The sequence below is a fragment of the Anabrus simplex genome, chromosome 5, assembly GCF_040414725.1.
Source record: "Anabrus simplex isolate iqAnaSimp1 chromosome 5, ASM4041472v1, whole genome shotgun sequence".
Lineage (NCBI taxonomy): Eukaryota > Metazoa > Arthropoda > Insecta > Orthoptera > Tettigoniidae > Anabrus > Anabrus simplex.
Genome location: NC_090269.1, coordinates 55,617,574 through 55,905,931, shown reverse-complemented (window position 1 = coordinate 55,905,931; position 288,358 = coordinate 55,617,574). Strand labels below are relative to the sequence as shown.

General features: G+C 40.6%; 2 protein-coding genes across 5 annotated transcripts in view; both read right to left on the bottom strand.

Moving 5' to 3' along the window:
• Positions 1 to 48,245: 48,245 nt before the first annotated feature.
• On the bottom strand, positions 48,246 to 198,438 carry LOC136874323 (uncharacterized). The gene is made up of 6 exons (XM_067147966.2): positions 198,339 to 198,438; positions 98,215 to 98,293; positions 97,978 to 98,053; positions 88,038 to 88,129; positions 71,115 to 71,274; positions 48,246 to 48,614 (listed from the first exon to the last, which is right to left on the bottom strand). Exons 2-6 carry the CDS (start codon positions 98,290 to 98,292, stop codon positions 48,526 to 48,528), a joined length of 495 nt encoding a protein of 164 aa, XP_067004067.2. The 5' UTR covers position 98,293; positions 198,339 to 198,438; the 3' UTR covers positions 48,246 to 48,525.
• A 69,253-nt stretch (positions 198,439 to 267,691) lies between these two features.
• LOC136873738 (cytosolic carboxypeptidase 1) overlaps positions 267,692 to 288,358 on the bottom strand; it is a 762,457-nt gene continuing 741,790 nt past the window's right edge. For 3 of the 4 annotated variants that reach the window (XM_067146906.2, XM_067146905.2, XM_067146908.2), the window contains one exon: positions 267,692 to 268,029. In XM_067146906.2, coding sequence (XP_067003007.2) covers positions 267,918 to 268,029 — 112 coding nt within the window. In that variant the 3' untranslated portion in view covers positions 267,692 to 267,917. Of the gene's footprint in view, positions 268,030 to 285,179; positions 285,269 to 288,358 lie in introns of all 4 variants that reach the window. The other variant, XM_067146907.2, reaches the window with a different exon arrangement.

Sequence of the window (288,358 nt, the reverse complement as noted above, 5' to 3'; positions counted from 1 at the left end):
TTAAGAGCGTATAATTTGGGATAAGGTGAATACATTGATTGTTTTAATGAATCAGAAGGGGCAATGATAATAGAAGGTCGGAATGTTTGAATATCATAGTCATATGAATACAGCAACACCAAATGCGCTTGTCGTGGCCAATTTTTGGTCAACCAATGTTTAAAATTTCCTTGCTTAATTTTTGTCTCTCTTACTTTGTACTTCTGACACGATAAATAAATATATGAATACAAATTTACGCGTGGTGTGCGAAGTATAGTCTCAGTAAGATGGTGGAGTTCAGCATACGCCATATATATGGCGGGGTATTGATGATGAGGTGGAGGACGCTGTTGATAATATTCATATAATAATTTTAATTTAGGGACGATAAGGGAGTTCGATCTGCTAATATGTTTAAGTAGGAATTTTTTTGAAATTTTGATCCTGCGAATATACAGTGGTTCTTCTGTAGTTTCTACTAGTAAAGCGTTAGTTGGTGTTGTTCGGAGGGCACCCACACTGATACGTAGTGCTGAAAATTGTAGACGATCCAAAGCTAGTAAACTGTGTTTAGAGGTTAAATCAATAATATGGGCGCTATAATCAAGTATGGACCGAATGGTTGCACGATATAGTTGTAATGCTGACAAGGGGTCAGCACCCCATGCACATTTCGTTACCGTTCGTAAGATAGTAATATAACGATCAGATTTCCGAATTAAATACTGTATTTGGGGTTGCCATGCAAGTCTTTGGTCGATATATATGCCTAAATATAAGTGTTGTGGGACAAAGGGGATGCTATAGGTATCAAAGTTAATAGGGGTTTTATCAAAGGTTCGTTTATTTGTAAAGATCATCGCTGCACATTTAGCGATTGAAAGTGAAAGTCCATGGGTTGTTAGCCACCGAAGGACTAAACTTAAAACGCGAGATATTGTGGCTCTACAATGGTCAATGTTGGAGTGAGAACAATAAATAACATAATCATCCGCGTAAGCTAGAATTCGAGCGTGTGGAGTCACAATAGATTCGAGATCTTTCATATAAAGGGCAAGCAAAATTCCACTTAGTATCGAACCCTGTGGTAATCCTTGTGATGTATAGCGGCTTTCAATTGTGTGTTGAGTTGATTTAATGGTTAACCGGCGATTGGTAAATAGTTGATTTAAAATAGAAAGGAATTTGATGGGAAATCCAGAAATAAATAATTTCTCCCAGAGAATATGCAATAACACAGCATCATAAGCACCTTTAATATCCAAAAAGACTGCCACGGTAGATTGTTTCCGCCATTTTGCCAATAAGATGTCGAGTGGGAAAATAATGATAGGTTCCTGTGTACTATTATCACGTCTAAAAGCGAACTGATACTTAGGTAATAGCGAGTTATATTCCAATAACCACGCCATTCGTTTCATGGGATTTTACAGAAGACTTTCCGTATACATGATCCCAAAACTATGCCACGAAAATTTGCAGGTTCGGTAGGTCGTTTTGTTGGTTTCAAAATAGGAGTTATGAAAAAATCGTTCCATGTTGTTGGTACGTGTAATTTCTCAAGAATACTATTATAATATTGTAGTAAATAAATTTGGGCGTGAGGGGGTAGGGCCCTGAGCATGAGATAAGTAATTGCATCAGGTCCTGGGGACGAGCTATTAACGGTACATAATACAGATTGTAGTTCGTTATATGTAATTGGCTTTAATAACGAAATAAAAGAACGAGAATTGTCCTGTGAGGTGGGTAGAAATGGCGGATGTACTGATACTGGGGCGAGGGTATATAAAAAGTCTTCTAAAACTTGTCGCGGATAGGAAGAATAAGTTTGGTATTGAAATGTTCGCGTTATCATGCGGATCACGTTCCATAATTTCGCTGCTGGTAATTGAGGAGTTAATGTAGAAATAAAAGACTGCCAAGCTTTTCGTTTTTTAGCATTAAAGACAAGCTTTGTTTTTGCAATATGATTTCGCAGTTGGAAATAATGCTGCTGAGTCATTGATTGGCGGTATTGTTTAAATAATTGTTTTCGCTGATGAATGAGATCGTGACATTCCTTATCCCACCATTTTATTTCGTATTCCTGTGGGTGGATCGTCACTTTAAGAGGTCGACAAGGATGAAACATATTTAAATATTGGGTTAAATAAGAGAGTAAGGTTGGAAAGGTAATAGGTGACTCGTGTTCCTGCTGCAAGATATGATTGAGATATGATTGATAGTTTGAAATATTGACATTTTTAAAAGATCGGACATTACTTATACATGAAGGTGTCTTAAACTGGGAAATTATTGGGCGATTACCATATGTTATAATGATGGGGAAGTGGTCACTGGTGTAGGTATCAGATAATGTGTGCCAGGTGGTGACAGGGACTATGGTTGGACGACATAATGTAAGGTCTACGGCACTGGATGGAGATCCAGGCGGAGTTAAACGGGTCGGGGAACCATCGTTTAAAATAAACAGATTCTGATGATTTGAGGTAGCAAGTAAATTGGAGCCTTTTATTGTATCTATGATACACCCCCATTCAGTGTGATGGCAATTGAAATCATCGAGAAATGAAAAGGTGTTGGAATGTTGCAACTTGTTGGAAAAATTGCGTCCATTGTTTCTGAGTAATGTAAATGTGGGGGGGGGGCAATAGATATTTATAAAACAAGTATTATAGTGTACTATCCCCACTGCATAAGTGTGTGGGATGAAATATTGCAAAGGTAATTGTGTAAAGGGTAATGAAGTTTGTACACCTGTGGCGACTCCATCAAAACCGTTACCATCGTATTGGAATACTTGATAACCTCTTAATCTGAAAATGAAATGTGGTTGAAACCACGTTTCTTGTAAGCAAATAATATTAGCTTGCGTTTCGTTTATTAATAGTTGTAACTCATGTCGTTTAGAGGTGGCACTTCGACAATTCCATTGGAGTAATGTAATCGTGCAAGAATGTTCATGGTAGAATCTCGTAGTTTATATAATACATGGTGAATCTGAGGCTCGTGGCTCATATTTTGGATTAACATTACCAGCAATTGCTGGATTTCTTGTTGAAGTCGTTCCTTGGTAGGAGGATAGCTTATGTCTTGGGGGGCTGCGGAAGGTTGCTGCCCATTAGATGGTGACGAACTTGATGGGTATAATAAGTGCAGAGGTTGTTGCATGGCACTCGTTGACGGGAATGAATTTACTGGAACCGAAGGCTCATTTCGCAGGATGGCCATGTATCCTTGCCTATCAAAGCCGGGCTCGGGTGTAGGAGGGGGAGATTGCATGATGACTTGAGTAAACTTACGTTTACGAGGGTTTGGTCTCGGAGGAGATGAGGGATTCGATGGTAGAGGAGGGAACTGATGTTCTTGTTGTTCGGAATGGTAAATTGAAAGGGCAATTCGAGCTTTAGCTTCGGGAAAAGACAGGTATTCAGTACTCATTAACCTTTTAATGTTAACTTGATACTTGTGTTCAGGACAAGTTGAGGAACCCGCAACATGATTTTTCTTACAGTAGGCGCATTGCGTGAATTGCTCAGTACAAGCCTGGATTTCATGCTGCTGCGAACATTTCCCACAACGTGCGTTTTTGGCTTGACATTGCCGAATTGTATGTCCATAGCGCTGGCATTTGCGACAGCGAATAGGTGAAAAGATGTAAGGTTCAACTGCCAAATACACCTTATATAAGGCTACATGGGATGGGAGCGTTTGAGCCCTGAAAACTATTTTTATAGAACCTGTAGGAAGGTATTGGGTTTCTCCATCTTGAATTGCACGACGATTAAGACGTTGCACGCTTTTAACTGGTGCCTCAGATTCCAGATACTGTAAGATTTCATCATTCGATAGGCCTTTTTCAACTCCACGAATAATTCCTACTCGTAACACTTGTGAAGATGGAATATACGATTTAATTTTTAGGGTTTCAAGAATATGGTTTCTCAAAAAGGCATTGGCTTGAGAAGCCGTATGGAAAGTGACTTGTAGTCTATTGCGTCCCTTACGTTGAATGGATTTGACGTTGAACTTAGTTTCATACAATCGGCGACCAAGTGCCATAGGGTGTAAACTGCCTATGTTTTGATCGTTAATAGATTCAACGAATACAAAGAAGGGTCCATGATGAAAGCGATTATAATATTCCGGGGGAGAAGCTACTGGGGACACCTCGGATTGATTGTTAAGTTGTTCTGGATTAGAACGGTCTGCCACTTCCGTACTACTCCTCTGTACATTAGTCTCAGATGACTGAGAACCTTGCTGTTGTGTCGTATTACTAGGTGAATCAGTTATGGATTCCTCATCCATGGGTACGACAATCTCACGTTCCCCTCGTAGGTTATGCCCGGCCACTTTCAACGTTCCGCCACTGTCGGTCTCCATAACTTCTCACTCCTTCACCACACTTAAGCAAAACACAATTGATTACCACTACCGCGGACCACTGACTCGCACAACAAAGGTAGTGTACCGTACAACGATCACTGCACGACTGAGACGAATAAAGTACATTCTTTCTTTCTTTCTTTCTCGAGGAGTTTGTTTGAGATTAAAGTGTTCTTTTTTTTCCCAGTCTTAAGTCAAACTTAGTATTTCACCCAATGATATTATTCAATTTGCTACGCACACGCATCACTATTAAAGTTTATTTGCACATGAATAACCAAGTGTGATTTAAATATTAGGAGCCATTGCAGGACTATCAATATGAGATAAGATGCCAACTAAGCACTTAAAAGACCCTGTAGAAGTAACATTTCCATGAACGTAGTGAACAAACAAATAAATGTAGTATAATTACAACCGTATTTGAGTAGAATCAAGAAATTGATTAATAAGAGTGATTATATGTGGTGATGGTTCTAACAACAATACTGAAACACGTGTTGGCAGAGGTACGTGGAGACTTATTAATTTCTGAATTAGTAATCGTTGTTGGAAGGCATATTGTGGATACTGGAAAAATAGGTGATCACTATCTCCATTTCTGTGGCCACAAGTACAAGATGGTTGATTAGAAATATGAAACCGATATTTGTAGGCTGGGGTTAAGGAGGGATTAAAACGTAATCGTATTATATTGATAATGTGCCGGCGCGTGTACGTACCTTTGACAAACCATGGTTGTATTGGGATATTGGGCTGGAATTGATAATAGTATTTTCCCTTCTTACCTGCAGAAAGTCGCCATAATGTTTGCCAAGCTTGATTAGCGTCTTGCTTAATGCGAGAAAAGTGATCAGAAATCGGAATTTCAATTTGTAATGGGTTTGAGGTATCATGACTTGCCTCCTTGGCTGCAGAATCGGCTTGATCATTACCGAAATGATTAGTATGCCCTTTTATCCAGATCAACGTAATATAGACGCCTGACTTCTCAAGGTGATAAAGCAAGTATTTAACCTCGTATACATATTGCGGGATTGTGAAAAGGACTTTAAGTCTGGAAAACACTTTGAGAATCTGTAAAGATATTTATCTTCCGGAAACCAAGACGTTGGACATATAATAGTGCTTGATAGATCGCATATAGCTCTGCTGTGAATATAGTTATAATATTCGGCAGAGGATATTTAAAAGTGTGTGCTTGAGAATCAAAGAAAGCTGCTCCTACTCCATTAGGGGATTTTGCCCCATCGGTAAATATATTATAATCTTGTGGGTTTAATGATCCTTTAAATTTTTTTGTGAATGCGCTTAGTAGATTCTGTCCCGCGGAAAGATTGGGCTGATGGGAAGGAAGAAGGTATAATTATTGACGGTTTGAAAGTGAGAATATCATAATTGTATGAATACATAATTAAGCGAGGTGTTCGTAGGATCGAGTCTTGAATATTTTGCATGTCAACATATGCCATATATATCGCTGGGTATCGTCTATTTGTTGGGGGACGCTGCTGGTAATATTCATACAATAATTTCAGTTTAGGAATTATAATGGTATTCGATCGAGCTATATGTTTGAGAATAATTTTTTTGCCAGTTTTAACCTACGAATGTGAAGAGGAGTTTCTGTGGCTTCAACTAACAGAGCGTTGCTAGGTGTAGTTTTGAGAGTACCAATACTTATACGTAAGGCATAATATTGTATTATATCTAATTTTGAGAGAGTTTGTTTAGGTGCTAAGTCAATTATATGGGCACTGTAATCCAATGTAGATCGAATTGTAGCTCGATACAACTGTAAAGCTGAGGAAGGGTCAGCTCCCCAATTACGCCTAGTTACTGTTTTCAGGATGTTAAGATAACCTTCTGGCTTTCGATATAACCGCTGAAGCTGAAAATTCCAATTAAGATTTGGATCCAGCCAAATACCTAAATACGAGTGTTGGGGGGCAAAGGGGATACTACAGCCATCAAAATTGATAGGACTTTTATCAAACACGCGCTTGGTAGTGAAAACCATTGCTGCACACTTAGGAAGTGAAAGGTGGAGGCCATGGGAAGTTAGCCACTGAAAAACAAGACTCATGACTTGCGATATTGTTTCCTACAGTCGTCAATGTTAGTATGGGAAAATAAATTACGTAGTCATCAGCAAAAGCTAATATACGTGCGTAAGGGGTTACAATAGATTCTACTTCCTTCATATATAAAGCGAGTAATATTCCACTCAATATGGACCCCTGTGGTAAGCCATGTGATGTTTGACGACTGTCGATTTTGTATTGAGAAGATGTTAATGTTATTGTACGGTTTGTGAATAATTGGTACAAAATAGATATAAAATTAAAGGGAAATCCATGACTAGATAATTTTGCCCATAAAATATGCAGTAAGACTGAATCGTAAGCGCCTTTAATGTCCAAGAAAATAGCGATGGTAGTTTGCTTCCTCCAACTAGCTAATAAGATATCAAGGATCAATATTATGATAGGATCTCGTGTACTGCGTCCTCGCATAAAAGCAAATTGATACTTAGGAAACATGTTATAGTACTCCAACCTCCACACAAGTCTTCGAAGTAAAATTTTGCAAAATGTTTTGCGGATGCATGAACCTAAAACTATTCCACGAAAATTTTCTGAAACGTTTGGACGTTTAGAGGGTTTTAATATTGGAGTTATAAAAAGTATTCCATTGCGTTGGCACTTGAAAGGAATTGAGGATATCATTATAATACTTCATTAATAAAACCTGAGCTTGAGAGGGGAGTAATTTAATCATGTTATACGTAATGGCATCCGGTCCTGGTGATGAACTACTTACATAGGATATTACTGTTTGAAGTTCATTATAGGTTATTGTTTGTAGCAATGTAGGAAATTGACGAGGATCATGAGCTGACGAGGGTATAAATGGAGGTATTGCCGAGGCCAGGGTGATCGACTGTAGAAATTCTTCTAATACCGAGCGGGGAAAAGAATATTGGGTTTGATATTGGAAAGTTCGTGTAATCATACGAATTGCGTTCTATAATTGTGCAGAAGGTAGGTGAGGGGTTAAAGAGGAGATAAATGTTTGCCATGCCTTACGTTTCTTGGAATTAAAAATTTGTTTCGTTTTCGCGATATGCTTACCTAATTGCAGATAATTATATTGAGTCATGGACTTACGATAGAATTTGAATAACAGTTTGCGCCGAGATATAAGATCGTGACAGTCTTTATCCCACCATTTGATTGCGGTAACTGGGGGAGGTCTAAATGTCTTGATGGGTCTGCAAGGGTGAAAGGTATTTAAATAGTGGGTCAAAAAGGCAAATAAGGACGGAAAAGTTATGTTGTTACCCCGCTCACGTTGCAGAACTTGATTAACGTATTCGCGATAAGCTTTGGTCAGTCTAGCTTAAGCCAGTAAGGAGGACGGACGTATCGTGTGGCGTGCGCCTGCTGAGTGGAATGGAGTAGGAGTGAGGAAACGGTAGGGTCAAGCGGTCGGCAAGGAGATAGATACGATGAATTGGGTAGACGTAGAGGCTATGAGGAAAGTAGTAAAAGAAGTAATATAGGAGGTATGTCCGTTTGAGCAATTAAAGAAGATGCTTCAAGAACAAGTCCAGGAGCAAGAAAAGACGAGACAGTGGATCCAGGATTATATGAAAAATACGAAGGCGATGATAGAAGGCAGCGAAAAAGAACTGGTGTCACTAAGAGAGAAAAACAATATGGAAGAAGAGATGGTAAACCTAAAGAAAGAAATTGAAGTCTGCAGACAGGAGCGTAAGAAGAAATCCATATTTATTTATGGGGTGGAGGAAGAAAAGGCTGAATCCAAAGTGGACATTATTTACAAAGTGGTAGATGTGATAGAAAAAAATGAAAATAAATTTCAGTGAGGTAGATATAGACAATGTGGAGAGAGTTGGCAAGGTGGGAGGACACAGGCCCATAAAAGTGTCGCTGCTATCTTCATTGATGGCAGATATAGTGATAAGGAACGCTGGTAATCTACAGTGTGAGAACATTAGAATTAAGAGAGATTTCGGAAGAGAAGAGAGTAGGAATTTTAAAATTCTCAAGAAACATTTTGTGAAAGCAAAAATTCAGGGATTGAAAGCGTATATTAGTGGTCAGATACTTGTGGTGAGCGACAGTAATTGGACCCGAAAGTGGTCAATATCGAAACTGAAATTAATGGATGAGAGTTTGAGGCAAGAAGAAACTAGCAGGGCTGAGAGTTCTAGGCAAAAGAGTTTGAGGCAAGAAGAAATAAGCAGGGCTGAGAGATTGAGGCAAGAAGAAACTACCAGGAATGTTGTGAGGCAAGAAAAAAAAGCAGGGCTGACAGTTCGAGGCAAGAAGGAACTACCAGGGCTGATGTACATACTGCAAAGGAAGGAACACTGAGTAGATGGGGTTCCTGGGAAGAGATCATAAAAAGAGCTGAAGAAAAAGGAAATGCAAGGAGGTTGGAAGTAGCCAGGAAATTAATGGACGAACTAGTGTCGGAGGTCTGCGCGAGGGAAGAAAAAGATTCACAGGGAAAGACAAGTGGACAGAATCGGAGCGAGAATAATGGTTTAAAGGGGGGAAGCAGAAGTAAGAAGTGCCGTGTTTAAAGGGAGAAGCTTGAGTTTGAAGGAGCTATGGGACAAAAAGGGAAAAATGGAAGGAATAATTACGAGAAGTAAAAAGTCAAGTAACCGTAGTAAGTAACATAGTTTGCCTATGGATGGATGACAAGAGAGGAAGTGTAGTTTATGGTGGTGTCTGTATGCGTGTACTTACCCAAGAAATGGTGCCTGTATGTGTAGTATAATTGTAATTAAAGTGATGGTGTCTTTAGGTAAAAGATGGATGGATTAATTGTATGGTATTCATTCAAGTGATGATATGACGACTGGATTTGAAGTGTTAAGAATGGAAGGTGATGATGAGGGATGGATGATAAGAGAGGTAGCGAAGCTTAAATGGTATTGATGATAAGAGAGTGAGCGTAGTTTAGATGGTATTTATTCAAATGATGGTGTCTGTATATATGGATGAAAGATAAGAGAGGTAACGAGGTGATAAGGTGTTTTTAAGTGTATTGTAATTGTATGGTATTTATTCAAGTGTCTTTAGGTACAAGATGGATGAATTGTGGAGTCCGATAGATGGATGATAAGAGAGGTAGCGAAGTTTAGATGAGGGATGGAAATGAGGAGAGGTAAAGAAGTTTAGATGGTATTATTCAAGTGATGCTGTCAGTATGTGTATTCTAATTGTTGAAGTAAATGTGGCCTGGAAAATGATGGATGGTTGTGGAGTTCGATAGATGGATGATGTGTAGTATAATGGTCATTGAAGTGATGGTGTTTTTAGGTAAAAGATGGATGGATTAATTGTACGGTATTTATTCAAGTGATGATTTGACGACTGGATGGGAAGTGTTAAGAGGGATGATGATAAGAGAGGTAGCGAAGTTTAAATGGTATCGATGATAAGAGAGGTAGTGAAGTTCAGATGGTATTTATCCAAGTGATGGTGTCTGTATATATGGACGAAGGATAAGAGAGGTAACGAGGTGATAAGGTGTTTTTAAGTGTATTTTAATGGTATGGTATTTATTCAAGTATTTTTAGGTATAAAATGGATGAATTGTAGAGTTCGATAGATGCATGATAAGAGAGGTAGTGAAGGTTAGATGACGGATGGAAATGAGGAGAGGGAACGAAGTGTAGATGGTATTTATTCAAGTGATGGTGTCTGTATGTGTATGGTTTGTGGAGTTCGATAGATTGTAATTCATGTCGCTTGGAAATGACACTTCTACTGTTCCATTGAAGTAGTCTGATCATGAACTGAGTGTGAATTTTGGCTTAGGCTGGACATTGTTCTCTTTAACGGATCAAATAGGTATTCTTACTGTAGATCTGAGAAAAAAAAAATAGATAAGCTTTGGGATTAAAATTTTTATATGAGCGGACGTTACTTACTGTTGGCAATGATAATGATGTCGGGACACATTTACTAAGACCATACATGATGATGATAGGGAAATGATCGCTAGTGGAGTATCTGCCAAAGTATGCCATGTGGTAACTGGAACCATGTTCGTACGGCAAAATGTTAGATCGACCGCACTAGGTGGGGAACCGGGAGGTGAAATACGAGTTGGAGAGCCGTCATTTAGAATTAAAAAATCGTGTCTATTGGACATTAATAATACATTTAACCCTTTTGCTGTATCTGTTGAACTTCCCCATTTTGTATGATGACAATTGAAGTCTCCTACAAAAAAGATGTGTTGAAATTGTTCAAATTGAGCAAAAATTTCGCCCATTGTCCTTGGTTAATATATATTTGCGGAGGACAATATATATTTAGAAAACAAATATTATTATAAATAAGTCCGACTGAATAAGTGTGAGGTATAAGATATTGACTACATAACGTAGTATAACTTAAAGAATTCTGAATGCACGTGGCTACCCCGTCATAACCGTCACCATCGTGTCTTATTATCTGATAGCCAAATAATCGAAAACGAGAGTGAGGTTTAAACCACTATTCTTGTAAAAATATGAGATTAGCCTGTGTCTCGTGTATTAGTAATTGTAATTCATGTCGCTTGGAAATGACACTTCTACTGTTCCATTGAAGTAGTCTGATCATGAACTGATAGTCATGATATGATACCTTAATTTATAAAGTACATTACTAAGTTAGGTTCATGACCCAAGAGTTGTATTAACATTACCAGGATGCGTTGTATTTCATGGTGAAGGTATTCCTTTCGTTGGAGTATAATTTTGGGCCTGAGAGGCTGAAATATTTCTCTGCCCTCGGTGTTGGGGCGTAGGTTGAGTATGCAACACTGATTCAGCTGCAGCTGATGTACTCGGTAGCGGAGTTAGTCGCTCTGAAGGTACATTTTCGTTACGGAGAATGGCTAAATAACCCTGTTTGTCATAACCTGGCTCAGGTGCTGAGGGATGAGATTGCAGAACAACCTGAGTAAACTTTCGCAATAGAAGTACATAGTGTGACGACTTCTACGTGGCGCTGGTGTAGGTAAACAGGGATCAGCTGTCCCTGAACATATGATTTTAAATGAGATCTGATGTGACTTAATTCGGAATTTGTTGTTTAAATAAATTATTTAAAACCGTGTGTTTATTATTGTTATGTTTCAGGAATGTGCATTCTCTTTACTCACCGATGACTGTGTTTATGTGCGATCTGTGTTTCATGCAAATTAAGATATTTACATTTAGTAATGATTTAATGACATTACTTCTGAAATCGGTTCGTCAGTGTCTTAACGAATAACTCAAGCGTGTATGTGCGTATAGAGCTCAGTCATATTTCATTAATTCACCACAAAATCAAACTCAGTTGCAATAAAATTATCAGTTATAACCTTATAAAACACATGTTCAACTGTTTGTGTACACGCTACGTAATATAAATATATTAAAACTCTGCAGGCACCCACATGATGTTATGTAACGGTACGTCATACATATGTAATTCCTACATAACTACTTAAATTATATGTTAACATGCTCAAATTAATGAATCTTACCAGCACTTCACCCCATCAGTCAGTTAACTGGACACTTTGGGCATTTGCCGGGTATGTTTTGCGGTCGTACAAGCTTCAATTTTTTTCCGTACTTCTTTTATTCGGAAATAAAATCGGCATCGTATGTAATGAAAAAATAATGTTGGTACCAAGTAGTGAGCATGTTCAGTGCAGCATCCAAGTCTATGAGAAACAGTAATTGAAGGTAAACTATCCAGGCATTCTTGAAATATTTCACCCCATAAAGCTTCTTGTACACGAATATTTCTCACAACAACTTCCTCTACATGAGAAAACATCAATAATAATTCACTCGATGGGTAAATAAGATAGTTGGATGCATTACAATATTCTTCTAGACTTGTTAGGGCCTCCTCTGAATTGTTTTGCATGGAACCAATACATGCTGTACAGCCTATCACTTTGCTTGCATGTTTAACAATATACCCACAGAACAGATGAATAACATTAATTTTTGAACTGGTGAAAGGAGCTATTTATTCATCTTCCCAACTTGATAATGGTGGACCGAGCTAGCTGGCCGTGCGGTTAGGGGCACGCGGCTGTGAGCTTGCATCCGGGAGATAGTGGGTTCAAATCCCACTGTCAGCATCCCTGAAGATGGTTTTCCGTGGTTTCCCATTTTCACACCAGGCAAATTCTGGGGCTGTACCTTAAGTAAGGCCACGACCGCTTCCTTCCACCTCCTAGGCATTTCCTATCCTATCGTTGCCATAAGACCTATCTGTGTCGGTACGACGTATGGCCACAAACAAAAAAAAGGATAATGGTGGTTGATAAAAGGTAAGCATGCTGTAATTTTTTTCCTGAGCTGTACTTGTGATATTCGCATTTTCTTTGACAACCACATTTGCTATGGCTCTAATCTGATTGAAAAATTATGTTAAGGGCACTATCACTTCAAGGCAGATGTTGACGTGGGATAGTCTTCGACCACTTTGAGAACAGAGTGGGATCTTTTGGGGGTGAAACAAAAATGACGCTTATTATTCGAATGTTTATTGTAACCCGAATTACAACCCGGGACATTGCAAGTTGTAGGCATATTCACATGCGGTAGTAAATTGAAGCATATGCCAAAGTATACGTCCTACTTCTCAAATGCTTAATCTTTTTCACTTTTAGTGCACGAAAAGTTAATACCGGCTATTTTGCACGTATACAACTGGAGAATGTATAAAACTACTGAAAAAGACCACGAACTGTTTACATAATTACACAGTAAGCCGACGAAGAGCACGCGTAACTGGAACTTTTATAAACAGCAGCGCTGCAGGAGGCAGAGAACATGTACACCGTGTTTGTTAACATGTGATTCAGAGCGAGTCGTTACACTATGCATTTCTATTCGTCCTGGCCACTGATCTCTATACATGGATGGCTGGTAGCTTGGGTAGCAGTAGGCAACACCTCCTAGATAATAAGGCCTAACAACAGCGTGGTGACGTCACGCTACGGAGGCGATGGCAATGCAGAGAAACGCGGAACATGGTTAAACACAAACATGATTTTAATATTTTTTGCCAATGGAATAATTTATTTACTAACAAATAGCGTTTAAATTTTAAAGTATACTCAATTATACTGTGTTATTACCGTATTTTAGTGACTCTGCCATTAAAAATAAACAGCAAACAGTTGTAAAACACGACAGCATCTTGCAATGTTAACTTACTTAGGCCGAATCGCTAATAGCACAACAGGATGTTAAAAATATATTTCAATTTAAATAGGCATTACATGATCTTCAAATAAAACTAGCACGTATAATATTAGCATAGGCCTAACATCTAAGCTGACGTAGCATCACTGGCAGTATTTGCACATGAGCCTACAATGTTTCATCCCTTGAAGTTCATGTATGGTTTAATGAGAATGTCACCTACCATCGATGTTACCAATTTGTCATTCTGTTCGAAACCTTGAACTTTATGTTTTATGTATTCCAGAAAGTATGTAAGTTTCTGTCCTAATATTGGACTACCGTTCAGACCGGAGCCTACCCTTTTAAAAGTACTGACATGTGGCAATATTAAATTGCTACTATGTCTCATAAATTTGTAAAAATCGCACGGCGCAACAGCCCTGAAGGGCTTGGCCTTGGCCCTGCTCAGCCCGAAGGCCTGCAGATTACGAGGTGTTTTGTGTTCGGCAGGACGAATCCTCTCGGCCGTTATTCTTGGCTTTCTAGACCAGGGCCGCTATCTCACCGTACGATAGCTCGCAAATGTAATCACGTAGGCTGAGTCGACCTCGGACCAGCCCTCAGATCTAGATAACAATCCCTGACTTGGCCGGGAATCGAACTCGGGTCCTCCGGGAAAGAGGCAGGCATTATATCCCTTCACCACGGGGCGGCCGTAAATTTGTAAACATGAGGAGATATCAGGCAGAAGGTTGAACAAATAACAAGAAAATCATACACATACTCCTTTATGAACTAAGAAATGTTTTAACTACGACTATTAAATGAACTGTGGGGACATCATCCTCGGTGTTCAATTCACCAACTAGGACTAGAATTAACTTATTTCTTAAATCTTTCTACGCGTTGTTACACTCATTCCTTGTAATGCAGCTATGATGTTTTGTAACTAAAGAATATACCGCACTTGTATTAGTAATTTTGTTCACATATACATTAGAAATATGTTATACTTTAATAAAAGCCGTTTAGAATAAAGGCCATGTCCTATTAGATGATTACATATGCTATGTAGTATGGTTGCCTTGATGTATCGACGTACAGAAAAATTACGTATGTTCCCTTACTCACAGTACAACAACCATCAGGTAACAACATGTTTATTGTACTTTTCAGCTGTGTATGATTCTGGATTGAAATCTGTGTACGGTATGAGATATGTACTATCTTCAACGGCTCTGTTTATTGCTTCTCTTTCTATTCTACCTTTTTTGCCTGGTTCTTCTCTTCACCTGCCAGAATGTGACGATAAATATGATGGGCAGTCATGGTCTTGGAAGAGGAGTAGTTAAAAGATTTTCCTGACGATCAGTACCAGTTATTTCCCATAAAATATCACCGCCTTTGAAATGTCTGTGGTATAACTTAAAATAATGTATCACCGTGAGCGAAATTCATGCATTTACGGAGTGAATCGGCCTACACTAGCAGCTCTTGTAGGTGGTATGTTTTAATGCGTATAATAATAATAATAATAATAATAATAATAATAATAATAATAATAATAATAATAATAATAATAATAATAATAATAATAATAATAATAATAATAATAATAATAATAATAATAATAATAATAATAATAATAATAATAACACCGTTGAAATAATGTATCCCATAATTGTGAGCTAACATAACCTTATATCATTGAAGAGTAAATATACCTACATATCACCAGTTGTTGCGTGTAGTTAAATACGTCATAGGCCTATGCTCATTATGATTGTGTGAGAATGTAATAATAATAGTTACTCACCACTGAGTTATTAGTAAATCTGTAGTCTTGTCTTGGAATTGCACGTAAACATATTTGCCGCATAACCTCGCCTTTCGGAAACTTAATGCATGCACTTCGTTATCACTGTCGCATTTCTCCTTACAGTTGAGTACCCAACACATCAGTAAAATTATGTACAACGGTATTAGCAATTGTCACTATTAAACGAATTAAAACTCTTCTAATTTCAGCGTTACATGGCCAAACTCATTGCTGTGTTATTACTAAAAAGGTTCAAGCTTGCCTGCCGATGCTGACATCACAGTATATTCCCAGAACGGTTGTGAGGCCTTATATCTAGGAGGTGTTGCAGTAGGCCGAATAGAAGATGACCGGCGTAGTAAGATGGCAGTGAGCGCATGGTGCAGTATACAACGAGGAGCGCGCTTGCTTTGTTTGTGCTCAGTTCAGTGACGCCAGGCCTCCTGATTGTAGTTCCACGGATGTTCTATGCTGTGTTATTGCAATACCCCACACGTTTACAAATGAATTAAGATGAAATGCATCAATGAAAAATCACTACTTTAAATATTTCACTCGCTGAATTGAAATCACATGTTACTTCTGCATGTTAGTAAAATATAAACAAACAAGGGAGCCATGCTTGTACTACTACGATTAACACAAATACGGATTCCTAAATGTAAATAATACAAATACATAATATATTTAAACTATCAAACATGTGTGGCAGATATAAATTGAGTACTATTTGGAAGTAGTACTCCAACACTCGAGTTACAATATTTTAAAAATAAAATAATGTAATTAATGCAATTTATGTGAAAACTATATGTGAGTTAATAAATATTTTAATCTGCTTTCAAATCAACGGTCTAATAAACGCGGGCACATGCTAGTTAAAAATAGTTCTCTCCGTCAGTTCAAATACATAACATAAGGTAATTGTATTGATTACGTAGTAAACAAGTGACTGTCAGCATGCCTACGTGTACTTCTACGGCAAATACGCCGAGAAATACTTGAATATCCAGCAAAAAACCCACAGTAAACTATCATTATGCCGTTGCAGGAGAAGTGGGTGTAGTTCTGCGCTTTTAAATGTCCTGCGGGTTCATATTGAATGGCCTATACAAGCTTTAAACAAGCCGGAATTACTCAAATAAAAACATTTTCTGAATGAGGAAGAATAAGGCTATTTTTGTATGAAAAAACCCCTAGTTTCTGGCTCAAAATACGAAAAATTCAGTCATACCTACCCTTAGGAATGCATAATTTCGTGGCATACATGTATAAAATTTACAGCAATGTTTCCAGCAACATTTTTCACTCTTGTTGTATTACCGATCGCTAATTGCATGTATTCAGCACCTAAGTTAATATTTGTCGGCCGTTATTATACACTCATTTTTATTGCTATCCCGGAAATTTACTCACCTCGGCATGACTTGTCGGTGTTCCCAATGTCCTTATGCTTTGGGTGAACATGTCCCTATATTTTAATTATTCCAATGCGCCATTAATTGCGATTTAAAATTGATTGTATTATCATTGCTTCTTCATAAGGAGAGCTCTAGGATGGATACACCAACATGGCGGACCGCGCACTCAACTTGGCGTATTTTCTACTGCAGCGGAGATCTGCCATCAGCGATCCATGTATAGAGATCCGTGGTCCTGGCCTACGAGATACACAAGGCCAGGAAATACAGCACATTTTATAGACTCGTCCTCGAGATACTTCCGGAAAGTGCCGCTAGAGTTCTCTTTACTGATCTGTCTCACCCGCTCATTGCAACACGTTCGAATATGAAAAACTATAAAAATTCATTAAAACTAGTAATTTCAGAAGGCAGCAAACAGATATGATATCAAAGATAGACAAAGAGCAATTGTTTGACATATTTTCTACAACATATTTCTTACAATATGCTTAAACGAAATAAGTAATTCACGAAAGAAGCAGAGAAATCTGATAGCGAGTTTGTCACTTCTTATCGATTTCTTTAATTGTGCCTCAGAGTATCCGATAAGCGGATTGAGATTGCGATCATAAATAACTTTGGGTTTAATCGCCCTTTCACCAATTATCAGCGATCCAATCTTTTCCTCCGCACATCGGATATTTTGACATTCGTATTGAAGCCGCTGTTTGGTGAGCGATGTTATGCCCGTTACGCAAATATTTAGCATCGTTTCACCGTATTTATTTTTTTCTTCCCGTAAAATTAAATTTGTGTTCGCCTCTGTGGTGTAGTGGTTAGTCTGATTAGCTGTCACCCCCGGAGGTCCGGGTTCGATTCCCGGCCCTGCCACTAAATTTGAAACGTTGTACGAGGGATGGAATGGGGTTCACTCAGCCTCGGGAGGTCAACTGAGTTGAGGTGGGTTCGATTCCCACTTCAGCCATCCTCGGAGTGGTTTTCCGTGGTTTCCTACCTCCTCCAGGAAAATGCCAGGATAGTACCTAAGGCCACGGCCGCTTCCTTCCCTCTTCCCTGCCTGTCCTCTCCAATCTTCCCATCCCTCCACAGGGCCCCTGTTCAGCATAGCAGGTGAGGCTGCCTGGGCGACGTACTGGTCATCCTCCCCAGCTGTATCCCCTACCCAAAGTCTGGTGCTCCAGGACACTACCCTTGAGCGGTAGAGGTGGGATCCTTCGCTGAGTCCGAGGGACTAACCGACCCTGGAGGGTAAACGTATGAAGAAAGAAGAAGAAAATTAAATTCGTTCTAACAGGAATAAAGCTCCTAAATGACCAATTTTAGCATGCTTTTCAATTTGGTTTGTTTTTTGGTCAAGTTCAGACACCGTAAAACGTTTTTTCTGATTTCATCACCCGTATCCTACTTCTCAATTTACATATTATTTTCTGTAATCTGGTATTTAATTTTCTCATCCGTATATTTTTTAGATTTAACAGTGATACCCGTAGACTTTCCTTGATATATAAACGAGACTTGTACTCATTTTTCGTTTGTGGCTGACGTATGAAGATATGGGATGTTCATCGTTATCTGAATCGGAACTTTTACTAAATTTTGATGGCAATACATCATTTTTGGGAGATGGACGCTTCCTGCGTTTGACATTTTCTTGTTTGTGAACAGGATACACAATGAAATTTGATTGATGTGCTTACACTGAAATCTCTTTTATGAGAAGAATCGCTAGGTACCTAAAGAGATCCTACTATATCACCTTGCCTAGAAATAGTTTGCTGCCATTGTGATAGTACATATATCACACCCCCGAATTATATGTAGAAGTTTGAGATATTATTGTCAGTATTCGATTTATTATTATTATTATTATTATTATTATTATTATTATTATCATTATTATTCGTATTTCATTTATATATTTTGCCATTTATATTGGTAAGCTGGAAGATATCCACATATGTAGGTATGAGTAATTTGTTTTGTTCGAGTGGGAAAAGATTGCTTTAATAACTCTGGTAATTTGAATGAGTCATATGGCTACCCCAGTGTTTGTTGTGATGTACTTGTGTTGGGAAATTCATGAGTCATGTATATATCCCAGCCTGATGAGATGAGCTTGTTGTTGTATTAGGAAAATTTGGTGACTCATGGAATATACCCCAGAGTTTGTTATTGTCTTGGGAGGAAGAAGTAGTTCAGGGCTTGGGCTTGAGAAGAGGACCACCCATGATTGGCTGGCAAGCACCAATCCAGACGTATCATCTGAGAGGAGGGGGATGTTGATGTCTATAAATGTTGATGATACGGCGGCAACCTGGAACATTGTAAGGGTGATTGTAGAGGTGATTGTAAAGGAACGAGAAGGAAGATAACTACAACTACAACTGACGCACTGTACGGCAAGGAAGTGGTGCTGATACACGGTACTGGAGTGACCCGGCAGCAATGGACTGGACTTCAAACGTTCGTGGAGCGTAGTCTTGTTATGTTCGTGGAAAGTGACTGATTGTGGAGAGTGCTTGCGCATTAAGTATTGTAGCACTTGTGGCGGCCTAGCATTATATGTTGGTGAAAGCTATCTCAGACTTTCCATAAATTTATGTTGAGGATCGACAGACGTGTGTATATATCTTTACAACAAGTGTTAAAATATGTGAACACAGTAGTACAAGGTACAGTATCTGTGTGATGTGATAACTGCCGATTATGAGAATCGGTAAGTCGAATTGATATAGAGACAGTGAAGGGTATTTATCTTCATACGTGTACATTGTTCATCGGACCATCTACAAATGGTAGCTTAGTTCTAGCTTTCGTTTTCCCACGATTTTCATTGTTGTTGTTGTTGTTGTTGTTGTTGTAAATATGGAGTCTTCCAGCAATATTTTATGTGTGTATTATATGTATAATGTTGTATGTTGATGAGGTGCTCATGCACGGAATTTGTTAAGAATATAGTTAGCTATTTTAGAATCAGTGTTATTGATGAACCTAGGTGCAGTTCCTACCTAATTAGTCGTTTTCAGGAGGTTAGGTAAGGCCTGCAGCAGATGTACCAGTACGCAGCATTATGTACACGCCCTGGGATATACAGTTTATCATGCTCTTATCTAAATTCGAGGGATCCATTCTGGTGAACTCTGGCGCCCATACTACGGACATTTCGGTTAATTATGCTTATTAATTTTATTAAGTTTTTGAGTAATTTTATTTATATATTTTTATTCATGATTATATTTATTATTATCATCAAAAAGTTACACCATTTCTCCCTTAAATCGCACTCGGAAGGGAAACTATGGAACGTCAATTTTCATGCTTTTTTAGTGTCATCCGAAATACACAGAGGTACACAACAGTGCACCATCTTCCCAACCTCACAGACACTCCCCGACAGAAACAATATTCACAATAAATTGCACAAAATCAACACAGCATCACAATTATTCCGCATATAGCAATATTAAAGCCTGACAAGAACAGAACGCAAACCTGATATCTAGCCGCCAAACTGTGAACACGGTCGGGCCGTTTTTTCAGCGACATATTAGTAGCTATGTCCCGGCCTTGTATATCTTGTAGGCAACGACAAAACTCGACGTTAGACCCTGACGGGACGTACTACAGCTCCAATACGAAGCCTTGCGGAGTAAGCCGAAGCTGCCCGAATGGCGTAATCCGGCTTCTTGCATCGAGTATTTCAGACGAGCTAACTGATCTGAACTGAACTGTTCTGATTCTGAAGAACATTTCTGTATATTTATTTTCATCTACTGCAGCTTCACGTAGTCAACACGTTTTTAATTGTAAACACAGTAATGTGCATTTCCTGGCATAGAAATGCTGAAAACACCATATAAATACAATCAATGCGATTTAATAATGTATAGGGCAACATTAATGTACCACTTTTATTTTATGCTCAGACTATTAGCATGTATGTGTATATAAACGTCAATCGTGTGTTGAGAATGTTTTGTGAGAAGATATTGGATAGTGCTTTCGGTCTCTGGAGCTCAATGATTTTCACTGTTGTTATATCTCCGAGTGGGACATGTGATCTACTGCCCGTTTAAAGTAAGCAAAGTCGTTGCTTATGTGTGGGTACAGAGTACTACTTTACGACTGATGTAGGCTACATAAGTGATACATTTTCTTCAGGATAAGATGTACAGGATTTATATAAATAAATGTGTAAAGAATTATTTTTTAATGTTTTTATCGGGCCCCGTTCACACAGACGCGTAACGACGACCCACAGCACATGTTGGTTAAATGAGAGATGGTCCGTAACGCCAATATAAAATGAAAATGAATCAAATGAAAAATAATCCTTAACATGTTACTAATTGAGAAGAAAATGCATATACAGAAACTAACATTTGACATTTGAACTTGGCTTAAGATATAGAAGCCTAAAATATATAAAATCTTACCAGTTACAGTAGATATATTAGTATCATCCCACTGTTGCACGGTACAAACATTTCAGAATTTTCTCGACACGGAGCACCTTTTCAGTCATTTTATTATTGTTATTGTTATTTACCAGCAGTGGACGCAAAAAAATTTCTATCACTCGCTGATCCTTTGTTCATGACCAGATTTCAAGATACGTTTTATAGTACATACTAGCTGATATACCCGTGCTTCGCTACGGAATTCTCAGAAAGACTGACTTGGTGGTTTTCCTAACTGAATTCAACATAGGTCATTACAAAAACGTCAGTAGGAATGTAGCGATTGAAAGCAATGTTATCATATAAAATACTCGATGAAATGAAAAACCGCACACTTTCTCACTTTCAACGAACAGTACTGCGGTGCCGATCCAACAGTCCAAAGTTCCAGAGCTGGAATAACCAGGTCGCAGACTGCCATGAACACTCCTCTGTCATTATTCCGTTAATTATGCACACTACTCATTCCAATCAGTGCCTCAGAGGAGGCACTGAATAGCTCGAATACTATGATGAACCAGTGCGTTACGTACCACTAATATCAGAAAATGTATGAACCAGAAGAATGGCATGCTAAAGAAGAAAGTTATCTAACTCCCCAGCTACTTCCCGCCAATACACAGGCAGACTGTTTACAGTCGGTACGACCAGGCGAGTTGGCCGTGTGGTTAAGGGCGCGCAGCTGCGAGCTTGCATCCGGGAGATAGTGGATTCGAACCCCACTGCCGGCATCCCTGAAGATGGTATTCCGTGGTTTCCCATTTTCACACCAGTCACACCAGAATGTACCTTAATTAAAGCCAAGGCCGCTTCCTCCACACCCCTATTTATTTCCTACCCCATCGTTGCCACAAGACCTACCTGTGTCGGTGCGACGTCAAGCAAGTTTAAAAACCTCGGTACGCTGCAGTAATCCTTTCTATCGGGGATTAGTGGAAACAGAAGACAAAAAGCACATCACAACAAACAATGGTCAATGTAATGTTATTTTTGATAGAGTTTATGAGCTTTCTATAATGCAGGCCTTCACATTAGTTTTCTTTCGACTCTGTGATATATATATTGCTAGGGGCTTTACGTCGCACCGACACAGATAGGTCTTATGGCGACGATGGTATAGGAAAGGCCTAGGATTTGGAAGGAAGCGGCCGTGGCCTTAATTAAGGTACAGCGCCAGTATTTGCCTGGTGTGAAAATGGGAAACCACGGAAAACCAACTTCAGGGCTGCCGATAGTGGGATTCGAACCTACTATCTCCCGGATGCAAGTTCACAGCCGAGCGCCTCTACGCGCACGGCCAACTCGCCCGGTACTATGTGATATTAGAGCGTCATACACAATTATTTATTGTAGACTGTAGTTCCTTACTCTCATACTTTACATACCGATTTTCACTAAATTCTGTTTACCCATTTTCTCGTGACTCGGTGCAGATATGACTTAGTAACAAAAATCGAAATTCATGATTATCTCTGTGATTATATGCGGTACGGTAACAATGTATAAGACATAAGTGATCGGTAATTTAATAACTTCTTACATAACTACTACAACTTACGACATAACTAAAGATATGTTAGTTATGTAGTATTTATCGATACAACCACTAATAACATAAATAACTTATTTGAGAATTACATTTCAGGCCTTCCCCTAAACTACCATTTCACTCAGCGTGAATAAAATAATTTGTAGCCTAGATTGCAGTGGTTCATCACCCGACTTTACATACCGATTTACATTAAATTCTCTTCAGCCGTTTTATCGTGATGCGTGTACATACATACAGACAGACAAATTATGGAAAAGTAAAAAATGCATTTCCTTGTTACTGTGGACATGACAGATACAGAAATACCATTCATTTCAAATTCTGAGCTATGTACAGGCAAAACAATTATTTTATGTATAGATTAAATTTCAGGCCTTCCCCTAAAGTGCCATTTCACTCAGTGTGAATAACATAATTGATGGCCTAGATTATAGCGACTTATTCCCCGACTTTGCATACCAATTTTGGTGAAGATATGACCACTAATATAATAAATATTTGAAAATTAAATTTTAGGCCTTCCCCTAAACTACCATTTTTCTCAGAGTGTATAGCCTATATTGTAGCGACTTATTTCCCATCTCTGTCTACCGAAAGCACTGACAGGACACCCTGGGGGCAGGAGAAGGAGAGGTCGGCCCCGGATGAGATGGCTGTAGGATGTGGAGACTGATCTGAGGACCGTTGGAGTCAGGAGGTGGCGTAGGCGTGCTGAAGACCGGGATGACTGGAGAGCTGTGGTCAAGGAGGCTAAGGTCCTTAAAGGACCGTAGAGCCATGGAGTAAGTAAGTAAGTAAGTCTACCGATTTTCATTAAGACACGACCACTAATAACATAAATATTTGAGATTCAAATTTCAGGCCTTCCCCTAAACTACCATTTCACTCAGCGTGATTAAAATAATTTATAGCCTAGATTGTAGCGGTTCATCACCCGACTTTACATTCCGATTTTCATTAAATTCTCTTCATCCGTTTTCTCGTGATGCGTGTACATACATACATATATACATACATACAGACAGACAGACAGACAGACAGACAGACAGACAGACAGACAGACAGACAGACAGACAGACAGACAGACAGACAGACAGACAGGAATTACGGAAAAGTAAAAAGTGCATTTTTTGTTACTGTGGACATGACCGATACAGAAATACCATTCTTTTCAAATTCTGAGCAATGTACAGACAAAACTCTTATTTTATATATAAAGATTGCAGCGCGTGCACCAGACATGTCATTACATCCACCACCCAATCTCACTGCGCTAAATAGTTTCTACTGCGTCTCCAGAAAATCATCTAGCGAGAACATAAATTAACCCATTTTGTAACAGATAAGACACACATTCCACTATAGATTTCACAGTTAGCGAGACAGCATCCGACGTCTCATTAATCATACACTTCAGTTTTCTACGTTTTGATTCGAACTGAACTATTTCATCGTACTCATTGGAATCATCATTCAGCCATTGTAAATATTTTACCTGCCGGTGAATAGAAATGTACACAACCCGGATTGTTTTGCCGAATGTGCTAAGTTCTGACAATAGCGTAGTGGAATGTGATAAAGTTGTTAAACGATTCCATGAAGCGCACCGTCGATTCCGCGTACGAAGTCTAAAACATGTGTTTATAAACGAGCATGGTTTTCTTTCATGAAGCGAATAGCAACAGCGACTGTTGGGGAAATATTTATACAGCAGAACAGTAATCTTTACCAAATTCCTCTCTTTATTCATAATCTCGAACAGGCTTCGATGTCAAGTCTCTCTGCAGGTGATAAACTTCTTTTACATATTTGGAGGTGATGATGCCATTGCTGTCATTTCACTGTCTAGGAAATGGGACTTCACATTTGTCAAATGGTAATAGTGAAATCTGAAAAGAAGTTTATGACAAGGATAACATGGATGAGTCACACAGGAAGTAGGTATCAGGAATAGAGAACTTCTTTTGAAAGTCCGTTTACAACAAAACACAACAGTTTATTCGCGAGAGCAGGAGATTTTTCAATATCAATGCCGCATACACCTTTAACATTGACCACGCAAACAAACTTGTCACTGGTTCGGTCGTAGAGGAGCCGTACCTAATTAGGCATTGAATCGGCAATCTCTGTTGGTCTAAGTGTTTTACATTAAGTTCTAAGTATTTTCTTCGGTAACTGGGAAATCCCGACAAACACTATCAACATTTTCCATTTAGGCTACCTGTCCAGAGTACTTTGTGACGAAGCTGACACTAGACCAGGAGTTCTGCCATATTCGTAACCGTTTGGGATACTATTCACCACACCACATAGTACCGTGCGATTTATTCTGACCTCGCGGATTTTGTCTTGCGAAAATTATGGGTTTGACTTTAAAGATAAACGATCTTTTGTTAATTATATTTAGCTGCTTCCTTTACTTTATTCAGACGATCAGTTTCTGAGTTGTCTTAGGATTTCCTCTGTAGTCTTTAAACTTCATTATAGTTAGTCATCAGCTGTTATCTCAGACTCAGAATTCTCGATTGGAGCCTCTAATGTCTGATTTTCTGATAACTGCTGTCATTCTTACTCGTTGGAATACTGACTTGGATTGAGACATCGTTGTTCACATGAATTTCGTACTCGTCATCCAATGTATTTCCTGCGGCTGAAGAGCTTTTTTCATCATAGATTTCTTCCTAAGAATTATCTTGTTGCTGTCTAGTCTCTCGTGGAGCTACTTTTCTGGCTAGGAGGTAATGGGGATAATTCGAAGACGCTCTCTGGCTTCAATATATTTTTCTTTTAGTTTTATTTTGTATCTCATCTCTAAAATAATTCAGGCTACAAACACGAGAATAATCGGATAGAATCCATTGACTACTCTTGGTTGATCCTTGCCTTATTAGCGTTAAGCCAGTTTTCCCAAAGTTCTTTATTGTGGGGATTTCAGGAATCCTCATACCTGAAGAATTTGGATTTGTTGCTATGATATCCAAAGGGGAACACAACAATTCATTACTTTACGACCAGAGACACACACATAAATGCTCGATGCAAACGCACTGGAACACAACAAAGTGGGTTCGGAGATAAGTTGGGTGCGTTACCTGGCGCCCCTAGCGGAGGTTTGTGACACTAAGAGCTCACGCTGAGAAGCATGTTAACCTCATAGCATACAGCAGGCAGTATGTAGCCTTGAGATGGCGGTGGTAGAAACATACGGAGTGCCCTCTTTATCTATTTCAATACTCGAAGCGCTCTCGCCCTTATCGAAAAGGACGTTCTGCAGCAATGCTCAGTGCTGCCACCCTCTGTGCTTAGAAACTATTGTGCCCGTTCATGGACGCGTGTGGTTCGAAATAATAATCTTTTAATATGGCTCAGCTAGAATTCAGTGGTTTGCACAAAACTCCACTCGAGGTCATGGCCCTTCGACGAGAAAGCGGTCACAAACTCTCAATAGTTAATAAAAAACTGACGATTCTACATCTTATTTCATTACTTCTAGGTTCTTATATATTAGGCAAGAAATGATAACTGCAATAAAAATTTGGAAGGACATTAAATTTAATAACCAATTCTAATTAAATATAATTATTGTAGTTATTGATGATGATTATGTACTTGAATAATAGAACAGGGATGGTGTATTAATGTGTTTAATTAACACTCCAAGTATCGTGGGAACGAAAGTAAAACATGTATAATAATCAGAGAGAATAAAGATAACAATAGAAGCAGGGTGTATTGGATTGAGTGCTGCCTGTCTTCTTCTGAAGGTTGACAGTATTTGGAATGGAACTCGACGGAATGTCCACAGTGGTTTCTCCAGATGTGTCTTCCTTGTTGTCCGATGATTGGTCTGTCAGAAGGAAGACAGGTTTCAATCTGTCAATGCTAATAGTTTGTTTCCCTGTTTGCATCTCCACCTCGAAGTGTTTGTCACTGCGAGATAGGACTGGATATGGTCCGTCATATCGTGATTGAAGAGGTGTTCTGACAGCATCATGTCGAACGAAAACGAACTTGTTCGTCATCAGCCGTGGGTGAACAAAGATCATTTTGTTGTCGTGATGTTCTGTTGGGACTGGTCTTAGGTTCCTTAACTGTTCCTTCAATTTGAAAACGAAGGTTGGGATGTCAGTTACTAATGGAGTTATCAGTGCTGTCTTAGGTACATCGTCCGGATGTACAAGCATGTGATGATAAGCTCTGATCAGATCTATTTTCGAAAATATTAGTTTTCCATGTAGTTGGCTGTTAAAATCTTGAAGGTTAGGAATAGGATACCTGTCAGACTTGGTGATGTTGTTGGGAGCACGGTAGTCTACGCAAGGTCTCCAGGATCCGTCTTTCTTGGGAACTAAGTGGAGGGGACTTGCCCAGGCGCTCTTTGATGGCTGGCAGATTTTCATATCGATCATTTGTTGAAACTCTGCTTTAGCTGCTTTGAGTTTATCTGGTGATAGTCGTCGTGTCTTTGCTGCTACAGGATGTCCTTCTGTGACAATGGTATGAAAAACAGAGGTATCTGGGATGTCGAAATGGACGTTTTCATGGAGCAAGTTGGGAAATTTCTTTAGAATGTCAGCATGTTTTTGATCTGGTGGCATTACATAAACTGTTACTATGCCCGAGACTTTAATCCATGTGCCAGGTGTCCCTGCTGACGTTAATGGGTCAATGATACGCCTGTTCTTTAGATCTACTATAAGGTTGTAATGGTGTATGAAATCGGCTCCAATAATCTGTGATTGCACATCTGCAACTACGAAATTCCATGTGAAATTGCGCCGTAAGCCCAAACTGAGTAGCCTATGTATGTATGTATGTATGTATGTATGTATGTATGTATGTATGTATGTATGTATGTATGTATGTTATTGTACCAGGAAATGATTGTGGGGCCAGAGCATGGGAAGGATCTCAGGATGTGTTCGGTTTTTTATTGGAGCAGGTACAGAGATGGATAGTATCGCAGGGCGAATAATAGATGGGAAAACTTTTTGATATAATTTATTAAACATATTCACAGAAATATCACCCTGCAATTGGAATTTCAAACTCAAATTTCCAGCTAATATTTTCCAAAAAGTGCAAAGTAAAAGATCGACGTTATTATCTTCTGAGACGTCTACTTGTTTAGGAATGTCCAAAATAAGTATCACTCTTCTATACACTATATACACCCTACAGTTCATCTAATATGAATTTAAAAAATATCATTTTACACCTTGAAATTTCGTCAAGTTCATCACTTATGGTGCAGGCCTACAGTCTTTCTAATATTTTGAACATAAAATGAACACGCACTTTCATGAATAAGTTGATAGTTTAAATGAAAATATTTGATCACTTGCTGTACGTCTCTACAGTTCATTTAAGTTGAAAATAAAGTAAAGTAGTGCATTTGCAAATCCTAAAGTTCATCTAGGTGAAATAAATTCAATTCATGAATGATTTTAAAAAAGCATTTACAGTTTAAAAGTAAAATATGAACCTTTCTTGAATGATTATAAATTACGAGCTGATATTCACACGAAGCACTTGTTGGAGCACTGCAATAAACTGAGTGCTTGGTCAAAAGTCAATCAGTAGGATTACTCACTCAGAATATGAGAAGATCACCTGGAATCTGCTTACAAGTGTTGGTATTGTGCTGTACGGCGACTTGGGGTCTGGAACATTCCGCAGCGTGCAGCCAGGGCTCGAACTTAGCACCGGCGGCGTGACAAGTCCGTTCAGTGAAGATACCACGTTAATATCTCTCGTCGACGTCCCTCGATGGATACCATAACTGAAGAAACCACGTAAATCCCACGTTGGAAGCGACGTTCAATGCAGCAGAATTTCACAGCACTTTTCCAAGATTTCCGCTGTTCTTTGAGGCAATGTTGGAACACGGAAAATTCAATTGGCACTATAGAGCTCACAAATACCACTAGAATTGATATAATGCACTGAAACGAGTTGTAATGCACAGTTCTTTACTCACGTTAGATTTACGGTGTTGAATTAGATTTCACAGTCCATGCTACCGTATGGGTTGTAAGTCAGGTTAATGGAGTAAGGACTTACAATCGTTTTCACTACGGAAAACACAGTTTTTATATACACACAGTTTATGGAATTAAGATTTAACACTGTCACAGTTCATAATTGTCACTAATTATGTCTGAGGTTCGACCGTAGAATAATAATCACAGTCCATAAGCACTTTAAAAAATGTTATTAACGACAGTCTCTACAACAGTCTCTGAAATAATACTGTTCATAGATTAAGACAATTTTATGGCTGAATTTACAACACACGAGTCTGTACTACTTAATATTGTCATAAAAAGTTCTTAATGTTCACTTGGTTTCTCGTAGTAGCGATCGAAAAATCGAGAAAATTCACATAAAAATTAGTCACTTCTACACCTGTTATTGGATGAATGACCGAGCTCGATAGCTGCAGACGCTTAATTGCGGCCAGTATCCAGTATTCGGGAGATAGTAGGTTCGAACCCGACTATCGGCAGCCCTGAAAATGGTTTTCCGTGGTTTCCCGTTTTCACACCAGGCAAATGCTGGGGCTGTACCTTAATTAAGGCCACGGCCGATTCCTTCCCACTCCTAGCCCTATCCTGTCCCATCGTCGCCATAAGACCTATCTGAGTCGGTGCGACGTAAAGCAACTAGCAAAAAAAAAAAATTGGATGAATGCTTAGTGAAATAATGACTCACACGGTTCACTATTGTATTATTGTAGGAGAAATACGTCTCGGAATGACTGAAATAGTCTCAAATTAGGATTTACTTCACCACACGCAATGACATAGAATATTGTCACAGTTCAAAGATACAGTTCAGAATTACAGGAAATTGGCAAATTTCACAATGTCGTATACTGATAAATAAAATATTGGCACTTCAGTTCACTATTTCTAGTATTACCGCACTCAGTTAACACACTTCTGAGTATTGTCTAACGACGATTTAGTCGGAGAAACTTTTAGAATATTTCCTTCGTCGCGGCGCTGCAGAAACTTTACTAGCGACGTCTTCGCACTATTTCAACGTGTTTGAGTGTGACCACTACTATGTCCTCGTGGATCGCGACGGAGCATACTGTCCTTCATCAATGCAGAACACACACTGGCTATAACCTTGGTCCACTGACCTATTTATACAGGTTTGTGAGCAGCGCTCGTAATCAGGTGATGGAGGGGCGATAAAATCTTCCAAATCTTAACTTATTATATTTCGGAAACCACTGGACGGATTGATCTCTAACTTGCAGGGTTTCACTTCCAGAATATTGGCTACAATTCAGCGTTGGTCTCATGTTAATTGGTCCAGGCGTTAAAAAGTTCATAAAATAATTTTCGAGAGAATTCTGAAGGGGAGGGAAGCTACAGGCAGTGGTGACGTCACTTGACTTTGCTCGACTTGCGCTCTCCCTCACGCAGCGCAGTGAGAACGAGAACATTCTCTCACACAGCTGTTCATGCATCGGAAATTAACTGTACGCTCATAAATAAAATTTATAACTCGTATGTGCCAGGGCCTATGCCTTCCTGGTACAGTGTGTATGTATGTATGTATGTATGTATGTATGTATGTATGTATGTTGATCCACTTTTCAGCATGTACATGTATTGTCAGAAAAAGAGAAGGCCCTTCACGTAGTAGACACGTTTACTTGTAAAGATAATCTCTGCTAATCTGAAGTCCAACATTTCTTGCAATTTGTCTTTACAAAAACAATTTTTCATTGTACATTAATTAACCATAAATTCCATATAAAGGACCGTTAATGATGATGATGATGATGATGATGCTTGTTGTTTAAAGGGGCCTAACAACGAAGGTCATCGGCCCAAAGGACCGTTAAAAAGTCTGTACCAGCTACAGGCATTTGTTAAAATAGCAGTAATATTTCCAGCCTTGCCCATAAAATACCGGCTGCCTCTGTGGATCAGTGGTAGAGTGTCGGCCTCCAGATCCCAAGAGAGCGGGTTCGAACCTGGCAAAGGTAGTAGGATTTTTAAAGGGCGGAAAAAGGTCCATTCGACACTCCATGTCGTACCGTACGATGTCAGCATGTAAAAGATCTCTGGTGATACATTTGGTGTTCACCCGACAAAATTAATTATATCTCAGCCACAGACGCCCAAGAGAGTTTTGGTTTATTCGGTCTGCCATCTAGTGGGCCTCGAGTAAAACAGAACTTCGAAATTGACGAGCAGACAGCCAGATGGCGTCAAAATGAAATGTCTGCACAAGGTAGCTGAGCCCATACGATTATTATTTATTACCGGCCATTTAATAACCCCATGATGTGCGTGTTTGAGTCATCAGTCCACAGACTGGTTTGACGCAGCCCTCCATGCCACCCTATCCTGTGCTAAACTTTTCATTTCTATGTAACTATTGCATCCTACATCTGCTCTAATCTGCTTGTCATATTCATACCTTGGTCTACCCCTACCGTTCTTACCGCCTACGCTTCCTTCAAAAACCAGCTGAACAAGTCCTGGGTGTCTTACAATGTGTCCTATCATTCTATCTCATCTTCTTGTCAAATTTAGTTAAATCGATCTCCTCTCACCAATTCGATTCAGTATCTCTTCATTCGTGATTCGGTCTATCCATCTTACCTTCAGCATTCTTCTGTAACACCACATTTAAAAGCTTCTATTCTCTTTCCTTCTGAGCTAGTTATCGTCCATGTTTCACTTCCATACAATGCCACCCTCCACACGAAGTCTTCAAAAACATCTTTCTTATTCCGATATCAATGTTTGAAGTGAGCAAATTTCTTTTCTTAAGAAAGCTCTTCCTTGCTTGTGCTAGTCTGCATTTTATGTCCTCCTTACTTCTGCCATCGTTAGTTATTTTACTACCCAAGTAACAATATTCATCTACTTCCTTTAAGACTTCGTTTCCTAATCTAATATGTCCTACATCACCTGCCTTCGTTCGACTGCACTCCATTACTTTTGTTTTGGACTTACTTATTTTAATCTTGTACTCCTTACCCAAGACTTCATCCATACCATTCAGCAACTTCTCGAGATCTTCTGCAGTCTCAGATAAAATAACAATATCATCGGCAAATCTCAAGGTTTTGATTTCCTCTCCTTGGACTGTGATTCCCTTTCCAAATTTCTCTGATTTCCTTTACTGCCTGTTCTATGTAAACATTGAAAAGGAGAGGGGTCAAACTGCAGCCTTGACTCACTCCTTTCTGGATTGCTGCTTCTTTTTCAAAGCCCTCGATTCTTATCACTGCAGACTGATTTTTATACAGATTGTAGATAATTCTTCGTTCTCGGTATCTGATCCCAACCATCTTCAGAATCATAAATAGCTTGGTCCAATCAACATTATCGAATGCCTTTTCTAGATCTACGAATGCCATGTACGTGGGCTTGTCCTTCTTGATTCGATCCTCTAAGATCAGATGTAAAGTTAGGATTGCTTCACGTGTTCCTACATTTCTTCTGAAGCCAAATTGATCTTCTCCCAACTCAGCTTCCACTTGTTTCTCCATTCTTGTGTAAATAATACATGTTATAATTTTGCAGGCATGAGATACTAAACTAATGGTGCGGTAGTTTTCACGCCTGTCAGCACCGGCTTTCTTGGGAATAGGTATAACAACATTCTGCCGAAAATCGGATGGGACTTCTCCTGTCTCATACATCTTGCACACTAAATGAAATAACGTTGCCATGCTGGTTTCTCCTAAGGCAGTCAGTAATTCAGAGGGAATGTCATCTATTCCAGGTGCCTTGTTCCTATTTAGGTCACTCACAGCTCTGTCAAACTCTGACCTCAAAATTGGGTCTCCCATTTCATCAGCATCAACAGCCTCTTCATCTTCCAGAACCAAATTATCTACATCTTTACCTTGATACAACTGTTGGATATGCTCCTGCCATCTTTCTGCTTTGTCTTCTTTCCCAGGAACATACAGCCTTCGACATCCTTGCACTTCTCCTTCAGCCATTCTTCCTTAGCTACCTTGCACTTTCTATCTACTTGCTTCTTTAATCGCCTGTATTCTTTTCTGCCCTCTTCATTTCTAGCATTCTTGTATTTTCGTCTTTCATCAATCAGGTCTAGTATCTCCTGAGTTATCCAGTGATTCTTAGTTGATCTTTTCTTCCTTCCTAACATTTCTTCAGCTGCCCTGCTGACTTCATTTTTCATGACTCTCCACTCTTCCTCTATAGTGTTTCCTTCAGCCTTTTCATTTAGTCCTTGTGCAACATGTTCCTTGAAACAATCCCTCACACTCTTTTCTTTCAACTTGTCTAGATCCCATCTTTTTGCATTCTTTCCTTTCTTCAATTTCTTCAACTTCAGATGGCATTTCATGACCAACAAGTTGTGGTCAGAGTCCACGTCTGCTCTTGGGAAAGTTTTGCAATCCAACACCTGGTTTCTGAATCACTGCCTAATCATAATGAAGTCTATTTGATACCTTCCAGTGTCTCCAGGTCTCGTCCACATATACAGCCGTCGTTTGTGGTGTTTGAACCAAGTGTTGGCAAGGACTAAATTATGATCAGTGCAGAATTCAACCAGCCGACTTCCTCTTTCTTTCCTTTGTCCCAACAAATTCTCCTACTGTATTACGTTCTCTTCCTTGGCCTACCATTGCATTCCAGTCTCCCATCACAATGAGATTCTCGACACTTTTTACATATTGTATTAAATCTTCTATCTCCACATATATTCTTTCGATTTCTTCATCATCCGCTGAACTAGTAGGCATATAGACCTGCACTATTGTGGTGGGCATTGGTTTGGTGTCTATCTTGACGACAATAATTCTTTCACTATGCTGGTCGTAGTAGCTTACCCGCTGCCCTATTTTCTTATTCATTATTAAACCAACTCCTGCATTTTCCCTGTTTGATTTTGTGTTGATAATTCGGTAGTCGCCTGACCAAAAATCTTGTTCTACCTGCCAACGTACTTCACTTATACCAACTACATCTAACTTTAGCCTATCCATCTCCCTTTTCAGATTGTCTAACCTACCACAATGATTCAAACTTCTAACATTCCACGCTCCGACTCGCAGAATGTCAGTATCCATCTTCCTGATGATCGCCCCCTCTGGTGTAGTCCCCACCCGGAGATCCGAATGAGGGACTAGTTTAACTCCGGAATATTTTACCAGGGAGGAAGCCACCATCAGTACATCATTCATACAGAGAGAGCTGCATGTCCTCAGGAGTTAGTTACGGCTGTAGTTTCCCGTTGCTTTCAGCCGTGTAGCAGTATCAACACAGCTAAGCCATGTTGAGTATTATTACAAGGCCGTATCAGTCAATCATCTAGACTGCCACCCTTGCAACTACCGAAAGGCTGCTACCCCCCTTCGATGAACCATTCGTTAGTCTGGTCTCTCAACAGATACCCATCCGATATGGTTGCACCTGCGGCTCGGCTATCTGCATCATTGGGACACGCAAGCCTCCCCACCGCGGCAAGATCACATGGTTCGCAGAGGAGGAAACCCCATGATAACCAACATGAACATAAAAACACCCATAACATCAAGTTAACATCCTTTCCATCAACAGTTCATGCACTCTATGAGATTCACAGTGCCTGATTATTAGAGGTAATAAAGAAAATATTCATGATCCATCACTTCACATTAAAATGATTTGCTTTATCTTCACGAATCACGAGCAGTTTGTAAAGATTCATAGATAGTTTTTTGTGACATTATGATGCTTCGATCCGGCTTCGAGCGTATTGAAATGTGAACACTGGCAATTTTTGAGAATTTTTGGTTGTTTCTACATATGGAGTGAATTCATCATATCAACAACTGGTTATTTGGAAACACAGTCCAACATTTTGCTAGTGTCTGCTCATCCACTTAATAAATATATTGCGTCACTCTTCGTATATAGGATGTTCCTATACTCCAGGCAGCCTAAACTCAATGCTTTAAATTATGAGGTCATAAGAGTGTCCTGTCACGCTGTGTTCTGGGGCAGGTGCGGTGCTGATGTTAACAGTCTTCGCACGTGGCATTTGTCATAATTGTTCATGTTACGAAGATTATCCGTGGAGCAGAAAGGGATGAAGGAAGGTGCGGGCTTGAATGGGTCTAATTACAATATCAAGAATTGAATTAATACTTTAACAAAGTTTATATTTCTTTAGGATTTCAAAAATTAACAAATAACAACATGACAGGTACAATTAGCAGTCTTGAAACAAGACTTGGAAAAATCCAAGATTCAGAACTTTAACAATTGTAGGCTTCAAGTTCCTAGTTTTACAATTCCTGAGCTCCCATCTCAAATTTACAATTCAAAATGAGAACTAATTTAGTCAAGGGCATAAATCCCCTAAATTAAAATGTCAAGCCTTCCAGAGGCACCCTTCACTATTACAAAATTTTGGAAAGGGCTAACAGGCTCTCAGGTACCTCCAGCCTACACGAGGCAAAATTATATCAAAATCTAACACTCTCTGGCCTCTCAAGACATGAATTACAAATAGAAATAGTATTACACAGAGGTATCTAGTACCCAACCTACAGGGCCTTTGCGAAAAAAGAACAGGATAAATAAACGGCCCGAACACAAACTGAGTGGAGGCGAACACTGCGCTCCAAATAACGAAATATAAAATCCTACAGGGCTCTGGGCCGACGAAACTGGGGCTAGTCCCAAACTACTGAGGTGCCTTGGATGGAAATAAGTTTAACTCATTTCAGGAAAGGAAGGTTGCGAAAACGGAGTCACCTCAAACCAAGATGAAGGGGAGTGCGAGAGGGTAACCCACTCTGTATTCCCGATTTACAGTTCAATATTTTATGAGATTTTTTACGTTAGCCGAAAGAAGATTTACATTTTAGAAAAGCTTGTTACATAATTAAAGATTCGGACCTTCCCCTCGGATAAAGCTGCGGAGGTAGCTACAGAAAAGAGAATTTATGTGGCCATTACCTTGTAGATGTTCTGCTGGCCGAAGAAAGAGTCGCCCCGCCTCCTACCTTAACACACACACACACACAGAAATACAATGATCAATTGATAAGGAAACATGAAAAGCCGCAGTTTATATACCCTCAGGGAAGGTTTGAGAAAATTCTGGACTGATCCGTACACACCCTCTCAATTTTGTTGCTTTAACTCAAACGTTACACTCAAAATCGAACAAGAAGCCCGTGATAGGTTGAAAATTAATTACAGAAATTTTTCATTGGCCAGATTCAAAACTGGCGGAATGAGACACAAGTGTTGCAAACCTAGAGTTGCAAAAAAATGAAAGTTGAGAAAACCTATAAACACAAAATTTCTTTCAACAACAACTTCCTTTAGGCCTACTTTGCACCAGAGTGCATGATCATAGAGTTTTGGTAGTGTCATCTGTAAGTAAACTCTTTCAAAATTAAGTAAGTGTCTTGTAAGTGTCATCTGTGGAAAAATGTCCAAACTTCTTGATGTATAGCAAAACAAAACAAGGAGAAATTCAATCAGTTTAGGAAACTTCACAATAACACAATTTCTTAATATTTCAGTGGTGACATCTTCTGACTAAAGTTCTAACTTCATATAGTACCAGTTTCACCTTTTGATCGGTAGAGGAGTTTATTAAGGTGCTTATTTTGAATGAGCGGAGTAGTGGTGTACCTCCCGGTATAGTCTTTCCCCCCCCCCCAAATGTCCTTCCTTGGGGTGACACAGAAGAATTTTGAGAAAACATTTCCAGTTGAAAAAACTTTATAAGTCTTTTTCCGAAGTTTGATTGGTAGAAAAATTAGTAAATCCAGATTTGAAGTGTCTTTGTGGTAGTAGAAGTTTAAATACATTCTGATAGATTTGACGGCAAGAACTGCCGCCGCTGCCGATAACCTGATGAGGTCGCCCGGACCCCTCAAGTACCCTTAGATACACCTCTCCCGCTAATATGAGAGGGGTAGTCGTGGTGATGGTCGCCGCAGATTAGATGTATGTGTACAGTCCTCAGATGTGTTGGCGGTAGGGATACCGCACTTCAGCCTTTGCAGAGAAGATGGACTCCGGCGTGCCGTTCCGAAGGAGGCCTCACTAGATCGAAGTGGGCCCGTTCTTCACTCTTGTATCCCTCGCTAGATGTTACGGTACAATGGCTGACGGCTGAGGGGGCACTGAAATAGTAAGATCCTGGTGACAGAGAAGAGTTGTTGGAGTCTTGAGAGTTCGATCTTTATTTGAGAGGCAGAGGGGCGGGCGGCGTTGGTGGTGATGTGTGTGTGAATAATGCGTGGATGTAGCAGGCGGGGGCTTGGTAATGGCCACCAGGGAATTGACAGCAGGAAAAACAGAGGGGAAGAGCGAACATAACAGGTCATATACAAAATTTAATCAAACAATTGGGGCAGAAAGCCTCGAATTAAAGAAACATAACATTTAACTCCTGCCAAATTTTATTGGCTACATAAACGCAAATGAAATTACACAGGTTTCACCTGAGAGAGGTGAAACTTAAAGATTTTCTCTGTGGCTGGATTACTGACTAATAAGGTAACTGGTGTCAAAAATATAATATAACGCACGGCCCGTGAAATCTGGGGGCAATCTTGCCCGCCGGAACAAAATTCTTAACCATGACTTGATCTCCGACATTTAAACTGGTCGTATCTTTCCCCAACCTTTTCATGGGAAGCTTTAAGATTGGCTTTAGCCTTCTTCCATAGATCTCTAATATTATCGGGATCTATTGTCTCTGGTAGTATATAATTATGTGACCAAAGGTTAGAGAGCGGCGTGTTAGGAAGAAATTTAAACATAAGAGAAGCTGGGGTAATTTTATGGGACTCATGAACCACTGAAATTAAAGCAAAGGCCAGCCAATGCAGGGACATATCCCACCTGGAATCATATTCATGATGAAATGCGATTAGAGCGGATCTAAGATTACTATTGACCTGCTCAGCTATTGATGGTTGAGGATAATAAGCCGAAATAGTTACATGTGATATAGACAGATCAAAACAGAATTTACGGAATAAGTTGGATGTGAATGCCTTAGCATTATCAGAAACTATATATTGACAGGGGCCAAAAGAAGCAAATATAGTATTTAAACAAGGAATAGTAGACTGAGGGTTGCCAGCTTAGAAATAACCTGGAAAATCTAGTGAAACCATCTACACACACTAGAATCAATTTATTGGCATTTCCCTTTGATTGGGGGAAGGGTCCGACGTAGTCTATATACAGGCGTTCCATGGCGCACGACGCTTGGTGAGATGGCAATAGACCTAGCTTAGTGGACAAGGTGGGTTTACTAACCAAACAAGATTTACAAGCTTTTACGAATTTCACCGTCCATAACTTTCCAAATGAATATCTCTCGGATCTTTCCCGAGTTTTGAAGATGCCTAAATGCCCCCGTAATGCAGTCTCATGATAGTACTTAAAGATCATAGGCACAAGAACAGCTGGAACCACCACTTTCATTTTTTGATCATGCCACGACGGACAACACAAAACCCTGTTTCTCAAACATAAGGGACGACATGTTCCCCAGAAGAAAGGGTTTCAATAATAGGGGAAAGCACAGGATCTTCACGTTGATATTTTTCAATATCACGAAACAACATGGGAGCATCAGTTAAAATGGCATTAACGCCCGAAGGTATGGGCGTGGGAGGAGAAGAACTATCTTCCTGTTCGGTAGTCTCCACGTCGTGAGAAAACATGCGGCTTAGTCCACCCACAACAACATTTTCAGATCCTCTGATATGTCTCATATCGAACTGGAAGGCAAAAATCCTGATGGCCCAGCGAGCTATACGGCCAGTCCGACGAGGCTTAGCTAAGACCCAGCTTAAGGCTTGGTTATCTGTTTCTAGGTTGAACTTGATATGTTCCAGATAGAATCGGAACTTCTCTAGTGCAAATAAAACTGCCAAACTCTCAAGTTCATAGATGGAATATTTGGCCTCTTGAGCCGATAATGTCATAGACGCATAGGTGATGGGTCACCTTCCGAGTTTTGTTTCCTGAAGAAGGAAGGCAGCCACCGATGATGAAGAGGCGTCGGTTTGGACAATGAATTTCTTCGAGAAATCTGGCATAGCTAAGACAGGGGCGTTACAGAGAGTTCATTTCAGGTCTTCAAAAGTGGCTTGTTGAGACGGCCCCCATTCAAATTTGACGACTTTCCTACGGAGTAAGTTCAAGGGCGCCGTTCTGTTAGCGAAGTTTGGAATAAATTTCCTGAAGAAATTCAACATGCCGATGAACCTGGCAATACCTTTGATGTCCTTAGGAGGTTTAAAAACGGATGGCCTGTGTTCTGGAATGTTCAATAGAAACGCCCATCGGGCGATACAATATGCCCTAGGAATAACATAGAAGGTTTACCAAAAGCTACCTTAGATAACCTAACAGTCAACCCGGCTTTACGAAGGCGATCGAGTACTTCCTTTAGATGATCAAGGTGTTCTTCAAAGGTTTCAGAAAATACGACATCATCCAGATAGTGATAAAAGTATTCAAATTTGATGTCGGAGAAGACCCTATCTAGCAGTCTAGTGAGAAAACTGCCCCCGTGGGGAGCCCGAAAGGCACGCGGTTGTACTCATACAAGTTCCAATCCGTGGCAAAAGCTGTTAGATGTTTCGATTCTTCAGCTAGAGGGATCTGATTGTACGCCTGATTGAGGTCTAGGATGGTAAAGAACTTGGCTTTCCGAAACCATGAAAAACAAGAGTGAAGATCGGGAAGGGGCACAGATTGTAACACCACCTTACGATTTAAAGCCCTATAGCCAATAACAGGTCTGAAGCCACCTTGGTGTTTCGGCACCAGAAAAATGGGCGATGAATACGTCGACTTGGAAGGTCGAATAATACCGTCCTTTAACATCTGCTCGATGATCCCTTTAAGGGCCTTCATTATAGGTAGAGACAGCCTATAAGGTGGAAACCTAACTGGGATCGAATCCATAACCTCCATCTTGTATTCGATAAGGTCAGTAACCCCAAGAGTATCGGAAAATACATCAGGAAACGACTGACACAATTTACGAATACTTTCAGCCTGCCCCTCAGGTAGATGTCTAAGGTCTAACAACATCTTATCCTGGGTAGGCGAAACAGATGAACATAACACAGAGTTACATTTGAGCAAAGGAATTTTACAATTATTAGCAAATTTGAAGGTGCACGACTTGCTTTGAATGTCGAGCACCAGACCAGTAGAAGACATGAAATCTGCTCCCAATATTAAGGGACATGACAAGTGTTTAGCCACAAACAATTTTATTTTCCATTTGAAATTAGAAATACAAATTTTATCAAAGATGAAACCCAAAATTTCTAATGTAGACGAGTTAGCCGAAATGCATTGGACAGAAGATGAACAATATTCAGGGAACTTACCGACAGACTTTAATTTGGAATACCATTCAGCCGAAATTATAGAACACACGCTCCCGCGTCTAATAGAGCAGTGATGGGTTCACTATTCAACTCAATTTTAAGAAATGGTACAAGTGCGGGGGTCTCCGCTGCAATTCTAAGGCATTCTTTAGGGCCTTCAAATGATAGATTAGAAGAGCTTTTATCCTTACCAAGGCTTTCATTGGGTTTAACAGGGGCTGAGCTTGGGTAGATGAACATGCTGACTCAGCCAGAGACACTAGTCACTTCATATTACTGGAGTTCGTGAAGGTTGCACCAGAAGTTGAGCAGGAGGGCGTGCTATTGACACTAGGGCAATTTTTGGCAAGGTGAGTAAACGAGCTGCATTTGAAACATCCTTGAGATGACCCTGCTCCATTCTTTGTCCCACTCGATTTTATCACTGGACACTTGTTACGCAATTGTTCCGTAGACCCACAAGCGTAGCATTTGCGGGAGGTGAAAGTTCGGCGAGGTGGAGGCCGAAAACTATTAGAAGAGGAAGGGGGCTCCTTCGCCACTCTTAAGGAGTCGGTGTACCTCACTCCTTCGGTTGAGACAGCCATAGCCTCTAATTCTGCCAAGGTTTGGGGATGAGACTCAAATCATAAATAAGATCTATAAGGTGGAGAGATACCTTCAACAATAATTTGCACTGTTTGGTCCTCAGAAAAATGCAGAGCGAACACTCGGGTATAAAATTTGATATCTTGGATGTAGTCCGCAAGATTTTTGCCCAGACATTGTACCCTAAAATAGAACTTTTTTATTAAGGAGGACATTGCCCTAGCTGGAATGAAGTCTTCTATGGATGGTCTATCAGCTTTAGCCTTGACTATTTTTCCGAGAGGACGCCTACTGAATATGGATACATGATTTGAAGAATTTGAGAGTGAGAGGGGGAAAACACTAGTGCGTGATCCTGAAATTCAACAAGGAACCTGGGAAATTAAATGACATCATTAGTGGAATTTATCGAAAATTATGAAATTCCCCTAAGCAACATAGCCAATGGATGGGGCAGAATACTGAAACAGGGTGACATAATTGGTGACGGCCTAGCGGGTTTAGACGCTTCAAACACAGCGTTTTTCAAGATGATGGGTGAATTTGTTTCGGATGGCCAGACTCAGTTTTCAATGGGGCTGATATTTGTTGAGTTGCCACAGATTTTCTACTTTCTACCATTTTGGAAGAATCCTCCTCACTAACAATGTTTGTCACAGGGGCTTGGTCGGTTTTGGGAGTAGTTTCCCCAGTCAACAATTGATTAACTCTATTTGACATTCCTGATCTAGCCTTCTTAGCATGAATTTCTTTCAACTTTAGAGACAATAGGTCCCTAGTCCTATGATAAAATGGAACAATCTAGCCTGTACTCTCTTAAGTTGGTTAGCTGATGGATCGCTTACTTTAAAAAAACTAACTACAGACGCTAGTTCGGTGGTATTGTCAGTGATAGTGGATAGAGCCTCATCAATTTCCTTCTCCTCCCAAATTGGGATACAAATAGGCAATTCTAATGACTCTTTAAGTTTGGCCATATCTGCTGCAACCTCCTTGCGCAAGTACCCGGAATGGAGGATTTTGTGAGGGCCAGACATGATGATAGAAAACTTACAAATTTAGAAAAAAAACTCCCAGCGACACAGAAAATTCTTAGAGTTTGGCGTGGATCCTATGTTTAGCCATCAAAAGGGGCTTAATATAGAACCATTCAACAACGCTCTGTTACCACTTGTTACGAAGATTATCCGTGGAGCAGAAAGAGGTGAAAGAAGGTGCGGGCTTGAATGGGTCTAATTACAACATCAAGAAATGAATTAAAACTTTAAAATGTTATATTTCTTTAGAATTTCAAAAATTAATAACAACATAACAGCAATCTTGAAACAAGAATTGGAAAAATCCAAGATTCAGAACTTCAACAATTTTGGGCTTCAAGTCCCTAGTTTTACAATTCCTGAGCTCCCAGCTCAAATTTACAATTCAAAGTGAGAACTAATTTAGTGAAAGTCAGAACTCCCCTAATCCAAGAGCATTTGCTCCTTAAATTACAATGTCAAGCCTTCCAGAGGCACCCTTCACTATTACAAAACTTTGGAAAGAGCTAACAGGCTCTCAGTTTCTTCCAGCCTACACGATGCAAAATTATATCAAAATCTCACACTTTCTGGCCTCTCAAGGCACGAATTACAAATAGAAATAGTATTACACAGAGGTATCTAGTACCCAATCTACAGGGCCTTTGCGAAAACAGAACAGGATAAATAGACGGTCCGAACACAAAGTGAATGGAGGCGAACACTGTGCTCCAGATAATGAAATATAAAATCCTACAGGGCTCTGGGACTATGAAACTGGAGCTAGTCCCAAACTACTGAGGTGCCTTGGATGGAAATAACTTTAATTCATTACAGAAAAGAAAGGTTGCGAAAAGTGAGTCACCTCAAACCAAGATGAAGGGGAGCTCGAGAGGGTAACTCACTCTCTATCCCCGATTTACAGTTAAATATTTTATGAGATTTTTTACGTTAGCCGAAGGAAGATTTACATTTTAGAAAAGTTTGTTACATAATTAAAGATTCGGACCTTCCCCTGGGATAAAGCTGCAGAGGTAACTACAGAAAAGAGAATTTATGTGGCCATTACCTTGTCGATGTTCTGCTGGCCGAAGAAAGAGTCCCCTGCCTCCTGCCCTAACACAAACACACACACAAATACAATGATCAATTGATAAGGAAACATGAAAAACCACAGTTTATATATCCTGAGGGAAGGTTCGAGAGGATTCTGGGCTAATCCGTGCACACCTTCTCAATTTTGTTGCTTTAACTCAAAAGTTACACTCAAAATCGAACGAGAAGCCCGTGATAGGTTGAAAATTAATTACAGAAATTTTTCATTGGCCAGATTCAAAACTGGCGGAATGAGACAGAAGTGTGCAAATCTAGAGTTGCAAAAAAAAAAATGAAAGTTGAGAAGACCTATGAACACAAAATTTATTTCAATAAAAACTTCCTTTACTTTGCACCAGAGTGCATGATCATAGTTTTTTGGTAGTGTCATCTGTGGAAACTTCAATGTCCAAACTTCTTGATGTATAGCAAAACAAAACAAAACAAGGAGAAATTCAATCAGTTTAGGAAACTTCATAATACAATTACTTAATATTTCAGTGGTGACATCTTCTGATTAAAGTTCTAACTTCATATAGTATCAGTTTCACCTTTGATCAATAGAGGAGTTTATTAAGGCGCTTATTTTGAATGAGCGGAGTAGAGGTGTACCTCCCGGAACAGTTCATATTTAAACAACTAAGTTCACACCAATGTGAACATTTAATATACCATGCGTTTATCTAAACTTCCACCTTAAATTAATTTAATGGTTCTTATTTTAGATTTTTTGTTCTCGTAGAGAAAAAAACGTCAGTTTAGAGTTGGTACGGTACATACAATTCTATCAGCAGTGGTTTTGAACTTCTCCTTCGAAAACTAAATTGACGTGTTTTTTCCTCAAAACATTCAAAATAAGAACCGGAACTATTAAATTTATAGAAGATGGTAAGTGTTGAAATGAATGCATCCTAATCCATCTACACGTCCAAAATATATTACCTTCTACCGCTCAAGATCAAGAACTCAACAACATAGTAATTTACCAGTGTTAAAGTCGACGACAATAGTTGATAAATATACAGGGTGATTCATTTAAAATTCATGAGATTCATTTTATGTTTATTTTGACAAGACGGATACAAGTAACATGACATTGTTTCTTACATGTACAGAACATCTGGGAGATAACTTTGCCATTGAATGTTGTGCTTAAAGTGTCCTCTGTCTACCTCTAGGCACAGCTGAATATGTCATTCCATGTTTCTGCCAGTTTGCAGGAGCGTTTCGTTGCCAATACCTTTGATTTCACGAGTAATATTCCCCTTCATATCTTCCATAGTCCAAGGACGTGTAACGTAGACACTTCCCTTTAGATAACCCCCAATGGCACTACAGCCCTTGAAGGTCCTTGGCCTACCAAGCGACCGCTGCTCAGCCTGAAGGCCTGCAGATTACGAGGTGTCATGTGGTTAGAACGACAAATCATCTCGGCTGTTATTCTTGGCTTTCTAGAACGGGTCCCTTTAGATAACCCCATAGAAAATAGTCTGGTGAAGTCAAATCCGGTGATCTTGGTGATCACTAGTTTCTGGAGATTACGCGGTCGTAGAAGTAACTTTGGACCCGTATGTTAAGTCGCACTATCCTGTTAAAAGTACTGTTTATGCACCTCAATACCATCGAATTGAAGGAATTCACTGAAATGCATCGGTACTCTCCGGTGTTCATTGTATCGTAGAAGAAATGGACCCACGATTCTCTCTGCTGATAGTGCGCACCAAATTCCGACTGTCAATGGGTTCATAGATGATTCTTGAATGTCATGTGGATTTTGTACTGACCAATTGTGAGTGTTCTGTGCATTTACGTAACCACTTAGGTTAAACGATGCCTCGTTTATGAACCATGCAATGAATAGTGTGCCATGAGTTTGAACATTGGTCATCTTGAACCAACGACAATATTCTATCCTTTCAGCCCTATCTAGCTCAAGCAGCTTATGAACAGATATTACTCCATATAACTTTAAGCCGGTCTCCTTCGCAGCTCTCTGGCACATCGCGAATGAGTACTCGGTCTTCTGTAAGAGACAGCTTGGAAGACTAGACTTATGGGGTGATTGCTATAGTCGCTCCTGAACATCCACAGCAACCGCGGAAGTCAAGAGGAACGATGCTTGCCAGTTTCACTCATAAGATATCCAACTGTTTCCAACTTGTGTACCAACACCGGTATTGTGTTCCTGTGTAGACGATTGAAAACATCAACTTCCCTCTGGTATGCCCTTTTTGTGGCTATGACCGATTTCGTTATAAAATATTTAAGAAATACCCGTTGCAGTAATGTGTACTGCATCTTGACTAACAATGACAAAGCAATAATGGCGACTGACACGATGAAACAACAGTAACAATGAACAACTTTAAGTTGCAACTTGCAAGTTGACGAATGCCTTGAAGTTCCCGTGTGAAGTGCATTCAAAACTCCAAGGTCTGCCTTTTCATTTGATATTTGAATAAAACCTGAACATTTATTGAACAATTGAGGCATTTAGCACAGATACATGTTCACAATTAAATTACATAAAACAAGAACACTTAAACCCAGTGAAACTGAACAATTGTAGACAAAACTAAAAATACACCAATTAAATTACTAAGTGGCCTCTTACACAGGCGGATGACCAGTCCACATGTAATGGCCAACCCTACAACTCTCTAATCTTACAAATAACTTGGTGGCCCCCTACACGGACGGAATACTAGACCCGTGCAAAGCTACACCCCTAACTAAATCTACTAAGCTGCCTCTAACGTGGACGAATGACCAGCTCACATGCTACGGGCACCCCGTACATCTAATTTAAGCTTATAACCAACTACTTACTACATTAAATCTATACTAATTCTATCCTAAATCTGTCTGGCCGTAACACCCCCCTGGTGAGGAAATTAAACCACCGTTCCCTGGGATGTCACGACCGGACATGTCTCATGAGGCTCGGAAACATAAACCTCACCGACCCCTTAAGTTGTCAACCTTATTCCTCACCACTCCTTCATGTAACAACCCACAAGTGGGCGGATGCCAGCTCCACATGTAGGCCATCACTTCTGTATTCTTCTGCCGAGACGGTGGTATGACTCGGCTCATATTTCGCTGTCCCATTGACAACTTACTTCCTCTAACCTAATACTACTCCCTACCTTACTCTACTCTACACGTGCAGACGTACTGAATCAGCACTTAGCTTGAGATAGGTCAGGCCTATTTCCCCCTCTTCCATCTCTACGTTACCAGCCAAACACTACCGTATCTAACAGAAAAAAGAAAACAACAGAAGGAAACCTTGAATGAAACCTTTTGGCGTATTCCTATTCAAATACTGGACAAAAGATAATCATGAGTTTTATATGAACCATCCTGTAGCAATGAGTACAATACAGACATATTTGCAGCTACATGCTCTTCCATAATGCTCGAAGCTTCCATAGTAAAACAATGTAAACAAGTAACTTTTTACTCTAAATTGAAATTCCACACTCTTGACTCTTATTATTAATGTACCAGGAGGTACACCTCTATGCCGCACGTTTAAATCTTGTGCCAATTGGAACTCCTCTACTGGAGAAACACTGAACTTAAACTGGACCTACTTAAACCCTTCCTCTGAAAATGTCACTGTGTGAATTTCGACTTGTTTTGTTTACTATTTATCAAGAAGTTTGAACATTCTCTCATAGATTTCACTGCCAAAAAACTATGATAATGCACGCTGGTGCTAAGTGAAGGAACCTTATTTGAAGAAATTTTGTATTCATAAATTTGTTCTTTACTAAATTTCGTTCATTCATTTGTGGGTTGGCAATATTTATCTTTCTTTCCGCCAGTTTCAAATTTAGCCAACCCAGAATTGCTGTAATTAATTTTCAGCCAATCACCGGCTTCTTCTTCTGTAACTGTAAGGTATCCAATAAAATTGAGAGGGTGTGGCTTAACTATTCATGAAAGGTCTCGAACCTTCCCCAAGCGTTTATAAACTGCTGATTTTCACATCTCTTGGCCACTCGATTAACATCTAACTCAGTGTGTGGACGTAAACCAGGAGGCGGGAAGCACCTCTTTCATCAGGCAGCAGGTCTTCTGTAAGGTAATGGCCTTTTAACATCTTTATTTCTTGCTAGCTCAGCAGTTTAACCTGCGGGAAAGGTCCGAAACCTTTACAATGTAACCTAATTTCCTAAATATGTAATTTTCTGCTGGCTTATGTAAAAACTTAATTAAATTTGTAACTGTAATTCGGGGATAGAGATTGATTTACCCTCTCAAGCTCCCCTTCATTTTGGTTTGAGGTGACTACATTTTGGTAACTGAATTTTTCTCTTCCGTAATGTTTAAATTTCCTTCTTATACGGGTCAGCTCAATAGGTTTGGAATAGCCCCTGAGTCATTGGCCTAGTGCCTTTTTAGGTTTTAAGAATGCATGTGTAGGAGTGCAAATACTCGTCTCTATTCCTTTTGGTTTTTTGGGCCATTTACTTAACCTGTTCTTTTTCTGCTAAAGCCCAGTAGGGTGGGTACGAGGTACCCCCGTTTCATTTTTGTAAGTTGTGCCTTGATGGCAAGCAGTTGTAAAGTCTGCTATTGCCTTGAAGAGGCTTGAAAAACTGAGAGCATGTCAGCTCTTTTCTTGTGTGGTAAAAGTGCCTCTGGGAGCCCTGATATGGTTGGTAATCGGGAGCAAGTGCTCCATGTATTAGGTCTTTTTTTCTGCCCTTTTGAACAAATTGTTGCTTGGTTAAGATCGAACTAGGAGCTCTGAATTGTAAAATTAGGGCTCACAGCCCCAAGAGTGTTTAAAGGTTGTAATCTTGGATCCTTATAATTATTGGTACTAAATTGCCATACCGTTGTTGTATCATCTAGTGATATGTTGTTAAAGTTTTGTTATTCTTGCTGGTAAAAATTAAGAAAAATGTAACCTTGTTAAAGTTTTATATTAACTTTGATTTGGTAGTTAGACCCATTCACCCCGGCACCTTCTTTCACCTCTGTGTTCCACAGATAAACCCCGGAACAATTAAGTTCATAATTTTAGTTCACTTCCTTTTCTATTGATACCATCTGCATAATTGATCTTCAGTAACATCACTACCGTCATTCAATTATAGTATCAATACAGGTTTAAAGTTGTTAGAAAATAAAGTGTTAAGTTATGTACACTGAGGGAAGGTGTTTTATTAGTTCATACATGACTTTGTTTTTACTTCCTTATTTTTACAAGGACTTTAATAGGAGTTATTATTTTTAAGTTTATCTTTCCTTTGCTTTAATATAACAGCATATTTATGTGTGTTTCACATAATAAAAGTTTGTACTTGTCTGTAGCACAGTAAATGAATAGAAAAATAAATACATTTTAAAATTTTGTCGCATTATTTCATATTATAATACACAAGCTGAAACAGCACTCTAGTTACACATATCCGCTGCTGCAACAATCTTACGAACAACTGTGTGTCGATGACCGATCGCTAGCACAGAACGTACTGACCTCGCGCCCTCTGTTGTGGCTGCATGTGGTTCATTCATATCACCCGCTGTCAACTATTGTGTGAAGCTCTTTTTTGTTCTTATCAACTGAGGGTGACGATCACTTTTTCACCTTTTCCAAGTAAGAGTTGGTAGAAATTGAACACCACCAACATGCTGTACAGAAGCACTCCTGAAACAATCGGAAATTTCTCAGTAAATAGGTTGAACTACCACATTCCAGGGATGTGAACAAGGAGTAGGGAGATGTTCGCAGCCTCTCGCCAAGAATCCTTGGAGATGGATGAATGAATGAAAATAAGGCGAACAGGCACAAATGTGAAAAGCAATATCATGAAGGGAGTGTTCGTAATATATCCTCAATATGCAATATGTTACATATAACTGTCCAACACCGTAGTGTCACATTTAGCACTATTAGCTGCCGCGCTCGAGCACCCGGGTTCGATTCCGGATAGTCCCTGGAATTTAAAATTGGCAAGAGGGCTGTTATATGATTAAATAGATACAAGTAGTATAAGTGGACAGTTCTGCGGCCTCCACCTCCACCGGCTCCCCGCAGAGGCCTCCTCGTCCTCCTCCTCCTCCTCAGGCCCTTCTTAGAGGCCCTCCTCCTCCTCAGGCCCTCGGGAGAGGCCTCCTACTCCTCAGGCCCTCAGGAGAGGCCTCCTTCTCCGGCACTCGGGAGAGGCCTCCACCGCCATTGCCACCGTAGGCTCTCGGGAGAGGCCTCCTCCTCACGCTGGCTAAGAGCGCGACCCTAACCTCACATCCGCCATCTTCGAGGAGCTTAACCTAACTTTTTATGCATAAGAGAGCTAGCCTAACCTCATGGAAGGGCCTAACCTCAGTTTTACAGCGGGATGCCCTTCCTGACGCTTAAGAGAGCGACCCTAACCTCACATCCGTCATCTTAGAGGGGCTTAACCTAACTTTTAACGCACAAGACAGCAAGCCTAACCTCATGGACGGGCCTAACCTCAGTTTTACGGCCGGATGCCCTTTCTGACGCCAATTACACAAGATGGCGGCTATATATGGCTCCTTATGAGACGCCTTAAGTGTGCTTGCGCAAGATGGTGGCTGCAAGATGGCTGCTATACATTGGCTCTTATGAGATGCCCTTGGGATGCTTGCGCAAGATGGCGCACACAAGATGGCAGCTATGCATGGCTCCTTATGAGACACCACCTTACCTCACATCCCCTATCTTAGAGCGGCTCAACCTAACTTTTGACGCACAAGACAGCAAGCCTAACCTCATGGAAGGATCCTAACCTCAGTTTTACGAGCGGATGCCCTTTCCAACGCCAATTACACAAGATGGCGGCTATACATGGCTCCTTATGAGATGCCTTACGGGTGTTTGCGCAAGATGCTGGCTGCAAGATGGCTGCTATACATTGGCTCTTATGAGACACACTTGGGATTCTTGCGCAAGATGGCGGACACATGATGGCGGCTATACATGGCTCCTTATGAGACGGCTTAAGAGTGCTTGCGCAAGATGGCGGCTATACATGGCTCCTTATGAGACGGCTTAAGAGTGCTTGCGCAAGATGGCGGCTGCTCTTATGAGACGGCTTAAGGGTGCTTGCGCAAGATGGCTGCTGCTCTTATCAAGAAAGCTAGCTTAGACGCTAACGTGCTGTGCTGGTTCGATTCATTAAATTCAGGGCTTAAATGTAAAATGTTAAATATCTCGAAAACGGTGCATCGTAGAGCAAAATGGACAAACTTTTTCTGCCCAACACTCAGGATCGCAGTATCAGGAACATGATAACATAAGAAAATATAGTCTAATGATGAGATCAACGGTTCGGTTCCTACTTAGGCCCTTTGGCATTTGGTCTGTTTTAGCTTGTCTTGAAGCAAGTTTTCGTAACTTGATCAGGTCTTGGTATGGTAGAGACTATAACGTACCGTGCTGGTTCGATTTATTAAATTTGGGGTTTAAATGCAAAATGTTAAATATCTCGTAAACGGTGCGTCGTAGAGCAAAACGGACAGCATTTTTCCGCGTAATACGTAGGTTTGCAGTATCAGGAACATGATAGCATAAGAAAAAAGTAGTTTAATGATGAGATCAACGGTTCGGTTTCTACTTAGGACCTTTGGCATTGACAGCTATCTAATTCTACAAGATGGCAGCTATACATAGCTTCTTATGAGACAGCTTAAGGGTGCTTATGGCTGCTGCTTTTATGAGACTCCCTAGGGATGCTTGCGCAAGATGGCGGCTACAAGATGGCTATACATTGCTTCTTATGAGACGGCTTAAGGGTGCTTGCACAAGATTACTGCTATACATAGGCTCTTAAGAGACGCCCTAGGGATGCTTGCACAAAATGGCAGCCACAAGATGGCGGCTATACACACCTCCTTATTTAGACGGCCTAGGGGTGCTCGCACAAGATGGCGGTTATACACAGGCTCTTATGGAGAAAGCTAGCTTAGAGGCTACTGCGCAAGATGGCGGCTGCTGTTATGCATGCGATGGAGGGCAATTTCAAATTCCACGTGCTATTGTTTGAAAACAAAGCTACGTTCTTTTTGACAGCGACCATCTTTAATCAACAGAGCATCGTGCTGCCATCTTTAGCTACTACATTTGAAATGTGGTGGCGGCGATGTCCACGTGACAGCTGTCGTCCGCCATCTTTAATTAACAGAGCCTCGTGCTGCTGTCTTTAGCTACTACCTTTTAAATGTTGTAGCGGCAATTTGAAAAAATCTACGTGGTTTTGATAGCTGTCAGCCGCCATCTTTAAACAATAACGCATCGTGCAGCTACCTTTACGGCACTAATCCTCATCGTGGTGGACGGTGATTTTAAAAATTCTGCGTGCTTTTTGACAGCTGTCATCTGCCATCTTTAATCAACAGAGCATCATGCTGCTATCTTTAGCTACTACTTTTGAAATGTGGTGGTGGGTAATTTAAAAAATTCCGTTAGCTATTTTCTTTAAACAGTAAAACTTTAGTTCATTCGCGAACCTAACCTCTCATCTACCATCTTGAAGGAAACTATCCTTAGTTTACGTCAAGTTGCCCTTCCCAACGCTAATTAGCACTTAGAGAGGTTACTACACAGGATGGTGGCTGCTGTTACGACCTTCTCCTCTGATAACATGCATCGCGAAGGCTAGAGTGAGCACGTGCTGTAGTGATGACATTGTGCAAGTCAAGACTTGACCGTTTTCTCAAGAGTTTTTTTGCTATTGGCTTAACGTAGCACTGGCACAGATATGTCTTATGGCGACGATGGGACAGGAAAGGGCTAGCACTGGGAAGGAAGGGGCCGTGGCCTTAATTAAGGTACAGCCCCAGCGTTTGCCTGGTGTGAAAATGGAAAACCACGGAAAACCATCTTCAGGGCTGCCGACAGTGGGGTTCGAACCTACTATCTCCCGAATACTGGATACCGGCCACATTTAAGCGACTGCAGCTATCGAGGTTGGTTTTCTCAAGAGTAAGGAGGCAAAGGAATGCAATAAGTATCATCATGAAAGCAAGAGTGTGCATGTGCTGCAGCGATGACGTCATCATAGTTGTGCATGTTTAGATTTGCAGATTACAAAAGAAGTGAATGAAACATAACAAGACTAGAATCGAACACTGTACTCGACACAATATGTGTTCAGAACATATCAGAAATACATTTGTTCTAAGAAGATCAGATTACCTCACATTCCTTGTAGGGCTAAATGGCTAATAGGCTAATAGGCTAAAGGGCTAATGGGCAAAAGGGCTAATGGGCAAAAGGGCTAAAGGGCTAATGGTCTAAAGGGTTAATGGGCTAGGGTAACTATCCTCTCCTTATCCGGGCTTGAAACGGCTCTACATCTAGAGGCGGAGTTAACACCCTAAGGAAGAGAGAATGTTGGAAAATAATCTGTACGAATATAGGTACTCGATCGACTATTGTTGTGTAGCTCTGGTACCATACTGTTGGTGGCGTGGGATTATCAATAGGGAATCAACAGTAATGCACGTCAGTAGTGGTAATATACATACGATACTGATATAATATACAGTACCTAGCCACTTTATTAGACTCAACATAAATACACTGACTGACAGAGCAAATGCAACACCAAGAAGGAGTGGTCAGAACTTTATGCCAATTGCAGGGTAGACTGACGTCACTGAGGTATGCTCATGATGTGAAATGCGCCGCTGTGCTGGGCACGTAGCGAACGATAAATGGGACACGGCGTTGGCGAATGGCCCACTTCGTACCGTGATTTCTCAGCCGACAGTCATTGTAGAACGTGTTGTCGTGTGCCACAGGACACGTGTATAGCTAAGAATGCCAGGCCGCCGTCAACGGAGGCATTTCCAGCAGACAGGCGACTTTACGAGGGGTATGGTGATCGGGCTGAGAAGGGCAGGTTGGTCGCTTCGTCAAATCGCAGCCGATACCCATAGGGATGTGTCCACGGTGCAGCGCCTGTGGCGAAGATGGTTGGCGCAGGGACATGTGGCACGTGCGAGGGGTCCAGGCGCAGCCCGAGTGACGTCAGCACGCGAGGATCGGCGCATCCGCAGCCAAGCGGTGGCAGCCCCGCACGCCACGTCAACCGCCATTCTTCAGCATGTGCAAGACACCCTGGCTGTTCCAATATCGACCAGAACAATTTCCCATCGATTGGTTGAAGGAGGCCTGCACTCCCGGCGTCCGCTCAGAAGACTACCATTGACTCCACAGCATAGACGTGCACGCCTGGCATGGTGCCGGGCTAGAGCGACTTGGATGAGGGAATGGCGGAACGTCGTGTTCTCCGATGAGTCACGCTTCTGTTATGTCAGTGATAGTCACCGCAGACGAGTGTGGCGTCGGCGTGGAGAAAGGTCAAATCCGGCAGTAACTGTGGAGCGCCCTACCGCTAGACAACGGGGCCTCATGGTTTGGGGCGCTATTGCGTATGATTCCACGTCACCTCTAGTGCGTATTCAAGGCACGTTAAATGCCCACCGCTACGTGCAGCATGTGCTGCGGCCGGTGGCACTCCCGTACCTTCAGGGGCTGCCCAATGCTCTGTTTCAGCAGGATAATGCCCGCCCACACACTGCTCGCATCTCCCAACAGGCTCTACGAGGTGTACAGATGCTTCCGTGGCCAGCGTACTCTCCGGATCTCTCACCAATCGAACACGTGTGGGATCTCATTGGACGCCGTTTGCAAACTCTGCCCCAGCCTCGTACGGACGACCAACTGTGGCAAATGGTTGACAGAGAATGGAGAACCATCCCTCAAGACACCATCCGCACTCTTATTGACTCTGTACCTCGACGTGTTTCTGCGTGCATCGCCGCTCGCGGTGGTCCTACATCCTACTGAGTCGATGCCGTGCGCATTGTATAACCTGCATATCGGTTTGAAATAAACATCAATTATTCGTCCGTGCCGTCTCTGTTTTTTTCCCAACTTTCATCCCTTTCGATCCACTCCTTCTTGGTGTTGCATTTGCTCTGTCAGTCAGTGTATCTTCATTTTTCTAAAAAAAATGTTATATTAACAGAATTTTAATGGAATATTACACATTCACTAATGGATAGCATTGCAGTATGTTTAATTTGCGATATCATACCCAGTTTTAAGACTGAAATTCTAATATTTAGTCAGTCCACCCTTAGCTTTTATGACTGCTTGCACCCTGCGAGGCATACTTTCAATGCAAGATGAAGCTGCTGCTGACAACTTTTCATTATGGTTCCAATGAAATATGATCTTTTCAAGTAGTTGAAGCTTGGTAGTGATACACTCTTTACCAATTTCATGTTTCAGACATTGCCACATATTCTCAATCGGGTTCAATTCGGGTGAATTACCAGGCCAATCCAAAATAGGACTTTCTTTCTCTTTCAGAAAAGCTTTAATAGATTTTGCTGTGTGGCATGGAGCCCTATCTTGCATGAAAATCTTGTTTTCACCTTCACTAAACCAGTCCTTCAATTGTGGGATCAGTCTCTTTTCAAGTATTTGTCTGTACTGATCCTGACGCACTATACCCTCCACAATCTGAAGACGTCCCATTCCCTTTCCACTTATCACTGACCGAATCATGACCTTGGTAGGATGTTTTACTGTTTTTTTGCTAGTTGTTTTACGTCGCACCGACACAGATAGGTCTTACGGCGACGATGGGACAGGAAAGGGCTAGGTGTGGGAAGGAAGCGGCCGTGGCCTTAATTAAGGTACAGCCCCAGCATTTGCCTGGTGTGAAAATGGGAAACCACGGAAAACCATTTTCAGGGCTGCCGACAGTGGGGTTCGAACCTACTATCTCCCGAATACTGGATACTGACCGCACTTAAGCGATTGCAGCTATCGAGCTCGGTGTTTTACTGTTTGCTGGGCGCAATTCTTCTCATATTTTTCACTAGACAATCTTCTTACAAACCGGAATTTCTCGCTTGACACCTCAAAAGTTGATTCATCACTGAAGCAAACCTAGAAATTAAGATGATGTGTATGAAATTTAAAGTTGTAAATACTCGTTGGAATTTTTCTAGCAAAAACATCATTTGTTAAGGAATTTATATAAGGAACTTACCCTTTTCCAGTCTTTTGCTGTGAAACGTTGGTGTTTTCTTGCCCACTGTAGCCTCCGTTTCATCATTCGCTCAGTAATTTTGGCTTTCTTAGCTGGTCGACGACATCGGTACCCCAAGCTGCAAGTATGTCGATGCACTGTTCTCTCAGAAACCTTGATACCACTGTTGTTCAGTTCGTGGGTTATAGTAGCATAAGATGCCCTTCTGTTTCCTTTCACAATTTTGACGAGCAAACGTTCTGCTCTTGGAGTCAGAATTTTCTTCCTACCACAGTTCCCTCTTCTGATCTTCGGGTAATCTCTCCCAGTTTTATTTGTATTGCTTATACGACACACAGAAGTCTGCAATATTTCTCATTGTATCAGATTTCCATGCTGCAAAAGTCCCTTCACAAACTCAATTTTGCGAGGAGAAAGGTCCTGAGACTTCCCCATAACTCTGTTATCAAGAAATTGTTTGATTTCCCAAGTAACAAATTTAAAACCACTGCTACCTCAGAAAGTTCCTGTTATCAACACAGACTTAGTGCAAATATCTAAAATACAGCAAGGCAAACTGTTAAAGTTAAATATCAGTAAAACAAACACACATCTGACACAAAACCGCGGGAATTATTACCTCATATGTTTATGGCAAGGTAGGTACTAAGTTAATAAAGTAAAAAGGGCGGGAATTTGTAAAGATAATAAGTTCCAAAACTCACATTATTATCAACTATACCATGTCCTATAACGCAAGTATCAACAATGGGTTTGCTGTTACATAAATCCAAGAATTAGGGTGTCAAATGAAAATAATTGCTAAAAAGGTCCTTGAGTCTAATAATGTGGCCAGGTTCTGTAGTATAGAATTAGTAAATATGTATGGCTTAAGCAAAGAAAAAGAGCCACAGATAATAATAATTGAACGATGGAAACGCGCAGTAAGAAGGAGCTAGGCCAAGAAATGAAAGAATATAGGAACAAGAGAAAACCAAAGATTAACAATATAAATAAGGTATATTTAACAATAAACAAATAAATAATGAAGCATTTTGCAACAAGATAATAAATCGAAGACAAGAGTTCGATAGATAGTGAATTATATAGAGGAAACCTGAGAAGATAAGAGAAATGTGTGCCATATTTACAATATAGATTATAAGAAATGTATCCAAAAACCTTATGACCAAATACAAAGCGTACAATGAAGAATATAAAAGCTAAATAAAAAAAGGAGCGAAGCCTGAAAGAAAAGAAATGAGAAAGGAAGGGAAAGAGGAAGTGGGGTAAGGATCGAACTGGGTAAAGGATTTTCTTCGTCGGGTGTCTCTATGTTGCGGGATCTGTTATGATATTTATAATACAAAATAGCATACAACCAAAGAGGCGGATGATGAGATTACAATTTTTACATTGTCCGTAGCACAGTTCGGGATTGAAAGGTTTTTGCAGAAATAAAGTCTTGCATATGTGATTTGAAATTACAAACTTAGGCCGGCGGAAGAAAAGTTCAGCTGTGGTAGATGGCCCAACAGAAAATTTAATGTCTAAATAACATAATGATAAGTCTTGCTCACCAAATTACTTGAAGAAATAACAGTCCAGATGGAAGTGACATTATACAACGTAGCACAGTTATTTTGGTGCTCCACCATCCCGGGATGAAGGCAGACTCGATTTTTGGAGCAGCGGAGTGGGAATATATAGCAGTACAGAATGATTGAGAAAAGTAAAGAGGCTGAAAGCCAGCAAGTTCCAGAAGCGTCATTACCACGTGTCCAATAGGTAAGCACCAGCACACACACGACGGAGAAGGTGAAGCGTGGAGAGGATGACGTCAGAGTCATGTGATGAATGGAGTAGCCAGACCACAGGTGAGCGGTGTAGTTGAATGCGTGGAGCAGCGGCGACGTGATCGGAAAAAAGGCAGCATACAAGGTAGGCAATATACGTAGTATAAGCGGAGATCGTAACACTATGTACTACAGAAGGATGACTTAGGTGAGGGTAAGCGCTGGGATTGCAGGAAGGTGTTTAAGCTGTTGTACTGTCGAGAGACAGAGAGCTATTACTTAATAATACCTTCACGACGTAATTCTTGCTCTATTTTCAAAAATATTGCTTTGTACTCTGTGTAACCACCATCAAGATAGGCTCTTAGCAGTTGCAAACGTTTTACGAGTACGTTGGGGTCTTTATAGTATCTTATGTTTACATAGGGCAACAAAGGTTTGTTGTGAACTTTGAGCCTATATGCAGACAGTTGATGTGTAGGGACTTGTTTTGATGTAATACGGTACGTGTTTCAAAAGTAGCGTTTCTAGGTACAAACTTAACTTGTTTCGATAGCAATGAAGCGTTGAAATTTTCTTCTTCATCATCTTGCATCTCTTCTTGTGATGTTTGCACTGCGACAGAACGTCTAGTAGGCTTAGAAAATGAAGTCAAATCATCAAGCTCAAATGGCAATGAAACATTGAGATCTTTTTCTTCTACTTCCCCTTTCCGACTGGTTTGATCAACATCATTATCCTTACTATCATAATCATGATCTTGCCTGTCTTTATCTTGAAGTTTGTGCTTAGTAACAGAACGTGTAGCAGGCCTAGACAACAAGGGAGAATTAAAAATCTCTCGCAGAGGTGTACTTTTTAAAAATAAATTAGTGTTCGCTTGTCTACGGTTGAGCTCTTCGTATTTTCTTCTCGATGAATCTACATTACACGCAGCTTCATGACGTTGAGCGTTGTATGCGTTCTTGAACTCTCTTCTACAATGTTTGCATTGAAAAATTGTCCTACATGATATCTCATTACGTCTCTTGTGATAGCTTCGGGAAAATGCTTTTCCACACTCTTTGCAAATATACCTAGAAATAGGTTTTTCCATGACGGATTTTTATCCCCTACTAACAGATTTTTCTTTAAATCCGCTAGACACTTGTTACTTGCTATTTCGATGATGCAAACAGCTAGCGATTAACAGTAAACAAACACAAAAGTGTATAACCAAGGTAGCAACAGTGAGGTTTAACCCCGTCAGGATGGCAGCAGTGAGGTTAGCGATGTTCTGTTGTTGGATTTTAAATTCTGCGCTACGACATGCATAAGGTGGCAGCCTTGAGGCTTAGCGCCGTGAAGATGGCAACAGTGAGGTTAGCGATGCTCTATTGTCCTTAAAAGTGAGGTTAGGGTCCGTCAAGCGCTCTCATTGAGCGCGGTCTTTCACAGCGAAGACAAGTGTTATTCATCTTAGTGTGTGCAAGTTGCTACCTTGGTAGCATAGTGACTTAGTATTAAATATCGTGTGCTATATTCTGAGTGCTATTGTGTTTTTCATGTAATTTATTCACTATGGCATTTGATAGTGGGGGAGGAGGAACTAACCGTAGTCCGAACCTCCTAGAGGGTGGCAATTTATTGGTAGATGACCCAGTTGATATGGCTAATTCAATTATTCTCAATTCAGATAATAGGGAAGACGACTCCATGGATTCTCTTGAGGATAGACCTCCTAACCGAACACAAACACCAAGCACCGCCATTCAACAGTCTGACAACCCACCAATTGGGGATGAACAGAATACTAATTCACATACAATTCCCAGAAGTAAAATTCCACCAGCAACAAGATATCCTGGCAAACATATGGGCCCCTATCTTGTGTTTGATGAAGCAAATGACACCAAAAATGTGGGTAACTTACTCCCAATGGCATTGGGTAGGCTCTTTTATGAACGGAAAATTCCGGGTATCAAAGCTATTCACAGAAAAAGGATAAAAATCGGATCCAATTAACTTGTTTCACAGCTGACGCTGCTAATCATTTTATGCAACACCCCGTTCTCAATGAGAAAAACCTGAAAGCTTATATACCTTCCTCCAATGTCTACAGGGCCGGTTTAATAAGGGGAGTGGATTTGACATTATCTGAAGATGAAATTAAGCAATTTATAGATTCACCTGTGCCGGTTATAGGTGTCCAGTGCCTTAAACGAAGGAAATCTAACACTGATTCATTTAAGTATGTTCCGACTTGAGCTGTGAAGATCACTTTTGAAACTCAAGCTCTCCCTCCCTTTAGTGTCATTTTGGATGTTCAGGTTTTCATCTTTAATCCTATTATTTGCAAACATTGTTAATGTTACGGACATACAGCTCACAATTGTCGGGTGAAAACTCCTCGTTGTGGCCGATGCAGCAATAACCATGTCACGAAAGACTGTCAACAAACGCTTGTCAAATGCCTACTGTTGTATACAAGGAGCTTGATATACAAGGCACAACATAGACGTTTATTACTTGGAAATTTTCATACAGTATGTACACAAAAGGAACGAAACTTGTCTTGATGTTTAATATACTGCACACGTTCAATGATAACATAAATTAGTAGACTGAGCATCTGACAATTATTTACAGTTATACACATTAATATTTCTATGTACATTGAGTTCTGTCTTGTTAAGATAGTCTGCTCGGATGAATGAATGTCCGTGATAGTTGAAGACTATCTGTAGTTGGTAGAATGACAAGTGGAACTTGTAGAAAGTCCGTAGTAGCAGAGTGCTAGTTAGGAGTTGTAGAACTTGCAAGGAACTTGCGGTAAAGTTCATGAATAGCAGAATGCTTGGATTGAAATCGGAGATCTTGCAGGGAACTTGTGTTAAAGTTCATGAGTAGCAGAATGCTAGGACAGGATGCACAACGGCGATATGGGAGGCAGGATACATGAGGCAATGTCCTGAGTTGACACCTCCTGACCAGAGTTAGTCCACCTGTTCAGAACACTTATTTAAGATGGTACCTCCGTGTCTGACATACGGTGTAGTCTGTTCGCTGGACACTGTGGGAGTGCCTGGAGAGGTGGAAACTTCGCTCAATTTATAGCGCTGGGTGACGTCACAGACGATTATGTCAGTGCACTGCAGTCCACCTCGTGATCTCTCGAAACGTTGATGCTGGGCAGGCTGCGGAGCTTGCAGGCGGCAGAGGACACACACAACACCTACATTGTGATCAGAATCACCAGGTAGGATCCTCTCGATGTGCTGTACACCAACAACAGATGGCTATTAAGATGCATATGAGTACTGAAAACGTTTCCTTTGAAGAATCCGAAAATAGATGCAGCCCGTTACCTATAATCCTACCATACTACCTCATCATTTTCCGTCCTTAGCTGAAACTCTGGTAACCAGACCTGGTAATTTCAACCCGCGTAAATGCAAAATCACTACCTATGTACACAGGGAAACTCGTCCACCCCCACGTCCTGGTTATGATAGGGAGACCTATCTCAATATAATACAAACCCCCCCCCCCCCCCCCTCAACAGAAAAATCACCAGCTACCCAAACTCCGACCACCCATACTATTACACCCGCGGTCCCTACTAATCTTGCTAGCGAAAGCGATCAGGGAATAACCCCTTCCACATCACAAGTAACCCCTGTTAAAGATTTACGTAAAGAGATCCAGGACGACTTTGTTAATCTGATGGAACTAATAGGTCCAAATGTCCTATGGAGACACTTATTAAAGTTGATACTTGATAAAATCCTCCCCCCAAAAAAATTATATTAACTTTTGCATCAAGGGATATACTATCGAACAATTAGATGGTCCAGGATAGGGTGGAATTGCAATTTTAATTAAGAATTGCCTACCCTATCATCTTCTACAATCGGAACAGGCTATAGCAGGCACTTACTTTCAGCGCATACAAATAAAAGATTTTATCTTTTCTACTTTTACTGTCCTCCCGGTATACATGGTTCCTACCATAATTGGTCCAATTTTTTAACCAATTTACCGGTGCGAAGCAAAATATTATATTTGGTGACTTCAATGCTCATCACATAACCTGGGGAAGCAAGAGCAATAGCTCCAAAGGAACTCATATCTTAACCTCATCTCTTCAAGTCAACCTCACCATACTTAATGATGGATCACCCACCCAGCTAACAGCCCCTACAAATGCTCCGAGTGCGGTGGATCTTACTATATGTACCACGGATATAGAACATAAATTATCTTGGCAAACTATTAAGGATCTTCATGGTAGTGATCATTTCCCCATTCTCGTTACATGGTCTAATCACAAGCCTCTTTCAACTCATACGCTTCCTCGGATACCTACACGCAATCTGAATGATATGGATTACGATCTCTTTTCGCAATTTATTCAGGATTATTTCAGTCATACCTTTAAAACGACATCCGCGGAATATGATTCGCTTTTACACTGTATAAAATCGTATCTCGACATCTATCATCCAATCATTTACAAAACCTCAACCAACCATAATCCGACGCTCAACATTCGTTGGTGGGATCAAGAATGTGAGGCCTGGATTAGACGATGGAGAAACCGGATGAAAAATTTATGAAAACATTTCACTTTTACTAATTATATGCAATATAAACGAATCTGTGCAAAAATTAGATGTTTATTTAACAATAAACATCGAACCGCATGGAAAACCTTCATAGAGAGTATTAACAGTACTACATCCAGCAAGATCATCTGGGCCAAAATTCGCTCTCTTAGTAACTCTCGGCGCACACACCAACCTATCGCTTTATCTCCTCCTCAATTATATCAATTCTACTGCAATCTAACACCTGATTTTGTTCAGCCTGAATACCTCTTAAGTTGTTCACACCCATCTAATAAATATCTAACTTTGATGAATCCTATTACACATCAGGAATTAGAAGTCGCCCTACAAAAAAAAAAAAAAAAAAAAACAAAAAAAAAAAAAAAAACAAAACAAAAAAAAAAAAAAAAAAAAAAAAACTACATCCCCAGGACCAGATTTTATAACTTACAAGATGCTCAGCTCCCTACCAATTAAAGGCTAAATCCATCATTCTTAACCGGTATAATAAAATTTTAACAGATGCCTTAATACCATGAGACTGGAATAACTTTGACATCATTCCAATACATAAACCAGGCACAGACCCTTTACAACCTCAAAATTACAGAGGTATAATATTAGGGTCCTGTCTACGTAAAACCTTTAAACGCATCCTTCTCCGCAGATTAATATGGCATCTAGAGTATCATAATGATTTACCGAAAGGTCAATTTGCTTTCATAAAAGGACGAAGTACCACAGACGCCTTAAATATTTTTCTAACGGACCTCTTATTAGCATGGTGCCGAAAACAAGATACTATAGTGGTTTTTCTCGATGTCAAAGGAGCTTATGATAATGTTGATCTTCACATTTTGTTTTTAAAATGACACAAGTTAAACTTCCCACTATCCCTTATTCATATATTTAAAAACCTTTTACTAAATCGAACATTAAATTTGAAGAATTATAGACTTAACGCTTGTGCACGAAAGGCTAATGTTGGGATTCCGCAGGGGGATATATTAAGCGGCATACTTTTTACTTTATATGCAAGTGATTTGGAAAGAGTAGTAACTCCTTATGCACGTATATTGCAATTTGCAGACGACATACTGATCTATACCACACAAAGTAACGTCGACCAATGTCGTCACTCCATCTCCCAAGCCCTCTCCCATATACATACGTGGGTGGACCACCAAGGTTTAGAAATCACACACTCCAAAAGTGATGCGGTTATATTTACCCAAAAACGAACATATGATAAATCTGCACTACCATATGCCAACCACCATATTGCTATTCAACCCTATACCAAATATTTGGGAATTTTCATAGACAATAAGTTAAATTGGAAGACACATTTTGCCCAACTGAAGTATAAAATTGAAAATACAATCCAAATCTTTAAGTCCTTAACTCGTACAAACTGGGGATCGGATCTGGCCACATTACTACTTTTATATAAAAATTCAATCCGGGCATGGATAGATTATGGCTACCATTTCTTCGATACAGCTTCAACAACCAACCTAAAAAGATTAGACACATTACAATTCACCTCTCTACAAATCATATTAGGTGCATTACGGACAACACCCACCAATGCTTTACTGGTTGAAGCAGCAGAACAACCCTTGGCTATGTGACGGGAATATCTAGCGTCTAAATATTTACTGAAAAAGATAGCTCCGAATCGTCATCCCATATTACCTAAACTGCAGCGTTTAAATGAGTACCTAATCTGTCAAAAATTGAAAATCAGCAACATACCGGCGCTTCCACTGGCATATGAAGTACTTTTTCCCTTAAGGAATAATGTTTTACAGTTAAGATCATTACCGGCATACTCTCACGAATACAACTTATCAACATACCACCCTTCCATCATTACTACTACTTTCGAACACCTTCCAGGTAATCTGAAGAATAATCCCACTCTAGTTAATAAAACTTTGGAAGCATTTCTCAGTCCGCATAAACAATACACAAATTGCTTTACAGACGGATCTAAGACTTCAGAGGGAACTGGAACTGCCTATTACATCCCCCAGCTTAACATCCAGCAACAATTTACTTTACCATCTAACGCTTCCATATACACTGCTGAAACCTTTGTTATTCGACAAACTCTTTTATGTTTACGGCAATATAATATTCCCAATGCCATCATCTGTACCGATTCATTAAGTGTCCTCCAAAGTATCAAAACCCTGCAGGAATCTACTACTTGGTATATATGGAACATCCGTAAGTTGTTATACAACCTTTCCTTAAATCAGCACGATATAATATTAATTTGGATGCCAAGTCATTGCAGCATACCCGGTAATATTCAGGTTGATCGCTTAGCAAAAGCAGCAGCCGCCATTCCACACACGGATTATTACCCTACTATCAAACAGAACGTACTTCAAAAATGGTCTTCTCTCTGGAAAAATTCTGCAAAAACGAAGGGTAAAGCTTATTATCAACTACAACCGGAACTGCAAAGAACCCCCTGGTTCACTATGGGCACTTACTCTCGGAGACATATAACTACACTAATCCGCTTAAGATTCAATCATGCGCTTACACCTGAATATAGTCCGACTCGTTGGCTGAATGGTCAGCGTACTGGCCTTCGGTTCAGAGGGTCCCGGGTTCGATTCCCGGCCGGGTCGGGGATTTTAACCTTCATTGGTTAATTCCAGTGGCCCGGGGGCTGGGAGTTTGTGCTGTCCCCAACATCCCTGCAACTCACACAACACACATAACACTATCCTCCACCACAATAACACGCAGTTACCTACAAATGGCTGATGCCGCCTACCCTCATCGGAAGGTCTGCCTTACAAGGGCTGCACTCGGCTAGTAATAGCCACACGAAATTATATATACCTGAATATAAGTACCGATTTCATTTCAGTGACACAGATATTTGCTCCTGTCAGCAAGCTAGTGGCACGAATCATCTCATAGTATTCAAATGTTGTAACTATTCTAACCAACGAAAAACGTTTTTCCCAGCATTAATAAATCATAACGTTCCTCTACCAACAAGTGTCGCTTGTCTCATTCATACTTCTACGGAGCCATTAGTTAATATGCTCACTAATTTCCTTGATGAATGTAAAATTGCCTTTATAGGTCACTCATTTATTTCCCCACAAATGTCACTAACATTCTCACACTTACAATACATAACCTGGCTATTCCTTCAAACTGCACATGATAAACAACAGTACAAACCTCAGCTCACCGATTATAGAAGAACTTCCATATCTTTGATATCACATATAGGTGAAACTAAACTTTTTATTACAACCTCATATAGGGTTAAATTAATACTTTAATCATCCTTTACCAGCACAAGTATACTCCTCTGATTCATCCTTATCCACAAAAACCAACTTCCAAGACTTGCACATCCCAAGATTGCCAACCTAGGGATATTAAATCAACAAAAACAATTGCATTACCAAACGGTGTGGTTAATGGGTGTTGAGTTAAACTAAGCCCAACAACATACCAAAAAAGAAGAAGAAGAAGGGTCCCTCAAGATGACAGCTGTCAAAAACGCATGTGTTTAGTTGTTTACAAACAAGAACACGTGGTATATTATGTACTTATATAATATGATTTCTTATTTAAGTTAATAACAACGGCGCTCTTCAAATTTCCAAGTGACCCACGAGGTAAACTGTCAAGTGAAATAGAATGCACTCTCTCACTTGTGTCTACAGAATGACGAGATCAACATAGGAATAACTGAAATATACTTATATAAATTACACTATCATAAGAGATTCTGTGGCTATTAAACTGATTACGGGTACCTAATTCTAAAAAGTAACAGCTGTTCGCATTCATGCTACTGGCCATTGTGAGTGCTGCTGGCTGCACCTCGCAGAAATGCTTGGTGGGACGGGCTAAATACCGAGATTACCCGAGCAGTTCCGAGTACAGCTGATTATGGCTGCACCTCGTCATTCCCTAGACACAAGTCTGATCTCACCGAAGGTGAGGCAGTTGCATTCTGAGTAATCCCCCTCCCTCCTGATATTCCAATGAACAGCTACTCATAATTGCATGCTACTATCTGCAGTTTCCGGGCTTTCACAGCAAAATTATTTTAATAGTGAGTGCCGCGCTCACCCCTCGACAAACGGTGGGTTAAGATTTAAGCACTGTGAGCACAACTCACCAGTTTCAACTCTAGAGATTATTATTATTATTATTATTATTATTATTATTATTATTATTATTATTATTATTATTATTATTATTATTATTATTATTATTATTATTATTATTATAAAGAAATCACAAGGATATCACTATCTCCACAAGCAGTTCCAAATCACATTTGCACCAGCAAATTAACACACACTACTTTCAAAACTTGATATCGTACAGAATAATCACCATGAAGCACAAACATAAAGACAGATTACAACCAACTAGGCCTACGGACCATTACCACCAAACTCTTTCAAGTCTTCCATGCAAAAATGAACTTGCTCACTGCTGCCAACCCTCATGAAACAAGAGATGCAAGCCAGAGGCCTGTGGTCCTTCACCTTTGCAATTTGAATAAAAATTCCTGGACCGGGCGAGTTGGCCGTGCGCGTAGAGGCGCGCGGCTGTGAGCTTGCATCCGGGAGATAGTAGGTTCGAATCCCACTATCGGCAGCCCTGAAGATGGTTTTCCGTGGTTTCCCATTTTCACACCAGGCAAATGCTGGGGCTGTACCTTAATTAAGGCCACGGCCGCTTCCTTCCAACTCCTAGGCCTTTCCTATCCCATCGTCGCCATAAGACCTATCTGTGTCGGTGCGACGTAAAGCCCCTAGCAAAAAAAAAAAAAAAATTCCTGGTCTCAAATGTTACATTTCATTATCATTCATTATTATTTTTGTCTTCAAATATAATTAAAAATAGGACAATCACAGTCATAAATTATTATTTAATGTCATTATATGCAGCCAAGGCCGGCAGATCTGGTAGAGGTGCCTTTACTCCCATGACTCTGCCGTGCTTAAAGCCTCTTTCCGCACCCTTCGTCCCTCCGAAACTCTCCACCAGCGTGCCTTCCCCTTACATCTCTCTCCCCCTGTCCATACTACTACCTGGGACGGAAGCTCAAGTCCTCCTTTTATTTAGGACAGCTGGGTATCAACAAACGCTTCCATACTCAGCAAACTGATTGACTGCATTCAGTTTCGTGGAAAATCTGAGTTTGCACTGCGAGGACACAATGATACCGATTCATCCGATAATCCTGGAATTTTTCATGGGTTGGATAAATTAATTGAGCTAGACTCTAACTTACAGGGGTACATTGAAAAAAGTGAATAGTCATGTTTTTGTGGGACTACCTAAAACTATACAGAACAAGCTTTTAGACTCAATCTATTCCGCATGCCTTCAGTTGACACATGGCAAGATTTCTCTGAGACAACCAAAGCAACTATGGCAGTCAACCAAAATCTTTACTCAGTTCATTTTTGGAGACAAAAAGAGTCAAGTGCAGTGTCCCGGAGTGTGAGACATTGGGTTGGGGGATACAACTGGAGAGGAGGACCAGTACATCGCCCAGGGGCACCTCACCTGCTATGCTGAACAGGGGCCTTGGGGGGGGGGGGGGGTAGGAAGATCGCAAGGGATAGACAAGGAAGTGGCCATACGTTATTTACCATCCCGGGATTTGCTTGGAGGAGAAGTGGGAAATCATGGAAAAACACTTTGAGGATGGCTGAGGTGGGAATCGAACCCCTCTCTACTCAGTTGACCTCATAAGGCTGAGCGGAGCCCATTCCAGCCCTCGTACTACTTTTCAAATTTCGTGGCAGAGCCGCAAATCAAACCTGGGCCTCCGGGGTGGCAACTAATCACACTAACCAGTACACCACAGAGCCAGACAATAATAACAACAAGAAGAAGAAGAATGGAAACACTAACAATAGAGCACCTAAAGGTAAGATACGTGTCATTGACGTAACCAGGGTGTGGGGCATGGCGTGCCGGAAGGCCAATGGTCTGGCTAGCCAACTGGACTCGCATCAATGACAGAGCAGTGGTTTTTCAACACCTTGCATTCTATGCTGGAGTGGAGAGAAAAGAGAACTTCATTAAAATAAGCTCCAGATTTGAAGTTCCTAAGTATTTAAACAATGGGCGAGTTGGCCGTGCGGTTAGGGGCGCGCTACTGTATGAGCTTGCATCCGGCAGGTAGTGGGTTTGAATCCCACTGTCAGCAGCCCTGAAGATGGTTTTCCGTGGTTTACCATTTTCACACGAGGCAAATGCTGGGGATGTACCTTAATTAAGGCCACGGCTGCTTTCTTCCAACTCCTAGGCCTTTCCTATCCCATCGTCGCCATAAGACCTATCTGTGTTGGTGTGACGTAACACCACTAGCAAAGAAAAAAAAAGTATTTAAACATAAATGTTTATACATTTCTAAATATTTGAGTGTGATTTGATGGAATCTGATGATGTTCTTTCAAGAATGAAGCATGCCATTCTATTTCAATTTGCATCCTGGACAATTTTTGTTAATGATTTTGTGTGATGAACGTGACTGATATCTTCCTCTATACCAGAGGTGCTCAACTGGCACCCATTGAGGCTGACCCAGTGCGGCTGGACTGGCCTGACGGAAATGCAGCCAGCTTATGTAGCAAGCATACGTCACAGTGAAGCAAGAGAGGGAGAGAACACACTTTGCTGGGAAGGGAGGGAGCATTGACGTTCGATTGTGATTACGACAAAGCTCTCCACCACTACTCAGTGAAATACCGACTGGTGTACAGTATTTAAAATAAAACATTATAGTCACAAAAAAAAAAAAAAAAATTCAGTTTGATTTATACTGCGCTCGATATAAACAGGCAGTTTTACTTTCTTATATTTATTCTTTCAAAGAAAACTGACACATTATAAATTTTGTATTACAATCTACATCGAGTTTCTCTCATCGGTAGGTTGGCAGGGGTGCCCAACTTATCTGCCTCCTGTTGACTCATCACTTCCTGTTACACAGCGCAGCGTCAGCACGGGAATGCCTGCACTTCGCAGTTCTGGACCGTGCTTAGAACGTGTATTAAGTGTTGGTCTGTCGCTCCAACTGTTCTCGAGTTGTGAAGTGTTACTTCCGGGTATAATTATAATTCTCGTAATGCCTCCACATGTGTACATGGTAGAAGAAAGGGTATTTATGTACAATAATTACATGGAAATAGAGTCTTGCATGGAAGTCGTTAGGCGATTTGTAACACAATTTCCAGGTGTATGCCCTCCACATGTAGAGACTGTGCAGAAACTCTAAACAAATTGAGGGGAATGGGTTCTTTACTCACTAATAAGCAAAGTGTTAAAAAAAGTGTATTTAACGAGGAAAAAGAAAAAGGAAAGAAATCGCAGAAAGATTACATCATACCCCCTACAAAATCCCTCAGATGAGTCCGACAAGAAGCCGGGATTTTGAAGTGCTTAGTGTGGCGGGCTACAAAAAATGTTAAAATTTCCATCTCCTGTCATAAGGCACAAAATTATTTTTTAAAATTCTTAAAGTGAGCGAAGTGCTGACCTTGTTGCTATGCTGCGGGAAGTGATGAGTCAACGGGAGGCAGATAAGCTGGGTGCTGGCCAACCGATGAGAGAAACTCACTGTGCAAACGTACAGGGTTTAAGCGTACAAGGTACAATTTACAATTCCTTGCAGGTGAATGACAGTATTTCCATTTAAAAAGTAACATTTCCATTATTCATTCAGCAAAACATCATATATTTACAGAATTCAACAAGTTTATTGCTTGATGTTTTATAGTGTTGTGTGACTTTCCCTGTTCACCGAATTTCTGAAAATAGTACTTAAAATTGAACAGGCGTCCGATGATAATAGCTAGCCTCTAAATGTTGAGAGGGAGTTTCATCACGAGTGAGGACATAGATATTTACAATTAAAGTAAAACAACAATGTAAATGTATCTACCAGACAAATGTACAGTATGCCTTCAAATAAATAATCTAACTGATTTTATTCCCAGTAAGCATGACTGGATTGTTGGTGAGGCGCTGGCCTTCTGACCCCAACTTGGCAGGTTTAAACCTGGCTCAGTCTGGTGTCATTTGAAGGTGCTCAAATACGTCAGCCTCATGTCGGTAGATTTACTGGCATGTAAAAGAACTCCTGCGGGACAAAATTCTGGCACCTCGGGGTCACCGAAAAAGTAGTTAGTGGGACGTAAAGCCAATAACATTATTATAAAGCAACTCTTAAAATGTAAAAGTGAAAATTGTTATTCATTACATACATAAAAATATATTTGAGGTTGTAGGCCTAACTTTATTGTATTCGGTCAAAATACATGAACTGCAATGAACATAAATAACATATTTCTTATGATGTAAATTGAAATTATTTTTTTTTGCTATTTGCTTTACGTCACATCGACACAGATAGGTCTTATGGCGACAATGGGATAGGAAAGGCCTAGGACTTGGAAGGAAGTGGCCACGGCCTTAATTAAGGTACAGCCCCAGCATTTGCCCGGTGTGAAAATGGGAAACCATGGAAAACCACCTTCAGGGCTGCCGACAGTGGGGCTCGAACCCACTATCTCCTGATTACTGGATACTGGCCGCACTTAAGCATCTGCAGCTATCGAGCTCGGTTTCATTATTTTATGCCTCCATTTCAAACTCGGGTATCGCCATGGTTATAACTGGGAGAACTTCACCCAAACCTTCATGGCCTGTGATGTAGTGACAACGTCACTGTGGTTGAAAAGCATACGTTCATCACTTGCCTGCTTACCCGCTTACAGTACTGGGTGCCCGCAGAACGGAATGCCCAGCTTGAGAACCTCTGCTCTGTACTGAGACTTCACCTGTCACATGGACAGGATTTTGTGAATATGTGTTCTTAATGTGAACATAGCGTCTTGACTCTGAAAAAATGGTGCTAATATACTTTTCTGATGTGAGAGTATAAAGTTTGTTTATTATATAACATATACAACCATGCACTTTGAATTTCCTGCTGCTGATTGTGAAGTAATATTTTGTATCAACTGTTGTTTACTTGTGCTATCAAAAGCCTTATATGATACCGAAACTCAACCTATTAAAAATGGCAACTATGCATGTCAAAACTTCGGATTTTCTGTATCACTTTTTCAGAAACTGTTATTTCGTAGCATAGCATAGCATTTTGCACAATGATAAAACTATATTTAAAGAATTGTTTGTACAGCAGACAAAAAAAAAAAAAAATGTTTCTGAAGTGGTTGAAAGTAACAACTATGCATCAATGGCTTCCAGCACGTTAAAGAACCCTTGTGGGATAAAATGTCTACACCTCAGCGTCTCTTAATATCTACTGTATTGGAACAATTTTGAGCATCACCATAAACATTTGGTCCTTCTCGTTAACACACATTTCAGTTAAGGTCAGGTTGATGTTTTGTTGTCTTTGACCTAGCCCTTATCTCCTATGCGGGCAAAATTATGCTCACTGTATAGGATGAAAGCAGGAAGAGCGTGTTTATCCTACAAATACTAAAGAGCAGACTGAGTTCGTTCAAGCAAAGAAATTCACGAGGAGATCCCAAACGATTATCAAGACGAGAGTTGAGCGTTAAGATGTTCATGTGTTTCATGGACTTCAAGAAAGCGCTTGACAGAGTAATAGCTGTAAAAGAATCTGTATAAACCCTGAAGTAATTGCATAAGCGAAAGACTGAAACTGGCATTGTTCGAATATTACAAGACGTACCTATGACCACAAGGCCCATGAACAGAAACACAGAGGCTGTGGTGTCGCTATGGTGCAGTGAGTTAAAGAGCAGGAACACACCATACATAAGTCCAGCTGCCAGCAGCATAATGTATACAGCGTATACAATCAGCCAGCACAACAGCATCACACTGTGCTCCTGGAACACACGTATATAATTAAAATAGATATACCCTACCCGTTAGAAAACTTATTAAAACTAAAGAGAAGACCATACCAGTTGGGAGATAATGTTTAATACTCTAATTAAAATAACAAAGCATACAGGTTGGCAGACAATAACTAATGATCTAATTAGAATTAAGTGCGTACACTTTAGAAGATTATATTTCAAGATCTGAAAGGTAGTTCAAATTAGAAGACTATAATTGGAGATCTTGTTGGAATAAAAAAGAAAATGAACACGTTGGAAGACTATAATTAGAGATCTCATTAGAATAAAAATGTACACACTATAATATCATGATTAGTGATCTAATTAGAATAAAAACACACATGAATGAAGACAATAACTGAAGGATACACATTGGAACACAAACACCTAGTCTCCGAGCCAGAATAATTAACCAGATGCTGCTAAACTTCTCGATATGGTTAGGAATTGAACCCAGGAACAGATGTATGCATTGCATACTTGCAGCACATGCCAACAGTGTTGCCAGGTCCTCCAAATTTTGAAAGACTTTTAAAGTTCAGAAAGATTCCATAAAATACGAAATTAGGCGAAGTCTTCCGAATTATCCTCCGACTTCACTTCATAGGGAAAACCAACTAGGTAGAATTATCACCAATTTTGCTTGAATAAAATAGATGTGTTTAATTTTCTTGTAGCTACTATTGGTTTTAAGAGAAGCAGGTATAGGAGTCTGTCTTATGTAGGCAGTCTTACATGCCAGACGCGCGTGCTAAGATATCGATACAAGACCGATCCTGTCGTTCTAACTCTCAAAGGTCAGCGGTTGCAGAGTAGGCTTCGGCCAACTAGTGGCCATGGCTGGTCTGTGGTCCGACAGCTCTGCACTCTGACTGACCAACCGAGCAGAGGACAGGTGGCTATAGCTCTACCGTGGCTCTATACATCTGCATTCAGGAGACGGAGAGGGTCTGGTCCCCACCATTGACTGTCCTGTGAATGGTTTTCCATTCTCCTACACTAAGGCGAATGTAGGGACAGGTCCTAGTACATGCCACAGCCGCCAACTCCCTCAACTTCTCCATGCATCACCATCACCACTACAAATCTCCTGGCCTGAGAGACGGCATCACCGTCTAAGAGGCCCGCTTCTCACTTCAGGGAAGGAATGAAAACAATTTAATAGTAGTTCTTGAAGATCTCACCTGGAACAGAGTTTCTACATCTGACGAACGACATCTATAAAAACGGGAGAGACAAGAGAGAAGCATATGTAAATGAGTGAAAATCATGAACGTCTGTCTTTTGATTTTGATTATATGACTAATTACTTATAAAATAACCAACATTTCCAATCTGTTGATTGCAAATACAAAAGTATAAAGCACTCGTACATACCTAGAAGAAAAACAGTCAGGTATGTACCAGTGTTTTACAAATGTATATCTTGTATTTGGCAGACAGAGAAAAAACGAAACTGAAGGTTATTTTAACTATATTGATATTCAAAAGCATGGCTTGCATCTTAACAAATTTAATTTCAAGTACTGGTAACTTTTATTTATTTATTTATTTATTTATTTATTTATTTATTTATTTATTTATTTATTTATTTATTTATTTATTTACATTTTTTAGCCAACATAGGACTACTTATTCAGGTTTATGGGGTATTTTCTTCTTTTTGTCAGCCCAATACTGTTTCATCCTTTCTGAACGTAATTTTCTTTCTGTTTCTTGAATCACTCTTTCTATTTTCTGCTTGTTGATTTTCGTCCATAGTCTAGTGTGTTTATCTTTCAATATGTTGAGTGTATTTGTTTTGTATTTTAAATCTTCTATTGTAATATATAACTTTCATATGTCTTCTTTAAGTTCTGTGATCTTACTCTTCCATAATTTTTCTACTGATTCTACTTTTTTTTTACCATATTAGATGCTCTAAGAATGATATATGTTTCTTTTTCATTGTACTAGTTAATTAAGGTACAGTCCCAGCATTTGCCTGGTGTGAGAATGAGTTACAGGGCTGCCAACAGTTGGGTTCAAACCCACTATCTCCCAGATAAAAGCAATGTCAAGACTATGCTATGGGTCCCGTGGTGGTCAACCAACACTCCATGTTAAGGGCCCTTTTATTTGCCTCTTATGACAGGCAGTGGATACTGTGGGTGTTACTCTACTGCCCCTACCCACAGGGGGACTCCTTGGTTGACTCGTCAGCATAGTGGTCTTTGGCTTGGAGGGCCTTGGGTTCGATTACCGCCCAGTTTGTGGATTTTCATCTTAAATTGTTCATTTCTTTGGCTCAGGAACCTGTGTTTGTGCTGTCCCCAACATCCCTGCAACTACAACTGTCTCTAGCCATGGCCAGGTTGTGGTAAGTGTGGCAACGCTGCAGCTCGTCCATTCAGTTGACCAGTGTGTCGTTTGAGAGTACGTAAGGTATTCTTCACGCTTGTAATTTGGACCAATATTTCTATTATTATAGTGACAGTGGCAATGTAAACAGTTTATAATCATGGGGGTTAGATGTGCAGTGCAGGGGTGTGGAAGTACAATATGAGTAAAATTAGAATGATTTTCGATTTCCTCAGGATCCTGATCTTCGTAGTAAATGTATTTTTTTTGTCCTAGGCATAGACTGATCTAAACGAACAGAGCATGCGATAGTCCCTTGAATTGACTTGCTACGACCATTCAACAAACAAGAGCAACAAGAGCATACTTCAAAGGATTGGTGTAGCCCTATAATTATGGGGAAAGTAGGAGAGGCCCAACTACATTGGTACGGTCTTGTCATGAAAAGAGACAACGCTCCTGTGAACAAAATTTATGCTTGACTGGGAGAGGGACTTTTTTTCATGCAGCAATTCAGCTCATTCATCCATTTGTTCGTTCACATTGGAGTATTCTCACCTTATATGCTGGAGTGTCCTTGCAGGGAAACTTATTGCGGATATCATTATCATTCAGGTATTCTGCCTTATGGCAGGTCTTGTTATGGGATGAACCTCTTCCACTTTTGCCGCTCCTGCGCCAAGTTTTTCATGTCCGAATATTTATTTCCTTTGATATTGTCCAACATTTGATATATTTTCCTTCCTCTTCCTCGTTTGCATTTCGCCATTCCTTCTATTCCTTCTTTCATTAACAGTCCCTCCTCAGACAATGTCTGATCCAGTTCATTTTTCTTCTTCTAATGATTTGCAACATACTTCGTTCTTCTCCAACTCTTCATAACACCTCCTCATTCCTTACCCGGTCTTCTCATTTCACTTGTTCTATTCTCCTCCATACCCACATCTCTAGTGCCTCCAATCTTCTCTCGTCGTCCTTTCGCAATGTCCAAATCTTTGCGCTATACAGCACTATGCTCCAAATAAAACACTTAGCAAGTCTTTGTCTCAAATCTTTGTTTACTGGTCCACAAAGTAATTCCAATTTTCTTTTAAAGCCTTCTTTTGCCATGGCAATTCTTTTCTTAATTTCTGTCGTGCAATACATATCATCTCTCATCATACTTCCCAAATACCTGAAGTTACTGACTTGCTCTATTTCTTCTCCCCCTATACTAATACGACAACTTTTACCTCTTCCTCCAATTATCACACTTTTGGTCTTCTTCTTATTAATTCTCATTCCATATTCTTCTAGTTTCATGTTGATTTTATGTAACATTTGTATCATTTCATGTTCACTTTCTCCCATCGCAACCATATCATCTGCAAATCTTATACACTCTACTCTCCTACCTCCAACACAAACTTCACTTTTTCCATTAAAACTTTAATTGATTATTTCTTTGAGATAGATGTTGAACAGTGTCGGTGATAAAGAGCAGTCCTGTCTTACACCTCTTCGTAATTCAGTTTATTCACTCATCTCCTATTCTCACTCTTGCTCTCTGACTTAAATATAAATTCTTTATCAGCCTTCTATCCCTTCAATCAACTCCATGTTTCTTCAGGATTGTCATCAATTTGTCCCATCTGACACAGTCAAAAGCCTTCTCAAGATCAATAAATACAGCATAAACCTTCCTGTTTTCTCTATGTACCTCTCTCTCCTATCACCCTCAGTAGCCCAATGGCATCTCTTGTTCCAACCCCTCGCTTGAAACCAAATTGTTCTCCACTTATAAAGTTATTCAGCTTTCCATATATCCTTCTGTTGAGCGTCTGCTATAAGACTTTGGCTGCATGTGAAATTAGACTCAATGTCCTATGTTCTTCACATTTTTTGCTGTTCTATTTCTGTTCCACAGGGATTAAGATGATTACAGTAAAATCGTTTAGCCATTTTCCTGTCATGAATATCTGATTACATAATCCAATCAACTTTTTTCTTCCTTCGTTATTTAATGATTTTAACAGTTCAACATAAATCTCATCTATTCCCATTGCCTTTATATTTTTCATCTTGTTCAGTGATGCTTTGATCTCTCTTCTCAGTATGGTTTCCCCTTTATCATCCCCTTTACCATATCCTCTAATTCAAGTTCTTCTTCATTTGGTCGGTTGTCCCAATCATATAGCCATTCCATGTATTCTTCCCACCTTTTCATTATTTCTTGGGGTTCACTTATCATTGTGCCATCTGTAGCCTCTATTTCCTTATTGCTGTTGTTCTTTCTCTTTTCTCTGAATATGATATTTTTTGCTTCTTTGTACATCAAGTCATATTTCCCTTCTTTCTCCAGTTGCTCTGTCTCATCCCACTTTTCTGACAACCATTTCTTCTTTGCCTTTTCTGTTTCACTTCTTAATTTACTATTTAACTTCCTGTAGTTACGCTTTCCTTCTTCTGCATTTACTGTTTTCCATTTCCTGTGTTCCTCCATTTTACTTATCATTTCTGATGTTATCCATGCCTTCTTTGTCCTTTTCCTCTCCTTGACTCCAAGCGTTTTCTTAGCTGCTTCTTTTATGCCATTTTTAAAAGTTTCCCATCTCCTTTCTACATTTTCTGTTTCATTTCCTAGCATATTATTGTCACAGTATTCATCCTCTAGTTCTCTGCACTTGTCTTTGTCTTTCAGTTTCTCAATATTAATTTATTCTTTCCTTTCCATGTTATTTTCAATAGTACCTCCGCTACAACTAACATATAGTCAGAATAAATGTCTGCTCCTGGGTAACATTTAGCATTCTTTAGGCAGTTTCTGTACCGTTGTTGTATCATTATATAATCAATTTGATATTTCTTGTCATCTAATTGAGATATCCAAGTATACCTTCTTCTTTTGTGATTGTCAAACAAAGTGTTTCCAACCACCATGCAATTTTCATTACAAAATTCAAGCAATCTTTCTCCTCTCTCATTACTGACTCCCAATCCAAATCTACCAATGATCTTACCATCCAAACCTTCAGCAACACCCACATTCTAATCACCCATTACAATAATACATGCATTCTTTTCCTCTTTCTTGATGAGTTGATCTATCTACTCATGACATTCTTCTATCACATCATCAGAATGATTACAGGTTGGCATATAAACTTGTATGATCACCAAGTCTTTTATTTTCCCTTTCTGTCTTATCATCATAATCCTTCCATTGATATGTATTCAACATTCATTACTTTGTTCTTCAGTCATTTTCCAATAAATATTCCACCTCCATACAGTCCATTTTTATCTTTATCCGAATATTACATTCGAAAGCCACAGCTTTCTAGTTCTCCACATCCACCCCATCTTACTTCACTCATTCCAAGTACATCCAAATTTATTTCTCTTCATCTCATATTTAGCGTTTTTTAATTTTCTCTCCTGTAAAAGGGTCAAAACATTCCACGTCCCTATCCGCAATAATTCTTCTTTTTCCTTCCATACTTTAAAAAACCTGTTGTACAGCCCTCCCGAAGATCCGAATAAGGGGAATCTTTACCTCCGGACACTTTTACAAAGAGGTCCATCTCATGAACGTCTTGGGATATAATGATGTAGATGTTGATTCCCATAGGGAACCTAAAATGTTTGTCCTGAATGAGTAAATTTATAATGCCAATATAATGGTCCGTTATTGGACATTATAAATTTCCCAGCTAACTCATTCTTGGTTGCCTGCGTTTCGCCCTCGTGTGCTAAGTTAGGCTCGTCAGTTGGGACTTAGCACACCACCCAAGACGCAAGGCTAGTGCATACCGTGGAGGCCACTGCATAGGCTATTTGAAGCCACCAGCAGTGCCAATGCACTATGAGAGCTATGTCTCATTTCCAAAAAATAGATGCCTGCCTGGCCATCAAATGATGTAGATGTTGATTCCCATAGGGAACCTAAAATGTTTGTCCTGAATGAGTAAATTTATAATACCAATATAATGGTCCGTTATTGGACATTATAAATTTCCCAGCTAACTCATTCTTGGTTGCCTGCGTTTCGCCCTCGTGTGCTAAGTTAGGCTCGTCAGTTGGGACTTAGCACACCACCCAAGACTCAAGGCTAGTGCATACCGTGGAGGCCACTGCATAGGCTATTTGAAGCCACCAGCAGTGCCAATGCACTATGAGAGCTATGTCTCATTTCCAAAAAATAGATGCCTGCCTGGCCATCAAATGATGTAGATGTTGATTCCCATAGGGAACCTAAAATGTTTGTCCTGAATGAGTAAATTTATAATACCAATATAATGGTCCGTTATTGGACATTATAAATTTCCCAGCTCTCATAGTGCATTGGCACTGCTGGTGGCTTCAAATAGCCTATGCAGTGGCCTCCACGGTATGCACTAGCCTTGCGTCTTGGGTGGTGTGCTAAGTCCCAACTGACGAGCCTAACTTAGCACACGAGGGCGAAACGCAGGCAACCAAGAATGAGTTAGCTGGGAAATTTATAATGTCCAATAACGGACCATTATATTGGTATTATAAATTTACTCATTCAGGACAAACATTTTAGGTTCCCTATGGGAATCAACATCTACATCATTTGATGGCCAGGCAGGCATCTATTTTTTGGAAATGAGACATAGCTCTCATAGTGCATTGGCACTGCTGGTGGCTTCAAATAGCCTATGCAGTGGCCTCCACGGTATGCACTAGCCTTGCGTCTTGGGTGGTGTGCTAAGTCCCAACTGACGAGAGCACACGAGGGCGAAACGCAGGCAGCCAAGAATGAGTTAGCTGGGAAATTTATAATGTCCAATAACGGACCATTATATTGGTATTATAAATTTACTCATTCAGGACAAACATTTTAGGTTCCCTATGGGAATCAACATCTACATTAGTGATGGGCTAGCGACGGAATCGAGTAGAATCGAGTAATGTGCTCTTAGAATCGGTATTACTCGACTCCAGACTCGAGTCCAAGCATACTGGTGTCGCTATCTGTGGACATGCCTTAGAACTAAAATCTACTGTACTGGAGTGCACGGCATTCAGGGTCACCCACAGAATATTTTTGTGGTGTGGAGTGCAATATGTTTGCTGCTGATGATTGATGTTGTTCAGTCATCGGTCGTCAATAATTCGATTGTTATGATTATTATTATCATCATCATAGGCACTAAAGGTTGTGACTTACTAACAAACTGTCAGCTGTTTAGCTAGAACAGAATGACGTTCTGTCCGCTGATTTGCTGCGTGAACGTACGTCACATTCTGGACGCCTCATCTTAATACCCGACATTATATCTGCCGAAAGTATGATGTACATATGAACGGCTGTAATTCACCTGTTCCCCCGGACGATTGTAGGCTTTGGCGCGGTTAGCAATAGGCTATGGTTACAATAAATCTGTCATACTACCGATCATATTAGCACATCTACGCCCGTGTATATGCATAATGGCTACATGAGATATAATTTACCAGTAGCGAAGCAATACAATGTGTGCAGAAATACCGTCTATAGTCTACAAATAGCACATGTTTAAAATACACTAATTACAACATACATACCGTGACAGGGATTTGAAATAATAATAATAATAATAATAATAATAATAATAATAATAATAATAATAATAATAATAATAATAATAATGTTATAACTTTTACGTCCAAGTACGTACATTTGTATGGTTTTCGGGGATGCCGAGGTACCGCATTTAGTCCCCCGGGAGATTTTTTACGTCCCAATAATTCTACCGACACTAGGTTGACGTATTTGAGCACCTTCAAATACTACCGGAATAAACCAGTATCGAACCGGCCAAGTTGGGCTATGAAGGCCAGATAAGCTATATTATCAATATTAGAATAAATGGCATATTCAGTGAAGTGTGTGCGAGACGCCGTAAACGGATATTTTCATATCTTATTATGCGTATTAAGTGGCATTATTATCGTTCTCAAGTAATTATCAAATTTAGGTTATTCCTTTTGCGCATTCATTCAGTTTTTTCATATCGTACCGCGCTGTCGCAATCCCATAAACCCTCAGCGATCGCTTGTACGCATGCTTCATCCATCTACGAGCCGGCGAGTGAGCGAACGTGTGACGTCATGCTATCATCGAGCCTTCGCAAGCGAAGCGAGTCCGAGCCTGGACTCGAAAGAATCGAGTACCGCGATTCCAGGCATCACTCGCGCACATCACTAATCTACATCATTTGATGGCCAGGCAGGCATCTATTTTTTGGAAATGAGACATAGCTCTCATAGTGCATTGGCACTGCTGGTGGCTTCAAATAGCCTATGCAGTGGCCTCCACGGTATGCACTAGCCTTGCATCTTGGGTGGTGTGCTAAGTCCCAACTGACGAGCCTAACTTAGCACACGAGGGCGAAACGCAGGCAACCAAGAATGAGTTAGCTGGGAAATTTATAATGTCCAATAACGGACCATTATATTGGTATTATAAATTTACTCATTCAGGACAAACATTTTAGGTTCCCTATGGGAATCAACATCTACATCATTTGATGGCCAGGCAGGCATCTATTTTTTGGAAATGAGACATAGCTCTCATAGTGCATTGGCACTGCTGGTGGCTTCAAATAGCCTATGCAGTGGCCTCCACGGTATGCACTAGCCTTGCGTCTTGGGTGGTGTGCTAAGTCCCAACTGACGAGCCTAACTTAACACACGAGGGCGAAACGCAGGCAACCAAGAATGAGTTAGCTGGGAAATTTATAATGTCCAATAACGGACCATTATATTGGTATTATTGGGATATAATGCCAGTGGTGGTTTCCCGTTGCCTTCCACGGTCCTCCACATCCTGTCGGCTCGCTGACCCTGATTCCGACTGGAGTTCGTACCCAACCTTCCACTGGGTTGCTCAGCTTAACAGGGGCACCACGTGTAGGTAGAATTGTGGAGAATTAGGGTGAGAGAGGCTAACAGAACTCTCTTGTTGAGTTCTTATATTTGCATCTCACACCCATTTGTTAGCCAGAATCACAAAGTTGAATTAGTGACTCCACTGTGAATCTACTGTGGATAGATTTACAAACCCAAGGTATAAAGTAATGCTAGTTTGAAATAAAAATTAGATATTTTGCTAATTGGGCATCACATATCACAGATACAATAAAAAACTATGAATTTTTGAAAAACATTTTTGAAAAACTGCATGTGTCGTATGTGACACATTGGTACTCTAACTTACTAAAAGACACTTCATAGTCTTGAATGAATTACTGGGTTCTTGGCACAAATTTGCAAAATTTACCACACGAAACACTGTTGTATGTTCACTACTGCAAGCTAACAATCTTTGTCTATGTTCTGAGAACAGTTTAGGATACTCGACCTGAAATTGTAATGATGAAAGTGTCCCCTGTCATTGGCAACTGCTGCTGTTGCTCACTTCCTCTGGTGGTACCCTTTGAAACAGTTTCGCCCAGAAACAAGACACAGATGTACTCCACATACTGTGCAGAAAACTCGAGCTGTGCGAGCCTGGCATTCTGCATCTGTGTGTTTTGCCATCATCCACCATTTCTGGCATGTGAAGTGCACCAGACATCCTCTTGACAGTGCTTGGATGTGGTGATGAAGACTTTCATTTTTTCACCTGGCAGGCTGTGTCTTCTGGTGTTTCATTTTCTTCTGATTCTTCTTCTCCCCTGTTGTTTGGTTGTTCTGAATTCATGAGCCATTCGGCTACTTCGATTTTGAAGTCCAGGTAGTCCATGATATCTTTCTTTGCTTTCTTCAGTACCTTGCAATCTCCTCAGTACTCTATCCATCCTGCTGTACAAGCAAAATCAAAGAAGTGTAGAATGAGCCGTACAGTCCATTTTCTGGTTTTTGCATGTTGCCTATAGTATGACAGCACTCTGTCGAGGAAATCCACTCCTCCCATAAATTTGTTGTAATTCTCAACAATGAGAGGCCGCTTCACTTTCTTGTAGATTTTGTCTCTTTTGCACCAACGGCGGCATTTCCCAACTGGATTTGTGCCTTCTATGGACGAGGCAAAAGTAACTGGCTTATTATCAAACCATTTTACTATGCACACTTGACCATCGCCACAAACAACTTGGTCAACTGAGTCCCTGCCTTCCCTCTTCATTTCTGCATCATTTCTCAGTCTTATTTCATGAGGAATACGGGAAAGTTGTCTTGTTCCCGTTCCTTGACATGAAGCATCAGAATGTAGGTAATCCAACAAGGTTTCAGACGTAAAATACCTGTCCATGTATACTACCGTCCCTGGTGGTAAAGTTTGTGACAGCCTCATCACAACTTTCCCCCCAATGTCCAGGTCATCATACCCATTTACAATTGTGTCTCCTTTCCCCTCGTACATGAAGAAATCTAGTGGTAGACCATCAGGAGCACAACATACAAAATTTTTCAATCCACATGGTTCAGGCTTTCCCCTGATGTACTGTCACATTGCAGCATGACCCTAGAATGGCACCATCTGTTCATCAATACACACCTGCATCGACTTCGCATTTTTCAAGCACCCATCACGAACTGACTCTAATAAAGGCCTCACCTTCCAGAACTTATCACTGCGGCGTTCAGTTGGTACATCATCATCAACTACAACTTTTAAATTCTGTCTGATGGCAAAGAAACGATTTCGGGACATCTTTGAAGTTATGTGTTCTACTTTAGTGGAACCTGCCCAGTACCTCTTCAGCCTTGGGTATCCCAAGTATGACATAGTCATTGAAATGCCAAAAGACCTTTTGATTTCTTTGGCAGTTGTATTGAGAGATTTTCCCAAACGCGATAGAGACATCACATTTGTACATCGAGATACAACGCTGTAAATACTCTCCGACACATATTTCGAAAAATATTGAAAGGGTTGCAACTCCTCAGAATCACGTGGGACCTCATGTAAAGCTGGAGCAGGTGGAAGAGGTTCAAATATATCGGTATGTCTCCATGCTGGAATACGATGATTCACTGGAATCTCTAATTCTTCAGTAGGATTCTCGGGACTGTCGGAAGGAACATCTTCGTAAATGACTTCATCGGGTGTTAAAACGTCATCACTTTCTGAGTCCACATCCTCGAGATCAGAGCAGTTGCCATCAATTTCAAGTTCTGATATAATTTCCTCCGCGGACACTGTAATGCAAGAGACCATTAACAATTAAATGCCAGAATGTATATGAATTATGCCAAAGTCACACTGCTTACAAAAATGTCTCAGTCTCGCAAGAAAACAAACTTTTTTAACTACCTATACCTGTTAATTCAAATCTGTTGTCACTATTTATTACTATTTTGCTCTAAGTGTCAAGAAATTAGTGTATCGGAACAACACTGGTACTCTAATTTCTTTGACAGTCGTAAGAAAATACAAAACCAAATCAGTATTAGAATTAAGGTTCAGTTCCAGTGTGTCATATGCGACACACGCTTTCAAAACACTTCGTACAGTCAACATAATTCACAAAATTGTAAATTATACTATATCAACAGACTCTTTAATGTGTTGCAATTATAAATCAATTGAAACAAATCATATTCATGCAAATAAAAACAGTGAAAATTACTTACATGCAGAACGCGCCATTTTCAGTTCAGTTTCTGAGGACACGATCTCAAACAATGACATCCCATTACGCAGTTCCCGCTATTTGGGCTCAAAACTACTTTCGGTCATTAGCTGCACTCTACAGTTTGCCATGAGAACTAAATTGGATGTGTCGCACGCGCCACACTGGTTCCCTAGCCTTCAGAACATTGCTAATTTTATGTGTCGTATAGGACATACAGGGTCTGTAGAGGTATGATAGTTGGAAAAAGGAGTGGTCATTAAAAAAGTTGGGAACAAATGCCTACCGTCTTGATCCCACTAAGTAGCCAAATGTTTTTTTCTTTGCTAGTTGCTTCATGTCGCATCGACACAGATAGGTCTTATAGCAACGATGGAACAGGAGAGGGCTAGGAGTGGGAAGGAAGCGTCCGTGGCCTTAATTAAGGTACAGCCCCAGCATTTGCCTGGTGTGAAAATGGGAAACCACGGAAAACCATCTTCAGGGCTGCCGACAGTGGGGTTCGAACCCACTATCTCCCGAATACTGGATACTGGCCGCAGTTAAGCTACTGCAACTATCAAGCTCGGTGCCAAAAGGTTTTGACCTACCAAGATACCTTTGGTGTCGTCTCAACAGACTAAGGACTGAAATGGATCAGCTCATCAATGTGCAAATACAGTTTAGAAGAACAGGCGACTGAACATTTCGTCCAATGCTGCCCTCTTCATTTATACCCTGGATTTCCTGATGATTTGTTTCCGGAAAGCTCAGACTTCAAAGTGTAATTTTGTCTTGTATTAATTGTATATAGTTCGTAATCACCATACGACTAAATAAATCTGCTGGAGTTTCGAAGATGCAGGCTGAAGGCATTCAATTCATTCAATCACTCATTCATTAATGAATGTTCTCTTTCTAGGTGGTGGTTATCCGTAACTGGGAGAGAGGAGTGTTCATCATTCATACATGCATGAACACAATCCAATCATGCAAATATTCAGTTATTGTCATTCATCTATTCCATTCATTCATACAGTCATTCAGTTAATTCATCATTTCTATTGTAAGCTAAGGACAAATTTGTTTAGACCTGTGACAACAATAAATACTTGCACTAATACAAATTAATAAGGGTAAGATACATGTTGTCCTAGACTATATAACATTGTCACATCTAGGACAGAAATAAATAAACCAAGCTCTAGTATCCAGTATTCCAGAGATAGTGTGTTTGAACCCCGATGTCGACAGCCCTGAAGATGGTTTTCTGTGGTTTCCCATTTTCATACCAGGCAAATGCTGGGGCTGATGTGGTCGCTTCCTTCCCACTCCTAGCCCATCCCTGCCCCATTGTCACCATAAGATCTATCCGCATCGGTGCGACGTAAAGCAACTTGTAAAAAAGGAGAAAAAAGTTTAAACTATAATTTAGAGATTGGGTGTAAATGTGATTATGCGTAATTGTAATGTTTGATATAAATTGTAACAAGAAAATCATGCGTCTGCCTCTGTGGTGCAGTGGTTAGCATGATTAGCTGACACCCCACTGAGGCCCGGGTTTGAATCCCGGCTCTGCCACGAAATTTGAAAAATGATACGAGGGCTGGAAGAGGGTTCACTCAGCCTTGCAGGGGCAAATGAATAGAGGTGGGTTCAATTCCCACCTCAGCCATCCTCGAAGTGGTTTTCTGTGATACCCCACTTCTTCTCCAGGCAAATGCCAGGATGGTACCTTACTTAAGGTCACGGCCGCTTCCTTCTCTCTTCCTTGTATATCCCTTCCAATCTCTTCCCCCACAAGGCCCCTGTTCAGTATAACAGGTGAGGTCGCCTGGGCGAGGTACTGGTCCTTCTTCTCAGTTTTAACCCCCGACTCAAAGTCTCATGCTCCAGGACACTGTGCTTGAGGTGGTAGAGTTGGGATCTCTCGGTCAGTCCAAGGGAAAAACAAACCCCGGAGGGTAAACAGATTAAGAAAGAAAAAAGAAAGAAAGAAAATTATGCATTTAAAAAATAATTTGTATTGCAATAAATGATTACTTTCTCCCCAGTTCCAGGGGTACTAGGGGACGGGAGAATTCTATTCTTTTCTATTCTGTCCGACTCGTTGGCTGAACGGTCAGCATACTGGCCTTCGGTTCAGAGGGTCCCGGGTTCAATTCCCGGCCAGGTTGGGGATTTTAACCTTAATTGGTTAATTCCAATGGCACTGGGGCTGGGTGTATGTGTTGTCTTCATCATCATTTCATCCTCATCACGACGCGCAGGTCGCCTACGGGAGTCAAATAGAAAGACCTGCATGTGGTAAGCCGAACCCGTCCTGGGATATCCCGGCACTAAAAGCCATACGACATTTCATTTCATTTTTCTATTCTGTGCCAAAAACAGTTCTCCAACTCAATCCTGGAGGACGTCAACCCCATGGTAGACCACTGAAGAGTTAGTTGGATACCTGTCATCAGGGACAACATGAGCGATGTGGATCTCAATCCTGAAGACATCCTTGACAGAGCCCTGTAGCAGAACAGTAGATACCATGTAATGGGACAAATCCTAGTAAAGAAGATGTAGTACTGAAATAAAATCAGATTTATTTTATACCTAAACTTACAAATGTGCTTTAGCAACATGAATATTCTTTATCCGTGGAAGTATGCGGTTTGCATGATGCCAACTTTGTGCATGTTGCCTTGAGCACACATCGTAGAGCAGTTACAGAGTACAATGTGTACATGCATGCACAAAAATGGTATCCCGACATAAATAATCAACACTGCTCCACTCTGATACTGAAAAGGAGGGGAGGGAGTGAAGGGGTAATACTGAAGGCCACTCCATTACTGAAAAGGAGGAGAAGGGAGTGAACGGGCAGTGGTGAAGACACAGTGTGTGTATTGCTATACATCACCACTGTGTCAATATCAATCACAACAGTCTTATAGCAGGCTGTCTACATGCAGCAATGCGTTAAGCGAGGAGGTTGGGGAACGTCATGCTTTGTTTATATTGAGACATCATTTCTGTGCATGCATGTACAAATTTCAACCAGTTAGTGCAGGACTCCAATCTGTACAGCTATGGTATTTAAATGTCAGAACCAAGTTACGACATCGACATAAGTCCACAACATGAGAACTAATGGAGACATAAGCACAGTGGCGGCTGCTCACCATGAGACTTGGAGGGTTCATACCAAATACATCGACTGGTGGTCCCTTTATATATACATTAGTAATAGAACGCCAATGTGCATCTTTGATGCTGTAGAATTATACATGAAATGAGATGGCATATGGCTTTTAGTGCCGGGAGTGTCCGAGGCAGGGTTTCCAGGCGTCCTGGATTTTACGGGACAGTACAGTATTTGTTTTAAATGTCCCTCGTCCCGGAGAGTTCCTATCCGGGATGGAAAAATTGTCCCGTATTTTGAACCTCGAGAGAAATACGCCAGTGTTTCCACCTCTGAAAATTACCAAGAGCTTTATCTTTCTTTCAAAGAGGATAGAATTCTTCACTCCTTGGTTTCTTTGTCTGGTGTGAGTTTGTAGACCTTTAAAATTGTTGTTTTATTTTACTGTTTGCACTTCTCGGGTTGTCTATCCTGGTGAATAAGACGCATAATAGCGGAGAGCTCACTGAGGAAGTCCGAGTGCAATGCATGTTTGTGTGAAATTGTCAGCTGTGAGAAAAATTTTGTTCTGTTGACTTGATTAGGTCTAAGCTGTTCATTTCTGCAAATTTTTCTTCAGTGGCATGCAGAGACTTTCATGAAATTGCTAAGAATGACAAAAAACTGTTAACAGCACTTCAGAGAAATGGAAATATATTGAAATCGAAATAACTGGTAAGAATAATTAAATAAACTACGTTCTTTCCTATTTGTTTTATGTCACACTGAAAGAGGCAGGTCTTATGATGGGATAGAAAAAGGCTAAGACTGGAATCGACCGTGGCCTTAAGACATGCTACTGCCCCAGCATTTGCCCGGTGTAAAATGGGAAATCATGGAAAACCATCTTTAGTGCTGCTCATAGCTACATGACCCAAACCGCACGGCCAACTTCCTCGGTACTGTAAGTTTCAGTCTGTGCATACATGTTAAGGCATGCATTAATAAACTGCACTACGATGTCAACATAATAATAAGTGTGTCATTTTGAAACAAAGCTTATAACTAGTAGAATTTAAGCCTGCTGATTTCTTCGATCGTACATCTGTCCCATACTTTGATTTCAGGTATCTGGCAGCCCTGATCCGAGGGCATGTTCGACTCGCCAGGTGCAGGTCTTTTGAGTTGACTCCCATAGGCGACCTGCATGTCATGATGAGGATGAAATGATGAAGATGATACATACTGTAGATCCAGCCCCTGTGCCAGCAGAATTACCAATGAGATTTAAATTCCCAACCCCACAAGGAATCGAACCCAGGACCTTTGTGACCAAAAGGCAAGCATGCTAAGCATTTAGCCATGGATTCGGACACTGTAGAATTGTAAGCACCTGCCACGAGTCCTTCCTGCCCCATTTGAACTGGCCGCCGCTGCATAAAAAAAAAAAAAAAAAATCAAAAAATAGAGCAATATATGTGGTTTTTAAAAATGACAATGATATCCTTTTCCACTTTTTGATCTGTAAGCTTGGTTAGTGCTCCCATAAGTTTATGAGATGCTAATAATCTGTCACTTTGTGATTTAGGAAAGGGAGATGAGCAGTCAGACAGTGTGGTTATTTCTGGGCAGGTACCGAACTTCTCTTTTTTAAGTTCTTGTGCTTTGGCACCAACTGCCCAAGCACAGAATGTTCTTTACTAACTCCAGTTCAAACTCATGAGCTCAAATGATTGAAAAACATTTCACCATACCTTGCGAGCGCCGACAACTAGGAAGATCCCTGTCAGTAGACTGACTGCACCAGCGATCGTGGATATCATTATCAACTCTTGGCTATAATCATCTGAAACAAGATTCAGAGGACAATAAAGACACTTAACATAATAATATTGATGCTATTACCACTATTCATTATTTGTGTATTAAAATTTTTTTTGTCCGTGTCCCCATGTGATTTAATGGGAGCAATTGCTTGTTTTCATGAGGCATTGTCTGTTAAGCCTTCATCCCGAAGGCTCTACTGTAACTATTGAAGGTTATACAGAAACCAATAGCAGCGCAATAATAAGGTGTATATGGCATGAGGAGGTGCGTGGTTATTTGTCATCCGCACTAGTTGCGCCTGAATGTAGTTACTCAGCATCGCCCATACCTCAGCAGCTTTCATACAGTCACAGCCATGAGACTTCAGTGGATGCGATATTTTGAGACAGATGTTAAAGTCCACATCTATGAAAAAATAGCAACATGGTTAGTATACGGTAACTCCAATAGTGTCCAATGCAGCCCTCTTTATGTTGAGTTATCTCATGACTACCGTAAGCACGTGGCGTTATTTCTTTTTTCTGTTATATGTAACTTTGTTTTATTGATAACACTTGTATTTACATTCTCCATGAGGAGATACATAAAAAACATAAGAATATACAAAAATTAAATATATACAAAAATCATCACAAGTACAAACTGAAAAATAAACAGCAATCTACTGTTTAAAAGAGAAAGATTTGTGGTTCTTAAACATATATCATTACTACAAAAAGCAAATAAGTGATTTGAGAAAAAATTAAAACAAGTTTATAATTATTCCGCTATCATAACGTTTATAAGTTTGAATCTGAAAAATAATTAAGGATTAATACAGGAAATCTTCAAGTAGTTCACATAATATTTGAACTGAAAAATTCACTTTTTCCCTTTTCACGCAAGGAGCAGTGAAATATATGTCTGTCATCTTCATTATTATAATCATTTTAACCACGCGAGTTGGCTGTGGAGTTAGGGGCGCACAGCTGCGAGCTTGCACCTGGGAGATAGTGGGTTCGAGCCCCACTGTTGGCAGCCCTGAAGATGGTTTTCCATGGTTTCCCATTTTCACACCAGGCAAATGCTGGGGCTGTACTTTAATTAAGGCCATGGCCGATTCCTTCCCATTCCTAGGCCTTTCCTATCCCATTGTCGCCATAAGACCTATCAGTGTCGGTGCGACGTAAAGAAAGTTGTACAGAAATAAAATCATTTTACAGTATATTCACCGTTATACTAAACACAAAATTGTTTGGATCAGTCCATAGACTGGCTTGATGCAACTCTCCATGCTCCCCTATCCTCTGCTAGCCTTTTCATTTCTACGTAACTATTACATCTACTCTAATCTGTTTGTCATATTCATGTCTTAGTCAGTTCTGTAGTCCCAAAATTCTCACAGGGTATACTCTAAGTCAGGGCATGACAAATCCCGGATGCCAGACCACCTTGGTGTTTAAAATTAGGTGCTTACAGCTACTTACAACAAACTTTTCTTAATTTGTCATAAATCAGGTATATACAGTAGACAACATTTTATGGCGACAAAGAAGAAATCAAATTTTACTGCACAAGTTTGAAAATAATTTGCTTACACAGTAGTTTTCTAGTGGACCTACTTCCAGCTATTTATTTAAAAAAATTAAAGGGGCCTGTTTTGATTTTCGATTACACTTTTCACTGGAACAAACTCTTGAATTGGTGTATGTTGCAGTATGGTGCGGTACATTGGTATAATTAAATATGAGTATGTATTTCCAAGAACTTGCAGCAATCGCTAGGCAAATATCAACGAAAGTTCGATATGAAGGAAGCGAAAGACTCCCAGTAATATGTGCTGGTATGCCGCACAGAGAACTTAGCAAAGCAGAGCGCAGGGAAACGTGTAGTATGGGGTAATGGCACTATTCAAATGTCATGCTTCAAATAACCACAATCAGTGCAGATAAGATCCCAAGCCATGTGCCGATTACAATTATGGGCCTTTTCCCAAGGGGAATTTCCGCGGTAGGTACATACTAAGCATGACGAAAGAGAACACAGAAATGAGAACTCCCAAAAGCACAGGTTTAGAAAAGATGAACATGTATATTGAAACAACTTCAAAAGGGATAACAAATGTTTTCACAACAGAGAGTAAAATTGGACCATTTGATACACCATAGAAAAAGGGAATCATACAAGTTATTGACAGGTCTTATTTTGGTTCGTACAGGCACTAGAAAGGGTAACCACACAAATTACGATAAATCTTTGGTATACTCAGGTACGAGATAAGGGCTATAGGAATAAAATAATGTTTTCATTACATTCAAGTTCCAATATGACAACGTTCACATGAATGCCGCGCAAAAACAGCAAGAAATTTTGAAAAGGAACAAGTAAAAATTATACAAGTTAAAGAGAACTTTCCAGTACCTAAAATGGTACGCAATAAAACGACATCATATCCCCCCAAAATCTAACACACACTTGTTTAAGACAGGAAGATACTAGAACATTCAAAATGTAAACAGCAGACGCAGTGCGAAATTGGCAGACCACAATGTTACCAAATTTCATTAGCAAATTATGAGAAAATACGAACGGGAGACGAAAAGGAGAACGGAAAGAGGAGCAGGAAAAGAAAACCAAGAAACAAACAGCAGGGAAAGGGAAATGATCAGGCTGTCAAGTCCCACTTCAAAACGAGGGAATGCAAAGTTCATGCACAACACTTTAGAAGTTGAAGGTCACCATAATATCGCTAGTCCAGTACACTTCTTCCTTCACATTTCCACCACAAGTCTAAAGCCAATAGTTTGGCACAGCGTAATTTCGTAGAGTCCTGAAGGGACTAGAGTTCGAAATCCAAGCATTAGCCAAGCCCATATGGAGAAAGAGAGGGCAAAATTGAATGGATGACAATAATAATAATAAAAGTCTGCTCACCCAGTACGTAAAGAAGAATGAAGTAAAATTGAAATGCACACGGTCCAGCCGTGTACACTGCTCAACCTCCCACTGTCGATTACCACATATCAATCACACCTGATCGCCGGACAAGAGAAAGCAGCGAGTATATATACGGAAGCGAAGCGAGCTCGAGAAAACACTGGAACCGGGTGACGTCACGGTGATTGCACGTAGAGGAGCAACAGTCCAAGCAGTGGTGAGACAGACTTGTAAGCTGAAAGTTCGTGAAGCAGCGCAATATAATGTGCACTAAATCGGAGCGGAGAAGTATGCATAAGGTAAGCGAAGTTGAGCTCGTAACAAGTACAGTGGTTTTGCAGTCACATCTTCACATATTTCTTGGACTTAAATCAGTCAACTGGTGAGGCATTTGAATGTATGAATGTGTGTAGAGACATAAGCAACGAACAGTGATGATTTTAAATAAGTGATGGCTGATAATGTTGTTCATCAAGCTGAACATTCGATGTTCACAATTACAAGCGTAGCTAGAGAGTTAAAACTCACTGACAGAATGGCAAAATTAAAAAGAAAATAAACCAAAGTAGAAGTTATATGCATGAAATCACAAGGCATACTCTAATGAGTGGAGTTTACGCTGAGGGCATACGGTATATAACCGCGTGTATCCTCGACTACAGCCCTGGTCTTAATCTATCCCTACCGCTCTTATGTCAGCCCCACGATGTAGGGGTAGCGTGCCTGTCTCATACAGGGGGGCCCCGCGTTCGATTCCTGCCCAGGTCAGGGAATTTTTACCTGGATCTGAGGGCCGGTTCGAGGTCCGCTCAGCCTACGTGATTACAACTGAGGAGCTATCTGATGGTGAGATGGTGTCCCCGGTCTTGGAAGCCAAGAATAACGGCAAAGAGGAATCATCATGCTGACCACACGACACCTCAAAATCTGCAGGCCTTCGGGCTGAGCAGAGGTCGCTTGGTAGGCCAAGGCCCTTCAGGGCTGTTTTGCCATGGAGTTTGGTTTGGTTTGGTAATGTCAGTTTCAGGTACAGTGAATTATGTATACGATAACTGGGAAATTGTTATTGTTGTGCGATTGAATTAGAATGCACCAGGTCATTGATTGTAGAAAAGGATACCCACCCAGCATTCCTCTAGGTGGACGTGGAGAAAGCCAGAACATAGTGTAGGATCCAGACAATATTAGTAATAATCCATAAACTGCAAAGCGACTCTTATTACTTTTTCAAAATATGATTGCCCTTGAGTGAGGCAGCGTTAGGGTTAATCAAAATGGATAGATGACAACGAGGTGAGCAGAGTGCACGTCAGAAGGCTGAGTACAGTCATCACTAGTCTTGCATTATCGACAGGACTGGATGAATATTTTAGGGAATATTTGTGAGTGCTACAAATTCAAAAACAATAGGATGAATTCAGAATGGAATATGTGTTGATTGTTCAGGGGCTAATGACGTTAGAATGAACGGTACCACACTGTATCACCAAGGATTGACTAACTGAGCAGTAAGATTTGGTGCGCCCTAGTGAATGTAGGCCTAACCATAAACGTTAAAAATACTGAAGGTTTTGGGACTTAAAATTGACCAATTTTGTCATACTAAGATGCAGCAGGTCGTTATGCTACTTAGGTTCCAGAAAGGGTAAAAATAAAAAATAAAACCAAACTGCCTTCTATCGAACCAGTTATTAATTTCACACAAACATGTCTAATATAATCAGAAATAATGCCTTCCCAAAGCTTACATACAATGCATGTCAAACTTACTGGCCTGTAATTTTCAGCTTTATGTCTATCACCCTTTCGTTTATACACAGGGGCTACTATAGCAACTTGCCATTCATTTGGTATAGCTCCTTCAAGCAAACAATAATCAAATAAGTACTTCAGATATGGTACTATATCCCAACCCGTTGTCTTTAGTATATCCCCAGAGACTCGAGAAAATGTTGCAAAGTTTGAGTTGGGAAGAATTGAGAGAAAGAAGACAAGCTGTTCGACTAAGTGGTATGTGATATAGATGTTGATTCCCATAGGGAATCTGAAATATTTGTCCTGAATGAGTAAATTTATAATACCAATATAAATGGTCCGTTATTGGACATTATAAATTTTCCAGCTAACTCATTCTTGGTTGAAAGCGTTTCGCAGTTGGTACCTAGCACACCTACCAATACACTGGCTAGTGCATACCGTGGAGGCCACTGCGTAGGCTAACTGGAGCCACCGGCAGTGCCAATGCACTAAGAGACTTTGTCTCATTATCAAAAATTGATGCCTGCCTGGCCATCAGGTGATATAGATGTTGATTCCCATAGGGAATCTAAAATATTTGTCCTGCCAGCGTATTGGTAGGTGTGCTAGGTACCAACTGATGAGCCCACCCTAGCACACAAGGGCGAAACGCTGGCAACCAAGAATGAGTTAGCTGAAAAATTTATAATGTCCAATAACGGACCATTTATATTGGTATTATAAATTTACTCATTCAGGACAAATATTTCAGATTCCCTATGGGAATCAACATCTATATCACCTGATGGCCAGGCAGGCAACAATTTTTGATAATGAGACAAAGTCTCTTAGTGCATTGGCACTGCCGGGGGCTCCAGTTAGCCTACGCAGTGGCCTCCACGGTATGCACTAGCCAGCGTATTCGTAGGTGTGCTAGGTATCAACTGATGAACCCACCCTAGCACACGAGGGCGAAACGCTGGCAACCAAGAATGAGTTAACTGGAAAATTTATAATGTCCAATAACGGACCATTTATATTGGTATTATAAATTTACTCATTCAGGACAAATATTTCAGATTCCCTATGGGAATCAACATCTATATCACCTGATGGCCAGGCAGGCATCAATTTTTGATAATGAGACAAATTCTCTTAGTGCATTGGCACTGCTGGTGGCTCCAGTTAACCTACGCAGTGGCCTCCACGGTATGCACTAGCCAGCGTATTGGTAGGTGTGCTAGGTACCAACTGATGAGCCCACCCTAGCACACGAGGGCGAAACGCTGGCAACCAAGAATGAGTTAGCTGGAAAATTTATAATGTCCAATAACGGACCATTTATATTGGTATTATAAGTGGTATGTTCCGAGCTGTCAGCGGAGAGATGGCGTGGAATGACAATAGTAGACGAATAAGTTTGAGTGGTGTTTATAAAAGTAGGAAAGATCACAATATGAAGATAAAGTTGGAATTCAAGAGGACAAACTGGAGCAAATATTCATTTATAGGAAGGGGATTGGAATAACCAAGGGAGACGTTCAATAAATTTCCAATTTCTTTGAAATCATTTAGGAAAAGTTCAGGAAAACAACAGACAGGGAATCTGCCACCTGGGTGACTGCCCTAAATGCAGATCAGTATTGATTGATTGATTGATTGATTGATTGATTGAATTCGAGAAAACATGTTGTGTCATACTTTTCTAGAAGCCTGGCCAGGCAAGGTATATAAAGAGACAGTCTAGGGAGTGGAGTTGAGTTGTTAGTGGGAGTTGCTAGTGAAAGTCGTTAGTCAAGTGTGTGAACTCATGTTGTTATTTTGTTGTGTTGACATGCTAATGTGGCAGTCTTCTTCTTCTTGTTTTTCCATTGTAGCTGTGTTTTGTTCAAGATAGCAGTTCATTACTGTGTGTGTGTAACGTGTATATAATTTGTAAATAAAACAGTGTACACAATTGACAGCATCTTCTGTGTGCATCTTCGTAGTTACGACAACATATCTAGGAAGAAACTAGACATAACGAGGGATCGATTAAGACCAAAAGTACATCTGCAGAATAAATGAGACAGCTACAGGAGCACTGCAAACTTGAACCTGCGGTGCTGACCTCTCTCGTAAAAGCATTCTACAATACAGATAAGCTTACTGTACAAAAAATAGTCACCCTTGGAGAAATCATTACAAGCATCATTTAATACCGTGTAACTCCGCCTCTGTACTTGATAACTACCTGGATTTGGTTAGGAAGTAAGTCCACATGGCTGTGCAGGTACGTTGCTTCCAGGTTAAGCCACTCGCTGAGGATCTGATGTCGCAATTCCACCAAATTGCGGGTATGCTGATGTCGGCGTTTTAATCGCTGTTCCAACGTGACCTAAAGATTTTCAATGGGGTTCAAATCAGGTGATTTTGCAGGCCAACTGAGGTGTATTAAGGTGGCAGTTTTCATAAAACCAGTCACATGTGTCCAGCCCGATGAACTTTACAGTTGTAGTCTTGAAAAATTGGGGTACCAATAGCATACCGGTACTCATCATGCAGATGTTCACTGAAAAGCAACACCTGATCATCCAGAATGTTTAAATAAACATGCTAGTTCATGTTAGTGGTCACCTCGGTGAGCAGGCCCAATCAATGATACGAAACACCCCCCCAAATTATCACAAACCCACCTCCGCCTTGATCCTGACCTTGCACACACCCAGGATGAAATGTTTCATTTGGCCTTTGGTGTATTCCACGACATGCGTTATTGGAATATAGGCCGAAACGTGATTTGATCCTGACCTTGCACACACCCAGGATGAAATGTTTCATTTGGCCTTCGGTGCATTCCACGACATGCGTTATTGGAATATAGGCCGAAACGTGATTCTTCGTACCACTTTACGTTCCGGCAGTTAGCCACTGTCCACATTCGATGACTTCTAGCCCATTGAAGACACACAGCTTTAAATGCCTGTGTGAGCAAAGGCCTCTTGAGAGGTGGTCGTCTCCAAATGTTCATTTCATGCAGTTCCCATCGCAACATTCTCTCGCGATCACATTGGAATGGAACTTCATTCGTTGACTGCAGTAATTCCTGTCGGGTTTAGAAGTGATTTTAAGTCACAAGTCGTGAAACGCGCCTCCGGCCCCTCTCAGTCAGGATATTTTTCCAACCACAATTCTGACGTGTTTCGGGGCACCACTGCTTGTAGACACGCTGAACAGTCCACTGCAAAAAAACCAACAAATCCAGCAACTTCACGCACCGTATGGCCATAGGCATGGCCAGACGCGATTGCCCTCTTTTGTCACTCTGTCACACAGTAACGGTGATTAAAGGGGCGAGGGGAGCAGTTGCCCCCCCTCCCCCCCCCCCACTTTGTGGATAAACAAGCAATTTGTACAAGCCATGTTGTCTTATAACTTAATTATTTCCTTTATTTTCTTTAGTTGAACCGATCTGTGTAGCGCCACACCAAGTAATGGAGACTTTGAATGTGATGTGAGGAAGGGTAGCAGGGGTATATTACTTTTGGCAAGGTCATGGGCACAGAGGTATAATTCACCCGCTTGCTACGCGTATTTGTCAGTCAGTCTATTTATTGTCTGTTAGTTTCTTATTGTGTTGTCAAATATTAAATTATTTTTAAATGAATATACAAGTCAAAAATTTGCACTAGGCTACAAGACAGAACTGGAATAAGCATACCGCGCCGGAACAATTTACTTGGAGAAAGAAATCTAAGTTGTCTAGGGCCACGGATATACAATGCATTACCTGTGGACGTGATCAGTGGCAATCAGAATACCCTGAAGAAAAGGCTATCCATATGGCTCATTAACAATTATTACAAAGTAGATCAACTTATAAATTTCCATTATAATATTTAAATCAACTAGCACACTATTCCTCTCTACTAAGAAACCAACCTTCTCCTTAACCCACGTCCCTCCTTTCCAGCTTCCTGTTTATTACACCAAATGCAGAAAATCAGTTCATAAAAACACTGTAGTCAAATATCACCAAAATGATAATGGAGTAAATGATATTCACTAGATGCCATGATGTACATAATCTAGCTATGGTATTTTTGAAGCCCACACACAAGTTTACCTTATGTGGGATTCACACTGTATCTTTTACTACCTCTGTATGTATATATTAGATATTGATTGTGAATAAAAATGTTTAAAATAAAAAAATAATCATCACGCCGTACTTCTGTTTAATTATAATACCTTTGTAATATTGTTCCTTTGGTGAAAGTTTTATTGCATAGTACTGAGTAAAAATCTCAAAAAATTATTATTACCGCACTTAAGTTGGTAAACAGTCAACCTTTACCCCTCTGACGAAATTCGCTTAGAGAGCATTAAAAATTACCATTTTGTAGCTTTTTTTTCTTTTTTTTTTTAGTTTTGATGTATATAATCCCTTCCCCTCCAAACACCCCGCTACCACCCCATCTGCTATAATCCACAAACCCGGGTACTTTTGTTGCCTGTACAATTTTGTCCCCCACCCCTATTCTTAATCCCAATTTCCACTACTGCTGTCACATCCTTTCATCAACCCATGTTGACATACTCTGTCCGCTTGAAACAACGTCTCACTGATTGCTACTGCCGTATGCTCACGTAGAGGCAGTGAGCATGCGGTTGAGTAGGAGATTCGTTCGATGCGCCATCTGTACAGGCTTAATGATCCATCTGTGCATGCGCGCTGGGGTGAGTAATTTTTTGTCCAGTGTGCTTAGATGTTGCACGTAAATGTTGTCTTTTTGGCACGGTATCAACCTCAAAGGATTCTCACCTTAAGATACTTATAGTATACTAACAACATTATTATTTTAATTTATATCTTAAACACAATAAATCAATAGCTTTGAACTGCTAAATTCCTGATAATGATTTCAAGAATTCGCAGAAGAGTAGGATTGAAACCCATCGTCGGTCTTCCTTAACTTGCCGTGGCATGGTTTCTAGTATAGTGCAATAGCTGGAGTGGACATTTTCTCAATATCAAAACGAATCTTTTCACAATCCTAACATTAATTCGTTTTTAAAAACACCAGAAGAAGCACAACGGCATAAGACGTTACGAAATCCAGTTTGTAGGTAGAAAGTGCATGGGGCTGACGAGCATGACATCCTCAGGCCTAGTGCGTATAAAAATAGGATAACATAAACTTACCGTTTCATTTCACTCTTCTGAGGACTTACCATGAATATGTGAGTTCTCATATGTCATGCCGATTTGTTCTTCTACGTAGAATAATAATAAACAGCCACCGACAAACTAAAATAAATAAATAAAAAAGTAAGTAAATAAATAAATAAATAAATAAGTAAATAAATAAATAAATAGAGCAATTCAAACATAAATGAATAGTACATAAATGGATGAGTGAATAAGTAAAATATTTAATAAATGGTACCGGCAATATTTCTGAAGCTTACCGCATTTATAAATCCAGTAATGATGGCACCCTTCTTCAAAGTGCAGCCACAGCAAGATCGTGATAACAAAACTGTCATCCTGAAATTTAAAACAAAGCAACTCTTTCTGTCATCACATTTTTACTCTGGAAAGCAAGGAAGGTTGTAAAATACGTTCGCATGCAAAGCTTAAAGCAATGTCAACTTAACACAGTTATACTATAATCTTTCCAGTCAGGTATGCACAGGAGCACCGATTTTGGGTAATTATTGAGGGGGGGCATGATTAACATGAACACCGGCATGTGAAATGAGGAACAACTATTAATACAAACATTCTTATACACAGAGTGGCCAAGAGTCACGCGAAGGGGTGTCTGGTTCGAAAATGTGTCATGTATGACCCTTGAACACTGTGGCTAGCAGCTAGCTGTGGTGTAGCTGAGGAGTCTCTCACAGACACCAGTGTCGCAAAGATGACAACAAGTCACGAGTTAACCAACTCTGAACATGGAATAATCATCAGCGCACGGTGCACAGGTCATAGATTTGCGGAGATTACGTGCGAATTCGGGTTTCCGAGGTCAAAATTGTTGAGGGTGGATCTTCAAAATCGCAGAGAGAATGTTACCCCCTGCATAAACCGCCGCACGGGAGATCCCAGGTGTTTAACGAACGAAAATCATGTCACCTCCGAAGAGCAATACTAGGCACTCGATGGGTTACTGTGAGTCAGATCACCGCCCAGCTGAATGTTGGAATTCAGGAACCCATTTCTACCAGGACTGTAAGGAGGCAACTTCACTAGCCAATGACCAACTCATGTCCTTTTGCTGACACCTCGACACAGAGCTCAATGACGTGCATGGGCCCGCGAATATCGGCAATGGACCATGGAATAGTGGTGGCATGTGGTATGGTCCAATGAATCCTGGTTCCAGTTGTATCGAGCTGATGGGAGCATAAGCGTGTGGCGAATGCCCGATGAAGCTATGGATCCTGTGTGTCAACAAGGTTGTGTCCAGGCAGGAGGTGGCTCAGTTTGGGTCTGGGCGGCATTCTCATGGTCACAGTTAGGCCCCATTGTCCGGGTGCAGGGAGCGCTGACAGGTGCACATTATGTGGACATCCTTTCAAACCATCTGCATCCCTTTCTGGCCCTAGAGTCCCTGATGGAGATGCCAAGTTTCAACAGGACAATGCACCATGTCACCGCTCTATGGTGGCATGCAGGTGGTTAGAGGAACACTCCCGTAAAGTTGCGACCATGGATTGGCCCTTCATATCCCCTGATCTTAATCCCAATGAGCATTTATGGGATGCTGTCAATGCTGGTGTACGCTCCATGAACTCAGCACCATCTACACAAGACCAATTTTGGGTAGCAGTGCAAGATGTGAGGGTCCAGATCTCTCCAGAACGATTCCAACACCTTGTAGAGTCAATGCCTCGCCATATTGCTGTGGTTTGAGGGCTCGCAGAGGAGCAACTCATTACTAACATCACATTCAGTGTCTTCCCATGACTTTGGGCCACTCACTGTATATTAACAATATTCACAAACAAACAGAAAAAAAGAACAATAACATAGCTTTCCCCTCTAAAAGTACTGGAAAGCCTATAAAATCCCTAATGGTCCTAGGCTTGTAGAAGGGAAAATCCTGACATTCACCTCCCCGTGGTAGAGAGGGGGCAACATTTGCTGGAGCAGCAAGCGGCTAATGGATCCAGGGACCAAGAATCTCCCAGGATAATGAGATCCCCTTTTACCAAGAATCAACAACCTCCTCAGAGGTTGGATGAGCGGGACGACTTTTGTTAAAATTAAGACAGATGAATGTTAGGGGAAGTGTACTAGCATGGTTGCGGTCATTTCTCGAGGGTCAAACTCAACGTGTTGTGTTTGATGGAGTTCGATCATCGACCGTTAAGGTAACCTCAGGAGTATGTCAAGGCACTGTCCTGGGACCTTTATTATTTAAAGCATTTGTTTCTGATTTACCTAAATGTATGACCTCAACCATAGCCCAGTACGCTGATGACGCTGTAATGTACAGGGATATACAATGTCCAGATAATTGTCTGAAGTTACAGTCGGACTTGGACACTATAGCAGTGTGGTGTTACGTCAATGGTCTCAAAATTAATGCTGGCAAATGTAAATACATTAGGTGAAGTAGGTCTCGACACCCAGTAGAATGTATATATAACATTAATAATGTAGATATTGAGCGAGTTAAAACCAAGCATTTGTTAGGAATAACCATTTCTGAACAACTAAAATGGAACACACAAACAGAGGAAGTGAGATGCAAAGCTGCCAGGGTGCTCAGTTTTATGCACAGAAACCTCTGTGGGTGCAAGTCGAATGCTATACGGACGGCTTACCTGACACTAGTAAGACCTATCTATACTAACGTACGGTCTACCTGCCTGGCACACTACCACTGCAGCTAAACTTCACAAACTAGAAGGAATCCAACGTCGTGCTGAACGACTATTTAACAAGAACATCTGCCTGTATTCCCTCCCGTCAATCGCCTCCTTGTGTAAACAAAGCAACATCACCTTCTTACACAAGTCCCTCACAGGGGCCATTCACCTTTCACCATTCCCTTGACTCTCCTTATCCTACAGCTCCATCCGTAGAGGCAAAGGGGTGTGTCTTATAACCCCCTTTCCGCGAACTGAGTCATTCAAACTAGGTTTCTTTGCTCATTCAGCGCGGCTTTGGAACGATCTACCCACCAACATCAAATGTAGAAATGTAAATATAGTTAAACGTTACGTTAGGAAGCACATACAGTGAGAAAATGCATGTGAATATGTGGAAGAATGAACGAGGGATTGAAAGGGTGTATAAATGAGAAATATGTATATATTAGGCTATACTTTGTTATTTTACCTGTAAATAGTATATATGACTGTTTTAGTTTAGGATTTAAGTAATTATTTCAAAGGTCAGGGGGCACTACGGGTAGGGGCGCCTGTCCTTTACCCCTCGCCTTCCATAGATGTTGTAAAGGTTTATGGCAAATAAATAATGAATGAATGAATGAATGAAGGAAGAGCACTAGCTTGCCCGTGAGATGAGAAATTATCCCAAAAGGCAGATGAGCTACAGGTTGGTATCAGGATGGAGAAAGCAACGAGGAACTACTGCATCAAAGATCTTCGGATATCATGGCTGTGTTCAAAACAAATGTTTCCGAAGATTGCAACCCCCCCTTCGGATCTCGGCGGGGAGCAATTTTGAACAAAGGTGTGGTTGAGAAGATTTCTTTCAGTGAGAGTATTAAGATATGCACATGGAATGTATGGACACTTGCACGAGCAGGAAAAGTTAACAATGCAATCCAGGAAATGAAAAGAATGGGGATTAAGATCATGGGTGGGAGTGAAATACGATGGCTAGGATCAGGTTATTGCAACATTTATGAACACCGAGTGTATTATTCCAGAACATTTGATGGACAGTTCCACTTTGGTGCGGGGCTTATAGTATCTAAATCAGTTGCAGTGTGTGTTACTAATTTTGTTGCAATCTCAGAGAGACTCATGTTAGTTGAAATAAATGCCAGACCTGCACAAGTGAATAACATCCAGGTGTATGCTCCAACTACAGGGTGGCGCATGATAAGTCACCTGATTTGTTTTATGAATAACACATTTGTTGTTGACAAGATTTGTAATTTATTGATGTAGAAGTAAAGAATACAGCTTGAAAATACAACCTAATGAATCACATATTCAATATGACTGCCGTTTGGTTTTACAACTTCTTCAAGTCACACACTTGCATTTGTGATGACTCTCAGACACAAATCTTCTGGAATGGCACGGCATAAATCCACAATGATGGCCCTCAGTTGAACTGCATTTTCGGGTTTTCTGTGGTACACCTTCTCTTTAAGGAACCCGCAAAGGAAGAAGTCACATGGGTTAATGTCCGGGCTGTGAGGCTGTCACATTTCTCATCTTTCATAACGTTCTGGAAATCTGTCTGACAATACCCTAAGGCCAAGTCTTTCGTGTAGGAAATCAAGCACAACTTTGGCAGTATGAGGGCGTGCTCCATCCTGCATTAACCACTGTGTCTGCAATGGAAGACATGCGGCCATGAGTTGAGGAAAGAACTGGTTTCACAGCATGTCTAAATAGCATTCATCGGTTACTGTAGCATCGAAGAAAAATGGACCAATGATTCCATGGCTTGACATCGCGTAAACACGCACACTTTCTCCCCGCAGGTGTCTTTCATGTGGATTATTCGCGGAGGTTCACGTGCCCAAAATCGAACGGTCTGTTTGTTCACAACACCGTTCACGTGAAAATAAGCTTCGTCCGAAAACCATGTGTTGTGTAGCACTGCCTCTTGGTCTTGCTCGATTGCCCACCTTGCAAACTGTAGCCTCCGCTCCTTATCTCTCGCAGTAAGAGCACCGTATGCGCCACAGTCATCTTGTATGGGCACAAGCAAAGCTCGGATTGAATAATTCTTTGTACAGATAGGCGTGAAATTCCCAACTCGGCATTGGCTCTTCTTGTTGATTTACTCGGACTACGAGTCAAAGCCACTCGAACTGCTTCAATGTTTTACGGCGAACGTACGGTACGTGCATGTGACCGCTTACACTCCAAAACAGATTTTTTTTTTTTTTTTGCTAGGGGCTTTATGTCGCACCGACACAGATAGGTCTTATGGCGACGATGGGATAGGAAAGGCCTAGGAGTTGGAAGGAAGCGGCCGTGGCCTTAATTAAGGTACAGCCCCAGCCTGGTCTGAAAATGGGAAACCACGGAAAACCATCTTCAGGGCTGCCAATAGTGGGATTCGAACCTACTATCTCCCGGATGCAAGCTCACAGCCGTGCGCCTCTACACGCACGGCCAACTCGCCCAGTCAAAACAGATTCAGTCCCTGCAAATTTGTGATGTAACCTGCGTATTTTCTGTGGGCTGGGAGCCCGCCGTGTGCCGAAATGAGCACCAAACCTTCTGTGTCAGTGTAACATTGTTCGTCGCCGCGAACAGAAACACAATCTTCGTCTTTTGTGTGACTGTCAACAATCCTTTGTCCGCCATTGCGACAAACGAAAATGGCGGACTCAAAACGGAAGCGCTGAACTCGTAATGACATCTGGAGTAATTTCCATGAACTGCACGACGTTGAGCGCACAATTTGAATGCTATTGCCCCAATAGTATACCTGTAGGATCAAAATTCAATTGGGTGACTTATCGTGCGCCACCCTGTACAAATGAGAGTGATGATGAAAGTAGCAGAACTATACTCCCAAATTGGGGATGTCTTGAAAAAATTATCAAAACATGATCTTACAATCATAATTGGGGATTTCAACACCAAAATTGGGAGAGGTTCTGAAGGTGACTTCATAGGCCCATATGGTCTTGGTGAAAGAAATGAAAGAGGGGAACAGCTTAGTACATTTGTTGGAGAACATGGATTTGAGATAACAAATACATTATTTACCCTTCCACCCAGACATCTGTATACCTGGAAGTCTCCGACACACATGAACATACTGTTAGAAACCAGATTGAATATATCCTGCTAAACCAAACGTACAGGAACAGTTGTACTTCAGTGAAAACATATCCTGGCAATGATATTTACGCAGACCATAATCCTTTAGTTGGGGTTTTTAAAAATAGACTGAAGAAAATTTTAAAGAAAGTGTGATGCAAGTGTGATAAACAGATATTACTTGAAAACAATATTCTCTTACCCATGGGTAAATAATGCAAGTGTTGAGCACGAATTGTTATTATTTTATGATGATTATTATTACTTGTAATGTATGGCTATGAAGTGTTTGTAGGGGCTGCCTGGCCGAGGTGGTAAAGGCGTGCTCGGTTCGCCCGGAAGGACATGGGTTCGAATCCCCGTCAGGAAGTCATAAAATTTAAGAAACGAGATTACCACATCTGGAGGTGCATATGGCCCTGAGGTTCACTCAGCCTACACCAAAAATGAGTACCAGTTTAATTCCTGGGGCAAAGGTGGCCGGGCATAGAGCTAACCACTCTACCCCATCAAGTGCCGAAGTTAAGGATAGTGGAACCCTTTACCTTCCACCACTCCAAGGGCCTTCATGGCCTGTAGGGAGATAACTTTGCTTTGATGAAGTGTTTATGTCCATTTATTATTATTATTATTATTATTATTATTATTATTATTATTATTATTATTATTATTATTATTATTATTATTATTATCCTGGGTTCGAATCCCACTGTTGGCAGGCCTAAAGATGGTTTTCCGTGGTTTCCCATTTTTACACCAGGCAAATGCTGGGGCTGTACCTTAATTAATGCCACAGCCGCTTCCTTCAATCTCCTAGCCCTTTGGTACCATATCGTCGCCATAAGATCTATCTGTGTCGGTGCGACGTAAAACAACTAGCAATATATATGTATATATCATTACATCATATGTACATACGATACGATCGCGTTGTTTGTGAGGTTATGTCATGAAACATGCACTGTATATAGACATTTATATCAGTTCAATTAATATAAGAAGCTGTATATAATTTATTCTTACCTGTATATATAATTTGTAATCCCCTACAAAATTGTGAAACACACTGTAACTACCAGATTGGTACTGGGTAGAGGAGAACGATGGAGCAGTGGCGGTTTCTGGTATAGCGCAATGGAGCAATGAACCTCCAGTTTATATCACATTGTACTTAACTACTTAATTTTCACAACTGCCTTCTCAATCTCGAAGCCTTTGCTAAGCTCATCTGTCCTTAATATACTCGTACTGACTTTCAATTCAAGCGAGCCGCGCGAAGTCCTGGCTGGATACTCGTCTGGAATGCACCCCCCCCCCCCATGCAAGGCCACATCTCCGTCCGTACTTTGGCGAAGGGTGTGATGAGGTGCGGGGAGATGCCGACCAACACGTAGACAAGAGCAGGATATCGCAGAAACGAATATCCGTGATATACGCATGCGCAATACGGTATGCCACTCTCTCTCACCCGTCTTCGTAATCGCAAGTCGTGTTGATGGGGTTAGAAAACTAGTACATGCCTGCCATCTGTTGCCCTTACAGGAATTTAACTACGGCAGCAAATAGTTAACACTAGTGTTGGAAAGCATCATTACTACCAAAAGTCACATTAAACTGCCAAATTCCGATTGATATTTTGTCCCAAATATATTACTAATACTTACTGAACATCTATTCATTAGCCTTCTTTGGAGTAATTACTTCTTGGAGAGAAACTTAACTTAAAAATCATCGACGCAAAAAATAGCGGGAAGACAATACCAATGAAAATGTTAACTGCCTAGCCCACACGAGTTCGTAAAATTATGTTACCAACGTTGTCAACAGTGCGAACACACATCCCTAAAGTTTCCTTCTGTTTTTCAAATGTGTTACTAGTGTTTATAAAACTTTGCAGTATTTATCATAATTCGTTATGTTATTGTACGCTGTGCAAGCGTGTCAGTGTACTATTGTGTCGTACAGAAACTTAATTTTTAGAACATAAAGAAGTTACAATCTTATGTCCGTGTGTGTGTTTTGGTGCATTGTGGTTGCGTCCACAATCTTTGTGCTCGGGAAAGGCAAGGAGCTACAAAATGAGTATGAACAGTGTCCAGATACCTAGAAAGACAAAATTTTCTTCTCTCACTCTTGAGCGCAAACTTGAGATTAAGAATGCCAGCCGCCCACTGCCTGATCTTGATATAACGATGCAGATTAAAAGTAAAGAAATCGTGCGTAAATTCAGAATGGATATAGGCCTTATGCAAAAGAATCGAGTAGATGTGTGGGTGCGAAATTACCAACAGGATGTTTTGTTTTCCCTGTTTATTTTTTGTGAGTGATGAAAGCGAAGGGACTTGGACCAAAGTCAGAGTGGTAGTATGTGGGGGCGAAGAGGGGGGCGGGGGTGCGGCGGCACAAGAATTCTTCCTTCTGTTGAACCCCTAGTGACGAAAGTCACGCGCCGCCACTGCGATGGAGAATATTCTGTACACTATATCTATGTATTAGGACCTCTAGAATTTTTGAGAAGGTACCGTATATTTGTAATGTATCTTTCTAGAAGCCTGGCCAGGCACATATATAAGGAGGTGGTCTTGATGGTACAGTAACGACGAGTTATTGTTTAGTAGAGTTATGGTGTAGCAGGAGTATACTTGTGATCTCGTGTTATGACAGGAAGTAGTTGCAGTCGCCATGTTGAAGTGATAGGCAGTTGTTAAAATGACGGCTTTATTGATGTGTGTACGGTATTTAGCTAGTGACAGCAGCGATAAAGGTCATGTGTGTGTTTAATTTGTAAGTAGATGTGAATAAATAACTGTACCAACTGAGAGAATTTCGTGTGCGTCTTTGTGGATACGTGACGGCGACGGTGCAGGACGTAACAATTTACGAGTGAATACGAGTGTAGTAGATAAAAATGCAAGTGATAGGGCCTACTAGAGAATATGTCGCTGAAACAACTCAAGGACGAAACCGGCAAGAGGGATCTCCGGACGAACGGGAAGAAGAAATCACTACAGACGCGGTTACCGTGCCGGAAGATCCCGTGGAAAAAGGAGAAGGTCCAGAAAAGTTGTTCATCGAACTCGACGAAGATACGGAGGCAGAAAAAGCGGTAAATATAACCGAACTGTGTTCTAACCTAACAACCATGATGGAGGCACTAAATAACAACATTTCAGACGTCAATTCCGGCCTAACGGGAAAAATTTCAGACGTCAATGACAACTTTCACGTAAAATTTCAGACGAAATTTCTCAAGCTAACTCAGTTTTAACCAGACAGATAGCACAAGTGTACACACAGGTTTACAATATAGAACAGGACCTAGAATCGAACATTTCAACCGTAAATGACAAAATTTCATCGCAAATTAGAAACGCCATAGATCGATTAACGCAGCATTATCGGACATCAGGTCAAAACTGGGACAGGTTGACCAAATCAATCACTACTGATCTGCATTTAGGGCAGTCGCCCAGGTGTCAGATTCCCTATCTGTTGTTTTCCTAGCCTTTTCTTAAATGACCGTAAAGAAATTGGAAAACTATTGAAAATTTCTCTTGGTATACGTTATTCCAATTCATGACTCCCCTCCTTATAAACGAATATTTGCCCCAATTTGTCCTCTTGAATTCCAACTTTATCTTCATATTGTGATCTTTCCTACTTTTAAAGACACCACTCAAACTTATTCGTCTACTGATGCCCTCCCACGCCATCTCTCCACTAACAGCTCGGAACATACCACTCAATCGAGCAGCTCGTCTCCTTTCTCCCAAGTCTTCCCAGCCCAAACTTTGCAACATTTTTGTAACGCTACTCTTTTGTCGGAAATCACCCAGAACAAATCGAGAGTAAGCCAGCTGGGAAGGGATATATTGGACCTCAAGCAGAGGGTGGAAATCCAGGTTCCCGGCATAAAACAACAGGTTCAGGGGAGGATTTCTAACATCGAGGGGATTTTGAAAGCCGTACCTCTGCCGCCAAGGGAAATCTTGTGAGCCGTATTTCTGCTGTTGAAGGAAAGTTAGAAAACCGGCTTTCGAGCATCAAGGGAGATATGCAGAATATAAGGGAAAACATCCTTCACGCATTAGAAGATAGATTAACACAAACAGGACGTACCGCCACACCTCTAACCTCCTCAAACACCACCGGCAATACAGGACACCTAGACCCGAAGGTGATCATAGAGAGCCTTCCAGAATACCACGGACGACTGGAGGAGAACCCGACTACTTCGTCGAGGGACAGGTCAGCCTAATAGGAAGGACTAACCTACCAGAGGACATCTTCGTGCAACTCATCACACCGCGATTAAAGGGGCAAGCCGCTACTTGATGGAACAACTTGAAGGGTTTAAATCTAAACTGGACGGACTTCAAAAGGGAATTCCTCGCTAGGTTTAATTCCGAAGGGGTGAAGAGCTCCGTGAAAAGGAAGCTACTGACTGAGGGACAACCCACTGACATGAGAGCTAGCACCTTCGTCCTACAGAAGTAGTAACTCTTCAAGCGTCTGCACCCGGAAGGAACCGAAAACGAGATCTTACCAGATATCACAGAGCTACTCCACGATAAGATTCGACCCCTAGTGAAAGTATCACAACCCAGATCCTTTGATGATCTACATAGAATAATCGCCCAGCTAGAGGAGGAACATAAGAGGAAATCTACGGAAAAGACCAGCGCAGTTAGGAAGTGCTACCAGTGTGGAAGAACGGGACACCTGAAGAACAAGTGCCCAGCCTTGACGTCCGGAAACTAGGCCCGGGCCATTCTGGATTGAGGGGAGATGGGACTGGGAACAGGAATGCGCATCAAGACCTGACAAATAAGCAACCCTAGTCAAGTAGGAGAGGGATTGGTCAGATAGTGAGTAGAATAGGCCAACCCCGCCCAGCTATCATCTTAAGGATTGGCAGCGAGAATTTTTCAGCCATACACATCAGCCAGGTTACTACCGCCTGTGAAGTTTCACGAAATCGGAAGGGTAGTGGGACCAGCGGACGGAGTAACCTATTCCATCCAAGGACAGACTAACCTAACCGCTAAATGCATGAACATGCCTATTGTAATTGGTGTTGCAGTGATTCAGAACCTGATACCTGATATCATATTAGGTCATGATTTTCTGGTGGAATACAAGGTGATCCTAGACTATGCAGCTCATGAAGCCTTTTTGGGAAAAGACAGACGTCTGAGGAACGCCTAGCACGATGGAAACCTCCGGACTCGCAAGAATTCGGAAGTCGACGTAAACCTGGGAGCTATCCAGTTTACACATCTTCAACCGAGTGAAGAAGAGGAGGTGAGACACACCTTAAAGGACTTTCCGGAAGTCGTCACCAATAAAACACGACGGACTACCACGGTAACGCACACCATTGAAAGCAGCGCTTCCTAACCCATCAAGCAACGTCCATATCCAATCAACCCGGATAAGAGCAACATCGTCATCCAGAAGATTCAAGAGATGGAAGGGTACGGTCCCTTCGAACCCTCTACATCCTGTTGGGCTTCACCTATCGTCCTACCGAAGAAGAAGAATGGGGAGTATCGTTTGTTTGTGGACTTCCGCAGGTTGAACGAGAAGAATGTTAGTGATGCCTACCCCATGCCTGACCTGAAAGACTCGCTGAAACAAGTAAGTGGGTACACACCTATTCGAATACTGGTTACCGCTGCTGATTTTCTCCACTCTTTAACTGTTCCAGCTTTAGGAGTAAAAGTTGATGCTTTCAGCACGCTCCATCTCAACTCCGGATACTGGTAAGTGGAGGGCGAGGAAAGTTCTAGACCACTAACCGCCTTCAAGACACCGAGAGGATTATAGCAGTTTGCAGTAATGACCTTTGGATTGAAGTATACCCCTGCCACCTTCATGCGACTGATCGATAAGGTATTATCAGGATATGTTGGAGATTTTTGCTAAGTGTATCTCGACGACGTTTTAATTCAGAGCAAGAATTTTCAAAAACACCTTGTACATCTGAGGAAAGTGCGGGAACGACTGAAGATTCATGGATTGACTTGCCAACTGGAGAAGTGCCACTTCGCCCAGTCCCGCGTAGAATATCTTGGCCATGCCCTCACAACTGAAGGCTTAGAAAGGCAACCGGAGAAGAATCGAGCTATCGAAGAAGCTGAACGCCCGCGGACCAAGCGACAGGTACGTCAGTTCCTTGGCTCGTTTGGATGGCATAGCAGCTTCGTGCCACACTTTGAAGAGAATGCAATACCACTCACCGATCTACTACATAACAACCGCCCGTTCCGATGGACCAGCAAGGAAGAGGCAGCATTCCAAGGCATTAAGGCTGCGATATGCAACGCTCCCAGTCTAGCCAATCCCGACCCTCAACGGAAGATGTACCTACAGACGGACGCCAGAGACTCCGGCCTAGGAGCAGTGTTATTCCAGGAGAGGAGTGACGGCGGGAGGGACAACATCGAGAATGCCGGCAGGAAGCTATCTCCCGCCGAACAGCGCTACTGCACTGACGAGAAGGAAGCCTTAGCCATGGTGTGGGCCATGGGCAAATTCAGAGGCTACTGGAAGGAAGGAAGTTCCAGCTCTACACCGATAACGCTGCTCTCAAATGGTTGAACTCGGTCTCTGGCTCAAAATCTAAATTAATACGATGGGCTCTGTTAATTGCAGAATTTAATTTCGATTTGTATCACGTCGCAGCACCGATGAATATAAGATCAGACAGCTTATCTAGGTACCCAGCGATGGAAATCGAAGCTAGGAGCACCATTGTCGAGATGGAGTTCCCGCGAAAGTACCAGAGTGAGCCCAAGGAACCTGTCCTTATGACCATCCAGAAGGAACTTGATCTAGGAGTGATAAAACAGTGGCAGGAACAAGACAAGCCGTCTAGGACCATGGCGCAGTGGATCAGCAGACAGAACACCGATAGTCGACTCGTCCCGAGGGAATTCAAGATGTGCTACAAGAACTTCCGGGTTAACGGGGGACACTTGATGTACAGGTCGCATATCTCCGACACGCCTGCAGTAGTGGTTATCCCCTGACAACACACGACGGACATCCTCGAGAAGTTCCACGATAGCACTGAAGCCGGACATCCAGGAGGCGAAGAGACGTATCAGTCTATCCCATGAAGATTCTTCTGGATCAACATGCGGAAAGACATCCTGGTCTACGTGAAGGAGGGGTACGTCTGTGCTTGCAACAAGGCGAGCAACAGGAAGGCAGATTCCAGCTAACGAGGATGACGGCCACAACCCACGTGTGAAGTCATTGCTCTGTACTTGATGGGTCCTTACCCTAGAACACCGCGGGCTCAAACAGGACTCCTAGTAATCACCGACCATTCACAAGGAGGATGAGGCCTTTCTGATACAAGAAGCCACGACGGGACGCATCGCCAGCCTGCTACAAGACGAGGTATTCAGCCGCTACCGTTATCCACGGTGCATTCTGTCAGGAAACGGGAGTCAGTTCACATCGAGGAAGTGGCAGCAAATGATGACGGAATGAGTTGTGGAGCACTGGATCACCCCTATCTACAACCCAAGGACCAATCCAAAGAAACGACGGAACCAGGAGCTGAAAAGGATGCTACGAGTCCAACTGATAGACAAATAACATCGACTGTGGGACCGTCAGATGCCGCAGTCACCCTTTCCCCTGCGACGACGCATCAACCGTGTCACTGGCTAATTCCCAGCAGAGCTGTTTCTTGGTCGACAGCTGTACGGCAACGGGGATCGGTAGATTCGTCCACCACTCACTTCTGGTCAAGATGATGCAGCTGTTCCCCCGAAAGAGTGGCAGCAGCAGCAGCAGAACATCAAGGAGAAGCAAGATTTGGCCGAGAAGAGATCCCTTTATCCAGGCCAAAGCTCAAGATGTCGAAGACAGCCAGATCTTCCTACCAGGACAACAAATACTGCAGCGTAACCACCCAGTCAGTAATAAGATTGGAGGGTTTCGCGCAGGTCTCGCACCTAAGTGGGATGGCCCTGTCGACGTGTATAAACAGCTGGGCCATGGGGTCTACTTGCTAAAGAACAACCCTCCTCTCAAGGTCCATGCATCGGAGTTGCGGTGAGTCACCCAACCGCTGCGCATACAGAGTAAGCCTGGAGGAGAGACTACTAATGACACATCACCATGTGGTCATCGTAAGGAGAACGCATCGACTATCATCGAGGAAAAGGCTGGCAGCGAGGCAACTCTGACCCCTGACACGGCACAAGCTGATCAAGAGGAGGAGAGCACATCCAACGACGTCGAGGAAGAGAGAAGATACAATATACGACCAAGGCAAAATCGACGAGTATGACAAAGTGTGGGAATTGTTTCAAGTTATATGGGGATATTGGCGCAAGTGTGATAAACAGATATAACTTGAAAACAACATTCTCTCACCCATGGGTAAATAATGCAAGTGTTGAGCTCGAATTGTTATTATTTTATGATTATTATTATGACTTGTAATGTATGACTATGAAGTGTTTACATCCATTTAGTACACTTAAGAAAATGGAAATTGCAACACCATGAAGGCATTAGTCGTTTGTGTTGATTTTCAAGATATGGAACGATGCCATGTAGGTATGTATATGATCAAAGTTTCAGATCTATTGGATTGTTGCTACAGGTCTCGTCACGTGATTGGTCGCGGAGGGATCAACTCCCGTATACGGACTCTGGTGTAGCGTAGTTGACTTGCAGTCTGTGCAGTGAAGTGTTCCCCGTCAAACATGCCTCGACGACAGAGAAGAGCACGCTATTAACAACTGTCGCCGTTTGAGAGGGCTCGGATAATTGGGCTGTGTGAGGCTGGATTATCGCTAAGGACTGTCGCTGCACGTGTTGGCCGACAGGCATCTACGGTACAACGTGTACGGCAGCAGTGGTCAAATTAAGGTATCCACACTCGTAGACCTGGCACAGGCCCAGCGCGACAGGCCGCTGTGAGAGAGGATCGCCGCATCATTCGGATGACCGGACGGAACTCCATGCAACAGCAGCGCAAATTCGAGCAGCTGTGGCACCCCACGTTACACAACAAACAGTTGGTAATCGCCTGCGTGCAGCTGGCTTACGAGCCCCTGTCCCTGCAGAAGGTGTTCCATTGACGCCACAACAGCGACGTGTAAGGCTGGCCTGGTGTCGAGAAAGACCGACGTGGGTCGACGAATGGCATAGGGTCGTCTTTAGTGATGAATCGCGCTTCTGCCTTGCCCGCAGTGATCGCCGGAATCGTTTGCGCCGACATACCGGGGAGAGGGGCCGCACAGATTTTATTGTCGAGAGGCACACAGGGCCAACACCAAGCATTATGGTCTGGGGAGCTATTGGCGTTAATGTGAAATCACAATTAGTGCTTATTGAGGGCACTATGACTGCTCGACAGTACGTTGATAGGGTAGTCAATCCAGTGGTTGTCCCTGTGATGGCGAACATTGCTAATGGGATGTTTCAGCAGGACAATGCCTGGGTTCACACTGCACGCATCTCCAGAGAAGCTCTCCACGACATCACAACCTTAGAATGGCCCGCCAGATCCCCGGACCTCAGTCCTATTGAGCATGTGTGGGACATGATGGATCGACAACTGGCCAACCGTCCTCAGCCACCTACAAATCTGGAACAACTGGCCCGTGCAGTGCAGCAAGCATGGGCCACAATTCCTCAGGAAGCGATCCAGGGCCTTATTGACTCCATGTCTCGACGAATTCATCGATGTATTGCAGCTCGTGGTGGGCACATCCTGTATTAATTGTTGTCCAAACTTGTGGTCAGAGGGACCTGAAAGTGTAATCATCGAAGCACAACCGAACACTTGTCTGCATGTTCAATTGCAGCAATATAGCACCACTCCTTCTGCGCGCTGCAATTTCCATTTTCTTCAGTGTATTATTATTGCTGTTGTTGTTGTTGTTATTATTATTGCATCATATGAACATACGGTACTATCGCGTTGTTTGTGAGGTTATGTCATGAAACATGCACTCTATATAGACATTTATATCCGTTCAATTAATGTAAGAACCTATATATAATTTATTCTTACCTGTATATATAATTTGTAATCCACTACAAAATTGTGAAACACACTGTAACTTCCAGAATGGTAGTGGGTAGACGAGAACGATGCAGAATATTATGTACACTATATCTATGTATTAAGCACTCTAGAATTTTCGAGAGGGTATTTTTATAATGTATCTTTCTAGAAGCCTGGCCAGGCACATATATAAAGCGGTGGTATTTCTGGTAACGACGACTTATTGTTTAGTAGAGTTATGGTGTAGCAGGATTATACTTATAATATTCACAAGTAAACATAAAAACAGAATTTGATTCATCGATAAATATTCTGAAGGAGTTTTATGTACGAAGCTATCAAAAATAATCACAAGTAGAAAAGAACTTGCTTCATAAATACATTTTAAATAAATGTCCTATTATGCATTTCATGATATGAAATGCGACAAGCTCTACAGCGAGATGTACCGCCTAAACAGTCTCCATTGGAAAATGCAGTTTTCTGAAGTAATGCCCGCTTTCTAATCTCATTTCTTGATATAAAACAATCTACCACCTTCTCCGGATTTAATGCCTTATCAGCCTTCGAATATTACCAAACTCCACGTTTTAAGAGGACGTAACATCTCAGAAGAGAATTTGTTTTGGTGGGGGGGAATGGCACTCTGAATCGAAGATAATGGTTTGGCACTATTGGGTATGTAGTGTGCCCTTCTCGAAGTCTCATTTAATTAATCAATCATTTATTCAAATATACAGAGAATATTTCATTTTATAAAGTACTAGTAACTGGCAGGAAACATTATATTTAGCAGCACATGTTGCAATTTCTGCAGGGAGCTTGGAGCTCGGGATTTTTTGCTCGCCAGCTAAGTTTGGAAGGTGGAATTTCGACATGATGTACATAAAGCAGAACAGGGAAACAATAGAACTCCAACGGACAACATTTCGGATGCCCGGTGAGAGGCCAGAGTCACCTACGAGAGATGTTTGAAGTAAGTGTCAAGTACGCGATGTGTTGAGCCAATGAAACGATAGAGCCACCGTCGATATGGCTAGGCATTGGTCTAGGGAAGTGATGGTCCCAATCGAGGATACGACGGCGTCTTCGAGGACGAGTTAATATAAACGATGACCGCGTCAGTTAGTTACCCTATTATTCGGCGAGATTCTGTACAGGTAACATTGTAAGAAGTTTGTTATTTACGCGAGTGAACGTGTAGGGACTTGCTGGAAGACGCTCAGTCTGCATTTAATCTATTCAAGTTTTCTAATACTGGGAGAATGGCATTTAACTTACGATTACCAAAGGGAGAGAACAGTTCCATTTAATCATTTCAAAATGCATAGTAGCCTGCATGTGTAAATAGTTTTCCGAGGGCATAAACTTTACAATTTCCAGTCCAGCCTTTTATAAATGGGAAATATTTGACCTAGTTACTGGATTAGATAAGAGAACGGTTCCGCTACCAAATGGGAACTGGTTTCATGGTCATTGGATATTACCCCGGCTGTAGTATTCTAGTAACCGGCAGGTTGATCTTGACCTAGTTTCTACGTTGCGAACGAGGGGTTGTTTTAGACTACATCCGGAAGCGGAAGCAGCAACGGAAAATACATCACCTTTTTACCCCTCGATGGAGACAAGAGGACTGATCCAAGTCTTTTCTGAAGGCAGCAGCATCATCGATATGGCTGGCTAAACACAAGATGGGGTCGGTTTGTTTCCTGAAGTCGAGCGGCGGTAAGTCAAAGAAACAGATGAGTACAGAGTTTTTAATGTAATTATGTGAGTGTGAACGTGTTTAATGTTGCAAAAGGGAATATGTTAGTTTGATGTTTAATTTAAGTAGATGTAGCTTTGTTTGGAAGGACTACGTCCTATTTAAAGTAAATGATAGGAAGCTTGTTAACGTAAATATAATTGTAACGTAAATGTGGACCGTTTGCATGAGGTCGCAGCTTACTTTCTTACACTTTATTCTGATTTATTGAGACGCAGTGTACGTCTCGGGGCTTAATGGTAAATGTAGATAAGGATTCAAATTAAAGTCAGGAAGACCGGGCGAATTGGCCGTGCTCGTAGAGGCGCGCGGCTGTGAGCTTGCATCCGGGAGATAGTAGGTTCGAATCCCACTATCGGCAGCCCTGAAGATGGTTTTCCGTGGTTTCCCATTTTCACACCAGACAAATGCTGGGGTTGTACCTTAATTAAGGCCACGGCCGCTTCCTTCCAATTCCTAGGCCTTTCCTATCCCATCGTCGCCATAAGACCTATCTGTGTCGGTGCGACGTAAAGCCCCTAGCAAAAAAAAAGTCAGGAAGGACTAGATTAAAGTATTATTAATGGGAGTTCAAAGTGTACGGGAACATGCCGTCACGTTTTCTGGGATTTATTGCGTGATATGTGAATGAGAGTGTGTAAGACGGTGGAGTGTGGATCCACGAAGTTGTTAGCGTCATCTTCACGACTATTTTGTATATCTAAGTTGTAAATTAGTAATTGATTCACGAGTTCCACGAACGCTGTTTCGTATTTCGAGTTCCGAATATTGGAATAAAACTTCTGTAAAATTTATTATTATTATTAATTTAAATTATTGATTATTATTATGAATACGAGTTTCTCGCGATTTAGGATTGAAATATATCAGTAACTTTCCGATGTTCAGACATGATTGATTGTTAATGTGGCATTTTATTAGTTTCAGTTTATCATATTTATTACAGAGTTGGCCACTTTGTTATCCATGTTTACTTTGAGCGCGAGTGCTTTGATTTGTGACCAGCGCGGTCTTGTTTCTTTTCATGCGAGCGAATGTTAGACGACGTCTTTCATATTTCTTCGCTTTTTATGCAACTGTTGGACATGAGATGATATTTTGTGTGATTTTGAGTAAGAGGACGCGTTCCTCACCTGAAAGGCCTGCATTTTCTTGTTTGTGACTTGCCTCGGGTAGACTTTTGAGCAGCGTGTGTAAAGGGTTGGACCCTGTGGTTTTGGTAATTGCTGCTTTATTTTGGGAGACGTGGATCTCCACTTTGAGTCATTCCGCCGTGTGTTGGCGAGGGTGATATGTTGTCTACCGAGGAGAGTTGTATTTGAGCGGCTTGTACTTCGTGATTTTATTGTTTCTGTCCATGTCGCTACGGTTGTTGGAGTTGACGAGAGTTTTATATCGCGACGTTTTGTTTCGGATTTTCTTTTATGATATATCCGCACTGAGGAATATTTTGTGTCATGTAATCTTTTCTTGGGCACAACGTTGAAGTATGTATTGAAAGATAAAGCCTACTCTGTCATTTTTTATGAATTTGAGTCACGTAATTTCATTTCAGGAATCCACGTGATTTGTGCGTGATATTGTAAAGTCCACCAGTTTATTAATTTTGTGTCATGTAATTAATTTCAGGGTCCTACGTTGAATATGAACTGTTGCTTAAAGTGTAATTATGTTTCCTTTTATTTCCATTGAGGCTCTGAGTGGATGCGAGTTGCGTGAATGGCGCATGCTTTTCTTGGTGAGCCCTGGAAAATATGATATCATGTTTTTGTTTCTTTGAATGTATATATTGCCATTTACATGATTTTGATGTTTGTGTGGTTCCGATCCACATTGTTGTGCTCATGACTCAGGATGTATATATTTTGTGCGTAGGATGTTTTACCACTCAGTGTGTTATATATTGTACAGTTAGGTTAGTTTTGTCCCTCCCCTTTTCACGCATTAAATCAAGTCTTTTCTTAAGGTTACGGACCCCACTGCAATGTCAAGTGTGCAGAAATGGGGAACGTAGTCGTCTACAGTTAAAAGTGACAACAAAAATAAAGCCAGGAGCGTGGTGCGAGCACGCAAGCCCTGTGTTAAAATTAATGAAACTTCAAGATTTGATTTGATATGTTAAGTATGTTTGTCGGCATACATTATAAATTTATAATATATATTCTGATTCTCAAGATGGACTTTATCCAGCTGAAAAAAAAACCAATCTGAGTCATGTAAAATCTGGACCATTCGATACTTTGCTTTTTTTTAAATATTTATCTTGTTTATTTTTAATAAACAGATTTTCCTCCAAAACTGACGTCATGCATCGCCTTACTTTATTTGTAGTTCTTAATTGACCTCACCGTGTCCGTATTAGTTATATGTTCCCCATCAAGATCCAGGATGTATGTATTTTAGGGCATTATTTTATCACAGTTTGGAGTGAGCACGCCTGGGATCGGCTGACTAGTCTGGGGAAAATTACCTTGATGGTAGAAACGGGGTCAGTAGACTGGATAATTTATCACTGGAGTTAGAAAGAAGTAATAAAAAATTTGAAAAGAATCCGTAAACAAATAAGTTCCGTAAATTTGGTGGCTAGATGATATCAAGAATTTAATGAGGTCTGCCAGGATAAACAACACAAGTCTGGCACTACTGTACTCGAAACAATACCGGACTCATCTTGGACTTTATGGTCACCAAACACGTCTCACATGTTGCAGTTGCCTAAATTATGGTCATAAATATATTTTATTAGCTTAAATCTTTATAAATATATCAGTTGATGATCAAAAATACAAATAAAAGAAGTGAAAATGGGGAACCACGGAAAACCATCTTCAGGGCTGCTGACAGTGGGGTTCGAACCGACTATCTCACGGATGCATGCTCACAGCTGCGAGCCCCTAACGCACGGCCAACTCGCCCGGTGTTACGGGATCAAGAGGCTATCAAAAGCATATTCGTTGACAATCAGGTTGCAGTGATTTATGATGGCTGAATTATTTCTTTGTTCAAAATACTCACATTGTACGTCCTTGTTAATGGATGATTCCTGAAAGGCATAAAATAGCTGGGTGATAATGTAGTAAGCAGCCTGGTTTAGGCCGATGACTTGATCCTAGAGGCAGAAAGCAAGCAAGCAAGCAAGCAAGCAAGCAAGCAAGGTTGTGGTTTTACATGCCTGTTGTTATCGTGATCACAACCACAGGACCTTGAGTTTCACGTGGAATCCGAACCACAGGAATGCGTCGTTTCACTTCAAATATCCCACACGCATTAGCTAGGATGTTTATGAAGGACTATGATTGTAAAGTTGCGGTCTAATATCCAGGAACTTCAAAGGAAATCCAGTGAATCTGATATAAAAATAAGCATTTCCTGGTCTTAAGTTATGTCAGCTGGAAAGAAACCTAAGCGGATTGCCTCAGAGGGAATACAAAACTGGAACACGTGACAGTTTCAAGTACTCAGGGTCAGTAGCGTAGCCAGGATTTCAGTTTGGGGGGGGGGGGCATTCATCCAGAAATTTATTTTGATAGTTGTCCAAACTTCCATCGTTTAGGTGGTGTAGAATACCTAAAAAGGAAATGAGTGTCCTTGGATCCAAGTAAGAGTGGTGGATTCGTGTGGATTCCGGAGGCCAATAGTAATATTCTTCTTCTTCTTTTCCCACATGTGTGGGGTCGCGGGGCGAACTGCGTCGCACATGTTGATTTGGCCCTGTTTTACGGCCGGATGACCTTCCCGATGCCAACCCTATATAGAGAGATGTAATCAGTGTTGTGTGTTTCTCTGCTGGTTGGTAGTGTAGTATGTTGTCTGAATATGAATATGTTAGGACAAACACCCAGTCCCCAGCCAGAAGAATTATTCAGACGCGATTAAAATCCCCGACCCAGCCGGGAATCGAACCCGGGACCCTCTGAACCGAAGGCCTCAACACTGATCATTCAGCCAATGAGTCGGACTCCGGAAGCTAATATTAATATGCATTTTATATAAAATGCTTAATAAAAATTCATTCGTTAAAACACCTGGGGTGTCTGGTCTCCTTGGACGACAACCATCCCCCCCCTCCGGCTACCGCCATTACTCCCACCCCAACATAACTGCAGCATTTCATATATTCCGAGTACAATTGAAATGAATGCAAAAATAAACCGTTTGAGTAAGGATGCAATATTCTGGTTTAGAATAAATACGGTAATGTTATTATAATAATGGTCATGTGATAAGCAGTAAAGAAGTGACATTTTATACAAATAATGCGCCAAAGATACACACACAAACACACACGCGCGTGCTTGCGCGCGCGTCGAATACAGGTTTCTCGTCCTTCTTGTCCATGGCTAGATGATGAAGGCAAGAGAATGATGGCCCACCGTGACTCGTTATTTCGACATTATAAACAAACCCTAGATGACACAGACTTCGACTCTAACCGCATCTTAAGAAATCGCACAAAGCGGTTAATCAAAAATTTTAAAAATGCATATATTTTCGGATTTTAGCTAACAACTTAAATTCTAATCGCGCATGGGACCAACTTAGAGCTCTGGGAATAGGGAAACATCAACAGAGACAGACAACTCCTGACATTCCACTTGACGAACTGAACGATTACTTTAGTAGAATAAATATTCAACCTACCCAAATTAACTGCACCGACTCACCGCCCTCCCCTCCAGCCAATCCGCCATTCACATTTCACAGTGTCACAGAAAATCAGGTTAAAAGGCTTTGTACTCGATTAAATCAAAGACTACAGGTGTATATGATATTCCTATTACTTTTATACATAACATTATGGGTGCTATCTCGCCTATACTGACGCACATACTGAACTACTGTTTACTAAACGGAATTTTCCCTACTGTATGGAAAACAGCCAATATTATATCGGTACCTAAGAGTTTAGACCCACAATCACCCTCTGACTATCGTCCTATGTCCGTACTCCCTGCGCTTTCTAAAGACTTTGAACGTTTAGTATACGAGGAAGTTCTGGAATACCTAAATGAAAATGCTCTTTTGGACCCTTTGCAATCTGGATTTGAGAAGGGTCACAGTAGCGCGACAGCACTTTTGAAGGTTACTGAAGACATTAGAAACGCTATGGACAAACGACTGCTCACTATACTTATCCTTCTTGACTTCAGTAGTGCCTTTGACACTATAGTAACTCCGACTATGATAAAGAAAATGGAGCTGGTAAATTTCGACCTGGCTGCGCTTAAGGTTTTTAGTTCTTATTTGAGTAACCGTCAACAGCGTGTAGCAGTAAACGACAAGGCCTCTAAATGGAAAATGAAACTTAGTGTTGCCCCACAGGGCAGTGTTCTACGGCCCCTAATTTTCTGTATTTATATCAATGATATACCATCTGTGACAGGAAATAACATACATTATCTCTGTGCTGACGATCTTTAAATATATCGACACTGCAAGACAAGATGTTAACAGGAACCTCTGAGGACTCAGTGTATATGCACAACGAAGCTCTCTTATACTAAATTGCAAAAAATCTCAATTATAATTGGATCTCGAAAATTACTGAACTGCTCAAACAATGTCGCAATCCCGCTTATCCTACTGAATGGTAATATTATTCCCTACAGTGAAACGGTTACAAATCCCGGCGTAATGATGAATGAAACAGTTGATTGGTCTGATCACACGAAAGAAATACGTAAAAAGATTTCTGGAGTTCTTCACTCTCTTAAACGGCAGACGGATGTATTTCCATTTGAGCTACAGGCCAAACTAATACAGACACTCATTCTCCCTATTATTGATTATTGTGACGTTGTTTTAGTTGACATGACGAGAGAAGAAACATTTAAACTTCAGCGAGCACTGAATTCCTGCCTGCGATTTATTTAAATATCAGGTACGATGTTCATGTCACCCCACACTATCAAGCTGTCTCATGGCTGATGTCTGATAAACGTCGGCCGCTACACACTTTAACGATGGTGATCAGTGTTAGCTGAGAGTCAGCCAATGTATTGTATATTTCTTCTAAATTCAACTTCTGATCATTTCACAACTTAAATACACGTTCTAGGTTCATTCTTTCTATTCCACAAATTCCACCGCACAAATAAAATTAATAGATCATTTGTGGTGACTGTCGCCAGATTATGGAATTCCCTGCCAGTTCAGGTCAGAGAAAGTAGCTGTTTTTAATCACGATTTAAGGTCACCTGCCGAGACTACCTGCTGAGGACAGCTGACTGAATGGTTGATGAATGTGTGCGTTCCTGAGGATTAGTCATTTTTAAGAGTTATTTATTTATTAGTTCTAATATTAATTTAGTGAGTAATTTATTTAAATTTATTTTCAATTCTATTAATTTATGTAGTTTTAACTATTTTAAGTATCTCAGTATTTTATTTAAGATTCTGATTAATATGCGGTTAAGTGTACGAGAGGGCCTGGAGCCCTAACTTCACCACTGTACTGAAGGCACTAATAAATAAATAAACAAACAAACAAATAAATAAATATATAATGTAAAGCGTATGGGTATAGATATTTTGTTAGTAGGTAAAGAATGGGTACACCTCACAACGTATGCTGTGTAGGGTTTACCTTGTCCTACTAGTTTCCCTCGCAGTTAGGGGCACGCACCTGTGAGCTTGCATCCAGGAGATAGTGGATTCGAACCCCACTGTCGGCAGCCCTGAAAATGTTTTCACGCGGTTTCCCATTTTCACACCAAGCAAATGCTGGGGCTGTACCTTAATTAAGGCCACGGCCGCTTCCTTCCCACTCCTAAGACTTTCCTATTCCACCGTCGCCATAAGACTTATCTGTGTCGGTCACTGATCTCTATACATGGATGGCTGGTGGCTTGGGTAGTAGTAAGCCGAATAGAAGATGACTGGCGTAGTAAGATGGCAGCGAGCGCACCGTGCAGTAGACCCATTGAATAGACCACGAGGAGCGCGCTTGCTTTGTTTATGCTTAGTTCAGTGACGCCAACCCCCCTGATTGTAGTTCCACGGGTGTTCTGTGCTGTGTTATTTCAAAAGAAATAGTAGTGTATTTTATGAATTTAGGTTTGTTGCCTTGTAGTATGTTTGTAAATTCGTTCGTTCCTAATCTGTTTATCCTCCAGGGTTGATTTTTCCCTCGGAGCGAGGGATCCCACCTGTACCGCCTCAAGGGCAGTGTCCCGGAGATTCAGACTTTCGGTCGGCGATAAAACTGGGGAGTATGGCCAGTACCTCGCACAGGCGGCTTCACCTGCTAGGCTGAACAGGGGCTTTGTTGGGGGATGGGAAGTTTGGAAGGGATAGAGACAAGGAAGAGGGAAGGAAGCGGCCTTGGCCTTAAGTTAGGTACCATCCCGTCATTTGCCTGGAGGAGAAGTGCGAAACCACGGAAAACCACTTCCAGGATGGCTGAGGAGGGAATCGAACCCCCCTCTACTCAGTTGACCTCCCGAGGCTGAGCGGACCCCGTTCTAGCCCTCATACCACTTTTCAAATTTCGTGGCAGAGCCGGGAATCGAACCCGGGCCTCTGGGGGTGGCAGCTAATCACACTAACCACTACACCACAGAGGCGGACACTGCTTGTAAATTACAAAATTAAATTTAAATATGCATGTATTTATGTGAAATCCGAATGAAGAAGCATCTTACCGGGTATTAACATACCGCAGTATTCAGCTTATGGATGTACAAACAGAAACGATCAGCAGAAGGAGAAATCATTTCATCGGTGAGTTTTATACTGTACATAATAATCTTCCTAGGGTAGTGTTTTGAGTTTTAGGTTTATTGTATCTTATTTCGCATATTCTGGGAGCAAAATGGCAATTTTTCTAGGTTTCCTTTCTCGAAACCCGAACATCTAAGATCATGGATTAGGAGTATCAGATGGGAGACTTGGGAGCCTTCTTAAACAGCTGTTCTCTGCTCCCATCACGTTGAGGAAGACTATTTAGATAAAAATGGACAAACTGCACGGCTTAGAAGTGATGTATAGCCAACTGTATTCAATTTTACTGAACATTAACTGCAAGTAAAGATTTACTTATATTTTTATTTATTGTCATAATTAAACTGACGGTTTTGATGAAATAATTGACGTGACCTTATAGTATTTCTTTATTTATTTATTCTCCAGATCTACATAATATGTATATGATCCATTTATGTGGAGAAAAAATAACAAATCTTACCTAAACCAGCTCACAAGGAAAAGAAAAATACTGTCACCTGGTAATCAAACAGATACAAAAAAAATAATAAAATAAAAAAAATTAAAAAAATTATAAAAAGGCAGTAAGCCAAATAAACATTGCCGCCTGACCCGAGATCAACCATTATTGATAGTCTGTTGTCCGTGGCAGAAAAGTAGTCTGGGAGTATAATAATCAGAAATTAAAACAATAACGCATTGCTGCATATAGATATTAAACAAAAACATATTGCTATGTAGAGTGCGAACTAAACCCATGATACATTGCTGTGGAAAGTGTCTACACAATGACATATTACTATGTAGGATACAATAGTGTAAGCAGACGATGTCTGTTCATTAAACACGCGGCATGTCTCTTCCGGCCTGGTACATTACTCAGCACAATCTTTTCTGAACACTGACCTTCCTGTATTTTTACTACGTTGCAATCCCAGCTATCTTGTAACCTCCATTGCCGTGTCCTTGAACACTCTTTCTCCTCCCGTTACATTGTTACCTCCACTAACGTGTCGCTGTGCACTTTTTCTCCTTACGTTTCATTACTATTGTCCGATCTTGAATTCCACTGCCTCGCTACGCTTGTTTTCTTTTATCCATACACACTTCACCTCTTACTAATTTAATACTTGCTCACTCTTGTTTCAACTGCAAATAACACACATCCTCCACTGTTCCCTTTAGCTTCAACAATTTACTTGCTACTACTGCTTGTTTTTTTACTTCTTGTCCTTACACCTACGTCCAGGTTACTCGTCTTCTCCCACATTTCTTTCAGGCTCAAGCTCCTCCCTTTTACCAAGCCACCTCGTGCTTCTGACTTCTCCCTTTCACTCCGTTTATGTGCACTCGTGACGTCTTGTGGTTCCTCCCCCCCATTCACTCCGTGTTTCTTCCTTTCGTCTCTGGCACCGAACTCCGAACTCAGCTCCTCAATCCTCGCCTTGGACTCCCTCCTCATCTCTTCAACGATAACCTGCATGGCCTCCTTTACTGTGAAGTCTCCTTCTCGTTGCGAGCTCTTTTCTAATGCTCTATTTTCCTTGGTTTTTCCTTTGTTTCCATGCCCGTCTTCATGAACTATACTATCTGTAGTTCGCATTTCCTCCATCCTCTTCCCCATTACCACTTCCTTCTCTTTCTGCTCCATTTCACGTAATTTCGTTACTGTCCAATATTTGGTCCATTGACCATTGGTTACCACTAATAATTGACCGTTGATGTAGGCTCTTAACCCTTGCAATCGAGCCCGGACCAAATGTCTTTTCAGGGTGTTTATATTCTTGATCCCATCTCTTCCCATATCTCTTTTAATCCGAATTGTAGCTCCCTGTATATTATCCGCTCCTCTTAACACTATTTCCGCCATCAGGGTGGAAAACAACTTCACTTTTATCGGTCTGTTGCCCCGTGCTTTACCTACCCTTCCCACATCGTCAATGTCAGCTTCGCTGAAATTGATTTTCATCATTTTTTGGATGACTTCCATCACTTTGTATATAGTCAGCACTTTGTCCTCACTTTTTTCTTCCGGCACCCCATAGATGAATAAACATTTATTCCTGCTTTCTTTATTACCATCTTCTACTACTGACTTCAACTTTACCATCTCTTCCTCCATCTTCCTTATTTTCGTCTTGAGTGATGTAATTTCTCTCTCGTTGGTTTCCACTTTGGTCATTGTTTCCTCCGTTTTTACTTGTATCCATCGCCTTATATTTTCAAGTTCTTTCACTTGTTCCTTCATCACATTTTTAATCTGTTCAAACGGACAGACCTCTTCTACAACTTCTTTGACCACTTTTCTTATAACCTCCACGTCTTCCCAGTTCATGTTGCCACTGTGAGTCGGACCGGGATTTGCTTCCACACCCCCTATAATTAACAGTACCATAATCACCGCTGCCACCAGTATTGTCTCACCCATAATTCTCGTTTCCACTTTACCTCCTTCACCCCAGGCTGTTTCCATCTTCCATCTTCCCTGCCATCTTCCAATAACCACCCGATATTGGTCCACACCAATCATCTTCCTCTTCCTTCCCGTCTTTCCTCACACTCGCCGCACACACTGCGCTCCCGCTCTACCGGCACTGTCAGCTCCGAACGTCTGCTTCCGTCCGCTGCTTAGGTAAGACTGTGACGTGACCTTATAACAATCTTAGAAAATGAAGTCTGGAGGAATTCTAGACCTTATTTACATCAGTAATAATTATGGGTTTCAGACACTGGAGTGGTGGGAGAAGGCAAAGTGTGGTGGGTGTTTTAGGTTATCCCATTATAATAGTGGTATTTGGGTCTCATTTAACGGGTGTTACATATTTCTGATGATGACCATCAATATTACTTTGGTAGCTGAATTTAATTAAAGACGTCTGTAATAGTAAATTAAGCTGCAGGTAATGTGATATATTGACAAGTTTTGAATATTTGCTGGTTTTATGAATGTGTACATTTGTTTCAATGATATTTTAATTTGATAAACTGCGCGTTACCTCATAGAAACAGGAAACAGGAATTCATTATGAAGCACCGATTATGGTGTGTCGAATCTAGGCCTGTATAGTGAGCTACGTTTATAGGTACATCATTTTAAGAATGCATAATTTCGTGACATACATGTACACAATTTACAGCAATGTTTCCAGAAACTGATTTTTCACTCGTATTGTGTTACCGATCGCTAATTGCATGTATTCAGCACCTAAGTTAATATTAGTCGGTCGTTATTATACACTCATTTTTATTGCTATCCCGGAGATTTACTGACCTCGGAACGACGTGTCAGTGATCCCAATGTCCTTATCCTTTGAGTGAACATGTCCCTATATTTTTAATTATTCCAACGCGCCATTAATTGCGATTTAAAATTGACTATATTATCATTGCTTCCCCATAAGGAGAGCTCTAGGATGGGTACGCCAACATGGCGAACCGCGCGCTCAACTTGGCGTACTTTCTCCTGCAGCGGAGAGCTGCCATCAGCGATCCATGTATAGAGATCAGTGGTGTCGGTGCGACGTAAAGTAAATTGTTAATTACTTTTCCACGCAAGCCTGGGATACAGAATGTAGTAGTATAAAATTAGAGTTTTATGACGCTAATATTCGTATGTATAATTTTTATTTACGTGCCAGAAACCAACGACACTGACCTGTTGCCATTTCAACACCATTTTAAGGGCCACCGACCCAAGCCGGGATTTGAACCTCTGAACTCAGACTCAGAAGGGCAGCGACTCAATTAACTGAACCACATAAAAAGGAGGCGTTTGTGATTATTGTTATAAATAGATGCAGTTAGTACTTTTACAAAGGTTTTATGAGGAGCATTTATTAAGGCGTACGTTTTCTTACTGTCCTAAATGCACGACGCCGGACAGAAGAAATAGCTGGAAGCTGAAGAGCCTTGCAGTGGTGTCGCTTCCTTCTCTGTACACTTTTCCAAACCAAACTCCATGGCGTAACAGCCCCGAAGGGCCATCGCCTACCAAGCGACGGCTGTTCAGCCCGGAGGCCTGCAGATTACGAGGTGTCGTGTGGTCAGCACGACGAATCCTATCCGCCGTTATTCCTGGCTTTCTAGATCGGGGCCGCCATCTCATCGTCAGATAGCTCCTCAATTATAAACACGTGGGCTGAGTGTACCTCGAACCAGCCCTGACCTGACCTGGAATCGAACCCGGGGCCTCCGGTAAGAGGCAGGCACGCTACCCCTACACCGTGGGGCCGGCTGGATACTTTTAGGTCTCCTTATTTTAGAATTTGACCTAAGGCATCCTGCATTCGATTCCTGGCACTGACAGAGTTAAGAAAGGCATGGGATGGGGAGGATATAACTTTGTTTGTGGGTGCAGTAGAGTTGGCCTTGAGTCTCACGTAATCGAAATATCTACGACCTGGAAGGTAGTCACCTTCACGGGGTGTAGTACCAAAGTGGTTCCTTTTTTTAGAAGACAAATTAAATGAAGATTCTACTTCCTCACAAACGAAGAAGGAACAGTTTCAATAATGCAGTCGGTTTATGTTAAGAGTACAGAAGGTATGATTGTACATGGTAACAATCAAAACCAACAATATCTACTGAAGATCCGTCACCGCACTCGGTAGGACCGGTTTTCTTTTCATATCCACCGGGCGAGTTGGCCTTGCGGTTACGGGCGCACAGCTGTGTGCTTGCATCCGGGAGATAGTGGGTTCAAACTCCACTGTCGGCAACCCTAAAGATGGTTTTCTGTGGTTTCCCATTTTCACACCAGGCAAATGCTGGGGCTGTACCTCAAGGCCACGGCCGCTTCTTCCCACTCTCAGCCCTTTCCTTTCCCATCGTCGCCATAAGACCTACGGTGCGATGTAAAGCAAATTCTAAATAAAAATTAAAAAATCTTTTCACAACCCCTTCCAAGGAAAAGTTGTATCCACACTACTGGTCTGGACTTACAACCCACCCACTGAAATTATTTTGTGGGTACGCCACTGCATCCACTCACCATTTAAGGTTCAAGGTAAGTCCGAAGAATGGTTGGATACTCAAAATACACCACCATAAATGATGAGGTCCTGGCTCAAAAGTACAAGGAAAGGTAAGGGACGGGATCTAGTGTTTTAAGTAGAATCCGTATCAATAGAACGTGATTTCCCATTTTAAAAATACTTCATGTATCAACTGCGATTCAAGCCTGGGGCGTCCTGTTGAGAAGATAGAACCATTGGGACTGAGTTATCACGCCCGCCAATTACAAAATAGTTACCCCCACTTTTGATGGTGCCATTTGAGGTTCCAATCAGTCTCCAGGCATTTGACAAGATTGTCTTGCTACTGTAAGAATTAAAAAAAAAAACTTTTTTCATAACTTACCGAGAATGCACGTAGTGTTGGCTTCTCAGTGACAAAACGGCTCCTCTTCAAAAAAAGTTACTTATATGGCGCAAAATGAGGAACTAACGTGCAGCTCACAATCCCGTCACAGTCTTCCCAACGCTGCAACTTAAACACAGCACATCTCTCAACCACAGTACAACCCGAGGATCCCTAGGACATTGTTGTTTCCTGGAACCGATATGCAATAGCTGACACGATGTTGTAAGCTTGCAAATGTTTCTGGACGTGGCCCCCGTTATCTCGGTGGACACGTTCCGGCCAACTACTGAGTAATCCCTTGCTAATTGCCCCTTTCTTAATGTCTTGACATTTTTCAGCACACGATTACATTCTCAATAGTGAGACCTCTACAGGGAAATATCCCCGCGCATCACAATCCTAAGTGTCTTCCTTTCATTCAAGCAGTACAAATATGGAGAATTACTGTATGTATGGCCCTACTGAGCCTTACTAGTAGATTCTTTGTCGCTACGTTAACTTAACATTTCGGCGTAAGTTTTTAAGTTGTTGGTACCGTACGTAAAAGAACGGCTGATCCTCGCTCTAGTTTCAGGAAATATTTGGGGGGGGGCCGGCCCCCTGGGCCCCCCCTTGGCTACGCCAGTGCTCAGGGTGATAGCATTGTAAGTGAAGTCGAAAATGTATCAAAGCTAAAGCCCCATTCACAATGCAAACGTAACGTAACGTAAACTTAAAATTAACGTTAACTTAGAAGTTAGCGGCCATCTTATCTAATGGAACCATTCACAATGCGCCGACGTAAACTCAACTGCGAGTCCGTAAAATTAAGGGATTGCAAACTCCAAGCTCTTGCGGTTAATTTTACGTTAACTTTAAGAACCAGCCAATCAGAGCAGAGGTAAACATTGTGTGTTGTGCACGATATAATGACTTCTTTCGACGAAACACTTGTAATTCTCTTTCAAAATAGTCTTTTGTATATAGGCTATGTATGATAGAAGGAAAAAGAATTGCAAATACGCTGTACCGAAAAATAATAGGTCGAAATAAATAGTCCTATTCTGTAGCAATGAAATCTGACGGTAAATGGCGGGAGACAAGCTCGCAGCGCTGGCGAACGGACGAGAGACAATCCCTGTCATAAATAAAACAGTGTCCCTATATATTTCTTAACATTATGACGGACTACTAGTTTACGAAAACGATATCATCCAAACAAATAGATCCAAACATCTCATCGGGGTGTGATAGACAGGGTCATACTCGTAGATGTCGGTAAAGGAGACCTTACATTTCTTTTTATTAGAAAAGGGGAAGCAAATCGTAAGAAAGGCAAACAGTTCAGGTTTCATCCGTATGTCCAAAACGAACTGATGAGGGTCATTTCTTACAGTAGATTACCGACATCGCCCTGAGATACCGTAACCTTCTTTGATTCAAGGGATGAACCCATTTTCTGCACCGTTGTTTAGATCGCCTTTTTAGGTACCGTAGGCCTACACAGCTCCCAGGAGCAAAGCAATAGATGTTTGAAGTAATATGAATTCCGCTACCACGTTGTTTGATTCCATTGAGCTACTGAAATATAAAACTGCGAGATAGCCCAAAACCCGACTTCCGTGCTAAATAACACTAAATAACATGGCAGTGTTTTGATTGGCTGCTGTGTACTCTTTACGTTAATGTTACGTTCCTCCATTGTGAATACCACAAATTTTACGTTAATTTTACGGTTACGTTACGTCGTTAAGTTTACGGTTACGTTTGCATTGTGAATGGGGCCTAACACAGCGTGTACAAAGGCATTGTGTATGCCAGAAGTGAGGCCGAAGTTGCTATGATGAAATGAAAGGTGAATAGACTCAGGGCTCGGGATGCTGTGTATTATCCAAAAGCTGGAGGTAACGAGTACAAAAGTGTTGACAATGATTAAGATAGCCCCAGCGTTCGCCTGGTGTGAAGATGGGAAACCGTGAAAAATCATCATGTCTGCCAACGGTGAGTTTCGAACTCACCATATCTCGCATGCAAGATGACAGCTACTTGATCAAACCGCGCAGTGCATGTTGTTCAGATAAAGTTTGTATGTCTTATACGAGTACGTCACGTTCACACACTTCGTATTGTAGATTAAAATATCTTTTTTCTCCTTTATAAGATTACGAGTAACTTGTGTTTTGAAGGTACAAAAATATTTTATTCATACTACTTTGGTGGGAATATTAGAAATAGGCATACGACGGAATTAAATTTTCATAGAATACTGACAGTATGAACGAACCATAAAATGTATGTATGTTTATATGGGTACTTCACGGACGTTGTTCTCAAATAATGGGTGAAGAATTCTTGGAAAATTCTCACAACACATACAGTAAAAATTACGTCCATTGATGGAATCGTCCGCGAGTTTAGAAAAATAAAAACTAAAGATAAGAGAAACTTTTTTCCTCTTGAAAGTAAGCAAACTTCTCACAACGCTAGAGAATGATAACTCAACCAAGAGTTCTGAATATGAAGGTAGGGGCCGATGGCCTAGATGTTAGGCCCTTTAAACAACAAGCATCATCATCAACATCATCATCATCATCATCATCATCATGAATTTGAAGGAAAGCAAATTTATTACATTAAAACTTAGACATGAGAAACACAACATAGGAAAAATTACTCCATGATGTTCGCCAGACCTGAAGTAGAAGTGGAAGAAGATCGGGATATTTAGAATGGATTGAAATTGAAAAATGTTCCAAAATCATATAGGCCCTAGATGCAATTCAGTTGAAGGGAACAGTTTTCATAGATTTAGTTAGGATTTTAGAAACATATGTAGGCTGTCTATGTGTTAAAACTAGTGCTGTCGATTAGGGCTGGGAACGGAGCGAGTAATACCGATGTGTAGTCCGGTTGTAGCGGTAGAGCGCACCACCGATCCCCTCCGCTTACAACTGCAAGTACCGCGGAGGACCAGAGCGCAGTGTAGCGCACGACACATGTTTAACAAGGGGGGACCACGACGTTCAGATCACGGAATATCTTCAAACTTTGTGCAGTTTTAGTAGTCCACTAGGACAATATAATATGCAAGTAGTAAGGCATACTACTGAGGCGTTCTCGAGAAAATCGCAAGGGCATTTTCACGTCTAATATATACCGGTACGTTGCGGTCATTAGCAAGAGATGGCGACGTTCGAGTGATTAGCGTTCAAGCTCCGTAATAACCGGATCTCTGGATCGAGTCCCGCTCATCGCTTTCTTGTTTTTCAGCACTGGTCATTTTCTTTCATATACCGTACTGTAGCCTATATTGCATGTCAAAATGTCCAGGTGCAAAGCAATTCCGGGTACCTTACCCTATTTCACAGTAAGGTATGAGGGAATTCGCAAATCACGACAGGCATACATTTTCAGGAAAACTTTATGCATTCGGTCGTTTTCTTCTTGATAATTATAAATAATATATTTTTTGTAGTCCGCCTCTGTCGTGAAGTGGTTAGTGTGATTAGCTGTCATCCCCGGAGGCCTGGGTTCGATTCCCGGTTCTGGCACGAAATTTGAAAAGTGGCACGAGGGCTGGAACGGGGTTCACTCAGTCTTGGGAGATCAACTGAGTAGAGGGCGGTTCTATTCACTCCTCAGCCATCCTCGAAATGGTTTTCCGTGGTTTCCCACTTCTCCTCCAGGCAAATGACGAGATGGTACCTAACTTAAGGCCACGGGAACTTCCATCCCTCTTCCTCGCCTATCCTTTCCAATCTTCCCATCCCTCCACAAGGCCCCTGTTCAGCATAGCATGTGAGGCCACCAGGGAGAGGTACTGGTCATCCTTCCCAGTTGTATCCCCGACCCAAAGTCTCGCTCTCCAGGACACTGGTCTTGAGGCGGTAGAGGTGGGATCCTTCGCTGGGTCCAAGGGAAGAGCCAACCCTGGAGGGTAAACACATTAAGAAAGAAAAGAAAGAAAGAATACAAATTGGTAAGGTAGGTAAGGGTTATTCTGCCCGAAGGCAGGTCCGAATTTCCGCAGAGGTGTTCCTGAGCCGGAGTTTACGTACGGTAGGGTGGCCAGTTCCTTTCCGCTCCTCCATTCCCTTACCCCCACCAACAGCGCGTGGCAACCCACCCAACTCCTGACCACGCCCAATGTTGCTTAACTTCGGAAATCTCACGGGATCCGGTGTTTCAACACGGCTACGGCCGTTGGCCAAAAATTGATCATCATCATCATCATCATCTGTTTACCCTCCAGGGTCGACTTTTCCCTCGGACTCAGCGAGGGATCCCACCTCTATCGCCTCAAGGGCAGTGTCCTGGAGTTTCAGACATTGGGTCGGGGATACAACTGGGGAGTATGACCAGTACCTCGCCCAGGCGGCCTCACCTGCTATGCTGAACAGGGGCCTTGTGGAGAGATGGGAAGGTTGGATGGGACAGGCAAGGAAGGGGGAAGGAAGCGGCCGTGGCCTTAAGTTAGGTACCATCCCGGCATTTGCCTGGAGGAGAAGTGGGAAACCACGGAAAACCACTTCCAGGATGGCTGAGGTGGGAATCGAACCCACCTCTACTCAGTTGACCTCCCGAGGCTGAGTGGACCCCGTTCCAGCCCTCGTACCACTTTTCAAATTTCGTGGCAGAGCCGGGAATCGAACCCGGATCTCCGGGGGTGGCAGCTAATCACGCTAACCACTACACCACAGAGGCGGACCTAAAAATTGGTAAAGAGCCAAATAACATTGGAAATCCAATAAAAGTTCATGCAAATACACCTTTTTTTTTTCATTATATTACATTTGAATTGTAATAGGCTATATATGAAAAAATATGACCATGTTGAAAAACAAAACGGCAAGCGGGACTTGATCCAACGAACCAGCGAATACGGAGCTTGTTCGCTAAACACTTGACCACCGCCGTTTCGTGCTCACAATCGCAACGCGCCGGTACATATTCGACGCGAAAACTTCTCTTGCGATTTTCTCCAGAACGCCTTAGTAATATGCCTTACTACTTGCACATTATTTTGTCCTAAAGGACTACGAAATGTGTACAAAGTTTGAAGATACTCCGTGATCCGAACGTCGCTGCCTCCCCTTGCAAGAGTATTGTACCTGTATTCAGTCTGTGTTTATTAAATTTGCGTCTATATTTCCTCCACTTGTTGTGTTTTGTAGATAATATAAAGTATATTAGATAATAATTGTGGTAGTCCCTATTAGTTCGATATTTATTCCCATTTGTTGATGGTATTCATGTTTTTTTTTTTTTTGCTAGCGGCTTTACGTCGCACCGACACAGATAGGTCTTATGGCGACGATGGGATAGGAAAGGCCTAGGAGTTGGAAGGAAGCAGCCGTGGCCTTAATTAAGGTACAGCCCCAGCATTTGCCTGGTGTGAAAATGGGAAACCACGGAAAACCATCTTCAGGGCTGCCGATAGTGGGATTCGAACCTACTATCTCCCGGATGGAAGCTCACAGCCGTATTCATGTTTTAGAATATTTAAAGGAATTTAATACATTTTTACAGAAATTGGTACCACGAATGCCACGAAAATCGTCTGATGCATGGCAGTTCTTTGAAATTACTGATGATAAAAATGTGCAAAATGCACATTTTGCGGCCTCATTTATGCGACGAGTGGTGGTGTATCAAATTTGTGGGATCATATCAAGAGGCAGCACAAGGATGAAATGAGTAGATCGGCTTCTGCAGCAGAAAACAACATTACTGTTGTAACGGTTCAAATCCCGTTGCAAGATAATATCTTCATTATTATTATTATTATTATTATTATTATTATTATTATTATTATTATTATTATGTCAGTATTATTATTTCATCTGTGAGATTACTATTATTTTGTTATAATTATTATTCAATTCCAGTACGCAAAGCTTGTCGCATGCGTATTTGTAATTGAGTGTATGCATATATACGTATATGTAGATTATCATTAAATACCTGTACAGTGAGAGTTTCGATGTGTCAGATGTGGATATGACGTTGTTATATTTTGCACTACTGGCGATTCTGCCAAGTCATCGCCATGTCATGGCTACGTCATCGTATTTAGTTAGCACTGAGCTCACTTTCTTTGAGAACATGCGCTTGAGAACGGTTGGCTGTTGAGAGAGCTCTTGCATTATTGTAGTGATAAAGTAGTGAAAACCTAGTGAAATAGCTTAATTTTGTGTATATCTGATTCATTTAGTGCTGTTTATATAGTGGCGTTTAGTGCTTGTTGGTAGAAATTGGGAGTAGTAATAATTATTTAAATTTTGTAACAAGTAATTCAGTTGGTCTTCAGTAAATTACGTTTTCTAGGTTAAGTAGGCTAGCTAGGTGCACCTTGTTTCGAATTTAGGTTTAGGTAATACTTTAGGTAACAATATTAACTTTAAAAATATTTGTAAATATCTGTAGATTCGTTGGTTGTACTTACAAAGGCAGATTATCATAAGGAATAGTACCGTAACTTCTGCAGCAACTTTTCCAGTATTTCGTATAGATATACGTTCAAACTATCGCGAAGGTAATAATTTACTACATTAAAAGACACGATACGCCTGTAACCTTCCATTTAAAAAGAAGTTAAAGAGATTACACGGTAATAGTTAACAGTCGTATTGTTATTGATTATTGTCGCTCCTCATATTCAAATATTGCATTGTTGGCTACAGTCGTAAACAAAGGGTGTAGTGTAGTCCAGTAAATATAAATAAAAATCAGCTGACCTTGTATTCCATTCATTTGTACTTCTGAGTAGGTAGTTAGTATCCGTAATTTATATTTCGCTCCCTCGATCTTTCAGTATTTATGAGCGGTTAGCTAATAATAATAAAGTTCATATATCCCAGTAATTACAGTTCAAGTCCCTGGAGTAGTAGTAGTAGTAGTAGTAGTAGTAGTAGTAGTTTTGATAGAAATATTTGAGAAATTATTGTAGACAACCTCGTATTTTTCAGTAGGCCTAATTAAGGACATTTTTTTTTTTCTCCGTCCCGTGGAGTAGGGAAAATAATAATAATCCACCAGCTGTAATAATCACATAACCTCATTTCAGTAGAATTGTAGTGAAGATAAGGTATAATATATTAGATAGTATCTTGCCAGTTATATTCGTGTTTTTTCTTCGTGTACGGCAATCCTTTTGATACTTAAGCTTTTAACCAAACGCAGTGTAGTGTAGATACATTGTAGTATAGATACAGTACATTTAGATAGTGCCGTATCTTGCGTGCTATATTCGTGTGTTATCTTTCGTGTATATCTATTAGACCGTAATACTAATAATAATTTGTCTAACCATTTAGCTTCGTTGGTAATCTTTGAGTACAGTAGTTCTTGCAAATTTCATTTCTGTTGTGCTTAGTAGTGACATACGGTACGGTACCGGTATCGTAATTACGATACGTCTGAAAGTAGTTTAAAAATTACTGTAGTGTACTGTACAGTAGTATACGAGTAATATCCTATTAGAATTTAGTGTGCTTATTTTATTATTGTAAAATATTTGTGTAGTACTGGTGTGGTAGAGGTATCCGTAGAAACTCTTACTAAAATATTGTTGAAATTAGGATAGGCTTAATTGCAGTTTGGAATTGTATAGTTCTTGTGTATTACTTTCGATATTCAGTAATTAACAGCAGCTTTTATCCTGTTAGGGGTTGTAGGATAAAAAAAAAAATAAAAAATTAAAAATAATAGAGCACGACTAAGTAGTATTGTAGTGTAGTCGTATATTAATTACCTTATTGTTGTGTACTATCCCAGACAATATATCCCTCCGTTCATTTATTTTTTTTGCAAATAAGTTATTTTACTTTTTTTTAATTTAAAATTTTCCCCCCGTAAAGAATGGCTAAGGAGCGCGAGTGTACTTATTGTGGGTGTGGTGAGGCATTGAGGGGTATGAGGGAGGAGTTGGAAAGTTTGAGGGAGATAATTAGGATTCTCACAGAAGACGGGAAGGAAGATAGGACTCCCTCAAACAATGTACAGGTTACAGTAGGTGTACAAGAGGGAGGGGAAGGAGAGGGAGGAGTTGTAGAAGACAGGTGGTCTAATGTACTAAGGGGAAGGAGATTGCAGGCCAAGGGGTCTATTCAGGATCAGAATTCAGGACAGGTGTCAGTGCGAAATCGGTACGAGTCACTCCAGGTAGAACAACAGAGGGAAGATGAGGGACAGGGAACTGTTGCTGAGATGCGTGGAAGTAGGAGCAAGGGAAAAGGTAGGAAAGGGAAATGTAGAGTAGAGGATAGGAAAAGACAGGTGGAACAGGGTCATGGGAAGGAGAAAAGGGAGGAGGAAGTAGCTTCTGCAGCTATCAGGAAAGATAGGGCTGACCAGGAGGGGAGGGGATCAAATGAGGTGGGTAGGGTTGAGGCTCTGGTCATGGGGGATTCCATCGTTAGACACGTGGGGAAAGTGTGTGGAGGAAAGGGAACCAGGGTAGAATGTTATCCAGGAATTAGGTTGAGGCAGATGTTGAGGAAAGTAGAAGAGAGGGAGGAGGGGAAGGAGAAGGTGGTAGTGTTTCACGTTGGTACCAACAACGTAAGGCAAGCTGATATAAGTACCAACATAGTTGGAGATGTGTGGGATCTGGTAAATGCAGCACGGGTGAAGTTTAAGAAAGCGGAGATTGTTATTAGTGGAATACTGTGTAGGAGGGATACTGACTGGAGGGTGATTGGGGATTTAAATGAGACTATGGAGTGGGTATGTGGGAAACTGGGAGTGAAATTTCTAGATCCTAATGGGTGGGTAGGAGATAGGGATCTGCGCTCGGATGGCCTTCATTTAAACCGCAGTGGTACGTATAAGTTAGGAAATTTGTTTGGAAGGGTAATAGGGAGGTACATTCAGGGAAACGGGATGGCCTAGGGAGCGGTGATAAGGGAACAGGGAACAGGAAATCAAGTAGGGATGACATAAAATTGTTAGTGTTGAACTGTAGAAGTATTGTAAAGAAAGGAATAGAATTAAGTAATTTAATAGATATATATTTACCAGATATTGTAATAGGAGTTGAATCATGGCTGAGAAATGATATAATGGATGCAGAAATTTTCTCACGGCACTGGAGTGTGTATCGTAGAGATAGGATAGGAAAGGTGGGAGGGGGAGTTTTCATTCTGGTGAAAGAAGAATTTGTAAGCTATGAAAAAGTTAAAGATGAGACACATGAAATTCTAGGTGTAAGGCTCATTTCTAAAGATAATAGGCAACTTGATATATTTGGAGTGTACAGATCGGGAAAGGGTAGCACTGATGCGGATTCGGAATTATTTGATAGGATAGTCAGCTATGTGGGAAACGACATGGAAAGAAATGTGATTGTAGCGGGAGATCTGAATTTGCCAGATGTCAATTGGGAAGGAAATGCGAACGACAGGAAGCATGACCAACAAATGGCAAATAAGTTAATATGGGAAGGACAGCTGATTCAGAAAGTGATGGAACCAACCAGAGGGAAAAATATTTTGGATGTGGTGCTGATAAAACCAGATGAGCTCTATAGGGAAACTGAAGTAATAGATGGTATTAGTGATCATGAAGCTGTTTTTGTGGTAGTTAAAAATAAATGTGATAGAAAGGAAGGTCTTAAAAGTAGGACTGTTAGGCAGTACCATATGGCTGATAAAGCAGGTATGAGGCAGTTTCTAAAAAGTAACTATGATCGGTGGAAAACGGTAAATAAAAATGTAAACAGACTCTGGGATGGGTTTAAAGAAATTGTTGAGGAATGCGAAAACAGGTTTGTACCTTTAAGGGTGGTAAGGAATGGTAAAGACCCACCTTATTATAATAGAGAAATAAAGAGACTAAGAAGGAGGTGCAGACTGGAAAGAAATAGAGTTAGAAATGGCTGTGGAAGTAAGGAGAAATTGAAGGAACTTACTAGAAAATTGAATCTAGCAAAGAAGGCAGCTAAGGATAACATGATGGCAAGCATAATTGGCAGTCATACAAATTTTAGTGAAAAATGGAAGGGTATGTATAGGTATTTTAAGGCAGAAACAGGTTCCAAGAAGGACATTCCAGGAATAATTAATGAACAAGGGGAGTGTGTATGTGAGGATCTTCAAAAGGCAGAAGTATTCAGTCAGCAGTATGTAAAGATTGTTGGTTACAAGGATAATGTCAAGATAGAGGAAGAGACTAAGGCCAAAGAAGTAATAAAATTTACGTATGATAACAATGTCATTTACAATAAGATACAAAAGTTGAAAACTAGAAAAGCGGCTGGAATTGATCAGATTTCTGGGGATATACTAAAGACAATGGGTTGGGATATAGTACCATATCTGAAGTACTTATTTGATTATTGTTTGATAGGAGGAGCTATACCAGATGAATGGAGAGTTGCTATAGTAGCCCCTGTGTATAAAGGAAAGGGTGATAGACATAAAGCTGAAAATTACAGGCCAGTAAGTTTGACATGCATTGTATGTAAGCTTTGGGAAGGCATTCTTTCTGATTATATTAGACATGTTTGTGAAATTAATAACTGGTTCGATAGAAGGCAATTCGGTTTTAGGAAAGGTTATTCCACTGAAGCTCAACTTGTAGGATTCCAGCAAGATATAGCAGATATCTTGGATTCTGGAGGTCAAATGGACTGTATCGCGATTGACATGTCTAAAGCATTTGATAGGGTGGATCATGGGAGACTACTGGCAAAAATGAGTGCAATTGGACTAGACAAAAGAGTGACTGAATGGGTTGCTATATTTCTAGAAAATAGATCTCAGAGAGTTAGAGTAGGTGAAGCTTTGTCTGACCCTGTAATAGTTGAGAGGGGAGTTCCTCAGGGCAGTGTTATCGGACCTTTATGTTTTCTTATATATATAAATGATATGAGTAAAGGAGTGGAATCGGAGCTAAGGCTTTTTGCGGATGATGTTATTCTCTATAGAGTGATAAATAAGTTACAAGATTGTGAGCAACTGCAACGTGACCTCGAAAATATTGTGAGATGGACAGCAGGCAATGGTATGTTGATAAACGGGGCTAAAAGTCAGGTTGTGAGTTTTACAAATAGGAAAAGTCCTCTCAGTTTTAATTACTGCGTTGATGGGGTGAAAGTTCCTTTTGGGGATCATTGTAAGTATCTAGGTGTTAATATAAGGAAAGATCTTCACTGGGGTAATCACATAAATGGGATTGTAAATAAAGGGTACCGATCTCTGCACATGGTTATGAGGGTGTTTAGGGGTTGTAGTAAGGATGTAAAGGAGAGTGCATATAAGTCTCTGGTAAGACCACAACTAGAGTATGGTTCCAGTGTATGGGACCCTCACCAGGATTACCTGATTCAAGAACTGGAAAAAATTCAAAGAAAAGCAGCTCGATTTGTTCTGGGTGATTTCCGACAAAAGAGTAGCGTTACAAAAATGTTGCAATGTTTGGGTTGGGAAGAATTGAGAGAAAGAAGAAAAGCTGCTCGACTAAGTGGTATGTTCCGAGCTGTCAGTGGAGAGATGGCGTGGAATGATATTAGTAGACGAATAGGTTTGAATGGCGTCTATAAAAGCAGGAAAGATCACAATATGAAGATAAAGTTGGAATTCAAGAGGACAAACTGGGGCAAATATTCATTTATAGGAAGGGGAGTTAGGGATTGGAATAACTTACCAAGGGAGACGTTCAATAAATTTCCAATTTCTTTGAAATCATTTCGGAAAAGGCTAGGAAAGCAACAGATAGGGAATCTGCCACCTGGGCGACTGCCCTAAATGCAGATCAGTATTGATTGATTGATTGATTTTTGAGAAATCCAACGAGCCGGCGGCGGTTTCACAACTGTATGTAATATTTGCCGCGTTGTGGGAGTATGTCATTGTTATTTCTGGAGATTACGTAGCTGTGTCAACCAACGTCTATAAAAGGTGGATGCATATTGTAGCGTCAGTCATTATTTAAACGGAAGCAGTACAGTGAACAAGTCTACGGGAAGGAGAGGCCTCAGTCGGTCAGTCAACGAGTATGAACGAGAGATGGAGAAGACTCAGTGAGCCATTAATCAGTGGTCATTGAGAGAGTGAGGCCAAAGTTGGTCCGTCACTTAGTGGAAGACACGGACGCAAGCTTACCATGGAGTCAGAGAGGGCAACCCTGGACCTGCCAAGAGGTAATACCATATTGACTTACAAAGAAGTCAGATGATATGGAGAAGAAGCAGTCACAGGGATGTATCACCAAGTTAGGCGTGACACATCTACAGTAAACACCAGATCAAAGGAATACGTCGTAATTACACTAAAAGTGTTGAAGGTACAGTCAAGTGAATCAGTGAGGGAAATATTTCGTATAAATTGTTAAATGTCCGGTCAAGAAGAATTCAAATTCATGCCTAGTTTCTTTCAGTTGCAATGTCATAATTTCATATTCTCATCTGTTTTATCGCAACAAGACTCACTATTTTTTGATATATTATTTAAAGAATATATATATTGTTCTATCAAACGAATTCATAGTTTCATTTCATTGACAGTAAAATATCTTAACCTCAAAATTAATGGGGAAACCGAACGCCAATCTCCTTTTCCCAGAACTTATATGGTATGTTGTCAAAAGTAAGCTTATTACCCCACACCCTAGAGATAGTCAAGAGTCTCATTCTATTATTGCTGCACTGAGTGGCAGCTGGCGCCCTTCAAATAACGTATGTGTAAGTAAGCAGGTAACAAGTAAGTGTGAGTACAAGGTCCGACGAGTGTGTATTTTATTTAATGAATATTAATTTTCATAATTTCCATTTTAAATGCAGATATTCAGATTTTTCAAGTTAAATCCAGTTTTATATATGTTTGTAAATTCAGTAAGAGAGTTAGGAAAGTAACACTGTATTAAGCAAAACAGTTGTGTTGTGAGAAAAGGACATTGAATAGACGGATGACAGACATACCTTTACGTTGTCATACCAATAACGTGTTTAAACGTGCCGCTACAGTACATTCACTCGGTACATTCACCGCTCCGTCCCCACAACTACTGTCGATCGATTACAAATTTTGTTCGGTTAACCGAATGTCTTTAATAGATTAATCGGTCGATTAATCGAATTTTAATCGGGTTCACACAATTGCCTTCATAGTCGTACTTCTCTCCCTCAACACCTAGAACGATATTTTTTGCACTCTTAGTGGAAACAGCGACAACTTCGTCTTACAGTCCCCATTCACGAACTCTTCTGTGGTTTTCTCTAACATGTTTAACATGTAATATTGAATTACGATACTCTTCATTTGAATCAATCCAATGAGCTGTACCTCCAAGTAGCTACGGTTAGATATAAAAGACCAAAAATTTCCCGTGATATTAATTATCTAATAATTTGGCCTTTCTATGGCATATATCTTGTAATTTATGTGTTTTTTTGTTTTTGTTTCTTTTTACCGTGTCTCTAGAGCAGGGGTTTCCAAATGGCGGCCCGCGGGCCGCACGTGGCCCGAAAGCCATATAATGCGGCCCGCAAGAGCATTTTAATGAATAATGTGAATAATAGTTACAAAGGAATATTTTGTTGGTCGTTCAAAAATGTATTAATCTTTATACCCGTTATAGACCCAGGTCTAAACCAATTTAATTGTTTTCGTCGTTTATAAATATTCACTTGATCTGAATAGATTATTTTTTATTTATAAAAAATTAAAATCCAAATTTCAAATAGTTATTAGTTTTTACGTCCCAATAACTACTTTTGATGGTTTTCGGGGACGCAGATGTCCCGGAATTTTGTCGCGCAGGAGTTCTTTTACGTGCCAGTAAATCTACCGACACGAGGCTGACGTATTTGAGCACCTTCGGAACAATCTAACATCGAATCGCTCAAGCTGGCTTCAGAAGGCCAGCGCCTCAACCATCTGAGCCACTCAGAGCGGCTCCAAATTTCACTCTTTTGTGCAATAGGGAACATGCATGATCCGGGGTTTTAATTAAAAATATGCTAATCTGATTCAAAATGTCATGCAGAATTCAAAAATGTGATCAGAATGTACAAATAATAACTCCAAACATGATAAAAATCGAAATTAAAGTACGAAAATGTCATGTGACGCAAGTATACGATCTCATTGGTCTGACGTCATCGTACAGGTTGACTGAATTAGCAGACGAAATACCACATAGTGTTCTGTGAAAAACAGGATACACTTCGCGTATTTCTACTTTATGTTAGTGTCTGGTATAGTTAAATTCGAGGTCTATACATTGGATAATAATCTGAGTGGTATATTTTAGACTTAAAATGAATCCTGCGCAGACAGTGAGGCAGAAAACTTATAAATGGTGTAGAGTTCCGATGTGCAATAGCACATCGCATACCATCCCAAACAAATTGTTTATACATGTTCCAAAGAATCTAAAACTAGGGAGAAATGGATTTTGGCGAGCCGGAGAAATGCTGGTGATTTATCAGAAAAGTCTACAGTTTATTTTTTTGAAGATTTTAACGTAAGGTGAATTTGTTTGAATTTTCAATCACTTTTCCATGTCAGCTGTTCTAGTGGTAAAACTTTAAATTTTAATGTATGATGCTTTAATTAAGTGTTTCAATTACATCTTGGAATATGAAAGTAATAAACAGTGCATTAATTAATGCTGATTATTAAAGTATTCTCCAAACCTAACCTATGTTTTGGGTGAGCCGTGTCAAGGTAATAAATCAAAGGGGTTATGAACCATATTGACAGCTCTAATTCTACCAATTTATCTTGGCATGCGACAGTTATTTTGTCTTTATTGAAGAGCTTACATTTGTAAAGAAATTTAGGCTATAGCTAAATACTCTATAATATAACAAGAAATAGGCGTGTACTGGTACATCATAAAGAAAACAATGTAAATTTAACAAGTGCATAACTCTACACAAAACCAATGCTTGTCTGTTGGAGTCTTATAAGTTAACAATGCTCAATTATAATAATTACCATAATATTAATGAAATAAATAACATAATTGCACACAGGTGAAAATAGTGATGTTGGTGTTTAAAATATTATCCAACTTAGCCTAAGTTTCAGGTTATACAAGCCAAGTCAATAAACCGAAGGGTAAAAATACCGGGCGAGTTGGCCGTGCGCTTAGGAGCGCGCAGCTCTGAGCTCGCATCCGGGAGATAGTGGGTTCGAACCCCACTGTCAGCAGCCCTGAAGATGATTTTCCATGGTTTCCCATTTTCACACCAGGCAAATGCTTGGGCTGTACCTAAAGCCACGGCCGCTTCCTTCCCATTCCTAGGCCTTCCCTCTCCCATCGTCGCCATTAGACCTCTCTGTGATCGTGTGACGTAAAGAAAAAAAAGTCCCAGCACCCAAAGACATTCCTGTATTGAACGACTAAAATGCCACCAGGACACTTTTCTTGTCTGATATGCTCAGCTTGTTAAAAGCCAAATGTAATTAATGTTATTGGCTTTACGCTCCGCTAACTACTTCTACGGTTTTCGGAGACGCCGATGTGCAGGAATTTAGTCCTGCAGGAGTTCTTTTACGTGTCAGTAAATCTACCGACACGAGGCTGACGTATTTGAGCACCTTCAACTACCACCGGACTGAACCAGGATCGAACCTGCCAAGTTGGGGTCAGAAGGCCAGCACCTCAACCGTCTGAACCACTCAGCCCGACTTGTGAAAACTAGATGAAGTCATATTTATCTTTATCATGTTTAACTTTTCCCTCCACCAAGATATTTAATGTTTCTCTTTCATGGGCCCCAAAAGTGGGTAGGCCAGTTGTCCCAACCATAAATATATATTTTTTCGGGAATGATAGATTATAGCCGTATAGTACTATGATCTTTCTTTCTTTCTTTCTTTCTTTCTTTCTTTCTTTCTTTCATTCTTTCTTTCTTTCTTTCTGACAGTTTATCCTTCAGGGTTGGTTTTCCCTCGGACTCAGCGAGGGATTTCACCTCTACCGCTTCAAGGACAGTGTCCTGGAACGTGAGACTTTGCGTATGGTGATACAAATGGTGAGGAGGGCCATTACCTCGCCCAGGCGGCCTCACCTTCTATGCTCAACAGGGGCCTTGTTGAAGGATGGGAAGATCGGAAGGGTAGACAAGGAAGAGGGAAGGAAACGGCCTTGGCCTTAGGTGCCTGGAGGAGAAGTGGGAAAATACGAAAAACCACTTCGAGGATGGCTGAGGTGGGATTCGAAACCCCTATACTCAGTTGACCTCCCGAGGCTGAGTAGACCCCGTTCCAGCCCTCGTACTATTTGTTTTCAATTTTCATGGCAGAGCCGGGAATCGAAACCGGGCCTCCGGGGGTGGCAGTTAATCACATTAACCACTACACCACAGAGGCGGACTAGTACTATAACGCTACCTATATGTTTATGTTAGTGCTGAAATCCGATTTCTTACTTTACTAATGCTTAAAGCCCGAAAATGTAATGTTATTCTTTAATATGGGAATTAGTCTAGAAGGAAATGTTGAAAGTGATGTGATTTCTATCCAGGTTCGTTATTATCCTATACTATGAGTTATACATTGCACGTATATAAAAGACGCCACTTACAAACTTGCTTTTTATCCGCGAATTTCTGCGGCCACAAAAGTCGTTATTTTTCAAGAATGATGACATCTACACATGGTAAATTGTCTGAACGTGCTGTTTTGAACATTTTTTCTGTCATTTTGAAGTTATTCGCGATCACGAATAATAAACAATCGGCTTTTAGTAACAGCTGGTAGAGCTGCATGCGGTACTGGATCGTGACGTCACAGCGCGCCGCTTACGTCAGAGGCCGTTTCACTCGCCTTGCGGAAAGGCACTATTAAATAATTTTTTAATGGTAGAAAACAAGACAACTTACCACAATGTAATACGTTTACGTACTATTTCATTGGCGTACTTTTCTAAAAAAATATTTTTGAAAATTATGCATGCTCCCTACTGTAAAGTAATGTTTTACCTAAGTAATTAAAATGATCAAACCTTTATTTCAATTGAATTATGCATATTATTTCGTAATGGTACTTCTGTAGGCCTACTATGTGCAGACTTTTACGAAAATTGGCCTATTATTCAAGTGCGGCCCGCGAACATGACTAAGATTTCCAATATGGCCCTCGAGCCCTTACAAATTGGAAACCCCTGCTCTAGAGGTAAGATGGCGCCGTAAGTGAGAAATGAGAGCTTCCCGTAAAACCTCTTCAGTACCACGATCAAGGACAACGCGGCCTGCTGTCCTCCATAATCCACTTCACTAGTTCATTCGTAATTTAATTTTCCGTAGTAGATGACACAGGCTTCACTATTAGGTGCTCCAAGTTGACTGACATTGATAGATGCAGATACACTTTGGAAGGAATGAATATGTATAAGATGATATTGAAGACTGCTTGTACTTCCAGCATAACTTAACGATTTTCTGAATTTCTGACAAAACACTGTTTTTCTGTCTGTTACCTTACACCAATCATTTAGTTTTAAGTACGGAAATTTCACCAAGTTTTTCTCGCATCGGTTCATAGCCATGTAACCGAAGTTCACAAACACACTCAAGAAGTCCATCATGATCTTCGAGAACCATGCTTGCGGACCTCAAATAAATGTTTGATGTGCCTCACTCTTTTGCCTACACTTAACATCATACGATAGCATTTCTACTCTATCTATATCCATTACTGGCTGATGTACCCGTGCTTCGCTACGGAATTCTACATTGTATACGGAATTCTAGTGTACATGTTGTGAGCAAGATTGTATTGCATAGCTCTTAACGTTACCCTAGAAACGCGATGGGGAAGTCACCAAACATCTTTCTTATGTGAAGACTGAGTTAGGGAATTTTCACTGTAATGGTAGACCCGTCTGCATACCATCAGTCACAATCAAGTTGGGGATTTTTCATTATAATTGTACATACTCTCTCTCCACCTGCCTTTCTACATCCTCAGAAAGACTTTCTTAGTGGTTTTCCCAACTGAAATGAACATACATTACAATGACGTCAGTAGGAATGGCGCGATTAAAAGCAATGCTTTCATATGAAATTCTCGATCAAATGAAACACCACACATTTTCTCACTCTTAACGAACAGGACTACACTGCCGATCTAACAGTCCAAAATTCCAGAGCTGGAATGACCAAGCCGCAGACAGCCGTGATTCGTGAACACTCTTCGTCTTTTTTCGGCGGAGAGAGGGTCGATTAGTGGAGACTCCCAGGACAAAAACTATGGCTTTTTTTTTTTTGCTAGGGGCTTTACGTCGCACCAACACAGATAGGTCTTATGGCGACGATGGGATAGGAAAGACCTAGGAGTTGGAAGGAAGCGGCCGTGGCCTTAATTAAGGTCCAGCCGCAGCATTTGGGCCTTTTACTAATCTGTTTCCTAGGAGTACCCAATGAGTCGGAAAATATCAATTCACTACACTGGCGGCGGAGAAATGTATCTGACTCGGAGGCAAATTTTTCCTCCAAGCCGGAGGAGAAACCCCCTCTTCACTGAAATTTGGAATAAAATGAATGTAGAATTTAATAAAAGTGAAGAGGAAGAAGCTTTTCACGGCTATTTTCAGGGTTGAATTTTGAGTTATTTAGTGAATTGTGGTGCTATCATTTGGAATGGGCCTAAATTGTTATTCTAGACCAGACCATACTACTACTACTACTACTACTACTACTACTACTACTACTACTAAGTCAGCCTCTGCCTTAAGTATGCACACTGGTCGTTCAAAACAGAGCGTCAGAGTAGGGATCGAATAAGTGGAATACTATGAAGAACAGTGTGTTACGTACCAGCAGTATCAGAAAATGTATGAATCAGAGGAATGGCATGGCGGCTATTTCCCGCCAATATTCAGTCAGGCTATTATACTCGATACGCAGCAGCAAATAGCTTAATACGATATTAAGCTATTTGGCAGCAGTAATCCCATCTATCGGAGTTGAGAGGCAGCATAAGAGACAAATAACATAACAACAAAAAAATGGTCAATGTAATGTTATTGTTGATCAATGTTATGCGCTTTCGATATTGTAGGCCTTCACATTTAGTTTTCATCCGACTCTGAAATATCACTCATTATAGTCAGTACGGCAAAAGTGAATAAAACATAAATGATCGGAAATTGTATTCTCTGCAACTTTTGTTATGTAGTACTTTTCGATAGGACCAAAAAATGCGTATTTAAAAATTAAATTTTAGGCGCCTTCCCGTAAACTACAATTTCATCCAGGGTGAATAAAATTGTTTATAGCTTAGACTGTAGTTTCTTATTCCCCGACTCTATATACCGCTTTTCATTAAATTCTGTTAACCCATTTTCTCGTGGCTCGGCGTTGATATGGGCATGGCAATAAAAATACAAATTCACGAATATCTGTGTTATAGCAGGAAATGTAAAAATGTATAAGACATAAATTTTCTGAAATTTAATTCTATATAACTTTGGTTATGTAGTATTTATCGATACAACCATTAATAATATAAATGTTTAAGAATTAAATTTCAGCCCTTCCCCTAAACTACCATTTCATTCAGCGTGAATAAAATGATTTATAGCCTAGATTATAGTGGCTCATTATCCTACTTTATATACCAGTTTTCAATGAGATAGGACCACTAATGATGTAAGTATTTAAGAATTAAATTTTAGGCCTTCCCCTAAACTACCATTTCACTCAGCGTGAATGAAATTATTTATAGCCTAGATTGTAACGACTTATTTCCCGACTTTTCGTACCAATTTTTTTAAGATAGGACCACTAATAACATAAATATTTGAAAATTATATTTTAGACCTTCTCCTAAACTACCATTTCCATCAGCGTGAATAAAATTATTTATGGCTTAGATTGAAGCGACTTATTTCCCGACTTTGCATACCGATTTTCATTAAATTTTCTTTAGCCGTTTTCTAGTGATGCGTGTACATACATACATACATACACACATACAGACAGACAGACAGACAGACAGACAGACAGACAGACAGGACAGACAGACAGACAGACAGACAGACAGACAGACAGACAGACAGACAGACAGACAGACAGACAGACAGACAGACAGACAGACAGACTGACAGACAGACAGACAGAAATTACGGAAAAGTAAAAAGTGCATTTCCTGGTTACTGTGCACATGACCGATACAGAAATACCATTCTTTTCAAATTCTGAGCAATGTACAGACAAAACTCTTATTTTATATAGATTGTTGTTAAGGTACTCTTTGTCCTTGGGCAAACTGCAGCTGTTGCAGGAAGACTTCCGAATAACAACCACACATGAACTGAGGTTTAAGTTGTCATATTTTCTACTGTGGCTTTCTAGCAATTGGTATCTGCCTATTCGTACATTATAAATTCCTGGAAATTCCATAGTTCGCCTCAGTGGTGTAGTGGTTAGTGTGATTAGCTGCCACCCCCGGAGGCCCCGGGTTCGATTCTCGTCTCTCGAGGGCTGGAACGGGGTCCACTCAGCCTCGGGAGGTCAACTGAGTAGAGGTGGGTTCGATTCCCACCTCAGCCATCCTGGAAGTGGTTTTCCGTGGTTTCCCACTTCTCCTCCAGGCAAATGGCGGGGTGGTACCTAACTTAAGGCCACAGCCGCTTCCTTCCCTCTTCCTTGTTTATCCCTTCAAATCTTCCCATCCCCCACAAAGGCCCCCAATCAGCATAGCAGGTGGGGCCGCCTGGGAGAGGTACTGGTATTCTTCCCAGTTGTATCCCCCGACCAAATGTCTCACGCTCCAGGACACTGCCCTTAAGGCGGTAGAGGTGGGATCCCTCACTGAGTCCGAGGGAAAAACCAACCCTGGAAAGTAAGCAGATTAAGAAAGAAAGAAAGAAAGAAAGAAAGAAAGAAAGAAAGAAAGAAATTCCTCTTCAAGTATTTTCCCCATATTTATCCATTAAGCCAGCTTGCTGTTTTGTAAAGGTCCGCAAATATACTGAATAGCTTGACCCGTATCTCCTTTCCAATAGTTGTAAAAGCAATGGTCATAACCTCGTTTAACAAGAAAGCGATTAAGGACGTATTGTTGCTTTTATCTTTCTGAATATGAACATCAGCTTACTTTAAAGACCAGTCAGTCATACAATACCTGAGACTAGCACATCAAATGGCAAATAACAATACAATACACAGATTTTGTGCCACAATAACCAGTTATTTTTCCTTCATTACCCTACAATTTTAATCGGTTCGATTAATCGACTAAAGCACATTGATCGGTTAATCGAATCTGTAGATTAATCGGATAATCGGTTCGATTAATCGATTAAATCGACAGCTCTAGTTAAAAGTTAAAACTAAAGGTCACAATGGAGCAACTTGACGAATGGGGAAGCATAATTTATTTCAGTGTATTTCACCAACTTCAACTTCACGATATTCTGCTGTAAAGTCTACTCAAACTCGTTGATTTCATTCTTAACATTCTTAGAAGAAACAAACTAGTAGAAAGGAATTTTTGCAATGAACGACAAGTAGCGTTAAGAGAACGAGCGTGAAAGTTTAAATACTGAGGTCCAATTCTTTCTTTCTTTCTTTCTTTCTTTCTTTCTTTCTTTCTTTCTTTCTTTCTAAATCTGCTTACCCTCCATGGTTGGTTTTTCCCTCGGACTCAGCGAGGGATCCCACCTCTACCGCCTCAAGGACAGTGTCCTGGAGCGTGAGACATTTGGTCGGGGGATACAACTGGGAAGGATACCAGTACCTCGCCCAGGCGGCCTCACTTGCTATGCTGAACAGGGGCCTTGGTGGGGGATGGGAAGATTGGAAAGGATAGGCAAGGAATAGGGAAGGAAGCGGCCGTGGCCTTAAGTTAGGTACCATTCCGGCATTTGCATGGAGGTGAATGGGAAACCACGGAAAAACACTTCCAGGATGGCTGAGGTAGGAATCGAGCCCACCTCTACTCAGTTGATCTCCCGAGGCTGAGTGGACCCCGTTCCAGCCCTCGTACCACTTTTCAAATTTCGTGGCAGAGCCGGGAATCGAACCCGGGCCTCCAGGGGTGGCAGCTTATCACACTAACCACTACACCACAGAGGCGGACCGAGGTCCAATTCTAGCACGTAATAATTTCAACTTCGAAGAACCGCATGTTGTAATGTATGTATGACAAACTCATTAATTCGAAAAATATGCTCGGAAGAATGCTTTCAATCCAAAAGGGCTATTGATTCGTTCTAGTGTTGCAATCGGAACAGAACCAAATCGATAACTACCAGACGGTTTCGTCTTTTATGCTGTAGTGTAATAATAATAATAATAATAATAATAATAATAATAATAATAATAATAATAATAATAATAATATTAATAATAATAATAATAATAATAATAATAATAATAATAATAATTTATGCTGTAGTGTAATAATAATAATAATAATAATTTATGCTGTAGTGTAATAATAATAATAATAATCAACTACCACCTGGATTCAAGAAGTCAAGAAAGACCTGGAAAGGAACAACATACGAGAAGAAGAATTATTGGAAAGAAAGATTTTTAGGAAGAAAGTCTTACAAATGGAAGGATTCCAAGGGAGGAAGGAAAAGAAAACAGGCACAAAGTGGACTGAAGACAGGAAAAAGAAACACAGTGAAACAATGAAAAAATACTGGAAGAAAAGGAAAGAACAACTAAGGAGGAACAATTGAAATTCTAACGTGGTCCTTAGAAGGCCGGAACGCAAGAATAATAATAATAATAATAATAATAATAATAATAATAATAATAATAATAATAATAATAATAATAATATTTATTTATTTATTTATTTATTTATTTATTTATTTATTTATTTATTTATTTATTTATTTATTTATTTATTTATTTATTTATTTATTTATTTATTGACCACTGAACATAGCAGGCTTTCGCCCAGATACATGTTCAGCATACCCATGAAAAAAACAAATAGGCCTACACTATTCTTCTTACAATAATAATAATAATAATAATGTCCGCCTCTGTGGTGTAGTGGTTAGTATGATTAGCTGCCACCCCCGGAGACCCCGGTTCTATTCCCGGCTCTGCCATGAAATTTAAAAAGGGGTACGAGGGTCGGAACAGGGTCCTCGCATCCTCGGGAAATCAACTGAGTAGAAGGGAGTTCGATTTCCTCCTCAGCCATCCTGGAAGTGGTATTCCGTGGTTTCCCACTTCTCCTCCAGGCAAATGCCGGGATGGTACTTACTGTAACTTAAGGCCATGGCCGCTTCCTTCCCTCTTCCTTGTTTATCACTTCCAAACTTCCCATGCCTCCACAAGGCCCCTGTTCAGCATAGCAGGTGAGGTTGCCTGAGCGAGGTACTGGTCATCCTCCACAGTTGTATCCCCCGACCTAGAGTCTGAAGCATCAGGACACTGCCCTTGAGGTGGTAGATGTGGGATCCCTCGCTGAGTCCGAGGGAAAATCCGACCCTGGACGGTAAACAGATGATGAAAATGGTGAATAATAATAATGATAATAATAATAATAATAATAATAATAATAATAATAATAATAATAATAATAATAATAATAATGCAGTGTCTGTTCGTACGTTCGTTTTGTCTTAATTTTAAGGGAGTTGATAGTATACACGATGAAATAAATGAAATGGCGTATGGCTTTTAGTGCCGGGAGTGTCCGAGGACAAGTTCGGCTCGCCAGATGCAGGTCTTTTGATTTAACTCCCGTAGGCGACCTGCACGTCGTGATGAGGATGAAATGATGAAGACGACACATACACCCAGCCCCCGGGCCAGCGAAATTAACCAATTAAGGTTACAATTCCCGACCCTGCCGGGAATCGAACCCGGGACCCCTGTGGCCAAAGGCCAGCACGCTAACCATTTAGCCATGGAGCCGGACAGTATACACGATGAGGAGACAGTTTTGTCTGTCTGCCTGTATGTCATTCGGTTTGGATAGCATAAACGCAAGAACTGTTAACCTGTTCTTCATTAAACGTGCCACTATTAAAGTAGGTCGTCCCCGTGGTGTAGGGGTAGCGTGCCTGCTTCTTACCCGGAGGTCCCGGGTTCGATTCCCGGCTTCGTTAGGGATTTTTACCTGGATCTGAGGGCTGGTTTGAGGTTTACTCAGCCTACCTGATTAGAATTGAGGAGCTATCTTACGGCGATATAGCGGCCCCGGTCTCGAAAGCCAAGAATAACGGCCAAGAGGATTTCCCAGCACTTGGTTTTACGCATTTCATAAAGTACGAGCCGAGAAATCTTCCCGGTCCTCGCCCTTGCCTACCCCATCGTCGCCATAAGTACGGATCTAACTAACTACTAAACGTTTTCATTTCTCCCCTGAAGGGGGAGGCGGGCCTCTTAGAGGGTGACGCCGTCTCTCAGGTCGGGAGATTTGTTACGATGAAGGAGATGTGCGGAGAAGGTGAGGGGGTGGGCGGCCGTGACCTATACTACGAACTGTCCCGGCATTCGCCTTAGTGCAGGAGAATGGAAAACCACGGAAAACCATTCTCAGGACAGCCGACGGGTGGGACCAGGCGTGAAGTCCGGCACTGTGCCCCAGGCCCGTCTCCCGAATGCAGAGGCGTAGAGCCACGGTAGAGCCGTGGCCAACTTTTCTCTGCTCAGTTGGCCGGTCAGAGTACAGAGCACATAGGACAAGAACCCACTCTGCATCTACCGATCGTACGGATCCGGATATCCGCGAAGTTAGTGGCTTAGCGGATGCAAACTGTATGGCAGTGCGGATAATTTTGCTATACTTTCTAAATAATTATGTTTATTGATTTTGACTCAGGTATACTATAGAAATCTCGACAAGTGTCCGGCTCCATGGCTAAATGGGTAGCCAGCTGGCCTTTGGTCACAGGGGTTCCGGGTTCGATTCCCGAGAGGGTCAGGAATTTTAACCATAATTGGTTAATTTCGCTGGCAGGGGGGCTGGGTGTATGTGACGTCTTCATCATCATTTCATCCTCATCACGACGTGCAGGTCCCTACGGGAGTCAAATCAAAAGACCAGCCATTTGGCGAGCCGAACTTGTCCTAGGACACTCCCAGCACTAAAAGCCATACGCTATTTCACTTCATCTCAACAAGTCAGCCTTTCATATAGTTCATGCAGTTATCTTTGCTTGTGGTGAGGCGACCCTTGGTATTAATATGGGAGAATGGTGACACATAAAAAGCTTTAAGCACATAAAGCCCATAAAGCCGTATATCTGACCTATGCTTACCTGGCTCCTGTCCGCTCTCAGTGAAAGGAAGAAACACAGGTTCTGAAGGAGAACGGCTCAATATGAGGAAATTCCTAAAAAAACTTTCACAGTGCGTGCGTGTGGTGGTGGGGGTTGCTGGTGCTAAGTATAAGGTCTATTGTACACTGACTGACAGAGCAAATGCAACACCAAGAAGGAGTGGTCAGAACTTTATGCCAATTGCAGGGTAGACTGACGTCACTGAGGTATGCTCATGATGTGAAATGCGCCGCTGTGCTGCGCACGTAGCGAACGATAAATGGGACACGGCGTTGGCGAATGGCCCACTTCGTACCGTGATTTCTCAGCCGACAGTCATTGTAGAACGTGTTGTCGTGTGCCACAGGACACGTGTATAGCTAAGAATGCCAGGCCGCCGTCAACGGAGGCATTTCCAGCAGACAGACGACTTTACGAGGGGTATGGTGATCGGGCTGAGAAGGGCAGGTTGGTCGCTTCGTCAAATCGCAGCCGATACCCATAGGGATGTGTCCACGGTGCAGCGCCTCTGGCGAAGATGGTTGGCGCAGGGACATGTGGCACGTGCGAGGGGTCCAGGCGCAGCCCGAGTGACGTCAGCACGCGAGGATCGGCGCATCCGCCGCCAAGCGGTGGCAGCCCCGCACGCCACGTCAACCGCCATTCTTCAGCATGTGCAAGACACCCTGGCTGTTCCAATATCGACCAGAACAATTTCCCGTCCATTGGTTGAAGGAGGCCTGCACTCCCGGCGTCCGCTCAGAAGACTACCATTGACTCCACAGCATAGACGTGCACGCCTGGCATGGTGCCGGGCTAGAGCGACTTGGATGAGGGAATGGCGGAACGTCGTATTCTCCGATGAGTCACGCTTCTGTTCTGTCACCGCAGATAGTGATAGTCACCGCAGACGAGTGTGGCGTCGGCGTGGAGAAAGGTCAAATCCGGCAGTAACTGTGGAGCGCCCTACCGCTAGACAACGCGGCATCATGGTTTGGGGCGCTATTGCGTATGATTCCACGTCACCTCTAGTGCGTATTCAAGGCACGTTAAATGCCCACCGCTACGTGCAGCATGTGCTGCGGCCGGTGGCACTCCCGTACCTTCAGGGGCTGCCCAATGCTCTGTTTCAGCAGGATAATGCCCGCCCACACACTGCTCGCATCTCCCAACAGGCTCTACGAGGTGTACAGATGCTTCCGTGGCCAGCGTACTCTCCGGATCTCTCACCAATCGAACACGTGTGGGATCTCATTGGACGCCGTTTGCAAACTCTGCCCCAGCCTCGTACGGACGACCAACTGTGGCAAATGGTTGACAGAGAATGGAGAACCATCCCTCAGGACACCATCCGCACTCTTATTGACTCTGTACCTCGACGTGTTTCTGCGTGCATCGCCGCTCGCGGTGGTCCTACATCCTACTGAGTCGATGCCGTGCGCATTGTGTAACCTGCATATCGGTTTGAAATAAACATCAATTATTCATCCGTGCCGTCTCTGTGTTTTCCCCAACTTTCATCCCTTTCGAACCACTCCTCCTTGGTGTTGCATTGTCACTGTCAGTCAGTGTATTATGTTAACAGATCTACCCGTTTCAATGCCTTCGGCGTAATATAGTTAAATAGTTGCAATATCCACGGATAACCATTCGCGGTAGTTGCGGCTGCGAATGAAGTGCGAATGTTTTGTATATCCGCGCAGGGCTCTAGCCATAAGACATGACTGTGTCGGTGCGACGTAAAACAAATAGACAAAAACTAGGAAGAAGAAGAGTTTCTTAAGGGAGATAGCAATGGCAGGCTCAGCTGGATTCCCGTGGTTTTTCAGTTACTACTTATCTGCACTTAGGGCAGTCGCCCTGGTGGCAGATTCCCTATCTGTTGTTTTCCTAGCGTTTTCTTAAATGATTGCAAAGAAATTGGAAATTTATTGAACATCTCCCTTGGTAAGTTATTCCAATCCCTAACTCCCCTTCCTATAAACGAATATTTGCCCCAATTTGTCCTCTTGAATTCTCTACTCTACGGTTACAAGTTGAGAGCCCTTGCTCTCTCAGTCCCCTTCTCTTGGTAAGAAGTTCCGAAATTATAGTAGTCATATACATTCATATCCTCCTTCCCTTGCCTTCGCCAAAGCAGAGGCGCAACGAGGTTGGGAACAGCCACGCCATGTACCTCATTTTAAATGGGAATAGGGGCATTTGACTGCAAATAAATAAAATAACAATATGAAAGTTGTGCAGGATTTAGTTTCATTTCGCTTTTGTGTACTACGTTTCATTTGCATGGTATCACATTCAGTGCGGCATAAAACAATAAGCAAGACAAAGGCATACTTCTGTTACATCGTTATGTAAACAAAGACGCTAGGAGATGAGATGAAGTAGAAAAATACATTGATAAAATAATAAATCAGTTTGACTGCGTGCTATTAATCTAATTTAGTTTTCTTCAATTTTGTTTTAATTTAAATCGAAATAGTTATGATATGTTATTAAATTACATGTGTTGTAACATTTTACATTTAAGAATACCGGTATGTATTTTTTAAAATAAAAACTTAAGTGCATTAAATGCTACGTGTTATTTATATTACTTTACCGAATTCTAGATTTTAATTTTTAAGCTATAAATCACGGCTTACCCTATTTTAGTTGCCCCACTGGTTACAAGAGTTGTTAGTTGGACCCCTGTCGGTGGGGGCGGTAGAATTACATCCACGGCCACGGTATTCCCTGCCAGGAGTTCTTAACTTGGGAGCGGCCTTAGCTCAGTCCTGGCATTGCTACCACTTAATTGTGCCAGGCTCCTCCCTTTCATCTATCATATCCGACCTCCCTTGGTCAAATGTTATTCTTCTCATCCCGACGGTATTAGAGGGTTCGAGGCCTAGGGAGTATAGTATTTTCACGTCCTTCGTGGCCCTATCTTTCTTTGCCCAACACTTTCATTTTTCGAAGAGTTGTATCCCTTCCATTTCCCCCCTTTGATTAGCGTTAATATAGGATGGTTGCCCAGCTGTACTTCCTCTTAAAACGATAATCGCAGTCAGGGACACGCGGCTGTGAGCTTGCATCCGGGAGATAGAGGGTTCGAATCCCACTGTCGGCAGCACTGAAGATGGTTTTCCGTGGTTTCCCATTTTCACACCAGGCGAGTGCTGGGACTGTACCTTAATTAAGGCCACGGCCGCTTCCTTCCAACTCCTAGGTCTTTCCTATCCCATCTTCGCCATAAGACCTATCTGTGCCGGTGCGACGTAAAGCAATTAGCAAAAAAAAAAAAAAAAAATCACCACCATTCCCATTTTGATGTCTGTTTCCTCTCTTTCCGATTCCTTCCTTTAAGATGATTCTTATTTCTTCCTTTTCCCCTTTAAGTTGGTCCTGATGTTACGAAATATTTACAGTCTTCCTGTTCTGTCCCTCAAACCATCATCATTCACCATCACGTATGATAAACTGCTAGTAAGTTTGGACAAAATCGAAACTCCACAGACTTGCTTACAGCATATTCGAGCAGGTCGGGCATATTTAATAGCGAGCAGTGATGTTTAGGTTGGCCCCGCGATTTAGGGTTAGTGACCCTCCATCATATCTTGAGGCCCCGGGTTGGATTCTCGGCGAGGTCAGTGATTTTTTTTTTTTTTTTTAACCTGGATCTGAGGGCCAGTTCGAGGTCCACACAGCCTACGCGAGAACAGTTGGGGAGCTATAATGAATAATGATGGTGAGATCGCGGCCTCAGTCTAGAAGGTCAAGAATAACGGCCAAGAGGATTCCTCGCACTGCCCACACGTCATTTCGTAATCTACAAGTCTTCGGGCTGAACAGCGGTCGCTTGGTTGGCCAAGACCCATCAGGGTTGTTGCGCCATATTTTATTTATTTATTTATTTATTTATTTATTTATTTATTTATTTATTTATTTATTTTTGTGATGATTAGGGCCATCTTTTCTGTTGACGTTCAAGTAAGTGAAAAGTGACGATACAAGTGGTGGTGTTGGTGGTGATTATTGTTTTAAGAGGAAGTACAACTGGCCAATCGTCCTCTATTAACACTTATCAGAGAGAAAAAAGGAAGTAGTCCAATTCTTCAGAAAATTAAGGTGTCTGCAAAAGAAAGGGAAGAAGATGATTAGGCCTCGGACACCTATTACTGTCGAAAAGAACAAGAGTTGACTAACTGAAGTCGGGTAGGATAGATGAATGTGAGGCTGACACAAGTAGAAGCGATGCAAGATTCACCTAGGAGACCAGTGGTCGCAAACCCACGCCTTCAAGACGAAAGCCCCTGGGTCCCCTCTTAGTCACCTTTTACGACATGCAGGGGATACGGAGGATGTATTCTACCGCCCTCGCCTACAGCGGATGGCGATATTACGAAAGATAACTCAGGGATTATAAAAGGAGAATCACAGTGCTAAGTTAAGCTTCAGTAAAGAGGCAATTATGCTAAATTCGCGTTCTAGACTTCAGGCATCCACTGTAATGGACTGTCAGAGTATCTCTTTATTCAGTACCGGTATCACTTTTCGCTACTGTCGCCAGGTATTCACTCTGGCTGTCTAATGAAATTTAAGGTTTCGCTGAAGACTGGAAGAAAGTGAATGAAGAGGTATAATATATGCCTCTTACTTACGTGCTAGCTCCACAGTCCTGGGACAGCTGACAAAGAAAGAACTACAAGCGTCCCCATAACACCCATCCTACCAGACCGTTTATCAACAACGACCTACTTTATGGAAAGGAAGGAAGGTCGATGACTATCTTATTGTAAGAAGCAATGGCCTTCTGTCATTCCTATACTTGTGACTATAAATAGCAAGGGCGGTGCGTGGTATTGTTGCAGGGTTGCACAACTCCCAATAATTTTACGCTTCATTGGTCGTCTTTTCTTCCTATTTTGCAGTTTAATAAACCTAACATGTATTCTAAAATGTGTTAAAACCAACCATCTTTTGTCGTTCGATGTACTAATGCTTCGTAACGGACCATTAAACTCCGCCGTCTTCAAATCAAACTCAGGGGGTTGACTTTCCTACGCCAAACTCCCTAGCGCACAGCGCGCCGCTATTTAGTTTCAGCAAGGACGAGCCTAAGCCTGTATACGATGTATAGCATCAGGTAGCAAGCCCGCCAGTATCGGTCCTAGGGAGTTGCACGAGAACAGCAAGTACCCTAACGAAAAACCATTTTAAATTTCCCCGTTAGATAGCACCACTCTGCTTTCTCTCCTCTCGCAGCGGTAATTTCTTTTCCACGCCACTAGGGCAAGCTGTACCGCACTATTCACAATGTCACCAACATTTGTATTTCATGGACAATCATGACCAACGAGCTAGAAAGAGGACTATAGAGTGGCTATTGGACCGCCATATTTGAATCTACTTGAAAGGCACGTCCGCCATATTGTAAGCGATCAAATCGAGTGGGCGTGTGTTGAAGCAAGTACAGAAGCTGCGGGAATAAATACAGTTTCACAGTTTTCTTTATTAGAGAAGCAGTCAAAGATGCATAATGCCTGTTTAAAAGGACATTAAAAATGCAAGGTACAGACTACATACTTGCATATTGATTTTTTTTTGCTATTGGCCTTACGTCGCATCGACACAGATAAGTCTTATGGCGACGATGGGACAGGAAAGGGCTAGGAATGGGAAGGAATCGGCCGTGGCCTTAATTAAAGTACAGCCCCAGCATTTGCCTGGTGTGAAAAGATGAAACCACAGAAAACCATCTTCAGGGCTGCCGACAGTAGGGTTCGAACCACTATCTCCCGAATACTGGATACTGGTAGCACTTAAGCGACTGCAGCTATCGAGCTCGGTCTTACATATTGTATAAAGAAAGAAAATTAGTGCATTTACAGTACGGTGGCCCTAATAACAATACATATCACAATAGTACATTGCCATTTAACAAATTTAGACCTACATGCAGGGAATGAAAATATAGAACAGAAAACCTTGAACAAAGTAATAGAACAACATCGAGAAATAATTCATATAACTTTAATGAGAATGAAAACCTACAACCTGTTTTCCAGTCATTGACCGGGTCAGGGTTGTAATGAACGAAGCAGATATAGGCCCTAGGCTGTTAGTGCGATGGGGTCGCCACTCCCAAAGTGATTTATTAATGACTGATGGATGCTATGAAATGAGAATGGAGAGTGTTGCTGGAATGAAAGATGACAGGGAAAACCGGAGTACCCGGAGAAAAATCTGTCCCGCCTCCGCTTTGTCCAGCACAAATCTCACATGGTGTGACCGGGATTTGAACCACGGTATCCAGCGGTGAGAGGCCGAAGCGCTGCCTTCTGAGCCACGGAGGCTCCGGTAACATTAATAATAATAATAATAATAATAATAATAATAATAATAATAATAATAATAATAATAAATCCTGCTATTTTGCCAGTTACCTGGATTTGGCATTTGTATGGATTTAGCCTAATTCTACGACCGGATGCCCTTCCTGACGACGACGCCAACCTTAGGTGGGGTGATGTATTTATTATTACGTGTTTCTGTGGTGGTTTGTAGTATGTTCTGTTGTGTGTAGATGACGAAGATTATCCAGTCCCCGATCCAGAGGAATTAACTGTCAACTACCCGGTAAAAATCCTCAACTCGGTCGAATCCGGGGCCCCCTGAACCAAAGTCCAGCACGCTGATCACTCAGCCAAGGAGCCGGACACAAGGCAACTTGGCAGGTTCGATCCTAGCTCAATACGATGGTATCTGAAGGTGCTCAAATCCCTCAGCCTCGTGTCAGTTGATTTACTGGCACGCAAAAGAACTCCTGCGGGACTACATTCAGGTACCTCGGCTTATCCGAAAAAGTAGTTAGTAGGACATAAAACTAATAATAATTTACGAAAAATAAGTATTTGTTCACATTTTTTTTTTAAAGTGCTGGGGAAATGTGCACTGTAGGATACAATGTAATAATAAATAGTGTTATTAGTTTTTCATCCTACCAAGTAGGCCTACTTAGTACGGTTTTCAGAGAAGTTGAAGTGGCGGACATATGTCCCGCCGGAGTTCCCTTACGTGCCAGTAAATCTACTGATAGAAGGGTGACGTATCTGAGCACCTTCAAATACCAAATATGCCAAATTAAGCTCAGAAATCCAGCGCTCTAACGTCTGAGCCACTCAGCCAGGCAGGATACAGTTTGTCGTGTCTGGCTGTCTGGTCAGTTCCTACAAGAAAATAAAAGTAGGCCTACCCTACACGAGCTGGATTATGCTACACAGGCAACGTAATTCTGCTAATCGCCCATAACTGTGTACTTTAGTAAGAAAATCTTATTTGAAATATGATTATATTCTTCGTGTTTTTTCTACAATTTGTGCATTTGCTTGCCACACACGTAGAAAGCATAATTTATTCGATCTAATCTATTAAAAGTAACGCATCTTAAGCGGAAGAACGGCGCTTAAACTATGGAGTCGCTATTTCGCCTTGGCACCACCCAGAGCGCTGTAGCAGCCATGTTAGCCACTCTATAGTCCTCTTTCTAGCTCGTTGATCATGACCATTTTTTAAATCGCAAAATTTGTTTTGAGGATATACTTCCGGAGGAAACGTTTTCTCATCAGCATAACTTCATGTTATACTTTTGTCAACGGTAAAACGAGCTTTGTGACAACATTGTCACATATTGATTGTTGATAAATGGCTGGATTATTGCGATTTGCGACATGGAGTTGTTGGTGTTACTGTAGACGTTATTTTTACATTTATCACGTGTAGGTCTTGGAGTGTTTTCAGGTGATTGAGTGTTTTGGTTGTAGATAGTTTTTCTGTGCGTTATTATTATAAATGATGGATTCTAGATTGTGAGTAAGAGTTCGTCACAAAGCTGCCGGTGTTTGTGTAGTTTAGTTTGACTATTTGTTGGTGTGTCATGGCATTATCGCTCAAATCTATCACCTGTGGGTGTATTAGTATTATGTTTAAACTGAATGTTTGGTTTGAAATATTAACTTTTCAAGGTGAAATCTCATGTGTAGCGGAGTGTGAGTGAAAATGAATACTACAAGTAATTTACAAGTTAGAGTTTTTCCAGCTTTCTGATGAGGAGAAAATTACCGTAAAGACACTCGGAAGACCATTACCGGACTTAAATATTGTGCAGAATATTAATATTGGAAATCGACAGTTTAGGAGGGTGGTTAAAAGGGCTATTTATACAAATAGCGATTGGTTATGTGGTTGCGAACTTAAAAATGCGTTATTCTGCTTCCCGTGCTTGTTTGGTGGGGAACCCGTGTGGACTAAAGTAGGAGTTACGGAGATAAACCTTTTAAGAACCAAAGTAAAGAAACATGAATCTTCAGCTGTTCACATTCAAAACTGTTTATGACTGACACTTTTTGGAACTGTCAACGTAGCTGCACAACTCGATAGTGCGTATAGAAGGAAAATTGCGGAATATAACGAAGAAGTTAGGCATAACAAATATCTGTTAAATATTTTAATAAACTGTACTCGTTTCTGCGGTTCTTTTGAACTGACCTTAAGGGGGCACGGTGAAACTGAATCATCATCAAACCCAGGTGTTTTCAGAGGACTATTTAATTTTAGCGCTGAATTTGATGCCGTGCTAAAAGGTCATTTGGAAAAGGCAACTGTTTTCAAAGGAACATCCAAAACAATTCAAAATGAACTTTTGAAAATTATGTTGGAGGTATTCCAGGAAGAAAAATCAAAACAAATAAGGGAATCAGAATTTTTAGCTATTATAGCAGATGAAACCAGTGACATTTCCAATATATTCCAGATGGCTGTTGTGTACCGTTACGTAGTAAGAGGCAAACCAATAGAAAGGTTCTGGAGTTTCCTGTCTCGTGCAAAACATGACGCACAGACATTAGCTACGTATTTATTGGGAGAATTAAAGAAGCACAAAGTAAAAAAACTCCCCAAAAGTTAATTGCACAGACATATGACGGGGCATCCGTTATGGCTGGTTCCTCTGGTGGGGTACAAACTATTGTAAAAAAAAAAAAAATCCTATCCCAACGCAGAATGTGTGGATTGCTATGCCCATCAATTTAATCTTGTAATGAGCAAGGCGGCATCAATCAACCGCAATGTGAAAATATTGTTTTCAAGTTTGCAAGGAATTTGTGCATTCTTCTCCAACAGCCCACAGCGGACCGCGGTACTTGACGAGGTAGTGAGGAAACGTTTGCCATGGGCTTGCCCTACTAGGTGGAATTTTCAATCACGATGCGTAAATACAGTTTATGACTGCAAGGAATATCTTATTGAGTGTATGAACCAGATATTGGAAGGTGACTCTGTAATGAGTGAAACTACAATTTGTCAAGCTCTTGGTCATAAAAAAAAGTTCTTTTCAGTTGTGGTTTCAATTTTTGGCTGGAATTCTTCCGTAATGTTATACCACTAGTCGAAGTTTTCTTCGGTCAGCTACAACACGGAGACGTTGATGTGGGTTCTGCACATAAGGCCGTTTCAGCATTTGAAGTAAACATCTCCAAGATCCGAGAAGAAATTGACCTCACGAGCGGTAATGAACCTACCGATTACTTATTGAAGAAAAAGAAATTGGACAAGACTGAATGGAAAATAGAAGCAAAGGAAGTGTGGCATGTGATAATTTCTCAGGCTAAAAATCGTTTTAGCTTCTCAGGTCATCTTGTAGCTTCATCATTGTTTCTTCCAGAGGAGTTCTCCTTGTACTGTTCTAAGTTGCCTGAAGGTACCTTACAGACAGTGTGTTCAGTGTATACGTTTTTGGACAAACTAAAACTACGCCATGAACTATCGTCCATCTATTTAGCACAAGAATTCAGATCATTGTCGGGTGCTGTTAGTCTAAGAGTTTATAATAAACGACAACCTAGGGAAAACGTTCAGTGAGTGCTTGAAACTGTTGAGATTAATTCTTACAATCCCTATGACGTCTGTTGAAGCAGAAATATGTTTTAGTATTTTGAATAGGATAAAAACTTTCTTAAGGAACTCTATGATCCAGGAAAGATTGTCGGCCTTGGCAATGCTTTCTATAGAAAGAGATCTGGTGATGGAAATAGCAGACTTCAATCAACGGGTGACTGACAAGTTTGCATCAATGAAAAACAGGAGGGCAAATTTTCAATTCGAGTGAAGTAAGAATAACTGTAGTTATACTGTATAAATAGCCTATTATTTCCTGTGTTTTAATAGCTGGTTATATTTCAGTTTTAATAGGAATTCAGTTCATTACATACGGATACTAGTGATTCTTGTTATTTCTGTAAGATTCTATTTTAAAATTGCAACATTGAAAATCTGGTGCAACACCCAGCTTCAGATACCACCAGCCGCCACTGATAAATAGTAAAATGTACAATGTATACTCAGCATCGTCGAACTTTTCCCAGATAGATGCGGTACTTTCTACTGTGATCGGAAAAGTATCGTGACCTCTTGGGTGCTTCGAATCTTCGGAAACAAAAGTTGTCCGTGAGTTTACCGTCCTTCGAGGCTAAATGTTTACAGCCAGGTACAACGTACAGTATTATCACTCAAAACCTTGGGTTGACGGCCTTATTGCCGACCCTGTTATCAGTATACACTTGAAGGAATCGTCTGCGGTTCGGTACGTGATCCTTTTGGACATATTGTATGCAGTTAAAGTCAGTGGTGTCGTGCACCTCCGTTAGCAAAATTAAAGAACCTTCGATGGAAAATTCGGAACTGATTACCTTGTACCTTCCCATAGGCGAGTGGTTCCCTAACTTTAGTAGCGGCGCCCTCATAGCATTTAAGATCGCATACAGGAAGTCGGATGTGCTCTGATTCTTGTGATTATTTTCGGGTACGTAACTACTTCAGATTGAGAAATGGAGTGCAGTTTATACAAAGATTTAAAAGTAATTTAATGTAGCAAAAGCTGCAGTATATTTATAAATTACTATTATAAAACGATCTTCTCAAAACACACTGAACTATTCACCTACTCAATAAATACAAAGTCTATTATAAACATTTATCCTTTTTTTAAACAAAGGACTTATTCTTATTCTTCAAGTGCCATAGACATTGGAGCAATAAAATAATACAGGCAGTAGATAATTGGTAAAACAAATGGGATTGCATGTGCATATTATAGACTAGTAGTAGTGAAGATTTTTTGTGAACTTACAAATCGGTCTACTAATATTGTTTTAGGTGTCTCTAACGATTGAATTACAAAATACTGTAATTTAAATCAATCTCAGCACTTTCGACTGTACACTTCTCAGAAGTTAACTGTTTCACCGTTTTACTGTACCGAACAAGTGGCTGCGCGATTTCATTCATGTAGCTATCAGCTTGAATTCGGGAGAGAGTGGGTTCGAACCCCACTGTCGTCAGCCCCGAAGATGTTTTTTATCCGTAGTTTCCCATTTTTACACCAGACAAATGCTGAGGATGTACCTCCATTAAGGCTACTGTCTCTTCCTTCGCATTACTAGCTCTTTTCTATCCCATTGTCGCCATAATAGTGATGGGACATTCGATTCATTTTACTGAATCGATTCATTTGATTCCGTTCACGTTACTGAATCGATACAGTGATCCGATTCACGGCTCATTGGTCACCGCTCCTACTGCATCTGTGTAGTATGTGCTGGTAAGACAGCAGCAACAGCATTCAGTGCTCGCAGCTGCCATCTGATCTTCATACTATGAACTCCTTTCTTAGAAAAAATGCTAGTTACTCTAATACATCGAAAGTTTCCGGCGACGCAGGGTGGGAAAGGTTAGGAAGGTAGCAGCCATGGCCTGAATTAAGGTACAGTCCCAGCATTTCCTGGTGTGAAAATGGGGAAACTACGGAAAAACCATCTTAATGGCTGCCGACGGTGGGATTCGAACCCACCATCCCCCGAATGCAAGCGCATAGCCACGCGATATTAACCGCACGACAACTCGCTCAGTCATTTTCTTAAAAATATTTTTCTATCAGCTGAGGATTTTTTTAAATCGTCATATTTTGTATAGGCTACCCGAGATGTACAGTAGCCCGCTGGTTTTCTGATTCAACATACTGTTATTGCGTCTGTCCACGTATGATTGAAGTCTTGTGCAACGATGTGACATATGAACTGAGAGAATACTGAGCCGTTCTTCCCAATATAAAACAGGTACTTTTGAGTGGTCATGACTCGTGAGCATAACTCATAGTCATAGGGCAGGCTAGAGTCGAGTTTAACTGTCAAATGTCAACTAAGTTATAATACTAAGATTCATTAAACTAATAAATAGTATAACCTAATAGCCTACCTACTTACTAACTACTTCAGAATTATGTTGTGACTACCTTTTTAACACTGCAAATAAATCCATCTATTATTTAAACCTCCCTGTAAGAAGAGGACAGTGAATGCAAATGGATATTATTTTCAAATGAGCTGAGCTCGAGAGTCCATTATAGCATACGATTCTTTCAGTCTAGCATGGCTCACTGTATGTCTCGCTGTAGCGGAAGCTCGGCTCTCCGCGTGTCCAGTGAGCCGATAAGGAGCCGTGTGTATCATGTGTCTCACTGAGCCTCGCTCGTTCACGATTCTTTCGATGTGCCATGATTCACTGTATGCCTCGCTGCAGCGGAAGCTCGGCTCTCCGCGTGTCCAGTGAGCCGATAAGGAGCCGTGTGTATCATGTGTGTCACTGAGCCGCGCTCGTTCACGATTCTTTCGATGTGCCATGATACACTGTCTCGCTACAGCGGAAGCTCGGCTCCCCGTCAACGTCCAGTGAGTGCGCCACTCAGCACTGTCCGCTGGGTGTAAGCTGAATCGTGTGCCGTGAGCTCGCCTTTCCTGTGAATCGATTCACTCGGACACTTGAATGAATCGATACACTGCTTCGAATCATGCATTCAATAGCCAACACTACGCCATAACAACTATCCATGTCGGTGCGACGTAAACCAACTTGTAAATAAAAATGTTTCACTGTAGAGGCTTGGAATACAGAGGACAGTAATCCGTGTACTTACTGCCTATGATAGCGCTGTCTGATAACCTGTAATAGTATAATATTCTTTGGAAACATTTTTTGTGTACCGAGCAATTGGCTGTGCGGTTTGGGTTAACTAGTTATCAGCTTGCATTCGAGAGAGTAGATTCGAACCCCACTGCCGGCATCCCTGAATGGTTTCTCATTTTTGCACCAGTGCCATAATTAAGGCCACGGTCGCTTCCTGCCCATTCCCAGCCCTTTCCTGTCCCATCGTCGCGATAAGACCTATGTGTGTCGGTGCGCCGTAAAGCAAATAGTAAAAAAAGAAAAAGAATATGTGTATCAAACATAGCCGACTACAGTTACAAGCAGGAGTCATGTAAGTTTGGCAACGTGCAGCGGAGGCCAAGGTGGAACCGCGAAGCGCGGGAGCTATCCGTGTATTTTGATGTGTAGAGAACTTTGTCTTCTGTTTCGTTTTATTTTTAACGGGTATGTTCGAGTATATTTACAAGGTAAGTGATCGAATAAGCATACGTAGAACCTATTATCGAAATATGACAAAGCGCATAAGGGTTGAGTAGCTTGACAGATTCAAATTAGACTCAGTCCGGTGGTATTTGAAGGTGCTCAAGTACGTCAGCTTAGTGTCTGTAGATTTACTGGCACGTAAAAGAACTACGGAACAAAATTCTGGCATCCTGGCGTCTCCCCAAAACCGTACAAATTGTTACTAGGACTTTATATCAATAATATTATTATTATTTGTAAAGGCGCAGACTGAATTTGTATCGTAGTAACTATAGCATACAAAAGAAAATGGACGCACGTACTCGTTTAGGTTTTCTTTAGACGAGGAATTAAAACAAAAATGTGTTTGTCACTTTAAACGGGGTAATTGGGGAACCTGGGAAGGATTCAGTCATGTGAATAAAACATTTCACAGACGAACGTTTTTCAACAAGGGATATATTTTGTAATAGTAAAGGCAGCGTAACTATACTACCATCCAAAACTAATGAGCTTCTTCCTGATATACGACCAATTATTTTCCCAAATTTTCCAAAATATCCGTTATCAAAAAGTGTTAAAAAAAGATCCTGAAATGTCGTATGGCTTTTAGTGCCGGGATATCCCAGGACGGGTTCGGCTCGCCAGGTGCAGGTCTTTCTATTCGACTCCCATAGGCGACCTGCGCGTCGTGATGAGGATGAAATGATGATGAAGACAACACATACACCCAGCCCCCGTGCCATTGGAATTAACCAATTAAGGTTAAAATCCCCGACCCAGCCGGGAATCGAACCCGGGACCCTCTGAACTGAAGGCCAGTACGCTGACCGTTCAGCCAACGAGTCGGACAAAAAAGGTCCTGAAGGTAGGAGACTGGGTATGAAGAGTTGGAAAACAAGAAGATGGATGATTTGCCAAATGTAAGCTATTTACTCAAAATTCACCAAGATATGAATGTCTCTGTATATGTTAATAGTTTTCAGGTAATGGTAAAAGAAATGACATGTTTAGCTGATGGTAAAATATCCAAGTGGTCTCAACTAAATGAATATTTATTAAATTATACAAGAGCCACTATTGAATGTATACGAAGAAATGTATTAAAAATGCTTCACAAACTTTTAGGCCAAAAACATGTTGAAGCTGTTCACCTCGCCATGCACCTCGCACCTCTAGTACAACATACTGAAGCATTTCTCCTCGCCACTCTTCCCGCCGCTTAATACATTGAGTAATAATATTTAGTCAGACAGTGAAATATGAAATTGGAGCATGTACAAAACAGAGTAATGATGGAACTTTCTGGAACTCAGTAATGTACAAATTAATGGAATAGCTCGCACTAAATATCCCTGCTGAAGAATTTCTCCCACGTTCGAATATGAAACTTTGTTGAAACCATATGCTCCCAAACATCTAAATGAAGAGAAGGAGCTATTTAATAAGAAACTGTCGGTGGCGCGAAAAACGGTGGAATGCAACTACGGAATTCTATCCGCGAAATGTGAATATTACAAAAAAGCAACAGAAACGTCCTGGAACTGCAGAAGCTATTGTTAAAGCTATTTGATTTCTCCACAGTACAGTAATTGATATAGAGAATAAACTAATGACATTGCAGAGATCCCATCCTCCAGAGTGATGTCCGAGTTCGAACTTCAGAGAGGTGGGTTAGTGGTGCCATCAGATTGTGTTGTGCGTTTGCGTAACGGTGACAGGAATATTTACCTTGTTGGTATCTGAAGACTACAAGGAAGACTACCTGGATTGTGAAAATCATAAAGAATTTCTATTCTCTCTATCCAGAGTTATTTTAGGAAAAGATAAAAATCAACAGTTCTGGTTTGAACGTGCTCATTGTGGGTGTGGCTTTAATGGTCCGATAGATTGTTTATTGTTTACATTTTCTTATGTCGTGTTAAATAATTAGAAAATAGATGAAGAACAAGAGTTACATCAGCAGTGAAGATAATAACATTAAGCGGAGGAAGCTGTCAACGCTCCACAGTAATTGAGCTTGTGAGTACTGTTCTTAAGAGTTTTGTTTTTATTAATGTAAAATGTGTATTTCTAACTTCAGTGAATACATTTACTGATGCGTGTGTGTTTCCTAGTATCATTTTACGAATAGTGTGCATTTATCATAATCACGGTGTTGGTCTAAATGTAGTGAATATGGGTGATGTCATTCAAAGTCGGACACGTCCCCTTTTCTCTCGGCCTCCGGTTGACAGATGGGTACAGCGTTGCCAAGCATACCTTCCGCCTTTAACTGTAGATGGCTCTGGCATCAAATAGAGCAACAATTATGTCACCGTTTTCATCACCTGAATCGCATTGTGAAATAAATCATTTAACAAAACGTGTGACTTGTAACCGTCTATATTATTTCGTAAAGAACCTGATTATCTCTTTGCTCTTCACGTCAGAACAATAATCATACTTTCTTTACACCAACGATAGGAGAATAAAGGAAGATATCCGACCCTTAGAAGAATGAAAGAATAGGAAAAAGTCCCTGAAAAGCCGCACATACTTAACACCGTCGGGGTCAAGGGAGGTCGGATATCAAAGACTAAAGTTAGAGCTGTTGTACAATTAAGTGGACGCAATGTCAGACTCAGCTCATGGTGTGGTGGTTATTGTTTTAAGAGGAAGTACAACTGGGCAACCATCCTCTATTAACACTTAACTGGAGGATGGAAATGGAAAGGTCAGATCTTCGAAGAATAAAGGCATCGGCAAAAGTAGGAAGTTATCACCAAGGATGTGAGGCCTCACAAACCTACTACCATTAGTGTCGGAAAAGAAAGGTTAACCGGGAGAAGGAAACGGGAAACATGAAACACTCCTATTTTGAGAAGCGATGAGGGTCCCCTTTGTGTCCACCTACGACAGGCAGAGGAAAGTAGAAGGGAAGAAAGAGAGTAAAGAGAAGGTGGCACTTTTTCACGTTGGTACCAACATAATTGGGGATATGTGGGATCTGGTTATGACAGGGCGAGAGAAGCATAAGGGGGAGGAGATTATCAGTGGATACTAACTGGAGAGTAATCGGGGATTTGAGTGAAACTATGGAGCGGGTATATAGGAAACTACACTAGTGTCCAAAAGTTAAGAAAAAGTTACGAGTAAGCAGGGCAACAGGAAATAGACCGCAAATCGCACGACATATGCACCTACCAACCTTCCGTGTTCGCTCTGGATAGGAAAGGAGTGTTCCCTGCTTTAACTAGCGGCGTAACCGCAAAGTAAACACAGCCAGTGCCTGCGCCCCATATTCCCTCAGTCGTATTTACCCTGTTATAGTGTGCGGAATGTAGCCTCGTGGTGAACGTGAAAACATAATGGCACAACGACGCCATTTGGACCCCGTTTAGCACTCGGCCGCCTGGAAGTAGACCGAAGTCACCGTATCTTTGAATGTGCCACAAAGTGTCATTTCCAGGCTTTGGAGACGATTTCAAAACACAGGAGATGTTAGTCGTAGGCCAGTACCAGGCCGACCAAGGGTAACCACCCCACAGTAGGACCGATATCTCGCCTTAACCGCCCGACGAAATCGGAGTGCACCTGCAAGACAATTGTCGGCAGAGCTTGCAGTCGTCTCAGGTATTACCGTTTCCCGGCAAACTGTGTACCGGAGGCTCAGAACAGCAGGGCGGTTTGCCCGACGTCCAGCGGTGTGCGTCGCGCTCACTCCAGCACAGAGATGGGCCCGTTTACTGTGGAGCCGTCAACATCGAAACTGAACCATGAATGAATGGAGGCATATGCTCTTCACAGATGAATCCCGCTTCAGTTTGCAGAACGATTCCCGTCGCACATTAATCTGGAGAGAACCGGTAGCCGATACAACCACAGGAAGATCGTGGAACGAGACCAGTATGGTGATGGAGGCGTCATGGTGTGGAGCGGCTTCATGTTGAATGGCCATATGGACATGCATATCTTCATAGGTGGTCCGAGGAACACTGTTAACACTCGGAGATATAGGGATGAGGTACTGAGACCACATGTTCGACTCTTCAGAGGTGCGGTTGGTCCAGACTTCCACTTAATGGACGAAAATGCCCGACCGCACCGCGCTGCTCTGGTGGATAAATTTTGGCTGGGGAAGACATTCATCGCATGGACTGACCAGCGAGGTCTGCGGATCTCAATCCTATAGAACATGCCTGGGATGCATTGGGGAGGCGAATTACATCCCGACAGCCTCCACCACGGACCCTCCAACATCTTCGCATTGCCCTTTCGGAGGAATGTGATCGACTGCCACAAGAGTTCTTGGACCATCTGATAGAGAGCATGCCACGTCGCTGCGAAGCATGTGTGGCCGTTAGGGGTAACCATACACCCTATTAACGGCATATTTTGTTGTGGAAGACATTGCCAAGTTTTGTTAGTTGTTGTCAAAGGTGTACCTTAGCTATCAGAACCTTTCTGACGCTGTTTTTTTTCTTTTTCGGACAAGTTTTGTGACATATGGTGTGTGATTCAGCTTCCGTTTGTTCAGCAATCCGTCTGACATTCCTATCAGGCGGTATGTCCTCGTTCAGTGATTATGCTTAACTGTTGGACATTAGTGTAGAAGTGAGGTTTTCAGGTCCTAACGGGTGGATAGGAGATGGGGATCTTCGCTCAGGTGACCTTTACGTGAATAGCAGGGTTACGTTCAAGTTGGGATGTTCACGAGGGTTATAGGGAGGTGGATTGAGGGAAATGGCGTGGACTAGGGTGCGGTGATGAGAAGATTGGGAGCTGGAAGTCAAGTAAGGATGACAAAGTTGTTACTGTTAAACTGTAGAAGTAATGAAAGGAAAGGAAAGGAAAGGAAAGGAAAGGAAAGGAAAGGAAAGGAAAGGAAAGGAAAGGAAACGAAAAGGAAAAGAAAGGAATAACATTAATTTAATAGATATATATTTACCAGATAGTCTGTTACCGTAATGGTTGAACCATGGGTAAGAAGTGATATTACGGGTGCGGAAAATTCTTCCAAGAACTAGAGTGTTTATCGCAGAGACAGCGTATATTCTATACGGGGGAAAGTATTCATACCGGTGAAAGAAGAATTTGTAGGCTATGAAAAAGTTCTAGGTGTGAAGCTCGTCTCTAAACCTGATAGGCAAGTCTATGTTTTTGGGTTGCACAGACCTGGAAGGCGTTGGGCTAATGGATAACTATTTGATAAGATATGGCTATGTGAGGAACGGCACCGAAAGGAACGTGATTGTAGCGGGTACTCTCGATTTACCAAGAGTCAACTTGGAAGGGAATTAAAATAACAGAAAGCTCGATCAAATAGTAAATAAGTTGTGGAAGTAAGAAGAGATTGAAGGAAATTACCAGGAAATTGAATTTAGCGAATAAGTCAGCTAAGGTTTGATAGAAGGCAGTTCGCGTTTAGGAAATTTCCAGAGGGTCTCAATCTGTAGGATTCCAGCAAGATTTAGCAGATATTTTAGATTCAGTTCAGATGGATTATATCGCTATTTACCGATGCAAATCTTTTGATAGCGTAGACCATGGAGTACTGCTGACGAAAGGGAGGTCTATTGGACTGGAAAATAGAACTCCGAGAATCAGAGTAGAAGTGAAGCCTTATCTGATCTAAAATCGGGGGTTCCGCAAGACAGTATTACTGGACAGTATGTTGTCTTACATGATATACTGTAAATGAATATGAATGGAATCACAGATAAGGCTTTTTTCAGACGATGTTATACTCTATCCATATACATAAAATAAGTTTTTTGTCTGTGCGTTGCTCAGAATTTAAAAATAATGGTATTTCTGTATCGGTCGTGTCCACAGTAACAAGGAAATTGACTTTTTACTTTTCCGTAATTTCTGTACACGCATCACGAAAAAACAGCTGAAGATAATTTAATGAAAATCGGTATGTAAAGTCGGAGAATGATCCACTACAATCTAGGCTGTAAATCATTTTATTCACGCTGAGGGAAATGGTAGTTTAGGGGATGGCCTAAAATTTAATTCTCAAATATTTATGTTATTAGTGGCTTTATCGATAAATACTGCCTAACTAAAGTTATATATAATTAGATTTACGATCATTTATGTCTTATACATTTTTACCATACCGGCTATGATAACAGATATATTCATGAATTTGTATTTTTGTTGCTAAGTCCATATCAACGCCGAGCCACGAGAAAACACGTAAACAGAATTTGATGAAAATTGGTATATAGAGTCAGGGAATAAGAAACTACAGTCCAAGACAAACAATTTTATTCGCCCTGGAAGAAATGGTAGTTTAGGGGAAGGCGCCTAAAATTGAATCCCTAAATACCTATGTTATTGGTCCTATCGAAAAGAATTACATAACATAATTTATAGAGAATACAATTTCCGATCATTTATGTTTTATACAATTTTACTTTACCGACTATGAAAAGAGTGGTATTTGAGAGTCGAAAGAAAGCTAAATGTGAAGGTCTACAATACCGAAAGCTCATAAAATTGATGAACAATAACATTACGTTGATCATAGTTTGTTGTGATGTTCTTTGTTTCTTATGCTGCCACTCATCTCCGATAGATGGGATTACTGCTGAGTACCGAATATAACAGTCTGCCTGAATATTGGCGGGAAATAGCAGGGGAGTTAGATTCCTCTGGCTCATACATTTTGATGCTGCTTGTACGTAACACGCTGGTTTGTCATAGTATCAAAGGCGCCCATGCCGGGAGGCAAGGGGGGGGGGCTCGCCCCCTCATAGCTCTCAGGATAAGGAAAAATCTAATATAGTCAGGTGTTTTTCTTTCAAGAAAATTATTTAAAATTCGATATTACGTAAAAGTAGTAATACCGTAGTACCGCCACCCACCAACAGGCAGGGGATGCCGAGGGTGTTATTCTACCGCGGAATACAAGTCGCCATTCATCTTCCAAAATATTAAAATATTACATACCCCCAGGTCTAGCTCCCCCCTACAAACTGTCATGTGGGCACCCATGCATAGTATCCCAGCTATTGGATTGATCAGTGTACACAATTAATGGAATAATGGCAGAGGCTCATTTATGAACTGGTCTAGAATTACAATTTCGGCCTATTCCACATTATAGCACCACAATTCACTAAATAACTCAAAATTCAACCCTGAAATGAGCCGTTTCTTAAGAAAAGCTTCTTCCTCTTCACTTTTATTACATTTACATTCATTTTATTCCAAATTAGCAGCCACGAGGGGGTTTCTCCTCTGGCTTGGAAGAAACATTTGCCTTCAAGTCAGACACATTTTCCCCCTCCAGTGTAGTGAATTGAGATTTCCAACTCTTCGGTACTCCTAGGAAACAGAGAGTAAAAAGGCATAGTTTTTGCCCTGGGACTCTCCACTCTTCGCCTCCTCTGGGGGGGAGCCCAAAGAGTGTTCGCGGCTCACGGCTGTCTGCGACATGGTATTCCAGCTCTGGAACTTAGGACTGTTAGATCGGCAGCGTACTACTGTTCGTTAAAAGTGTGAAAAGGTCTGTTTTTTATTTGGTCGAGTGTTTCATATGATAGCATTGCTTTTAACCCTGACAGTAACACGTCTATAAATATCGCTTTAGTTACACCGCACGTCTCGAAGACGTGCCACTCAAAGCCTTTCATAAAGTTACGTTTCGGTAGGCGTTATACTCTAGAAATAGTTCGCACCAATTGCAAGTTTTATTGAATTCGATCATTTTAGTTTACAAGGAAATGGAACGACTGAAAAAGTAAAGAATTGTTTCAGCTAGCATATCTATATTACCATTTGATATTGAACAACTTAAAAACTTTCGTTGTAAGAAATGACTACAATAACATGTCTGAATTTCATATAGGCAAACGAGAAAAAACGCGCTAGATGCGCTCATTAGCACGACACGTCAGAAAGTCGTATGGTGTAATTGTCAGGGTTAATCGCGACATTCCTTTTGGCTTCATAGTAATGATCTATGTTGATTTCAGTTGGGAAAACCACTAAGGCAATTTTTCTGAGGATTTAAAAAGGCAGGTGGAGAGTGAGAGTCTGCCATTATAATGAAAATTCCCAAACTTGATTGTGACTGATGGTAGGTAAGAGGGCCTACCATTACAATGAGAATTCCGTAACTCAGTCTTCACATAAGAAAGATGTTTGGTGGCTTCCCCGTTGCGTTTCTAGGGTAACGTTAAGAGCTATGCAATTTATTACAATCTTACTCACAACGTGTACACTACCTCACCTGGAATTCTGTGTACAATGTAGAATTCCGTAGCGAAGCACGGGTACATCAGCTAGTGTAGTAATAAATTACTTACAGGATTGTACGCGACTGCAAAAGTACCTCGACAGTACTGTCACATGGAAAGTAGACAATTGTGTGATAAACAGATTAAAAATCAGGGTATCTTTTTTTTTTTTTTTTTTTTTTTTTACCAAGAGGAACAGTCCTCTCAGTTTTAATTACTTAGGTGGGGAGAAAGTATCTCATACGTATCAATGTAAGTACCTAGGTATTAATTAATATAAAGAAAGATCTTCATTACGTTAATAATATAAATGGGATTGCAAGTAAAGACTGCAGATCTGTTCATATGGTTATGAGGGTATTTGGGTGTTGTAGTGAGAATGTAAAAGTGAGGGGGTATAAGTCACTGGTAATACCCCAGTTGTAGTTCTGTTTCATCAAAAATAACTTAATTTGAGAACTAGAAAAGATTCTAAGAAAATCAGCACGATTTGTTCTGGGTGTTTTCCGACGAAAGAGCAATGTTACGGAAATGTTGCAAACTTTGGACTGGGAAGGCATGAAAGTAAGGAAACGAACAGCTTGACTAAGCGATATGTTCCGACCTGTCAACGGAGAGATGACGTGGAATGACATTAGTAAACGAATACATTTTAATGGAGTTTTCAAAAGTAGGAAAGATCATAATTTCTGGAACACACAGCTTAAGTATTATACTACAACATACCTGTAAAAAACACATTATTAAACCCAAACCCCATATCACTACAGCCCTTGAAGGGCCTTGGCCCAACAAGCGACCGCTGTTCCCCCCAAAGGCCTCCAGATTACGAGGTGTCGTGTGGTCAGCACAACGAATCCTCTCGGCCGTTATTCTTGGCTTTCTAGACCGGGGACGCTATCTCACCGTCAGATAGCTCCTCAATTCTAATCACGTAGGCTGAGTGGACCTTGAACCAGCCCTCAAGTCCATGTAAAAATCCCTGACCTGGCCGAGAATTTTTACCTGGACCTGAGGGCTGGTTCAAGGTCCACTCAGCCTACGTGATTAGAATTGAGGAGCTATCTGACGGTGAGATAGCGTCCCCGGTCTAGAAAGCCAAGAATAACGGCCGAGAGGATTCGTCGTGCTGACCACACGACACCTCGTAATCTGCAGGCCTTCGGACTGAGCAGCGGTCGCTTGGTAGGCCAAGGACCTTCAAGGGCTGTAGTGTCATGGGGTTTGGTTTGGTTTTGGATAAAAATACACACTATTAAATGCTGGGGCTGTACCTTAATTAAGGCCACGGTAGTAGTATAATTGGACAGTTCGGCCGCCTCCTCCCGCGGGAAATTTGAATTCTGGCGGGAGATTTGAATTTTGGCGCGAGATTTGAATTTGTAAACAAAGCCACGTGCTTTTTGACAGCTGTCATCGACAACAACGCATCGCTAAACTCACTGCTGCCATCTTGACGGGCCTAAACCTCAGTAGTGCCAACATAACCTAACTAGCGCGAGGTAAACAAAGCCACGTGTTTTTTGACAGCCACGTGCTTTTTGACAGACAACAACGCATCGCTAACCTTAGTACTGCCATCTTGACGGGCCTAAACCTCAGTAGTACCAACTTAACCTAACTAGCGCGTGGTAAACAAAGCCACGTGCTTTTTTGACAGCTGTCATCCGCCATATTTAAACCACAGAGCACTGTGCTGCCCTCTTTATCGTAGTAGATGTAAAATTCGTCACCTGTCATCGGCAGTGCTGCCATCTTGGCGGGCCTAAACCTTAGTGCTACCAACTTAACCTCACTAGCGTGAGATAAACAAATCCACGTGCAGCTGTCATCCGCCATCTTTAATCCATAGAGCACAGTGCTGCCCTCTTTAGCTACTTACCTTTGAAATGTGGTACGTCACAGCTGTCATCCACCATCTTGCATCGCAAACCTCAGTGCTGCACTCTTTAGTTTGAAATGTGGTGGCGGCAAATTCCACGTGCTCTTGTTTGGAAACAAAGCCACGTGCAGCTGTCATCCGCCATCTTTAATCCAGAGAGCACCGTGCTGCCCTCTTTAGCTACTTACCTTTGAAATGTGGTACGTCACAGCTGTCATCCGCCATCTTGCATCGCAAACCTCAGTGCTGCACTCTTTAGCTAGATACCTTTGAAATGTAGTGGCGGCAAATTCCACGTGCTCTTGTTTGGAAACAAAGCCACGTGCAGCTGTCAACCACCATCTTTAATCCAGAGAGCACCGTGCTGCCCTCTTTAGCTACTTACCTTTGAAATGTGGTACGTCACAGCTGTCATCCGCCATCTTGCATCGCAAACCTCAGTGCTGCACTCTTTAGCTAGATACCTTTGAAATGTAGTGGCGGCAATTTGAAAAATTCTTTATGCTCCTGTTTGGAAACAAAGCCACGTGCAGCTATCATCCGCCATCTTTAATCTAGAGAGCACCGTGCTGCCCTCTATGTGGTGGTGGTAAATTCTACATGCTCTTGTTTGGAAACAAACCCATGTGCTTTTCTGACAGCTGTCAACCGCCAGAGAGCACCGTGCTGCCCTCTTTGTGCCGGTGACAAATTCCACGTGCTTTTTGACAGCTGTCATCCGCCATCTTGCATCACAAACCTCAGTGCTGTACTCTTTAGCTAGATACCTTTGAAATGTGGTGGCGGCAAATTCCACGTGCTCTTGTTTAGTAAACAAAGCCACGTGCTTTTTTGACAGCTGTCGTCCGCCATCTTTAATCAATAGAGCACTGTGCTGCGGGTAATTTCGTCAGCTGTCATCCGCCATCTTTAATCCACAGAGCACCGTGCTGCTCTCTGTAGTAGCGGGTAATTTGAAAAGTTCTGTTAGCTGTCATCCGCCATCTTTAATCAAGAGAGCACCGTGTTGCCATCTTTAGCTAGATACCTTTGAACTGTGGTGGCGGCAAATTCCACGTGCTCTTGTTTAGTAAACAAACTCACGCGCTTTTTGTCAGCTGTCATCCGCCATCTTACATCGCAAACCTCAGTGCTACACTCTTTAGTTGAAAAATGGTGGCGGATAATTTAAAAAGAAAAATTCTACAGCAGCCATCTCTCGACGCTAATTGCACAAGATGGTGGCTATACATGACTCCTTAAAGGTGCTTATGCGAGATGATCGCTATACATAGTTTCTTATGAGACGCCCTTGGGATGCTTGCGCAAGATGGTGGTTATGCAAGGCTCCTTATGAGACACCCTAGGGATGCTTGCGCAAAATGGTGGTTGCTCTTATGAGGCGGCTTAAGGATCCTTGCACAAGATGGCTAGAGACGCCCCCCCACCCCTAAGGATGCTTGCGCAAGATGGCGGACGCAAGATGGCGGTTATACATAGCTCCTTATGAGACAGCTAGTACTCGATACAACATGTGATCAGAACATTGATTGATGTGTTCAGAACACAAAATAAGTGATCAAGACTAGAATCGAACACTGTACTCGATGTCGTCAACTTCAACATGTGATTAAAACATTGTTTGGTATGTTCAGAACACTACATAAGTAGAATCGAACGCTGTACAACATGTTAGGGGATACCTTTGTTCTAATAAGATCAGATTGAAACATAACAAGACTAGAATTGAACACTGCACTCGATGTCGTTAACCTTAACATGTGAACAGAACATTGATTGATGTGTTCAGATCACTAAACAAGTAGAACCGAACACTGTACAACATGTTAGGGGATACCTTTGTTCTAAGAAAATTAGATTGAAACATAACAAGACTAGAATCGAACACTGCACTCGATGTCGTTAACCTTAACATGTGATCAGAACATTGATTGATGTGTTCAGATCACTAAACAAGTAGAACCGAACACTGTACAACATGTTAGGGGATAGCTTTGTTCTAAGAAGATCAGATTGAAACATAACAAGACTAGAACTGAACACAGCACTCGATGTCGTTAACCTTAACATGTGATCAGAACATTGACTGATGTGTTCAGATCAGTAAACAAGTAGAACCGAACACTGTACAACATATTAGGATATACCTTTGTTCTAAGAAGATCAGATTGAAACATAACAAGACTAGAATTGAACACTGCACTCGATACAACATGTGATCAGAACATTGATTGATGTGTTCAGATCACTAAACAAGTAGAACCGAACACTGTACAACATGTTAGGGGATACCTTTGTTCTAAGAAAATTAGATTGAAACATAACAAGACTAGAATCGAACACTGCACTCGATGTCGTTAACCTTAACATGTGATCCGATACAACATGTTAGGGGATACCTTTGTTCTAAGAAAATTAGATTGAAGCATAGCAAGACTAGAATCGAACACTGTAAGAACATTGTTTGATGTGTTCAGAGCAAAAGTACAACTTCAATGATTTACCTAGTGTAAAACACACACTGTGCACATATCGCATAGCTATCTCGCCTATCACTTGCCTAGTATGAAAATCAAAAACACACTGTGCACATATCGCATAGCTAACTCGGCAACACTTCAAATGATTTGCTTAGTACGAAAATAAAAAAATCTATACCGCGTAGCTAACTCGTTCATCGCACTGCTAAGACGCTTAGTAATTGCAAATACACTGATATATGTCATACGAAAATCAAGAGAGCATACTGCGTAGCCAACTCGCTCGAGTCACTCGCTTAGTAATTGCAACACGGCTAGAACACTGATACACACACGGATAAGAATGTTGCGAGATACTACATACTTATATGTTTTTTTTAAAAAATATTGGGGGTGAAAGATCATAAATTATACGTACACATGTTGTCTCCTCCAAGTTGTAAGACGAAATAGACGCAGTACTGCGAGTTTCCGCTATAGCTGGCGAACGGAAGTAGCATGATACCTCAGCAAAAAAAAAAAAAAAAAAAAAAAAAAAAAAAAATACGCGTGAGCTTGCATACATGCAAGTCAGACACAATGATGGATACCGCGATTCAAATCCTGGTCACTTATGCCGTCAGGAAGGGCATCCGGCGAGCATCTAGCTGTAAATCCCCGATTCTCATGTTAGAAAGAGCAACTTGTTGTAAAACATTCTTAGTCCCAGTTCTTTGACGTCAGGAAGGGCAACCGGTCGAAAACAATAGTGTATGATGTAAGAGGCTAGATACTGCCAGTTCTGCGTCAGGAAGGGCAACTAGTCTTAAAACAAATTCTTCTGATTTAAAATCTTAGTTTTGCGTCAGGAAGGGCATCCGGCTGTAAAACAATAGTTCGTAATACAGCGATTTAAAATCTAAGAAGAGCATCTAGCTGTAAATCCCCGATTCTCATGTTAGAAAGAGCAACTTGTTGTAAAACATTCTTAGTCCCAGTTCTTTGACGTCAGGAAGGGCAACCGGTCGAAAACAAGAGTGTATGATGTAAGAGGCTAGATACTGCCAGTTTTGCGTCAGGAAGGGCAACTAGTCTTAATACAAATTCTTCTGATTTAAAATCTTACTTTTGCGTCAGGAAGGGCATCCGGCTGTAAAACAATAGTTCATGATACAGCGATTTAAAATCTAAGAAGAGCATCTAGCTGTAAATCCCCGATTCTCGTGTTAGAAGTTGTAAAACAGATTCTTAATCTGAGTTCTTTGACGTCAGGAAGGGCAACCGGTCGAAAGCAATAGTGTATGATGTAAGAGGTTAGATACTGCTAGTTTTGCGTCAGGAAGGGCAACTAGTCTTAACACAAATTCTTGCGATTTAAAATCTTAGTTTTGCGTCAGGAAGGGCATCCGGCTGTAAAACAATAGTTCGTAATACAGCGATTTAAAATCTAAGAAGTGCATCTAGCTGTAAAACCCCGATTCTCGTGTTAGAAGTTGTAAAACAGATTCTTAATCCAAGTTCTTTGACGTCAGGAAGGGCAACCTGTCGAAAACAATAGTGTATGATGGAAGAGGCTAGATACTGCCAGTTTTGCGTCAGGAAGGGCAACTAGTCTTAAAACAAATTCTTGCGATTTAAAATCTTAGTTTTGCGTCAGGAAGGGCATCCGGTTGTAAAACAATAGTTCGTAATACAGCGATTTAAAATCTAAGAAGAGCATCTAGCTGTAAATCCCCGATTCTCATGTTAGAAAGAGCAACTTGTTGTAAAACATTCTTAGTCCCAGTTCTTTGACGTCAGGAAGGGCAACCGGTCGAAAACAATAGTGTATGATGTAAGAGGCTAGATACTGCCAGTTTTGCGTCAGGAAGGGCAACTAGTCTTAATACAAATTCTTCTGATTTAAAATCTTAGTTTTGCGTCAGGAAGGGCATCCGGCTGTAAAACAATAGTTCATGATACAGCGATTTAAAATCTAAGAAGAGCATCTAGCTGTAAATCCCCGATTCTCGTGTTAGAAGTTGTAAAACAGATTCTTAATCTGAGTTCTTTGACGTCAGGAAGGGCAACCGGTCGAAAACAATAGTGTATGATGTAAGAGGTTAGATACTGCTAGTTTTGCGTCAGGAAGGGCAACTAGTCTTAACACAAATTCTTGCGATTTAAAATCTTAGTTTTGCGTCAGGAAGGGCATCCGGCTGTAAAACAATAGTTCGTGATACAGCGATTTAAAATCTAAGAAGTGCATCTAGCTGTAAAACCCCGATTCTCGTGTTAGAAGTTGTAAAACAGATTCTTAATCCAAGTTCTTTGACGTCAGGAAGGGCAACCGGTCGAAAACAATAGTGTATGATGTAAGAGGCTAGATACTGCCAGTTTTGTGTCAGGAAGGGCAACTAGTCTTAAAACAAATTCTTGCGATTTAAAATCTTAGTTTTGCGTCAGGAAGGGCATCCGGTTGAAAAACAATAGTTCGTGATACAGCGATTTAAAATCTAAGAAGAGCATCTAGCTGTAAATCCCCGATTCTCATGTTAGAAAGAGCAACTTGTTGTAAAACATACTTAATCCCAGTTCTTTGACGTCAGGAAGGGCAACCGGTCGAAAACAATAGTGTATGATGTAAGAGGTTAGATACTGCTAGTTTTGCGTCAGGAAGGGCAACTAGTCTTAAAACAAATTCTTGCGATTTAAAATCTTAGTTTTGCGTCAGGAAGGGCATCCGGCTGTAAAACAATAGTTCGTGATACAGCGATTTAAAATCTAAGAAGTGCATCTAGCTGTAAAACCCCGATTCTCGTGTTAGAAGTTGTAAAACAGATTCTTAATCCAAGTTCTTTGACGTCAGGAAGGGCAACCAGTCGAAAACAATAGTGTATGATGTAAGAGGCTAGATACTGCCAGTTTTGTGTCAGGAAGGGCAACTAGTCTTAAAACAAATTCTTGCGATTTAAAATCTTAGTTTTGCGTCAGGAAGGGCATCCGGTTGTAAAACAATAGTTCGTGATACAGCGATTTAAACTCTAAGAAGAGCATCTAGCTGTAAATCCCCGATTCTCATGTTAGAAAGAGCAACTTGTTGTAAAACATTCTTAATCCCAGTTCTTTGACGTCAGGAAGGGCAACCGGTCGAAAACAATAGTGTATGATGTAAGAGGTTAGATACTGCTAGTTTTGCGTCAGGAAGGGCAACTAGTCTTAAAACAAATTCTTGCGATTTAAAATCTTAGTTTTGCGTCAGGAAGGGCATCCGGCTGTAAAACAATAGTTCACGATACAGCGATTTAAAATCTAAGAAGTGCATCTAGCTGTAAATCCCCGATTCTCGTGTTAGAAGTTGTAAAACAGATTCTTAATCCGAGTTCTTTGACGTCAGGAAGGGCAACCGGTTGAAAACAATAGTGTATGATGTAAGCGGCTAGATACTGCCAATTTTGCGTCAGGAAGGGTAACTAGTCTTAAGACAAATTCTTGCGATTTAAAATCTTGGTTTTGCGTCAGGAAGGGCATCCAGCTGTAAAACAATAGTTAGTGATACAGTGATTTAAAATCTAAGAAGAGCATCTAGCTGTAAATCCCCGATTCTCGTGTTAGAAGTTGTAAAACAGATTCTTAATCCGAGTTCTTTGACGTCAGGAAGGGCAACCGGTCGAAAACAATAGTGTATGATGTAAGAGGCTAGATACTGCTAGTTTTGCGTCAGGAAGGGCAACTAGTCTTAAAACAAATTCTTGCGATTTAAAATCTTAGTTTTGCGTCAGGAAGGGCATCCGTCAGGAAGGGCAACCGGTCGAAAATAATAGTGTATGATGTAAGAGGCTAGATACTGCTATTTAAAATCCTAGGAGGGTATCCAGTTGTAAAACGGATTCTTGTGATTTAAAATCTCGCGTCAGGAAGGGCAACCGGTCGTAAAACAAATTCTCGCGTATTAAACTCCTGCGTCAGGAGGAGGCACTCGGCTTTAAAACATATTTTTAATCCCGGTCCTGCTACGTTAGGAACCACAACTAGCTGTAAAAACAGGAGCTTCAAACATTTACAGTTTTAAGCTTTAGGAACGGGTTATGGGTTACATTTTCTGTTCTACTACATAGAACACTATCTTTGAAGTTGTATCGGCGCAGTCTGAAGCGAGGTGCGGAATGTATGTGTTAGCTGAAATTGTACACTCGGCTTCCGGCTGCACTAACCTTGAACGAAGACACGGTGTGCTGATAAGCAACTTGTAACTCATAGAACGTCTTATTGCTAGATTATAAGCGTATTAAGGTTGTAAAATATTCTGTTCTGTAAAACTGAAATAGTCCTCCTCTGTGGTGTAGTAGTTAGTGTGATTAGCTGCTACCCCCGGAGGCCCGAGTTCGATACCCGGCTCTGCCACGGAATGTGTAGCATTTAGCCTATGTAAGTTCCTAACGTAAAATATCATGATTGTACGGAGAGGTTAAAACACAGTGCCAGCATATAGCCTACTCCTATCGAAAGAGCCTGCACGGCGCCGGCATGTGGGCTTCTCCTGGTGAAGGAGCCTGTACAAGGTTTAACACCCTCCATCAACAGCCCTTACTTAATACTAGCTTTTTTTTTGCACACCCTCGAAACTGCCTAAGAATGTAATATACTACCGTAGGGAGAGGGTAAAACTCGGTGCCAGCACATAGCCTACTCCTACCGAAGAAGCCTGCACACAGCTTAACGCCTCCATCCGACAAATGAATCACCCTCAACACTCTTGTACTCACAATCAGTTTCGGGGAAGCCTGCACAAGGTTTAACACCCCCATCAACAGCCCTTACTTAATGCTGGCTTTTTGCACGCCCTCAGCCTGCACACAGCTTATCACCTCCATCCGACAGATGAATCACTATCAAGATCTTGTACTCACAATCATTTTCGAAGGAGTCTGCACAAGGTTTAACGTCCCCATCAACAGCCCTTACTTAATGCTGGCTCTTTGCACGCCCTCGAAATTACCTGAGAATGTAATATGCAACAGTAGGATCACACCCATCCGACAAATGAAGCACCCTCAACACGGGTTTTACAGCTACATGCACTTCTTAGATTTTAAATCGCTGTATCACGAACTACTGTTTTACAGCCCGATGCCCTTCCTGACGCAAAACTAAGATTTTAAATCGCAAGAATTTGTTTTAAGACTAGTTGCCCTTCCTGATGCAAAACTGGCAGTATCTAGCCTCTTACATCATACACTATTGTTTTCGACCGGTTGCCCTTCCTGACGTCAAAGAACTCGGATTAAGAATCTGTTTTACAACTTCTAACACGAGAATCGGGGATTTACAGCTAGATGCTCTTCTTAGATTTTAAATCACTGTATCACTAACTATTGTTTTACAGCCGGATGCCCTTCCTGACGCAAAACTAAGATTTTAAATCGCAAGAATTTGTTTTAAGACTAGTTACCCTTCCTGACGCAAAACTGGCAGTATCTAGCCTCTTACATCATACACTATTGTTTTCGACCGGTTGCCCTTCCTGACGTCAAAGAACTCGGATTAAGAATCTGTTTTACAACTTCTAACACGAGAATCGGGGATTTACAGCTAGATGCACTTCTTAGATTTTAAATCGCTGTATCGTGAACTATTGTTTTACAGCCGGATGCCCTTCCTGACGCAAAACTAAGATTTTAAATCGCAAGAATTTGTTTTAAGACTAGTTACCCTTCCTGACGCAAAACTGGCAGTATCTAGCCTCTTACATCATACACTATTGTTTTCAACCGGTTGCCCTTCCTGACGTCAAAGAACTCAGATTAAGAATCTGTTTTACAACTTCTAACACGAGAATCGGGGATTTACAGCTAGATGCACTTCTTAGATTTTAAATCGCTGTATCGCGAACTATTGTTTTACAGCCGGATCCCCTTCCTGACGCAAAACTAAGATTTTAAATCGCAAGAATTTGTTTTAAGACTTGTTGCCCTTCCTGACGCAAAACTAGCAGTATCTAACCTCTTACATCATACACTATTGTTTTCGACCGGTTGCCCTTCCTGACGTCAAAGAACTCGGATTAAGAATCTGTTTTACAACTTCTAACACGAGAATCGGGGATTTACAGCTAGATGCTCTTCTTAGATTTTAAATCGCTGTATCACGAACTATTGTTTTACAACCGGATGCCCTTCCTGACGCAAAACTAAGATTTTAAATCGCAAGAATTTGTTTTAAGACTAGTTGCCCTTCCTGACGCAAAACTGGCAGTATCTAGCCTCTTACATCATACACTATTGTTTTCGACCGGTTGCCCTTCCTGACGTCAAAGAACTTGGATTAAGAATCTGTTTTACAACTTCTAACACGAGAATCGGGGTTTTACAGCTAGATGCACTTCTTAGATTTTAAATCGCTGTATCATGAACTATTGTTTTACAGCCGGATGCCCTTCCTGACCCAAAACTAAGATTTTAAATCGCAAGAATTTGTTTTAAGACTAGTTGCACTTCCTGACGCAAAACTAGCAGTATCTAACCTCTTACATCATACACTATTGTTTTCGACCGGTTGCCCTTCCTGACGTCAAAGAACTCGGATTAAGAATCTGTTTTACAACTTCTAACACGAGAATCGGGGTTTTACAGCTAGATGCTCTTCTTAGATTTTAAATCACTGTATCACGAACTATTGTTTTACAGCCGAAAGCCCTTCCTGACGCAAAACTAAGATTTTAAATCAGAAGAATTTGTTTTAAGACTAGTTGCCCTTCCTGACGCAAAACTGGCAGTATCTAGCCTCTTACATCATACACTATTGTTTTCGACCGGTTGCCCTTCCTGACGTCAAAGAACTCAGATTAAGAATCTGTTTTACAACTTCTAACACGAGAATCGGGGATTTTTAGCTAGATGCTCTTCTTAGATTTTAAATCGCTGTATCATGAACTATTGTTTTACAGCCGGATGCCCTTCCTGACGCAAAACTAAGATTTTAAATCCGAAGAATTTGTTTTAAGACTAGTTGCCCTTCCTGACGCAAAACTAGCAGTATCTAGCCTCTTACATCATACACTATTGTTTTCGACCGGTTGCCCTGCCTGACGTCAAAGAACTGGGATTAAGAATGTTTTACAACAAGTTGCTCTTTCTAACATGAGAATCGGGGATTTACAGCTAGATGCTCGCCGGATGCCCTTCCTGACGGCATAAGTGACCAGGATTTGAATCGCGGTATCCATCATTGTGTCTGACTTGCATGTATGCAAGCTCACGAGTATTTTTTTTTGCTGAGATATCATGCTACTTCCGTTCGCCAGCTATAGCGGAAACTCGCAGTACTGCGTCTATTTCGTCTTACAACTTGGAGGAGACAACATGTGTACGTATAATTTATGATCTTTCACCCCCAATATTTTTTTTAAAAAAAACATGTAAGTATGTAGTATCTCGCAACATTCTTATCCGTGTGTGTATCAGTGTTCTAGTCGTGTTGCAATTACTAAGCGAGTGACCCAAGCGAGTTGGCTACGCAGTATGCTTTCTTGATTTTCGTACGACATATATCAGTGTATTTGCAATTACTAAGCGTCTTAGCTTTGCGATGAACGAGTTAGCTACGCGGTATAGATTTTTTATTTTCGTACTAAGCAAATCATTTGAAGTGTTGCCGAGTTAGCTATGCGATATGTGCACAGTGTGTTTTTGATTTTCATACTAGGCAAGTGATAGGCGAGATAGCAATGCAGTATGTGCACAGTGCGTGTTTTACACTAGGTAAATCATTGAAGTTGTACTTTTGCTCTGAACACATCAAACAATGTTCTTACAGTGTTCGATTCTAGTCTTGCTATGCTTCAATCTAATTTTCTTAGAACAAAGGTATCCCCTAACATGTTGTATCGGATCACATGTTAAGGTTAACGACATCGAGTGCAGTGTTCGATTCTAGTCTTGTTATGTTTCAATCTAATTTTCTTAGAACAAAGGTATCCCCTAACATGTTGTACAGTGTTCGGTTCTACTTGTTTAGTGATCTGAACACATCAATCAATGTTCTGATCACATGTTGTATCGAGTGCAGTGTTCAATTCTAGTCTTGTTATGTTTCAATCTGATCTTCTTAGAACAAAGGTATACCCTAACATGTTGTACAGTGTTCGGTTCTACTTGTTTACTGATCTGAACACATCAATCAATGTTCTGATCACATGTTAAGGTTAACGACATCGAGTGCTGTGTTCAATTCTAGCCTTGTTATGTTTCAATCTGATCTTCTTAGAACAAAGGTATCCCCTAACATGTTGTACAGTGTTCGGTTCTACTTGTTTAGTGATCTGAACACATCAATCAATGTTCTGATCACATGTTAAGGTTAACGACATCGAGTGCTGTGTTCAATTCTAGTCTTGTTATGTTTCAATCTGATCTTCTTAGAACAAAGGTATCCCCTAACATGTTGTACAGTGTTCGGTTCTACTTGTTTAGTGATCTGAACACATCAATCAATGTTCTGTTCACATGTTAAGGTTAACGACATCGAGTGCAGTGTTCAATTCTAGTCTTGTTATGTTTCAATCTGATCTTATTAGAACAAAGGTATCCCCTAACATGTTGTACAGCGTTCGATTCTACTTATGTAGTGTTCTGAACATACCAAACAATGTTTTAATCACATGTTGAAGTTGACGACATCGAGTACAGTGTTCGATTCTAGTCTTGATCACTTATTTTGTGTTCTGAACACATCAATCAATGTTCTGATCACATGTTGTATCGAGTACTAGCTGTCTCATAAGGAGCTATGTATAACCGCCATCTTGCGTCCGCCATCTTGCGCAAGCATCCTTAGGGGTGGGGGGGCGTCTCTAGCCATCTTGTGCAAGGATCCTTAAGCCGCCTCATAAGAGCAACCACCATTTTGCGCAAGCATCCCTAGGGTGTCTCATAAGGAGCCTTGCATAACCACCATCTTGCGCAAGCATCCCAAGGGCGTCTCATAAGAAACTATGTATAGCGATCATCTCGCATAAGCACCTTTAAGGAGTCATGTATAGCCACCATCTTGTGCAATTAGCGTCAAGAGATGGCTGCTGTAGAATTTTTCCTTTTAAATTATCCGCCACCATTTTTCAACTAAAGAGTGTAGCACTGAGGTTTGCGATGTAAGATGGCGGATGACAGCTGACAAAAAGCGCGTGAGTTTGTTTATTAAACAAGAGCACGTGGAATTTGCCGCCACCACAGTTCAAAGGTATCTAGCTAAAGATGGCAACACGGTGCTCTCTTGATTAAAGATGGCGGATGACAGCTAACAGAACTTTTCAAATTACCCGCTACTACAGAGAGCAGCACGGTGCTCTGTGGATTAAAGATGGCGGATGACAGCTGACGAAATTACCCGCAGCACAGTGCTCTATTGATTAAAGATGGCGGACGACAGCTGTCAAAAAAGCACGTGGCTTTGTTTACTAAACAAGAGCACGTGGAATTTGCCGCCACCACATTTCAAAGGTATCTAGCTAAAGAGTACAGCACTGAGGTTTGTGATGCAAGATGGCGGATGACAGCTGTCAAAAAGCACGTGGAATTTGTCACCGGCACAAAGAGGGCAGCACGGTGCTCTCTGGCGGTTGACAGCTGTCAGAAAAGCACATGGGTTTGTTTCCAAACAAGAGCATGTAGAATTTACCACCACCACATAGAGGGCAGCACGGTGCTCTCTAGATTAAAGATGGCGGATGATAGCTGCACGTGGCTTTGTTTCCAAACAGGAGCATAAAGAATTTTTCAAATTGCCGCCACTACATTTCAAAGGTATCTAGCTAAAGAGTGCAGCACTGAGGTTTGCGATGCAAGATGGCGGATGACAGCTGTGACGTACCACATTTCAAAGGTAAGTAGCTAAAGAGGGCAGCACGGTGCTCTCTGGATTAAAGATGGTGGTTGACAGCTGCACGTGGCTTTGTTTCCAAACAAGAGCACGTGGAATTTGCCGCCACTACATTTCAAAGGTATCTAGCTAAAGAGTGCAGCACTGAGGTTTGCGATGCAAGATGGCGGATGACAGCTGTGACGTACCACATTTCAAAGGTAAGTAGCTAAAGAGGGCAGCACGGTGCTCTCTGGATTAAAGATGGCGGATGACAGCTGCACGTGGCTTTGTTTCCAAACAAGAGCACGTGGAATTTGCCGCCACCACATTTCAAACTAAAGAGTGCAGCACTGAGGTTTGCGATGCAAGATGGCGGATGACAGCTGTGACGTACCACATTTCAAAGGTAAGTAGCTAAAGAGGGCAGCACTGTGCTCTATGGATTAAAGATGGCGGATGACAGCTGCACGTGGATTTGTTTATCTCACGCTAGTGAGGTTAAGTTGGTAGCACTAAGGTTTAGGCCCGCCAAGATGGCAGCACTGCCGATGACAGGTGACGAATTTTACATCTACTACGATAAAGAGGGCAGCACAGTGCTCTGTGGTTTAAATATGGCGGATGACAGCTGTCAAAAAAGCACGTGGCTTTGTTTACCACGCGCTAGTTAGGTTAAGTTGGTACTACTGAGGTTTAGGCCCGTCAAGATGGCAGTACTGAGGTTAGCGATGCGTTGTTGTCTGTCAAAAAGCACGTGGCTGTCAAAAAACACGTGGCTTTGTTTACCTCACGCTAGTTAGGTTAAGTTGGCACTACTGAGGTTTAGGCCCGTCAAGATGGCAGCAGTGAGGTTAGCGATGCGTTGTTGTCGATGACAGCTGTCAAAAAGCACGTGGCTTTGTTTACAAATTCAAATCTCGCGCCAAAATTCAAATCTCCCGCCAAAATTCAAATTTCCCGCCAGAATTCAAATTTCCCGCGGGAGGAGGCGGCCGAACTGTCCAATTATACTACTCACGGTCGCTTCCTCCCTACTCCTATCTTTCTTCTTTCTTCATCCGTTTACCCACCAGGGTTGGTTTTTATCTTGGACTCAGCGAGGGATCCCATCTCTACCGCCTCAAGGGCAGTGTCCTGGAGAGCGAGACTTTGGGTCGGGGGATATAACCGGGGAGGAGGGCCAGTGCCTCGCCCAGGCGGCCTCGCCTGCTATGCTGAACAGGGGCCTTGTGGGGGGATGGGTAGATTGGAAGGGATAGACAAGGATGAGTGAAGGAAGCGGCCGTGGCCTTAAGTTAAGTACCATGCCGGCATTTGCCTGGAGGAGAAGTGGGTAACCTCGGAAAACTACTTCGATTATGGCTGAGGTGGGAATCGAACCCCTGTCTACTCAGTTGACTTCCCGTGGCTGAGTGGACCCCGTTCTAGCCCTCGTACCGCTTTTCAAATTTCGTGGCAAATTCCGGGGGCGGCAGCTAATCACACTAACCACTACACCACAGAGCGAACAAATACTGATATTCAAATTTAAAATAGATAAGTTAACACTACATTTAAAAAAATGTTTACCTCTCATGATAATGACAACAAAAATGGTCATTAGTCCCTGTGTTACCTATTGGGATAAACAGAAACGCTCATTTTATGGGAGAATTTCAGCAATACGCTCGGTCTTAACTCGACATAGTAGTACCGATATCGACTTATTTAGTAAATCAATAGGAATCTAAGTCTGTGCCATTCATGAAGGATAATCATTCTCCAGTCCAGCTTCATGGCTAAATGGTTAGCGTGCTGGTCTTTGGTTACAGGGGTCCCGGGTTCGATTTCCGGCAGGATCGGGAGCTTTTACCGTCATTGTTTTTTAATTTTGCTGGCACGAAGGCTGAGTGTATGTATCGTCTTCATCATCATTTCATCCTCAACACGACGCGCAAGTCGCCGACGGGCGTGCAATCAAAAACCTGCACCTGGCGAGCCAAACTCGCACTAAAAGCCATATGCCATTTCAATTTTTTTATCATTCTCCGCTCTGCACGGAGAAATCAACCATTCCAATTATTGGGATGATGTCCACATGTTTCTTCTTAAGCTAGGCCATCGAAGAGTGGTGGTGATTGTTTTAATAGAAAGTACAACTGGGCAACCATCCTCTATTAACGCTAATCGGAGGGAAAATGGAAGAGACCCTATCCTTCTAAAAACGAAGGTATCGGCAAAAAATATGGACGGGCCACGAAGGAGGTGAAAACAAAATACCGTCGGGGTAGAAAGAGGACAAGAGTTGACCAAGGGAGGTCAGATAGGAAAGACGACAGTTCACCGAAGATATGCTAGAAATCCATGCTCTCAATTAAATACTGTAAAAGAAAGTACGGTACCTATCTCAATATAAAGAATTCGTCTACGCAAGAATTACTAACGCATCCATAATCCTTTTCCAATTACGATAACAAGGACTTCATTACTAATGCTGCTCTGGTGATTAGAGTAAAAAACGAATACAGATTTCGAGGTTACATGAGCATGTCTTGTTTTGCGTTTCCTGTCATTTGTTTCTTTATGAGGTGACATGCGAGAGTACCTTGAGTCAGTTCTACGAATTCTCCAAATTGGTGTAATTATACTGGTCGGAAATGGACTTGAATGCTAGCTTCATCCAGTCTCGATAGAGTTATGAGTAGTGAGCAGAACATCCAACATGGTCCGATGGATGGCTGGCAACAGCCACACGGTTCTTTGGCTGAATACCTTCTACGACGACTTCATGATTTTGGCGACAAAATATTGCAGGTATAGTAATTATAATGTATTTTATTTTTTACCGACACAGACAGGTCTTATTGTGACGATGCGATAGAAAAGGGCTAGGAGTGGGAAGGAAGCGAACGTGACCTTAATTAAGGTACACCCTCAGCATTTGCTTGATGTGAAAATGGGAAACCACGGAAAATATTTTCAGGGCTGCCGACAGTGGGGCTCGAACCCACTATCTCCCGAATGCAAGCTGATAGCTACATGACACAAACCGCACAGCCACTCGCTCAGTCTTAACTCTAATGCTCAAAGTAATTCTATTCGTCTTCTTCCTGGCCTATTTCACAATTTATTGAGGTAGGCACTTAATGTGAATTTAGTGAATTTTTACGTACAGGTGCACTTACTGATGCCAACCCTGTGTGTTTCTGTGGTAGGTAGTTAGCAGTAGTGTAGGTGAAGAAAAGCGTATTAAGACGAACACAAACACCCAGTCCCAGGTGGTCCGCCTCTGTGGCGTAGTGGTTAGTGTGATTAGCTGCCACACCCGGAGACCCGGGTTCGATTCCCGACTCTGCCACGAAATTTGAAAAGTGGTACGAGGGCTGGAACAGGGTCCAGTCAGCCTCGGGAGGTCAACTGAGTAGAGGGGGATTCGATTACCACCTCAGCCATCCTCGAAGTGGTTTTCGGTGGTTTCCCACTTCTCCTCCAGGCAAATGGCGGGATGGTACCTAACTTAAGGCCACGGCCGCTTCCTTCCTTTCCTCTTCCAATATTCCCATCCTTCACAAGGCCATTGCTCAGCATAGAAAGTGAGGCTGCCTGGGTGAGGTACTGGTCTTCCTCTTCCCGACCCAAAGTCTCACACTCCAGGACACTGCCCTTGAGACGGTAGAGGTGGGATCCCTCGCTAAGTCCGAGGGAAAAACCAACTGTGGAGGGTAAAAATTAAGAAGAAGTTATAAAAACTTGATTCATTAAATTGACTTCTTTGGTATTTCTTATCCAAAACTCACATTTTGCAATTATCGTTCCAAAATCAAGGAAACAGAGAATTTCAAAATTTTCCATTAGACACTGGTTGCAATTCTGTGACAAATGCGTCTCAGTCGATGTAAGAGAAAAGGTCCACATTTGAGCCTCCTGAAACGTCTGATAAAATTAGTGTGACAGATATGCCACGCAGGACATTATAGGATTAACAGAAAGGAGTCAACCATTTGACGAACGGTGACAATTTTTTTAAAAATTATTGTTACGAATAAAACTCCATCAATTACATTACTCTAATTTATTTCAGGATGACCTAATAAAAGCACACACACGCACATGTTTAAACGCAAACAATTTTAATCAGTTATGAATGGCCACACTAATTACCAATCTATTTAAAAAATCGCTCTACCTTATGGCGCAGCAAGGGTCCAGCCCGTTCCTTTACCTGGGACACTAATCCTTACTTTCACTTTCCCCCAAGTTCCAGTCACCTCCTACAGCCACTGCGCGTAGACAGCTGGATTTGAACACAGTGCCACTGGCTATACAACACACGACGACTGTTCGTTGGTTCGGCTCCACAGATGTACTTCACACAGTCCCATGCAGTGAACGACTAAATAGCTCAACAGTATTCAACAGCAGGACGATACTCACAACAGCGAACATTAACACAGGTTAATTTATCCTCACACTCACAATAGCGCGTTTCCTCGCTGGCTCACGGCGATTCTCAGTCCACAGAATTACACGAACATACAGTACAGCCTACCGTTCTGTCGCCTCCAGTTACACATTGATTGGTCTCTCCGACACCACAGCAGCAGCTCCTCGTTCAGACCTCGGTGGAACACTGGCGACAGCCAATACCTCTGTCGCCCTCAGCCCAGCCACCGAACCCCAACTCCATGAGTGTCACACTGACTCCCCCACGGAGACCAACTCTGACTCCAAATCCAACACTTGAATGACTATACGCGGCTTGCCTCCCTTTTTTTAAGCTCACGTGATTTCATCCAAAAATTTCACGATGTCACTAGAAGCAGACATTCCCGTTGAATCTCCAACGAACTCACAGGTAAGCTGGCCGACGAGAACAATACACGGAAAGGCCGGCACCACCCACAAGCCGGCTGGGAGATCCCAGGTCGTCGGAGTCACCAGCCCCTTCCTGTAAGTACCGAAAGGGGCTACCACGGGGCTGGCACGTAACAATATAATAATTATTATTATTCAAATTGTGTTGTGTGTTTAACGTCAGACGAAGGGGCCATTCAAAATGAACATTAATTAAACAATACATAAACACAGATGTTTGCTATCTGCATATCTGATGGAATCATTCAGTAGTGGCGGCTCGTGGCTGTAAAGTATGGTGAAGAGCTATTACCCGTTCGATTTCGAGCGACAGATTTAGGAACTTCTTTCTTTCTTTCTTTCTTTCTTTCTTTCTTTGTTTCTTAATCTGTTTACCCTCCAGGGTAGGTTTTCCCTCGGACTCAGCGAGGGATTCCACCTCTACCACCTCAAGGACAGTGTCCTGGAGCTTCAGACTCTGGGTCGGGGGATACAACTGGGAGGATGACCAGTACTTCGCCCAGGCGGCCTAACCTGCTATGCTGAACAGGGGCCTTGGTGGGGGAGGGGAAGATTGGAAGGGATAGACAAGGAAGAGGGAAGGAAGCGGCCGTGGCCTTAAGTTAGGTACCATCCCGGCATTTGCCTGGAGGAGAAGTGGGAAACCACGGAAAACCACTCCCAGGATGGCTGAGGTGGGAATCGAGCCCACCTCTACTCAGTTGATCTCCCGAGGCTGAGTGGACCCCGTTCCAGCCCTTGTACCACTTTTCAAATTTCGTGGCATTGCCGGGAATCTAACCCGGGCCTCCGGGGTGGCAGTTAATCACACTACACGACAGAGGAGGACAAGATTTAGGAACTACGTGTTGTTTTTGGTTGTTTTGTACTCGTACCTCGTACCTGTTTCTGGCGGAGGGTCCAGCACGTGACCACGATTTATTGAATTTAATGTTTCGTCATGACCACGAAAAGCTAGTTCTTGCTTACTTAAATAGAGCACTGCATCAATTACCAACTGAAGGAAAAGCCTATTTAAATGTACATTTTCACTGAACTGCACAATTACAATATTCAGTCTGGCATTTTCCTTCAGGACATCAGAGATCGTGTTTTGGTTTGTTTCCAATGTCTTGAAATCTAGCTGCCGTATTTTATGTTCTGCAGAGTCTGAGTGCTTATGCAAAGAACGTGTTCTGTTCAAAAGGGCTGAACATCCGTTTTTATTCCAAACGTTATTTTTATTGATAAACGGCAAGCAGGCCCAACAAAACAACTTCTGTAGAGCTGGAGAGGAGCACAACCATGGAAATTCCTTAAACCACGATCGTTTGAAACTAAGATTGTAAGATTTATCGGAATGTTTCACTTCTTTTGTAGCACAAATTTGCAGTGATTCAGTAGGGCGATCAAAACGTAGAACTTCATTCTGATCTTCGTTTCTCCAACGTGAAAATAGTGTTTATAATAAAATGCACACTATGTCATAAATAGGACACATATTTAAATAAAACAGCACAACACTGCGAATGAACCACGATACGCAAGTACTCGTACTTCACACAGGATGACGCAGGGAAGACGAAACATTCCGCTCTTCCGTCAACTTCACTAGCACATTCCGCTATGTGGAAAGTACGCGGGTGACGTCATGGTTGTCATGGCAACCGCCAAGGCCAAGCGCTAGGTGGGAGCACTTGGGTGGTAGAGGCAAGACCAACTACAATTATTACATCAGACCCTAATGCAGAAAAAACATGACGAACATCGGCGTGCGATATGAGAGGTTGAGGGAAAGGTTATGCAAGTTTATTCCGAGTCACCAAAAGAAAATATCACAAGTCGAACCTCATGAAATGCAACTCACTGACTCAAAATATGAATAATTAAACACCATAAATAGCGTTATCGCGTATTGTAAGTCTAAATGAAATTTCAGAGGGGAGAAAACGAAGGGAGAATTATTGTATCAACGTCAGGTTGAAACACAGAGTATAAAAATATTTCACATATGAATCTCCGGTCAGCAAATACGATATATAGATGTCAACAAAGTACATTATTAACCTTACATTAAATACCGTACTATGTAACACCACCATTAACCACAGCCCATTATGTAAAACACGCAAACAAATTTCCCCAACAAAATTTCAACCCTCCAAAATCCACCTGTAGACTATTGTTGAGTAGGTACAAGCGATATTTGTATGATAAACTTGACCGTCTAAAGCTCTCGTCACCTTAAAACTCATCAGAATTGATGGCATAATTGTATTTTATATAAAAAAGAACATAATCCTCACGTTAACTCACGGGAAATGGGGTTAGGTTTAGTTTACGCATGTTCACTGTAAAACGTTGAAAATTAATTAAGTTACATCATTCTTGCACCACCGTTTAAGATTAATTTAGTCTCTACATCATAAATCTTGGTCATGATTTTCCGGATCTTTCTGGGACTAATTTAATTTTCTTTGTAGTAAGGTAGCCTACGTTGGCTGATAGGGTAAATGCTAGGATAGGCATCATTAGTTTTAACTTCGGAAATTTGCGCGGCACTGGAATTAGATCACCACCTTCTATAGGTATATGTCTTCCCTCAGAATACATTCGATTTCAAAAATGATAAAATCATTAATGCACACAACATTATTAGTCCTATGATTCGTTTCGAAGTTTTCCTTACGAATGCTCTTAACCCAATTTTGCCTTAATACTAGGTCTATTGGAAACGGGAACACTGAGCTCTTACTTACATCCAGGCACACAGCACATTGAACTATAAACATATTGCATAGGCAACTAAAAATAAAGAAAGTACTTTCGGAGAAGAACACGAGAATCAAAATTAACCTAATCACCACCGACATTGTTGGAATAAATAAGCTCTTTGAGAACAAACAGCTTCTTACGGCACTGAAAGAGGATCTATAATCTTCTTAAGATTATAAATAAATATCATGTACGATTAATAATATTCAAATTTTCATAAATATTTGGTAACAACACGGCTTACACAAATCAAAACAAACGCATGCTAGCACTCCAGCTGCCGCCATTGTGGACAGTTTCGATAGGTCGGTTAAGGTCTGAGGTATTGTAGTTGGTCTTGGTAGAGGCAACTGCGGAATCTCTCGTCTTCACTCAGTCTCACGCGCCGTACTGTGGCCGACAGCCGGCGCTTTCGTGAGTTCCCCTGGTTCTCATCAGGTGATGAGGTGCTCCAAACGCCGTACAATAAAAAATTTTCTTTCCGTAAAACCAACAAATATCATACGAAAAATAAATTTAAGTGATTCATTATGGTAAAAATAAGTGAAGTGGCACTTCACCTACTTCACCTGAAAAGCCGCCCTTGTCATTCAGAACGATTTACATAAACATCAACGTTAACAACGTCATTAGACGCTAACATAAAGGTTTGCATGAAAGTTTGCTATCTCCAAATTTTCAATGTTTATGTAAATATGATTTAGTAACATCGCACAATCGCAAAGCGTGGCGTGGCGTAGAATGTTGAGACTTGTCACCGATCAAGCCAGTTATAAAATGATGTATTAAAAAAAAAAAAAAAAAAAGGCACCACAGGGGGAAGGGGGGAAGTACTTCTACCCAAAAATCTGTCTTTGCTACTGACCAGCAGGCCTACCACCACACTCATTCAAGTCTTCCGCGTGAAAAGACGCTAATGCTCTGCTGCCAACCCTCACAACACGCGGGATGCAAGCCAGAGGCCCAAATGAATCAAAATTTCTGGTCTCAGATGTTACATTTCAATATACGAATATTAAAAAAATAGGACAAATATGGTCATAATAATACTTACTATTATTGCATGCGACCATGGAGGTTTGGCTGGCGCATGCTCGTATAGGGGTTTACTGTTACACTGATACGGACTAGGCCCAAGAGAAAGCCTCTTCCCGCACTCTTCCACCCTCCGAAACCGTCCACCTTACATCTCAAACCCCGCACCAACACTATATCCTCGGACGAACTCTCAAGAGCCCGTGCCTTATCTTCAACCTGAAACATTTATCAGTGAACTGTGCACTGAATGTCAGTCACCTAAGTTTGATGACTTATTGCTGAACAGTCTTCCTTATTGATGAGAATTTACAGTTTTACAATAAAATATAATTTTCTTAGCATTATTCGAGTCCAAAATTTGACTTCAAATGTCGAGATTTTTTAAAAAAAATTCGTTCTCTGGGGAGGACAACGTCCGGTAATCCTTAAGGGCCGCCCGCTAGTGACCACAGGGTTTCTGTTAATTTGCATATAATTCTCAGATTGTTTTCTGTAAACATATCTACCATAGAAGTTGGCATTTTTAAAAATTTCGATTTCGAAACATTTTCTCTGCATTGTCTTCAATTGGTCATCAAGGACACATTGGACATTCTACGCTCTCTCCGAGAGTTGTGCGGATATATGTGTATCCGCCGTAGAGCCGAAAATGATCGTGTCTGCAGAATTCGCACCACTAGACCTTTGGGCTGATCCAGAACATAAACTTCCCTTTATGCCTATTGCCACTTAAAAGTAACAGCGTTTGAACATTTTGGAATTATCGACTGATTTAATCTTAAATTCCAGAGATTCCAGCTTGATTTGAGGCTACTAGAGCGTGCAACGTTTTTATTAAGTTAGGGGTTAATTGGTATTTATAACACAAGCCAACATGATTTTGCGGTAAAATATAAAATATGTAATTCTTATGGAAATCGCTGCCCTGATTCCGAAAATGATGCTATTTTTTTTTCCTATCACGTCTATTTTTAATGAAATTCGGTGTTTTAGTATCTGCATGAATTCGTAAGATGTAATGTTGAGAGATGTTTTCGCGCAACTTATTTTAGAAAACAATTATGTGATTTGATGTGTTATTGTTTGCATTTTATTATAGGTTTATTGCTGTCTAAATTTTCAATTTGTAGTTGGGGATTTCCTGGTAAATTCATAACAAACTCCCCCAGATACGCAATAGACCGCGAGGTATGTAGGATAGAAAATAAGACAGTTGAGAGTTTGTCTTTCATCTTAGACCACTTGAATAATCAGACGTGTTAAAAGCCCCAGCCCTTATGCAATGTTTATGATGGACTGATAAAGCAGTTTCCTTTCAAAGATAACAGTCCGAAAATATTATACTCAAGAAGATGAACTTGTATTTTGTACGGATGTTTCAAATCTACGTCGATTGGGAGAGAAAGAGTATGATCCTAGTAACTGGCGTGTTTTTATTGACTCTTCCAAAATAACTTTAAAGGCTGTTTTGCTTCATAATACAAATGTTCTGGCATCCGTCCACTTGCACACTCCACAAAAATGTCTGAAACATACGAGACCTTAAAGTTGGTGCTTGAAAAAATTAAATATCATGAGCATGGGTGGCAAATTTGCGGTGATTTGAAGATTATTGGATTGTTGCTGGGACAACAAAAAGGCTATACAAAATTTCCCTGTTTCCTATGTGAATGGGATAGCAGGGCACGGGATAAACATTGGGATACAGTGAATTGGACAGAAAGGAAACAACTACAACCAGAATCCAAAAATGTCTTGAACGTAAGTCTAATTGACCGTGAAAAAATTCCACTTCCACCCTTGCACATCAAATTTGGATTGATGAAACTGTATGTCGAGGCATTAGATAAAAGTAGCCTATGCTTCCAATATTTATCCACTAAATTTCCCTCAGTATTAGATGCAAAAATCATAGAAGGCGTATTTGATGGACCACAGATTCGTAAACAGATGAAGGATAAAATTTTCACAGACACGATGACCAAAATTGAGAAAGAGGCATGAAACGCATTCAAAGATGTAGTGACTAAATTCCTTAGCAACATTAGGGACCCTCAATACAAAGAAATTGTAAGGAAAATGTTGGTAAAATTTAAGGAACTCGGTTGTAATATGAGCCTTAAGCTTCATTTCTTAGCTTCGCATCTGGATTATTTCCCTCTAAATTTAGGAGCTGTCAGTGAAGAACAAGGTGAAAGGTTTCACAAGGATCTCAAAGATGCAGAACGACGCTATCAGAGACGTTGGGATGTGAATATGATGGCCGATTACTGTTGGTCGATTGCACGAGGCGACCATTCTAGAGATCATTCAAGAACTTCAAAAACCCGGAAATTCCACGGAAAACGGGAAAAGACGGAGGTGTGAATCTAACCTGCACACAATGTAAGTAACAAAACTATGTATGTTTAACCATGTAATGTTTATTCAAGGTACAGTTATATTAATTTAAAAGCAACTGTACAGTCGAAACTAAATAGGCGCTTTTATGCTTCAGTTTCACGAATTTCAATATACATTAAAAATAGAATACATACTATCTACTTGCTTACAAAGCAGCATTTATGTGTATTTAATGCATGAAAAATATGATTGCGTTTTGCAAGCTGAAATTTACATTACTACATCAAATTTAATCAATACTAAGTATCAACAATTTTACGTAAGAACAAAATAATATTTTGTAAAATTGCTACCAAACCAGACGTGATTCGCCAAAACTAATTTTTTTCTCGAATTCTGCGTTAAGAAATTCATAAAACCCACCTAGTTTCGTTTTTACCGCACAAAAAAAGTTTTATTTTGCAGGCTAGTGTAATTATAGATATGGATGAAAGTGTCCACGAGCGTGTTAAAAGAAAATAATATTAATAAAGCTAAGTATTTACAGTGTTATTCTAATCTACCTAGGGATTCGTATACGGTACGTACGTATATGTTGTACTGAAAATCCATAGCATGTTTCCAGTCATTTGACCGGGTCAGGAATGGAATGAATGAAGCCCCGTCTAGTGGTGAGGATAGGAAATGTGCCGGCTGCTGAAGCCTGTCGCATTCCACTGGGGCAATGATGACTGACAGATGACATGAAATGTTAATGGAGAGTGTTGCTGGAATGAAGGATGACAGGGAAAATCGGAGTACCAGGAGAAAAACATGTTCTGCCTGCGGTTTGTCCAGCACAAATCTCACATGGAGTGACCGGGATTTGAACCACGGTATTCAGCAGTGAGAGGCCGGCGCGCTGCCGCCTGAGCCACGGAGGCTTCTATGTCGTATTATGTTAATTAAACCTAAAACGGCGTATTTATAATTAGGTACTATGCTAGAAGTTTATGTGCATTCAACCGCACAAAAATTGGCCGTCGCAGAAGATGACTTTCTTTCATCATGCTCGTGTTTAAAAAAGATTAAACTTATTGTGCAGGTGGAAGGATTCCAATCCTTTCGGCCACCCGCTATCCACGGTTTACGAATAACCTCGCTTTTCGAGAATGTCATCATCATCATCATCATCTGTTTACCCTCCAGGTTCGGCTTTTCCGTCGGACTCAGCGAGGGATCCCACCTCTACCGCCACAAGGGCAGTGTCCTGGAGCTTCAGACTCTTGGTCGGGGATACAACTGGGGAGTATGACCAGTACCTCGCCCAGGCGGCCTCACCTGCTATGGTGAACAGGGGCCTTGTAGGGGGATGGGAAGATTGGAAGGGATAGGCAAGGATGAGGGAAGGAAGCGGCCGTGGCCTTAAGTGAGGTACCATCCCGGCATTCGCCTGGAGGTGAAGTGGGAAACCACGGAAAACCACTTCGAGGATGGCTGAGGTGGGAATCGAACCCACCTCTACTCAGTTGACCTCCCGAGGCTGAGTGGACCCCGTTCCAGCCCTCGTACCACTTTTCAAATTTCGTGGCAGAGCCGGGAATCGAACCCGGACCTCCGGGGGTGGCAGCTAATCACACTAACCACTACACCACAGAGGCGGACTTTTCGAGAATGTATAAAATAAAAGTCTACGTTTTAACATTTAAAAAATATTTCTTTGCGGGCCAATTTTTGTGCGGCACATTTACATGTTATAGGCTACAACATTGGTCTATAGTGAGTTATTCTATTCTTCAGAGGTATTTATATAGTCTACTAGCTGTAACCCGCGACTTTGCTCACGTGGATTTCAAGATTTCAAGGAAACATGCAGGAAAATGAATAGCGTCCTGAGTTGCCCTTTTTTTTTCCACCCCCCCCCCCCCGCCCCACCCCAGCCCCTCCAATACCAACTCCCTACGTGGACTTTCCGAAATAAATACCGATTTTCACGCCTGTAACATATCATTTTTGAGATATTTAGCCTCATTAAAATAATCAAACTCCTATTTTCCACTTCTCTTTACCCCTCGTTAAGTGAATTTTCAAAAAATCAAAACCTATGCGTTTACTTCTAAAGGCAATTCCAAATACCAATTTCCATTTCTGTAATATCTTCAGGTTTTGAGATATAGGTATATCATTATAAAAATAATTCAGTTTTTTTCATTTCTTTTCACCCTCGACCCTTTAAGTGGATTTTTTTTAAATAAAAAAATGCTTAAAAATAAGGTTCCTAGGAGGAAACCATAATTTAACTCCATTGATTGCAAAAGTTAAAACCATTTAAGCTCTTTAGGGGTTTTCAGTTATGAAATTACCAGCATTTTGTCCCAGTGTAGCAGTGGGCTCATCAATTGGATTGCTACACCTGCCAAAGGCAGGCATTTATACAAGTTGAGGCACATGCTTCCCCTAGTGCACTATCACTGCATTGTCCTACATAAGAGGCTTGCAGTGGTGTCTCAACGGTGCACTAGCCGCCACGATTGAAAAAACCTATAAGCTTAAATGTTTTTAACATTTGCAATTGATGGAATTAAATTATGGTTTCCTTCTAAGAACCTTATTTTTGATATAAAGGCCAAAGGCAGCCATTTATACAAGTCAAGGCACATGCTTCCCCTAGTGCACCGTCACTGCATTGTCCTACATAAGAGACTTGCAGTGGTGTTTCAACGGCCCACTAGCTGCCAACTTCTTGGAAAGTTGTAGCAATCCAACTGATGAGCTCACTGTTACACTGGAGCGAAACGCTGGTAATTTCATGATTGAAAAAGCCTAAAGAGCTTAAATGTCTTTTTTTAAATGTTTGTTTCTTTACTGTATTTTGAAAGGAGATTCCAAATACTGACTTTCACGTCTGTAACATCTTTAGTTTTTAAGATATAAGAATCCTCATTAAAAGAAATCAATTCCTTCTTCACTCACTTTCACCCCCCCCCCCCCCACCTTAAGTGGATTTTACAAAAACAAAAAACTATTTTTCTTTATTTTTAAAGGAGTTTCCAAATACCTATTTTCATGCCTGTAACATGTTATGTTTTTGAGATATACTGTAGATATTCTCATTTCAAAACTTCACCTCCTTTTCCATTTATATTCAGCCCCCCTCCCAACTAGATTTTCCAAGAACAAAAATAAGGTGTGTTTCTTTACTTACAAAGAAGATTCCAAATACTAATTTTCATGCCTTCATCTTCAGTTTTTTAGATATAAGTATCCTCATAAAAAGAACTCAACCCCTTTTCACTTCTTTTCAACCCTCTTAAGTGGATTTTACAAAAACAAAAACAAAAAATTACATATTTCTGTATTTTTAAAGGAGATTCCAAATACCAATTTTTAGTCTGTAAACTATTTCATTTTTGAGATACAGACATAATTCACTCCCTTTTTTGCCCCCTTAGCGATGGAATATCCAACAATCCTCCCTTACACTGTAATATAATTTTGTCCCCAAAATTTAATTTCTTTATGTCCAGTAGTTTTGGCTCAGCGATGATGAGTCAGTCAGTCAGTCAGTCAGTCAGTCAGTCAGTCAGTCAGGACATAATATTTTATATATATAGATTATGTACATGTTTACTTAAGTGAATTAAACTAAAAGTAACCATATAAGTATATTAAAGTGTAATCTATTTACACTGACTGACAGAGCAAATGCAACACCAAGAAGGAGTGGTCAGAACTTTATGCCAATTGCAGGGTAGACTGACGTCACTGAGGTATGCTCATGATGTGAAATGCGCCGCTGTGCTGCGCACGTAGCGAACGATAAATGGGACACGGCGTTGGCGAATGGCCCACTTCGTACCGTGATTTCTCAGCCGACAGTCATTGTAGAACGTGTTGTCGTGTGCCACAGGACACGTGTATAGCTAAGAATGCCAGGCCGCCGTCAACGGAGGCATTTCCAGCAGACAGACGACTTTACGAGGGGTATGGTGATCGGGCTGAGAAGGGCAGGTTGGTCGCTTCGTCAAATCGCAGCCGATACCCATAGGGATGTGTCCACGGTGCAGCGCCTGTGGCGAAGATGGTTGGCGCAGGGACATGTGGCACATGCGAGGGGTCCAGGCGCAGCCCGAGTGACGTCAGCACGCGAGGATCGGCGCATCCGCCGCCAAGCGGTGGCAGCCCCGCACGCCACGTCAACCGCCATTCTTCAGCATGTGCAAGACACCCTGGCTATTCCAATATCGACCAGAACAATTTCCCGTCGATTGGTTGAAGGAGGCCTGCACTCCCGGCGTCCGCTCAGAAGACTACCATTGACTCCACAGCATAGACGTGCACGCCTGGCATGGTGCCGGGCTAGAGCGACTTGGATGAGGGAATGGCGGAACGTCGTGTTCTCCGATGAGTCACGCTTCTGTTCTGTCAGTGATAGTCACCGCAGACGAGTGTGGCGTCGGCGTGGAGAAAGGTCAAATCCGGCAGTACTGTGGAGCGCCCTACCGCTAGACAACGCGGCATCATGGTTTGGGGCGCTATTGCGTATGATTCCACGTCACCTCTAGTGCGTATTCAAGGCACGTTAAATGCCCACCGCTACGTGCAGCATGTGCTGCGGCTGGTGGCACTCCCGTACCTTCAGGGGCTGCCCAATGCTCTGTTTCAGCAGGATAATGCCCGCCCACACACTGCTCGCATCTCCCAACAGGCTCTACGAGGTGTACAGATGCTTCCGTGGCCAGCGTACTCTCCGGATCTCTCACCAATCGAACACGTGTGGGATCTCATTGGACACCATTTGCAAACTCTGCCCCAGCCTCGTACGGACGACCAACTGTGGCAAATGGTTGACAGAGAATGGAGAACCATCCCTCAGGACACCATCCGCACTCTTATTAACTCTGTACCTCGACGTGTTTCTGCGTGCATCGCCGCTCGCGGTGGTCCTACATCCTACTGAGTCGATGCCGTGCGCATTGTGTAACCTGCATATCGGTTTGAAATAAACATCAATTATTCGTCCGTGCCGTCTCTGTTTTTTCCCCAACTTTCATCCCTTTCGAACCACTCCTTCTTGGTGTTGCATTTGCTCTGTCAGTCAGTGTATTTACAGTGTTAAAATTCTAAACAAGACATTATTTCAATGTTAGTTGGTAAGGGGTTATGTAGGCAAACCACTGGGGTGCGTGTGCAGATACAGAGCAGCGGCAACAGCCCTCTCATAATGACATTGTGGCTGTAGTGACATGACAAGCTGTGTTACATGCATCAGTAATACTGACGGCATAAATGTCACTGCTTCTGGAATTGGGCAACACAGACCAAACAAGTCTGCTTGCTTGCTGATCTTCACTGTTTCGAATAGACAGGGTTTTAGTTTTAACAAACAAATGAATATTAAAATAACAAATACACCATAATTTATGTAAGCAACTAAACATTTCTTCAACTTATCCCAGTTATTTCTGGAGTTGCTGCAGCCACCCAGACTCATTTTGGGCATGACCGGGAGATTAAGGTTGGATGCCCTTCCTGACGCCACGCAGTTTTTGAGAAAAAAAATCTCAACCCAGGATCGACCGGAATTCAAACCCCAGATTTTCAAGTGGGTTCCCCTCCCCTGGTAACTTTCTTGGATTCAACACTGGATTAAAGGATTTAGGACTGGAAAGCTGGTGGTCATGGCCTTAGGTAAGGTATAGCTCCGGTATTTGCTTTGTATGAATGGGAAACAATGGAGAACCATCTTCAAGACTACCAGTGGTGGGTCTCGTATTGCATAGGCATTTTGATTGATATTATTATTACAGTAGGGTCTGCCTTGTTCCAAATGGGTTAATCAAACACAGCAACATTCTCCTTGAAATTTTCATTCAAAATAACATTTAATTCCAGAAAGAAATCTATGTATACTAAGCCCTATAAAACAAAGTCCTGATTCTGTCTGTCTGTGGCAGCTAATCTCAAAAGCCACCGGATGGATGTTGATGTGGTTTTCATCATTCTATTAAGCATTTCTCGAGAAAGGTTTAAGTCAGTCCACAACCCAAAATTTGGTGTTTATACTCACAGATATCCAAGGTGGAGAGAATGTCTTTCCCATGTTTATATGAAATGGAAAATTTTTCAGTATATTGCTTTTTGGCAAGTGCTTTAAGTGAAACAGGTGAAGTTCCTGTAGATAAACTCTGCTCAGGTTGGTTATCACACGTTCAGATGTTCAGTTCATTTAGAAAATGTACACTGTTCAATGTCTGATGCTAATAGAACATTTCTTTAGAATAATAAATTCATGTTTCTGTTTAGGAGTATCCAGCTGATAACAAAACTCTAACTGCAGAGGAGCTGACAACTCAGAGCAAGTTACTAGCAGCAGCACTGTATTACAATGACATTAACAGGGGAGACGTCATAGTGTTCTGCTGCAGGAGCAATATATACTTTTCCTCACTCATGTTGGCAACCTTGGCAGTTGGAGCCACATGCGCACCTCTTAATCCTGGTTATGATGTAGGTAAGATAACCTACTGTGTATCTAGAATAAATATGGTAAATATGGTATATGCTACAGCATAATACCTACTGTTCACATTGAGTTTAACATGCTGTGCTACTGTTTGGAATAAGATATGGGAGCTCAGACTTTCAAATGCTGAATAGGCTTGACCAGGGAGTATGATCACAGAGACTTGACTATTGAGAACATCCAGGATGGAGGGGAAATAAGATAAACATCTCTGGGCTGAATTTATCTCAGATAAATCTTTGTAAGATCGGCCAGTTTACGGGGACGTCCCCTAACACAGCCTTTCTCACCCACAGGGTGGCGGCCTGTTACTGGGCCCTGGCATCAGTTTATTATACTGGGCAGCAATATATTATTCTAGAATTTGTCAGTTTACTTTTCCAATTATTTTTCATGAATAAAAGTTTTGTAATGGAAATATTCTTAGGAGAATAACTTTCTTGACTGAGATCATGTTACCTTAATGGAACACTTTCATATTAGTGAAGTTGGTAATCAATGAGAATTATTGGCTTAAATATAAGACTACTTTTTTCTTTGTATTAAAATGTACTTTTACAAACAGTTGTTGTCTTAAACGCACAGCCTAACATTGATAAATACTCATTTTTGTGAAGATCTATTTGTATCATTTCCCAACTATACTGGCTCATGCAATGGGAATCATGACATGTATCATAGCTGAATTCAAGGTCATAAATAAACCAAAATTTCTCAAGCTTTGGCAATTTATTTATTTATTTCCAATTTGTGGCTTGTGATCTAATGTTGTTTAGCTTGACATCATAGTGCTAATGCATTAAGTTTAGCTCACTATCTCACCCACGGCAGATCATATGGAAAGAAGAGCATCTTTGTCACTTCAGTTAAACAAAGGAGAAAGGAGAGGGTATGCTATAAACGTTAAATTGTGGGTTTTAAATGAGGAAAACCACAATGTACAGGCTGCAAAAAAGTTGGACATTTCGAAGTACAACCTTTGATGTTGGAGGAAAGACAAAGAAATTAAGAGGGTGATGGTGGTGATTGCTGTTTTAAGAGGAAGTACAATTGGGCAACCATTCTTATTAATACTAATTAGAGGGAAACAGTGGAAGGGGTCCGATACTTCAAAAAGTAAAGATATTGGCCACAGGAAGACAAGAGCTACAAGGGCATAAAAATAAGACTTTCTAGGCCTCACAAACCTAATACTGTCAGTGTCAGAAAAGAACAAGAGTTAGCCAAGGGAGGTGATGAAAGTGAGGAGCCTGGAGCAAGTGAATTGGATCACTGTGAAGACTCAGTTAAGAGCCTTGTGGTTGCCAACTTACACTCCCAAGTTTCCCTGGGGCCTGTTTTAGTCACATCTTATGACTGGCAGGGGACACCATGGATGTTATCTACCACCTCCACCTACAGGGGGGTGAAATTGATAGGCTTGTTTCTGAATTTCTGCAGGGGAAACTAAAGCAGGGTCATCCAGTATGTTGCAAAGTTATTAGAATGAAGGCATTGAAGCTGTCATGTAACTTAAAGTTCCAGTAACTGAATACAGACTAAGGTAAGCCTGGGGTGGTGAAAATGAATGCTGTAGCATTTGGAACTCTGTTTACCAGGTCACACTACTATTGCCCAATGCCTACCAGCAGATTATGCCGGTAAAATGGTTGCCTATCAGAATTACATTATAATAAAACCAATCATTTAGTGGTATATTTTATTTAGGGTTAATCAAATTACCGGTATTCTAGTTTTGAATATGTTGCAATTACATTCATTACTTATTTTTTTATTGTAAATATGGTATACATCATGTTTATTTCTTGTATTATATATATGTACACCTGAATTAATGGTGGAATTGATTAATTTTCTCTCATGATCTGCTGACAACAGCCATTCCTCTAATTATTTTATTTTTGTAACTCAGACAACTTTTCTATTTCTTGAATTCTCCACAATAAATAAGCCAACAGAAGATGGACATATGCAAAATACATGATTCAACAAACCTGAAGTTTAAAACTATTTTTCAAAGATGTTATCATAAAACAAATTCTGTAAAGTCTTTTTTCTTGAACTCTGTATGTTTCTTCCAGGTTAATGATTCATCTATTTCATCTGTCTCTTCTTTAATAATGGGTACTGGTACCTTCCAAAAATTCTGAGTGAAGCCATCTTACAATTAGGCCAGTATAGTACTTAACAGAGGTATTAGGACTTATAGCCAAAAAATCAGTCAAAGTTCCAGTTAGTAAGAGATCAATAACCATCATGGCCAATCTATTAATTGCATTTAGGCTTTATAGATAAGATCAAAATAAAAGGAAGATCTATTTGTAGTGAAGATCAACTTTGTTATATCTCTTCATTTCCAGCTTCTAAAGATCTGAAACACAGGTATATATGATCAGGATTACTTTTAAGACATAATTTTATTTTCAAGGTGACTTGGAGCGGCTCTTATCAAACCTACAACCTCGTATGGTGTTTGCAGTTCGGGATATTATCAGCTGTTTAAAAAACATTTTGAGGAGCATTAATTCTACAGCTAAGATTATTGAAATGGGAACTGGAGATTCATGGGAGAATTTCATGACATCAGCAAGAAACAAAGTCTTTCAGTTAAGGCAGATAGAAGATGTGGAAAGCCATAGTGCATTCATCATGTGCTCCAGTGGAACAACTGGCTTACCCAAAGGAGTGCAACTCTCTCATGGAAACTTTCATGCGTACATGCATATGATGAGGCAAGTATGGTGCTGGTGGTAGTGGTGGTGGTAAGGATTTTTATTTTCAGAGGTAAAACAACATGATTCATAAACACCGATAAGACACCCTGGTGGTTCATCCAGTATGTCCTCGTTCATTTTACAGTCGGGTAGTTAGTATCGAGCAGTCTCCAATCACACTCTCTTCTGCTGCTATAGGTCTCCTTTCATTTTTTTCCTTTTGATGGTGCAAGCCTTGCTTCCATATATAAGAACTGATCTGGCTAGGGTTTTGTGCAGTGTGACCCATGCTTGTCACTGAACCTGACAGGGATTGAAAATCTGGTTAAAGGAACTTCGAAAATTTCATGTCCTCATCTTTATCAATAAATCATAAATTGTAGCAACTTAACTTGAATTCTTGACAGGCTCATATATAATCTAAAAATGTTGGTCTGAATGGATTGATTGACTAAACTACCTTTGCATTTGTTATAGTAGTTGATATTTTCAGGAGCATAATAGCCGAGTGATTTTTTTTCGGACTCAGCAAAGTTTACAAAAAAATATATACCTTGTGGTTTGGATTCCATGCAAAACTGGAGGTCCTATGGTTATTGTCACATGGTAACAACGTCAACGTTCAAACCAAACCTTTGGAATGGTTCTGTGAGAGAGTTATCCTCACTTCCAGGAATGCAATGGTCGGTTTTATCAACAATGTTGTTCTATAATAGCTGGAACAGTCCACAAAGGTTGTGATGTGGACTTTTAGAACAGGGTGTGTTGGCCCCTGTCAGTAGAACTCATGTATGAGTACAGTATGAATAACTGACCATGGGGAAAGCAAGGGTTAAATCAATCTCTGTAGTTTCGATTGTCTGGCCCTGCAATTTGTTGATCGTCATCCCAAAACATAGCTTCACTGGGAACCAAAAAGGGAAGACTGGTCTTGGTCCGATTATCGAGTGACCAATCAGAACGCAGGAGTTTGCCTATCGCCACCCAGATTCATCAGTCACAACTCTTTATCCAGTCGCGACGTTTATACAATATTCCCAAACATATACAGACACTAATCACGAACCTTCCATTTTCCAGAATTAGTAAGGACACATTTCTAGAAACCAGACAGGAAAATAGATAATTAGGTTTATAAGAAGGTGCTCAACTGATATATCATATTGATTAGCAGTTGGAGTGGAGGAGGGGGTTAGGCTATATTTGTAAATACCAAAACATCATTAATCAGTTGTGGTTTCACTAGAGGTCGTTGCTGTCCGGATCAATAAAGGACTGGATAATCTAAGTGAATGTATACGGTGCATCAAAAAAATTTGCCTAGGATAAAAAACATGTATTGGCTTAAAAGTATTATAAATCTGTACTAATAAATGGTTCGACTCTTTGCCGGGTGAGGGATTTTAATTGCGTCTGATTAATTCTTCTGGCTCAGGGACTGGGTGTTTGTGTTTGTTCCAACACCTTTTTCTTCATATTCATATTCAGACAACACACTACACTACCACCCACCACAGAAACACGCAATAGTGATTACATCCCTCCAGATAGGATCGGCATCAGGAAGGACATCCGTCCGTAAAACAGGACAGAGTCCTCCTAAAATGAATGGGGTAGTCTGAAGGTACTAGTGGAATGCGAGGAAAGTAAATGCTTTCACCCCTACGAGTGCCTGTAGTTACTGTAGCCTTAATTACCCTGGCCTTTAGCTTACTGAACTGCAGCCATGTTGCGTTACACAGAAGAGGTGGCTTCAGGTTTCTGAGGCACATGATGGAAGAACCAGCCTTCAATGTAAGTTTATTTGGAATCATCCCAGGAGGGGCAAGAGAATCGAGAAGTTCAATAGCGTAGTTGACAGCATCACTGTCTTCGACCGTGTGGTCAGTCAACAGCTAGGTTCTTTCTTCCGTCAAGAAAAGTGTAAACACTTACTGTTCTAAAAATATTACTACTAAATTCATTTTCCTCTCCATACAGTTACTGTGATACAACCAGGAGGATTTGTGATAGTGGTAGTTATTCTTTTAAAGGTATAGGAATATAATAATCATCATCTGCTAATATTTTCCCTGCCTTTCTGTATGGTTTTGAAGGCTGGATGCTCAGCCCTTTTCTGAAGAGGCAGATTGAAGTTTTTGAAATGTACTGTACTTGTACAGAAGAATGTTTTGAATATCCTGGGTAGAAAGGAAGACCAATGACGAAGCCCTCAACTTGTTAAGTAAGACAAAAGAGCTTCTAACAACCATCAGGGGTTCGCTCAGGTACATCGGTCAGGTTAGTGACCGGTTTTGTTGGAGGGGGGGAGGGGTTCTCCTCCCTGAACCCTCTCTCAGTCGACCAAAAAATTAGCTGGACTCCTTAGCAGCCCTTTGATGCCCAAGGGCGGTGGACCGCTGTATAGACCAGGAGATGAAGTGGTATGTTGTCGTACTACTATTACATTGTTTTCATTCCTCTCCTGAAGGGGTAGGGGTGCCTCTTACACAATGACGCCATGTCTCCTCAGGCCAGGAGAACTATCGTGGTGATGGAGACGTGTGGGGAAGGCAAGGGGGTTGGCGGCCATGGCCTGTACTAGGAACTGTCCTGGCATTTGCCTTAGAGCAGGAGAAAAGAAAACCACAGAAAACCATTCTCAGGACAGCTGACTGTGGGCACCAGCCCCTCTCTGTCTCCTGAGTGCAGAGATGGTAGTGTTCTCTGCTCAGTCGGTCAGTTGGAGTGCAGAGCTGTTGGACCACGGACTAGCTATGGTCACTTGTAGGCCAAAGACTACTTTGCAACCAATGACAATGTCTTATTTTTCTGACTTGGGGGGAGGGGAGGAGCTCTGAGTGGCAATCATGATAAGCTACATCACCTTCAACATGCTGTTAATTCTACGAGAAAGAGACAGCAGAGAGGGTTTGGAAGTGGTAATATTACAGAAGTATTGGCCTGTCACCATGTCAAACAAGCTACCAGGCGATTAGGTATTCATTTGTGTGGAACTGGAACTTAGTAGTAAGGACCAGGGAAAACCCCACAGGCAGAAACAGAAAAGATTTCTACAGGTTCTACATAACACATGCAAATGATGTGGTCTGAAGAAGTCCAGGTAATGTTGTTAGTTGTGAATCAGTTTCATGATGCACAAGTCGACAAGACAGTCAAGTTATTCAGGATATCAGTCCTTCTTAGCACTACTGTGGCTAGTGAGGGGCTTTCCGATTACCAAGCTATGCTTCAAGAAATCCTAAGACCTGCTGCACAACCTGGTACCTACTCTCCAATCCCAAAGAATGTTATCATGCCCACCGAGGTGGGGACCTGCTGGATGGTGGTGGAATATAACGCTGGGCCTCCTTCCTCTCCTCCCCAGCCATGGCTCTGTAAACCAGGCAACTGTGATGAGAGGCCGGATGAACCCCCGCGGAGATGGCTAACACCAGTGCCTCCCTAGGCATGGAGCAAGCTGTATGGTGGTGGTCAACCGGCACAGCAATTGCAGTGTAGTTGGAGCCCACAGGTAACCTGACGGTAGCTTCACCTCATACAACGGAAACGCTGCAAGAGCAGTTGAGGGAACGTTCAGATCTCAACTGACTGCTGCTTCCTGCTGAGGACCTCTCCAGGTTTTATGGTGATGATGGGATAGGAAAGGGCTGGAAGTGGGAAGGAAGCGGCTGTAATTAAGGTACAGCCCCAGCATTAGCCTGGTATAAAAATAGGAAACCACGAGAAACCATCTTCAGGGCTGCCGCCAGTGGGGTATATACCTCAAGATGTAAATAAATCAGGTATATTACTGGAGCTCCCAACCTCTGTGAATATTTCTATGGAATAAACTCCATTAACAGAATTGAAAGTTCTTAAGATGATACAGTTAGAAAAAACTTCCATGGGTGTAGATGAAACCCTCAAATAACTCTTTAAAAATATACTCCTTATATGGTAGAGCCATTTTTCTAGTGGTCATTTTCCTAATCGCTTTAAATTAGCTGAAGTTATCCTAGTCTTATTTGTTGAATGTTTGTTGAATAGTGTAAGCTTACATTATTTACATAATTATAGAACAATATCATTACTAACTGTTATCTTAAAATACTTCAATGTGCCAAGAAATATCAGCTCACTAAATTTTTAATCAAATGTAACTTGGGGTCATACCAGGCAGGAGTATCTTTACTGCTTTATCACATTTTACATAGTCGTGACTGCTCTTCGTAAAGATGAAACTATGATAGGACTGTTCTTAGATCTTTCAAAGGCTTTGATACTGTTGATCATGAAATATTATTGCATCAATTATATCAGATTGGGGTTCAATGAATTGTTAATTAGTGGCTTAGATCATACCTGGATAAATAATCCCATTTTGTTGAAATTTCACATCGTAATGATGAAGGGTGTAAGAATGTAGACTTAAGTGTTCTGCTAGGTACCGGTAGTATTTTGGGACCTATTCTTTTCTTAATCCATGTGAAGATCTTCCTCACAATATTCAAGCAGAAACTGCATTTCTATACAATTTTTAATAATCTTGGCCCTATGTCTACAGAAATGATAGAAAATGCAGTCCTGTCTAGATTAGAATCATGGTTCAGTAAACATAAATTAACATTAAATTTAAACGAGGCAGTTTATGGAAGTCAAAGTTTCTAACAGCCATGAAACATCTGCTATGTATGTTTTAAATGTTTTAAATGCAAATGCAACTGAAAAGATATTAACCACAAAAATTTTAGGTGTCCATGTAAATGAAAAATTAAGATGAGATAGTCATATTAAGAATATAGGGAAGTCTAAGAATTCTGTTTGCTTTGCTTAAGGATAATGAAGAATATATTAGAATAGCATATTTTTAATATTTCCATTCCATCACCTCGTATGGTATTGGTCTCTGGGATGATACAAATCGAATCTTGATGTTATTCTTTAAATACAGAAACTATCTATCAGAATTATGTTGAGACGTAACAGGTTAGACATTGGAGACAATTATTTAAGAGACTAAGGATACTTGCAGTAATAAGCATATACCAGCCCTTGCAATATGTCCTAAACATGGAACAAAATATTAATCACTTCAGAAAGAATTATGACAATCCTACTAACAGTTGGCCAATGACTGTTTTTTACTATCTTGAACATTACCCGATTTAATTGGTATATTATTTACAAGCATGCAAAGGATAACTTCAGCATTCAAAGATGTAATAATTTGAAAGAACTCAACCAACAGCTATGCGTGAGATATTTGCAAGAACAGTATTCAAACTCTCCCAATGGGGCTAAAAAAAGGAACATTTGCTAAATATTATGATTGTCTGAAGAAGAACAGCCCTCTGCAGCTCCACAAGAACTAGAAGGGACTGGAAGATGCGCCTACTGTATTACAAAAAAACCTAGATGCGTGTATACCAGTGACATATCTACAAAGAACACTCAGCAGTGACATGTGTTCGGTGCAGTACGGAAAGTCAGGACTGTAGTGATGACGCAGAATGAACGTCAGTTGTTTAACATCCAATTTTTGTTTTGTCAAAATACCTTTGAACATTATTTACAAGTTTGTGGAAAATTATTTACTAGTTCTGTAACACTAAAAATAGTTTTTGCTTAATTTGTGCTATTAATCACTTCATAAAGAATTATGACAATCCTACCAACAGTTGGCCAATGAATGTTTTTTACTATCTTGAACATTACCCGAATTAATTGGTATATTATTTACAAGCATGTGAAGGGTAACTTCTAAAACACCATGCGCGCCTCATCACAGGATTATTTTTACACGCCCTCTCCAGGGTTAATAAGCTTCCAAATGAGGTTAAAGCTGGCTCTGCAGTCCAGGAGTAATGTACCTGCGGCTCGCCCAGAGGTCCTGGGTTCGATTCCTGATTCGATTCAGAGATTTTACCCAGACCCAAGAGGTAGTTCGAGTTACATTCAGCCTAAGTGACAACAAGAGGAGTTATCTGATGGTGAAAATGGTGATCCTGGTCTAGAAAACCAAGGATGAGATTCATTGCACTGACCACGCATAACCTCATAATTTGCAGGCCTTTGGGATGACCAGCAGTCCCTTGGTAGGTTGAGACACATTAGGGCTGTAGCAACATGGGAGTGGGGAAATAAGGTTAAAGATATTGATTCCATGTAACAGCAACATAAAAACATCTCTTGCTGGGTAACTGCCTCTATAGTACCAAAGAATACATAAAGAAATGTTTGTAATGATACTATTATTATTAACTTATGTTCTTAATATCTTGTAAATAACCTTAAGTTGTATGTTGATCTCATTGTCTATATGTTTTTTAATACCTCCTTTACAGATTTATGTTTTGTTTCTTGTAAATATTAATTGAAGGGCTCGGTGGAATATAGTCATAAGCCACCATTTTGTTGTTTTTGAGATGTTCATGCCATCGTATTCTTTAAATTTCCCTCTTTAATATCACACTAAGAAGTTTCTTGTATTTATAAAAGTTGGCAGCGTACGATAGGTGGAAGTTCTTTACTTTGCCATCTAGTGACAATTTCAGAACTAACACAGTCATAAGCTACACCAAAATGGCGTCGAAATCAAGAGTGAATGAAGATTTCTCTCCTGTTTGGAGGACTTTTGTGAATAATGAAGCTGAAAGTGAATGGCGAGATCCTTTTGATACAGATGGTGATGATTCTTGGCACCCATCAAGCAGTAGTTCCAGTTCTAATGACAGCTTGGTAAGGGTGTAGACATATTTTATCATGGATGTCCGACTCGTTGGCTGAACGGTCAGCGTACTGGCCTTCGGTTCAGAGGGTCCCGGGTTCGATTCCCGGCCGGGACAGAGATTTTAACCTTAATTGATTAATTCCAACGGCACGGGGGCTGGGTGTATGTGTTGTATTCATCATTTCATCCTCATCACAACGCGCAGGTCGCCTACAGGCGTCAAATGGAAAGACCTGCACCTGGCGAGCCGAACCCGTCCTGGGATATCCTGGCACTAAAAGCCATACAACATTTCATTTCATTTCATTTCATCATGGATAACCTCTAATCAGGGCTGTAGCAACATGGGAGTGGGGAAATAAGGTTAAAGATATTGATTCCATGTAACAGCAACATAAAAACTTCTCTTGCTGGGTAACAAGTTTTGTTTTCTTTTATTGTGCAGCATTCCTATCCTGTGGTGGGTCACACTAGACTCCCTTGTGATGACTGTATTTTACTCATTCTACTTACTTTACAAATAACTCGTATCTTATGGAAATGCATGAACAATAACATTAGATTTGATAACCACAGAATAATTATTTAAAGAACTGTTAATATTAACAATAATATTTACATAGGATATCATGTGAAAGCAATTAGCAGTTAAATATCTATTGGTATGGCTTATAAGTCTATGTTCATCTGAAATTGTCTGAATTTATTACTCCTAATTTTACAGCTTTAAGTTAGTAGAATGCCTGAGGAATCACCAAGAAAACAAAACCCATCAAGGAAAAAGAAAAGGAAAAGGAGGAGTAATAGTGACCAATGGAAAGTGGTGAAGGCCAAATGAAGATGTAATGCTGGTCGTCAGTACGTGTCCATTAGAATAAAGAAAATCGTTGATGAAGCTTCAATGGGACCTCCTTGCAGCTGTTACGATAGATGCGTCACTAAACTTGCTGGAGAGGAAGAGAATATTTTTCACCCTTTCTGAGACTTGGGGAATTTCAATACCCAGAACACGTATTTAGTGGGAAACATAAAAATGATGCCAAAAAAGCAAAGTTTTGTTTTCTTTTATTGTGCAGCATTCCTATCCTGTGGTGGGTCACACTAGACTCCCTTGTGATCGCAATTTTGGTCGCATTGAACTATTTGCTAGAAACAGACGTCAAATAGTATATACCCCAGATGAATGGGTGGATGTTGTGAAGTCAGCAAGTCCAAAAGTCTTCATTGTAACAAAAATGAAAAGAGATGACTTCAAAACTTTAGATGAACTCAAGTCATTGCTGTCAATACCCACTAAATTCACAACTGGAGATTCAGTTCACTTCAGTGAAACTGCACAATTTCAATTGAATTCCATGGATCCTTTTCCGCTAGGTGTTAAGCACTATTATACTACATTAGGGCCAGTTCAGTATGCAAACATTCACATCAAGAAGAAAGGAAGACTTGTGGAACATGATCCATTTCAGCTCAGAGTAAAAAACAGAAATCAACTCCCTCTCAACCAGAAGAAATTGACTGATGTCATGTTTCTCATGACATTCATTCCTGTAGCCAATCAACACTTCTTCTTGTCACTTAAAGGAAATAATGTTGAATATAATGATGCAGAAGAATTCCCTTGAGATACACATTGTTTTTTTCTTAAAGTATGTGTATTCATTCTCAAATATTGTGTTTTTTTAAATTAAGTGTGTTCAATCTCAAATATTGTGTCTTTATAATTAAGTGTAGGCTTATTCATTCTCTAATATTGTGCTTTTCTTGATAAATAAACATGTATTCGTCCTCAAGTATTTAAATTTCTTCCTGGGAAATAAAGTCATAAGCCCATGTTAGTTACCTCATTCATTAAAAATGCTCTTAAATCATATACTAGGGCAAAGTGTTGTTTCACTGTCTCCCATATGTTTTACAACACATACAAGTGTTTATTTATACAAGGAATAATGTAGTGGATGATTTACAGATTTGACCTGAACTTTAATTTGTCATTTACTCAAAACTAAGTTATTGTGGCTTATGACTATATTCCACCGGGCCCTTCAATTATTAATATGTGCTGTTCTAATGTTGAGGTATTGGTATTTGTTAATGTACAAAGTATTATTATAAGTACATAGATCATTCTTAATGTAAAGAATCACTTGACAATTTCTATACTGTTAGAATATTTCATAATAATTGAGCTGTCTGTGGAAGTTAAATAAATGAATGAATAAACATTGTTGTGAGGAGTGAACTTTTAAGGAAACTGAGCACCTTTCTAAGACTCTCCAAGTGAACACCTGCAACAGGGAATATATTTTAAGAGCTTCTCAAATCCCATACTACCCAGAGGAGGACTCTAATCCCTAATCCGTGGAAGAGAGAAAAAAAAATCCTAAATACCTTTTATACAATTCACTTCTGACTGAAATAAAGTCCTTAATGACCATGGATCAATAATATCTTGACCAACACTACAAAAAATGGCCTGGCAGTTATATTCTGCCAAAGACCCACAAGACCCTGTCTCTAGCTCTGGGTGATATTCAATTGCCACAGTGCTGTCATTACTCCATCTTTCCTTTAAGTAACTTTGAGCAGTATTGTCAACCACATCCATCAAAAGATCTCTTTTCGACAAAATGTTCTGGGTAGGAGCAACTTATATTTGGACTTGCCCTCGTATTATTGAAGATTGAAGGTAAAACAGAGAGATGAGTGATAGATCAAAGCAATAATTTGGAGGAAACAAGCAGAAGCACTGTCATCGAGTAGTTCAATATGTTTAGATTCTTGTTTCAGTACACTGCTCTTACTTTTTCATAGTTTTATAATGTTGTCTGTATCTGAATGTATCTTTTTATAGATATAAGGAGGCAGAATTGAACGGAAATGATACAGTTCTCATAGGATCACCAGTGTTCTGGATATCAAATATATTGTTTCAAATGTTATCACTGGATGTTGGGACAAAGCTAATTATATTAGATGGCTTCCAAGAAGAACTTTATCTAACGACAATACAAAAATACAAGGTAAGGGAATTCAGAACCCTTAACATTTGTATATTTATTCCATACCTCTCTCTCTCCTCACTATACCTAATTTTGGAGTTAACTTCTCTAGTTACTTCACTCAACAATACTTCTTTAGTGGCTAATATTATAAAAATTCAACTGAATCTGCATTTTCAGCTCTTGTACTGTGAACTTATTTCCTAGTCAAGATGAAACAGCATCATTTCATACTGTGACTGAATGAAACATAGACAAAGTGGATCTCTGTCTCTTTCTTTCTTTCCTGCACATTCCTTATTTTAACATCTTGGAAAACTGAATGTGGATAATAACTTGAATCTATTTCATTATTGGAAAAGTAAATAGCATTAATTTTGAATGCTATTTAGGACCACTACCATGATCAGAAAAGTTATGATGTAACATAATGTATTTATTACTAAACCGAATTAAATTATTATTATAATTTTCAGAACCTCCTTCTGTTCTGCTTTAACTGTCTAACCTCTGGCATCTTTTTCCTCTGACTTTCTTTCCCTGCCTAGATCATTCAGTTACCTCCTCTAGCAAGTATCCCTTTCTTAAATCATATCCTATCCAGTCCCTTTTTCTATTCTTCATGATCTGTAACACGTTTCTTTCTTCTCCAACTCTCCTCTTCATTCTTCGTTCTATCGGTCCACTTCCCGTCATATCCTCACCTCAAATGTTTCAATTGATTTTTCATTTTCTTTCCTCACTGTCCAGGTTTCTACCCCATACAAAGCAACACTCCACACCAAGCACTTCACCAGACATTTCCTCAGTTCTTTATTCCGGTTACCACGAAGCAGTCTCTATAGGATATATATATTTTTTTTTTTGCTAGGGGCTTTACGTTGCACCGACACAGATAGGTCTTATGGCGACGATGGGATAGGAAAGGCCTAGGAGTTGGAAGGAAGCGGCCGTGGCCTTAATTAAGGTACAGTCCCAGCATTTGCCTGGTGCGAAAATGGGAAACCACGGAAAACCATCTTCAGGGCTGCCGATAGTGGGATTCGAACCTACTATCTCCCGGATGCAAGCTCACAGCTCTATAGGATATTGTGATGTATATTGGTCAATATTACTGCTAAGTTGCAGGAGATAGAAATTCTGTTAGATGCACTCTCAGTTTAAAAGCTTTGTACTGCATTCTGCTGAAAACCAAAGTCAACTTTCAGTTTAACATTATGCCCACCTGGTGACCATGATCGTTACGGCATTAAGTCTATATAGTCTGACACTGTGGTTAGCCGGTTCGAGTCCCAGTGGTCGAAAAAATGTCACCATCAGAATGTTGTCCAGCAGGGTAGAAAAGGTGGTGGTAGATGTTTTCCAATCACTAGATTGTGTGCTAAAAGTCTGGATTCAATTAAAAATCTCTTCAGTGTTCATATGGAGTGAGGGAATATAACTTTGTTGATCGCAATTAATCCAATGGATGGAGATGTTAAGCCTCGAGTAGGCTCTGTGCTGGCACCAGGTTTCATCCTCTCCCTCCCTACTACAGTATCGTAATCACATCATTCATTTCATCTCATTAACACCTCTGATGAGGCGATGACAGGAAGGTCATCCGGTTGTAAAATCTCATTACGAAGATTCATTTCTCTTCATGCCCGACACTGTAAAGAGACTGGACAAGGGTTCAACTCTCTCTCTGTCGGGTGCCAGGTCGCCATGGTGACTGGAAATAAAGTCTAACTCCTAGGTTTTTCTGATGTTGGTATTCCCAATTTTTATCTGCCAGCAGATGTAATTTTTATGTGAATAGATGGATTAAAAATAAATAACAATACTTACGTTACCAAATAAAATTCAACACTTCAGATTTACCTTAAATGTCAAAAATTTTAATTGTGTGGAATTACGAGTCTGCAACTGCAAGGGTAGAGTAGTACTACCTGTTCCTTTCTTCCAGCTGACAAAGAAGCTTTGGTGCAAGACAGAGCAAAACACTTAGAAGAATGGTTTCTGAAGAGTGAATATTGCTTTGAAATATTTTATACTTTTACCCAGCCAGGAGGCAAAAAAACTAAAGAATTTTGGAGGAAAAATTGAAACATTAATGCAGTATTTTAAGAACCAACTTGTGGGTTCTATCATAGACTTTCAAAAAGTAAAACAAAGCACTCTGCACGAATGATATGAATTCAGAGTGCTTGGCAAGGCAATAATGTTAGGTGAGCTTTTGAGAAAAGCTGTGTCATAAAAGACAGATTTCCGGCTTTAGGCAAGTTACTTTGTATTGTGCCAGTGGTATCTGCATCAGGCGTGTCTTGTGAGAGTGGATTTAGTTTAATAAACTTGATGAATAATGATTTGAGGTCCTCAGTGGAGTTGGAGAGCCTTAATGCACTGCTCGCCATTGCAATTGCTACACTAGGAAGTTAGCAGAGAGCAGAATCATATTTATTGTACACGTACAGTACGATGGGCAGAATACATGATTCACTTTACAGGTAATTTTGAGGTACAGAGCATGCACAAATTAGTACCCAGAGCTGCCACCTCTGGTAGCAATCCGGTTGGGCATCAAGTCGAAATGAGCTTGGATGACAGATACGGGTACATCACTGCATGCGGCTTTAGTTCTGTGCCTGAATTCATTAATCATAGCCTAGTGGCTGACAAGTGGAAGTGTGCCAGTCTCTCAGCAACCTATAACCAGATATTCTCAATGTGTGGAATATCTGGAGAATATGGTATCTAGGGCAATAGTCAAATACCCTCTGTATCGAGGAAGAAACATGGGAAACGTGTTATTGCATGATCCCAACTTATATTGCAAAAATGGAAAACATATGGTAGAGCATTGTCCTGATGACAGGTAGTGTCACGGAGGCCACAAAGATAGTGCCCAGCCACGGGCCTTAATATGTCAGAAATGTAATGGCGGCTGTCCAAATTACCGGCTATGCAAACAAGAGATGACTGGGATGTGTACCCAATGGCACCCCATTCCATCACTCCAGGTGCTGGGACCGGATGACAATGGATATGTCCATCATGATGCTGTGTGCAGAACTGGGATTCATATAAAAAAGATAACATGATGGAGCTGTATGATCCTGGAAGGCTGTACAGACAACATGTCTGTCTTCTCAGGCGTTAGTGACCGTGAGTCCCTGAGATCTTGCATGGCATTCTGTATGGCCCTCTTGGATCATAGATTCCATATTTGCATGACAGAAATGGGATCCTTACCAACGCAAACAGCCATATCATGGAATGATAAACCGCAGTTTCAGTAGACCAAGATCCTGCTACGATCAAATTCCAACACGCTGGTAGATGTTCTTCCTCTTTACAAGAGGCATAACAGGACCTTTACACAATCAACATTTGAATATGCACTTTACGGCTTAGAAACCCACTGTCCAATATTCCCTTTTATACAGACTGTAGATGGCACTACTCCCAACTGCTTTGTGCACATGCACTGAAATGATAATTTGCATATCCCAGCATGTTGTACCTTTCATGTGCATTTGACGTTTATTGTATGCCACCTTCATTGTGTAGCAATTTTAATGGCCAGCAATGTACTTACGTAAATAGACATGATATAGGCTTTTGGGCTTATGCTGTGTCAAAAAAATAACGTGAAATTCTTTACGTTTCTCAGAGAACTATGATCTGCGTCATCAGAAGAAAATCTCAACTGTCCTTGAGAAAGGCTTCTAAAACAATGAGCTTTGAATTTAGATGTTACCCAATAGAAGTGGAAATGGTACATTCATTCATCACCAGATGGCTCCTCAGATGCAGTACAGTGCTAGCGTACGAAGCAGAAGCTGACAGAACCATCAGAATCAGTCTGAGAGGGTCACATAACATAAGAGGCATACACACATATGAAGATATGACGTTGACACAAGTCTGGAATGAAACATCTGGTGATGAGGAATGTATGAATTTGGAAAACACCAAAGCAAAATAACAATAGTGAAGGGACAGGGAATGGAACTACCTACGTAAATCCTTAATAGCTGGCAACCAGGTATTACTTGATAGCCATTGTTCCTGTTAAAATTGTTAGGATTTCTACGTATTTCCACAGCTTCCTGTATAATCCTGGACCTATAGTGTCTTGTGCGAGTAAGAGCTCTAGCATCTTGGAACATGACATTATGACCCGACGATAGAGCGCGCTCAGCTATTGCTGATTTGTCTGGCTGGTTGAGACGAATATTACATTCATGTTCCTTGATACGAGTACCAATGGACCGGCATGTTTGGCCAATGTATACCTTACCGCAAATACAGGGAATTTCGTGTACCCCAGGATGTAAAAGTGGGGACAATTTGTCCTTGGTTTTACCCAGACTGTAAGCAATTTTAGTGACGGTGCCAAACACTGTTTTTATATTGTGTTTACGGAGGACCTTGGCAATTCAATCTGTGGTGTTATGAATGTGAGGCAGGTAGGCAGTTCCCTTCACTTCTTCCTTCTGTGAGCTTTGCTTGGTTGTTTCTCTGGAATGCAGGACTCTATGAATCTGCAAATCACTGTAACCATTACCCTTGAATGTAACTTTGAGTGTGTCCATCTCCACCTGGATGTTTGATGGCTCACAAATTCATCTCGCCCTCTTGGTGAGTGTTGTGAGAATGCCTCGTTTTTGTGCTGGATGGTGGTGAGAATCTGCCTGAAGATAGCGGTTTGTATGGGTAGACTTACGATAGATGGTACGTCCCAAGGATTACAAGTAACTATTCTCATTTTGGTTCCGTATTGAAGATGACGTATATCACAAATATTATTATAATATTTATAGATCCACCTTTTCAATACAATACAATACAATACAATCCACTACAGTATTTCATGTGGTTAAAATTTATACATAATACATAAAAGTCATAGGTACATGTTTCACCCTTTTTTTTACGGGCATCATCAGCCTATATCAATCTTAAAAATTAATGGATACGTGATCTTTCTAATCTTATAAACTATAGAGTATAATGTTGGACAATGATCTCATAAAATGTTGTACTATAACATCTAAAACAGGGGTATTGCACAGAAAGTATGTTAAAAAATACTGTGAATTAACAGGTTTTTAAAGATTATAATGTAGTTAATCATGAATATTTGAGCGTTTAAAACCAAAATGGATCCTCTTCTTATACATCATTAGGACTGTGACGAAAGCACAGTCATCCAAAGGGGGATTTTTACTCCATTCCCATACCATGAGTTCAAGTTTATAGTAAAATCAATGTCAGTTATTTAAAATAGAAGTGTGCACGTATCAAATGTATTAAAATATGTACGGTTGATTTATCAGAAAGTCGTAGAAAAGAAGATGGGACTTCTTGTGGAGACGTTGCTAATGATAGAATGTTGTGTCAAAGCTAACTGATGTCAGTGTATAGTTATGTTAGTATGGTAATCAATTGGATCCAAAAAACGGTCAAGTGGGTGTTATTAATCCTGTTGAAACATTTGTTCGAAGAAATTATTGAGTTTTACCTGAAACAAAATGTTAAAGAGAGTTAGTTAAATAGTATTGTGCATGAGACTTCCCGTACGTCAAAAATGCCTATGGCGGTACTTACTCGTAGGTTCTATGGTGCGTGTTAAGTACGTCGGGCTGTTCCAGAAATGCTAGCTTGACTGACCTTTCTACTTCTAGTATTATACCGGTGTGGCTGAGGCAGTGATGAACACGGAGGGGAAGAAAGGGTGGGCGGATCCTTGCACGCAGGTGTGGTGGTTAGTGGGCTGTTAGGAACAGGATGGGCGGGCCTAACATTTGGCGAGGTGGTGGGAGGTTTAGAACAAAAAGTTCTAAAAGTCTGCGGGATTGTATTATGTTTCAAGTTCACAATACCTAATAGCTTTGGAGTTAGCTCATATAAAGGATTTTTTGCTTCCGTGGCGTCATTAAGATTATGGTCTTTGTTATAGGCTTGGTCTAAAAAGATGTAAAGACTTTCTAATTCATTCATAAGTTTTCCTTTGCCTATACATCTTAGAATAGCGAGATCCTTATCAATTGATGTAAACTGGTGTCCTGTTTCACTTATATGAGAGCTCATCGCTGAATATTTGTTATGTTTGAAGGCATTGTAATGCTCCAAATCTCTCGTATAGAAGCTGCGCCCAGTTTGACCAACATAACTAAATCCACACTGAGCGCAAGTTAGTCTGTAAATACCAGATCTCGAAAAACGGCTGTTCTTATAATTGACTTTTATTATGATTAAAAAATATACTTTGATTTGTATTTACTGTTCTGAAGGCAATATTAATGTCATATTTCTTCAGTGTGTTCGCGATCTGGTGGATGGCTGGGTTGTTGTATGTAAACGTGGCGTAACTAGTTTTTTTTTTTTTGGTTTATCCGGAATGAGCTTCGTGGATAGTTTATATTTAACTTTATTAATTAACCGGTTAATCATTTCAACTTTGAACCTATTTAGCCAAGTTCCTTATAAGAGCGGGATTTTCAAAGCTCTGTGTATTAAATTATAGAATGATGCCTTGAGAATTGGGATGTAAAGAGGAATTATTTATGGTTATAGGAGATTGTGTGGGTTTCCTGTATATTTGAAAGTCAAAAGTATTACTGATGTGCGTGATCGTTATATCTAGAAAATTTAAGGACTGTTTAACTTCATCTTCCTTAGTGAATTTTACATTGGGGTCAATTTTATTTAAATTCTCTAAAACTTCGTCGCTGTTAGTAAAATTTTTGTCAATGATATCATAAACATGTATCCAAATATACCTACTAAAGAAACGGTCAAAATTATCTATGACAATATTGTGTATTGAATAACAACTTTTTCTCCTTTAATGGAAAGATTTATCAACAGACTGGCTTAGCTATGGGTGACCCTTTGTCCGGCATCTTGGCTGACATTTATATGGATACAAAACATAGCAACCTAAGTAAGCTGGAAATTTATGAATTTATGAAGATCTTGAAATTTTCTAAAACTAAAAACGTCAAGCCTATAGAGTACGGTACTGATTTAGTATACTATATCACTACTGTCATATTCGGTTTTTATTATTATTATTATTATTATTATTATTATTATTATTATTATTATTATTATTATTATGCCTTTGCTGGCAGGACCTAGTGTTTACAGTGCACTATGTCTTCTGGTATAGGCTAGAGCAATTTTGTTACTTTCATAGATCTGTCTTTGTCTCATCCTTGGCTTTGACAATATGAAAGTGACTGAGGTATGAGCGATGCTAGTAATGCCAATCCTTATGCAGCCAGTCCCTGCTATGAATGGTGTGAAAATGTTGCTCATAGGGTCAGTTGGTGTATGCATTTCAGTGGGCTTGGCAGACTGATATGTAATAGCTGCTCTGGCTCGGTGAGGAAAGCAACGGGAAACTACCTCACTCCTCATTTCCCTAGTACGCCTTTTCAGTGATGCCTAGGCCATCTATGACAGCTGATGGCAGAGCTGTTGAGGATCCCACCAGCGGAATCGCTGACGGACTGAACATATATAATATTATTATTATTATTTCTCTTTTAGTTTATTTATATATTAGATTTCCAATATTTGTATGGTCTCACCACCCACCTTTTTCATTTTAATTACATTATTTTTCAAGTGATTATTTCCTCAATCCTCATTGTTATATTCAGTAGAGTTGCTGTGTTTCAGCGAGCCCATTATAAAACTGCATCCACCCTCTGTCCTGGTCCTTTCCACACGTTCCACCTCTTTTGATCCTCTTAAGCTTTAGTCTTCCCTGTGATTGTGTTTGCTTTCTCCTGTGTTTTTCTTGTTCATACTGTTATCTGTTGTGGGGTTACAGTATTACTGCTAGCAAAAGCAAGGTTGTCTTCATTTTACCACCATCTCATTACAATCATAATCAATTTCCATTTTCCAGCTATGGCCGGGTTGGGGCAAATATGCTTCCTCTCCGTTTTCTTCTATCACTCTACCAATTCCCATCTAACACTGTGTTTCAATCCAGGTTGTGCTGTGTGAAAAAAGATTAATAAATCATAAAATATAGACCTGACCTTATAATTGTACGGTATTTCCTTTAATAGGGAGCTCCCTATCCTATTCTACGTTGTATTTTTTTCTGTATGAAAACTTTAGTACAGTATCCTCTTCCTAGAGTTCAACAAATCTATTAAAATAGCAGAATCACTGAACAGAGCTAGAATTTACATGCAGTGGGGTAGCCAGTTTGTATGGCAATAGTAACAGAATGATCTTCTGGATGCTGATGGTGCGAGATCATTAGGAGCTAATGTTTCATCATAGCTAAGCAAATGACTATTTCTAATCTAAAACAGGATGCTATACATATCCGTATTTATTTATTTAATTAGTTAGTTAATTACTATATATGTTTACATATTTTCAGGCTTCTTCTCTGTTCTCAAGCCCCAGTTCTCTGATCGCTCTAGCAAAATATTCAGCTGTTAGCAAGTATGATCTTTCCAGTTTGCGATACATCTGCTGTGGAGGATCTGCAATGAATGAAAAGATGCAGCTCTTTGTGGAAAAACAGTTTAATACTAAAGTGGCCCAGTGGTACGGTATGACTGAAATTCTGGTTACTTTAGGCTGTATGAAGACGGAGAAGCATAAGCCAGGCTCAGTAGGTACACTGGTTCCATACATGTCTTGTAAGGTATGTATTAGCTTTAATATCAACTTAAGGCAGGATAAAATAGTGTAAATCTATATGCAATGACAGATTAGATAACAAATTTATGTAGACAGATGAGTGTAAGGGGATAACTATCTTGTTCTTTACTCTTGAAACCACAATCCTACCATCAGATAAATGTAAAACTTTTGAAAGTACCAAATTCTCTGAATACTTGTATGCTAATTTATGATGTTCCACCATGAACAAGCAAACACTCATTGGAACAGAAAAACTATTCCACCCCATAAAAAAAATCACAAATTTTAAAAGACTGATTACCAAAGGACTAAAATTGGAAGTACGGTAAACTTCTTGACAACTACTGCCATCACCATATAAATTCTAGGAAGCTTTACATTGAAATATAGATGCAAATAAGCTTCTTGTTCAGACAGCGTCTATTTTCATGAACATTAAAGTCAGTTATGTACCAAAAATTAATCTATATTTTCTTCACTCTTTAAAATATAACAAAAGTGAAAAATCTGGTGTGTAGGTTAAAAAACATGATGTACATAATGCACTTCTCAATACCACACTACTAGCTTTATATGTACAGTATGTGCAAAGGCTCCTGTGGAATGGCAGAACTCTACTGACTTACATATATCATGGAAGAAGTTATCCATTCAGTCAGAAGTATTGTTGACTCTGATCAAACAACTGTGAATTTATTAATCAAGCATAAAGGTTGTTTTGTGTTCTGTAGTCCAAATTTTACAATAGGGCATGAATTGAGTGTGTGCAGATTTGCTACCATGTGCTCCTGATTCTCCACATGATTTGACTTGATGTACAGTATAGAAGTGAATTTGCCAAGAAATAAGTTATAGAAGAAAAAAATTATCACAAACCACCCATCACCACGGCCAGTGGACTTGTATCAAAGTACCTCGGTATTAGAACACACATATATTGTTGAAGTGCTTTATTGCAAAGTAAACAGTACATTAATTTGAAATATGCAAGGACGTACGTATGGGGTCCAGACCCCTCCAAAAATTCCTCAGTCTTTTGTAAAGTTTGATATAGGCCTATTTGTGAACACTTTACATTGCAAGCTGAAGTCACTAGCTTATAAAAGTTAACTAGGAATGACAGTATCTGTACGGTGCAATCAAATACTGTAATATATAAATCATATAACCTATAATGATCATTTAACTTATAAAGCAACTTAAGAAATTATTATACTCCAGGAAAATGAAAAACAAACACCTTGATGCAAGTGAATAAGGCCTGCCATACTTACATGGACACTACGAGAGGCTAGTGCATATGATGAGCAAATGCGCAGTGCTGCGGACACACCAGGAACAGTGTAATCAGCCGTGAAATGTTGCAAGCTGCGCAACATTTGGTCACCGCCAGAGCCAGTGGCAGCCAGTTTGCTGTGGCATATGAACTCCGTCTGTATCTGGAACATTGTTAGCATGCCGTGACAGCGTGTACATGAACTGTTTGTGCAACTGACGGAGTTTGAGTGAGGGCGTATAGTAGGTCTGTGGAAGGTCAGGTGGACGTACCGCAGAATTGCGCAACACGTGTGGCGAGAGGTCTCCACAGTGCCTCGATGTTGTCACCAGTGGTCAGCAGAAGGTGTACATGCCCATCGGCCTCGGTCTGGACAGCGGTGATGCACAGATACACGCCAAGACCGTTGCATCTTATAAAGTGCCGTATTGGACCGCACCGCGACTTCACAACAAATTAGGGACACTGTTGCTCCAAGGGTATCAGCCAGGACCATTTTCAACCGTCTCCGCGAAGGAGAGCTACGATCCTGCGTACCGTTAGGGCGTCTTCCGTTCACGCCTCAACATCGTGCATCCTGCATCCAACGGTGTCGCTTCAGAAGGACGAATGGAGACGTGTCGTACGAGTGTGTGGCGTCGTGCAGGTGAGCGCCAACTTCTGGATTGTAAACGACGCACACAGGGTCAACACCTGGCATCATGGTGTAGGAAGCCAAATTCTACACTGGCCATTCTCCTCTGGTGATCGTCGAGGGAACATTGAACAGTGCACGGTACATCTAAACCATCATTCAACACGTCATGCTACCGTTCATGCACGAATAAGACAATGTGCTTTTCCAACAGGACACTGCACATCCACATGTATCCCGTGCCACCCAAACATGCTCTCCATGGTGTACATCAACTATCCTGGCCAGCACGATCCCTAGATCCCATTCAGCATGTTTGGGACAGGATGAAACGTCATCTTGTGCGGTCTACACAACTGGCAGAAAATCTGGCCCAATTGAGGCACCAGGTGGAAATTGCATGACAAGCCATTCCATAAGACTACATTCATCACTTCTACAATCGTCTCCATGGGAAATTGTAGCCTGCATTGTTGCAAAAGGAAGGTATACACGGTACTAGCGCTGACATTGTGCACACTCTGTTGACTGTACTCAGATGGAAAAGAAATGAAGTTGAAACGTGATCCTTAGTGGTCTATTCACTTGTAAAATAATAATAATAATAATAATAATAATACCGTAATTTTTGTTTTGCTAGTTGCTTTACGTCACACCGACACAGATAGGTCTTATGGCGACGATGGGACAGGGAAGGGCTGGGAGTGGGAAGGAAGCGGCCGTGGCCTTAATTAAGGTACAGCCCCAGCATTTGCCTGGTGTGAAAATGGGAAACCACGGAAAACCATCTTCAGGGCTGCCAACAGTGGGGTTCGAACCTACTATCTCCCGAATACTGGATACTGGCCGCACTTAAGCGACTGCAGCTATCGAGCTCGGTGGGTACCGTAATAATAATAATAATAATAATAATAATAATAATAATAATAATAATAATAATAATAATAATAATAATAATAATAATAAAACAATAATTTGCCATTGCTCATTCAATAATAAATTTACATTCTATCACATCCTTGGAAATCTTGGATTATGGCAATGTTCATCAGTTCTAAATATTTCTACCAAATCTCATAGACTAGAAAGTCATTTTTTGAAACTCTGAGAACATAAAGTGAATGATAAATGATATACAAAAATGAACTTCAGCAATGAGATAAATATTCCGAATTTGCAAAATTTAGGCTAAATATCAACTTTTGGCAAATGATGCTGGACCTCCCCTGAGATACATTTCTAAATATGTACCTGGAAATATGAGATCACACATATGAATAAAAGCATAGGAACTCAGATTCATCTCAATTCACCACAAAACCACAAGGTTTATATATAAACACTCACCCTCATTGCTCAAGTTCATTTTCGTATATTTATGATTCAATTTATTTTCTCAATATTTCAAGAAATGACTTCCTATTCTATGGATTTTACAGAAATATTTAGAACTGATTAACAATGCCATAATCCTACATGGTAACTCAACTCTCACAGACATAATTATTTAGGATTACTTTACGGATCTGGGGATAGGAAGTTAAAAATGCTCCTAATTCTCTACAAGATTTAACTTTATTCTCAAAGAGAAGTGTATTGCATTAAAATCCTTTGTGATCAAAATTACTTTTATGGTATTTTGAATTGTAAGCATTGCTCCCACTATGTAAGCAACATTAACGTGCTAGCCCATTATCACAAATCCACAAATGTTACCATAGTAACTAAGCCTGATTTTTTCAACTTTTATTATATTAACAATTTATCAATAACTATTCTAAGAACATGCAAAATAAAATTATTTATTTTCCCTTAAGATTTATGATTCAAAATACCATAAAATGTTGTACAACAAAAAAAATACATAGAATACAACAAGCTCACATTGTTAAGTTCTCTTTAATGAACTCACATTGTGATTAACTATTAAATGTATTCCAGTAAGATATACAGAATTACAAATTTGCAAATTACATGCAAACAATGATTAACTGCCTTCTTTATTCATGACAATGAACTGGGATAAATCTAAGAGAAATTTTTAAAGGTTCTTAGTGGTTTGCAACACAATCTAATATTTTGTTTATTACAACTAAGTGTTTACACTCAATTCATAGTTCCTTATTCACATTAACACTGCATGTCATAATTGAATTACTATTATTAATGTTATTACTCGTATGACCCAGAATAATAGACAAACTATTTTTTAGACGTTTATGCAATGTGATACACGACAAACTGGAGGAAAACTTTACAGTTCACGATAACTTTGTTCCACTTCCTCAGACATGAACCAGGCTAGACTGTTCTTATACTGTCAAAATTTTTGAATTTAACTCTTGCTCTATTGATGTCTGAAGTCAGCAAATATGGTTACATTAATTACTTACAGAGTATAATGAGCCACCTCGTGAACAACAAGATCATCAATTAAATTCAAACCTTTTGGCATTACTAGAAAAGTTCTGGTCAGTCGTGGTTCACTTCCTTGTCACTTCCAAGAAGTGAAGCACCTTCTTCATGAAAAAAAATGTTTCCCCACAGTTATCTTTCTTCAAATGGCATGAACTCAATATTTTATTATTATTTATTTTTTTTATTTTTTTATTATTATTACAACTTCCCCCATGCGGAGGCTGCCACAAGGACAAAGTATGTCGACTACACAGTATTTTGTCTTCTAAGTTACTGTTGACTTTGCTAGTGTGCCAGGTAGAAGATTCCCCAAAAGGCTCAGGAATAGATTTGCAATACGGTTCGTCAGATGTTATATAGATGATTGCGGAGTATGGTCACTGAACCTCGTATTGCGGCGATAGCGATGTCGTGGAGTCGTGTCCGGCTGAGACCGAGAGAATCCCATAGCTGTACAAGAAATTTAGGGATTGTGCCTCGAGCTCCGATCATGAGTCCATGGACGGAAATATTGTCTAGGTGATATTTATCTTTATAGTAGTTTACAGTTGGCTGGTAAATTGACTTCTTTTCGGCGTCCACCTCTTCGGCCTGGCCAACGTGCGACTCGAAGCGTATTGTGGGATCTAAGATTAGTCCTTGCTTGCTAGCTGGTTGAAATGCTATCATGTCAATACGTCTGTTACACCCGTCGGTAGCTAGGCCAGAGACCTCTTCGTGCACCGTGAAACCGTGATCCCTCAGCGAGGTCGCAATCATGTGTCGTATTGTATGATGGCGGGAATTTCTCAATACCTCCATGTCTGTTATTATTAAACACTCATTTCAATTATTTTTTCTTGTATGCCATACCTACATGATGGTGGTATTAATAAATCTTTTGAACTTATATCACAGATTTTCTGTCTTGTAACATGGGAGAGAGAAAAAAGAGTAACCGATAAGTCATATTAAAATATGTTGTGGATATGACCTGGGACGTCTCATCATATTTAGCCAGGATCCTTCCAGGAAAATATTTTGGAACTCTCTTTTGTACATGTGCATGTAATTAATGGAACGTGTTGCCACCCTTCCCTCCTATCGTGGACTGAAAGGTAAAATCAGTTTGAAGCAGCATGGACAGAAACTCATCGTGAAGATACTGTTTGTACTTGGTGGGTTTGATTTGCTCTGCAGTCTAGTCTACCATTATGATGGTGATATCAAGGAAATAAGAGAGTCAGAGGGATTTACCATGTGATATGGAATTACAGTAATTTAATAAGGGATCGGGGTCATGCTTCTGAACTGCACCAAAGACAAGAAGAGCTTAGAGGTGAGGAACACTTTTTCAAGATTATGCGAGTTATGTGTCTGGGTGGACTGAGTGAGATGGAAAAGGAAGGAAGTGTACAACAATGCACAGTGAAACCTCTCTAATACGGACACTGATCAGATGTAACAAGTTGTCCGTATCTGGGAGGGGATACTTGCTTAAGTAAAATGTATCCCTTGCAATGCATATACAGTAGCCAACTATAAAAAATACATACATTTTAAAGGATAATTTAGTATGTTGTTTTATTGTATGTTATTAGGTTAACAGTTGCAAAATCTTCAATTGGAGTCATTTCAAATTAGCACAATTGCCTACCCACACAAATCGCTATCTTCATGAAGATTCTCACCACCATCCAGCACAAAAACAAGGCATTCTCACGACACTCATCAAGAGGGCGATACAAATTTGTGAGCCATCAAATATCCAGGAAGAGATGGACACACTCAAAGTCATGTTCAAGGGTAACGGTTGGAGTGATGTGCAGTTTCATAGAGCCCTGCATCCCAGAGCGATGACCAAGCAAAGGTCAGAGAAAGAAGAAATGAAGGAAACTGCCTATCTGCCTTACATTCACAACACCCAGATCAAATTGCCAAGGTGCTCCGCAAACATAATATAAAAAGCGTGTTTGGCACAGTCACTAAAATTTGCTCACAGTCTAGGTAAAACCAAGGACAAATTGTCCCTTACTTTTACATCCTGGGGTATACAAAATTCCCTGTACTTGCAGCAAGGTATACATTGGCCAAACATGCCGGTCCATTGGTACTCATATCTAGGAACACGAACAAAATATTCGTCTTAACCAGCCAGCTGAGCACGCTGTATCATCGGGTCATTATGTCGTGTTCTAAGACGCTTGAGCTCTTACCCACACTAGACACTACAGGTCCAGGATTTTACAGGAAGCTGTGGAAATACATAGAAATGCTAACAATTTCAACAGGGACACTGGCTATCAATTAAGTGATACGTGGTTGCCAGCCATTAAGGATTTATGTAGGTAGTCCCTTGTCTGTCCCTTCACTATTGTAATTACGTTCCGGTATTTTCCAAATTCGTATGTTACTCATCACCAGATGTTTCATTCCAGGCTTGTGTCAGTGTCATACTTTCATAATGTGTGTACCTGTTCTGTGACCCCCTCTCAAACCGATTCTGATGGTGCCGTCAGCTTCAGCTTTGAATGCTAGAGCTGTACCGCGTATGGTGGTCCATCTGGTGAGGAATGAACTTACTACTATACGCGAACCTTTTCTTGAGCCCTGAGCTCCCTAGTGCTGAATCGGTAGACCTCGGTTATCTTCGACATCCATATTGACAACCTTTGAAACACAAACTATGCATCGCTGTGCGACATCTGGCGTACACTTTACGAACTAGTACTGATGTTGTTTACACAGCAAAGCCAAACTATATAATTCATGCTAGGAACAAGATTCGCATCGAGAAATGTTATATAATGTTAAATAATGTATGTGTGACAGAGTTGCTGGCGTAAGATAATAAATGTTTAGAAAATTCATATCGATCGATCATATTATCGATTCAATTCAGATTTCATTTCCATCCAGTTGGCAGTATAACCGGAACCGTCAGCGCTCCCTCCTTACCCCATACGCCGTAAAAATCGGGTTCAAGAAAAAGTTCGCGTATAGTACTTACACTTCTATTGCTAACATCTAAATTCAAGCTTTCATTCTTGGAGACCGGACGAGTAGACCGTGCGGTTGGGGCGCGGAGCTGTGAGCTTGTATCTGGGAGATGGTGGGTTTGAGCCCCACTGTCGGCAGCCCTGAAGATGGCTTTTCGTGATTTCCCATTTTCACACCAGGCAAATGCTGGGGCTGGACCTTAGTTAGGGCCACGGCCGCTTCCTTCCCACTCCTAGCTCTATCCTATACCATCATCGCCATAACACCTATCTGTATCGGTGCGACATAAAGCAACTAGCCTTCTTGGAGAAGTCTTCCTTGTGAACAGTCAACATTTTCTTCTGAAGATGCAGAGCAAATTTGTCTGTGAAACAAAGAATTTCACCTCATTTTCTTTACATGGCATAAGCCCAAAAAGCCTATTCATATCTATAAGTACAGGCCATGAAAGCATTAAAAATTGTCTGGTCTGGTTTGTAAAGATTATTCTTTTCCAGAATGGCCTGCGGTTGTTGCATTGGTTGAAGGCTTTCAGCATCTCTGCGATGAAGAGCGAATGCCTTCAGTTGTTCCATCATGTGATGAGCTAAAGCATGTTTGGTTATCGAAGTATCTAAATTGGAGTTTTCATCTGTACTATGTTTTTTTTCTCACTGTCACTACAGTCACCAACTTTCAGTATTGTTGCTTGCACATCCTTCACCATTTCACTAATATCCCATGAATTTTCCTCAATCTGTAGACTCCTATCAGTCAAGGTGTATTCACTAGCATAAACATTTTTGCACCCTGCCTGGTTCAAATGAACCTGGACTGAATCTTGTGGTAGTTCTTTTTCCTCTTGATTTTCCAAGTTCCCTTCAGTCCCATTAACACAAAAATCTGCCATGAAGAAACAATTCCAAATCATGATACTGTATAGGCTTTTTGGTTTATGCCGTGTCAAGAAAATAAGGTGAAATTCTTTATGTTTCGCAGAGAACTGTGCTCTGCGTCATCAGAAGAAAATCTCGACACTCCACAAGAAAGGCTTCTTAACAATTATTTCTTTTAAATTTAGACGTTAAAATAGAAGTGGAAATGGTACGTTCATTCATCACCAGATGGCTTCCTGGCTCCCTGATGATTCGGTCAGCTTCCACTTCGAATGCTAGTGCTGTGCCACGTCCAGGGCACAGTATCATGTCTATAAGCATGGGCCATGAAAGCATCAATGGCAAAAATTCCAAATCATGTCCTTAGTTACAGCTCTCCAAGCCAAATCAATCCATCCCATTGCATCCAGTACAGTGACAGATTTGGAGAGATCAGAGGCAGTAGATGTAATGTCAAGATTTGAAAGCTGTCTCAGTATAAGCTGTCTGTACTGGCTTTTGAAAGCTTGAATGATGCCTCGATCATGAATGATGAGAGACAGAAAGAAGTAGTGTTCAAGAGAAAGAACACTATCTGGATGTTTTTCAAGTTTAATTCAGGATGGCAAGTCACATTGTCTAGGAAAAGTAGAACTTTCTTGTTTGGTTATTCATTTTCTTACTGAAAGGAACAAGCCAGTCAGTTATAATTTCTTGCATCATCCAAGCTTTTCTGTTAACTCTCCATTCCACTGGTAACTTCCTTATATCCAGTTCTTTAAAACAGCGAGGGTTTGATGCCTGTCCAATAACAAGAGGTTTTGATGTTTCACCTGCCATATTTTAAGTAGACTAGCACAGTCAGACACTCTTTAGAAATATTTCCTCCTCAGAAACATAAAATTTTGTCTGGAAGATTAAGAGAAAACAGACCAGTTTTGTTTGCATTATAAAAGTCTTCTTCCTTATAACCTTCAATAATGGAGGACAATTTCTCTGTCCATTATTCAGTTTGCAGGGCAGCAACATCAGCAGATTTCCCTCACACAGTTTTGTAGCAAATGTTGCGCCTAATCGAAACTTTTCCAGCCAACCATATGAAGCTTTAAAATCTTCATATCAAAGTTGTCATACTACTTCCTTGGCCTTTTCTTGAATAATAGGAATAGACTGTACAGCCAGTGACTCAACACAGAGTGCTGGGCAGCAGTAAATCACCTCACTCCCTAACGGAGCCAAGAGCCTCATGAAAATGATTTATTGTCGTCGATGGTTTGAGGAGAGGAACATCAAGGTCATTGGTCTGAAGTGATGCAATAAGTAATGAGTTGTATTTTTAAATCTTTGAGAGTAACTTTATGTTTACTGCTATGCCACTAATCTTATGATGAATTCTGATATATGTCACAATTTGGTAGATAATAGACACTGAAACTGGTCAAGCTGTTGGCACTATGAAGACAGGAGAACTCTGTTTCAAAGGCCCGTTTATTACAAAAGGCTACTACAAAAATTCAACAGCTACTTCAGCTACTATTGACAAAGGTGGCTGGCTACATACTGGAGATATAGCATATAGTGATGAAGATGGGTTCTTCTTCATTGTGGACAGAATCAAAGAGTTAATCAAGTATCGAGGAGATCATGTAAGTATGGCTGTAGACTTTCAGATAATATCAATTTCTCTATGCAAGTCTTGTTTGAACATTGTCTATCCATTCTAATACAAGTTTAAAATCAGTCAGATTTGTATTGCTGTTCTTATTGTGAATCTGTTTGGCTGGGGTTACTTTCTATGGGATGGAATAGACTGTACAACCAGTGACTCAACACAAAGTGCTGGGCAGTGGTAAATTACCTGACTCCCTAAGGGAACTAACAGCTTCAGGCAGAGGGGTCCCCTTCAGGTGGGTGCTGGTCCCCCGTGGAGGAAATGCCACTGAAATCCAGCTTGCAACATCTGTACTCCCCCTCGTGCACCTCTTCCACCTTTCTTTTCCTATCCTCTAATTTATATTTCCCTTTCTTACCTTTTCTTTTCTTCCTACTTCCACACTTCTCAGCTACATTTCCCTGTTCTTCATTTTTCCTCTGTTGTTCTACCTGCAGTGACTGATACCGATTTCTCGTAGACACCTGTCCTGAATTCTGCTCCTGAATAGAGCCTTAACTGCAATGTCTTTCCTCTTAAAACATTAGACCACCTGTTTTCTACAATCCCCCCCTCCCACCTTTCCTTCCCATCCCTCTTTTACACCTACCATATCTCGTACATTGTTTGAGGGAGGCCTAACTTCCTTCCTGTCCTCCGAGAGAATCCTAATTATCTCCCTTACTTACACTTGCATTCTTTAGCCATTCTTTATGGAATAATGAAAAAAGAAAAAAATTATTCTGTGAAAAAATGAAAGGAAAGAAATACTGTCCATGTTAGTACACAAGAATCACACGACAATAAGGTTGAAACTTGGTCGGAGGTATAAAATCCCCTCAAGGACCAGTGAAGCAAGATGTCAGATGAGGTAATTTATAATTGTATCAATGGCTATGTCTTATCAGAATTGCTGTCATGCTAAGGTGTTCTCCCAAAGCAGCACATGCCACTTTTACTCAAGTTACCTAAAAAATGGACAAGATCTCCCTGTTCAAGTACGGGACAGGCCAGAGATGTTAGTCCAACTGCGGTTTGTTACACTTAACATTGGAACGTTGACTGGTTACCATCGAGAGTTAGCTGAAATCTTGAAGAACAGATAGATTGATATCATGTGCATCTAAATGACAAATGACACTGTCTCCTGTTATGCACCCACAAGCCAGGTTCATAGACAATGAAAAGGAGAAATTCTGGGAGAACCTTGATGCCCATCTGCGAACATTTGCCACAGACGAGTCTCTCTATTTTTATTGTCTGGCCAGTCCAGTCCGCTGTGATAACAGAGTGGGTCATACAGCCAGTGACTCTGCGCTGAGTGTTGGGTGATGAGAAATAAATCCGTCCTCTAAGAGGACCAACAGCTTTGGGCAGATGAATTCTCTAAGGTGATGGTGAGAGTCTCCTCAGTGTAGGAAATGACACTGGAAGATCAATGACAGATTGATCATAGCAAGTATAATTTGAGACAGTAACATGAGTTCTGTTCCAAGTATATGTTCCATAAACTGAAAATAAAGAAGAAAATACAGAAAAATTCCTTGAAGAAGTGGAGAAATACATAGAAGACAAGGAAGTAATTATAGTGGGAAATCTGAATGCACAAGTGGGAAGAGAAGAGATTCTGCGGTCATATGAATATGGTAACAAAAATCATGTTAATGGACTTCTGCCAGAGGAACCAACTGATAATAGGAAACACATGGTTCAGGAAGAAAAATAGCCAGAAGATTACAGGTATGGATGGGGAGAGAGAAGAATGAATATCTAGCTAGGATTTCACCACCTTTCAACATCACAGTGAGTGTCCACCAAGATTCAGCACTATTGCCTCTACTGTTCATCCTCCATATGGACATAGTGACTGCTAACATACAGACACCACCTCCCTGGTCTCTACTATATGCAAATTATATTTATCCCCTCTTGCAGCAGACCCACCTCGAGCTCGAACTCTGAACACCAGATGCAGAAGTGGAAAGACAGACTGGCTGAAAATGGACTCAGGCTCAACATCCAAAAAGACAAGTATCTGAAATGTGACTCTCAAGCCAATGGTAGCATCAGCATTGACACCCATGCACTGGTAACATCTGACAGTGATGCCACCATGGTTCACATGGAGGCAAGTTACTGGCCATTTTCTGTGACAAACACATATCTCACAGCAAAAGTAAAAAAGACAGTAGGGTGACAGAATGTCAACCTGTGATGAGGAAATTATGCCAAATCATCCACATTGTGAAGATGTAAATGCTCTGGTGAACCCTCGGCCTAACATGCTACCACAATGTGGCACACAAAGAGATGCGGCAGACTAGGCATGACCCCAATTGTAGAGAAAGAGAGAGAGGGAAGGCTCTGATGGTATGATCATATCATGCATCAAGACAGCAGTTCTGCGGCAGCGAAAGTGGCCCTTCAGTTCAACCCTGGAGGATGTCGTCCGCACGAAAGACGAAGGAAATGGTAGACGGACTCCATCATAGAAGACATGCCGGTTGCAGACAGCGCAGAAGATGTAGAGCATTGAGTAAAATGTAGAAGGCATAGCAAGATAATGGACCCTATTGAATAGGGCATACACTACTAAAGAAGAATCATCTTCTATATCTAGCCTAGCTCTCATTTACAAGACTGTTGCTACTTATCATTTTAATTTTCATTGTCATTTAACCTATCTCCAACAGGAAAACAGTGCTCCTACTATGTATGTATGAAATTAAATGAAATGAAATTGCGTACGGCTTTTAGTGCTAGGAGTGTCCGAGGACAAGTTCGGCTTGCCAGATGCAGGTCTTTTGATTTGACGCCCATAGGCGATGCACACATCATGATGAGGATGAAATGATGATGTAGACAACACATACGCCCAGCAACCCTGCCAGCGGAATTAACCAATTATGGTTGAAATTCCGGGCCCTGCCGGGAATCAAACCTAGGACCCCTGTGACCAAAGGTCAGCACGCTAACCATTTAGCCATGGAGCCAGACTGTATGTATCTTGATTTCAGCAGCAGCTCCTGATTAAAATTTTAGGGTGGGCAAGATATTATTGTTGTTTCATATTAAACATTGTTTTATATTTGACATTTATTGTTGTCAATATTGTTATTATCATCATTTCCTGCCGGGCTGAGTGGCTCAGATGGTTAAGGCGCTGGCCTTCTAACCCCAACTTGGCAGGTTCGATCCTGGCTCAGTCCGGTGGTATTTGAAGGTGCTCAAATACGACAGCCCTGTGTCGGTAGATTTACTGGCACGTTAAAGAACTCCTGCGGGACTAAATTCCGGCACCTCAGCGTCTCCGAAAACCTTTAAAAAAAGTAGTTAGTGGGACGTAAAGCAAATAACATTATTAAATTATCATCATTTCACACAGCACAACATTTGAAACAAATATTAATAAACAGTTCATGCATTAAAAAGTGTACTCACATGGCTCCTTATCCTTTCCTGTGTTTGGACAAAGCAAATTGGTGTTGAAATTCTTGATTTCTGATAAGCACTTCTTGCAAATAGAAAGCATGGCCAGTGGATTAAGCCCATCTTGTCGGACAATCAAATTAACTTCATTCACACAGAACTCACTAGCACACTTCTACTTAGAACACCAGACAACTGAAACTGTATAAATATATTTCTGTATAAATTCTTAATTTCAACAAGCTGTGAACAATGACTAAGTACTTGTTCAAGGGCATTGAGTAGACACATTTCCTCTAAATCGGCTTGACTTTTCAAATAGATACAGAAGCGGGAAGTGAAATACAGAGATCTTCTATTTCACTCCAGTGCAATGTTATGGGCCAATTCTCCAGGCCATTGAAGAGAAAAGATGATGATGCTGTTTGTTGTTTAAAGGGGCCTAATAGTTAGGTCATTGGCCTCTAATGGTACAAGGTGGAACAAAATGAAAATGAAAACTTCAAAATGTATCCACTGAATAGAATTAAAAAAAAAAAGATGAAAAAAATGATAGTGAAACAATAACGGCCAGTGGGTCCCATTCACAATGTCTAAATTACTGGAATGATCCTTATTATTTAAAGGAGTCCAAAATCCAGGTCAGTGGCCCCTCACAATGGTACAAATCAGTGGTAAAGCAGAACCATGGTATTCCTCTATAGTGGTACTAATAACAAGTAACGTAGACTGATGGTGTGTCTCGCATGGTGGTATTAATCACAGGTGATTTAGACCCATGGTATGTCACACACAATGGCACCACTCACAAGTAACACAAACCCATGGTGTTCCTCACATAAGGGTGCTACTCACAACCAACACAGACCCATGGTGTTCCTCACATTGTGGGACTAATCATGGGTGCCGGTATTCCCATGGTGTTCCTCACTTAGTGGAATTAATCACAGGCCACGTATACTCGTGGGGTTTCTCACATAGTGTTACTAATCACAGGCCACGTATACTCGTGGGGTTTCTAAGAAAGTGGTACTACTCACGGGTAGCACAGACCTATTCTGAATACAGGGGAATCAACACATTCCAGCGCAACGTTACGGCACATGGACATTAGTCCGCACACCTCAATGCCCGCCCGCCGCCTCATTGGAAGACACACTTTAGTACTAATCTCAGGCAATGCCCAGACTTGTGGTGTTCCTCACATAAGGGGTACTACTCCTAAGTAACGTAGATCCATGGTGTTCCTCACATGGTGGTACTAATCGCTAAAAAAACAAGTCAACCCATAGTGTTCCTTGTGAAATGGTACTAATCAAAAGTAGTCTCATAGTTCTAAAATCATCATCCCTTGGTCACCCCTTTTAGTTGCCTCTTACAACTGGCAGGGTATATCATGGATGTATTCTTCGTCTGCATCCCCCACCCACAGGGGTTGAAGAGAAAAGAAAATCCTTTCAAAGCACAGAAACATTTGCATGCAAGGCAGTGATATGTCCACAGTTTTCTCACCCAGTCCCTAACTCCATATACTTCACATGGAAGGTTTTGTAGAATGGCCCTCACTATTACAATACACCATACGAGATTGTCAGGAGCTTAAGCCAGGGATGAGTTCTGTAAACTGAATTCTTTCTAGAGATTCAAGAAGGTAAAAATAAATTATTTAAAGTAGAATATCTGCAATGTAAAGAAATTTTTAAAGACAGTAATAAAACAAATTTTGTGCAGTATGGCCTAACAGCCCTGATTAGGCTGGGCCCTTTCAGCCCTTAATGATTCACTGCTCATGATTGATTCATTGATAACACCTTTATTGAATGTGGCAAAGTTAGGGCTCCTGGCCTTCTCTTACTCTTAACCTTCAAATTTCAGAGTGGACAGTTCCTTTTAAAGTACATGTTTTGCAACAACTAACAAATTTCATATAGTCATCAGTAATGCCTTATACATCATGATATATGTTGACACCTGCTCATAAAGAAAATATGTATAAATATACATTATGAGGGGGTATCACAAAAAGAAAACTGGAATTATTTTATTAGTGGACAATACAGGCTACCTTTACTCACATTCACTTAGCGACTTTTAAAGTATTCTGCCTCAGATATAATATGATGGTTCCAGTGTTCAGTCTACAGTTCAAAACACTCCCTGAATCCCTTCTTGAATAGTCTGTTGAGTATACCTGAAATTTTATTAATTCCTGATCATTATGAAAATGACCCCAAAGCTCCTTTTTCACTGTAGGAAATAGGCGGAAGTCATATGGTGCTAGGTTTAGCAAATAAGGTTGGTATGGCATCACCTCAGTGCCCAATGGAGTGATAGTTTCTCAAGTCATGATGGCACGATGAATGGGAGCACTGTTCTGATGAAGAACTCATCCCATTTGAGCAAGGCACGGTCATTTTTTTGGCAGGTTTCCTCTTGAGAGGCCTCTTCAGTATCTCACAGTAGTAGTCAGCAGTAACAGTCACTGTACACAATGCCTTGCCGATCAAAGAAGACGAAATATACTGACTTTTCCTACACTTGTTCCAACCTTGGCCTTTGTGGGTCTTGGAATTGTAGGTTACTTCCATTGGGCACTTTCCTGTGTTGTCTGTAGGTCATAATGATGGAACCAGGTTTTGTCACATGTGGTGACTTTGGCCAAAAAATCTGGGTCTCACCGAAGCCTCCCTTTCCATTGTCGACATGCCATCACATGGTGAGCCTTCTGTTCATCGTTCAATACACAAGGCACCCACTTCGCTGCAACTTTGTGATAGCCGAGAACATTGCATGTTATGTCCTCAGCTGATCCATGGAAACAGTCATAATCCCTGCAATCTGCGCTATCAATACAAGACTGTCTTCCTGCAACTTGATATCAATTGTGTTGACATTGCATTCATTCTCCAAAATTAATTGAGGGTTGTCCGGGGCATGGAGCTTCCTTGAAGTCAGTTTTACCCTTCCTTAATTGTTAGGCCTCTCAGAGACTTGTGTTTTTCCCATGGCTTGCTCTTTGTAGACTTGCAACATCTCTACTGTTTGTGATGGAGTTTTGTCGAGAATGCAAAATCTAATTGATGACATTGTATGACACTGCTGCAACTTAAGATTCATGTTGGGTACAGTAAGAATATCCTTCCACTTTAATTGTTTCCTTCAAACTGAAAAGCTTCAGACAAATGATTGTGCATGGCATCACTCAAGGTTAGGCCTCTCCAGTACTCTCAAAACCAAATACAAGCACACTGAAATACAATAATTATGTTTTTTAAATACCTCTTCGTACTGTGCATTGAAACACCCACTATCTCATATAATAAATCTAGATATCAAGGAATCACTATCTCCAAAAGCTGATCTAGAAACCATTTCACGAAAACAGAAATTAATCTACACGTTACAGCATGCAGCACAATACAGTACTTCCATAATTCATTGTTACATGGAACCATTTTGACTGACTGATTGCCACTGTAAAGTTGTAGAATTTGGTCTCCAAGCAATGTTACTGTGTTTTATTGAGCAGTGTAAATGTAGGAGGATTGTCGTTCACAATACGCCATAAACTTGAAAACACAAGTTTACTAGAATCTTAATTCCTTAAATTTTAAGCCTCGCATGGGTATATATTTCTCTGAATTTTATTATTCATTGAAAGCATACAAAATACAAACATATTTTCTAAAAAAATAATGGTAGGATATTGTATGTACAATAGATAGTAACATCAATGGAAAGAACACCTATTTCTTCTGTAGAAAACATTTTAATTCACCTATTACAGTTACTATACAAGGACATATTAATTTCAGTAACTGAGCATGTATGACACACCTAAAACAACAACAGTTCAAGAAGCCACCAAAATGTCTCCCTCATCCATCACTTGGATTTGGGTAGAACTAGAAACACACCCCACATGAGGTTTAAAGTGAAATGTCATTATCTTGCATACGTTCTTGAAGGGAAGTATCAAAGGATGCACTGAACAAGACACATTAAGGACCACATGAATCTGAGCACACAAGATGGTTAAAATTATCTTGGCATCTTACTTCTTCAGTCAGATATTTAGTCTCTTGTAGACATTACCATAAAATCTCTAATTTTTCCATTATTATTTTTTCATTCCTGCCTTCCTATTATGTTACTGATTACAGGTTGCTCCAGCTGAACTGGAAGCTATACTTGTATCACACCCAGCAGTTAAGGAAGTAGTAGTGATTGGTATTCCTCATGACCTTGATCAAGAACACCCATGTGCATTTGTTATTAAACAGCCAGGTTCCAGTGTAACTGAGCAAGAACTTGTGAATCTTGTGCAAGGTATGTTGAATACTCAATAAATATTACCACTGGAAATATGTCATTCTATGTGATTGTTTAGAAATATCTTCGGAATAGATTGGCTGTGGTTTTTGCTGCTGTTCATTTAGCACCACCCCAACATTTGATTCATCATTCAACAAACCTATTTTTAACTTCCTCTTACTATCTGAGCTTGTGCTTGGCTGCTTCTTCATATGTAGCTTCAGGTATGAATGTGTGTGTTATCATTAATCATTGTCATGTCCGACTCATTGGCTGAATGGTCAGTGCACTGGCCTTCGGTTCAGAGGGTCCCGGGTTCGATTCCTGGCCAGGTCGGGGATTTTAACCTTCCTAAGTTAATTCCAATGGCCCGGGAGCTGGGTGTTTGTGCTGTCCCCAACATCCCTGCACTCTCACACAACACTATCCTCCACCACAATAACACGCAGATACCTACACATGGCAGATGCCGCCCACCCTCATCAAAGAGTCTGCCTTACAAGGGCTGCACTCGGCTAGAAATAGCCATACCAAATTATTATTTTTAGTCATTGTCATCATAATCATGTACACGTTCCAACCACAGGCCAGGTCTGCCAACAACATATGTCTCTCAATCGTCTTTTGTCTTCCCACCATCTCTCTGTTGTCACTTTGGCCCAGTCCTCCCCTATTTTCTCCACCTGATCCTCCATTCCTTTCAGCCACCTGTATTCCATTCCAATTTTGTGCATCTGTCTGGGTATCCTGTTCTTCTACATTCTCTTAAGATTAATAGCTCATTTTGAGATAACAGTCTGTATGTGTTTAAGGAGCTTGAGTCGAGATACCAACAATTTCATTGAAAGCTGTTTGAGCCATGAAGGTGGAAGCAGATCCCAACTATTACGTATCTGGTGTGATACAAATCTATTAGGTGATTTGAATCTTTTAAGTAATAAGAAAAGTAGGAGAATTAATGTGGGTCTGTTAAAATATCTTATTAAAGGACATCAAGGTATTTTATGATGAAAGTATAGAGGAGGAATATAAATTGTAAATAAATACTGCATTATGAATGGTGTTCTGATCGGATTATATTTATTGTTCTTTCTTATATGCTGTTTTTAAATGTCCATTTGATTTTTTTTTTCTTTCCAAGTTTGCTTGTCAATTCTTAGTGGATAAATCTTTGTAGCATGTTATTCCTCAATTCCATTGTTTTCAGAAAGTATTAGGTTAGGCTCAACAATATACCAGATTTGCAGTTCATGAACGCAACCTGGGATGAGATTTTCATTTTGCTCTACCACTATTATTATTTAAATTTGAGGGATCTTCTGGTGAACTCTGGCACCCATTTACCTGGATCTTTATATTATTATTATTATTATTATTATAAATGGTGAAGCCTCCGTGGCTCAGGCGGCAGCACACCGGCCTCTCACACCTGGATACTGTGGTTCAAATCCTGGTCACTCCATGTGAGATTTGTGCTGGACAAAGCAGAGGCGGGACAGTTTTTATCCTGGCATTCCGGTTTTCCCTGTCATCTTTTATTCCAGCAACACTCTCCATTAACATTTCATTTCATCTGTCAGTCATTTCTCATTGCCTCAGAGGAGTGCGACAGGCTTCGGCAGGTGGCACATTTCTTATCCTTGCCGCTAGATGCGGCTTCATTCATTCCATTCCTTACCTGGTCGAATGACCGGAAACAGACTGTGGATTTTCATTTCATAATACAGTAAATGGTGAGGACTGGTTTAAGATAAGTTCCAAATTTCAAGTTTTTAAGGATTTAAACATAAGTAGATTTCTAAATATTTTTTAGTGCGTATCAGCATTTAGTTCTAACTACAGTCAGTGCTCCCATCAGTTGAACTACTAAAATTAAATTAGTATCTGTATTTTCATGTATCTTACTGACTGACCCCTTGGGAAGATATTGCACACAAATCTGTAATGGAAAGCATCTATAGCATTAGTTTCATTACTTATCAAAATACAGTACTGTGTTTCTCTTACAGATGGGCTGGCAGCACACAAATGGCTTCGAGGTGGAGTGCATTTTGTTGATTTCCTCCCTAAATCAGCCACAGGGAAATATAAAAGAAATGAATTGAGAAACATGTTTCAGAGTACATTATAAATGTCTGCATTACCACACGTGAATGGTGTACTGTTTTGTAGATGACAGGAAAATAAACTAAGGGCAGAACTTTTTAGTCTCTTTGATGTTAATAACCCCTGATATCATCTTTGTTTCAACAAAAGTGTACAGTAATAACCAACTGACATCAATACAGGACCATCAGTAATAATATATTGGTGTTTACTGAACAGAGAGATTCTAATCCAGGCGTTAGTTACTAATGATAGCCACACTAAGGTAAATAATCCTTGAATCAAATTCTGACTTATATGCTGACTTTCCCTTCTCCATTATGCCATTTCAATATTTCACCAACAATAATACAATTATTGTATTTGTATAATTCACCCTTCAACTGTTTTTTCTCTTCCAAAACAGACACAACCACAGACTAAAAATAAATACTCCCGACTATCTCAGTTAACTTGAATTGAAGGAGTTGTACAAAACAGGATCAACATTTTGTCCACATAGGCAATACTACTTTTAACAGGCAATCAAACAAAGAAGAATATAAGAATTGGCTCTGGAAGGGGAACAGAAAAAAAGAAGGAAAAAGGTTGGTTTCATATCCCACTGATTACTTAACAGGTTGTAGCAGAAAAATTTATCACAATATACGCAAAAGAAAGGGCAAATTGTCCCCACTTTTATATCCTGGGCTGTACAAAATTCCTAGTACTTGAGGCAAGGTATACATTGGCCAAACATGATGGTCTATTGATACTCGTATCAAGGAACACCAAGGAAATATCAGTCTCAACCAGCCAGATAAGTCAGCCATAGCTGAGCACGCCCTATCGTTGGGTCATCATACCATGTTCCAAGATGCTTGAACTCTTACCCACACTAAACATTACAGGACTAGGATTATACAAAAAGCTGTGGAAATACGTAAAAATCCTTATAACTTCAACAAGGACACTTGCTATCAATTAAGTAATATGTGATTGCCAACCATTAAGGATTTACATAGGTAAGTTCTCTTCCCTGTCCATTCACTATTCTTATTTTGTTTAGGTGTTTTCTAAATTCGTACTCTCCTCAACACTAGATGGTTCACTCTACATTATGTGTCATATTTTCATAACCTGTGTTCAGCTGTTACTGTATTAGTCATACTTCTTTTCACTCGCGTGTCTTCAACCTTGTTGTGTATGTCCTCCTTCCCCCCTCTCGACTCTCACTCATTTTTTTCCTCTTTCTGCTACACACTTTTCTTTCCATCTTCAGCTCTATTCTATTCTCTATCCTTGTCAGTCTTATGTTGCACTTATTTTATTTTATTTTGTTCTACGACATCTGTCTTCTGATTCATCTGATGGCCTTGCTGTTTATTTTGCAAGGCTCATGCCTATGATTGAACAGAAACATCTTAATTGGAGCTAAGATGGCATCGTCACTTCCTACTCACAAGGCTAGTGCACAGTGAGTATCTGGTGATGAATGAGAGTACCATTTACAAAAGACCAATGGTAAAGTATTCTTAAATACAAACTGTCATTATTAAAGAAGTCTTCTTCATGAACAGATGAGATTTTCTTCTGAAGATGCAGAGCAAAGTTCTTCGTGATACTTAAAGAATTTCATCTTGTTTTCTTGACATGGCAAAAGTCCATAAGCTAATTATGAAGTCTATAATCATTGGCTGTGAAAGAATCAGTCTAAATAATCAATACTTGTTTTACTTGTGATGATTTACAATTGGTCAATACATGTTCTGGTTTGTTTCAAACCATCATCAGCTGATAAATAACTAATGGTAAAGAATAATCATTCTCTTATAAATTAAAAGACATGCATTAATATATATATATATATATATATATATATTAAAACATTTGAACCTTCATGAGGATCCTTAAAATTAGTGTTTCTTGAAAAAAGTGGAATGCCATGTTAAAATCAATACACATAAAAATATTTGACCCTTCTTAATAATTCTTAAAATAAATGTCTCTTAAAAAGAATGTCATGTTAAAAATACTGCACATAAATTTTGATGAGTGTGTTAATCTTCTGTTGCATATTAAGCACTGTGTGATTATCACAAAATGCACACCTCACTTTGTAATAATTAATCAAACAGAAAATTACTGGCATAATAGGCAGCCCATTAGAGGCTCACTACAAATCCTTACATAGTTCACAAAAGAATTATAACATGAGGATAATAAGAACAATAATAATAACAATGACATCAGCAGCAGAAACAACAACAACAACAACATCGAGCGAGTTGGCTGTGCAGTTAGGGACGTGCAGCTGCGAGCTTGCATTCAGAAGATAGTGGGTTTGAACCCCACTGTCGGCAGCACTGAAGATAGTTTTCCTTGGTTTCCCATTTCCAAACCAGGAGAATGCTGGGTCTGTACCTTAATTAAAGGCATGACCGCTTCCTTCCCACTCCTAGCACTTCCTATCCCATCGTCGCCATAAAACCTATCCGTGTCAAGCCAATTGTAAAAATAAACAAAAAAAACCAAAAAACAAACAATAATAATGAGAGAAGTAAAATAAACCATATCAAAATCAAAAATCAAAATCTCTTTATTTGCAAATGAGGTGTCTACCTCGGTGGCAAATGGTACACTAAAATACATTATTGTCAAGCACTAAATTTTAAATTAACAGGAGACAAAGAAAATTTTCCTAGAATACAATATTATACAATTTAAGCTAATAATTTTTTCTATTAAACGCACACATCATCCTTAATAAATTTATATTGTTTACAAAATTCTACTTATAATATCTTACAAACATAGTCAACTCATATACAGTACGGTATGTGAAATTACTTCTAATAATACTATACAACTGGTATAAGATTAAAATTAACGTTGAATTTATTTACATATTTATATTTTACCCATTTTGGAACCTAAGTAGCATAACAACCTGCTGCGTCTTAACCAGAGCCCCTTTTGCCACCACTTTTCAGAGTTCCTGAAGGGCCTTCACAGCTACCGTAGCGGTCCCAGGGCCCTCGAAGTCCCCACTGTACTTCACCCCTACAAGCAGTCCCCTACTTGGGCTGTCCAAACACCTTAGACCAGGGGATGGAATTAATTTAATCACACACATTTATTATTTACAATATCCTGCACTGGTCGAATGCCCTCTAACATTTAATTTATTATCTCTGTTGTTGTTTATTCTCTTCTTGAATATCTGTACAGATTTTGGAAAAGGATCAAACACTACCCCTGGTAAACTGTTCCACTCCTTCACGCCCTTCCCAATGAAAGAAAATTTACCCCAATCGCTTCTGCTAAAATTCCTTCTAATTTTGTACTTGTGGTCAGTTCTAGCAATATAATTATTTTCCAACCGAAGCCTCTCACGGATATCTCCCCATGCTTCTTCTCCTGTATAGGCTCTATATAATCCTATAAGTCTAGTTTTCTCCCTTCTCTTACTTAAAGTTTCCCACCCAAGTTCCGTTAACATTTCTGATACACTACTCTTTCTCCTGAAATCCCCCCCGTTACAAACCTTGCTGCTTTCCTCTGCACACCATCTAGTTCTTTTATTAGGTATTCTTGGTGAGGATTCCAAACACTGTTTGCATATTCCAATAATGGACGAACCATACTTAAGTAACTTTTTTCTTTTAATTCTTTGTTGCATCCTTTAAGTAGCCTCATTATGACATGTAACGATCTGTATGCTTTCCCAACAACGTCATCAACATGACCCTTCCAGTGCAAATTACTTTCAAATCTCACACCTAAGTATTTGCACTTGCCATCTTTTGGGATAACTACCTCATCCAAAGTATATTCAAATTCAGTTTTAAAGCTCCTGTTTGTAAATGTTGTAACAGTTGATTTGCCTCCATTAATCTTCATATTATTTTCTTCAACCCATTCCTGGATACTGTCAAGGTCCCTTTGTAATTCTGAACAATCCTCAATGTTATTTATTTCCCTATAAAGAATTATGTCATCTGCATACAATCTTATTTTCGATGTTATATTGTTCCCCAAGTCATTTGCGTATATTAAGAAAAGTAACGGACCGATTATACTACCCTGTGCAATTCCCTTCCAGAGTTTCTCTTCCTGTGATATATTATTTCCTACTTTGACTTTCTGAACCCTTGAATTTAGAAATGTTCTTATCCAACGTATAACCCTTACGCCCAATCCTATTCCCTCCAATTTCTTTAATAATATTCCATGTTCCGCTCTATCAAAGGCTTTGGAAAGATCTATGGCTATGCAATCTAACTGGCCTCCTGAATCTAACTGATCTGATATGTCCTGCTGAAATCCCACCAGTTGTGCCTCGCAAGAAAATTTCTTTCTAAATCCATACTGGCTCCTCATGAACCAATTTTTATCATCACATATCCCTCTGATGTACTTTGCTATTAAACTCTCCAGTATTTTACAAACTATACTGGTCAGGCTGATTGGTCTGTAGTTCTCTGGTTTCCTTTTATCACCCTTTCCTTTATAAATTGGTATTATTATAGATTCCTTCCATTCCTTTGGTATCACACTATTATTTATGACATAGTCAAAGAGAAATTTTAAATAAGGCACTATATACCACCCCATTGTCTTTAATACCTCCCCAGTAATTTGATCACTTCCTGCTGCTTTTCCTTGCTGAAGCAGTTGGATTTCTCTGAAAATATCTTCATTTGTGAATGAGAAGCTTCTTGTTTCCCTCTGTGTCTCTCCCTCTCTATCTTCTGTTACGGTTTCCAAGTCCTGACAATCTTCTACTGAATCTCGGAATTCCCTACTAAAGAGGTTTGCTTTCTCAGTATCTGTTAAATAGTGTTCATCCCCTTCTCCCACCATTGTAGGAATTTGGATTCCTTTTCCTTTTTGATTCCTAATATATGAATACAGCTTTTTCCATTTCCCTTTGTGGTCATTACCCTCTTGAAGAATGCCATTCATATAATTCTCTTTTGCTTCCTTTTTCACTCTATTCAGTTCCCTCATTAGTTGTTTTCTAGTTTCTCTATTCTCCCTACCTTCTTTGATTTTCCTGTTTACTATTCTACATTTTCTTTTTAATTTTCTTATTTCCCTTGTGTAATAAACAGGGTCTGAGGTCATTTTACCCTTCTTAACAGGTACAAATCTCTTCTCTCCTTCCCAAATTATTCCTTTAAATTTAGCCCAAAGTGTATCCACATTATTCCCTTCACTTATCCAACAACTGAATTGTGATTTAAGGTAAGTCCCAAATTCATCAACTTTAGTTTTTCTGTATAATTTCTTGTCTTTTGTGACCCTCTTATTAAGCATTTTTGGTACGAGTCCTACATCCATTATTACAGCCTTATGGTCACCTATTCCTTCAATTACCTCAGTTTTATCAACAATTTCCCATGGTTTAACCAAGAATACATCTAGCAAGTTATTGAGACGAGTTGGTTCTTGTACTACTTGTGTAAATCCTCCCTCCCAAATTAACTTATTTGCCAGTTTCTGTTCATGGGCTTCACTTGCAGCTCCATTCCATTCAACTTCAGGCAAGTTTAGATCTCCCCCAATTATTACCGTATCATTATTGTTTTTATGAGTATAATCTATTATTTTCTCAAATATTTCCATATCTCTTTCCTCTCTTCCAGGCCTATATGTTCCTATAATTCCCACCTCCTTCATATTATCACAAACTAATTTTATCCCTAATATTTCATCCCTTTCATCAGTAAACCATTCATGCGAACAATAAGTTTCCTTCACCAGAATAAATACCCCCTCCTCCTTTTTTTTATCTCCTCGGTCTCTACGATAGACTGTATACCCTTCTGGAAATACTTCTGTATTACCCACCCCTTCTCTCAACAATGATTCCACTCCTATCACCACATCAGTCTCATAAGATTTCATCAATGTACCGAATTTTAATTGTTTATTTACTACACTCTGACAGTTTACCAAGAGCAATCTCAGACCTCCTTCCTCCCTAAAACTTGACTGTTGCAATTGGGTAACGTTTGACTCATGAGTTGAGAACTTCCCTGGAACCCAGATCCTTGTACACAGATCTTGATTTAAGGGTCTGGGTTTTCTGGCAAGTTTCCCTGTATGTGCCAGTTTAGTGGTATGGGTTTTCTTAAGTACCGATTAGTTTGCAAATCTCTGTTGATAATTGTAGCAATTTGTCTACAGAGAGTTGCTTTTCCATTACCATTTAGATGTAACCCATGTCTAGTGAACATTTGCCTGCCAAGACCTAAAGTATCTACTACATAGACATTTCTAAAACTCTTACATAATCTCTTGATTTTTATATTTACATCATGTACAGCTTTGTTCACACATGAGTCCTCTAAAAGGTCATACCTGGGTGGCACATTTACTACAATTACTTTTGAGTCAGGTAGTTTGGAAATCTTACCTCTGAGAGTCGTAATTAGTTCCTCACCTTCATTTGCAGCAATGTCATTTGTACCACTCACAATCACCACATAATTGTCCTTCTCTAACACAGGATCACAACTTGAAAGGACGTCTTCAGTTTTGGCACCTGGTTTTATTAGTCCTAAAACCTCAGTCTCTGGATTCTGCAGCTCATCCTTGATGCCTTCTGCCATACCCCGCCCTTGACTGTCTGCGTAGAGATGAATCTTTGGCGATCTTGACTTTCGGTTGGTTTTCTTACCTCCACTGGATTTAAAATTATTTGGAAAACTTGGTGTGTCTTCTTCTGGAACTTGCTGCAATAACTGAAATCTATTTTGGCACTGCAAAGAGTTTTTTCCCGGTTTTAAGTTGTACGTAGTTTCTCCCATATGTTTAACATTAGGCCTAAAATGGCCACGCGTCACTTCCGTCCACGGCGATCTTTCTTCTCCAATGTCTTCTTTATCTTCCAGTTTCTTTTTTTTTTTTTTTTTGCTATGGGCTTTACGTCGCACCGACACAGATAGGTCTTATGGCGACGATGGGATAGGAAAGGCCTAGGAGTTGGAAGGAAGCGGCCGTGGCCTTAATTAAGGTACAGCCCCAGCATTTGCCTGGTGTGAAAATGGGAAACCACGGAAAACCATTTTCAGGGCTGCCGATAGTGGGATTCGAACCTACTATCTCCCGGATGCAAGCTCACAGCCGCGCGCCTCTACATGCACGGCCAAGTCGTCCGGTCTTCCAGTTTCTTTATTCTGTCCTTTAAGCATTCATTTTCATGTTTCAGAGCGCATAAGTCCTCTTGTAGCACTCCTAAAATCTTAATTATAGTTTCGTAAGTCTCTCTTTCTTGTTGTTCTGCCTCACTATCAGTTTGTTTACACTCGGGACACAGCCACTCACTTTCTTCAATATCAGTCCTATTTACAATATTTGCACAACGAAAATGATACCATTCATCACACTTATGACACAGAATCCCATTTTTAACTACTCTTCTGCATTTGCCACATTTTTCACTGCATCTTACACCATTATCTACTACGGATATCACAGACTCACACACAGTAGTCGCCATCTTGGAAGCCTGGATCATATCAGTGACCTAGCTAGAGAGGAGGGTGTAGTGCAGCGAAAGGTCAACGGACTAGATAACAAACTGGACTCGAGTCATTGACGAAGTAACAGTTTATCAGCACATCACAATCTCTGCTTGGAAGGAGAGAAAAGAGGAAGTCATTAAGATAAGTTCTAGATTTCAAGTATTTAAACAGAAATAAACATAAATGTTTATACATTTCTAAATATTTGAGAGTGATTTGATAGAATCTGATGATGTTCCTTTAAGAATGAAACATGTCATTCTATTATTATTTATTTTACGCCCACATTGGAGCACTGAAATCAATCTATATACAGTCAAGTCTTATGAATATTGGTTACAAATTTGGTTGATGTTTCTTCTTTTGTTCTCAGAAATGTTTCATTCTCTCTGACCTGGCTGCCCATTCTTCGTCAGTTATGTTGTACTGTTTGCGTGTATAGGTCTTCAGTTTAAGTCTCACGTCGTTATTTCTCAGGATCCTCTTCTCTTCTCTGTTTTCAATTTGTTGAATTGTCAAGCCTAATTCATTTAAATCTTCTTGAACTTCTTTTAACCAGTGATTTTTAGTTTTACTTTTCCAAAAGTAGTTGAATAAATGTTTGAGTATCCTAGTCTCGGGTAGTCGTAATATGTGACAGAAAAAAGCAACTCTTCTTTTCCGCATTGTATCTATTATAGACTCAGTCTCCTGGTATACAACTTCATTAGGTCGTAATCGCCATTGTCCATCTACTTGGTGTTTTTTGTTTAGAATTGTTCTAATGATTCGTCTATCTATTTTCTGTCATTCTATTTTAATAAAGTTGATTTTTTCAGGTATAATACTGTTACCGTATATCTTCTTTTGCAAGTAGTTTATAAATTTATTACTTAAAATTATTTTTGGCAGACTGAAGAACCCAACAGGTTATAAAAATACCAGAGGATTCATGCACTCATCCAAATTTATGTGCAGTATTTTTAACATGACATTCTTTTTAAGAGACATTCATTTTAAGAATAATTATTAAGATGGGTCAAATATTTTAATGTGCATTGCTTTTAACATGACAGACATTAATTTTAAGGATCCTCATGGTTAAAATGTATATTTTTTAAAAAATAATAAAGTTATTTGCTTTACGTTCCACTAACTCCACAGTTCAAAAAAATTAGGGGAACATGTTTTTGAACGTATGCTATGCTCCATAAAACAATACCTCACACCCAGGTATATTACCAACTAAACCTTTATTCTTTACTGTTGAAGTATACAAAAGAACATCGATGGTTTCACGTTCATTTTCAGAACACAAATGGAAATGTCCAATTAGGGGGAAAACAAGGTGATAACAGTCCTCCTAGGTGGATCACAGTTGGAGAGCTTCAGTATGGTGTATGTCCTCCACGAGTATTTATCATGGTTTGGCACCTACGTGCCACGCTCCATATAAGTCGACAGAGGTCACGTTGCAGAATCAGGTCTTATACTTCAATGAGAGCCTCTTCGAGGTCTTGGAGAGTCTGTGGTGGAACAGGATGCCCACGATCACTTCTGTCAAGCCTATCCCACACAAGCTCGATGGGATTAAGGTTGGGACTCACTACTGGCCATTCCATCTCTTGAATGTCCAGTTCTCGCAAGACAGCTCTGGTGATGCGCGCTACATGAGCCCTGGCATTGTCGTGCATGAGTATGAATTCAGGGTCAACACCATATGCAGCAACCAACACATACTGTAGCAGTATCTGCTCAATGTACCCCGCAGCAGTAATATTACCATGGACGACGATGACACGTACGGGCATCAATACTAATGCCACCCCACATCATCATAGAACCTTGTCCGAATCGGTCGCCATCCTGGACAACATTTGTCATGTACTATTCACCATGGCGTCTCCATACATGTTGACATCCATCACATTGTGTCAGGGGAAATCTGGACTCGTCTGTGAACAACACAGGTCTTCATTGGCGAAGTTGTCAGTTGACATGGGTACGGGCAAACAGAAGGTGAGCTGTACGATGTTGCTGCATTAAACGGGGCACTCGAACAGGACACCTGGGTCACAAGGACACTTCTCTTAACCTGTTCTGTACTATATGGTCAGACACGGTGACTCCAGTGACCCTCCTGATGTCCTGTTGCAGTTCACTGGTAGTTGCTGAAAGACGCCGCAACGCACAGATGGTCGGATATTGGTCATCCTGTGGGGTTGTTATGCACCCACGACCTTGTCCAACCCTGTTTATGAACTGGCCTGTCATAGTAGTGATTCCACAAGCGTTGAATAACTGACAGAGAGATATTGAGATCCACAGCAACACGACGAAAAGTCTATCCTTCCTGGATCAAAGTGATGGGCCTTGCGACTTGAGCAACATCGTACAGCTCACCTTCTGTTTGCCCGTACCCATGTCAATGAAGACACGTTCGCACGCACGCACGCACGCACGCACGCACGCACACACACGCACACACACAAATGTACTTTAAAGGTTTATGTACAACATGCTCAAATGACCACAGTAGTCTGTGTACCTCACAACGACACATGGACGCACCGCTATTCACTTTGTTTTGAGGGGTCACCTGACAGTTTAATACATGGCTACGCCTACAGATGGATATAACTTCGATATGACATACCCTGAGTAGCTAAGGTCTTAAGGTATGTTGTAGGACCATTGGAACACCACCTACCAAATTAATGTTCACATACCAGACGTTACAAAACATGTTCCCCTAATTTTTTTTGAACTGTGTACTTTTATGGTTTTTGGAGATGTTTTTTTTTTTTTTTTTGCTAGGGGCTTTACTTAAACATAAGAGTTTCATTTTTGATCCGTATTGAACTGAGAATGGAAGATAGGAAAAACTAGAAAGGTTCCACCTTTTCAATACAAAAATGTTATAGGTTTATTTATAACATGTATTTGCACTTGGGACTAGTTTCGACGCTGTGTTGGCGTCATCATCAGCCAAAAAATGGGAAAATAGGCCAGTGTGTAGGCATTCATATTACACAAGGTGTTACATTAAACAATACAAATCTTGCAAGGAGATAAAAACATGGATGAATATAGAAACAAATGAATCGTTGAGAAAGCAAAAGTTATACATGTTAAAAAATAACCTTAACCACACATCTTGCAGTGCGAAAATATTCTTCTTGAATGATTCCTGAGTATAAAACACACGTGCACACATTTCTGAAGAGCCAGCAGGCAGGACAAAGTAAAGTGAAACCTTAAGAGATCTTCTGAGAAGAGTTCATCATTTTTCTATGTTCCGATTAAATAATGAAGTCTCCCTTGAGTTCCTGATAAACATACACAACAGGAAATTCTCCTTCACTCTCAACAATAGCTATAAAGACCAACGGTAAATTTCATTTTTCAAAGACGTGAAAGCATGATCTTGAACGTGATGTAACTCCTTTCATTTAACCCATTTTTTACACTAGGTGTTACATTAAATAATATATCTCACGAGGAGATAAAAACAGGGACGAATGTAGAAACACATGCACCGTTGAGAGAGCAAAAGTTGTACATATTAAAAATAAGCTTAAACACATAACTTGTAGTGCGAAAATATTTGAATTTGAAAGATTCTTGAATAAAAGACGCACGCGCACACACTTCTAAAGAGCCAGCAAGCAGGAAAAAGTAAGGTGAAACCTTAAGATTTCTTCTGAGAAGAGTTCATCATACTTTCAATGTTCCGACTAACTAATGAAGTCTCGTTTGAGTTCCTGATAAACATACACAACAGGAAATTAAACAATATACATCTTACAAGGAGATAAAAACAGGGAAAGTTATACATATTAAAAATAGTCTTAACCACACGTCTTGTAGTGTGAAAATATTCGTCTTGAATGATTCCTGAATACAAAACACACGCGCATACAATTCCGAAGAGCCAGCAGGCAGGAAAAAGTAAAGTGAAAACTTTAAGAGTTCTTCTGAGAAGAGTTCATCATTGTTTCTATGTTCCGACTAGCTAATGAAGTCTCCCTTGAGTTCCTGATAAACATATACAACAGGAAATTCTCCTTCACTTTCAACAATAGCTATAAAGACCAACGGTAAATTTCATTTTAAATATTGTGCAGAGACGTGAAAGCATGATTATGAACATGATATAACTCCTTCATTTAACCCTATTTTTACACAAGGTGTTACATTAAACAATACACATCTTACGAGGAGATGAAAACAGGGCCGAATGTAGAAACAAATGCATCGTAATGCATATTAAAAATGAGCTTAACCACACAACTTGCAGTGCGAAAATATTAGCCTTGAATGATACCTGAATATAAAAACGCATGCGCACACATTTCTAAAGAGCCAGCAGGCAGGAAAGAGTAAGGTGAAACCCTAAGAGTTCTTCTGAGAAGAGTTGTATTTTAAATACTGTGTAGAGATGTGAAAGGATGATCTTGAACATGATATAACTTCTTCATTTAACCACCTATGAAAGTCTCTCTCTATATTACATAGCTTCAATAACAACCATTCTGTAGATGCACAAAATAATCTTGTAATCTTCACAGGTCCGGTATTCAGCTCGACAGGAATATAAAAATGGTATTCAGGGATACGTTTTTGAGAGTTTGGAGGTTGACTGTGCCAGTATATGTGGTGTATTGTTGCAGCATTACGTGTAGGGGGGGGGGGGGGGCAGGTTTCTGTGATGTTTATTGCGGGACATGAGGCGGAAAAGCTATGTCGCGAGATGAAGAAGAAACAGAGCGTGTTGTATAGTTTAGGTCTGGGGAGCGGCCATTGTTGGATTAGGAGGGGGGAGGGGAGGAGTGGTAGGGGAGGAGGAGTGGAAGGAAGGGAAGTATGGAGGGTGATGTGGTGAAAGTGTGTGGCGTGACAAAGTATTATGCATAATCTGAAAGACCGATCTGTTTTTCGGGATATTCATGTTTTTGAAAAATTCAATGAGAAAGTCGAATAGGATCTTTGGTTTCTCTGAGATATCATTTAAGTTTAGGTTGGGATTGAAATATTGGTCTAAATGAATATAGAGGTTTTCAGTGACGTCTAGGAGAGAACCTTTGTTTAGAATATCTAGTACCTCAAGATCTTGATTTATTTCAGTAAAGTTGTGCTTAAATTCTTTTATATGTAGGCCGACCGCGGAAAAACGGTTGTGTTTTATGGCATTGACATGTTCTGCATATCTGATTTTAAAGCTGCGTCCTGTTTGCCCTAGGTAAGAACTTTTGCAGTCTTGGCAAGAAAACCTATATACACCTGATTTAGAAAAAGGACTACTTTTATTTATTGATGAAGAGTTGTGTAGAATCTCTGTGCTTCTATTGTTAGTACGAAAGGCTATTTTAACGTTGTGTTTTTTAAGGACGTTAGTGACGTTGTAAATTTCTTTATTGAAGGTAAATGTGGAAAACGTGGCAGTGCTAGTATTGTCTTTTATTAGGGTGGTTTTTGGGCAGTGTCTGAATTTATTGATTATTCTTTCAATAAAGGATTCATTATATCCATTGAATTTTGCTATGGAGCGGATGGTGTTCAATTCTTTATTTAAGTTTTTTCTTGACATCGGAATTTTGAATGCTCGGTCTAATAAGCTATTATATGTAGCCGCTTTGTGTGTTTGGGGGTGTAGTGAGTCATTTCTTATAGTAGTGGCCGTTTGAGTGGGCTTTCTATAGATACTATATGTGAACGAAGAGGGGTGCCTATTGATTGTTAGGTCTAGGAAGTTGATGGAGTTGTTTGTCTCTGATTCTAAGGTAAATTTAATGTCATGATCAATGTTATTAAGGTTTTTGAGGGTGGATGGTGCGTCTATGGAGCGTTCATCTAGGATTATAAATGTGTCATCTACGTACCTCGCCCAGAATTGGATATTACCAAATTTGATGTTATTGTCGATGGCGGTGTGCTCTAGGAAGTCAAGGTAGATCTCTGCTAAAATTCCTGAGGCTGGTGAACCCATAGCCAAACCATCTTGTTTGTAAATGATCTTATCGAATGTGAAGTAGTTATTGTTAATTAGTAATCTTAGTATGGTCATAAAGTCTTGAACTTCTAGTTTACTTAGTTGATTGTTGGCAAGTAAGTTCTTTTCGATGATCGGGAATAATGAGTTGGTTTTTATACTGGGATACATGTTGACTATATCAAAGGAGTGCATTGAATGATATGGTTGAAGCTTGAAACTGTTTAGTTTGTTCACTAATTCTATAGTGTTCCTGATAGATTTATTTGATGAGAATTTATAATGTTTATTAAGAAACTGTTGGATAAACTGAGATAATTTATATAAGGGGCTTGGTCTGTAGTTTATTATGGGTCGAATAGGGACACCGGTTTTGTGGATTTTGGGTAGTGCTTTAGCTGTTGGTAGGCCTGGGTTCATGGTGATTAACTTTTGTTTTTCTTGCTCAGTGAGGAGAAAAGATGTGCTTTTTAGAATTTGTTTCAGTTGCCTTTGAATTGATTGTGTTGGGTCCTTCTTAACTATCGAAAAGGAGTCATTATCTAAGAAAGTTTTGGTTTTTTGAATGTAATCTGTTTTATCCATAATGACTGTTGTATTGCCTTTGTCGGCCTTTGTAATGATGACACGTAGATGACACGTAGATGACACATTTATAATCCTAGATGAACGCTCCATAGACGCACCATCCACCCTCAAAAACCTTAATAACATTGATCATGACATTAAATTTACCTTAGAATCAGAGACAAACAACTCCATCAACTTCCTAGACCTAACAATCAATAGGCACCCCTCTTCGTTCACATATAGTATCTATAGAAAGCCCACTCAAACGGCCACTACTATAAGAAATGACTCACTACACCCCCAAACACACAAAGCGGCTACATATAATAGCTTATTAGACCGAGCATTCAAAATTCCGATGTCAAGAAAAAACTTAAATAAAGAATTGAACACCATCCGCTCCATAGCAAAATTCAATGGATATAATGAATCCTTTATTGAAAGAATAATCAATAAATTCAGACACCGCCCAAAAACCACCCTAATAAAAGACAATACTAGCACTGCCACGTTTTCCACATTTACCTTCAATAAAGAAATTTACAACGTCACTAACGTCCTTAAAAAACACAACGTTAAAATAGCCTTTCGTACTAACAATAGAAGCACAGAGATTCTACACAACTCTTCATCAATAAATAAAAGTAGTCCTTTTTCTAAATCAGGTGTATATAGGTTTTCTTGCCAAGACTGCAAAAGTTCTTACCTAGGGCAAACAGGACGCAGCTTTAAAATCAGATATGCAGAACATGTCAATGCCATAAAACACAACCGTTTTTCCGCGGTCGGCCTACATATAAAAGAATTTAAGCACAACTTTACTGAAATAAATCAAGATCTTGAGGTACTAGATATTCTAAACAAAGGTTCTCTCCTAGACGTCACTGAAAACCTCTATATTCATTTAGACCAATATTTCAATCCCAACCTAAACTTAAATGATATCTCAGAGAAACCAAAGATCCTATTCGACTTTCTCATTGAATTTTTCAAAAACATGAATATCCCGAAAAACAGATCGGTCTTTCAGATTATGCATAATACTTTGTCACGCCACACACTTTCACCACATCACCCTCCATACTTCCCTTCCTTCCACTCCTCCTTCCCTACCACTCCTCCCCTCCCCCCTCCTAATCCAACAATGGCCGCTCCCCAGACCTAAACTATACAACACGCTCTGTTTCTTCTTCATCTCGCGACATAGCTTTTCCGCCTCATGTCCCGCAATAAACATCACAGAAACCTGCCCCCCCCCCCCCTACACGTAATGCTGCAACAATACACCACATATACTGGCACAGTCAACCTCCAAACTCTCAAAAACGTATCCCTGAATACCATTTTTATATTCCTGTCGAGCTGAATACCGGACCTGTGAAGATTACAAGATTATTTTGTGCATCTACAGAATGGTTGTTATTGAAGCTATGTAATATAGAGAGAGACTTTCATAGGTGGTTAAATGAAGAAGTTATATCATGTTCAAGATCATCCTTTCACATCTCTACACAGTATTTAAAATACAACTCTTCTCAGAAGAACTCTTAGGGTTTCACCTTACTCTTTCCTGCCTGCTGGCTCTTTAGAAATGTGTGCGCATGCGTTTTTATATTCAGGTATCATTCAAGGCTAATATTTTCGCACTGCAAGTTGTGTGGTTAAGCTCATTTTTAATATGCATTACGATGCATTTGTTTCTACATTCGGCCCTGTTTTCATCTCCTCGTAAGATGTGTATTGTTTAATGTAACACCTTGTGTAAAAATTGGGTTAAATGAAGGAGTTATATCATGTTCATAATCATGCTTTCACGTCTCTGCACAATATTTAAAATGAAATTTACCGTTGGTCTTTATAGCTATTGTTGAAAGTGAAGGAGAATTTCCTGTTGTATATGTTTATCAGGAACTCAAGGGAGACTTCATTAGCTAGTCGGAACATAGAAACAATGATGAACTCTTCTCTGAAGAACTCTTAAAGTTTTCACTTTACTTTTTCCTGCCTGCTGGCTCTTCGGAATTGTATGCGCGTGTGTTTTGTATTCAGGAATCATTCAAGACGAATATTTTCACACTACAAGACGTGTGGTTAAGACTATTTTTAATATGTATAACTTTCCCTGTTTTTATCTCCTTGTAAGATGTATATTGTTTAATTTCCTGTTGTGTATGTTTATCAGGAACTCAAACGAGACTTCATTAGTTAGTCGGAACATTGAAAGTATGATGAACTCTTCTCAGAAGAAATCTTAAGGTTTCACCTTACTTTTTCCTGCCTGCTGGCTCTTTAGAAGTGTGTGCGCGTGCGTCTTTTATTCAAGAATCTTTCAAATTCAAATATTTTCGCACTGCAAGTTATGTTGTTTAAGCTTATTTTTAATATGTACAACTTTTGCTCTCTCAACGGTGCATGTGTTTCTACATTCGTCCCTGTTTTTATCTCCTCGTGAGATATATTATTTAATGTAACACCTAGTGTAAAAAATGGGTTAAATGAAAGGAGTTACATCACGTTCAAGATCATGCTTTCACGTCTTTGAAAAATGAAATTTACCGTTGGTCTTTATAGCTATTGTTGAGAGTGAAGGAGAATTTCCTGTTGTGTATGTTTATCAGGAACTCAAGGGAGACTTCATTATTTAATCGGAACATAGAAAAATGATGAACTCTTCTCAGAAGATCTCTTAAGGTTTCACTTTACTTTGTCCTGCCTGCTGGCTCTTCAGAAATGTGTGCACGTGTGTTTTATACTCAGGAATCATTCAAGAAGAATATTTTCGCACTGCAAGATGTGTGGTTAAGGTTATTTTTTAACATGTATAACTTTTGCTTTCTCAACGATTCATTTGTTTCTATATTCATCCATGTTTTTATCTCCTTGCAAGATTTGTATTGTTTAATGTAACACCTTGTGTAATATGAATGCCTACACACTGGCCTATTTTCCCATTTTTTGGCTGATGATGACGCCAACACAGCGTCGAAACTAGTCCCAAGTGCAAATACATGTTATAAATAAACCTATAACATTTTTGTATTGAAAAGGTGGAACCTTTCTAGTTTTTCCTATCTTCCATTCTAGGGGCTTTACGTCGCACCGACACAGATAGGTCTTATGGCGACGATGGGATAGGAAAGGCCTAGGAGTTGGAAGGAAGCGGCCGTGGCCTTAATTAAGGTACAGCCCCAGCATTTGCCTGGTGTGAAAATGGGAAACCACGGAAAACCATCTTCAGGGCTGCCGATAGTGGGATTCGAACCTACTATCTCCCGGATGCAAGCTCACAGCCGCGCGCCTCTATGCGCACGGCCAACTCGCCCGGTTTTGGAGATGTTGAGGTGCCGGAATTTAGTTTCACGGGAGTTCATTTATGTGCCAGTAAATCTACTGACAGGAGGCTGAGCACCTTCAAATACCACCAGACTGAGCCAGGATCGAACCTGCCAAGTTGGGGTCAGAAGGCCAGCGTCTCAATCATCTGAGCCACTCTGCCCAGCTATATATATTTTTTAATGTATGTCTTTTAGTTTATAAGAGAATGATTATTCATTTGTCAGCTCATGATGTCAGCCAAAACATGTACTGACCAACTGTAACTCATTGCAAGCGAAACAAGTATTGATTAGGTTGACCTTAAATAACAAAGTATTTTGTAACTTCAGACTGACTGATGTTCATCAGTTGTGTTCTTTGTAACGGCCCACAGAAGATCTAATAGTTTCTAGTTCCAGATGATTTTGTGTGCCTGGTCCATTGTTAATCAGCCTCCAGCTTCTTTACAGAGCTTCCTCATCGTGGGCCTCAACAATTCATCAGCACTATTGTTTTGCATCCTGCTGGCCCACCTAAACTGACACCTCTCAGACAGTATTATCATGCTCTGGTATTATTGCCGGTCACTCCACAGTCTTCATCGCCACCGTATATAATATACTCTCGATAAATGTGATTGTAGAATGACCACTGAGGGTTATTAAACCATTTCTCATTTGTATGCCTTCCCACTGGAAAATTAAATAAGAATCCTAAATGCATGTAAATCTGGAGAAATGTTTAAAAAACTGTTCATATGGTAATTCAAATCTTATTCTACACTTATACTATAACACATCATACAGAACAATCCTAACAAACTTCATCTCACTGGTACATTTGCTTGCAGTACTGGGCGCATTTTCTATGACAAGTTAATGCAGGGTTTTCCATATAAAACCTGACTGCTCACCCGTGGCTGAACCAAGGCCGGCTGGCTGGCTTCCACCACACCCACAGCCCACCTAGTCACAACTGGCCTGTACTCTGTCTTTGCTTCTTAAATCTGTAAATCTGCATTTACAGTATAAGAAACTAAACTCAACTCTTACCTTAGAGCAAATGTTGGAAATGTCATCCATCTGCAACTAAATAGGCATTGTGCTCGGTAAACATATTTCAACTGACATGATTTAGTTTGACTATAGTAATATTTCTTATTGCACTTCATATATTTTTCTTAAGTTCCTCCAATGTGCGTGAATTTTTTTGGTGCACTTTGTCCTTCAGGCCAAGCCACAAATAAAAATCGCAGACTGTTAAGATCTGGGGAGCACTGGGCATAAACCAGCACTAACCACTCTACCTTTCAACACTCCTGTAATTGTATGCATGAACTCCTCTGTTGTATGAGCAGTTACAGAATCTTGTTGAAACAAGAATATGATTTTTCTTCCATTGTTAGCTCATTGAACAATGGCATTATCGTGTCACTCTCCATTTCCTGTATGCTCATAAAAAATCTGACTGATTATGCATGTTGCACTAATCGCACACCAAACTCAGATTTTCCTATCATGAAAAACAACTTCCTCCATACAATGCGAATTTTCAGAACACCAACAGCATGTGTTGCGAATGTCGATATGTCGAGTAAAACCATGCATGTGAAGAACTCTAGGTGAGGGTCGACTGAACCTTCAGTCACTGACGAGAGAAACCACTTATAATAATGCACATGTGCTATGGGATCAGCTGCTTTCAATTATGAAGATATGTGCATTTATAAGGTTTGAGTTTTAATAATTTTGTTGTTATATGTGCAGAAGTTGCTGAAATCCCAACTTGCTGTGCCAACTTTGGTGCCAATTTCCATGGCGAACATTCATATTTTGCACCAATTTCATCTAAATTTCCTTCTGTTATCACTGTACATCTTCGTGTGAGTTCCTGGTCTATTGCCAAACCAGTAGTCTCAAATTTATTCAAAAGATCATAAATTGAAATTCTGGAAGGATGCGATTGCCCGAGGAACCTTCTGATAAACTCTGCACAAACACAGCAAGCTGATTACTTTTTATAACAACATTTACACACAAGAGTACTTTGTTCTAAAGGTAAAAACGGACTTTCTTTCTTCACAAATGAACGCTGACTATTGACTACAGCATGGGAAGTGAAGGAAAGGAAGTGAGCCAGACAGCCACGAGGCTCACAGGAGAATGCCAGCCAGCCTTGGCTTGGCTGAGTGCAAGCAGTCAGGTTTTATATGAAAAAGTAAGAATTTGGTAACTATTCTTTCTTTAATAACAGAGCTTCTTGTTCTAAAATAAACTTTTTTTAGGTAAAAGTAAATATTAGGTGGGGTGTTAAACTGATTAAAAGAAATTAATAAAGTTCATCTGTTACAGGAAAATTTTGATGTAAATAAAGAGAGAACACATAAGAATCACTTTTGCATCTACTTATCTATTTACAAGACATTTTGTCAAACAAATATAACCAAACTCATACAAATAACTCCAGATATCACTTCAAAGTCTCTAAACATCAACATGGACAAACGATGGAAATACAAATATACTGGAATTAATGAACAATTGAAGAACTCACACATAATACAAGATTGCACTAGGTACTTGTACATTTTTGGAACTACTACACATGGCAGTTATCTTGTACTAATCTTGCAGGTCATGATACTCTTCTTCATCAGCACTACTATCACTGTTGTCCACAGAGTCAGTGCCATCTACATCTCCGGATTCCACCGACTTCATTCCGACTTCAAGTCTGAAACAAATGTATTGAGAATATACGATTATGAAGGGTTCGGCACAATAAGGTGCTAACCTGTACATAGTTACTTCTGAGATATGAGCATTTTGAAATTTAAGAACGTGTACAGCTCAAAATGTTGAGAGTTACGTGCTGAAATTACTTTCAGTGTGAATCTTTGGGTCATAAGTCACATTTTAGTAATTTTGGAACATATTACTAAATATGAAATGAAATACCTAAATTGTAGGCACATTTCATACCTGAGGATGCCTTTGCTACTTAGCTCCTTATCACACCACACCAGATCTACTAATAATTCCATCCTTGCTTTACCTACCCATAGATCTGCCATCTACGATAAATCATTCACGGTAATTGCCTGCCGGGAGTGGAACCTCCTTCCTGAAAGTATCAGAGAGGTTAAGCGCTATTTGCACTTTCAAGGAAGCTCTGTGGAGACATTTTATGCACCAGTAAGGTTCATCTTTAAACTGATGCTGCTACCTACTACCATTCTATTGTCATGGATGTTCTGGTAGAAGATTAGTCTAAAATTCTTACCCGATCAGTTTTTCAAATGTTATTAAATTTTATGTACTACTTCTTTTTACATGTAGGATATTAGTTTTAAGAATTTATCCTTTTATTATACGACATTTATTTAATCTTCATTTAACCTTATCACTCATTCTCGTATTGCTATTCATTTACCAGTTGTAATCGTGTAGGCGAAGAGGAAGGTTGTTAAGTGAGTCAGTGCTGACATGGGGATTTCAATAGAATTGTATCGGGCGATGATAGGTCGTTGGCACGGTAGAGGCAGGCCCACGAGGCGCAACATGGGTTGCAGAGCCGAATAGCAGGTGAGTCTGATTTCAATTTTGATGGCTGCATCAGTGATGGCAATGTTGTTGGTCATTGGAGGGGTCGTGATGAACCCCAGACCTGATCCTACTAATGAGGTTGGATGGGAAGAGATGGAGAAGATAAGGGAAATCGTTAAGGGTCAAGCTGAACAAATGAGAGAGTTACTACGAGAGCAAGCCAGTGAGCTATGAGAAATAGGGAAAGAGGAGACAGGCAAGGTGACAGAAATGGTGGTCCAAAATAATAAAGAAATATCAAGTTTGAGAGATAAGGTAAGAAGAATGGAGGAAGAGATAAAAGAATTGAGGTGGCAGGAGAAAAGACATCAGCAGGAAACCCGAAAGAAAAATATTTTTATATATGTGTTACCCGAGGACACTAAAGAAGATCTGGTATCCAAAGTGCTGTAGCTAATAAACGAGAGGTTGAAGATCAGCTGCAGGGAGGCCAATATAGACGAGATACAGAGAATGGGGAAGGCAAAAGGCAAGAGACCAGTGAGAGTGAGGTTCGTATCAACTCTACTAGTGAAGAAAATTTTGTATAATACAAGCTGATTGAAAGGTGAAAAATTATGGATCAAACAGGAGCTGCCTTCAGGAACCAGAAAATGCTACAGTTCCACCCAGGATAAGCTAGGCGTGCAGGATTAATGGCCTACATAAGGGGCAACAAATCAGTGGTAGATGACGGCAAGTGGACTAGAGCATTGGGGGGGGGGGGGGGGGTGTGGAGCAGTTAAAGAATATGTACAACACAGAGGGTACATTGGCCGAAGAGAAAGGTGAACGTACGAGGCAGCTGAGATCAGCAGAATGCGAAGCAGCGAGCAACGACCAGGAAGTGAAGTGACAAGGACAGAAAGAAGAAGAAGCCAACGCAGAGACAATAGTGCGAGCAGTCCTGGTGACCTACAGCGGCAGCTGAGTGCTGACTCCATGAGAGACGCAACACCAAAACGCAGGTGTGCGAGTCTGAAGGACTTCTGGCACAGAAAAGATAATTTAAACGACGGTGGCCTCAATAGGGAATGTGTTAATACACTAGATGAGAACTCTGACGAACTGGGTGTTACTAGGATTACGGGGTCTAAGAAGAACAGCCAGAGTGAGGGGCAGGGGAGGAAGAAATAACTAGAGATAACAGTAGGATGCATCAATATTGAAGGTCTTAGAAGTAAGTTACAGAATGAATCCTTTAAAGAGTTGTTACGAAGCTTGCATATTCTCGCATGTGTGGAAACCTGGATTCCACCGAAAAGTAATGTAGAAATAGAAGAGTTCATGTTTTACTATAAGGCAAAAGAAAGACGAACCGGCAGGGGGAGATACCCGGGTGGGATAATGGTTATGATTAGGGAGGATTTGCAAGCTAGAATAGACCAAATTGAATCAGAAATGGAGGAGATGATGTGGGTTAAAATAAAGATGTACGATGAGAGTGAGCCAGATTTATGTATTGGTTTTGTCTACAACCCTCCTGAAGACTCTCCATTTGCGAAAAAGGATTTCTTTGATGAGTTGGCACTAGAAATTAATAGAATTCACAACATTTTTGAGGATGCAGGTATCCTAATAATGGGGGACATCAATGCAAGGGTTGCGGATCAGAAGCCAGTGTATGACAAAGAGGCAGAAGAAGTTTATGTACAAAAGACAGTGAGCCAGGATAAGGGCTGTAATAAAAATGGAGAAAAGTTGCTAGAGCTGTGTGGTACAGTAGAACTATATATTTTGAATGGATGGTGGCATGGTGACGAATTAGGGAACCTGACACATAACGGAGACAGGGGCTAGTATCATAGATTTGGCGCTATGCTCTAGGAATGCGTTGCCTGTGATTAAAAGCATGAAGGCTAAGGAATGGGATGAGTCACATCATCTACCAATTATTGTCAGAGTAAATGATAGAGAGGCTAGGGCATTAACAAGCAATACGATAAAATTCAAAGAAACGTTAGTTGCTAAAGAAGGAGTTTATGAACTATTATGAGGGAGAAATAGGCCAGATAGTGAAAGCTGGAATAGACTCAATGATCGAGATTAACCTAACGAGTGCAGCAGTTAAAATAATAGAAAACACTGTAAAGATGGCAGGGGAGAAGATGAGGATAAAGGAGGGGAAGAACATAATAGGAAAGGGTTGGTACAATGACGAATGCAGGCATAAAGAGTATGAAGTACTGAAAGCATTGAAGGTGTATAGAAAGCATGGGGGAGAAAATCATAAGATTGGATTTTGTAACTTGAGAAGAGAATATAGAGAAATACTGTATACAACTAAGTCCGAATGGCAGGAGCAGAGAGTTGTTGAATTGAATAGCAATGCAAAACAGAATGATAGTAGAAAAGTATGGAGTACAATTAGGAGGATTTGTGGAATGTGGAAGCTTCCTCGGCAGACTGAAATAAGTCAGGCTATCTGGGTGGAGCACTATAAGAAACTATTAGAACAGATAAGTCTTATGGCGACGATGGGATAGGAAAGGCCTAGGAATGGGAAGGAAGCTGCCATGGCCTTAATTCATGTACAGCCTGGTGTGAAAATGGGAAACCACGGAAAACCATTTTCAGGGCTGCCGACAGTGGGGTTCGAACCTACTATCTCCCGAATACTGGATACTGACCGCACTTAAGCGACTGCATAAGTTGAGTCTAGGCATGATGTGTGTTCTAAGCTGTTGTCTATCTAACCTCTCTTGGCCAACTCTTGTAGGACACGTTATTCTGAGGTGGTGGGGTTGATCAGAGTAAAGCTCCTCCAGGGGCACCCTTGTCTTAGGTAGGAGCCGAGCAACCTGTGCTGTTGTTGTGCCTGTATTAGCGAACTACGAGTCTTTAGCTGAGTCTAGGCATGTTGTGTGCTAAGCTGTCGTCTATCTAACCTCCTGGACTAACTCTTTTAGGGGAACACTTCAGCCCTAGGGGAGCAGAGTAAATGTTACTTCTAAGGATTTGAATGTGGAGTTGACATAAACTCAAAACCAAAGAGCTTATGTGCAATTCAAATATCCTTACTTTGATTGAAATGTGTGCACGATGAAGGTGTACTGGCTACAGTAAATGTGGAGACATGCACATCTCAGCAGAAAGAAAAAAAATTAGTTATTTTGCGAGCTAAGCTGTATTTTTCCGATCTGGTGTTGTAAAGGAATGCGACTGTGTGTTATGACGCAAGACACCTAACTTAAGAGAACAAAGAGTTTTCAGCTGCAGGTCAAAGCTTGTTCGCAATGACGTTACTACAACTCTTGCTACTAAGATAACGTTACTCTACTTAGATCTGAATTCTTTTATGAGGTAGGGTGGAGGGGTAGAATTTTATTAATGGTATACTGCTAGTCGTAAGGGTGACTAAAAGGGATGGGCTCAGGGGAGAGCTGTGCTAGGACACAGGGGTAAATAGATATACACAGAGCCTCATAGAGGCATTCTCTAATTTTTTTCTTCTTTATCTGTTTACTATCTAGGGTCGGTTTTTCTATTGGACTTGGCAAGGGATCCTATCTCTACCGCCTTAAGGACAGTGTACTGGAGCTACAGACTCTGGGTCGGGATGACCAGTACCTCGCCTTACATGGCCTATCGCTAACCTCTTAGGTGTATTATAGTAGGTATCTTATTATAAATTAGTGTGTTTATTCTATTACTGTGAAATATTTGTGTAGTATCTATAGTATCTGTATTAACCCTCTTACTTGAATTCTGTTGCAGTAATTAGGGTAGACTTAACTGCAGTTTAAAATTGTGTAGACCTTATTCTTGTGTATTACTTTCGGTTTTCAGTAATTAACAGCAATTTTCATTCTGTTAGGGTGTAGTAGAAAAAAAAAAGTTCGTACAACTAAGTAGTATTGTAGTGTAGTAGTAGCTTATATTAATTACCTTGTTGTTGTGTGATCTTTGTGAACTATCCTAGACAATATTTCTTTCCTTTCATTTTTATAGGCAATATTTCTTTCCTTTCACTTTTATTTGCACAGAATAAGTTATTTTATTTTTCCTTGTCTTCCCATTATTCCGTAAATAATGGCTACACAGTGCAAGTGTAGGAACTGGGTGTGGCCAGGCATTATGGGGTATGAGGGAAGAGTTGGAGAATTTGAGGGAGATAGTTAGGATTCTCTCAGAGGACAGGAAGGAAAGTACGCCTCCCTCAAATAATGTACAGGATACAGTAGGTGTAAAGGAGGGATGGGAAGGAAATGGGGGAATTGTAGAAGACAGGTGGTCTAATATTTTAAGGGGAAGGAGATTTCAGGCTAAGGGCTCTGCTCAGGATCAGAATTCAGGACAGGTGTCTGTGAGAAATCGGTACGAGTCACTGCAGGTAGAACAACCGAGGGAAGATGAGGAACAGAGAACTGTTGCTGATATGTGTGGAAGTAGGAGGAAGGGAAGAGGTAGGAAAGGGAAATGTAGTGTAGTGGAAAGGAAAAGACAGGCAGAACAGGGTCATGGGAGGGAGAAAAGGGAGGAGGAAGTAGCTTCTGCAGCAGTGAGAGAAGATAGGGCTGACCAGGAGGGGAGGGGTTCAAATGAGGTGGGTAAGGTTGAGGCTCTGGTCATGGGGGATTCCATCGTTAGACATGGGGGAAAAGTGTGTGGAGGAAAGGGAACCAGGGTAGAGTGTTATCCAGGAATCAGTTGAGGCAGAGGTTGAGGAAAGTAGAAGAGAAGAAAGAGGGAAAGGAGAAGGTGGTAGTGTTTCACATTGGTACTAACAACGTAAGGCAAGCAGGTATAAGTACCAACATAGTTGGGGATGTGTGGGATCTAGTAAATGCAGCACGGATGAGGTTTAAGAAAGCGGAGATTGTTATCAGTGGAATACTGTGTAGGAGGGATACTGACTGGAAGGTGATTGGGGATTTAAATGAGACTATGGAGTGGGTAGTGGGAAACTGGGAGTGAGATTTCTAGATCCTAATGGGTGGGTAGGAGACAGGGATCTACGCTCAGATGGCCTTCACTTGAACCGCAGTGGTACATATAAGTTAGCAAACTTGTTTAGAAGGGTTATAGGCAGGTATATTCAGGGAAACAGGGTGGCCTAGGGAGCGGTCTTAAGCGAACAGGGAACTGGAAATGAAGTAGGGATGACATAAAAATGTTAGTGCTCAATTGTAGAAGCATTGTGAACAAAGGAATCAAATTAAGTAATTTAATAGATATTTACTTACCAGATATTGTAATAGGAGTTGAATCATGGCTGAGAAATGATATAATGGTTGCAGAAATATTCTCATGGAACTGGAGTGTGTATCGTAGAGATAGGATAGGAATGGTAGGAGGGGGAGTATTCATTCTGGTGAAAGAAGAATTTGTAAGCTACGAAAAAGTTAAGGATGACAAACATGAAATTCTGAGTGTAAGGATCATCTCTAAAGATAATAGGCAACTTGATGTCTTTGGAGTGTACAGACCGGGAAAGGGTAGCGCTGACGCTGATTCAGAATTATTTGATAAGATAATCAGCTATGTGGGAAACGATAAGGAAAGGAACGTGATTATTATTATTATTATCGTATGGCATTTACAAGCATAATCTGTAAAAATATACAATTAACATACACGTGATTGTAGCGGGTGAATGCGAACGACAGGAAGCATGAACAACAAATGGCAAATAAGTTAATATGGGAAGGGCACCTGATTCACAAAGTGATGGAACCAACTAGAGGGAAGAATATTTTGGATGTGGTGCTGATAAAACCAGATGAGCTCTATAGAGAAACTGAAGTAATAGATGGTATTAGTGATCACGAACTGTTCCTGTCGTAGTTAAAAATAAATGTGAAAGAAAGGAAGGTATTAAAATTAGGACTATTAGGCAGTACCATATGGCTGATAAAACAGGCATGAGGGAGTTTTTAATAAGTAACTACGATCGGTGGAAAACGGTAAATAAAAATGTAAACAGACTCTGGGATGGGTTTAAAGCAATTGTTGAGGAATGTGAAAATAGGTTTGTACCTTTAAAGGTGGTAAGGAACGGTAAAGATCCACTTTATTATAACAGAGAAGTAAAGAGACTAAGAAGGAGGTGCAGGTTGGAACAAAATAGAGTTAGAAATGGTTATGGAAGTAAGGAGAAATTGAAGGAACTTACTAGGAAATTGAATCTAGCAAAGAAGTCAGCTAAGGATAACATGATGGCAAGCATAATTGGTGGTCATACAAATTTTAGTGAAAAATGGAAGGGTATGTATAGGTACTTTAAGGCAGAAACAGGTTCAAAGAAGGACATTCCAGGAATCATTAATGAACAAGGGGAGTGTGTATGCAAGGATCTTCAAAAGGCAGAAGTATTCAGTCAGCAATATGTAAAGATTGTTGGTTACAAGGATAATGTCCAGATACGGGATGTGAGTAATACTAAAGAAGTATTAAAATTTACCCTATGGTAACAATGACATTTACAGTAAGATACAAAAATTGAAAACTAGAAAAGCAGCTGGAATTGATAAGATTTCTGGGGATATACTAAAGGTAATGGGTTGGGACATAGTACCATATCTGAAATACTTATTTGATTATTGTTTGGTTGAAGGAGCTATACCAAATGAATGGAGAGTTGCTATAGTAACCCCTGTGTATAAAGGAAAGAGTGATAGACATAAAGCTGAAAATTACAGGTCAGTCAGCTTGATATGCATTGCATGTAAGCTTTGGGAAAGCATTCTTTCTGATTATATTAGACATGTATGCGAAATTAATAACTGGCTTGACAGAAGGCAGTTTGGGTTTAGGACAGGTTATTCCACTGAAGCTCGGCTTGTAGGATTTCAGCAAGATATAGCAGATATCCTGGTTTCAGGAGGCCAAATGGACTATATTGTGATTGACCTATCTAAGGCATTTGATAGGGTAGATCATGGAAGACTACTGGAAAAAATGAGGGCTACTGGACTAGAAAAAAGAGGGACTGAATGGGTGGCTATATTTCTAGAAAATAGAACTCAGAGAATTAGAGTAGGTGAAGCTTTATCTGACCCTGTAATAATTAAGAGGGGAATTCCTCAAGGCAGTATTATTGGACCTTTATGTTTTCTTATATATATATCAATGATATGTGTAAAGAAGTGGAATCAGAGATAAGGCTGTTTGCAAATGATGTTATTTTGTACAGAGTAATAAATAAGTTACAAGACTGTGAGCGGCTGCAGGGTGACCTCGATAGTGTTGTGAGATGGACGGTGGGCAATGGTATGATGATAAACGGGGTTAAAAGTCAGGTTGTGAGTTTAACAAATAGGAAAAGTCCTCTCAGTTTTAATTACTGAGTTGATGGGGTGAAAGTTCCTTTTGGGGATCATTGTAAGTACCTAGGTGTTAATATAAGAAAAGACCTTCATTGGGGTAATCACATAAATATGATTGTCAATAAAGGGTACAGATCTCTGCACATGGTTATGAGGTATTTAGGGATTGTAGTAAGGATGTAAAGGAGAGGGCATATAAGTCTCTGGTAAGATCCCAATTAGAGTAAGGTTCCAGTGTATGGGACCCTCATCAGGATTACTTGATTCAAGAACTGGAAAAAATCCAAAGAAAAGCAGCTCGAATTGTTCTGGGTGATTTTCGACAAAAGAGTAGCGTTACAAAAATGTTGCGAAGTTTGGGCTGGGAAGACTTGGGAGAAAGGAGGTGGTGAGCTGCTTGATTAAGTGGTATGTTCTGAGCTGTCAGTGGAGAGATGGCGTGGGAGGACATCAGTAAACGAATAAGTTTGAGTGGTGTCTTTAAAAGTAGGAAAGATCACAATATGAAGATAAAGTTGGAATTCAAGAGGACAAATTGGGGCAAATGTTCATTTATAGGAAGGGGAGTTAGGGATTGGAATAACTTACCAAGGGAAATGTTCAATAATTTTCCAATTTTTTTGCAATCATTTAAGAAAAGGCTAGGAAAACAACAGATAGGGAATCGCCACCTGGGCGACTGCCCTATATGCAGATCAGTAGTGATTGATTGATTGATTGATTGATTGATTGATTGATTGATTGATTGATTGTGATTGATTGATTAACTGCTGACCTGATTATAGTTAAGAGTGCTAGGTTAACCCATGCATATGACGCCAGGCTTAACTTTATAAGGGCGTTACAGTCTCAAGGTTGAGATTTGATCTTACGCTCAACCTAACTAGATGAGACATTATCCAGGGACTTTGATGCTGAGATTGGTGGAAGCTTACGGCTATGTTGTATGTCCGGCGCTCTCTTCTCGCTCCTCCAGCCAGCTGCACGCGCGCCTGTGTATCATTCTGCTAGCTTCGACGCGCAGCCCTCAGTGCGCGTGCCTGACCATCGAGTGTACTATAAATAGGAGCTCCCTGCCTGCTCAATAGCCCACTTGCCCGGTGTCCAGCTCCAGAATACACCCTACGTCGAGCACGGAGGCTACTCCTCTTGAAAATGTGCTTCGACCAGGTGGACTGAATTTCTGGCAGTACGAGGTTTCACCTCTGGTCACCGCTCCCTTACCTGTTTCCGCTGCCTATGTTCCGTAATTCTTTTACAAGCCATTTTCATTCCTTAAGTTATGCAAGCTCCCTTAGTTTCGCTAGGTGGAATTTCTTCAATCAATTGAACTTGCTTTTTAGGAATTCAGGCACTTCAACAAACAAGGACTCTCAAAGACATTTATGTTAGTGTGCCAGATAGTTCTCGACTATCAACGTGTCAATTCACAAAGACTATCTTTTCAAGATAGAAGTGTATATAAAGACTGTAAACCTGTACATATTGTATAAAGACAGACTTTTCTCAAGATTCAATATTCCTTTTTGCTTCAAAATAAATTTCTGTTATTTATGTAAATATCATAAAGTGAAGCAATAAAAGTTGTGTTTTGTAAACTTCAACCTTGGTTACAACACAACTCTATGGCGACGAGGTAAAAACGCAACCACCTACAATTCTTCGACCTCAGTTGCCAACTCTATGGCGACGAGGTAAAAAGCAACATCCTCCAATTCTTCGACCCCAGTTGCCAACTCTATAGCGACGAGGTAAAAAAGCAACAAACTACACGTCATCAGCCCCAATCGCCAACTCTATAGCAACGAGGTAAACACGGCACTACAATTCAACAGGCCCAGTTGTCAACTCTACGGCGACGTGCTAAACAACAACGACACTCCAACCAGTTCTGACACACAGCTTACCTTACTCTTTCTTGCACGCATCTCGCAATGGCTACTGCGGAACAACTCGCTACGGTCTTCCAAGCCTTACAGCAGCAACAACAACAGTTTATGCAACAACAACAGGCAGCATTACTTCAGGCTATTCAAGCTCTTTCTGTCTCTACACAGCCATCAGCTATTCCTCCGTTCTCTGCTTTTGATCCGGCTAAGGAAGAATGGTCAGTTTATTTAGCCCGTTTACAACAGCATTTCATCTGCCATTCTGTCACAGACGATCAACGCCGCCGCGCACTATTTCTTAGTTCGGTTGGCAATGCTACGTGTGAATTACTACGTAAATTAAGTCCGGAAGAACACTTATCTGAGGTACCCTTCACGCAGCTCTTGGCCCGTCTCACGGAACACTATGCCAAAGCTCCTCACATAGTGGCTGCTCGCTATAAATTTTTTCAGAGCAGAAAGCAACCCCATCAGACGCATACTGAATGGATAACTGAATTGCGTGGTCTAGCTAAACCCTGCCAGTTCATCTGCTCCAAGGACGGTTGTGGTTCCTCCTACACTGATTCTCTCATTCGGGACATGATAATTTTACATACTCCTGAAGACAAAATACGTTTTGACGCTGTCCAGCAGAGTAACCCTTCTTTAGAAGACGTCCAGCGTATTGCTACGGTTTATGAGCTTACTACCAAGACTGCCGCAGCCATAGCTTCTCCACACGAAGTTGCACAAGTCTCGCCTCAGGCCCGCAAGTCCGCTGCTACAGTGAACCGTACGGATAAGGCGCTCTCCACCAAGCATTCTCGCCAGGTTCCCTCTAGTAATGCTACACGGAAGCCCAATTCTAAAAGCACCTCGAAACTCCTGCCTTCCTGCCGAGGTTGTTTCAAGCATCATGAACGTCGTGACTGTCGTTTTTTCAAAGCTACTTGTGAACGATGTAATAAACTTGGACACATTAAGACTGTCTGTCAAAGTTCGCTCCGCTCTGCTAAGACTACTGCAGCACGCCGGAAGCATATACAGCCCCGCCAAGACATGGAAGTGGATCAGATCAATCTTATTCTTCCCACAAAGGATTCTCACAAAATCATCATTCCTCTCTCATTCTCTGATAGATCTGTCGATTTTCAATTAGATACTGGATCACCTGTCTCTATTATTAACCTGACTACCTACCACGACTTAGGTTCACCTTCATGCTCTCCAGCTGACATCCAGCTCGTGACATTTAACAAGAAGAAAATTGACATCAAAGGTCAAATCAAGCTTCAGGCTAGTTATAAAGGAATTCAGAAGGCCATTCCTCTTCTCGTAGTTAACAACTACACTGCATCAAACATAATGGGCATGGATCTATTTAACTTATTTGGTTTCCAGATACATGACAACATTAACGTCGTATCTACATTGCATCCTACTTCTGACGTTACCGCTCTCCTAGCGCAGTTTCCTGAAGTCTTCGACTCTCAGCTCGGAACAGCAAAAGACTATACAGCTCACATACAGCTGAAATCCGGAGCTAAGCCTCGCTTCCTCAAAGCCCGCCCAGTACCCCTAGCACTTCAAGACCAGGTCACGAAAGAATTAGAAAGATGGATACAAACTGGAATTGTTGTACCAGTTACTTCTAGTCAATGGGCTACTCCACTCGTGGTAATCAAGAAACCTGATGGTAATGTTCGACTTTGTGGCGATTTTCGATCTACAGTCAACGCACAACTCGACACAGATATCTTTCCTATTCCACGTCCAGAAGACTTATTCCGTCGTCTCTCTGGTGGACAATTCTTCTCTCGAGTTGATCTTAAAGAAGCATATCTCCAGCTACTTTTAGACGAAGAATCTAAGAAATTTCTCACACTCAACACTCCTCTCGGACTGCTCCAGCTCCAGCGACTCCCATTCGGTGTTTCCTCCTCAGCGGCTATTTTTCAGCGCTATTTGGCTCAACTCACCGCCTCCATTCCCGGTTGTGCTAACTACCTGGATGATATTATTGTTACTGGAAAAGATCATCAGGAACATCTAACCAATCTACGCCTCCTTCTCCAGAAATTGAAAGACAATGGCCTACGAGCGAATCTCGCTAAATGTACCTTCTTTCAACCTCAAGTTCACTACCTAGGACATATACTTGATAAGAATGGAATTCGTCCTAGTACACAGAATGTCTCAGCGATAGTAAACATGCCAGCACCTCAGAACCTCAAGCAGCTTCAGTCCTTCATAGGCAAAGCGAACTATTATAATAAGTTCATTCCACGCTTCGCTACAGTGGCAGCTCCATTAAACGCTCTACGTAAAAAAGGTGTTAAGTTTCAGTGGACTCCGCAATGCCAACAGGCATGGAAAACAATCAACAACGCCTTAATTCAAGCTATACAACTCACTCATTTTCAGCCCGACAAGATCATCACGCTAGCTACGGACGCTTCAGACTACGGTGTCGGTGCCGTTCTCTCCCAGAAGGATCGTCATGGACAAGAACGCCCCATCGCCTTCGCTTCGAAAACACTTAATGACCATCAACGTCGATACTCACAGATAGAGAAAGAAGCTTTAGCCATCATCTTTGGTATTCGCCGTTTCAATGAATATCTCTATGGCAACCATTTCCTGATCATTACCGATCATAAGCCTCTCGTACACTTATTCCATCCTGGTAATCAGATCCCAGAGAATTCCCTCAGAAAGCTTCAAAGATGGTCCATGTTCCTTTCTGATTATTCCTATCAGATTCTATATCGAGCCACATCCCAGCATTGTAATGCTGATGCCCTCTCCCGCTTACCCGTTGGTCCTGATACTGCCTTCGATTCTCAAGAATCTGAATGTCTTCAGTTGGACATAGAACTTGAAGATACTGTATCCAGTTTTCCTATTGATGCTACCTGCATAGCTAAAGCTACGGATAAGGACAGTACACTTGCTACTGTACGTACTTACATCCGCAACGGTTGGCCTCTTCAGAGCACACTTCCTGCCCACCTGCAACCTTATCATCGTATGCAGCATCGTCTCACGACTCGTGCCGGAGTTGTATTACTAGAAGCAGGCACCATCTTCCGAGTGGTTATCCCACTTAGCCTACAGAAACAAGTTCTCGAATTATTACACCAAAGCCATTGGGGTATCTCCAGAACAAAGCAACTCGCCCGTCAACACTGCTACTGGCCCGGTATTGATGCCGCCATCGAAAAGCTAATACGTCATTGTGAGCAATGTCAAATGAATCAGAACGCCCCGTCTTCTGATCTTGCTTCATGGCCTCCTGCTACTACTCCATGGGAACGAGTTCACATCGATTTCGCAGGTCCTTTCCTCAATTCCATGTGGTTAATAGTCATCGATTCACTGTCAAACTTTCCATATGTTGTGGATATGCATTCGACTACTACAACCGAAGCTACCATTCGTGCTCTCCAGAAAATCTTTACTACAGAAGGTTTACCGCAAGTACTCATTTCGGACAACGGACCTCAATTTACAGCTACTGCTTTTCAAAACTTTTGTACACATAATGGCATTCGTCATATACTAGCACCACCTTTTCACCCTCAATCTAATGGTGAAGCTGAACGCTTCGTACAAACATTTAAAAGAAGTATGAAGAAAGCTGTCTCTTCAGGCTTAACTAAAGACCAAGCCTTGCTCCAACTCTTAAACAACTACAGAACTCTACCCGGCGCTGATAATATCACTCCTGCGCAGAAGCTCCATGGACGACCTCACAGAACTTTACTTTCTCTGTTACAGCCTCTTCCGGCCCAGCATAAGTCATCACCAACGAAGTTCTCCCTCAACGACAAGGTCTACACCAGGACATTCAAATCCAACCCACTCTGGATACCTGGAGTCATCTGCAGATCTTTGGGTCATCGTCTATACGAGATACAGACTACGGAGAAACGTATCTGCCGCCATCAAGATCAGATACGTCTGCGCTACCGCCCCTGTCCAGCTATTGATGCTATTGCTAAACCAGATAAATCTATTGCTGAACGCGCTTTAGATCATTTAATAACAATGGGTTCCTTTCAGGACGAGACAGCGCCACTCCGCCCAGTTCCAGCTCCGGACACTACAACAGAGGAATCAGCAGCTCCGCCCCAGCATCGCAGTCGCCGCCAGCGCCGCCGCCGTTTCACGCCGTACCGGCGTATTTAGGAGGGGAGGGTGTTGTATGTCCGGCGCTCTCTTCTCGCTCCTCCAGCCAGCTGCACGCGCGCCTGTGTATCATTCTGCTAGCTTCGACGCGCAGCCCTCAGTGCGCGTGCCTGACCATCGAGTGTACTATAAATAGGAGCTCCCTGCCTGCTCAATAGCCCACTTGCCCGGTGTCCAGCTCCAGAATACACCCTACGTCGAGCACGGAGGCTACTCCTCTTGAAAATGTGCTTCGACCAGGTGGACTGAATTTCTGGCAGTACGAGGTTTCACCTCTGGTCACCGCTCCCTTACCTGTTTCCGCTGCCTATGTTCCGTAATTCTTTTACAAGCCATTTTCATTCCTTAAGTTATGCAAGCTCCCTTAGTTTCGCTAGGTGGAATTTCTTCAATCAATTGAACTTGCTTTTTAGGAATTCAGGCACTTCAACAAACAAGGACTCTCAAAGACATTTATGTTAGTGTGCCAGATAGTTCTCGACTATCAACGTGTCAATTCACAAAGACTATCTTTTCAAGATAGAAGTGTATATAAAGACTGTAAACCTGTACATATTGTATAAAGACAGACTTTTCTCAAGATTCAATATTCCTTTTTGCTTCAAAATAAATTTCTGTTATTTATGTAAATATCATAAAGTGAAGCAATAAAAGTTGTGTTTTGTAAACTTCAACCTTGGTTACAACAGGCTACACATAGGACTAGGTATATGGTGTGAGTTATAATACAAATGCTTTATTTACAGACGGTGTAATATTGGGAAACATCTTCGAAGTTCTAAAAACGGAGAGCCTAGCATGAACATATCAGGAAAAAATAACTGCATGTGCAAGTTGACTAGCTTTGGATATATTTGCTGACACATAGAATACAAAGATTTTTTTTTCCCCCCTACAAGTTTGCAACTTAAGTGCGATTACGCAGGAAGACCTAACCTATCTTTATACTGAATACCCAATATAATACGTAAAAAATAATGTGGTGCCAGAATTTAGCTCTGCAGGATTTTGCGTATTATCAAAATTCCCGAATACAGAATAAAATCCTTACTTACACTTTACCTTCAATGCCCTTGCAGGCCTAACGTTGCATTGACCACGCGTTAACCTCCTAGGAATTGACATGGTACCAGGGAGATTGTATAAGACTTAATACATAATATACTTTATTCATTGGGACGTAATGCTGAAAAGCAACCTTAGGTCTAGGGAAGATGAGCGACAATTTCAAGGTATCAGCCACAGAAAGACAAGGGCTATGAAAGGCATGAAAATTAAAGACTCCTCAGCCCTCATAAACCTAACAGCGTAAGGGTTGGAAAAGAACAAGAGTTAACCGAAGAAGGTCGGATAGGATAGATAAAAGTGAGTGGCCTAACACAAGTAAGTAGAAGCATGCGTATACATGGGCTCTTATGACACTAACCCGGTGGAGGCTGTGCTAGGGCTTTTTTTTACGTATTACCCTAATTCGAGGTTCTATCCTCCTAACCGGATGCCCTTCCTAACTTGCAGCTCTTGGTGGAGTGATGTAACATAGGTAGGAAACATAGGTAGGAGGGTGATGGAATACTGCTGTAAGAAACGACTAAAAAAGGGGTGCTGGAGGAGTTTTAACTTCCAAGTGTGGTATTAGTGACTAGAGGACCTCAAGCTGAGACTGGCATTAATTATAGTTGTTTAACTTTTTTTGAATAGGGAATCGAAGGTTTACTGATTTGAGAACAATCTTCTACTTAAAGCCAAGAGGCTTTAGGAATCTGCTGATAGTGTAGCCGGTTACGCTATGTAAGCAACACAGCTGTCACAGAGATGCATACTGTTACAATTGACATGAATGAAATATCTGACCCGAGCACACTTCGACTCTTAGACTTTGAATACAACTCTGCATCTGTTGGAACAAAGGGGTCTATAGGTGAGTCTGGCATAAGCCTAACTCTGCAGAGCTACTACAGGGGTTTACAACTTGTAACTTATAACCTATTAGTTTTTATCAACTTAACATTCGAAACAAGGCTACTATGCAAGATAGCTGCTATACTTTATTCGTTTAGACTTAACTAGAGAGCTGCCTCATGGGCTCACAATTTGTAACTTATGACCTAAAGTATCACAATGGTTTTAAACATGAATGTAGAATACAGGACATGTATATGAATACAAAATACTGATATGTGTACAGAAAACACTCTTGCTTTGTGATAAGCAATTTGTAATTCTTATCGAGGGTTTGTAAATTGTGATAGTATCATAGGCTAGTGTCGTAGCACGTGATGCGAGTGGTTCTCTGCATGCTGAATGTTTGGGAAGAACGAGTCAAAAGTTATGAAATGCAGTAAAAAAACTAGTATAACTGTAGGCTGTGGTAAGATATACTTGTTGCCCTTTGCATTGAGGCCTTCTGCCTGTGATGCAAATGGTGTATGTTATGATATCAATAGAGGCAAATGGAGCATCTATTGCATATGACTATTTTGTCTCAATCAGCGTACCTTTGCCCCACTGTTGCCTATGCTGCTACCACTACCAGCCATGCTGCTCACTGTCATGACACAAACATCACCCACACACTCATTCTCATCACCAGGTTCAGAAATTTTGTAGCACTATTACAACCACCTACTTCTTCAAAATGAAATACTTCCCAGACATGCTTCTCACATAGTCTATCTTCTATTCCTTCAAAGATGACTGTCCTGATATTCATTAGAAGTATTTCAGATACACCTTGTATATGGAATGAAAGTGAAAGAAATTCACTAGCATGAGTGCCAACTGGAGACTGAGAACAAAATTACAATATAAAATATACAAATTAAAGTAAATGTTTGGGTACTGCATGCAACAAACAAGAAACCTCTATCTCAATTCTACTGAAGATCGAAGCATCATGCAACTCAAGGGAAAAAAATAAAATTAAAATGCACAACCCAAAAACTCAAACCGTGCCCAGTAGAGTTACTTGCCTTCTGGCCAGCCATGAAGTCCCTTAGAAGAGGACAATTTGTTGCGAGAATGGCTGTCTAATTTGAGGTTGTGAGGAAAGAAGATAATGCTAACCGAAAGAGACAAGATACATGTCAGAGAACACGACACTAAGAAAAGAAAAATGATTAACACTGAATATTTTAACAAGCAATCAAAATTACCAAAAAAACTACATTAATTTCAATATTAATACAGACAAAATGTAAGTAACTTACTTGTTTTTGCAATGATTTGTAACACCTAAATTTTACTTGCAACTTACATGCCCAAATATCAAACACTGCAATTCATTACCGTTATGTGTGTATATTAAAAAAGATATCAAATTGCCATCCTGATAAGGTCTCTAATAAGACAAGTTCATAGACATTCTAATGTATGTAAACAATGAGGAGAGTGCATTGCAGATTTAAATGCTGGGGAAGACCAGCTTAATTTAAAACCAATCAACATATATCTTGAAAGCAGTATATTGTAAAATCATAACATTAAATTACTGAATACCACGGAGAAAAAACATTAACCTTCTTTTGTTTGTGAGAAATACCTCTATTTATATTTCTATTTTTTTTTAATAAAGTGACAACTTTGATATTAATAGTCATCATAAAGAAAACATAATCATCATCATCATCATCATCACCACATGCAGTTCCCAGCTGTTGGCCAGGTCTGCTTGAAAAAAAAAAACCAACAGAAATATAGCTTTTAATTATATAAACCATATCGCTCATTAAATACATCATAACTCAAAAACAGCTTGTTTTGAGTTATGCATACCAGTGTAGGTGTTATCGCATGCACTTCAAACTGGCAGAACGTCATAATCTGAAGTTCAATGATGTGGCCAGAGAGAGCAGCTGTGTCATTCTTTCCCCTTCTTGCTTTGGTCCTTGAGCGTGCAGCAATACCATACCATTTGAGTTGCAACCTTCGCTCTGTGTGGAAGGCATGCGCTTGTGGTTGTGCAAGAGTGACATATTTGGAGTTCTGACACCCTTGCTGTGAGGAAGGTTAGATAATACATTATATAATCTCCCATGCATAATGTATTATATAGACTTAGTGCAGTATGCACTGCAAATCAACCCAGGTTATGTGTGTATTATAAGGCAATACGACATTCTTACTCCAGGAAATAGTTATTTTATTTGTACTATTTCACCTTGTCATATTATTGCTACAAATCAAAGACATTTCAGGTAGAAATAAAGGTACTAAATACCATTATGTCATTCTTGCTACAAAGAACATATCTTTTTTAAGAAACGACATGCAATTCTTTCAGTTATGCCGTTATTGTTAGAATAAGTTGTACCCAGTGCTGAGATAGGTCAAGGTTATTCTTTATTTTCTCCACTGAAACACTTCTTTTTTCCATCTCTGTAGACCATGATTTCTCGTGGTAAAGTGCTCATTCAGCTAGCCCTCGTTGATATAGAATGGACTGAAACAAAGGACGCAATTGCAAAAGGACCGGATGAGACAAAGCAGTGTTTAGTGGAAAATGAGCCTGTCGTTTCGACGTCCTTAGAGGAACCAGGTATACATTGCTCTTAATAAGCATCATCTTTGTAGTTATAGTGCAGTGTTCACAATGTAGAGTTATTAATTAGTAAACTTTTAGAAGTAATTAGCAGTACAGTTATTTGTTTCTCTGTTTTGATCTAGGAACTTTGAGTTGCCCGATTCCTGCATCTGAAGCTTCAACAAGGTATTCAAGTTCTTGTACCTCTAGTGTCTCTCCTACCAGATCTTCATCTTCCTGTACTTTGTCATCAAATACATCATCAAGTAGCACATCTTCTGAAGACTGCGATGACATGTTTAATGACAAAACGTATTCTCCCAAGGATGATGGTGGACATGATAGTGAGGACAGTTCTGATACTGCTATTTCTGGTGTGCCTGAAACCACTGGAAGAACCAGTACTCCACCTGAAATATCTCCAGTAATAAACACTACATTCTCTTCCACTGACAATAACAATGGTTCAATAGCCGGCATGCAAGACACATCGACCACCATATTAGTGAGTCCTTCAAAGACAGGCATGAAATGGCAGAGAAATATAGCGAAGTGGAAGAGGAATCTTTTGAAGAAAGCAAGAAATACTAGACAGGCATATGAAACCCATACACAAAGTAAAAAGGTACGAACCCTGAGACAGAGAAGGCAGGATGTAAGGAAAACTGCAAGCTCCAATACTCATTAAAGTTCAGTAATGATCATCGACTGCAGCTGTTTTCGGCTTACTGGTCATTAGGTTATATAGATCTCCAACGGCAATTCATTGCCAGTTCAATGAAACCTATTGTTCCTAGGTATCGCTATACTCATGTTGGAGGTAGCAGACCTCCACGGCAATATAATAATGCATTTTATTTTTGCCTAAATGGTGAAGACGTTCGTGTTTGTAAAACATTTTTTAAGAACACCCTAGATATTAATGTTCGCCCAATCAGAACAGTTCTGGAGAAAGGCATTAAAGTCATGGAGACTCTACTTGAGGCTGATAAAAGAGGAAAACATGGCAAATAGAAAACACCGGATCCATGTATACGTGCAGGTATTCGGCAGCATATTGAAGGTATACCTAAAATTGAAAGCCATTACACCTGGGCTAACACTTCAAGGCAATTTATAGATGAAAGCAGGTCACTTGTTGATATTCACAGAGATAATATTGCCATCTGCTAAGCCAAAAAGAACCTCAAGCGAGCTATGCAGTGTTTCATCGTTTCACACAAAAGTAGAATTTATCTATTTTTGTACCTAAGAAGGATTTATGTGCAACAGGCATTGCCTATGAAAATTCTGATGATCAAGAAAATGAACATTTGAAAGCAAAATATGATGAACATTTGGTTGAGAAAATTTTGTCCAGTGCAGAAAAGAAATATGACAAGGACAACGCCAACGGTATAGTAGCAGTATATGACTTTCAGGCTGTTGTGCAGTTGCCAAAGGGTGATGTTTCCACATTTTATTATAAATCAAAACTGAATGTCAAACTTTACTATTTATGACCTCAAGAGAGTCAAATGGTAATTGGGGAGTGAATGAATTAGGTTCATGCGTGTTAATGTATTTAAAGCAGAAAGCTAACTCAACTGATGGTGAAGTTATCTTCTACTCTGATAACTGTGCCAACCA

What these genes read in the sequence shown, in the direction of transcription:
- LOC136874323 (XM_067147966.2), bottom strand. Translation starts at nt 98,292, where the DNA reads ATGACAGTTTTGTTATCACGATCTTGCTGTGGCTGCACTTTGAAGAAG. An exon ending in TGAGAACTCACATATTCATG is followed by an intron (nt 88,130 to 97,977) that starts GTAAGTCCTCAG and finishes ATCTTGTTTCAG; the next exon opens with ATGATTATAGCCAAGAGTTG. An exon ending in CATGGGCCTTGTGGTCATAG is followed by an intron (nt 48,615 to 71,114) that starts GTACGTCTTGTA and finishes CGATTGTTTCAG; the next exon opens with GAGTGCTTCTGTACAGCATG.